The sequence below is a fragment of the Asterias rubens genome, chromosome 3 (assembly GCF_902459465.1).
Source record: "Asterias rubens chromosome 3, eAstRub1.3, whole genome shotgun sequence".
Lineage (NCBI taxonomy): Eukaryota > Metazoa > Echinodermata > Asteroidea > Forcipulatida > Asteriidae > Asterias > Asterias rubens.
Window position 1 is genome coordinate 1,432,945 of NC_047064.1, and position 239,871 is coordinate 1,672,815.

Here is a 239,871-nt window from a genome sequence, read left to right on the forward strand (position 1 = left end):
ATAACAAGATACCATTCGCTATATGCTTATGGAGCCTTCAGCCGGCCTTTCCAGGTCACAATATTATAATATCCAATCCACATAAGCCACGCCCCTAAACCCTCTATCAACAATCTAAATTAGGTATCGCAGCCTGGTACCTTAGAAAAAAGACTGGTTCGGGTCGCAGCATGCAACCATGCAGCAAGTAAATGCTGTACTCTGACCCCGTTTACGATAACGATACCGGAATGGGTATTGAATTAAATACCCTAATGAATAATTCATAAGCTTGGTGGTATTTTGTCCCGCCTTTACGGACGTTACATCATTTGCTTGAACGACTATTGGCCGAAAAGTAGAAAGGCTTTCTGAAAATAGAGATGACTTCATTAAAAATTGTGTACATAGTAAATGTAATGTACATTACGTGATACATAATGTACATTTACATGTACAGTACAAATTTTACCATACATTATTGTATTATGTACATGTGTGTGTACATGAAGCTGTAAGGTATGTACATATACATACGTGTGCAATGTGTACATGCACTTTCTGTATGCCACCAACCACCTGACAGCGCAGAGTTTGTTGGTCGATTTTTAGTCACTAAAGTTTTGCTCAAAACGCTGCCATGACGTACAAAAAAGGTACAGGTTTGAATATTTCTGCCTGTAAGGCGTTCAACGTTTGTTTTACTATTAACTATTATAGTGCGCTAAAAAAAGTAACTACGACTAATAAATGCTTTTTGTTGAAGGCATGATCACAATGTTTTATGTACAAGTTGCAACATTCCTAAAGCCAATTATTTTATCTTTATTTGAAAGATATAGCTATTACCTTAAATATTTAGATTACTATTAATGCTTTGCAAGTCATTCTTGATTTTAAGATAATGAACATCAGTATAAAAATCACTGTGCAAACACTTTGATTAGATTTTACAAACTCACAGATTATTCTTTGCAGAATGGTTTTACAACATATGTCTTGGTTTAGTAAGCATACCAATTCATGTTTTTTTTTCCCAAGAGTGTGGTTCTTGGTTCAAAAAGTCACCAACAAAAACAACACAGTGACGTTATAGTAGCCCATCGCGGAATTCCCACAGACAGAATTCCTGCCCGGACTGATAGCACATCCCCGGGAAACTGATGATAACAAAACTACTAATATGGTCTGTGTCATTAGTGCTGATTGTTTTGTTCTGACGTAAAAGTTTATTGTACCTGACCCCTGAAAGTTGTTTTGAAACTGTCGGTTTTAAAAGTGTATTCCAACCATCAGATAATGCAAGTGTGAAATAAAAACATACGATAGTTTTACTTGTAAAAATGGCAGGTTCCTCACGGACTGTGATTTTTGTGTCAAAGTTTTCGTCAGGCACATCTACCTCAATGTTACTATTAAGCTTCAGAAGGCACGAGGGTTGCTATGTTGCAAAATGTTTGTGAGAAAACGTTAGTCTCATCATTTCATGCATTAATAATTAAACCATTATACTCGGAAATTTTAAATTGAATTGAAACTGACCACGGACTGACCATGGCCTGTGGACTTGACCATGGGGAGGGACGCGTGTTTTCACCGGCGTCCTAATTTCGGTTCGTTCCGCTAGATGCCGTTGGGTCACCGTATAGTCCAACACTTCGGTTTGTCCGTACTTATTATTCTTGTTGCTTGCTACAGCATGACCAGAGTTCTGGCCAAATTATTCTCCTTCTACTGAGCCACTTTTCCCCGAAATAAGCGGAAGCTACTTATTATTCTCCTAAATGGCAGAACCATTTTGGCGTGACAATGGCAAGAATGTAAAGTGTCTTAGCCCTGGCGTGCACAACCCGGCCTAATTTGCATCTTTGTGGAAGTGTCCACTTTTAACTTTCTGTTCGATAAAGAAATCCACGGCCTGAGGCTTGTGCATACAGTTGTGTAAATTACTAGGTCCCTGCCGTATAGTTTCGTACAAGCCAACAGGACACACCACGGTATACCCATATACAAAGAGTCGGAACTTATAACGCCCTTACGTTTTTATCAAATTATTTGACAAACCTAAAACACAACACAAATAATGTTCATAGAAATTACAAATTGAAGTGGGCTACCAAAAGAGGGCTACGGTTTTAAAGCATTTTTTCTGCTGGTGGAAGCTTCTCATCTGCTTTGTCAACGTAGGTGGAATAAAGCCGACAACCCTTTTCAACTATACTGAACTATTTTGTGGTATTTGCATTAGAACATTGTGTTACCGTAAACCTTTCCATATACATGTAGAACGAAATGGTTACAAAGCCAGGGCCTACCTGTAATTTAAATGATATCGTTATCATAGCGCCCCCAGCAAAGAAGGCACCCGGCAAACCCTGGATATGAGTAATAGTTCGAGTTCACGTTTGGGTGTATACACCAAAGTTCTGATAACGAGATACATTGAGTGACATGTGGGAAGTTAGGGCGGGGCTGGGGTGTCGGTAAACCCTAAAATAATGGTCCAGTGCAAGATCTCGAAGTTCAGAATTGCTCTGCGCCGTCAGCCAGAGGGGTCCCCATTGGACCAAAATTGTTGTCAAGGGGCTCCACACTGACGCGCTTGAATTCTCCCTTGCAGCCAACGCACCCAGTGATTGCATCGCACTCACGTCTTTTTGGAGTGTTGTAGTATGGAAAGGTTATCATGAAATAACCATTATAGTTTTGCAAACCAATGTAGGCCTACTCTATCTATGGCTACGGCTAGATTTTCGCAGGACAGAGATTTGCTCCATGGTTGAAATGCAGGTTGTCATCAGCTAAACCATATAGAGCAAGTTCGTTGTTGTGATGATTAAACCCTTAGCAACAGCCGTAGCCGTAACCGCAGTCGCCAATTATCCCTTGCAGCTAATGCACAAAATGTGATTGCATCGCATGCACTCACTTCTTTTTGAAGTGGTAGGAAAGGTTCTTATGACATCGGCATAGTGTTAAAACCACTGTACTTAGGCTGTGTCAGAATTAGTGGCTACAGCTGGCTACGGCTAGATTTTTGCGTCACCATGCGTGAGGTGTAGGACGTCATCAGTTACAACTTATAGCAACACTTTTGGCCGCAACCGTATAGCTGCCAAATCGGATACGGTCATTTATATTGGTTTCCAGGCACAATGTGAGACTTAGGGGAACGCTAGGTGGCAGCAGACTGTATCCATTGTTCTGAGTAGCACCACTATGAAAATTTACCAATGTTGTAGCAACATCGCATTGCTTCGTCTACAGTGCCATCACAACCGGAATAAAACCCCAAGCGGATAGAAGCTGCTCTTGCTCAAAGTGTTTTGTTTGTAAAGGAATACACGAAGCCATTTGTTTTTCAAAGTGTTTTGTTAGTAAAGAAATACACGAAGCCATTTGTTTTTGGATCCTTTCAAATATTCACGTCTTGAAGAAAGTGGCTTAGCTACAGCACTGCGAGAAGCTACGGAGAAACCCTTACTTATATAAGAAAACTCCCTTGGGGAATAATGGTTACACTGATGCGTGCCTTCGGATGTGGTTACCGAATTGTGCTTTGAATGTCTTGGTTTTTAGCTTACATCCTCCACTTTTTTTGGTTCAGGATTTTAAGGTTACATTAAAGATGTCATGTATGATTTCAGACTAGGCCTGTCTAGCCATTGACAGAATGAACCCAGTTACCAGTAGGCACTTTTCTTTGACATGAAGAAACCTGTGCCATGACTCATGTAAAAAGTGACGGGGACTTATGACCAAGTTCCTGGTCAAACCTGTGTCAAGAACAGACAAGAAGCCCGTCCACGCGGCCACCTGTCTCAGACGATCACTCAAAGGTCTAAACTTGGCACAGACCACAGCCCGCAAACAAGCCTTACCCCTCAATCCATGCTTATCTCCGGCTCGAAACAGAGCCTAGGGATACATGGTCCTACTGCAGTATGATGTGTTAGGCTGATGGCATCATAATTCTTCAAGTTCTAAGTTGTTCACAAGTTAAGGCACACAGGCTTAACAACACAAAACCCAAACCAAACGTTTGGAGTGGATTTCTAATTCCACAAAGCTTCGAGCTCCACATTAATATTTTACAACGTTGTGAAACTATAGTTCACTTATGCTTAGTTCATAATAATATAATAAGTAAAGTAAATAAAAGTTGTTATGAAATGAAATCAATGATGAATACATCCAAGTGTGGGGATTCTCTGATTCGAATAAACCCTTTTGAAAAAAAGACACCAAGTTCCATACTCAATGTATATCTAGTCATTAGGCCCCAATCTCTAAGTTTGTGTAGATGCTCTTTTAGAGCAATGACGCAGAGTAAGTGAGCGTAACCATGGAGCTGTTTGTAGTCAAGTATCCTTAAGCCCCCTGCAAGCCTTGTTGTGGTCTACGGCTATATGGAGATTACGGTCTCCAACATTATACCAATTCCGTCCTTAAGAATGATCTGAGGTTTGCCCTGATCCCAACTCAACTATGAAGCACCCAGACTGCCAAGGCTATACACCGTAAGGCCGGTGACTCCGATCCTCAATGCCTCGATCGAGTTTGTCTAGGGCTAAAACTGGAACACTTATCAAAAATGTGTCTTATTTAAAAATAAATTCTTACTTGAAAGGAGCGTGACCCCAGACCTGGGGAAAGCGGAAAATAAAAAGGAAATTCAAAGTGATTCAAACATGAAAGAGAGATGTAAATTTAGAAGACAAAGCCAAGGGAATCTGAGTAGATGTGGTGAGACATTATCAGAGTGGAAGGATATCAAATCATGATAGGTTTTTTTTACACTCTCCTGTCTTTCCAGAAGATGAAGAGATAAATTCCAGTCAAACTTTCGGAAATGTGGACTGAAGTCACGGCGGGTGAACCATTTCCAAAAGTGATGACAAAATTACACATGGCCATATGCTGTTGTAATTAGGTCTTGTTTGACAGTGCAACACCAAATCACACGTATCATTCCCGTAGAAAAAAAAAACCCGCATGGAGCAATTTTCAAACAATTTTTGGCACAAAAACACATATTGCATAGACGATTTATGATCACTAAATAACCGAATAAAATTCGTTGATTTATTTTTATAGTACTAACCAAAACATTAATGTGACGGTGTATGTAATGTGGTTAAAGAAACTGGACACCGGTATTGGTATTTGTCAAAGACCAGTCTTCTCACTTGTGTATCTCAACATAAATGCACGGAATAACAAGCCTGTGTAAATTTGAACTCACTTGGTCGTCGAAGTTGCTAGATAATAATGAAAGAAAAACACCCTTGTCACACGAAGATGCTTGATTTCGGGACCACAAATTCAAAATCTGAGGTCTCGAAACCAAATTCGTGGAAAATTACTTCTTTCTCGCAAACTACGTCACTTCAGAGGGAGCCGTTTCTCACAATGTTTTAAACTATCAACCTCTCCCCATTACCCGTTACCAAGTAAGGTTTTACGCTAATTATTATTTTGAGTAATTACCAATAGTGTCCACTGCCTTTAAAGAGCATAAAACATTACCAACATCCAGCTTTTTGCTCGACTTTTATAACAATATGTATAATTGCTGACTGTTTTCTTCGTGAGAAAAAAACACTGACGTCTTAGGACCGTGGTTCCGGGACACCATTAAAGTGAAAGCCCATTGACTCAGACAGTCATGACAAATAACAGCATTTTTCTAAATGAATTATTTGAGGCATAAATATTGTACCACCACCAACTTTGTAACTAAATACACAGTATAATAATTTAAGTTTTTCACTGGATCCCCAATTCCTACCTCCGTGCTATTTGCTACGTCTTTAAACGGTTAATCATTATCTACCGCATCGTTTAAAGAGAACGAACAGGGGAAGACCCGTAGGGTGCAGTGAAACATTAAACCTCCATAAATGACATGACTCTACCTGAAAACATCATCTGTAGCACATTATAAGCAGACATACATCACCGAGTGACGTCAAGAAGTACTGCCGTCTATTAAGCCTTCTGCCCCCGGGACGGAATTGATGAATGAAACCGTCCAAGATCAACAGCTTCACTTAAATGGTGATATCCAATTGGTAATTACCTCGTACAAATCAAAACTAGCATAGACAGTTCTCTAAAGAACAAAATCAACTTGGCAATTGGCAAAATACTCACATGGTGTTACCGCAAACCAAATATTGATACCATGAAATGGCTCAAATCCCGAATACTTGGTACAGAATTATAACTGTTAGAACATGGACATGCATGACACGGAAGTGGCACTTCGAAGTAGAAAACAATATGCACGATGTAACCAATCTTCACTCTGTATAATCCACACCCAAAACATTTCGAACGCTACTTCAAAACCCACAAAATTATGTTCAATGTTGTGTTAACCCTAATCGAAACATGTCAATCTGGAATTTTGAAAAAGTGAAAATGATGACATCATCTGTTAGAAACTGGAAGGGTTTCGGGTAAGATTAAAGAGACTTAATTTTAAACTCTTTCATTTTCAACATAGAGTTTCAAATCGGAATAAAAACAGAAAGTTGTTGTCACAGACAATCATAATTACCATATTATTTAGATCATACAATAATTAGCTTATTTCGTTTAGCCAGCTGATTTTGCAACGCGAGGCCCTTATAATAAAAACATTATATGTATATTGTAAGAAACAACCTGTTCACGATTTCCATTATCTGTATTATACATGATTGGTAATGATAAAACATCATTGTTTAATTTTGGTCTGAATGCGTACTGATAACGAAGTTCACTAGAACCATTTTCCCTGGGAAATGTTTCCCTCTAAAACTATGAAGCCATTAGGTTAATTAGAAAACTCTATCTGAAAATCTCCCAAAACGCAACAACTATAATTTCAGTTGTTACAACAAAATTAAGGTCAAAACGTTTACAAGCTGAAAGTTTCGCATGGTTGCTTACAAAAACTTCCAAAAACGGGTTTTAACCAAGCTTAAAAGCTTGAATTTTCACAAATTTGTAGTTTCATGATTACACAAAACATGAACACTGTCTGCGACTTGTGCCAGCTTTACCAACAAAATACCTTAACATTGAAGTCTTATTCCTTGTTTTGGATAACTAAAAACGATGCAAAGGAGGACAAATTTGACAACTCCCTGCAAGGCGAAAGAGAAGTTATCAATACCACATGTGATTGACGGCCTCTCTTATGATGACTTGCAATTTTACTCGACTCAGACAAAAATACTTTCGCCTTGACTTGATTTATGACTTTTAACTTTACCGGTTCGGAAAACAAGTCAGTGTATTGTCAAACATTGCCCTTTTCCTGGTCAGTGCATGCAGTGACTTGTACGATTTGGATTCAAGTTTTCAGGGCCGGTTTGCTACATTCCTATACAGAGAGATTTCAAACTCCGAAATATGGTGTTAAAGTCGAACATTTTTGAAGGTTTATAGTTCAACTCAAAAGAGCTGACCAACTCTCAGTTTCGATAAAAGTTTCAATGAAAGGGAAAGCATAAACAACATCAAAACATGGATGTGCTTAAACAATCTTGGACACTCACAAGAAGAACAAAACAAACCAAAGAAGAGAGCGGTGACGATGCAAGTTCACAAGTTCGAACCATTTCTTTTGTAAACTAAAGAAAAGGCAAAGAAGAAGTGAGATGCCAAAATGGCCGAACTTATTCCCGTTTGAGCCTTGATTTTAGTGGGAAAACCAAACCCAGATTGCAGCAACATGATGACCCCTCCTCCGTGTTGTATTTTTCTTTAAGGATCTTTTCATTTCCACTGAATATAAAGGATGGTCGACCTAGGAATGCCCTCTTGCGGCTAGTAACACATCTTCCAGTTAGTTACGGAAGTTTGAAACTTAACTATATACCCTTTTTCATGCAGAGGTATATAAACGGTCAACTGTTTTGAAGTTCGTGCTTTGGAAAACCATGGAGGTATAAAAACTAAGTGAAAAGCTGAACATAATTTATGTGAAAACTGTTTGTGTGCAACGGAATTAGCATGATTTTGGGGGATCTTTATATTTATATATAGGCCAGTTTGATTAGGATTTCGTTAGTTTCGTGATGGAAGAAATATCTTTCCAATTGAATTATTGGTTATTCATGATGTTTGAAAGTTTTGCGAGATTCACGATTGGACCCTCCATGTCATAAACATCACAATTGGCTCTGACTAATGGAGGCCTGCTCCAGGTACAAAGGCAGCAACCTTACCACAGAACCAGAACAGGGTCGAGTGTATAAATCCTGTTTTGATCCACACTCTTGAAGAACCTGGATCTACAACGCGGGTTGAATCCCAGCCAAGAAGCTCTAATCCACAGCAATGAACACCAAGCAGATAACCTCTTAACGAATTCCTCCAAACAACCACAACCACCAAAGAGAAAACACCACAAACCGAAGTGGTTTCAACAACTCTATCTTACGGTTGCTTATCTCTAACAACTTAACACCTTTTCGGTACGGCGTTATAACGCCCTATATAGCCACCGTACCGTCTACTGATTACCGTCTACTGATTAAAGTACTTATTACAATGTTTAAACCAATGTCTATGAAAGCATGAAGTGTTCAAAATGATCAACCCCTTTGTGTTACCGTCCGTTTGCCAAGATGTGTGTTACCAGTTTATGGGCACAATAAGTTGCCGCCCATGTTCCGTTCCCACCAGTAAATATCTCCCACGCAAAAACCAATACAACACCATCGGTTTCACTTTACAAGTTTATTGTTTGCAATCAGAGTGTTAATTAATACATTCAATTCAAAATTAAACAATCGGCAACATTTTAAACTGTTCAGACGACTACAATAGGTCCGAGCAGATTATGAGTTGGCAGGGAGTCAATAAAACGCAAATCATGCCCAGTCCTGAAACTCTAAGTCACTGCGATGGCGGGAACTCACCGGTCAAAACATCATAACAATCACTCAAATACATCTTCAAGTATACCATTACAATTAAAGGTTTACACAATTTAAACCAAGTCAGTGTTATTCTGTAACTGAATCTTTACAATTAAGAAAATGTGCAAAATCTGTGTCACTCACTCCGGAACGCTAACCTTCGAAAAGTACTAAAAGCGGCTACTTCAGTTTTAAGGAATGGACATTTACCAGATTATCTTTGATGTGCAGATTTGATTGGTTCCGTTTGATGACACCATGGCAACTCGAGAGAAGTTAGACATGTTAATGTTTGTATTTTGGAAATGAGAATATTTCGAACTGATATTTTCCAGCTGTCGCGTCATTAGGGCGGGTTGTTGGGTACTCCTAAAAATATCACAAGGAGTTGTACTCATCAAGATCACTTCCCCTCTTTAAATAAGAAACACATTTCTACGAATTATCCTATAGCTTTCCTTATTGGAAAATCAACAGTTCTTGACACCTTTGGTAAATGTCAAAGACCAGTATTCTCACTTAGTTTATCCCAACGTATGCATAAAATAGCAAATCTGTGTGACAATTTTGACTCAATTGGTCATCGACGTTGCAAGAGAATAATGAAAGAAAAAAAACCTTGTTGCACAAACTTGTGTGCTTGAATTACCTTTCCCAAAAACTAGATAGATTTAGAGGGAGTCGTTTCTCACAATGTTTTATAGTGTGCCACAACTCTCCAATACTCGTTACCAAGTTTGTATGCTAACAATTATTTTGAGTAATTATCAATAGTGTCCAGTGCCTTTAAGTGAGCATTTCTGGTGAACATGGCATCAACATTTAGTATGAAAAACGAAACTACGGAAATGTGTTTTCTTTCTAAACGAAACGGAAATTATCACTTTATAATGATTAGATTGGATGATAAAGTGGATCTAACAATTTTAACGAATGAAGAAGTTTGAAATAATATTTGTAGAAAACGAAAAGATCCAACACTCCCCCAAAAGAGATTTAACATACGGTTGCCCGCAAGTTTACTATTGTTTATAGTTTATGCAGGACCAAACCCTATAGAGAACCGTAACAGTTCGGGTACACCACCCGAAATAAAGTAAACTAAACTATTCCTATTTTATTTACAAACATTTCTTTAGCGGGTATTCGTTGTTTTAATTTTGCAAAAGTTGGAAAATAATGTAAGTTCGTTTAATTTTCTCTTAGTCAACCAAACCTAAAAGTTTGGTTGACTAAAGAGAATATTAAACGAACTTACTTTCTAAAAACCCACGATGTTTCTACTTGTTACTATTCACACCAATAACACCCATGGTTACTCATGCAGCAGCCGACAGTGATTGAGTATAGGCCTAGTGTTGGTTGTAGTATGTGCTGGTTCAAATATTCACAGTTCGGTTGAAAACTTAGTGGAAGAAAAACGAATTTTATTTCCAAAAAAGCCACAATGCTGCATCTCTTCCATACAATTCCACGGATAGACAGTGTTACCAATGCAACAGCCAACGGTGATTACAATTTACAATCAACCACGTCTGTGTTTGTGTTTTCGTGAATGAATTTGGCAAGATACAGAGCTGTGAATGGACGGCTCAACACCCTAGCCATTAACCGGTTCTCATTTGGGACCAGGATGATAGGTGCGTCCGCTTAGCGGAAGAAAGCAACTTCCGAAGACTTAAAGACAGGTAGAAGATGTTGCTGTCTCATTAACAAGTAGAACACAGACCTGTTTTTATGTCGAAATACAAGCACCAATATAACCAGTCTTAAAGGTATACATGCTGTTGAAATGAAGCCAATTTGGAGATGCAGATTGTTTTTCTTCTAAATACGGTAGCTGCTATGTTAACGTTATAAACTCATCATTCACACGTAGAACACAGATGTGTTTTTATTTCGAAACACAAGGACCACTCAGTCTTATACACTGGCTCTTGGAATGGAGCCGTTTTAGAGGTGCATGTTTTGTTTTCCCAGTGACTTCTAGACCAAGTAAACTGAAGAATATCAGAGCATTTATACATGAAGACGATCAGAGCATACTGAACGAAACTTTGAGTCGTTAACCACCTGTTTGTTTCAGAACCAACACTACAAACCTCTCTTAACTAAGTTGTTCTTCCACCATACAAAGTTTCAAATCAAACAAGTGAACCGATTTAAATTTATCTCAAGCAAATGCACTCACAAGCAAATACACTCATGACATAGTCATCATTCATTATTTTGTTTCAACAAATTTGAGTTGTCCCACAGCAACTGACAAATATGTTCTAAAAGAATAGAAAGTTGAGTACGACTAGGAAAAGATGTAGGCTTTCCATTAAACATTATTTGAATTTTTGGATTTACGAATAAGTCAACATATAAATAACAGTCAGATTACATCAATATTGACTGAACAAATATATTTTACATCGAAGCGATCAAGACAGTAGTTCAATACAACGGAATACTCGAATCATTTCTCTAAACCGTCTCTGAAGACCGACACACTATACACGGTGTAATTTCGCAATAATAATTTGAAACTGTGAATTGCTTAACCATCATGATCGTGCGATAAAGCACTTATTGTAAAGTTGCCAACGCCTAAAGCAGAAACCAATACCTGAGATTTTACAGAGAAACACTGACGGCTACGAAAGGGACAACAACAGTCTCACTAAAACGGGTTTCCCCAAAACATATTTCAGGAAAACAAACTAGAAGGTCAAAAATGATAACTCATCGTTATCATTTGAATCCAAGTTTCAGCAGCAACAGTTCCTAAAACTAAAAGCATGCAGTCAGTGGATGACACTTTCTAAGTGAAGAATGTGTATACACATTACATGTAAGTGAATTGAAGTAGCATATTTGAAAATTTTAACTGATGTATGATTTTTACCTTGCGTTGATACGGGTGGTAAATTCCATAAGAGTTGTACGGTGCCCGTCGAAGTTCGCAAAACCTCGTCCCACACATACCGACTGGGTGTTTGTTCGTATGGTGATGCTGTTGTTGAGGCCTTTGTTGATGATGATAAAAAGATTTTCTTTGCTGATGTCGGCAAGACGAACGGGTATGATTGTACCACCAATCCATGGCGACTAAAATATAAAGTCCACGATGCTTTCCGTATAAAGTAAGTCTCGCACAATAACTATATTCTCGCCAAGCGAGGGGCTGCCTCGCCTTTGAACAACTACTCCAAGTCTGCGAATACTCATCATGTATAGTCGACAAGCCGTCCTTGTAATTATGCAAATGAGCTGGCGGAGGGATACACGAGTGAGGCCCTACTCACTTTCCTGATTGGATTCCCGCGCAAATCAACAGGTCCGCATTACTCATATCCGTTGTGTGAGTTCGCGTACGTAGTGCACGACGCTTGTGTGTGGTTTGAGTTGCTATGATTAAGGATGGTTGCAGGTTTCGTTTAAAGTAAGGAAGGGTTTGTGCCAAGGTAAGGGGGAAAATAATCACTGGCTATGGAGGGCTATTTGCATGAACAACACGCAGCTCAGTGTAGTATATGCAGAACATCACTGTAATAGATGGGAAATAACGAAATGTATGGTAACCGAAGTGGCTGATTGGTCGTTTCCCCCTTCTCTAAGATGTGATAAATTGGATCTTCCTGAGTGTACCAGGTTTATAGCAGTTTAATGTATACTGCCTGGGGGTACGAATTGGGTAGTTCACTGTTGGGACCGTGTAATAATCCTGGAGGCTACGCCACAAATATGCATTTTATCTTACACTCCATCATTAAACAGAAGCTGTTTCTACAACAACCCAATTACATAATCTGTTTTGTTCCTATCCATCCCATGGAACCACGTCAAACAGGGAAATCCAAAATGGCGTCAATCCACCTTGCAGCTTTCTGTGGCAGTGTCTGTTTTGTTTGTCCATAGTTTACACAAGATACCCAAAACGTAAAAGCTCAGCAGTCGCCATTAATTTACCCGTCATTTTTTTAGTACTGACTCCAATGCAATGAGTCATTTCACTGGGTTTATTGACAGGTTCACCCCCCCCCCCCCTCCTCCTCGGGGCTTATAAAGCTAGAAAATTAGGCTACACAGTTGTGAATTCTAGAACGTGGTGACCTTAAATTGCTTTGGACAATTAGCTGTTCATAGGGTGCGTCATAATGCTACGTTGTCGCAATGGTTTCTTGACTGTGGAGACACATGAGTTAAACTAAACAATGGGTTTTAAGGTATGCATAAACACACGACTTTAATGTGAAGTGCATGAAAGTTTTAAAAACTAAACTTATAAGACAATGTCTTTTTGTTGTTTTGTAAATAACAAATAGGAGTTATGATGGTTATCACACTGCACGCTGACATCAAACACAATTAGATCAGTTAAGACAATAAGGTGAAGTGAATGTTTGTAATTTAACAAAATTAGTACACTATAGGTTTGTAAAACTCATTGATATGCATTTATCAACCTAAAGGATGTACACAACCTTGGTAAGATTCAAAATACAAAAATTTACAGATTTGCTCGTATAGGCCTATGTTTTAACGAGGGTCATGGTAGAAAATTGATGTGCTATTTTTCAATTTTTTTTAACGTTTTTGTCCTTGTACCCTTTGTTATTTTTATTGTCTGGATCGCCTTTAGATAGTGATTATTTTTCGCTTTTTGGTTATCCGCAGGCTTGTTCTCTGTGTAGTCTTATTTTTTATTGCCTATTCTTTGTATGTACCGTTTGCCTGGAAATAAGTAAATAAATAATAAATAAATAAAAACTTCCATTGAAAATTTGTGCCTGAATTGCTTCATATAGTTTGTGAATAACGAATAATTCACAACAATCTCGGAGACCAAAACTCAATGTTTGAAAACAGCGAAATTTTCACTATTTTCTCGTGAATCCTATATGACTGATCAATCTGGAACTTTCACAGGTTTGTTATTTATAAAGAGATGTTGGGACACATAAAGTGCAGACAGAGTCTTTGCCAATTACCAATGTTGTCAATGTGCTTTAGAGTAAACTTTTCAAAGTGAAAGTTTTCATCATCCACGATCATAATCAATACCACAACGGAGGACCCTTTCGTGCGTGGAGGTTACGCACCTTTATTCGTTTACGGTTTGTGGACACAGTTTTTGGGGAGGGGAACACTCCCCAAATCAAGCAGTTTAGTTATCGTTGGACATGACCCAAATTACAACATCACTACTAAAAATTCTAAAATACATTTCATTGCAACTTATGGCGCAACGTTTGTTATACGTGTTGAGAGTGAAGTCCAATGTATCACTATAGATAGTCCTAACGTCATAATATAGGACTCTTTAGGAGTTGTTAAAAACTAAAGAATTGTCCTTACTTACTCGTCCTAACCCTAGATACGACTAGTCTTAGCAGAATCCAACCATGGTCGGGTTTGCTTTACTGATAAAGTGTCATACTTCAAAACAAGGTGCAATTTAGTACACATGGAACTACGTTCAATTCCACATCAACAAATTGAATAAATAAGACAGATGTATCATCTGCTGTCTTAAGATTTATCGTCCAATAATTTAACCTCTCGTAGTTACGAAAGTGAACATAAGAAGCGAACTACTCCTCTACACGAGGCCTTGTCCTGTACTTCCTGCATATAGTCCCAAACTTTTCTAATCACTCTAAAAGCCAAATTATTCCTAAAATAATTTTGTCAAGAACTGGGGAAAAACCCCCCAGAGTTGCAGGAGGTGGAGAAATTGACTTCAGCTGCTTGTCCTGTGATCGCCTCTGAGACATTCTGGAATGGATGATCTGTCGAGTTAAGCGAACCTGACATCGAGGGGATTGAGCCGTAAAATAACTTCAGATGGAATATGAAAATAAAGATTGATTAGTGACGAAAAAGATGACGAGTTGATCGCGTTGCAGGGCGGGAACACTATCCCGAGTTGACAGCGCTTCTGAATACCCTCGTTACGCTGTGATGATTCAATCGCACATTCAAGTGCAGTGGTATGAGAGCATGAACAAATAATAGTGGAGTGGCTTTTGAATGTTTAAGGCACTGGACACTATTGGTAATTACTCAAAATAAAAACTTACTTGGTAACGAGCAATGGAGAGCTCTTTTTAGTATACAACATTGTGAGAAACGGCTCCCTCTGAAGTATCGTAGTTTTTGAGAAAGAGGTAATTTAAAAGACTTCAGGCCTGAAGCCCTTTTTTGAAAGCACAACAGTTTGTGCAACAAGGTTTTTTTTCTTTCATTATGCTCTTGCAACTCATTACTTCGAGACCAATTGAGTCCAAAACGTTCACATTTGTTGAGATATACCAACTGAGAAGACTGGTCTTTGATATTTACCAAAAGGGGCCAGTGCCTTACGATTCAAGTTACCGTTACTTTTTGAAATGTCTCGCTAATTAGATACTTTAAAATAGTAATGGATGTCTTTAGATTGTTTGTTTTAAAGTTCCTTATCAAATTTTATGACAGGTGTAAGATCAAACTTCGATTTGGTTTTATTCCCCTAAAAAAACCCATTTGTAATAAATACCATGATCTATAAAACACAGTTAATTTACACGTGGCTTCTCTTATTAAACATCTCATCTTCAAGATAACAAATTAGTTTATTTTGTCAGACAAGGGAAGAAAGCGCCAAAACCTCAAAAAGCTCAATCTCATGTTATAGAATAATAATTTCCCCGTGTGTTGGCAACCTTCTCTCCCCTGTGATGTGCACTTTCCCCAACGTCTACTCAATCAAACTGTAATGGAGTGTTTTGTACCTCATTAATTTATCCAAATTAGTAGAAACATGCGCATTTGACTGTTTCTCATGATTTCCATTTAGTGGCAGGTGATTCGGAACTTCAAGATTAAGGCAGTATGGCATAAATCGTCTACTTCCAACAAACTGCAACTTTAAAGCGGCCATTACTCATTTCACCTTAAAGGCAGTGGACACTATTGGTAATTGTCAAAGACCAGTCTTCTCACTTAGTGTATATCAACATAAGCATAAAATAACAAATCTGTGAAAACTTGAGCTCAATTGGTCGTCGAAGTTGTGTGCTTTCAGATGCTTGATTTCGTGACCTCAAATTCTAAATCTGAGGTCTCGAAATCAAATTCATGGAAAATTACTTCTTTCTCGAAAACTACGTCACTTCAGAGGGAGCCGTTTCTCACAATGTTTTATACTATCAACCTCTCCCCATTTCTCGTAAATACCAAGTGAGGTTTTATGCTAATAAATATTCTGAGTAATTACCATCAGTGCCTTTAAAGAATTCGGGTACTTTTTGTATGACACAAAACACAATATCCACAGATTTACATTAAATCTATACGGTTTGAAGATAATGGTGGTAGAAAGCTTTCCTTAAGAAATTACTTGCTGAGGTGCAGTAGTTTTTGAGAAAGTAGTAAAACAGTGTCACCAAAATAATTTTCTAAGGAGACGTACATTATTTGAGCAATGTAGTTACGCGACACTCCTAAACATTGCTTTGTGATTGTCATACTTTTTTTCTTAAACAATTGACGACTAGCGAATTTAGGGATTTATTTCATGGCCAAAAAATTGATCTACAAAGGGTATCAAAACCCTTTAAGTCTCCATTTTCTGCAAAACTTAAAACAACATGTTTTGGCGGTGTTGTTGTCAACGAGCTCATCAATGCTAAATAGCAGCACTTAAATCGCCCATCATTGAATACGCGGGAGGCACACGTTCTAAGAATGTTCATGTGTGTTGACAAAAGTTGACTTTGCCACGTTGCTTTCTGCTCTTATTTTTTGGGTGTGGTCACAACATCAGCAAATCGCATCAATAAGTAAACCAGTCATAATAATTATGGAACATGCGCAGAAGCTAAAGTACGGCTAAATATTTTATATGAGCGTTTTTTTGACAGTTAATATAAGCACATTTGTAAATTTGTTTGTATTTGGTTGATCTGCTGGCATTATGGATTACCATGGTGATTGATTGATGACGATTTCAAACAGACATGATTTCTCAAAATGTTTTGCACCTAACCAACCGTCTGGAGGAATGACAAGTGTCATCTTGATTACTTAGTTTTTTTGAAATGATAATTGGTTTAGTTAATTATTTTTTGCAAGAAAAACTATACGGGGACAGTCTTCCGCTGTGAACAAACATGAATATATCATCGTTTGATGAAAGGTTATCTGTCTAGCAGTGATTAAACCACACCTTTAAAGGCACCAGACACCTTTAATAATTACTCAAAATAATGTTTGGCATAACAACTTGGTAACGAGCAATGAATGGAGAGCAGCTGATAGTATAAAACATTTTTTGGGTTGAACAAAGAATTGACTAGAGTGGGATTTGAACCAACGACCTCCGGATTAACGTGCCGGCACTCTACCAACTGAGCTATCTAGCCCTATTTCGGCGGTGTCACTATTTCGTCAATATTTTTGTTCGGGAGTATAAACAAAAACCTTGTGAGAAACGGCTCTGAAGTAACGTAGTTACGTAGAGGTAATTTATAAGACTTCAGGCCTGAAGCCTTTTGTTAGGCATATAAAAGCACACAAATGTGAGTCCCATGTTTCACAGGTTTTTATTTTGTGCTTATTATGTTAGGATACACCTAGCGAGAATATGTCTTCTGGTTTGACAATAACCAAAGATCTCCAGTGCCTTTAAGATTGACAAAAGAACAACATTGGTTTAAAGTCTGGTGTAGCTTCCCTCTTGACACGATGCCCGTGACCCATTCAGCACCCCATCATAAGCTCCTTTCCTAGTGGGTAAAAATAGGCATTTTACCGGCGACGATCGCCCTAATTGAAACAGGACTGTCACAACCATGGAGATCGTAGAAACCTGGAAAAATAAGGAAAACTTCAAAACAATAGCGAGGGGCTTTCGACCCCGTGACCCTCTTTTGATCTCAACTGTTTCAATCGGTCAAAGGATTCTAGAAAACAGTTGGTTTGACGGCTGTAAATTTTCACAGGTAGTTGCGGTAATTCTGGAGCTTATCTTGATGGTCATGGTGGTGTATGGCTTTTTATTGTCAACCAGGTCAGTTTATCAACCATAGACGTGAACCCAGGTGGGTAGGGGAGTCGGGCAACTGCAGAACACTGGACAACTTAGGGCACATTGCAAGAAGCAAAAACCCAAAAGGTCGAGAACAAAAATACGGAGAAAGCAACACAAAAAAAAAGCTAAGAAAAAAACAACAACATTTTGATTGAAAAGTTTTCATACCCTCAATTATGGCTACTTCGCCGGGTACCGCATTATATTATGTGGCGTGAAGGATTACATTGTCCAAAAGTTACCTTGTACTGTACTTTGAATTGGTTTATTTTGTCACAAAAAGTTTAGCAAAAAGAGGCCATGGGAACATAAACAAACTAAAAAAAAATCAAGTAAGTGCATTTAACCTTCCAAAAGATCCCTGGGTACCTTGAATATATAGGTTTGGTTGATTTTGTTCCAAAAAGAAAAGGAAAAGAGGCCATGGGAACATGAACAATTACAAAATTTACTAAGTGCATCTAACCTGTCCAAAAGGTACCTGTGTACTTTGAATTGTAGGTTTTGTTTATTTTGTTCCGAAAAGTCAAGCTAGAAGAGGGCATGGGAACAAGACCAAATTCTAAAATTCACCTTAGTGCATATAACCTGTCCCCGATGTTGTTTTGACACATGGTTAAATCCTCTAAGCACAGCATCCGCAAAACTAAAACAAAGCCAGATTTCCTGTAATTATATACACCGTGGAAATGTTTTAAAAAAAAATAACAAAAGCGCTAACGATATTTTTGAGTGTTTGAGTTCCCACGAGGCAGAGTGAGTTTTGCAGAAATGAAGTGTTTCTTTTCCCACATGGCATGAGGGGACTTGTTTGAAGGGCAGACGGAAAAACTACTGTATCATGGCTGATAAATGAAGATAAGAAGTTGTCCATGAACGAGATCAACCTTGGTCAGGACATTGCTCCGATCAAAATGGTCTCGCGCCCTAATTACAACTCTTTTCTGAATACAAAAACAACAATTAATTTTATTTCACAACTTAAGTTATAGAGAGGGTTTTTTATGCCACAAACCTTACATTGCACATAGGTTTCCCGCCATGTGAAGTTTGAAGCCGTAGAAATAATTATTGTAAAAAGCATCTCCAATATAAACGGACATTCATAAATACCTCAGACAGTTTCGCTATTCCTATTGGTGGAGAGCGCGTCACTTGGGTGTGTATAAACCTTTATTTATGACCAGTAAAAAGTGTTAATTCATGGGCGTGACACGCGACCTTGCACCTGTTCTTTTAAGACAGTTTCTTCATTCCTATTGGTCGAGAGAAACTGCTGAAACAGTTGTGCCAAAACACGCGATACGCGCGACGCGCACAGCATTCCCTTATAAGGAGTTGTTTACCCGAGGGCGGCGGAGGGCTTTACCATTTCATAGCTGGAGGGGTGTTGTGTTTAAAGAAATCATTTAACAATTATAATTAAATTTTGCACTTATTTTACTTTTTGACCAAAAGTTGATGATGTTTTTGACAGAAAAAGGTATTTATGAATGGGAATCAAAGTGTGTTGAATCGGTTTTTCGTCTCGGTAAAATTATCAAGAACCAGGCCTCGTTGGGATTAAACCACTAGTTGAAAACCTCTTCAGCACACATTGAGTCCCTTATTATAAACGTGGTTTCATTTTTCTCGAGGACAATGAAGGAGAACCAAGAACCATTGTCTCTCGTGTTATCTTTTTGAGGCAAGAGTTGTTTCCTGGGGTGGATTTCACAAAGGTAGTTCTAACTTAAGACTAGTCCTAGGCAATGCTAAGAGATAGGACTGGTCCCAAGTTAGGACCAGTAACTCATCCTAACTTAGGACTGGTCCTATCTCTTAGCATTGCCTAGGACTAGTCCTAAGTTAGGACTACCTTTGTGAAATCCACCCCGGGTCACAATGTCTGAATGATATGTTTAAACCATGTCGACGAGAGAACCCAAATTCTTTTCGACTAATTTTGGAAAGGGGGGGGGGGGGGGGCGGAGTAAATGGGACTGCGATGGCTCACATCATTCCAGATACACTCGAAGATTATGCTACACAAAAATGAATACAATAATCTACTCCACTCTTACATTACATCAACGGTGTTAATCCCTTGACATTGATGCATGTTTAGAACAAATCTATGGTAAGTAGGTGTTTTAGGCTGGATTAAGGGTGGGCAGTTAGGATGTCCAAAGACACACCAACAGGAGACGGAACAAGCTATTATCAAGGTCTTCTATTATTATAAGATACAATGGTATCCCACGACTTAATGATTGAATGATTGAATGGGTGATTAAAAGCTCATTAGAGTTGCATCAGGTCGAGGTATCAATCAACATCTTTATTCTGCATATCATGCTACAAATTACTGAAGGAATACACCCCAGAAAAAGGCGGGAAATTAAATACAACTTATTTGTACTCTTCATTTATAATTTAGTGTTCAATTTCACCAACATTAGGTTTATTGACATCCAAACGATGACTATGCGTTCGGACACTAATGGTAATTACTCAAAATAATTGTTAGCATAAAAACCTATTGGTATACGAGCAATGGAGAGCTCTTGATAGTGTAAAACATTGTGAGAAGTAACGTCGTTTTTAAAAAGATATAATATATCACTCAAATAATAAAATACTTCAGACCTGAAGCTATTTTTAGGCATCTGAAAGCACACAATAAATATGTGCAACAAAAAGTGTTTTTCTGTCATTATTCTCTTACAACTTCGATGACCTATAATTGAGTCCAAAATCTTCAAAGATTTGTTATTTTATGCATAATGTTCGGATACATCAAGTTCGATTACTGGTCTTTGACAAATAAAAATCATCTTTACTCGTCATGTTTAATTAGTATTCACAATAACTGAATACATTTATAAAACAATAATTTGAATATATTTATAAAACTTTGTAAAATGTGTAAGTTTAAATGTAGGGCAGCAATGAAATAAATGTGTGCAAATAACTAATATGATTGGCATAATCTGTGAGTTTAAGATCAATCTGCTGAAGACATTAGGACTCAACTATTATAAGAAGGACAACAACCCATTCATTGTTCTATGATTTCTATTAATCCTTTGTAAGCTAAACAAAGGATCGACACACTATTGTTTTAAAAAACAAGACGATCAGAGCATTCCAGTTGCACTCTCTCGATGACAGTTTTTTTGTGGCTAGTTTGTTATCGTGACAAACTAAAGATCAAAATAAATACTATGTTCGCAAAACCAACTTTGTAAAATCATTCTTCTTCCCAAGACGTGAGGTCGAAAGGTTAAAACCCAACTCTTTTCACTCCTCTGTCCTTTTCTCAATCTCCCTTGTTCTTCTATAACAGAAAGTTTCCTCCGATAAATTCGGATTTGAGTAATTATTGTCCCCGGATATTGGACGGAAAGACTACTTCTCGGATGTAGCTGATAATCTAGGGTAACCTATACCGACGTACTGACCAGGCACTCGGGCCTGGGAGCTGGCCTCTTTCCCCCGGTAGCCTGAGTGAAGATTCGGTAGTCACAAATTAGGACTTTGGTTATTATGTTCTAATAAAAATTGATTGAAAGTGTCTTGGTCTTTAAACGGTTGACTGATTGGGACGACTATTGCTTTGTCTTACAGGTTGGGGGTTTGTTGGTATTTGTTTGATGGATTTTAGTAGAGAAGCAGAGTTTGCAACAGGTTTTTGCTAGAGCCGCGCCATCACATGTAGAAACAAATTACGAGAAAAACTGTGACGAACAATTAGAAGGTGTTTATTGTTCTTCACTCCGAGTTCAAGTGTAAAATACATGTATTACCATATAAGCAGTATATAGCCTTAAAGACACTGGACACTAGTGGCAATGGTCAAAGACCAGTCTTCTCACTTGGTGTATCTCAACATATGCATACAATAATAAACCTGTGAAAATTTGAGCTCAATTGGTCGTCGACGTTGCGAGATAATAATGAAAGAAAATACACCCTTGTCGCGCGAAGTTGTGTGCTTTTAGAATGCTGATTTCGAGACCTCAAATTCTAAGTCTGAGATGAGGTCTCGAAATCAAATTCGCGGAAAATTACTTCTTTCTCGAAAACTATGTCACTTCAGAGGGAGCTGTTTCTCTCAGTGTTTTAATAATACTGTCAACAGCTCCCCATTACTCGTTACCAAGTAAGGTTTTATGCTAATAATTATTTTGAGTTATTACCAAATTTGCAATACCTCCAAACTTACCTTTACTTCATACTTGGTTGTTGAATACCTGATTTGATTGTTAGAGGTGCCAAGGTTCTGACTTCCAAACATCCAGTCCATCCGTTGACTTTCCAGAGAATGCTTTGGTGTTATAGTTTCCGTTTAGACTGAAGTCTTTTTTTATATTAACTCACATCTGGCAACCGGATATTCCGTATAATGTTTATATCGTCATCACCTTTAAACACACCTCGATGCAGGCAAGTTTGTGTGTGGGAAATTTAGACAGTTTGAAAAATTTACAATCCATTCCTCTGAAACGAATATCACTTTAGTGCAGAAAATACTGCTTAACAATTTCTGCTCGTATTAATTTTGGTTAACCAAAATTAATATTCTTTAACCCGATGCAAGTTTAACATCTAGTATAGTTTCTGCTTGGTAAATAGAAGCACGATACCAGCAATGACCATACAAACCTCCTCGCAAACTCCGGTCTTACAATTCTAGTCTCCTTATTGAGCCCATATCCAATCATTCATGGGGAGACCGATCTTTCTCACATGCTGCCCCACGCCTTTGGAACAAATTGCCAGCACTAGTAAAATCATCTGTTTCTTTAACACAAATTAAGAAAAACCTTAAGACACATCTTTTCAACCAAGTATTTGAGAAAAGGGTTTGATTTCTACCCTTCGATGTTTTCTTTGATATTGCATTTGTACTGTATTTATCTTCAACATGTTCTGGATTTCTTCTTAGCTTAGGCTTACGTTTCAATTTTGGTTATTGTACATGTAAATATTATTCTTTGTATTTAGCGCCATGAGCACTTTGATGGATTTGTGCGCTTTATAAGTTCTCATTATTATTATTATTATTAATGACAGTACAGTGAGACGGCATTTTGTATTCTGTTATAATCTTATTCCTGTAATAACAATTTTGTTGCGCTAAGCTATTTCTCATTCTTAAAGACACTTGACACTATTGGTAATTGTCAAAGACCAGTCTTCTCACTTGGTGTATCTCAACATATGCATAAAATAACAAACCTGTGAAAATTTGAGCTCATTTGGTCGTCGAAGTTGCGAGATAATAATGAAAGAAAAAAACACACTTGTAACACGAAGTTGTGTGCTTTCAGATGCTTGATTTCAAGACCTCAAATTCTAAATTACTTGAGGTCTCGAAATCAAATTCATGGAAGATTACTTCTTTCTCGAAAACTACACCACTTCAGAGGGAGCCGTTTCCCACGATGTTTTATACTATCAACCTCTCCCCATTACTAGTAATCAAGAAAGGTTGCATGGTAATAATAATTTTGAGTGATTACCAATAGTGTCCACTGCCTTTAAAGCAAAATAGCATTAAGTTTCAAACGGTGACGTTCACCTCTCCCATTTTATCTTACTTTCCCGGTTTCTAAGTTATTATTTTTTTTAAAGACAACCGATAAGATTAATTTACAAATTTAAAGGCAGGGCATACTTTTAGTAATTGTTAAAGACTCAGTTGGTGCGTTCAAATATTATGCATATAATGACAAATCTGTGAAAGTTACGGCACAATTGGTCATCGAAGTTGCTAGAAAATAATGACCCCGCCCCTTAACCAAAAACTGGCCAACACACCCTTGTTTCATAGATTATGCTTTCAGATGCTCTCAGATTAAAATTATTTCATGAAAAGTCAAGTGCTCTTTCCTTAGTAAATTTTTTTGAATGATGTTGAGCAACTACCAAAAGTACTTACTGCCTTAAATGGTATGGACGAAAAGCATACAAACTACATTACTTTAAAAGGGGGATCGTTTCGAGCAATGCTGAGTAATATCAACCGCTCCCAATGCTCTTTACCAAATACGTTGTCTTGGTCATTAACCGCAAGAGTATTATAACTAAAGTACACATTGCCTGTTCGGATGCATCTGTGTGAAATGTGTGTTACTGTTGATCCCGGATGCCAGGGTAGTACATGTAATACCAGGTAGGAAAAACGGAAAATGCAGGTTTTGTGCCACCTTGTATACCATCACAGACGACGTCCAGGTCAAATCAAAATGGAAAATGCGACTTTGTTCTGTTGACCTGATGTTAAACCGAAACACACCATTGACTAAACGAAACGAAAACACCAAACGATAACGAAAGTTGTAGCTTCAGAACAAGTTAACTGTATCCTTGTTTTGCCTTATGGAATCATTCCCTATACAAGCTGTGCTTAGCAGTTATTGCATTATGCTTAGCTGTTATGTATTTAATTTTCACTGATTTATTTGTTTGTTTATTCATTCATTCATTCATTCGTTTAGGCTGGTATAAAACATTACAAAACAATATACAGAAAACAATTAGACAAACAATTACGAAAAATCGAAAATATGTAAAAATACAAAACAATAAGCAGCGCAGTGATTGCCCCAAAACGAACTAAATCACTATTTAAAAGAGCAATCCGCTTCAAAATTAATTTTGCGAATCCAAAGAAGCAAGGGTGATTTAACAAATTAATATTAATAATATACATATGTTTTTAAGGCCGGGTTTTCAAATGTTGTTTTTTGTAGGTTTTAATATTTTTTTCGGAAATATTAAAACAGAAAGTATCGGAGCGTTCTACATCGAAATTCAGGTTTAAATTTTACACGGTCTATAATCAATAATATTCTACCAAACCCTAATCATCCATAGAGATATTTCCGAATAAATATCAAAATAAAACAGCATTTGAAGACCCCGCTAAAAAAAATCACTTGCTTGGTTCGATTCGCGATTCGCAAACACCAAATTTATTTCAGAATTATTTTTGGAAAGTATCGATTTGCGAAGAAATTAATTGAAGCAAAATAAGAATTTGTTCCTTTCTAACATAATGAAATCATATTTATTTCAAAATTATTTTTGGAAAGCAAAGATTACTCCGAAGCAAATTGTTAAAGGCAAAATAAGAATCTGTTCCTCCCTGGCATTCTTTAATCTTTTCAAGACCGTATAACGCAGAGTTTCCTCCCTGGGCCTGCGCGGCTCCCAACGATAAGCTATTTTTCATGCCAAGGAGATTTTCAGTCCAGATCGCTTTGCGGTGAAAGACACAGTACTGACTGACGTCCACTAACGCGGTTACCCGACGTTTCATCACCCTTATCGGGGGTTTCATCATTTTCAACGAGGGCAAGGGGCTTGGTGGTAGGGGGTAGGGCAGTCAGGTTGGCTGAGTGGTTTCTGTCACTGCCTAGCACCTCTATGGACCCCGGTTCGATTCCTGGACCGGAGTGGATTTGTTTAGTCCCTCACTGACTGCGTGGGTTTTCTGTACGGTTTTCCTCCAATGTCTAAAACTGACATTTCTTCATTTTGTCTTCTTAACAAAAAGTTGGTGTGATGTTTCCATTTGGATGCTTTGCTGACTATAACTAAAGGGGGGGGGGGGGGGGTATGAACGCACCCTCTAGCTGCCCTGCATAACAGTTTGCCTTCCTTGAAATAACAATGACCCAACCCACTTTCTACGAGATAAACACATGCATGAAACCAATCTTGTCGACAAAACAGCGACGATACTTTGGGTAAAATGTTCAGGGGGCACGAGGGGTGCACTGTTGTTTTTATGGAGGCATCATTTTATGTAAGTTTACTATTTTAATAAAATAATCTGGCGTGAGTGTAAAATAAGTATTTTTTTAACTGTAAATGAAAGAATAATTTCCAAAACATTAAAATTATCACTTTAAGCTTATGAAATGGAACCTTAGTTGCGTCGCTTCCGTTAAAGCTGGATTGGTTTAAGTTCAAAGCACTTGACACGTGGATGTTTGACGCTTGAGAAATGCTTTAGGCCAGAACTATTTTATTATTTGGGGTGAGAAATTACCTCCTTCTCAAAAACTACGTTACTTCAGAGGGAGCCGTTTCTCACAGTGTTTTATATACTACCAACAGCTCTCCGTTGCTTGTCACCAAGTAAGTTTTTAAGCTGATAATTATTTTGAACAATTACCAATAGTGTCCAGTGCCTTTAAAGGCTATGAAATGTAACCTTAGTTGCACTGCTTCGATAAAAAGCTGGATTGGTTTCAGTTAAGGGACTTTTGAGTGGGTGTACATAGACTATGATTCTGCAGATCGGTTTCAAAACATTATTTTGTAACGAAAACCAAAGCGTAGGTGTAAAAAGAAAATAAACAACTCCCGGTAATAAAATGTTTACTATCTGTAAGTTCCTTCTGCTGCAAACCGAAATATAAAATATATATTGATATTATCGTCATCGGAATTAGCCTTTTTTAGCGGTTTCGTCCCTATAGGTGAATTTTATTGTATCTTTCGTGATACTCTTTCGTTTTTGGTTTGGCGTTATGGTACCTTTCCTCGCCTTCCACCTCTAAGAACCTGGTTCGAATCCCACGACGGGCACTCTGTGGATTGGGTGTTCAGTCTCAACCTTACTGGGTGGGTTTTACCTGGACAAATTTTACTTTGGTTTTCCTCACACATGTAAAACTGAAACTGTCTTCCGTTTGTTCTCTCCATTGGGTTCTTGGATGGTACATTCCTGGCTTCACAACCATAATATATTAAAATAAATGAAATACAAAATTATCATTACGTTGACAAACAGCAAACCTGACGTAACTTCATAGCCTCAGTACTGGATACTTATTCTGAATTTTTTTATACTTGCGTGTCCTTGTTAAAACTAATTATTTAGAGTTTAATGCGGGATTTCAAAAGTGTGGATATCATCAGAACTTGTCACGTTGTTTGCATCCTTAATAATTATCTTCGGATCTTTGTTGATTTCTCTTTCGTCATCAATTAGATTTATTAGAAACATCCATGGATTTTGTGTCAAATGTCTTGAGATTTCTTTCTGGTTAAGGGTACATCGTGTAGTTGTCAGATATTGGCTGTGTTGTCTCAATTAAGAGACCGATATGAAAATGGTTTTGGGGTGGTGCATGGTTGCCTTTTTTGTCTAGGGAATGGTTGGTGGTTAAAGGACATTTGAATTTCACTCTGTTGAGATTACGCCTGGGTTCAATTTCCAAGAGCTGCTTAAGCACAAAAGTACACCAACATTAGAATAAGGTTAGCAGCGAAACACGTCACACGTACACTTGTTCCTTTCTGCTCATTCCTGCTTAGCAGACAATTGCTGAGTATCTGCCTGTACTGTAAGTGACCCTACGAAATACCTGCTCAGAATTATACCCAGGCGACAAAGGGTAATTCGTTTTTCGGAGGGGTGCTGCAAACGACAAAATCTGAAGTAGCACTAATTGTAAAATAGTTCCTCCACTTTTCAAGTTGAAGAATCGTAAAATTTGTATTTCGTTGGTTTCACCAATAACTAAGAGAAAAGCAGCATCACAACATTGTTTTGAGTGTAAGTCAAACAAACAAACAAACAAACAAACAAACAAACAAACAAACAAACAAACAAACAAACAAACAAACTGGTGAATCCATGAAAAATCATCCACTCAAAGGATAGGGTCAAGATATGACGTCACATCGTTGTTTTCTTTGACACGATGGTATCAACATTGATGTCTCTTCTGGGGTGGGTTTCACAAAGAGTTGGGACTAGTCTTATCTCGAGTTACTCGTCCTAACTTTTGTTTAGGACTAGCTGTACGTTTTTGATATCTCTTAGGACTAGTCCTTAGTTAGGACTAGTCCTAACTCTTTGTGAAATCGACTTTGTGAAATGTAAAATAACTCAAGGGCTGAATCACGGTGACATAAAGGTGTATGTATATTAAGAGACCGATATGAAGATGGTTTATGTATACCCCACAAAAGTCCAAAAGATAGCCCGAAACGAATATAAGTGTATGGGGTGGGGCAGCACGGTGCCGTGGTTGGGGTGGGGAAACGGGTCGGGAGCGGGTAGGGGGCGCGGGGTTGGGGCAATGTTGTAATCGGTGTGTTCGCAACTTCAATGGAGTTAAGCCCCTATGCCCACGGCCGGCATATTCCCTAAGGTTTGGTCTGGGGGATGTGTCCTATGAAGTTATCTACACTACAGGTGCCAGCGAATCCAAGATAACAGATCGAAGAACCTGTACGGCTAGCGAGAGGCAGGCACTCAGGCTGTCTGTAAATTAACCTGCTGTTCCTGACTGTCTGGTCAGTGGTTTAACCGGGCTGGGCCTGGTCTCGATCGGAGCTGATTGTCCAAAACCAACTTTGACAAATACCTTCAGAAGCTGTGAAAACTACATCGCGTGGCGAGACACTTGAATAGTTGGGTGGCGGGCGGTAGAGGGAAGCTGACAGGGTGCGAGGGGGGTATGGGGGAGGGGGGTTGTCGAGGTACTGCTTAGGGGGAGGTTTTGGCCGAAGAGATTTAGCATACATCATTCGTGTGTGAGACTGCGACTTCCTGTAAACCAAACACGAGAGCCTTCCGTCAAACCGAGACTGCTTCAATCATGTTTGTTTCCCTGTGTATCGATGTGATTTTCTCATTGATATATCCTTTGCATGATATGGAGTATTTTACCGGCAATTTACTCTTTTCACAACCAACGAAAGCCACAATAGAGATAAAAATGGTGTCACAGCAAATGAGCAAACTTTATCCCGGTATATGCAAGTCTCCTATCCGAACCCTCACTCGATGTGAAGTTGGGGGATATAACCCAAATAAGGTAACATTTTAGGGCGCATATAATGGGCGGTACATTTTGCTCTTGGGGCACTTCTGGCCAATTAAATCACTCGATATGTGTGAGAGAAACGTGCAGATATGCTTATTTCTTGTAGAAAAAATAGTTAAAGACACTGGACACCTTTGGTAATTGCCAAAGACCAGTCTTCTCACTTGGTGTCTCTCAACAAATGCACAAATTAACAAACCTATGAACATTTGAACTCAATGTGTTGTCGAGGTTATGCGAGATAATATTGGAAGAAAAAGCACCCTCGTTCATACGAAGTTTTGTGCTTTCAAAATGCTTGATTTTGGGACCTCAAAATCTAATTCTGAGGTCTCGAAATCAAATTCAAATATTTTAGTGGAAAATTACTTCCCCTTGAAAACAACGTTACTTCAGAGGGAGCCGTTTCTCACAATGTTTTATACTGTCATCAGCCCTTTGGTTGTTACAAAGTAAGTTTTGACGATAACAATTTTTCGAGTAATTACCAATAGTGTCCAGTGCCTTTAAACGGTGTCTTGCAGATGGAAGATTAAAAATCAAAGTTAGAAACTATTTTCAAAATAGATGTTTGTGAAATCAAAATGAAAACCCGTTTTAGAAAAAATATTTCTCATCATTTGGAATGCTGGTTCACTTCAACGACACACAAAGCGGGACATAAGTAATAAGGAAGGAAATGTTCATGGAATTGCAAAGGAAACCAATAATTTTCTAAGCATTCCAAACAGTACAAACCGATCCGCCAGGTTGGGAACTAAACCAACACTCGGCTCCATGTCTTTAGATTTATTTCCTGTGGTTGTTTTTGTTGTCCCAGTGTTTTTAAGCGAACCCTGTGGGAAAGTGTACGTTGTTGAGAGTAGACCACGCCCTGTTGGTTCAAGTTAAGTTAAAAACACGGACACAAACATCGACGGGTGGCTATAATTAAGACAAAGAAAACCTGTTTTTTCTCTAAACATTATGGCAATTTTTCAAAGATAACTCAAAATAGTTGTTAGCATATAAAACTTACTTAAACGGGCAATGGTGAGCTGTTGATAGTAAAAAACATTGTGAGAAACGGCTCCCTCTGAAGTAACGTAGTTTTTGAGAAAGAGGTGAAAGTACACAGATTTCAGTGTTTTTTTTTCTTTATTCTCTCGCAACTTCGAAGACCGATTAAGTCAAAATGTTCACCGATTTTGTATTCTATGCATAATTTGCGACACACCAAGTGAGGATACTGGTCAATTTCCAAAGATGTCTAGTGCATTTACAGGTAGGATTGTTGATTGGTAAATACAATTGTCCTTAATTTATTGGTAAGAAGCACTTCAGTGTTTATATAATATAAACCATTTCGAGAAAGGGTTCAATACGAAGTAATACAGTTTGGATAAATTCTCACCCCAAAAAATATTTGAATATGAGCCTCAGATTTCTGAGGGTTGGCTGAAAATTCAAATGACCGTGGTTTCCTTTCGCGAATGCTGCGGCCAGAGATGCGGTTGGTACGCGCTGTCACCTTGCTAAATATGGATAAATTTGACGAGATGAAAATTCAGTGACAGTTTGTTGCTGGTTTCTCATGGATAAAGGTGACTTTTATTGTCTTTCTGGATAATGTTGTCGATCAATCAATATTATCTTGATAAAACCACACAATGACCTTACCTTTAAAGGGAAGTAGACCGACCATTTCGGATGCAGCTCTTCAAATTCTGGGTAAATGGTTAAGGGATTAGGTCATTTCAACCTAGTTTTCTTTTAAAATGAACTTGTGTTTTGTTCTGAGGCGCACGTATAACCAATCACAGTATTGTTGAATAAAAGAAAACAAAGAAACAACAAAACATTTGTTTTAGCATTCATCGCCTCGGTGAGATTGTAGATTTATTGGGGGGGGGGGGGGGTGGCAGGTATACCTCTTCCTATTCCGCTCCCCCAATCACTAACCCAGCGCACTATGTGTTCATTGTTTTAGCAGCTTGTATTTCATGGACTTTCATAATGTAATATATTTTTAGCACTTTCACTGCTCTGGAATTGTAATGGTCGTGGGTTCGATTCGCACTCGAGTAATTTGCCTGTGATTTGTATCAAAGAACTCGGGACAATACTGAGTATTCAGTGCTAACATACGTCGGTGTAAGAGTAAAACCAAAATTGATAGACTTTCATTTCGTTAAAGGAACATTACATAATTGGTTTTATTTCTAACAAAACAGTTGCTGGCAGTGTAAGCACTTTATGTAATCCACCACATACATAAACTGACAAACCTGTAGAAGTTTGAAATCTATTGGCCATCTCGGTCACGAGAAATAAGTTTAAACCCGATAACACATTTTGCATGACATCGATTAAACAAAATGGATAAAACGCTCACAGAGCGATAAACTCCAAACGGAAAATTAATTCGTTTCTCATCAAATATGACATTTCATACAGAAATATCCCAATAAATGTTTTCTATTATCATCATCATTATGACTGTTTAAGTTTTATAAAAATCTGTGATCTTAGACGATTTTTTTCTTCTTACCAATACTGTAATGTTCCTTTTAAGAACTGTTGTTTGTTTGATAATGTCCATAGATGAACCATTGGAAGACTTTGTGTTTATCCATCGCACAAAGTTATAGCTTGAGGAATCATCTTGCTGGATATAAGAACAACAACAAGTTTCTATCTATCTTTGAAAACACATTACCAAAGTTCAAAAGGAACAGCCTTTTAAACCACGACTTGTGCACCTTTAAAAAGCCCCCTCAAAACCAGACGAGTGGTGATCATTACATCGGACATTAGCAGAACATTTCCACTTTGTTTTTCTCAAGGCATGTTATTGCCATCTTTTGAGGATACTCCCTCGTTTAGCAGTCAAAACCATAACAAGGTGAACCAACATTGCGCTCAAATTGATGTTTCAAATCGCAGCCCACCTGGGAGGCTATAAGAAGGTAACTTTCAGGACCCCTTAACTCTCCCTAGATGTACCCCAACGGCAGTGACTAAGCAATTCTTGACTTAGTAATTGTCATACCCATGAAATTGCTATCCCCCGGGGGACGCAACCCCGCTTTCCCCCCAAAGGAAACTGAAAAAGCGTGCGTGTTCGAAAGCACGTGTTCAAGGGAGCACCGGGTTCGGAAGACCTTGATTTTTTTTGGCTGGGTGAATAGAAAAAAAAAACATACAATAAGAATCATTGGGAAAAAAATCATATAAAACTTGATGTTCGGGGTGTGGTGATGTTAAACTATACTTGATTTATAGACGACCTATATTGCGCCCCTCAAAAGTCTGATGTGACTGTGTGTTGATGGGGAAACAAGCAATCTAGAACTATCAAGAGAACGGTCTAGTCCTTTTCCTAAATCGGAGTAGGCTTATTACAGAAAATTAAGATCCGGAACGCTGGAGAGTAATAAAAGATGAAGATATAAACGCAGAGCAAATTTTGGTTTCATTTCATTTTCAATGATAAAGATAAGATAAGACTTGAGTTTCCGTGTAAAAGATTAGCATCTGGCGTTCGACATACAGGAGTGCGTTTTGGCCACCCCAACCAAAAACTGTTTCGGTTGTTGGTCGTTGGTTCTGCTGTTCAGACTGAACGATAACCGAGTTGTGAGCTCGGTTACCGTTTTGCTTATGACGTCAGAAACAGTTTTTGGTTGGGGTCGCCAAAACGCACTCCTGGTAAAACACTGTCGCAAAAAAGGCACTTGCGTAAAGTTCTGCTGCATATTTGGGTCCGGGTAAAATATTATTCTTGCAACTGATTTTTGCAGACCAGTTTATCTTTCTGTATATGTTACATATTGTAAATGTGGGGTTTTTGTTTTTTTCCAGTGGCGTGTCATGGTCGAGCATTTCAAAGGGACTTAAGGTCTTGTGTTTCTGAGGTTAGCAGAGTTTGGGTTCGAGTCCCGGTCGTGGCACTTGTGTCTTTGAGTGAGATAGGCTACCTCACTATAATTTCTATGTCCTTTCTGTATATATTTTACATGTGGGGTTTTGATTGTTCCAGTGACGTGTCATGGTCGAGCTTTTAAGAGTAATGGACTCAAGGTCTTTTGTTTTTGAAGTTGGCTGAGTATGAGTTCGAGTCCCGGTCGTGGCACTTTGAGAGATATATTTCGCTACAATTTCTATGTCCTATTGGATGGGACATCAAACCGCTGTTAGGTCCCATGGTAAAACAGATCGGTAGTGCACGTAAAAGAACACATAGCACTACAGGAAAAGTAGGGGTTGAACTCATGTGTTTCTGGTTCATATAGCAAGCACCCTTGTTTGCAGGTTTCCCTTTGGCTACAGTGATTTGTATATTACAACTAATAATAGTCAGATGTTGGAAGATTTTCCATCAGCGACAAGACTTGAGGATTCCGGATCAGGGCTGGTGATGAAACGTCATTCAAGACGCCATGAAGTCCATGGTCAAGTCAAACCGCGAGGTCCTTGGACACACTGTTACAAAACCAGGATATGGGTGCCCCAGGCTTTGTGTTTTAACCCCGTCTCCGGATACCAATCTCCTACTGAGGGTTAAGTGGGGGTCTACAAGGGGTCATGGGGGGTGGAGGGGTGGGGGTACAGCGAAAACAAGAATTAGCGAGGTGAAGAGAGATCAGAAGCAGATGAGGAAACAGCACAATTACTCATCTTGATAAACTGTTTTTATTACTATTTTATAAATAAAACAAACTGTCAAAAGTAGTCAGATTTGATTCAGGTTACGGTCTAACATTGCAGGTGGCTGAAGTCATATGGGAACCAGTTAAGAAGGACGCAGGTGTAGGGTGAAGACTTGACCTGAAGGATGACCTCAACGTGATGGATGTCGATTGATGTTGATTTCCCCGATTGGAGGTTGTAATTTCACCTTTCTCATCTTTCGTGATTGTAACTTTTATCTCGTCCGCAAAAGTCATCATTAAGAAATACTTCATGCCTGAAGCCAGTTTTTAGGCATCTGATAGCAACTAAGTTAGCGCAACAAGGGTGTTTTTTCTTTCTTTATTCTCTCGTTACTTCGATTACCAACTGAGTCCAAATTTTTACAGATTTGTTATTGAATGCATGTTGTTAGGATACACCAAGTTAGAATGCTGGTCCTTGGCAATTGCCAAAGGTGTCCAGTGCCTTTAATGTGAACCATTACAAGTTTCTACCAAAGGTGTCCAGTGCCTTTAAATAAACCACATGAAAAAGCTTCAACACACGCTGTGGTCAGTTGATAGACTTGTGGTTAATATTAGATCCAGAATCAATAAGTCCACTCGATATAGATAAGATAAGGTAAACGCATACCCCGTGAACCAACTCAACAACTTGCTCTAAACTCCAAACTCTCCAACCAAACTCGGTCAGAGAAGGTCACGACATTGACAGAAATCCTGGCAGAATTTCTGATGACTGAAGCAACAATGTTGTTATCAGTTTTCATTATACCAAGCAATTCTTCCATATATAGTTTTCATCAGTACAACTGAACCGCGTCGCGAGTAATCTGATACCTTATGGTCGTATGACTTCTCTAATAGGGGGGTCGACGAGAAGAGGGGGGAGTTACAGGTGAATAACTATTGTGGATTGTTTTGGATGGTTAAAATACTAAGTGTGTTTACAAAACGATCGCTGTACCAGGCACAGAGCGGTGTGTACAAAAATATTAATATGACTGTTTACCTTAAAAGTCCGTTGTGGACTTTAACCCCATTCAATATCCTATTAGGCCTTATAACATATTGGTCAAAAAGGATTTTTCTGAGACTACAAATCTAGATGTTCCGCTGATACCTCAAAATTACCGATATTGCTCAGTAGACCCGCGATCACCTAGCTTGCGGCAATACGGAGAAAGACATTCATTGTATAGGAAAGATCGCTGCCAAATTTCTTCACGCTTATTGTACTGTTTGGTCTACGGCTTGAGCTGCGTCCATGTTCAAAGCCCCGCAAGGAAAGCACACGTTTTCTAAAATAACTGACGAAGCATAAGCATACTTAGCACAAGTCTAAAACCGTGATGTCGAAAAGGGTATGTAAATATCTACAAGTCACGCGTGTTCCTGAACGTTTACCTCGTAAAAGCGCGTTTTCAACTTTATTATAGACATATGGATAAGTAGTCAATGTCTGACGCGTTGCTTACAACTATCTCGTGAAACTGCTGCTCCACGCAAGACTTTTTATATCGACTCTTTTTAAATTCCTATTTGTTTTTAGTGTTTTTTTTTTGCTTATCTGCTTATTGTAAGTTTTTATGAGTGTTTTTATTTGTATTTTATTATGTAGCTGATTTTTATATTTGTGTAAAACGTTTTGAGGCTTGAATAAGGCGCTTTATAAATGTTCCTTTATTATTATTATTATTATAAGACTACTATACTGCTCTCACGACTACGGTCTCATTCAACCGGAAATTGGCTTTATACATCCATATCGATGTGCAGTTGACTACGTGTCTACAACAAGTTTTAAAACTTCTTAAAAACATATATAGCAAGTCTCTGTGGCGCAATCGGTTAGCGCGTTCGGCTGTTAACCGAAAGGTTGGTGGTTCAAATCCACCCAGGGACGGAATAATACTTTGACTTTTTATACAATAAAACAGTTTACATACCATGTCAGAACAAAAAGTGAGTGTACGATCGACACAATTGCACTGTCTGTTGAAATATTCTAATTCATATCCAACATTTATGTTTTTACGTTTGTTTACCGAAACAAAAAATCTCAACGAAAGTTCAGGTATGGCTATAATCAGCTGGTAGCACACCAACCCTCTCCCCTAAATACTTCCATCTTGTAATTTAATAATTAAAGTTGAGGCAACCACTCTTGTTACCTGATCTCTTCCAAGTCAAGTTAAACCCTTTAAAGGGTATAGCAATCTGTCACCAGCTCTGTTTATATACTTTGCCTTTTGAAAGCTTTGCCCACTGTTTATACATTATCCTTTCGTAAAGGGAAACTCATGGAGGTTTTAAGAAATTTAAAGTGAACAAGGTTAAAGCCTTTGGACTTAAAGATATGAACTCAATTTCATTAAAAGCAGCCAGCACAAAATATGTTACGCTTTGAAAATTCTTTGTATAGAAAACTGAAGTGCACAGCAAGTCTCTGTGGCGCAATCGGTTAGCGCGTTCGGCTGTTAACCGAAAGGTTGGTGGTTCAAATCCACCCAGGGACGCAATAATTTTTTGAACGTTTATTGTTTAATATTTCTCAATCTTTACGAGCAAGCTTGGAGTTCATAGCGCCTGGGATTACACCTCCAGCCCCCCACGAGACACGGCATGCGCGGTATGGTATAATGCCCCGAGGCTTACGTTCTGATTGCTCCACGCCGTGGGCTATACAACAAGCTTCCGTTACACGGACTCTTTAAATGCGAATCTTACGTTAGATTTTTCACCATTATTTACATTTTGTAGCGATAACTTGAATACATGATCTTTTTCGTCAATTACTCGTTAATATTTTTGTAAAAAAAAAGATTTAAATTTGGTTTAATAAGTTACTTTTTGACAGCTGGAAGTAAAACTAGCCCGGAAGGTCACGTGATTGTTTGTACCACTTTTTGGTTAGAACAATCACGCGACCTAAGTTTTTGTTTTAAAATGCTCAAAAACGGACAAATTTGATGATTTTTTGTATGGACTGTTCTTCTTCATTCCTGGAAGACTGCTGAATTCATTTCTTAGTCTATTTTGTAGCCCAAATAGCCCAATTCGGCCGGTGTGTCCCTTTAACCGAAAGGTTGGTGGTTCAAATCTACACAGGGACAGACAAATTAATATTTTGAACTTTTATTGTTTAATATTTCTCAATCTTTACGAGCAGCTTTTGCGGGAAAGTTACAGAAAATATTAGCCAAACATCAAGTCTCTGTGGCGCAATCGGTTAGCGCGTTCGGCTGTTAACCGAAAGGTTGGTGGTTCAAATCCACCCAGGGACGCAATAATATTTTGAATTTTTATTGTTTAATATTTCTCAATCTTTACGAGCAATATTTGTTGGAAAGTTACAGAAAATATTAGCCAAACAGCAAGTCTCTGTGGCGCAATCGGTTAGCGCGTTCGGCTGTTAACCGAAAGGTTGGTGGTTCAAATCCACCCAGGTATTATTGTTTGGATATTAATCAAGCTTGACAAGTGAATTTTTGTGAAAGTTACAGAAAATATTAGCCAAACAGCAAGTCTCTGTGGCGCAATCGGTTAGCGCGTTCGGCTGTTAAAGGAAAGGTACACGTTTGGTAATGGTCAAAGACCAGTCTTCTCACTTGGTGTATCCCATGATAATAATAAAATAACAAGCCTGTGAAAATTTGGGTTCAATTGGTCATCGAAGTTGCGAGATGATGATGAAAGAAAAAACACCCTTGATGGACGAATTTGTGTGCTTTCAGATAATAATAAAAGACTTCTATCTGGAAGTATTTTATTAGTCAGTGAGACATTACCTCTTTCTCAAAAACTACGTTACTTCAGAGTGAATCGTTTCCCACAATGTTTTATACTATCAGCAGCTCCCCAATGATCATTAGCAAGTCAGTTATTATGTTAATATTTGTTTTGAGTAATTACCAAACGTGTACCTTCCCTTTAAAAGATTTGGGTACTATAGACTATAGTATATGTCCATAGATTTACATTTAACTTACAGGGTTTGAAGATATCGATAGTGGAAAGCTTGCCTTCAAATTTCACTCACTGAGGTGCTGTAGTTTTTGAGAAATGAGTAAAACAATGTCATGAAAATACGTTTGTAAATGATTAAAATAATTTTCGTCTCATGAGACGAAAATTATTTTCATGACATTGTTTTACTCATTTCTCAAAAACTATAGCACCTCAGCACGTAACATGTATAAAAACTGTCATCAAGAGATGTGTAAAACCAGACCCTGCCAACGATAAAAATATAATTACATGTATATGATATAAAGAGGAGATTGCACTCAAACATTTAAAAAACACACATTAGAAAACATTAAAACAAAAGCAAATCCAGATTATTGCAAAAACAACACCCACAACAAAACACCGTAACAACAGGAGGAAGGGACAACAGTTTAAAACAAAAAAACCATAGCCAAACACGAATAGACTAAAAACATCAACAGCCAAAATAAAATTGGTACAGAGAGCAACTTTTAAAACAATGAAGCAGGAGCTAAAACGAAAATGAATAAAACATACAATTAAAAAAAGCCAAAAATATGGATGTCAAAGACGGAACGCAAACAAATGGGCATTTCCCATTTTGTCATTAATGTTGTACTATACCTCCCTTAATATGATACGTTCCAAATTTCCATGACGGACTTCTACTTTTCCTTTAGGCCTAGAGGGGATGGAGCAGGGGGAGACTTCTCTCATCTCACAAGTCAAGCGTGAACCTTGTCGGGGTAAGATACCCTAGTATACCCTCTGAGCTCATCAAGGGGGATGGGAAATGTCAATTTGTTTGCGTTCCGTCTTTGACATTCATGTTTTTGGCTGATATTTCGTTCTAAGGAAGTGGGATATCATCTTTCTTTCTCTCTAGTCGAATTATGTTGAGATTTGCCCAGGGGCTATAATTCATGTATTGATCCATTCATTTTTGGGGGCATGTTTTGCGATCTCATTTTGGGATAGGATTCTAAGCGGGGCCTGGTGGCGGGGGAGGGGCAACCGCCCCACCCTGGTTACGCCACTGTTCTGAGCTGAATTATTGACCCCACCTATACCGGTCTACCACAAATAAATTTGAAAACCTTTTCCGTTTTTATAAATCAATTACCAATGTTAGGTGACACTCCCTTCTATTGTTAAAAGACATGTATTTAAACTCTCAGTACTAGTAGGAAATTGCTTCGGTGTTCACTTAAATCGTCAAAATTGCTTTCGGTTCACGTCAACAGTTGCTTGTAGCACCCTCCATTGAAAAATAAAAAGTTACTCTGTGAAATTATTCCGTGGTAATTTCTCCTCCACCCTTCTTGATTTTTCTAACAAGGATAAATCTGTGACCTATCAACACTTCAAGATAAGTAATGAGACATACTCATTATGCTACTTATCTTTTGTCATAATATGCATGGTGCCCATCGTAATTAAGACATAGTTAGGTTCAGTGAAGACAGGCTTGGCCCTTGGTTTGTGTCGAGAGTACATCCCAAACCGCACGTCATGTGTGATAGTTTCAAGTACTTGTCACGAAAAGAGACTAGTTTCTTGCCTTGCGTTAATGACATAATGAATTATTCATGACCTAGTTGTCTTCATTAATAAAGGTGAACCCATTGATATATTCAAGAATGCCGTTTTGTAAAACAAAAGGAGACACGCTTACGCCTTTACTCATTAAGACGTTATCAACTGTTTCCTACCCCGGGCCTATAGGGAAGTGCGTAATAACACCATTTACAAATATCTCAAGACCAAACAAGAGGAATTTAGGGGTTGAGGGGCTGTGTGACTGCGAGTGCCTTGGGGTAGACGGGGGCCAGGATAGAGTGGTAGGCACTGAGGAGGGACGCTCTGGTCCCACGGAGGGTTTAAACACACCATCAGAATGTGAGGAATGGGAACCATGCTTCCTCGCTTTTCAATCGTCATTCATATAAATTTACCCACACGTTTTGTGTGTCTCCTGTTTTCAAAACGAACTCCCTTATTTTTGTTGCCGACAGTGACATCCTTCCATAAGTCAATCTGAGCCCGTCTTTGATTGCAGCAAACTGCTAAACAAACACAGATCGTTGATTGAGACTGACTTAAACACCCTGATTGTATTACCGTGTTTATTAGTATAAAAACCTAGGAATGATTCCGAAAAATATTAAGAGTCATTCAGATGTACTACTTTTTCTTTCCAGAAGTTGTATTTTTAAAATGAAAGGGACGGTGTTTTTCCTTATGACGATATATGATAGTTCTCTCTTAATTCGAAACACTCTTTTGAGCCTGTGCTGCTGACTTACCAAAAATAACCTGTTTTCGCGCGGACCCCTTTCAGAACCAACTTGGGTCTCATCCATTAACTTGTTTCTGTTCTCATTTGAACCATAAGATTTTGAAACTTCTCAGGGAAATGTAAAGAAAAGTAAAAGTACACAGCAAGTCTCTGTGGCGCAATCGGTTAGTGCGTTCGGCTGTTAACCGAAAAGTTGGTGGTTCAAATCCACCCAGGGACGGAGTAATATTTTGAATTATCTTTGTTTGGTATTGATCAAGCTTTAAGAGCATTTTTAGGGAAAATTTACTGGAAAAATCCAGCTACACAGCAAGTCTCTGTGGCGCAATCGGTTAGCGCGTTCGGCTGTTAACCGAAAGGTTGGTGGTTCAAATCCACCCAGGGACGGTTTACTATTTTGAATTATCTTTGTTTGGTATTGATCAAGCTTCAAGAGCATTTTTAGCGGAAATTTACAGGAAAAATCCAGCTACACAGCAAGTCTCTGTGGCGCAATCGGTTAGCGCGTTCGGCTGTTAACCGAAAGGTTGGTGGTTCAAATCCACCCAGGGACGGAGTAATATTTTGAATTAATATTGTTTAATATTGATCAAGCTTTAAGAGCAGCTTTTAGGGGAAATTTACAGGAAATATGCAGCTACACAGCAAGTCTCTGTGGCGCAATTGGTTAGCGCGTTCGGCTGTTAACCGAAAGGTTGGTGGTTCAAATCCACCCAGGGACGGAGTAATATTTTGAATTATCTTTGTTTGGTATTGATCAATCTTTACGAGCAGCTTTAGCGAAAATTTACTGGAAAGATCCAGCTACACAGCAAGTCTCTGTGGCGCAATCGGTTAGCGCGTTCGGCTGTTAACCGAAAGGTTGGTGGTTCAAATCCACCCAGGGACGGAGTTATATTTTGAATTATCTTTGTTTGGTATTGATCAAGCTTTAAGAGCAGCTTTTAGGAGAAATTTACAGGAAAAATCCAGCTACATGCTGTGTAGTCTCTGTGGCGCAATCGGTTAGCGCGTTCGGCTGTTAACCGAAAGGTTGGTGGTTCAAATCCACCCAGGGACGGTTTACTATTTTGAATTATCTTTGTTTGGTATTGATCAAGCTTTAAGAGCATTTTTAGCGGAAATTTACAGGAAAAATCCAGCTACACAGCAAGTCTCTGTGGCGCAATCAGTTAGTGCGTTCGGCTGCTAACCGAAAGGTTGGTGGTTCAAATCCACCCAGGGAGTAATGTTTTGTATTAACATTGTTTGATATTGATCAAGCATTTAGGGGGAAATTTACAGGAAAATCCCAGCTAAACAGCAAGTCTTTGTGGCGCTATCGGTAAGTGCGTTCGGATGTTAAACGAAAAGTTGGTGGTTCAAATCCACCCAGGGACGGAGTAATATTTTGAATTATCTTTGTTTGGTATTGATCAAGCTTTAAGAGCATTTTTAGGGAAAATTTACTGGAAAAATCCAGCTACACAGCAAGTCTCTGTGGCGCAATTGGTTAGCGCGTTCGGCTGTTAACCGAAAGGTTGGTGGTTCAAATCCACCCAGGGACGGAGTAATATTTTGAATTATTTTTGTTTGGTATTGATCAAGTTTTAAGAGCAGCTTTTAGGGGAAATTAACAGGAAAAATCCAACTACACAGCAAGTCTCTGTGGCGCAATCGGTTAGCGCGTTCGGCTGTTAACCGAAAAGTTGGTGGTTCAAATCCACCCAGGGACGGAGTAATATTTTGAATTATCTTTGTTTGGTATTGATCAAGCTTTAAGAGCATTTTTAGGGAAAATTTACTGGAAAAATCCAGCTACACAGCAAGTCTCTGTGGCGCAATCGGTTAGCGTGTTCGGCTGTTAACCAAAAGGTTGGTGGTTCAAATCCACCCAGGGACGGAGTAATATTTTGAATTATCTTTGTTTGGTATTGATCAAGCTTTAAGAGCAGCTTTTAGGAGAAATTTACAGGAAAAATCCAACTACACAGCAAGTCTCTGTGGCGCAATCGGTTAGCGCGTTCGGCTGTTGACCGAAAGGTTGATGGTTCAAATCCACCCAGGGACGGTTTACTATTTTGAATTATCTTGGTTTGGTATTGATCAAGCTTTAAGAGCATTTTTAGCGGAAATTTACAGGAAAAAATCCAGCTACACAGCAAGTCTCTGTGGCGCAATCAGTTTGTGCGTTCGGCTGTTAACCGAAACGTTGGTCGTTCAAATCCACCCAGGGAGTAATGTTTTGTATTAACATTGTTTGATATTGATCAAGCATTTAGGGGGAAAATTACAGAAAAATCCAAGCTAAACAGCAAGTCTCTGTGTGTCAATCGGTTAGTGCGTTCGGCTGTTAACCGAAAGGTTGGTGGTTCAAATCCACCCAGGGACGGTTTACTATTTTGAATTATCTTTGTTTGGTATTGATCAAGCTTCAAGAGCATTTTTAGCGGAAATTTACAGGAAAAATCCAGCTACACAGCAAGTCTCTGTGGCGCAATCAGTTAGTGCGTTCGCCTGTTAACCGAAAGGTTGGTGGTTCAAATCCACCCAGGGAGTAATGTTTTGTATTAACATTGTTTGATATTGATCAAGCATTTAGGGGGAAATTTACAGGAAAATCCCAGCTAAACAGCAAGTCTCTGTGGCGCAATCGGTTAGCGCGTTCGGCTGTTAACCGAAAGGTTGGTGGTTCAAATCCACCCAGGGACGGAGTAATATTTTGAATTAATATTGTTTAATATTGATCAAGCTTTAAGAGCAGCTTTTAGGGGAAATTTACAGGAAATATGCAGCTACACAGCAAGTCTCTGTGGCGCAATTGGTTAGCGCGTTCGGCTGTTAACCGAAAGGTTGGTGGTTCAAATCCACCCAGGGACGGAGTAATATTTTGAATTATCTTTGTTTGGTATTGATCAATCTTTACGAGCAGCTTTGGCGAAAATTTACTGGAAAGATCCAGCTACACAGCAAGTCTCTGTGGCGCAATCGGTTAGCGCGTTCGGCTGTTAACCGAAAGGTTTGTGGTTCAAATCCACCCAGGGACGGAGTTATATTTTGAATTATCTTTGTTTGGTATTGATCAAGCTTTAAGAGCAGCTTTTAGGAGAAATTTACAGGAAAAATCCAGCTACATGCTGAGTAATGTCTTGTATTAACATTGTTTGATATTGATCAAGCATTTAGGGGGAAATTTACAGGAAAATCCCAGCTAAACAGCAAGTCTTTGTGGCGCCAACGGTTAGTGCGTTCGGATGTTAAACGAAAAGTTGGTGGTTCAAATCCACCCAGGGACGGAGTAATATTTTGAATTATCTTTGTTTGGTATTGATCAAGTTTTAAGAGCAGCTTTTAGGGGAAATTAACAGGAAAAATCCAACTACACAGCAAGTCTCTGTGGCCCAATCGGTTAGCGCGTTCGGCTGTTAACCGAAAAGTTGGTGGTTCAAATCCACCCAGGGACGGAGTAATATTTTGAATTATCTTTGTTTGGTATTGATCAAGCTTTAAGAGCAGCTTTTAGGAGAAATTTACAGGAAAAATCCAGCTACATGCTGTGTAGTCTCTGTGGCGCAATCGGTTAGCGCGTTCGGCTGTTTACCGAAAGGTTGGTGGTTCAAATCCACCCAGGGACGGTTTACTATTTTGAATTATCTTTGTTTGGTATTGATCAAGCTTTAAGAGCATTTTTAGCGGAAATTTACAGGAAAAATCCAGCTACACAGCAAGTCTCTGTGGCGCAATCAGTTAGTGCGTTCGGCTGTTAACCGAAAGGTTGGTGGTTCAAATCCACCCAGGGAGTAATGTCTTGTATTAACATTGTTTGATATTGATCAAGCATTTAGGGTGAAATTTACAGGAAAATCTCAGCTAAACAGCAAGTCTTTGTGGCGCAATCGGTTAGTGCGTTCGGATGTTAAACGAAAAGTTGGTGGTTCAAATCCACCCAGGGACGGAGTAATATTTTGAATTATCTTTGTTTGGTATTGATCAAGTTTTAAGAGCAGCTTTTAGGGGAAATTAACAGGAAAAATCCAACTACACAGCAAGTCTCTGTGGCCCAATCGGTTAGCGCGTTCGGCTGTTAACCGAAAAGTTGGTGGTTCAAATCCACCCAGGGACGTAGTAATATTTTGATGTATCTTTGTTTGGTATTGATCAAGCTTTAAGAGCATTTTTAGGGAAAATTTACTGGAAAAATCCAGCTACACAGCAAGTCTCTGTGGCGCAATCGGTTAGCGCGTTCGGCTGTTAACCGAAAGGTTGGTGGTTCAAATCCACCCAGGGACGGAGTAATATTTTGAATTATCTTTGTTTGGTATTGATCAAGCTTTAAGAGCAGCTTTTAGGAGAAATTTACAGGAAAAATCCAACTACACAGCAAGTCTCTGTGGCGCAATCGATTAGCGCGTTCGGCTGTTAACCGAAAGGTTGATGGTTCAAATCCACCCAGGGACGGTTTACTATTTTGAATTATCTTGGTTTGGTATTGATCAAGCTTTAAGAGCATTTTTAGCGGAAATTTACAGGAAAAAATCCAGCTACACAGCAAGTCTCTGTGGCGCAATCAGTTTGTGTGTTCGGCTGTTAACCGAAAGGTTGGTGGTTCAAATCCACTCAGGGACGGAGTAATATTTTGAATTAATATTGTTTAATATTGATCAAGCTTTAAGAGCAGCTTTTAGGGGAAATTTACAGGAAATATGCAGCTACACAGCAAGTCTCTGTGGCGCAATTGGTTAGCGCGTTCGGCTGTTAACCGAAAGGTTGGTGGTTCAAATCCACCCAGGGACGGAGTAATATTTTGAATTATCTTTGTTTGGTATTGATCAATCTTTACGAGCAGCTTTAGCGAAAATTTACTGGAAAGATCCATCTACACAGCAAGTCTCTGTGGCGCAATCGGTTAGCGCGTTCGGCTGTTAACCGAAAGGTTGGTGGTTCAAATCCACCCAGGGACGGAGTTATATTTTGAATTATCTTTGTTTGGTATTGATCAAGCTTTAAGAGCAGTTTTTAGGAGAAATTTACAGGAAAAATCCAGCTACATGCTGTGTAGTCTCTGTGGCGCAATCGGTTAGCGCGTTCGGCTGTTAACCGAAAGGTTGGTGGTTCAAATCCACCCAGGGACGGTTTACTATTTTGAATTATCTTTGTTTGGTATTGATCAAGCTTTAAGAGCATTTTTAGCGGAAATTTACAGGAAAAATCCAGCTACACAGCAAGTCTCTGTGGCGCAATCAGTTAGTGCGTTCGGCTGTTAACCGGAAGGTTGGTGGTTCAAATCCACCCAGGGAGTATTGTTTTGTATTAACATTGTTTGATATTGATCAAGCATTTAGGGGGAAATTTACAGGAAAATCCCAGCTAAACAGCAAGTCTTTGTGGCGCAATCGGTTAGTGCGTTCGGATGTTAAACGAAAAGTTGGTGGTTCAAATCCACCCAGGGACGGAGTAATATTTTGAATTATCTTTGTTTGGTATTGATCAAGCTTTAAGAGCATTTTTAGGGAAAATTTTCTGGAAAAATCCAGCTACACAGCAAGTCTCTGTGGCGCAATCGGTTAGCGCGTTCGGCTGTTAACCGAAAGGTTGGTGGTTCAAATCCACCCAGGGACGGAGTAATATTTTGAATTATCTTTGTTTGGTATTGATCAAGTTTTAAGAGCAGCTTTTAGGGGAAATTAACAGGAAAAATCCAACTACACAGCAAGTCTCTGTGGCGCAATCGGTTAGCGCGTTCGGCTGTTAACCGAAAAGTTGGTGGTTCAAATCCACCCAGGGACGGAGTAATATTTTGAATTATCTTTGTTTGGTATTGATCAAGCTTTAAGAGCATTTTTAGGGAAAATTTACTGGAAAAATCCAGCTACACAGCAAGTCTCTGTGACGCAATCGGTTAGCGCGTTCGGCTGTTAACCGAAAGGTTGGTGGTTCAAATCCACCCAGGGACGGAGTAATATTTTGAATTATCTTTGTTTGGTATTGATCAAGCTTAAAGAGCAGCTTTTAGGAGAAATTTACAGGAAAAATCCAGCTACACAGCAAGTCTCTGTGGCGCAATCGGTTAGCGCGTTCGGCTGTTAACCGAAAGGTTGATGGTTCAAATCCACCCAGGGACGATTTACTATTTTGAATTATCTTGGTTTGGTATTGATCAAGCTTTAAGAGCATTTTTAGCGGAAATTTACAGGAAAAAATCCAGCTACACAGCAAGTCTCTGTGGCGCAATCAGTTTGTGCGTTCGGCTGTTAACCGAAACGTTGGTGGTTCAAATCCACCCTGGGAGTAATGTTTTGTATTAACATTGTTTGATATTGATCAAGCATTTAGGGGGAAAATTACAGAAAAATCCAAGCTAAACAGCAAGTCTCTGTGTGTCAATCGGTTAGCGCGTTCGGCTGTTAACGGAAAGGTTGGTGGTTCAAATCCACCCAGGGACGGAGTAATATTTTGAATTATCTTTGTTTGGTATTGATCAATCTTAACGAGCAGCTTTAGGGAAAATTTACTGGAAAGATCCAGCTACACAGCAAGTCTCTGTGGCGCAATTGGTTAGCGCGTTCGGTTGTTAAACGAAAGGTTGGTGGTTCAAATCCACCCAGGGACGGAGTTAGTATTTTGAATTATCTTTGTTTGGTATTGATCAAGCTTTAAGAGCAGCTTTTAGGGGAAATTTACAGGAAAAATCCAGCTACACAGCAAGTCTCTGTGGCGCAATCGGTTAGCGCGTTCGGCTGTTAACCGAAAGGTTGGTGGTTCAAATCCACCCAGGGACGGTTTACTATTTTGAATTATCTTTGTTTGGTATTGATCAAGCCTTAAGAGCATTTTTAGCGGAAATTTACAGGAAAAATCCAGCCACACAGCAAGTCTCTGTGGCGCAATCGGTTAGCGCGTTCGGCTGTTAACCGAAAGGTTGGTGGTTCAAATCCACCCAGGGACGGAGTAATATTTTGAATTAATATTGTTTAATATTGATCAAGCTTTAAGAGCAGCTTTTAGGGGAAATTTACAGGAAAAATCCAGCTACACAGCAAGTCTCTGTGGCGCAATCGGTTAGCGCGTTCGGCTGTTAACCGAAAGGTTGGTGGTTCAAATCCACCCAGGGACGGAGTAATATTTTGCATTAACATTGTTTGATATTGATCAAGCTTTAAGAGCAGCATTTAGGGGGAAATTTAAAGGAAAATCCCAGCTATACAGCAAGTCTCTGTGGCTTAATCGGTTAGCGCGTTCGGCTGTTAACCGAAAGGGATGGAACTATATTTTGTTTGAAGCAAGTTCTTTTACTTTTGCACAAAGGCCTGTATTTTGAATAAGTTATTCAATTATATAAGAAGATCATGTTTAGTTTTAAATAACTGAAAACAAACGTACTCTCAGCACGGGTTATTCAAAAAAGCAAGTTACAAAGGAAATAAGAAAGATATGGCCATAAGTAACCGATGACACATGCTTTTATCATTAATTTTACTTTGTTTTCAAGTACCTGACTTTGATTAATACTCATTAAAGTTTAGACACCTCAAGCAATTAGGGTTAACTTTAATTCCCGCGTGTGTGATTCCGTTCCAGACGTGTCCTTAAGATGTAAAAGAAGTTAAATTTGCTCATTTATCATTAAGGCGAAGTAATAAAAACAAAATTTATCGTCTGTGGTTGTGTCTGACTCAAGGCAAGCGAAGAATCTGAGTTAAACTTGTTCAATCATCAACCTACTTTTAAAAGACCCTGGATGCAAAGTAAAACTCGACTCTGGTTTAATTTACAAAATACTCTGAAAGACTGTGGTGTTCAAAAAGTGTCAAAAGGACGTCGGACAATTTCGCTGATTTAACAAGTTTTTATAATAATTTATAGAATAATGCCCTCCGATCCATACAAAATTGTCACTGCTTTGTAAACAGTTACTTAATTGAGAACATAGAATTAACTGTTGCATACTGCTTACCAAACAAAATGACCTATGGTATAAATGCAAACAAATAGTTAATTGCCTGACGTTTCGACCCTAGCTAAAAGGTATACATAACCATGTTCATATGTGTTGTGTTGTCTTTCTATTTACGAGAAAGACTCTGCTAGGGTCGAAACGTCAGGCCTTCAACTTGTGTGTGCAGTTACGTTCTTGTTAAAAAAGAGCAAAGAGTGTTCTTGGAAAGGCTTTCAAAAACAGCTCTTGCAAACCCGTAAACATAAGTAAAACCAACAACAGATAAACAAACAAACCCCCAAAATCGAATAAAGCCCGATGCGTTTTTCGGGTTATTGTTAACGGGGTCTCTGGAGTTTATTTTACCGAAAGTTCGGCACAACCTGACTAAAAACGAAACGACCTTTGGATGAGGAAACGTAAATGAATAAATCCAATATTGACATTTAAATCTTGCTACTTGTAAATCATTCCTAATTTGAACTCATGGACATATAAGGAACAAGGGTTTCCTCTCTGAATCGAACCCATGGATGCGTATTTCCGAGCTCAGTTGACCTTCCCTTTGTGTGTATGACGCATATCCTGTCATCCGTTTAAACAAGAAACACAAAAGAACAGGTAACAAATTAGGACTCCTAGAAATATCCATTCTGGAAAAATCCATTCTGGTAAATTGACCGTTTTAGGAAAACCCAGGGTCCACTGTAGCTTGCGGGTATAATTATTGTTTTTTTTATATCGCGCAAAATCTTCCGTTAACACCATGTTGGAAATTATCAAACTCTGCCAACTGTGGCTTTGTTACTAAATTGAAGTATTCCTCAATAAGTTGAATATTTTGGGAAATGACTCTCCCACCCACACCGGGATTCAAAAGTACCTCAATATTATTTTTATTTGAGCTCCCTCGTTAATGTAAAAGTTATACAAAAACTAACAAACACAATAAGTCTCTGTGGCGCAATCGGTTAGCGCGTTCGGCTGTTGGTGGTTCAAATCCACCCAGGGACGGACAAATATTTTGAACTTTTATTGTTTGCTGTTAATCAAGTTTTCGAGCAGCTAAAAATAATGTAAAAGTTATACAAAAACTAACAAACACAATAAGTCTCTGTGGCGCAATCGGTTAGCGCGTTCGGCTGTTAACCGAAAGGTTGGTGGTTCAAATCCACCCAGGGACGGACAAATATTTTGAACTTTTATTGTTTGCTGTTAATCAAGTTTTCGAGCAGCTAAAAATAATGTAAAAGTTTTACAAAAAATAGCAAACACAGTAAGTCTCTGTGGCGCAATCGGTTAGTGCGTTCGGCTGTTAACCGAAAGGTTGGTGGTTCAAATCCACCCAGGGACGGACAAATATTTTGAACTTTTATTGTTTGCTGTTAATCAAGTTTTCGAGCAGCAAAAAATAATGTAAGAGTTATACAAAAATTGACAAAGACAGTAAGTCTCTGTGGGGCAATCGGTTAGCGCGTTCGGCTGTTAACCGAAAGGTTGGTGGTTCAAATCCACCCAGGGATGGACAAATATTTTGAACTTTTATTGTTTGCTGTTAATCAAGTTTTTGAGCAGCAAACGTTAATGTAAAAGTTATACAAAAACTAACAAACACAATAAGTCTCTGTGGCGCAATCGGTTAGCACATTCGGCTGTTAACCGAAAGGTTGGTGGTTCAAATCCACCCAGGGACGGACAAATATTTTGAACTTTTATTGTTTGCTATTAATCAAGTTTTCGAGCGGCAAAAGTTAATGTAAAAGTTATACAAAAACTATCAAACACAACAAGTCTCTGTGGCGCAATCGGTTAGCGCGTTCGGCTGTTAACCAAAAGGTTGGTGGTTCAAATCCACCCAGGGAGGGACAAATATCTTGAAATTTTATTGTTTGCTGTTAATCAAGTTTTCGAGCAGCAAAAGTTAATGTAAAAGTTATACAAAAATTGACAAAGACAGTAAGTCTCTGTGGCGCAATCGGTTAGCGCGTTCGGCTGTTAACCGAAAGGTTGGTGGTTCAAATCCACCCAGGGACGGACAAATATTTTGAACTTTTATTGTTTGCTGTTAATCAAGTTTTCGAGCAGCAAAAGTTAATGTAAAAGTTATACAAAAACTAACAAACACAATAAGTCTCTGTGGCGCAATCGGTTAGCGCGTTCGGCTGTTAACCGAAAGGTTGGTGGTTCAAATCCACCCAGGGACGGACAAATATTTTGAACTTTTATTGTTTGCTGTTAATCAAGTTTTCGAGCAGCTAAAAATAATGTAAAAGTTTTACAAAAAATAACAAAGACAGGAAGTCTCTGTGGCGCAATCGGTTAGCGCGTTCGGCTGTTAACCGAAAGGTTGGTGGTTCAAATCCACCCAGGGACGGACAAATATTTTGAACTTTTATTGTTTGCTGTTAATCAAGTTTTCGAGCGGCAAAAGTTAATGTAAAAGTTATACAAAAACTATCAAACACAATAAGTCTCTGTGGCGCAATTGGTTAGCGCGTTCGGCTGTTAACCGAAAGGTTGGTGGTTCAAATCCACCCAGGGACGGACAAGTATTTTGAACTTTTATTGTTTGCTGTTAATCAAGTTTTCGAGCAGCAAAAGTTAATGCAAAAGTTATACAAAAACTAACAAACACAATAAGTCTCTGTGGCGCAATCGGTTAGCGCGTTCGGCTGTTAACCGAAAGGTTGGTGGTTCAAATCCACCCAGGGACGGACAAATATTTTGAACTTTTATTGTTTGCTGTTAATCAAGTTTTCGAGCAGCTAAAAATAATGTAAAAGTTTTACAAAAAATAACAAAGACAGGAAGTCTCTGTGGCGCAATCGGTTAGCGCGTTCGGCTGTTAACCGAAAGGTTGGTGGTTCAAATCCACCCAGGGACGGACAAATATTTTGAACTTTTATTGTTTGCTGTTAATCAAGTTTTCGAGCGGCAAAAGTTAATGTAAAAGTTATACAAAAACTATCAAACACAATAAGTCTCTGTGGCGCAATTGGTTAGCGCGTTCGGCTGTTAACCGAAAGGTTGGTGGTTCAAATCCACCCAGGGACGGACAAGTATTTTGAACTTTTATTGTTTGCTGTTAATCAAGTTTTCGAGCAGCAAAAGTTAATGCAAAAGTTATACAAAAACTAACAAACACAATAAGTCTCTGTGGCGCAAACGGTTAGCGCGTTCGGCTGTTAACCGAAAGGTTGGTGGTTCAAATCCACCCAGGGACGGACAAATATTTTGAACTTTTATTGTTTGCTGTTAATCAAGTTTTCGAGCAGCTAAAAATAATGTAAAAGTTTTACAAAAAATAACAAAGACAGTAAGTCTCTGTGGCGCAATCGGTTAGCGCGTTCGGCTGTTAACCGAAAGGTTGGTGGTTCAAATCCACCCAGGGACGGACAAATATTTTGAACTTTTATTGTTTGCTGTTAATCAAGTTTTCGAGCGGCAAAAGTTATTGTAAAAGTTATACAAAAACTATCAAACACAATAAGTCTCTGTGGCGCAATCGGTTAGCGCGTTCGGCTGTTAACCGAAAGGATGGTGGTTCAAATCCACCCAGGGACGGACAAATATTTTGAACTTTTATTGTTTGCTGTTAATCAAGTTTTCGAGCGGCAAAAGTTAATGTAAAAGTTATACAAAAACTATCAAACACAATAAGTCTCTGTGGCGCAATCGGTTAGCGCGTTCGGCTGTTAACGGAAAGGTTGGTGGTTCAAATCCACCCAGGTACGGACAAATATTTTGAACTTTTATTGTTTGCTGTTTAATCAAGTTTTCGAGCAGCAAAAAATAATATAAAAGTTATGCGAAAATTAACAAACACAGCAAATCTCTGTGGCGCAATCGGTTAGCGCGTTCGGCTGTTAACCGAAAGGTTGGTGGTTCAAATCCACCCAGGGACGGACAAGTATTTTGAACTTTTATTGTTTGCTGTTAATCAAGTTTTCGAGCAGCAAAAGTTAATGCAAAAGTTATACAAAAACTAACAAACACAATAAGTCTCTGTGGCGCAAACGGTTAGCGCGTTCGGCTGTTAACCGAAAGGTTGGTGGTTCAAATCCACCCAGGGACGGACATATATTTTGAACTTTTATTGTTTGCTGTTAATCAAGTTTTCGAGGAGCTAAAAATAATGTAAAAGTTTTACAAAAAATAACAAAGACAGTAAGTCTCTGTGGCGCAATCGGTTAGCGCGTTCGGCTGTTAACCGAAAGGTTGGTGGTTCAAATCCACCCAGGGACGGACAAATATTTTGAACTTTTATTGTTTGCTGTTAATCAAGTTTTCGAGCGGCAAAAGTTATTGTAAAAGTTATACAAAAACTATCAAACACAATAAGTCTCTGTGGCGCAATCGGTTAGCGCGTTCGGCTGTTAACCGAAAGGATGGTGGTTCAAATCCACCCAGGGACGGACAAATATTTTGAACTTTTATTGTTTGCTGTTAATCAAGTTTTCGAGCGGCAAAAGTTAATGTAAAAGTTATACAAAAACTATCAAACACAATAAGTCTCTGTGGCGCAATCGGTTAGCGCGTTCGGCTGTTAACTGAAAGGTTGGTGGTTCAAATCCACCCAGGTACGGACAAATATTTTGAACTTTTATTGTTTGCTGTTTAATCAAGTTTTCGAGCAGCAAAAAATAATATAAAAGTTATGCGAAAATTAACAAACACAGCAAATCTCTGTGGCGCAATCGGTTAGCGCGTTCGGCTGTTAACCGAAAGGTTGGTGGTTCTGCCCATCGAAATATATTAATCAAGATAAAATATAATAAAATTAATACAAACAGTAGAAGCAGCAAGTCTCTGTGGCGCAATCGGTTAGCGCGTTCAGCTGTTAACCGAAAGGTTGGTGGTTCAAATCCACCCAGGGACGAAAAACATCGTTTTTGTACTTGTTTGCTATTAATCAAGTTTTCGAGCAGCAAAGGTTAATGTAAAAGTAATACAAAAAAGTAGCCGACATAACAAGTCTCTGTGGCGCAATCGGTTAGCGCGTTCGGCTGTTAACCGAAAGGTTGGTGGTTCAAATCCACCCAGGGACGGTAACATCATTTTGAATTTGAATTTTGAATTTAAGTGGGTCTTTATTGTGAAAGAAGGAAATACCACCAACAAGAAAACAGACAAGTGTTATCGAAAACAATAGTTGTTACTTGTTACTGGGGCCTTCCGTATGTTGACAAAATTTCTGCGAACTTTATCGAAATACGGAAGACCAACTAAAATGGTAAAACGAAACAAATCCATACAGCAGCTACGTCTATTTACACATCAGTGAATTAACTAATCAAACAGTCGAATAAATTGTTTTGTTTATATTTGGTGGTTGAACTTAAAGGGCATGCATAGCATTGTTACAATTGAAAAAAACAAATGTTTACATTTTTAATTTGCACATGAGAGTAGAAATATTTTTTCTTGAAATGAAAAAGCTTTTTGAGAAATGAGTACAGCAATAGCTGAAGTTTCGATCTCGAGGGTTCAAAAGTAAAATCCGATATTTACAAACAATGACTTTATAAATTACTGACTGAATCAATCCGCCATGTCTCAAAAGTATCTGCTGTAAATGACAGATTTGATTCTCAATACCGTTATGAATCGTTTAAATAGATACCATTAATGTCTACTAATGTTGACTCTCAGTTTTTGGTACTTTTTCTTGTTCTGGGTACAATATTTGTCATATTGTGATCTCAATCGTTGCCCCTTTTCTTAAGAGAGATGCCTTCTCTGTTTGGAGTGTTTCGTTTCTGTAAAATCAACCATTCCAGTGGTCATTGTAACGTTTTGGTTTTCTTCGCGACGGTGACGTATAGCTTGGAAAGTCTCCGGACCCCCCCTTTAAAATATAAAAGCAAACTGAAGTTGAAATGTCACTGCACCTTTTTTTTGTTATTCAACATTTCAGATGATTTTACAAAATTACACCTGAGTTTTCTCTAGAAGCTGAACTCAAACACATGTCATGACCAACGTTTCTTTGGTGACACGCAAACATCCCAGGATTATATTTCATGCGTGGGAAAATTCCATCTCTTCTTGACAATGATTATGTTGATTTTAGATCGTGTTTGTCAACAACTTCCAAATTACACAGAGAAATAAAAATCGGACGGGAACTTCCCTCATGCGCATTGGATGATTCGAAGTAGGCATTTTTATGCAAATTCATTTAAGCGATGCACACATTTTTAATATCAATGTTTTTTGCAAACTAGCTTTTGTATGTTTGTGTCAATAACTTTGATTAAGTGGATTGATGATAATTCATCGATCATTGGTGAGTTCCTATGTCTGAAAATGAACGCGTTAATAAGTGATGTCATTTTCAAAATACCAATGATGTTACATACAGTAGAGTTAGTTTGATACTGGACAAAGTTATTGACAAAATGTATCCAAAAGCTAGTTTGCAAAGACATAATATGTATTGGAAACTGAATTTGCGCTTTACTAACATGAATTGGTGTATAATAGGTCTATACCACGAATCATCCAATGAACACGAGGGATGTTCCCGTCTGACTTCGTAAGTTCTTGACGAAAAGTTCTTGACGAGCAGGATCTAAAATGGTGGCATTCACTCTGCAAAATGAATGCCTATATATAACCAATATCGATGTGCAAAGTACGCTATTAACTGTACAATCCTATGTGAATGTACAATTTGATGTGTAAAGTATAATAATAGACATTCACTGCTCCTATAGACCGTTTGGATAGTGTCCAATGTCAATTACTGTCATTGAAGTTACCTTTCTTGGATACACGCACCGGGGTGTGTCATGCACTGTGAAATCGCTTCGACTAATCACGGGACATGCATGTGACTGTTAGACAACTCTTTATAATAATTTCTACTTTGCCCCTCCTTCAAAGAACACATTGTTCTGTTTTGCTTCTTTGATTTTAAATTTGTATTTCGTAATACTTATTACTATTGTTTGTTTACTTAGAAAACATTTCCCATGGAAACTAACACCCCTTTTCCTGCCACCGTTGCACCCGTTGTGGCGATAACTCGTTCAGTAAAGGCCTACCGTAGTCAGTCATAACAGCTCGGGTTCATTTGGTGGTCAACAATCTACGTTTAGAAAAACTTATATCTATCAAAAATTTATTAACTATGGAAGCCTAAATATTGCACTGTTTTTAAAACAATGCATAGCAATAATAATTTGACAGAATTCAAAAATTATCAGGCTGGTGTTAACTTGAGGCGCCACACATTTCCGTGACTTAGTTTGGTTTAAAAACGTTGCCATGTTCATTCTGTAAAAACACGAAATTATAAACGAGAAAAATAATGACAACAATTTTGTTAACAAAGGTGTTAAAGTTACACATGGTAAAGTTTCTGGAATTGGTTGAACGTGTAGCAATTGAGACTTAAATTGGTATAAAGTAACACTGTGCTGTTTTATCATTACACTTTTGTAAGCTAAGTTTCTATATCAAAAAAGGGAGCTTGAAGTTTTCCGTAGTCAACAAGTTTTGTGGTCAACCAAAGGACAGAAACGAAAGTTTAGGAATAATGTCTCGTTACTAAACTGTTTGTTGACATCAAAGACACGGAAAGATAGGTCTTAAGAATGCACTTGAGAGAAAACTGTAATATAGTTCAAAGACTGTTATTCCACAATTGTATGGTCACCCAACCCTCGGACCTTCACACCCCCCCCCCCCCCCACAAGCACACTGATTGTCCTGTATAATTACATAAATCCATCAAAACGGTGCAATGTAAAATACAAAAGGATCATGCCTAGTTAGGGGTAAACAAAAACAAATGACGAGACCGGATTTTAGAACCTGCCGCGTGCTACTGACGTGTCTTCACTTGTCCATACATGTTTTTTGCGCTTTATGTACAATTGAATTGCTTCCTCATCAATAACGCATATAGAAATAAATATCACAAGTGTTTTGACACTATAACGTCTGACTCAGTTACACTTAAAGGCACTGAACACTATTAGTAATTACTCAAAATAATTGTCAGCATAAAAACCTACTTGGTGTTACGAGCAATGGAGAGCTAGTGACGGCTCCATCTCAAGTAGTAGTTTTCGAGAAAGGTAACTTCTCATTTAAAGAATAAAATTCGTCAGGCCTGGAGCCCGTTATTTAGCCTGTTTTTCTTTCATTATTCTGTTATAACTAAATTCGATGATTTTTTGAGTCCAAGTTTTCACAGATTGTTATTATATGCATGGTTATCTACACCAAGTGAGATTACTGATACCATTACCAATGGTCTCCTAGCCTTAATTAATACGATAAATTCGGAAGTAGAAACATGTACTACTCAGAATGACTGTTATGATTTCACTTTCTAATGCGTAGGGTGCAAGTTTTAGGCTCGGTGTGTTGTTTGAATGTTTTGTGACGTCTTGAAATAATTTTCCAAGATAAGTTGTTTTCCCTGTTCCCAGAATTCCAAAGGGTGTCCCACGAGTGACATCAACAATTGGTAAGACACAATTGGTAAGACACTGCTCTACTGCAAAGGTCGTGGGTTCGAATCCCACCCTAGTAGTACGCCGGTGATTTCTTGCACAGACCTCACTGTCTAAAGCCAAAATTTATAATATTGTTTGTTTCTGTTTAAATTTTTGTTAAAAATAAATTCAGAGCAATTTCTTTCGGAAGAATTGTGACTTTCGTGCCTGGATTTTTGGGATGGGATGATGAAGTGGGGAAGGGGGTATTTCAGTCTTTGATTATGTTCACAAGATAAGGACCCTTTTCCCAAAGCTAATCTCTTGAGGTTTGGAAATGTCTTTACCTGTGGGTGGTTTGGGATTGAAAGAGCGTAGACTGTCCCTTCTAGATTTTCCATCACAAAATAAAGACAAAATTATTAAAAGTCGTTGTCATTTTATTTAAAAAGAAACTGCGCTACTTCTGAAAATATTTCTTTGCACCCTTTATAATTATTATACCACTATAAATCCGAGTCCCAACCAAAGGCAAGTATGAACAGCGCCCCCGACGTTGAAAGCCTGTGACACACAGCTTCTCGGTAATTCTCGCCAGTATACGTTTTACACGTTGGCAAAAAGTTTACGTTGGTGCGCGGAATACGTGTTAAAACAACTAGCCTTTTTTGTTTGGGACCAGCGAATATAAATCAACATGGATGCTCCCGTATTGGTAAGAAAAATTGTAGTGGTTTATTTTACGAGAATTAGACTAGTTGTGGCTGTAATTCTGTTTTATTACTTGATGATGGGTTGGATTAAAGAGCGATATTATTGTGATGATTTTAAGGTGTTCATTATGTTACTGTGACGAGGTATTCAGTTGAACTAGTGCGTCAATTTCGCTTGCCCAGTTTTCGGACATTACAATGTACGTGTGTTGTTCGCTCCTGACCGAAGCGAATGGGCAGTGTCTGTGAATTTTTGAAGAGTTACAGAGATGCCAAGTCCAGAGGCCAGCTATGCGTGAGATTTTTCAAAGCTCAAAACCCAACCCGAAAATCTTGGATGTTTAGACTTGGGTCATAATCTATAATTTGGACCCTGATTTGACCCCGATTTTACCCCTGTCTTATTTCCAGTTTTCCTATCTGTAATTTCCTAAACCACTTACAATATGGAAGTAGGAAAAACCCCAAACCATTACTTTGGGTCGTTCAGATTTACTCTCATTACAGATGAGCTTTCCAAGTTCACTGACATAAAGTAATAAACTGTCAGTATCAGATGACTCCTCGCCACAAGACGAACTACAAGATAAGATTCGATCAGCAAATGTGTCCTCTAAAATGTGTCTGTGCAGACAAAATAATATTTCACAGACGATGATTAGTATCCTAGGAGACCTATAAATGTCTCCCTTCATGAATATGCTACAACTTAGAAGAGATTTATTGCCTAAACCAATTTGGTCTCTCTGAAATTGCCCATGGATGAAGTTTCAAAATTATTTATGAGCAGGAAAGCCAAAGGCGTTTTTTTCACCATCAGACACACATCTAGAAATGGAATTGCGTTTCATTCTATGAGTTGTAGACACAACTTCTTGACTGATCAGCTGTTTTTTTGTATTTTTTACCTTAAAATTTGTGCGATAGAAAAGTGAAAAACTTTGTTGCAAAGTGTTTTTTTTCAGGCAAGAAACAACATTTTGAAATATGAACAAGTGCAAAAGCTGACTGTGACTGACCAGTGAAATGAAAACTTAACTTGCTATGCTGGCCGTCACTGAAAAAGTAACGGGCCAACCTGACCTCTCAGGCACTGCCTCCCTGGTCTTGGCCTTGGTCACCTTTAGAGATAATCTCAAATATACTTTTAATTTGAAATTGAAGTGTCCTTGTCAGGAATCCTTGTTTTTCAGGCGAACAATGTATCTTGCTTTTATGTATGCATTTACAGTCTCACACACCAAGACAGCAGTTGTTATTGCTGTGGGTTAAAAAGATGACACTTCATCAAATGAATAATGACATCAAGTGCAACCGAAACCTCCCCGAAGTGTTTATAATTTTTGAAATATTAATTGTTTGATTACCTGTGAAGGTAAGAATTGAAATAAATTTACACCTCTGTGGATTTTCATTTCCCATAACTCCCCTTCGGGGCAATTTAGAAGATCCCAGGGCGGGGTCGTTCACAGCTCTGTCGACCCCATGGGTCACAATGTCCGTCATTGGATAATGGGGCCTAGGCGTGACAAATTTGTATTATTACTGTAAATTAATTGACCACCTGAGATTTGTCACCTTAAAGGTGTCTTGTGTCAATTGATAACAAACACAAGTCCACTTGTAGCGTTGTGATTTGTGAATCTGGAGTGGTGATTTGCTCAGCCTAGCTGGGTTGTTTCAGCCCTGGACTTTCATCCGGGAGAGGGCAAGGCAATTGTTTTCGTGGGCACTGGAAGACCCTAAAGTTTATGTAATACTTATTTGGCAATGACTAGGGCAACAGATCTGTAATTCCAGGCCTGAAGTTTTGTTTATTGAACATGTTCAACAAATTAGTTTGGTTCGTTCAACCAAGGAGTGGTCCTTTTCTCTATGGTTTAACAAAGAAAAATTTAGTGGGATTTGAACCAACGACCTCCGGATCAACGAGCCGGCGCTCTACCAACTTGAGCTATCTAGCCTTATATGTATGTTGGCGGTGTCCATATTTTGTTAACATCTTTATTCAACAAATTATGAATAGATATATAATATTAAAATTAATAATAATGACAATTTTCTTTTACTTTCTAAAACACAGGATACAATTTTTATTATTAATTAGCTTCTGTTTCCTGCAATGGACAGAGGCAAAGTAATCAAAGGGAAGACCCAAATTAAAGTTTATCAAATTAAGTTGTGATTTTTTATTTTGTTTCATTACAGCCAGCAAGTTTGTATACAGTTAAAGCTATTGCTATTCTGGACAACGATGGGGAGAGAATTGTTTCCAAGGTAAAGTACTTAACATTAATCCAACACACATGGTGTTACCGCAAACCAAATAAACATTGATACCTCACCATGCAATGCCTCAAATCCCATAATTCAAAACTCACTAACACTATAGAAACATTGTTCCTAAGCAGACTCATTAAATATATATTTGTCCATTTATTACTCGGGCCAGTTTTATGAATCACCACGCGCCTCAAGGAAGACCCAAATTATTCTTGTTAGCATAAAAACTTACTTGTTAAAAGAGCTTTGGAGAGCTGTTGATAGTTTAAAATATTGTGAGAAACGGCTCCCTCTGAAGTAACATGGTTTTTGAGAAAGATGTAATTTCTTACTCAAATATTAAAAAGCTTCAGGCCTTTTATCTGGAAGCACACAAATTTATGCAACAAGGGTGTTTTTTCTTTCATTTTTTTCTTGCAACTTCGACGACAAATTGAGTAAAATTATGCATGTTGGGATACACCTACATGTAGTAAGAATACTGGTCTTTGAGAATTAACAAAGGCGTCCAGTGCCTCTAAATAACCTTAACCGCAGGTGTAGGGTACAGGTAGCAGCACTCATTATTCAATGACCGCTTACCCATCTACTGTTATGTGCGCAATACTACTTCTCCACCTGTCATGTCTCAAGAAAGATGGTACAATCTTTGAAATTGTATTGGTCAGTTAACATGGGCGGGGCATTCAGATCTGTCAATTAAGTTTTTTTGTTTTTGATGGGGGCAGAGAGGGGGTGGAGGTATGCCATTCTTCATCCAGAATGTGATGGGGGCAGAGAGGGGGTGGAGGTATGCCATTCTTCATCCAGAATGTGATGGGGGCAGAGAGGGGGTGGAGGTATGCCATTCTTCATCCAGAATGTGATGGGGGCAGAGAGGGGGTGGAGGTATGCCATTCTTCATCCAGAATGTGATGGGGGCAGAGAGGGGGTGGAGGTATGCCATTCTTCATCCAGAATGTGATGGGGGCAGAGAGGGGGTGGAGGTATGCCATTCTTCATCCAGAATGTGATGGGGGCAGAGAGGGGGTGGAGGTATGCCATTCTTCATCCAGAATGTGATGGGGGCAGAGAGGGGGTGGAGGTATGCCATTCTTCATCCAGAATGTGATGGGGGCAGAGAGGGGGTGGAGGTATGCCATTCTTCATCCAGAATGTGATGGGGGCAGAGAGGGGGTGGAGGTATGCCATTCTTCATCCAGAATGTGATGGGGGCAGAGAGGGGGTGGAGGTATGCCATTCTTCATCCAGAATGTAAAGTGTCAGAACTGATGGTTGTATACCCCTTTGTCCTTGGAAAGAGTCAAAAGAGGTCTCGGGGGAGGCATTCTAGATAATGCAGCAGGCACGAAAAGGGATGTAACCTCATGGGTAAGGTGCGAGGCTTCACACGAAAAGGAAATTTAGTTAACGTAGTGAGGTTTCGGGGGGGGGGGGATGGTTTGGGATGATGACGAGGCTATTGGTGTTCGGCCCCCCTCCATCCGATTTGCAAAATGGAGCTGTCATTTTCACGGTCTGCAGATAATGATTAATGGGTCTAGGCATGGTACCATGTAGTGGGGACGTGGTGTAGGAACAATCGTAATCCGAAACGGAAGAGAAAATATCAACAAAAAAGAGTAAAATGTCGCAAGAAAGTTTGATATTACAAAGCTTTCACTGTATGAATTATTACAGAATTGTTCCTGTTTTGACAAGTAAGTCTCAAGTCAAAACAGTCTTAGTTAAAGATGAAGGATAAGGAATGTCAAGTTTGCAGATGCTTTTCTTCCAGCTTTGTAAGAGTTTTTCAAGTCAGTCTTGCTGTAAGATAAAGCACTCCTTTATAGAACTGAAGCTGTACCAAGCCTTTGATGGTCATTCTGTTAAGAAGAATGGACTCTAAAGTGGAGATTTGTGGAGATTTGTACAAGCCGAATTTCGTATACGTTAACAAACGACGGTTGGTCACATTTTATAAATATTTTACAACATACATGTATAGAGGCATTGTTGAGTGCTTGCAACATTATCAAATACAACGTCAGTTTGCTCAGCTAACAATAAATTGAATACTAAAGTGATTCTTCTCAACTGGAAAAAGTTTTTGTAAATTGAAAGATAACATATATTCAGCTAGCCAATGTTTTGTTGCACTTCATCCTATCTTTCAGTTTGGAACGGCAGTAATTTTCAAGTTGAACTATTGTATAATGAAAATACACTCAACTGTAGATTATGTTACGAATCTACACTTAAGTGTAGATTCGTAATACAGTTAAGTGTAGATTCGTAAAAATAATCTACACTTTCAACAATAGAGTGACGTCGCAGAACTAGTTTAATCTTAATATATACAGGACAACTCGGTCAAATGAACGAAACAGGGTAAAGAAGCAGGGTACCAGTCCCAGATGGTACATGTCACATTTATTATTTGGCTGGTAACTTTATTCTAGGATGCTAATTTGTTTGCTTGGTTGTTAGATGTTTCTTTTAACTAAGAGAAATTTGCGGAAATCTCGATTTAAGTAGTATTGGTTCTGAAAGTAATCTGTGGTTAACGACACAACGTTTCGATCAGTGTGCTTTGATTCTCTTCACGATGTTTCTTTAAGAGCAAAATCAATTGACAGTTCAGTTTAGTTATTTTGAGCAGGAAGGAAAAACACATTTTCTGTGACCCTTTTTTGCCAATCTTGTTTTACAATACCATAATAAAACTATTAAAAAGCCTTTTCCATATTCGATGACTAATTCAATGACAAACGGAAACTTAACTTGCGAAACTATTACAAATTGTATTCTCCATTTCGGTGAAAAGTTATCGCATTTCTTGAGGACAAGTCCCAATTATCGCATTTCTTGAGGACAAGTCCCAAGATGAAACGGAGAAGAAGGAACAGTTCAAGTTAGTCATAACGGCTTTCTGATTTAATAAAAGTTGCTGAGGGGGTCCTAGGCCAAAAAATACGTGCCACCATCTTGAAGAGATCCAGACAAGGCAAGTTAAAATGATTGACTTCCTTGCGGAGCGGCGTGGTATTCAGATTGATTTGATATTTAATTAAGAACAGCTTGTGTTGGACTGCGATTTATCACAGAGAGAAATCTTCAGGGGCATCGTTTTACATGCGTCGGAGCAGCTACCATGTGCTGCTAATTTCCAAAACCATTCATTTATTTATTTCGACCTGGACGATAGGGTTCCTCAGATAAATTCATTTTGTATTTTTTTCTTGAAGATATGAACATAAAGCAGACTGTGAGATGTGCTTTTTAAAATCTTTTATGCTCTTTTTGTGTACCCATTTTAAAGGATAATAATCCCTAGGACTAAGTATAAAAGTTTGGCTTTCTTCACCATCTTGCTACAAGTCAAAAGCACACAGTCTTTATGTGTCCATTCAGGAAAGCACCAACTATTCATGAGGCAGTGCTTTGTAATTGGTAATGCAATAAAGTTTGTATGGTTAGTCTGCAAGACCAATCCACATTTTCCACAAATTCTGCCAATTGGAGAATAAAAAGTATTATCAGCCGTTTGAATACCACCTTTGCCACAGGATTCTGTGGGTTGAAGCATCAGTATCTGCCTCATTTTGGTCTAAGTTCTCCGACTTCTAAGTTTTTGGCCTACAAGGTTCCAATTCTGAACTGCAACTTTAGCATTTGATTTGAGTCTACTTACAATACAAGTGCGAACCCTGTAGAAACTTAATTAGGACTTTGATAGGCAGGATATGGAACATTACATGATAAACTGTAGTCATACATGTCCCATACTTTTACATAAAATTTGTCATGATCAGTCAAAAACTAATGGAACACTCAAAGCAGATGTGCCTTTATGCTGGATCAATTTTTCTCTACTGGGCATGAAAACAACCTGTTGGACACAAGTGTGTTTGATTGTCATGCTCGCTGAGTCGTTGAGGAAGAAATCAAGTTGAACTTTGAGGCGTTAAGGCACTTTTATTTTGGTAAGATGAGGAACGGTGCAGCTGGTGCAAACAGATGGTGTTACAGTTTTGAATAATCTGAGAACATTAGAAATCATGGTGTATTTTATTAGAAAGGAAAGCATTGGTTACAACCATGTCCAAATTTCAGTATGTGGTTAAGGACAAGATTTTGCTAAGCACGGAAAAAACCTGCTAAGCAGAAACAGATTACAAGCCAAAATGCCATTAAGTTTAAATTGTTGCGACTAATGACCAGCTATTTTTATTACCTGTACTCGGCAAAATAAGTGTTATAAGCAAAATCTTCTGCTTAACACATTTAAGGCCGCTTAGCTGTACATATTGCAATAGCACAACTTCATTTTCAACCAGTCTAAGGTAATGTAACAGTAAATGCATTTGTAACCTGTGTTATAAAAAACAAAAGTGCACCAAGAAAGGTTTATCATTTTTGGAAACAATTTTTCATGAAGATTTGGAAAGTCAGCAGGCTCGTGTATTTGCCCCCTGACCTGTGGTATGAAGTGTCAAAGGTGAATGTAAGGGGTCAGTGTCAACTTTCAAAGTACTGGTAGGCTTGAAAACTTTTTTCTGGAACAGTTGGTTAACAGGGATTTGGGGGGAGGGGGGGGGGGTGTTTGAAATGGCTAAGTGACAGCGTGATAACAATGGCTTGACAGCATCTCTTCTGCTCCACAATCCAATAAAACTTTCTGACATTGTCATTCTTCATTTACAAAGCCTTCATTGTTTGGTTCTGCTGCCTGACTCTGCCTTGGGGCAGAACCCTCTTGAATCCCGGCACGCTATCTTCCATCCTGCACAAGAGTTACGGGAAGAAAGGAGAGAGAGAGACAAAAAAATGTTGCGTGCCAAATTGAAGTTGGAGCCGATTCGATGGTTGTGACAATGAAGTGGATGATTCACGCGTGGAGAAAACAATAGCTGCCTGGTGCGGAATCTGGAATCAATTTAAAACAAAGTAGCTTTTCCTGTCAGGAGTCCCTTGTGTCTAGAGCTACTAGGGATTAGTGACATGGCCTAGACAGGGGGTGCGGAACGGGTGATTGAAGATGAAATGAGAACAAAATCTCTGTGGTTTTGTTTTCTCTTTTATAGCATATTGAGTAACGGATTATATTGTTGAAGGTCGAGGACAGCTTTAGTGAAAACAGGATTTCAAAATTAGTTTTTCTAAACACGATGATAAAAGTTGTGTACACACAAATTTTTGCTGTTGGATTAGTATGTAGATGAAAGGCAAGATAAAAAAACACAAATTAAGCCTATAGATATATTAAACAAGGTCAAAGGTCACTGGAAATAAGGTTTTCTTGTGCTCCGAATCATAGTGACCTTCATGATGTAGGCCCCCCATCTCTCCCTACAGGTGTGTTGAAAATCATAAAATTGTAATTGTTGAGAAACCCTGTAATTTTTATAGGCACATGCACTCATCAATTTTTTTTATGAGGATGCACTACTCATTGAGAGATTAAGCGATAGTTAATATCATATTTTGTTAATTTTACCAAAGCTCACTGTCTTAAATTGATTGTTTTTGTTTGTTATGCGATATCAGCTAACATTACAAGGTCGGACAGGCACTTTAAGGTGAGGGCTTCACTTAACTGATTTGGGCGGTTGGCCAAAAACAACTGCCACCACGTTGTCACATACTCTTGGGGCTGAAACAGGGTTAACCCCTTCAAAGTCCTTAAGGATGTAGGCTTGGGTATCATCCACTAGAAACTTGGCTGGTAGAGCACAATGCACTACCTCCCAAACTTTTTTCAAAGTGTCACACCTAAGCTTTGGTTTGTCCATGGCATTCCACAAAACATTTTACCAATTGTTTTTGTCTGTATTTTTCTTTCATCTGCAGTATTATGACGACACGTACCCAACAGCCAAGGAGCAGAAGGTTTTTGAGAAGAACCTCTTCAGCAAGACACATCGAGCAAATGGTGAGATGCCACAAAACGAAAAGCTCATCAAGCGCTGTATGCTTGTTGCTTTCCAAACCTGTGACTCCCACATTATAGAGCAGGGCCCAATTTCATGGCTGTGCTTGCTAATTAGTTCTTATACTCTGGGTTGTTATTGTATAGCGCATTATTATCACAACACTTGGGGCGAATCAAAGCGCTCAATATTCGTTTGTACAAGTGATGTGGAGCTACGTTTTGAAATATAAGAGCTATTCATACATGTATATAGCACCATGTAATGGTATACAAGGTGCTGTGGTGCTATATGCTGCGGATCAGACCAGGAACACCGGGGCAAATTCATTCTCTTTATGATCGCACTGGTTTCTTTAACGTGCATTACCCAACTCACTGGGTGCCCCATCCATAGGATGCAGCATAAATGGTAGTGTCTTGCTTAAGGACACAAGTGTCACAACTGGGACTCCAAACCCACACTCCGCTGATCTGAAACACCAGAGCTTGAGTCCGGTGTTGTTATCCGATCAGATTGTAATTGCTCCTTTATCTCCATCGCAATCATAACATCAAGTGAACTGTCTACGGTACCTATTGCTAATTGCTGGACTTGAAGGGACCTCTCGGGATTTCAAAAAGTGCATTATTATTTGGAATTAGTACTAATCTTTGCCTAGCAAGTACCTTGATTTGCTCTTGGCTAACCTTACTCTTGGCAGCTAAACAGAATTAGGTTGTGAGAGAGCATGGTGCAATTCTACAAGTTCACTTTAAGTTTCTCTGAGTTTTTTTCAGATGAGAAAGTCAAAGTTATCGTGCGTATGTTCCGTGCAGCTTTAATCGCAGCCCACAAGTGTGAATGTTTTTTTTTTCAATTGATACAAATAAAACAAATCTCATGGTCACCTGAGGATGAGAATTAAGTGATTGCGAGAAACGCTTTTTCCTCTCCCTCGAGATCACGAAGCGTGAAGTTCAACACGAAGCGTGAGCCGTCTGATTAATACCCTAGTTCATACAGTAGGCTGATCCCAAGATTGCATGATACATAATTGAATTATAAGCTCATTTTTTTCACTTCACATTCGGTCGTTCATGTTTCCTTCCTGGCTAGGCTTGGCCTCAACCCTTTCTTTTGACCTGTACTGTTAGACAACCCGCCCGTACCCCACCCAGCTTAGTACATAGTTATGTAGCAGGTGGGTCATAAGACATTCCATTGTCACTCAAAGTAATGCCAGGAGACTAGATCATAAGCATCCTAGTTGTGAGAGTTCCTCGCTGTAAGAACGCAGCGTAAATAAAAACCTGAGGTCGCAATGCCAAGGCCGCCCCTCTCCTTTCATTTCTACCACAGTCTGCTCGGAGCGATTCTTTCTTTTTTACCCTAGCCCGGTGCCAAGCACTGTGTATCACCGCTGTGCACATTTCGCCGTTAGTGTGTATGCCGGGTTCTCCCGCTCAGCCCAGGAAATTGGCGTAGACAGCACGTGGCTGAATGTAGACTTGAGTGGGGGATGCCGCAATATTCAAACAGGAAACCTTGCGTCCCTGTGCAGTAAATGTAGGGGGGGTTGAGGTGGATGGGGAGGGGGGGGGGAGAGGGGGGGGGGCGGTAGAAAATAAAGCGTAGTGGCCAGTTCTGTTGAGAGAGGTTTCAACCATGATAGGGAAATGGGTAACAGCTGGACCTTAGGCCATACCGCCGGATCAATATTTTGCAGAGTCATGGAGACGGCTTTAACCAAGGCTCTGACGTGGTTCATGCAGACCGTGTGTGTGGACTTCCCCCATGGGCATAGCAGTGAACTTTGACATCGCGAACGCACAACAAAAAAAGAAAAGAAAGCCACAGTATTTTCTTGCGAGAAAATAATAGCTGGTTTGACCAAGATAAAAGGTAGTCCCATGACTAGGCTGAAAATTGATAACAGTTAACAAGGGTTTCTGAAAACAAACAATAGTTGTGTTACTGTTTTGCCATAATTTGCAAGCTTTTTGTGGTTATATATGTACCTCCCAAACCCTAGTGCCCCAAATGTTATTACCAATAAAAAGTGGTAGTCACATGAGGTAGGTGTGGCCAGACCGAACTTATCAGAGTAAAACAAATGCAAACCTTGTGGTAACGTCTGTCACTAGTATGGTTATTTTACACATTGACGACATGTTCATGTTAATAAAGTTCAATATTGAGGCTTTCTAACCATGGCAACGCCAAAATAGCTTCAGCATTTGGGATGTGGACTCATTTTGGAAGATTATTGTCTGAGAGAATGTTTAGCCACAATGGAATAGCTTGGTGGATGATAAGGACTGAGCTTTTTACCCAATTGGGAAAATGCCTTTTACTGGGGTCTTAAATCAGCTGTAGTTTTCCATCTTGACAATTTTCACATTTTTTTTCAACGGGAAATTTCAAAAGTTCTCGTCAAGAATTGGTTTGGATGGAAATTAGGGCTTGACGTCAATGTTGATTATTCCAACATTGTAGGGCATTAAAAAAATGTCAAAGAAAGTTATGTCGATCTGATTGGATGAAACAGATCACATGAGGGGGTATTAACGGCTGTTAAAGACTGGTCTTATCAAAATGAGAATAGCACGCATGTTCATAAATTCTCCAGCTGTTGGGTTTATCAGTTGATATAAATAAAACACTGCTTTCTCTAACCTCATTGACTGGTTAAAAACTGAGCGTTGTTGCTATCTCAGTGGTGAGAAGAAAAAAACATTCTCAGACATGTTTCTGACATGTTTTTGTATTTTTCCCCTTTGGTCTTAACTCATTTGTTTTCCTTTGTAGATTGGGTCTTTTGATTTGCCTCTGTTTTAATGATTACAAAATCTGAAGGCTTGGTCCTAGAACTTGGTCCTAGCCCTTGGTGACTACCCTGAGATGGGTTGAACAGCCTTCTTAATAGCTGAAACACCAAGTGAGGACCCCAGGCTAGGGAGGAAATGATCACAGATTTACCACAACGAGGGAGTTACCAAATGAGGGGTTTAGTGGAAGTGTGCAATCAGAACACTGAAACTTGAGCAAGGGGGTTAAATCCAACGTGTCCAATCCAAATTAAAAAGTGTAGTTTACCTTCGGGTGAACCCTTTTAAATGGGTCTGAAAACGTTTTTAAAGGCTACCTTCACACCAACTATTCCAGACAGGTTTGTTGTTTTATACTTCATGATGAGATACACCAAGTGAGAAGACTGGTCTTTGACAATTACCAATAGTGTCCAGTACTTTTAACTGAATACAGTTACATGTAGACATGCCATAAGATGAACACTTGAAAGATGAAAGATGAATGAGCAGGAACCAGCTGTATGACTGACTGCTTGATTAAGGTCAATAGAATAAAACATTAACTTATTCTTTTATTGTACTAGTTGAACTCAGGGCAGAGAAACGTAACATTTAATTTCTAAGGCCATATTTGTCACAAAGGTGACAACATGTCCATGACCTAACCTCATTAAGATGAGTTCAAAGACAGAGCCAAGAACTTGCCTTAGGCGTAAAATTCGTCATGTTGTGAATGTGCTTGGCAACATATTTCCGACACTTAGAAAGGTATAATTTGCCCAGGGACCCATGGAAAAAGAAAGAACCAAAATGAAAGAAGCGTAGCCTTGATTTTTTTAATATTAAGTTCATTTAAGAGCTAGGTGTAAAGCAGATTCCAAACAGATTCATGAAGCTATTAAATACTCTCAAAAATTAAATCCATCTGTTAAGATCTTTAAGAAAACACAAGATGTTGAGGAAGGGAGGTGAAGACTGTTTAGCCATAGATAAGAAAATGTTGGCGTGCAATGACCGAAATAAGGGACACTCCTTAAAACATGAATCCTTTTGGTGAATAACAGAAAAGTTATTTGAAGGCATATCATGGCTGAGCGGTCAAGGGCAATGGAATCAAGCTGTGGTGTTTCTGATCAGCAGAGTGTGGGTTCGAGTCCCGGTCGTTGCACTTGTGTCCTTGAGCAAGTTACTTGACCATAATTGATTTTTCCTTTGGATGGGACATGAAGCCATAGGTCCTGTGTGGTGTGGTACATGTATGTATAAAGAACCCAGTTACACTTATCGCTTAGAGAAGAGGTTTGCCGTGGTGTTTTCGACAGTGACTGCTGAATGCACTGAACACCTTGAAACTATTATTTGCAAACCCTATTGGTAGAGACATGCACTGTATAAGACTATATACATGTATTATTATTATTAAAATAAGAGAAAAGTTAAAGTGGTACTAAAAAGGTGTGGTCTAAATCGTTGAATCTGAGTTTGTTACTTTCTCAGATTTCAACTGGTTATATTTTGTTGATATATATTTTCATTCCTAACTAATGGTACCCACTCTTAAGGTTTTCTTCTGCTGCATCCGAAGAGACTAAAACAGCATTTGCAGAAACTGTAAACTTTAATCGCTTTTTTGTGCCATTTATGTTTTATTGTCATCTTAAGACTACCCCTTACTCAACTCTCTGTATTCGCTTTTAATTACATTCAGATTTTTCTCAACCCCTTTTGTTTGTTTGTATCATCCTCTGCAGCTGAGATTATAATGCTGGAAGGACTGACGTGCGTCTACCGCAGCAATGTCGACTTGTTTTTTTACGTCGTAGGCAGCTCTCAAGAGAATGAACTGATCTTGGTCAGCGTCTTGAACTGCCTCTATGACTCCATCTCACAGATATTGAGGTAAGACGGGTTTAGGAGGTTTAGGAGAATGAAATTGAACCCAGGAAGGTTGGTATCCCAAAGTGTCCTTAAAATGTTTGTTTGTTTTTTTTGGGTTTTTTTTTTGGGGGGGGCTTGTTTTCTGCTCTTTTAGTCATTGTTGCTTTTTGACTACCACATACAGTGACACTCCTAGACCCCCTCAACTCCTGCATTAGTTACCCCTACTCCTCCCCCTTGAAATCTACAAAGATTGAGGTAGCCTGACCATCTGACGTCGCACTTCGAGGCTCGTGAATAACGCCAGATACCAGCCTTACCGGATGCTGCCAGATGTACCTTTGATCTTCGCATTCACTTCACACGGAGACTCTCACTCAATTCACACAAAACAACACTACATGATGTACACAACATTATGTACGCGCATAACTTGAGGAATTTGAGGAAGTATGTGTTATGAGAAACCTGACTTGACTGCTGGATTTGTTTGGGTTCTGAGGTTAATGGCCCAGCTGTCGATTTCACCAAACTCTTCCTAACTTACGATTCATCTTAGGACTTAGGACGGGTTCAGTTCCGTATCCAAATACGTAGGACGCATTGAACCCATCCTAAGTTAGGACGGTTTACTCGTCCTAACTCGAGTTAGGATTAATCCTAGCGTTTCGTGAAATCGGCTGCAGGACTACAATTACTAGAATGTGGCCAGTGGTCCAGTGAGCATTTTAAGCCCCTACTGTACTAACACCTCGTGTTATATCCAAACTTAAAGGCAGTAAACACTATTGGTAATTACTCAAAATAATTATTATCATAAAACCTTTCTTGGTAACGAGTAACGGGGAGAGGTTGATAGTATAAAACATTGTGGGAAACGTCTCCCTCTGAAGTAATGTAGTTTTCGAGAAAGAAGTAATTTTTCACGAATTTGATTTTGAGACCTCAGATTTAGAATTTGAGGTCTCGAAAGCAAGCATCTGAAAGCACACAACTGTGTGACAAGGTTGTTTTTTTCTTTCATTAACATCTCGCAACTTCGATGACCGATTGAGCTCAAATTTTCACAGGGTTGTTATTTTATGCATATGTTGCGATACACCAACTGAGAAGACTGGTCTTTGACAATTACCAATAGTGTCCAGTGTCTTTAAGCCCACATGTATTCCTCATGACATAAGAAAGCACCTCAATAAGAGCTGTTTAGACTTTAATTTGAGCAGGGTCTACAAACACCGTCAACGACCCCACAACTGTTCTGATTCTGCAGTAATCTTGCATGATCTTTACATCCAAGAAGTGTTTTCCAAAGCAACCAAGGGCCTTGGTAACCAACACAGTCTCTGCACAACCTTTTTATTTTTACTTTTAGCCCCTATCTGACACTCTGATCTACTTTATTAGGTAACAAGGAAATTTTAATTTGCTGACTAAACCCTCTCGAGTGAACGAGGGGACATATTAGGGCACTGGTGATGATCGAAGCGAACCTTCTAAATACATGTAGGTTTTTGAACGCTGAACTTGGCATCGTGATCTTGATCTGAGTACCCTGGGGAATTCAAGACGGTTTGAAGAATAATTGGAAATGGCCTGATGACCACAGAAGCAATGCATATACAGATCCATAACATTATTAACTCTAAACCCGATGGCTTTCATATCATGTACTGTCGTTGATTCATCTGAGTCCATCATTGTGTCGTAACGCGACCCTCCACAATCTTTAGACTTTCTGTTCCCACCAGTCGGGGATGTTATCATCCATTCTCCATGTCTAAATGAAGTCCTGGATATTGATGACTGATAGGGGATCAGTTGGAGTCAGTTGGCATGAAGCGGATCATTTTGTAGTATTTTGGTGATTCGTTGTGAAGTTCATGAGAGGTTTTCTTTTAAACATGTTAAATTATGATGGGTGAGATTTAACTTTATTTAGAACTTGGAACCAAATGACTACAGTTTATACAACCAACCTGCATTTGAGTCTGATAGCTACCCCTGTATTAAATGACAATGACAGAAATGGAAAATGTGGAGAGGCAAAACTTAAAAACTGGCTATACATTTGTAAGTCAACTCTTAGTTCACAAAAGTGGTAAGACTATATTCATCTCCCTACATGTATAACTGCTTAAGGCTTGTCATGGCTGAGTTGGTTCAAATCCAGGCCTGATACTCAATGGAGGCAACAAAGGTACCCCCTCGATGCCCCCTGGTCATTGCCTTGGTGGCCTTAAAATGCTCCAGTTGAAATTTACAGTTTCCTCATTGGGTGCCCTTTACTAAGGAGAAAATGCCTTGGTGCCCTTGCCCTCTCAAAAACGAAGCATCAGGCTTGTACACGTACAAACCACTGTCTTGACACTTGTACCGTTGAGCCAGATGGTGGTGTTATATTCTTCATGTCGGAATCTTGGTTTTTATCCTTGAACTTTACCTAGCCAGACATGGAACAAAATCTGGTTTGATTGCCAAGGATGAAATTCCTTGGAGATCCTCTAAGAAACCGGCAGAACCTCCCATTCTTTTCTCATTGAGCACAAGAAGCAGAACGTTCGCGTCGATGAAAGACCTAAAGTGGGTCCGTGTCTCAACACATTCAGCACTGATCAGAGTCAACCTAAAAAAAAAGAATTGAATCCATATTTTAGAAAGGGGTACCGTATGCTTGTCTAACCTAGAAACAAAGTTGTGTACGACAAACAAGAATTTAAGAGGAATTTTCTTGATCACGTCTTATGTTTTTGCGTTCGTTAGTTTAAAATTTTGAAGCAGTTTGAAATATTGACTTGTTCATCTTTCTCTTTAGATTAATGCAGGAGTTATAAATACATTTAAATAAATTTCTACCGTTTTTTTTTCTCCCTCGTCATTACCTATTTTTAATAATCATATTCCATGAGTCAATTTTTCACAATTTAACTACATTTTGTACTCTTCAAAACAACAGTTTTCAAGAAAATATTGGTCAGCATTTCTGATGTCAGGTGTGCGCAGCCTCTAACATGTGTCAATTGAACCATCGTGTTCGGCACGCGTCTTCAAAGTGTCAAATAAATGTGTTCCTGTCCTTCTACCTCATTCAAGATATCAAGAAGTGAAGTTTACACGGATGTTGACACGTAAACGTTGCTTGAAAATGAAACGCACACCGTTGGTAGTTTGGGGAATATAACCAAGGTGAGCTTGTGATTAACATGTGGAATGTATGAAAGGTGTCTTGATGGAGGGAGGGGCGTGTCTGATCGATCGATGATAAGGGGGAGCGCTTTATTTGCACGTTGCCCAAAAGTTGATCAGTCATGTGTATTTAGCAGGTGGGAGTGGGGGTCAACCTAGTTGAGGAGTTAAAAGTCTATTTTAGGAGGTTGACAGGTGTGGCTGTGGCACATTTCTTCATAATGAGTTCATTTGACAAACCCCAGGCTTTATTTCTGTATCAAGTGGGTGTGTCAGATGTGTTGAGGGAGTTTTTTTTTACTGGGAAACAAAGTAAAAATAGACTTGATGATCGCTGCAGAGTGTGTCCAGATTACGTTGTAAGTGTCTTTCAAGTTATTGTTTGACTCTCATCTAAGATTGAAGGGTCTTATGGTAGAGGAAACGGTTCAGGGTTTGTGAAAACCCAGATTTTTTGAGACTGTGTATCATCTTTACATAAGGGCTTTTGTGGAGAATGACTAAAATAACCTGTTGACCGGTCCAGTTTGTCCAAAGTTCCGTCCTCTCCCTGCCTCCCTGGCTTGTGTCATGCTCGAGTGTAGAGGCATATCTTTGTTTTTTGATTTTTGTAAACAGCCTTGTTCCTCACCTGACATGTGACCCAGAAACCTGAATTTGTTTTTCCTCTTGAGTAGAGTATCATTATGCAAAACAGATTTGAAGAAAAAATGAAAGGAAACATCAAGAAAACTGTCTTGAAATGGCTATCTAGGACAGTCGAACATGTTTTTTAATAAGAGTAGATGTGGCGCGTTGTGGCGGAGTGCCTAAGAGCACCGGACTCAAGCTCTGGTGTTTCTGATCATCAGAGTGTAGGTTCGATTCCCAACAGTGGCACTTGTACCCTTGAGCAAGATACCTCATCATAATTGGGATATTAAATGAAGGTCCCATTTTAGTCGGGGGTTGGTAGTGCACATAAAAGAACACTTATCGTCCCGTGTACAAGAATAGGGGTAAACTCCTGTGTTTATGGTTTACATACATGTAGTAAGCACCCTTGTTTATAGGTTTCCTTAGACAAGCTACAGTGATCTGGGGATAAAGTTCTGGTTCATCCATGAATTGTTTCTCAAATTTCTGTGGGTTGGTGTCCGTTAGTTAATGCTTAGATTCGATTTGCCCTGCTGTCACCTCGCTATTCATTGATGGATTTGACGTTCTTGTGAAACTATCGTGACAGTTTATTGCTGTTTTCTCAACAAGTAGACAATGTATTCAGCCATGTCAGCTGAAACTGTCAAAGGTGACTTTAATGTATCTTTCTGTATAATTTTCCCTATAATTCAGCATTACATTGACAAAAAACAATGTATGACTGTACTTTTAAAAGTCGAGCACCTCATTCTGATTAACCTAGAAAAATGTATGATTTTGTTTTCAAATGGTATGAAAAAAACATTGGCTGTCAACAGAACTGCACAGATTGTGACACGCCCAGTATTCCAGCCTTCCTTACCAGAGTTATGTACAAACTGCTGTTCAAAGGGAAGAGTATTAGAGATCGGATAATTTCTGGCCATAATTTAACCTTAACATTCATTAAGGTTATGGGGGCTTGACTTTGACGTAACGGTATCCGTTGAGGTTCAGGATCCAGCCCTAATCGGAAGAAGAAATTACGTTCCCAAGTCGGTTTTAAGTTAACCATATGTCAAAGTTGGAGGACTTAAGTAGTAAATCTATCAAATTGGGCAATTAATTATATGAGCTGTAAGTCTATACAGATACACCTGAATGCCTTGGGGTTGGATCTTCTCCTCAGATCAGTGTTTCGTTTTGAATAAAAAAGGGAAGGAAGGAAGGAAAGGTATAAGGAGGCAACGCGAGAGACAGTTTGTTTAGGAACTAGAGAAGTCGACGAAGGAAGGAAGACTAAAGCTGTAAGAAATCACCTCAGGGCAGGAAAAAAATCTGGCTCCTCACACCGGCGTCCCGAAGGCTCCAACCACGCCCTTCACTCAACACAGAAAACCAATTCATCATGAACATTGAAAGCAATGCTTAACAAGCACCAGATGGTTTACTAGATCAGTGAAACAGGTGCAAGGACCCCAGTGTCTGCGTCAGTGTTGTCCCCCTCTTGCCCCCCTCCCAAGAGAGGGCATTGTTTTCTTATTGTGAAATTTGATACCGCCATTGTTGGTTTAGGGTTTGGTTCAAGGATTGATACCCGGGCTATCAGTTTCGGATAGTTGTCCATTCTGGATCGTGACTTTAACTTTATTGGATCATGCTTCTTTAGAGGTACATGTACCTTGATGTGTTAAACAGATTGAGTTGAAACAGTGTTATCCAATGATTCATTCTAACAGTTGTGCATGGTTTTAATCGTGTCTAATTTGTCCATGTTGATATTCATCAAGTGTATACGCAACTTTGTAATCTTACACGTATTGTTTACAAATTCTTTGTGACTTTCAATGACAAATGTAGTGCGTCATCTCTTTACCGACCTGGAAATCTTGAGCGCATTAAAAACCAGTGAACAACATGTACACAGTCCGCCATTCACTGATAAGATAAGAAGAAAATAGTTTTGAGCGCAGAGATTTTAACATCTTTTTTCCTGGGTGTGACTTGTTGGGATAATATATGACCCAGAAAACAGACTTATGATTATTATTTCTGATTGGTTGGATGGACAGGTGGCCCCAGGAATCAGTCATGCCGATCACATTTAAATCGAGGAAACATCTCTGAGGTTCTGTAAGTCAGGGGAGTATGCAGGACTCAAAAAAAGTTGTGTTTAATCAAGATGTTCCTTTTTTTCTCTTTTACTTCTTCAAAAGGGGAGAGCAGTTCCTGTTTCTTTTTGCGTCAGCTTCGGAAACCCATCCTTTCAATCCGTATCGCATCAATCAATGTCACAGAATGTGCTTCAAACAGCTCAGACATGAAGCAAGGATGTATGGCATTAATGTGAGTCGAAGTCCATGGTTATCTTGAGACCCTCGGGGTCTGGTACGGAATCCCATGTGGGCGGACAATATTTTGACAAATGTGTCGGCGTTGGTACGTGCTGTTCACGCCGATCTCCGTCTTAAATAAATCTTGAAGAACATGTTATCTTGGTTTTATATCTTCCGATTTAGGATTCAGTGGGTAGGGATCGATTCCCTCGTGGATTCCTGCCAGCTTACAAGATCGCAACCCTTGGGGGTGAAGTCCAAGGGACCGACCCTGGTCAAACTTCTTCTAATCCCTCCTTCAGATTATTTCCTCTTTACTATCTTCCTCTTCGTGTTCTGCTGTATGTAATGGCTGTATGTAAGTGATGTTTGAAGCTTTCTAGGAGTCTTGAAGACGAGCAGGGTATACGGTTTGAAGCTAGATCAGTATCGGCTCTTTTCAAAGCCAACACTCCCTCAAAAGAGAATTATGATATGTACAAGGTTGCACCCACAAGTTTACTATTATTTATAGTTCATTCTTTTCTGTTCGTATGATTGTAAGTTGAGAAGGTAGTGGATGACACCCATACCTACATCATTACAGACTGTGAGGAGGGTAGCCCTGTTTCAGCCCCAGGACTAGGTGGGAACATGCCCCTGGTGGCAGTTGATTTGGGTCAATAGCCCAAACTGTCAAAAGTTCATGAAATTTTCATGAACAGAACAACTGTACGTTTCCTTTAAATATCCATTTTTTTTCATCATGCGTTGCATCACAGTAGCTCTGCATGACATTAAAAAACATTTTAATGAGCCCAAGTAAAGAAATCATAAAGCGTACAAGTTTCAAGAATTAGCACTGAGGATTACAACCTATTACTGCTGAGTCAAAATTTCCATGTTTCGCATTTTTATAACGTCTAAGCAGAAATTGAGGCCTGTGTAAGTTTTAACTTTGTCCTAACAATGACCAATACACTACTGAGTCCAAGCTAGTGTCATTGATTCTACAGTAAGTTACATGGAAACTGTGTACTACTATGAGTGGTACATGTATGTTGTCGCCTACCGGCAGGTTGCCTGCCACTTTCAAGTCCGATTCTTTTATTAGAGTGTAGCTTCCTGTGGGAAAGATTGAAAGCAATACCTGGTACCTGGGATTGACAAGAGCGTAGTGCAGGCCTTGAATTACACCGAGACCATGGCCTTTACTGCCCTGCTCTTGGCCTTGGTTCAGGCCTTGGATATTGAAATAGGCCTTGCCCTCTCAAAGATGACATTCCAGGCCTGTTGCCTGCCCCTTCAATATTTGTCCCCATACATGTAGACTTAAAGATTCCTTAATAGAATTGCTGCGTACAAAATGAAGATGGTCTTGCACTCTCAAACATGTTGAAGTTCAAAAAAGAAACTCTAGGTCTCAGAGTATATGATTATAAAGCTCAATGATGCTACATGTACATACATGTAAATTCCATCTCTTATTGACCTAGTGCAGTGTTGTATACTGTACATGTACAGTACAGCAAACAAAATATGACCGTCTGCAACGGAGGGACAGCCAATTAAATACAGACTTTACTATTGCAGATTATTGTAGAGATTTAGAAGTTCAGGTAATCTCTGACCAAAATGTTGTTAGTTTGGCTTCAACTTTATAAACGTTTATGTACAGTAGGAATCTCTCTTTGACTTTCTATGGAATATAATGTTACAAAAAACTGAGAGAAAAAAAAAACATGAGAAAAAACACGCTAGTAATGCATGGTTATAAACCCAAAGTCATGAATTATGTACACTCAGAATTTGTTGGAGTTTGGGGAATGAAAATGTCCTCTGCAAGATTTTATGCCAATTCATTTGGCAGTTTACCGACACTTTGATCTTAGTTTCGTAATACATGTAGTCTCTTGGGCTTCCAAGAAGAAACCCTCAGAATTCAACAAGGCGTTTATTGTCAACCACAGAAGAAAACAAAATCATGTCGGACTCAAATCAGAGAAAGGTTCTTAAACCCTCGTTATGTGGGTTATGTGAACTTAAACCTACATTCATTAAAACAATGGATGTTCATTGATTGACAGGCACGCACCTGTTTGTGACTCACTAACAACAAAGGAATGATAGATGACAAGTAGGTTTGGGTTTGTACCCCCTCTGATAACGGTTCAGTTGTTGTGTCATACAGGGACCCCTCTCTCTCTCTGCTAGATACATCTAAGGCAAGGTGATGATTAACGAGTGATGTTCCTTCAAACCAGAGCTCCCTGGTACAAGACAGACAATACATGCGTGAATCCATTACATGTACAATGTATGCAAGATTTTGAATCACGGTTACAGGGAAATTCAGGTCCATCCTTTCAACGACGAAAGATTCTACCCGGCTTTCCTGTATCTTTTTGCCGAGTGTTGGTGAATGGATAAGAAGTAGGTCATCGTGGTGAACCAGGGGATGGCTTCGCAGAATTAAAGTAAAGTCTATAAGCACAGCTGTGACAATTGAAAGATTACAGGTTGGCTTGTGAATCAACAATTCTTGGGTTGTTAATGAGAAACATGTTTTTAGAAAAAAGTGATCTTAAAGGCACCATTAGGTTGACCTGGGATGTGCTTGCACTGTGGTGGAACCATCGGCATCAAGTAGAAAAATTGATGCTCAGGTCACTTTAACTTAGAAATTGTTTTAGTGTTGTCAAGAACAAGCGTCACCCCAACAAAATTCTGCTCTTGTGTCCCATGATCCATCAGGAACATGAGTCCATGACGTAGACACAAATTGTTTTGAAAGGTTTTCTGCTGAGTAAAAATTTAAAAGGGAACCTGTCACAAATAGTATACATTATTTGGTATCTTAGCATTTCTTCCAAGCAAGATTTTTGTATGAAATTAAGCCTTGATTAAGAATCTAGCATTTTTCTTAATGAGGTAAAAAAAAAAAAAAAAAAATTCTTTTTAGGGACAGTACTGTTGAAATACTTGCGGTATTAGACAAGGTCAAAATTCGGTGGCTACGGCTGCAGCTACAGCTCTTGAGTACAGCTGCACTGTTAAAGCATTTGTAGTGATCTAGCCATAGTCTCATCCAAAGCCGCACAATCTGAGTAGGCCACAGTATTAGGAAAGACAGATGACAATAGTTTCAATCATGACAATTTGACGAGCAGACAGAAACCAGATGACTGTTTTTGAAAAAAGCTAAATTGACATCACAAGAAAAAGATGGTGTGTACATGTCCAAGGTGGGGCCACATCAGGGGTTTGGGGACTGACGGGTCTGACAGTTTACAACCTCACCGAGAGTGTACAGATTCCCTCACCCGTCGGGAGATTCCCGGCTCATCTTTCTGGGTGTGGTCGCCCATCAAAAACGGGTTAATGCCGGAGTGTTGTTACTTGATTCCTTAAGGTCAATAGATGAGAGCATTGTACTTTGTAAATGATCTCATTCAATCCCACTGCTGACCCCAACCCTTTGTGATAAAGACAACAGGTGTCCCATGAGTGAAGAGATAGTCTTTGGGATCTGACGGCCCTTTGTGCTAACGCCTGTAAAGCCATCCCTCATCCTTGCATCAGAAACACTAGCTGTGTGATAGTCCCATAGGTTTTCAATATCAGTTATTAGGCGATCGGACTGACCAATGCAATAAAGCCTGTAAGCTGTCTATGACCCTTAAATTGAAGCCAAGAGAACCATGTGTGTTGTGTGATGTCACTGTTCGGTTCTTTATCATTGACAGACATGTTGTTATAGAACAGTGCGTACTGAGTGATTTCAACTGTGTTATCGATTACAATACAGGCATAAAGTGAAGTAGTATGCTTGCAATAGTGGTTTTAGAAGTATCTGTTGAAAGGTTCTTTGTGCAGGTTGTTGTCAACCTCGTTCCCAGTGGTGTATGGTCTTGCAACACAATTTTTTTTTCATTCCCAGACTGCATTATTTGAATCGTAGGTAACCCTTGGAAGTGTGACTTGACCGTATCCAAATATACATGTAGATGTTTAAATCAGTCCTGTGTTTGTGCACCTCCATTCTGTGTTGGGCAGGAATCGCACACAAGCTGGATGTGCTGTGTTGATAAAGATTTCCCCTGATAATCAGTTGTCGCTAAGAAGTCAAGTATATTCCTAGCGGTAGAGAAAAGTTCATGTACAATTGAAGACCACCATCTTTATACTTTATCGATAACTTTTATCAGTCCAATTGATATGATTACTCATCTTCATTGTCATGTTTTATCGCGCAGCACTCTCTCATCATCCTACCAAAGCATCAAGGAACAAGCTTCTGTTCTCTTCGTCTCTCATTGTTGGATGCCACAGCTTACAGTCTAGACACTTTGTAATCTTATATACTCCGATTGCGCCTAATTAAAAGTGAGGTTTAAAGATGAAAATGATGAAGTGGAAGAAGTGACTCACAGGCATTGTGTCCCGAGTAACAGAGGAGAAGTTTTTTTGAGTGATATGTTTTAAATCCGAGATTTTGTTTCTTTTGATTTGAAGTGTTTGTCTGTATTTCCCTTGGGACCAAGTTGTTGGGTGGTGTTAGAAACAGATAGACAAGGGTTGATCAATGGGTTGTCTTAGCGGAAGACGGTGAAGGTTACTCGACAAGGCCGAGATGAAACTATTGTGGTTTTGTCGAGAAACTAGGCCTATGTGTAATTCATTTTTAAACCGTTGATAGTGTTGGTCTCTTCGGGCATACTAAGTTTGGTTTCAGTTTATATCATATTTTTTGTCAGAAAAGTGAATCGGTTAGTCAGTACATTTTCTGAAGAGCACTTTCATAGTTTCACTTTTTAAAGTTTGTAACAGAGTATGTTTTACATGTAGCTGTTTGTTCACATAAGCTAACACAAGCGCATTTGGAATACAGACAAAAATATAGCATTTCTGCGTCCCATCCCCACGAGGCTGATGGCAGAGTTGGATATGGGACACAGTATGCTTACCATAATGACCATCTTAATATCAAGCATGGTTTCGAATAGATGGTACACAATTTTTGTTTAGGGTCATTACCAAAGTACGACACTACGCTTAAACCTTACAGGAAAGTTGGAGTGTTGTTTTTATTCAGTAGAAATGAAGACATTCATGCTACTAAACTTTTCTTCACATATGTACATGTAGCTCCCTATTTTTCCTGGCCCACATTCTTTCTTGAATATGTACAAATATATTCTCTGCTTTTGTCTGAAGGAGTAGATAGAAGTTCAATTTTTTTTCTTTTTTTCTTTTCTTCGAAATACTCAATAATCTCCACGGAAGATAGTGGTTTCTTATCATTCTTCTGATCCAATTGCTGGCCTTTAATACTCATTCACCGCTCAGAGACCACAACAGGTTCTTCTGGACACTCTTGCACTTTTTTCCACGTTTTCTCGAGTCGTCAAGTCGAGCTTAGTCCAGCTGATGAAAGATCTTATTGATGATGGAGATTATTAGATACTATCAACATTCTGATGTGAATCACTAATTTTAGCCGTAATCCTTTTGCACCAGTTTAGTGTAAGGGTGTAAGGGTGAGTATGATGGGGTTAATCTCTGGCAAGCCTGTCTGTCTGACTCTACTAGACATTTTATTTGTCACAGGTTACACTTAAATACATGTACCTTTTTTTAGTGGGTTGTGTTGTCATTTAGCCTTTGAAAAAGATTCTACTACATCATACATGTAGGGTCAAAACGTCAGGCTGTTAACTCTTTTCCGCATAAATTTAAGCGCAGAGTTCTGCTTCCCCTGGAACTCTGCGCACAGGGCTCGTAGAGTCAAGCATTCTACAGGGGGCTGTAAGTGCAGAATTCTTCTTTAAGCAACGTTGTTGCCCTAAGTTTTTCTTCTTCAATTTTTATTGTTGTTCGTTTGCATACCATCGTAAAATTTGCACAGATTTGGGTTTATCAGACACAAATAATAATGTGTTTTAGGTATTGTTGCTCCAATAATCTGCAAAAACGGACAAAATGTAGTAAATTGAATATTTTAACCTTTTTTATGTGCACGTTCATTTAACACACAAACACAATCCTAACAAAACATGTAAAGTGTTTTTGTTGTTTTTATTCTTATTTGTGGGACTCCCCAATTTGCTGCAGCGACTGCAAGTTGATTGGATATTAAAACTTGAAGAATTTGAATGGTAAGAATGTCTTCCATAAAGAAAACCGTGCAAATCTAAAAAGTGTAAAAGTGTTCAAACATATGTCTCAAAGTGTTACCTTTCTTTGATTGATAATGATTGGAGTTGACACCAGGTTGAGTTAATCATGATTTCCTTGTGTAGAGAGACGTCAGTCGCAGCAGTCAGGGTTCTCAAAGTTCGCTTAGTCAGGTTACCTTGACAAACATGAAATGTACAAAGCATGCGTGATACACTTCTGTTTTTATGATTTCCTGTTTTCAATCTAGGACTTTTGTTTGGGTTTTTATCAAACTGTGCACCCTGTACGGTTGAACAACACCAATTATATTTTTCCCTCTTCCAAATAACATAAGCATGCCAATGGGAATCAGTGATAAGTGTGTGACAAATTTTCCGAGTTGGCAAGGTTGGTTCAAAAGATATATGTGGATATTTTCTTTGAAGCGGACAAACGAAATCAGGCAAGGCTTGACGTATTGTTGACATTGCCCAGACCAGCATCCCCCCTGGAGGTATATTTTTTGGCTTGTATGTGAGTTTTAAGTGACATTGTTCCAAGCCGTCAGTGTTTCGAAACCACAATCCACTGACAAACATGTCCAGTGTGGAGAACCTCTGTCGTTGAGAGAGGATTTATCGCTAGCTTTGAGGTTTCCCTCTGACTAGCAGAACACATGGCGGGGTAAGATAAGAATCCTTGAATGTACGAAAACCACAAACAGAACAGCAATCTAATGACAAGAACAAAAGCTGGATGTAAGTTTTAAAGTCATTTCTACTTTTGTTGGACCTGAAATGTTATTTTCACTTCCAAACCAACACTTATTGTACCCCTATAGGAAGTCAATTTAAAATAACAACTAAAGTCCAGTCCCAATTCTAAATCAGGCCAGACGGCATCAACTGGATATTCTAATTCCAATTGGACATTGTTTGGAAATATTTAGCAAGGAGAATTTCCAACTGGAACCTCCCCCCCCCCCATTCTAAATAACTCTGATTCCCACTGAATCAAACCAACTTGGTTCAAGATTTTATTCTAATTTGAAATTCAGTATTCCATCAGAAACAAACTCACACAAACTCATTACAAACTTGATCAAAATCATTTCAATTATAAATCCAAGTTGGGAAGGTAGTGCATTCTGCTCCACCAGCCAGGCTCAAAGAGTCAAATAGTACCCATGCCTACTATGTACGTATTCTTATGAACTGTGAAGGGGGTAACCCTGTTTCAGCCAAGGAGAAGGTGGCAATGTGCCCCTGGTGGCTGTTAACTTGGGTTGACCGTGGGTTGACACCCCAAATCAGTCAAGTGTAGACGGTGTGGCTATGTTTACATTTAAACTGCCCTTAATTGACAAAACACTGTATACGTCATGTTTCGCGGGCAAAAAGACACGTAGTCATGGTAAGATTGCATACACTTTCTAGCTGGCTGCCAAAACACAAAGGTTTTGCCCGGCGGTATGCACGCGAGTAATGTTATGGTTTTGAGTGACGTCAGAGGTCACATCGTATATAGCCCTCCTGTTGAAGTTTCCGTCTGGCGTTTTGAATTTGAGTAGGAGGATATCTTATTAAAAAAAAAAAAAAATACCTGATTGAAACTTTCAGAACCAATACTTCTCAAAAGAGATTTCTCAAACCTTCCCTGAAAAAATAACAATATTAATAACAAATTAGAACGAGAATTTTTTAGCGTAGCTGTTTTTTACTGACGCAATTCTGCTAGGGGGTCTGTAAGTGAAGTTTACTACCTGTATTGAAGAGTCTGGACTACCTCTATCAAACGTCAAAATAGCAAACATAACATGATGTCCACATGATGGCTTTGACATTCAGGGACTCTGGTCGGATTGGTGTGGTGTCAATAGTAGTTGGTCATCTAACGGGATGGGTGGGTACTTAAAAACTGACAGGCACACCCTCCTTTGAGACTGGGTTCACAGGGTCAAAGGAAAGTCACCAAAAGTCATGACTTTTGTCAAGTGATTTGCATGTTTCTGGGTCCCGTTGCGGAGGGTCGTAGAAAAGTCAAAGAAATTTTTGGTTTTATGACTAAATTGTGGTCTGGTGGACTGGGTACCGATTCACGTCAGACCATTTAATTTATTTATGTGCACAATTTGAAAACATATTTTGTGCATGCCCAAGAGTGTATTAACAGAGCTTGCCCTTTATATCCGACTAAAGATAATTTGATGTTTTAACAAAAAGACCCTGATATCTATCTTTATGCACCACCAAGGCAGCTCAGATCATCTGACCGCAAACTTCTTCACGTTCCATGTATGCACCACTCTTTGAGAACCCAATCCTTCTCATTCTCTGGCCCATCGCTATGGAACGAACTCCCCCCCTAATCTTTGACAAGTCACTATTTATACCAGCTTCAAACCTTATTTGAAAACTTAATTTTCCTGCACCAGGGGTCGATTTCACAAAGATCTTAGGACTAGTCCTAACTTAGGTCTAGTCCTAGGAGATATTAAAAACTTAAAGCTAGTCCTAAGTTACAATGTACATTAGGACACGTAACGAGTAACTCATCCTACTCTAGATAAGACTAATCTTGAGTAACTCATCCTACTCTAGATAAGACTAGTCTTAACTCTTTATGAAATCTACCCCAGGAGTGTCTTTTAGACGGACATGGTGCATTATGAATAGCCACTATTATTGTTATCTATTAAAAACAATTTTTATTTTCTGTGGAGAACATTTTTAGAATCTCCTTCACCACCACCCTTCTCATCATTTGTTAATTCTTATGACCCTTCTTCATATCCTTTAAGTCCGTCCCATCTTATGCGTTGCCAAGTCCAAGGTAATCCCTAGCTGCTGGATGATTAATACTAATCAACAGTGACATCCATCACTCATCGCCGTCCTCTCAGTCTAAAGACACTTTGTGTGCCGATGACAGTTTCCACTGAGCTCCTTTCAACTCCCGCATTGCTCCATATGACCTCCTTCCCCCTGCTGCTGGTCGGTGGGTGACCTCATGTTGCCTCTAGGCAGGTACCCTGGTGATTTATAATAAATGATGAAATAAAGGGGGAAAGGGATTACAACATAGTGAGGAAGAGGGTACTCTACATTCATGAGCAAGTTGAGTGCGCACATTTTAGTCGACTACTGACCAGCAACGTACATGCGCAGTGGCGCACTCACTCGAACGACTTGTTTGGAAGCCTATAGTCAAACCATGGTACCTGGTATTCAACACTCCATTGCCTTCAACCTTTTTCGCTGTAGTGTCACTGGTTCCCTTCTATGCTTTACACATGTTAGCATGGAGCAGGCTATCAGGATCGTGGAAGAAACCATGGTCCTTAGGCTGGTTCCAAATCGACCACAGTAATCAACCAATGGTCGCCCAGCCTGGGTTCGAGTAAAAATAGTCAACCCTTAGTTAACCATGGTGCACAATCGAATTTGCTCCATGAATAATGGGGTCAGGGGTCATTAGATCCGATGAATCTGTTCAAATTTGCCAACCAGATAATAAAGGTTGATGTACCTGTTTTTGTGTAAATGACATGCTCACGCAAACATGTCAACTTTTAGTCAGGCAGAAAGTGTGCACCTGTCTAAGGGAACGTATTGATGTCATCTGTTAACGTTTCGAGCAGATGCATCTCCTTGTACATAATTATCAAACGTTTGCAATCTTGCTGAATTTAAACTTGACAATACTTCATGTTATGTGTGTTTATTTTCATGTGTAAACACCATAGTTGAAGCTTGCCTGCTGGGATGAAAAAAAAACAAGGACTGCGCAAGTTTAGTATTTTACTTAAAGGGAGGGTACACCTTTGGTTATTACTCCAAAAATTAATGACCATAATAAACTGACTTGGTAAGATGCGCTGCAGCTGTTGATATTAATGTATAACTCAACATTTTGAGAAACAATTCCCTTTAAAGGAATGTGGTTTTAGAAAGAGGGATTTAAAAATATTTCTGATACAAATGACACCGTTCTTGGATTGTGTATTCCAATTATGAATTATTCTTCCTGCAATACTACAAGAAACGCTTCTACCTTTTGAAATGAAATTTTCACTGGTTAATTTGATTATAAACATGTAAAACACGATTAAAACAATTGAACGGTTAAAAAACAAAAGGTCTCCTTTGCCTTCAAACACTCACAACACATCAAACATACTGCTGTAAATCAGTTTAACATGTTTTTTGAGAGATCGTGATCGTACAAGTCTTTGAGATGTTTTTCTCGGAGACCGTCGTTTTGTGAAGGTGGTTATATCTTACTCTCAAGGTGCTCCAGACAGGATGAGTTATGAATCAGCAGAAATGTCAACCCGATAGAAACTTATTTATACCTTTGAGAAGGAGGTTGTAGTTTGGAAACAAGACGTTCTGATCTGGGGACTTACAAAGTAAGTGTTTATTGAAAAGATCAGAACAAAGCCGTGAGTTTGTTACAGACGATGTGTTGTAAATCATCGTTATAAAAAAAAAAGGAGCTAAGTTCAGGGTTCTTCCCATGATTTTTCAAAATTGTGGGGCTTTCTGGACCCAAAATTGTGAAGTTTTGCCAAACGGAAATAAGGTCTCTGGAATGTTTTTTATTTGGTGTCTATCTTGGTTGAAAATGTTTGTATCTTGATAATTTTTGTGAAATTAGTTATAAAAAAAGAAAAAGTTCTTATTAATTTTGTTTTTTGACCCATACACTGATGAGTGTCAGCACTGTATACTCAGTACTTTCCCGAGTCCTGTGACAAAATATCACAGGCATATTACTCGGGTGGGATTCAAACCCACGACCCTTGCAATTCTAGAGCAGTGTCTTACCAACTAGACTACCGAGCTTTCCCGGTAGCTAGAGGCAGTTGGAAACCTATGAAAAAGCTCCTGTTCCTCGCCTGCCTACTCCTCTGGGTCCCCGGTTCAAATCCAGACAAGGGCACGATGTAGATTGGGTTTTTAGTCCTACCTGACTGTGTTGGTTCTCTCTGGAATAATTCTCAGGGGTTTTCCTCCCACATCTAAAACTGAAACTTTCTTCCTTGTCTTCTCGCCGAGGGGTTCTTGGCTAATACAGTGTATGCTTTTCTGAGTTACAATTAAAGGCTTCACAGCCAAAATTTATAAAATTAAATAAATACATACAAACAAACACATTAAAAACAATGGGCTTGAAAAGTCATGGTTCCCACTTTGGAACCCGTGTGGGAACCAAGCACAGGAACGGGCAGATCTGTTGCAATGTCAGAGAGAATGTATACGTGTTTGTTGGACTTAACGCCCTTGTTGTACTTTTTGACAATAATGCAGTGTAGCAGTAGACACGGAATAACATCTTGGTAGTATTTAGGTACTTGTTGGTCATGTGTTAATGATCTTCGATAATACTCATTATGTGTCTTTGTGTGAACTTACACCTGTAAATTGTGAAGTTCAGTTTCGATTGGATCACCTGCTTGTTGTAGTGAGTGAGGAGGAGGGGGGGGGGGCTTTTCCTGATTGGGTACCCTCCAATTGTAACTGCATTTCTAAAGTCTGTAAAAGGTTCTAACCTGGAAACTCTCACGGTTGCACACACGTACTATGTACCGACACCCATATGTTCCTACACTCATAAGTTCCGACAACCTTACATGTACATGTAGGTACTGACAACCATATCCCAACATCCATAATTTCTGCCACCCATATGTTCTGACACCCATAAGTTATGACACCCATATTTTCTGACACCAATATAGTATGTTCCGACACCCACATGTTCTAATACCCATGTGTTCCGACAGCCCTACTGTATTCTCCTACATAACCCTACATGAAGCGTGCAAATTAAGAGTTTTTTTCCTACCTGGGGGTGTTGGAACATAGAGTCAGTCATCACCATCACAAGTTGATATACAGGTAGGTATAAGATGAATCGTCCCTCTCTACGTTCTTTCCACCACCAATCAGTTCTTAGTGATCTATCATCGATTCATTTTCATCCCACCGAGGGCACAGCAAAGTAGAGCTTCTGACTCTCCCTGATTCTGCAGAAAGTTCCCTGAAAATTAATCAATCTTTCCATGTTCTGATGAACAAAGTTGAAAATCTCCAAGATTGCAAGATGATGGCACTGGCAGCTATAAAGATTTGATGCATCTTTGTGAAAGACCCATGTACATGTATACAATAATTATGTATAATTCTTTTCATTCTTTTCATTTTTTATTAATTTTTCGGGAAATTTTGTGTTGGGCGGCAGTCTATTTTTCAGCTGAAGTGCCGGGCGGAAATTGTCAGTGCTGGGCGGGCCCGCCCACCTCCGCCCACCATGGCTACAACGCTGGATGGCAGCTATAAGGATTTGATGCATCTTTTTGAAAGACCCATGTACATGTATACAATATCTTTAATTCTTTTAATATTTGGGTGAGAAATTACCTCTTACTCAAAAACTACGTTACTTCAGAGGGAGCCGTTTCTCACAATGTTTTATACCATCAACAGCTCTCCATTGCTCGTTTTCAAGTAAGTTTCTTTGCTAACAATAATTTTGAGTAATAACCATTGGTGTCTAGGGCTTGATTACACAAAGATAGTCCTAGGACTCTTCAGGAGTTGTTAAAAACTTAACCCAAGTCCTTAGTTAGGTCGAGTAAGAGATAAGACTAGTCTTAACACTTTGTGAAATCCACACCAGTGCCTTTAAGGTCGTCAGTGTTTACATGTAAAGTGCTTTCCTATGATGAGCAATGGTCAACCCACCTGTGAGGGGGGTGGTGAGTGGGTGAATAAGTGTGGGGGGGGGACCCCACTCGAGTCATACCCTCGCTGACTCACCCCCCTGATTCAGTTCATGTGGTTAGGTAATGATATAAGCAACCACTTGCCGCTTCACTGCTGAAGGGTTTGGAAGCAGCCTGCTAGTAGGGACCCACCTGTTCCCTAAAATCGAGGGCAAATCAAAACAGTATCTTCACTCTCATGCTGCACTTCCGATAAGAAAATCTGTTTGAGGGATAAATGGCAACGAGGCTCGGGGTGAGGGGGGGGGGGGGGGTGAGGGACTGGGGAGGCCACTTTCAGAGTTAGAACTTGACTTTGTTAAGAAGGCAGGATGTAGGGTAAATGATGTGGTGAAGAAGTATCTCTCCTTTGAAGTTGAAATCTCAGATTGGTGATAGTGAGGGGAAATCAAAGTAGATGCAAGCTGTAGGGGCAAATCTGAATGAGGGAAGGACTTTGAGTAACTTCTGCTGCCTAAGTGGTATCATGTACGTCGATCCTGAACGGATTCGGCTGATTTAGTTTAAAGCAACTTGTGTAAATCATCAGTCATGATGTTATTCTTGGCCTGGAATTTCATCTTTGAAAGGCCAAGGCCATTTCCATATTGCAAAGGGCACTTTAATTGTAAAATCTGAAAGGAATTACAGAATTGGTTTTTGCTAGCAAAACAAGTTGCTGGCAGTGTAAGCACTTATGCACCGTATAGACAAACTGACAAACCTGTAGAAGTTTGAGATTGATCAGCCATCTGGATCACGAGAAAATAGTGATAAACCGATTACACATTTTGCATGACATCGATTAAAAAAATAAATGAATAAAACGCTCACTGAGCGATAAACTCCAAACAGGAAATTTGTTTTATTTGTTTCTCATCAAATTTGACATTTCAGACAGAAACATTTCAAGGGATGTTTTTTACTATCATCATCATTGACATTAGATTTGGGATTAATTGAATTGAATTGACCTTGTACATGTACATGTAAGTTTGATGTATATCTGTGATCTTAGGCAAGTGTTTTTTACCAGTTCTGTAATAATGTTTCTTTACAGTCTATGGGAAACTTTTGAAGGGGCACCAAGGCCAAGACCAGGGCAACAGAGTCCATGAACTCTGTGGCCTGCGTGCGATTCCTCCAGGCCTGCTATTCTTAAAGGTTTCTTCACCCACATGTTTGGGTTAATGGGAGACTTTAGATGATCCTTTTTCAAGTAGTGGCATACTCATACTCAGACCTACGCACGCAATACTGAGCAAGCGTAACAACGCTCAGAGCCGCAAAAAAGTACCATTATGTCTGCTGCCACCAGTGTCTCGAAAGTGTACTATTTAGGGATTCTCCACCCTCTAGGAACACACCTGTCACTCTGTGGTTTTGATCCAAGCCATCTCAACACTGAGCAGAGGGTCTTTAATCACATGACTTCATCAAAATCTGTGCTTGTTTTGCTTTGAAATATAATACCTATTATGGTACATGAACCTCATATGGTAGAATTGGCATCAGGTTGGCTCAGTGGTTTCTTTCCCTGTCTTTAACCTCTGTGGACCCCGGTTCGAATCCCACCCAGACCATTCCCTTGCAAGTGAATTTTCCCCCACACTGAATATTACTTCTCAATTCCTACAGCTGAAACTTTCACATGTGACTTTTACTGCATCTTTCCTGATTAGTATGCCGATCAATCAGCATTAGATTGACAAAAACCTATTTATGACCCAACCTTTAGGCCATTGAGTGATGAAGTGATACAGAATCCATAACAATCAGGTAAAACAATGGGGTGGATTTCAGAGGATTTGGGGGATTACTTGAGTTCAGGATGTTTGTTTTTAAAAGTAAGTAAGTTTTGCGGTGACAAAACTTTAGTAAGTAAGGCCTGGAATTACACGCAGGCCCTGGAGACCTCTGGTATTGGCCTTGGTGCCCCTTCAACAGTTTCCCTCAGACTTAAAGATTTTTCAATGGAAGTGCCCTTTGCAAAATGAAAATGGCTTTGCCCTTTCAAAGTTGAAATTCAAGGCCTCAGGAGTAGTGGTGCCTCTGAGAAAAACTGGTTTGTACTGCTCGACGTTCAGTCAGTGTGCTCTGACTGTCTCATGTTTTTTTTTTAGTAACACATGTATGTTTTTATACGTCCATGGATGAATGATATTAGCATTTGGTGTGAAGGGGGTTGGAAGGAGTCATTTAGAAGCAGCTGAGGTTCATCTGACTGGAGCACTTTAATATAAAGGGGACAGGAATAGGAATAGAATCCAGGCTTGCTGTCAATTGTAGGTACAGGAAAACCTAATTAGAAGGTATTCCCTTATTATGGTAGTTTCCTTCTGCATTTAACGTAGCCGTAGCCAATTCTCATGTTTGCGTCAGATAAGAGCTGGACCAAAGGAGGACATTTATGGGGGGGAGGGATGTTGCAAATAATTGGGGTGGAAGAGTGTATCTCTGCAAGCCCTTTTAAAGAAATCAAAAAAAAAAATAATATTATTAAAATGGTTGAATTTGAATTTTGATGAAAGCAGGGATGGGATCTTTAAGGCGATTGAGTTTGGATAAAAGTCCGATCACACAGGCCTCGATTACGAGAACCACAACAAAAATGTTAACATTGCACGCCCTCGATTGGTTGAATGAGCGTGGGCGTATTGTGCTTGGAGCATTTCAACCAATAGAATGCGCTCTGTTTGCGTTGTGATCGTTATCGTTTTCGTTATCGCTGCAGTGTGACTTGTTCTTTAAGAAGGACAAACATAAATGGATCCTTAAGCAACACCTGTGCTCATTCATTTTGACTTGACTGTTTTGTAAAGGTGCTCGTGATGACTGTCAGTTTATTTTTGTTCCGGGGAGCACAAGACGAGCACAAGACGGTCAACGCTTGATTGAGAAGATAAGACGTTAGGGGAAAGTACACCCAGTGCAGAACTGCAAAACGAACAATAACATTGTCTGGTTTAAATCTCAATGTCACGGTCTCATACAGTCGCATCTTGTTTGGGTAAAGCCCCACCTCTTTAGTCTTCACTCAAGCACGTGCCGGATATTCTACATCAAAACTTGATTGTTTTACGCCTTGTGACCGCTAACCAAGCACTAAATATTGTCTCCGTTGCTTGGTACTGCTCGTTGGGATGATGTTCCTTTTGACTGAGAGTAGGGACGGTTCTTTTAATAGGGCTTGTCATTAGGCCAGGGCGACTGGTGAAATTTACTGCTCAACTACATGTAGTCGCACCTAGTTTTGTAAATCCCAAGATGCATTGCGGCATATTACTTGCCGCAGGAGAAATAAAGTAAAATTCACGCTGAATGGATTGAAAGATTGTGTCACTGATGTCTGATTGTGTTTCGTAAGTTAATTATGTTATCGTGAAAAGTCGTGAGCGACACAATTGGTTCACCAAGCAGGTAGTCGTGACTGTTTTTGTAGTAGTCGTTGCGGCACAATTAACCGAGAGCTGAAAAACAGTATTCGCGTCTCGACTAAGCAATCAAAAGTCCCGATATCGACACTATGTAATCGCACTAGTCGCCAAAGCTTGCTTGTCATCTCACCAGGCAGAACTGGGAGGCGGGAGAGATAACAAAAGAGTAGAAAGCCAAAGCTTAGGAACGAGGGGGTAAATCAGAGAACAGATGGGGGTAGAGTAGATGAGGATGCAAACAGGTGTACAGGATAAATGGCTGGTCGGATAGGAATTACGGCTGTCTAAAGTTGTTTATGTGATGTGGGGATCAGCTTATAATCAAGAGATGGATTAGAAGGGATTTGTTTCTCAGGCTTGTAACGCTCGAATGCGTTTTCTCAATGTCCCTTTTGGGGTGTGAGAACGCTTCTAAGACCGCATCTCTCGATAGTTTATTATTTTATTTTATATTAAATTAAACTTGCAATGATTTAATCCTTTGACTTCAGGCCTGGATTTCATCTTTGAGATCGTTTTCATTTTGCAAAGGGCACTTCCATTGGAAAATCTTAAAGTCTCATTGCAATGATTTAATCCTTTGACTTCAGGAAAAGATTACTGAATTTTTGTTTTCAAGCCTAGATTTCGTCTTTGAGATTGTTTTCATTTTGCAAAGGGCACTTCAATTGAAAAATCTTAAAGTCTCCTGGAAACTTTTGAAGTGGCACCAAGGCAACGACCAGGGGCAACCGAGGCCATGGCATCTGTGTACATTGTAATTACAATGTTATTTGCTGCATCATCTTCAAAACATAAAGACTGAGAAAAAGGTTCATGTTTTAGTACATGTACTTATTTATATGACCAAAGTGAGGCTGAATGAGAAAGTAGTCTGGCCCCTTTTTGGCGCGATGATGATCATTATTAGCAGTTCACAAAGGGAACATGACCAAGAAGATGGCGTTACAATAAAGGTGTATAGGCCCTTTTGGAATCCACGGGTTTGGCTTTGGATTCGGCTTCAGGCTCGGTTCTCTGGTCTGCATACATGTACCTGATCGCATCGCACGCGTATAGTCAAACCAATTGAGGGGCCAAGCTAGCCGAATCCCAAGCCAAAGCTCTGGGTTCGAAAAGGTTGACAGAGTCATCTCAAGGTTAAATGCTATCATGAAGAACACCCTGGGGAGGAGGTGGGAAGAACGATGGGAGGAACCCATTAGTAAAGAGGACCTTTCTGATGAATTGTCCAAGGTGAAAGGCCTGGAGCCCGTCGTCTCTCAGTCGTCTCTGAGTCGTCTCATCGGCTGCCATCGACTGCCATCGGCTGCCATCTTCAAATCTTAATGACTCAGCCCTAGCATCTTGGATGCACTTGACTCTGGATTTCCCATGACTGGTTGAACCCCGTGGATTTGGGTTTGATGCCCAGAGGGGGTGTGCAGGGCCATGGTAGGGGTGCTTTCAGGAGGAGATAGCCCAGTTTAAGGGGTACGGGATCAGTGCGGATCAGATATTGATGAGTCAGTGCACAATGGGGCAAACTTGGCACCAAAGGGTAAAAATGATGAAGTATGACACACTTCGGTAAAGTGAATAGAAGTAAAAGTAATGTGATTCTGATTAATGGCTTTTATTGACAGTGGACATTTATAAAGTAGAATCCATTACGTCAAATTAAAGGGAAGGATGTATATATGTCATTTGGTAATCACCCTCAAAATTTATGGCAGTACAAACTTACTTGGTTCAAAGTATTTCAGCAGCTTTAGATAGTATAAAAAGCATTTTGAGAAACATTTCTTTTTGAAGAAATATGGTTATGACAAATATGTAAATTTGAATCTGAGAAACATTATTGTCAGATACGATTCTCAGATAGTGTATTCCAATAACGGATTATTCTTCCTGCGTGGTCACAACAGCTCTGGATTTTCGGCGATATCTCAAAAATGCGACTACCTTTTGAAATAAATTTTCCACAGTTCAGTTTTGTTGTATGTTCCTATGTTTGATTCTCTTTGTCTTTAACCACAATCAGTAAATAACATAGAAATGATGATACACATATGGTTTGAAGATGATGAGTTCATAGGTTTGATGTGCACCCCATTCTACCAAAATGACTGAACATTTGTTGCCCTGAGAGAGGTTAGGGTAGCTAGAGGATGGAGAAGGGGCATCTAAACCCCCCTCCACACTCCCCTAAGGAGGTTCGTTATCAGACAGCAAAGTTTAATTGAACATGTCAGATTCTGAAGGTTTCCTCCAAAAGAAATTAACAGGATGGACTCTTTAACCTTCCAGGGTTTTTGGATCAGGCCCAGGGTATGTATATTCATCTCTCTTGAAGATGTGGCAATGTTAACTTAACGATATCTTATCTGGGTCACCTTCCCCCCCTTCTTACCCAACGGCATTATTGAATCATGTGGTCCGACTGATGGGTACAAACTTGACTTCGACGTCACGTAGTGTTCCCTTTCCACACCGAGACTAATTTACATTAATCTCCTCAAATTTACCGCACTTTCCAAAACCTTCCGAGTTACTTTGAACTTCAGGAAGCGTAGTCATGTTAAGAAAACCATATTCTGGTATTAATGCTCGGAGGCGATGAGTAATTATCGATACTTGGGAGAAATGTGTCACATTGCGGTACTCCAAATTAGATTGGTAATCTGTTTAATTGTTGCCATGGAAAAAATCTAGATTTAAGTCGACAAGTGTCTACTTTAATATGGCTCGACGGGTCTAAATTAAGACTGGCGTTACATGTTCATGCATCTGAACTGTTCAAGTATCGCATCATAAAACAAGCATCAGATGAGCAGATAAAACTAATAATCAATATTTCAATTACTTAGGAATTAGGTGTAGCTTTATGCTGTTTACAAAGGTACCCAGCTGGCTGACGACTCTGTTTCTGCAGAAGGTTCCATGAAAGTAAACCAATCTTTCCATGTTCTGACGAGCAAATTGGAAAGTATCCCTGATTATGGAAACTTGGTCCCTGTTATGTTGAATGTATTTTCTAAACATCTCCTGCCCAGGTAGTAGTTAAAAAGCAGGACGGTTCTTTTCAGAACTGAGAAGTCTCCCGAATTCCCAAAATCTACTTAGCGGTAGTACAGTGTAAATTGTGATCCTACATACATGTAGGTTCCCTTTGTGGGATCTTACCCAATGATGATAAAGAAAAATTTGGACAAATTTCTTCTTCCATCTTAAAATTACACTGTTTCTTTTCTTAACCCTCTTCTCTTAACTTCTTCTACTATGCAATTTTGGTGGTCTAGTTGGTAAGACACTGCTCTAGAATTGCAAAGGTCGTGGGTTCAAATCCCACCTGAGTAATATGCCTGTGATTTTTGTTCACAGAGTATACAGTGCTGACACGCATCAGTGGAAGTGTCGTGTCCGAGTGGTTAAGAGCACCGAATTCAAACTCTGGTGTTTCTGATCAGCAGAGTGTGGGTTTGAATCCCCAGCCGTGACACTTTACCATTGCTTCCTCCTTCGGATGGGACGTAAAGCCGTTGGTCCCATGTGTTGTGTAACACATGTAAAAGAACCCAGTGCACTTACCGAAAAGAGAAGGGGTTGGCCCCAGTGTTCCTGGTTGTGGCTGCTTCATGCGCCGTAGCACCTTGTAAACCCTTATAAGTGCTACATTATTGGGTCTCAGAATCCATCACTGCAATAACCTATCTTTCTGAAAGTTTGTATACACTCAGCGTCTTTAATAACCTTGTTTGGTAGATACATGGTGTACGTGCGCTATTATAAGACTTTGATTATATTATATTATATGGGTAAAACAAAAAATTCATCTTTATCCCTGATGCCATCTACTAAATATCCATCTATTCTTCTTTCTTTACCCCAGGAAGAATGTTGAGAAGAGAGCCCTCCTTGATCATCTTGATGCAGCTTTCTTGGCCGTTGATGAGATCGTTGATGGCGGGTGAGTTCATAAAATCAAATTTGACATAATAATAATAACAAGGAATTGTCAAAAGTACCTTTCCCAAGGATAGAAAGCACATACAAGAAAGAAAAACTTAATGGTTTAAGAGGTCAGTTTTAAAGTTCTTTCTAGACTGAGAAATGGAGATGGAGTTCCTGAGTTGTTGTGGCAGATCATTCTAGAGCTTTGGACCCGACGAAGAAAAGGACATTTCCACAGCATGCTTTTTTACATCACACTGTGACTTTCAAACAATTTTCCCGCCAGTTGCTTCACTTCATCTCGTAAAATTGCATTGTTGTGTACATAATGTGTACAATTGTCCATGTTCATTAAAAGGGTTTGTTCCCTTTTTTTCGATCAAATTTTTCCCCATGACATAAATTCCTACTCACTGCGAATGATATGTAATATAATTTACCTCTAGAAGTTAAAGTCAAGTTTTTTTAGAAAAAAAAAGTGAAAAAAAAGTGAAAATGAGTCATCAAATAGCCCGTCTTTAAGAACTGTTTAAGAAATTTGCTGATAAATTTTGTTTGTATTTGCTTTTTTGCATTAGGATCATTCTAGAGTCGGACTACAGCAATGTTGTACAGAGGATTGCTGTTAGAGGGGACGACATTCCAATTAATGAACAGACAGTTGCTCAGGTATTTTTATTTTCTTTTTTATTTGAGTTTTTCCCAGACCTCCATGAAACACATTCAATTAACGTTCAATTTACATCAGGGATCAGGGTCAAATTTCATAAAGCCGTTTAGCAGAAAATGCTGCTTGATTTCGCTAAGCAAAAAATTAGTGGGGTGCCAGTCGCAACAATGTTAACTTAACGGATTTTGGCTGGTATTCTGTTTTTTTGCTAAGAAATATTTTCATGTGCTTAGCAAGTTTATGTGCTAATAATAGGCTTTATGAAATAGGGCCCTGGGGTGGATTTCACAAAGGTAGTCCTAACTTAGGACTAATCCTAGGCAATGCTAAGAGATAGGACCAGTCCTCAGTTAGGATGAGTTACTGGTACTAACTTAGGACTGGTCCTATCTCTTAGCATTGCTAAGTGGTTTCTATCCCTGCCTTTTCGAATCCCACGTCAGACCAGGAGCCTTGCATGTGGATCGGGTTTTCAGTTACTCCCTGAGAAAGCGGTTACATTACTGTTAACTCTACCACCCATGTGGGCCTGACTTCTTTTTATAGTCAGCTCCATGTAGTCTCGTTTTGTTTCTTTAAATAGTGCCCTGTTTGACAAAGTCACACGTTTGGCAACATGTCACACGATGACCCGAAAACACGGAATGACCCTTGCATAGTTGTGCATTTCATTTTGTCAAACTACATAGTTCTACATTTGTTGCATGTTGTTCATTCCATGCAAGGTTGGTTTGGCAGAAGGATCCTGTGAAAAAACGTCTATTCAAGTATTAAATCTTTAAAACCTAGGCAGAACTAAAGGTGGTTTATAGAGTATTTGGTCAACCTTCCTCGGATCAGCGGAATTCACCTTTTTTTATAATCTCATTTGTGCCATTCAAACTTGAAAAAACACTGGAATTTTGATAGTTTCATCTATTTTGGTGAAGTTACAATTGCATGCCTGGTTATGCTTCAGTTACATTTTTAACCACAAACATGAAGCACAGATTCCTCCAGGGTTGTTTTATCGTGTCTGAAAATAACTAGGTTTGAATGATTGACCTCAAAATGCAAGCTCTGAATGTTTTTTATTTTATCTCCTTTAACATGTGAGTATTGGCAAAAACAGTTTCTATTTTCAGACGTGTTGTTTTCCATCCATAATAAACCTAAAATCTGGATTCCACATTTTGAAGTAAAACTGTGAAAACACCACTTGTTTTTTCATTGGCACTTAAACAAATATATAGACAGAACAATTTGTTATTTTTATGGAGATGATATTATGCTCCAGGCAAATTACTTGATCCAAGTGATCGATTATAAAACAACATGACATCATAATACTAGATACATGTAATGACCTCTTATTTTGACCTTCAAGTTTTCTCAATAGAAAAAGGGAAAATGTCAAATTCAATTTTGTGATTTACTCATTTTCCGAAAGATTGAGTCCTCGTGTGAATGGGGAAAAATTACAAGTCTTGCGTTAAAATGGTGTAAATTGCCATTGCAGGCCAGATACTTCAAGGAGGCAACAAAGGCGATCGCTTCCATGCCCCATGGTCATTGTCTTGGTGCACTTGAAATGTTGCAGTAGAAGTTTCCAATTTCCTCAAAGGGTGCCCTTTACGAAAGAAAAAAATGCCGTTGTGCTCTTGCCTTTTCAAAAATGAAGCACACATGCCTGCATTGTAATAAATACCCTTCCAGTGCATTATTTTTTAACATCCAAAACGGGTCTTTTCAGCATTCCAGTTGTAGCTACTGCCGAAGCCTGCAGTTCGGACATGGCCTAACAAATCACTCAAATGGAAAATGAGAAATAAGAATTAGCTGTTGCAAACAACTGTAACCCACCAAAGTATAAATGCAAAAAACAGTTAATGGCCTGATGTTTGGACCCTGGCTCAAATTTCCTTCATCAAATGGAAATATAAGAGTAAGACTGCTCAGCTCAGTGTGTAGCTTTGTCATAATGGTTGTCGATCTTCTTTGAAGACGGCAGACAATTTTTTTTTGACCCTACCACATTCCTGGTTAAGTGTGCTTCGTTGCAACAACTCCTTTATAAAGAACTTTGGTCACTTGATAATGAATATAACCTTTTTTTTTTTACACACACTTTTAATTAGATTATAAATTAGTTGAAATTCCCCCCTGGCATGGGAATAGCAAAGGTGAGGTTTTTCTAGGTCAGTGAGGAGGGAAACGGATAGATGATATGGCTTTTTTTAAGGGTTGCTTTAAGAAGGTGACGGGAAAACAGAAGGGATACGGGTCAAGCTGATGCTGTATGCACACTCCCTGCTCGCGATCGTGCCCCCCCCCCCCCCCCCCCCACAAAAAAACTAGTTAGCCTGGGAGGAGAACAAATTGTGCAAACTGTGGCAGTTTGAACAAAAACATATTTTTTGTCTGCGTGTGGTCGGGGGATACATCGCAGGTCAACTTCAAGTCATGGCTAAGGGAGTTTTGTTGGTGTGAGGGCGGTAGAACAACATATTTTATGGAGAGGTCGTCTTATGTTGCACCCTAGAGGGACTTTTACATGTACCCCTAGAAGTAATTTTGTAAGATGGGTTAGGAGTAGATTTTGGAGCCACAAACGAAAAATCTTTTAAAAGGGAGCTAACTTTTGAGAGGCCATTGAGAAAATATGGTTTTCATGTAATTTGTTGTGTTTTATGCACTGGATGATGAGCTTCTAATTAAAGCAGCTTATTAATTACTAACGAGCCAGTTTCTCTTCAAGTATGCCCAGTGATTTGTTTTTTATATGAACAGAAATTTACTGTCAACTTACCGCAACCCTGATGTAAAATTTACAGGTCGAAAGATATAATTTTCCTGTACAAATTTCAGCTTCATTAGTTGTTTATTTTTTGAGAAAAAATGAAAATCACAGAGCAATGTTTCAGGATAGTCGCCTAAAAACCAGTACTGGTATATGGTTGTACATGCTAAAATAATGTTTGTCTCATTGAGATGAAAAATGTACCCAAACCCTTGAGTAATAATTCCAACTAATACGTGGTTTAATAGATAATAATTTTTGCATCGGGATAAAGAATACAATTTGGCTTTTACCCTTACAACGATGTATATTAAGCACTGGATACTCAGTACTTTCCTGAGTTCTGTGAAAAAAAACCGCGGTTTTCACAACACCTTAAACTGGTTGATGTTTTTCACCTCACCAACATGAAGACAAACATGGCATTACAGACGGTCTACCGGTAAGCCTGGCTTCCCTCAAGATCCATGGTCAATGCATCGCTAGCACACAAATTAAAAGAGATAATATTTGTCTTGGAATATTAAACACTCGGTAACCACCAACCTGCGGTTGGGACAGACCATCGCTAAAGTAAGTCATAAACTCGCCCCTAATTGAATAACCTGCTTAAACAAGTCTGGCAACACCTTTCTCCATCACCCCCTTTTTACTCTCACTGTCACTGAATCCAGCAAAACAGATAAAGGGTCTTATTTACTGCCCCGTTCATCCTTAGATTCGGGAAGAACATTTTGGAGAAAAATCCAGACGTAAATTTTGTCGAGCGGAGGGATTTGGGCGGTTATTAGGCTCCCTCAGCAAGAACAAAAAGAGGGGGCTGAATTAGCTTTTTGGGGGTATGGAGGATGCAGCTTGTAGTGCTCCAAGCTGGTTATGTTTATGGCTTAATACCTCTTCGTCCGTTCCAAATGCTCCTGATTTGGCGTTCAGGAGCCCCGACATCTGCTTGTTATTTTAACGTAGGGTCGTACACCCAGGAGAGGAACAGATTGTTACAGTGTGATACCTGGGTTTTCATGGGGAACGGGGAAAGACCTTAGCAGCAGCAAAAGGAAACGAGAGAGACGTGAATTTGCAGCTGCAGATTTCAACCGATTTAATTTTCTTGCTTTTAAAGTTTCAGTGATCCATCTTTGCCTATTTAGCTGGATTTATCACCCCTTGGATGAAGCCCCTTTCTGTGCCTCTTGCCATATTTAGTCCACCCCCCCACACTAAACCCCCACTTCCCCTCTGCCCAAACTTAGCTAGTCGACCCTTTCATAGAATCCAGGCTACAATCTGATAACATCCACAATAAATCCAACTGTCTGTTAAATTTGTACCCACAATCTGCGGTTTATACCTTGTTCACTACTGAACCCAAGCGTGGTCACCACCAACCCCTATTTTAGGGTTACTGATGTATTTCTGTTCATTTGTAGAACATGTCATGCATGTACATGTATTTGTATCCCTTGTAGTACTCGCACTGTGTACTCGTATACTACAGCCTTTTTTGTTATTCAAATAATAATTTTCACTCTTTGAGTCTTTTACGCTGAATTCGATTGGGCAGCTACGGCTATGGTATGGCTGTTGCTAAGGGTATTGCTAAGGACATCCTATATTTAAATTCATGATGATGAGCTGATCAAGTCATAGCCGTAGGCATAGCCGCTAATTCAGACATGGCCTAACATTGCAAACTTACTGCTCTTTGCTTTGTGCAACTTGCTGTTAGTATTCAGTTTTATCTTCTTAGCATTTGGTAAAAAAAACTTATTCTTTAAAGACAGTAGACACTATTGGTAATTGTCAAAGACTAGTCTTCACAGTTGGTGTATCTCAACATATGCTTAAAATAACAAACCTGTGAAAATTTGAGCTCAATCGGTCGTCGAATTTGCGAGATAATAATGAAAAAAGAAAAAACCCTTGTTTCACGAAGTTGTGTGCTTTCTGATGCTTGATTTCGAGACCTCAAATTCTAAACTTGAGGTCTCGAAATCAAATTCGTGGAAAATTACTTCTTTCTCGAAAACTACGTCCCTTCAGAGGGAGCTGTTTCTCACAATGTTTTATACCATCAACCTCTCCCCATTACTCATAATCAAGTAAGGTTTTATGATGATAATTATTTTGAGTAATTACCAATAGTGTCCACTGCCTTTAAGTGTTAACGTGTCATTGCTTAATGCTTACCAGTTTGGCTAATAGCTAAGCACACTTGGCATATATCCCTTTAGGCTCAATGAATATGGGTTTTCCTGGTGACTGACCTGTGATTGACCTTGATACCCTTTAAAATGTTCCAAACACATTCACCAGTTCACAGGAAAACGAAACAGCCCCTGCAAGAAGTTAACGTTACATGCAATGAGCCCATCACAAAACCATTTTCCAACTTACAAAAAGTTGAACGATGAACGGTTAAGCTGAACTTTTAAATTGTTACCACCAGGTATATTTGTTGTATTTCATAAAATACATACTGTTCAGAAATGATTGCAAACGATCTGCGATATCGTAAAAAGCAACAGCTTCATGTAACTTTTTCCCAGTTGCCTAAAGGACACCCTGGATTGATTGTAAAACGGTTCGGATGTGATTTACTTCAATCACAAACCCCCAACTCAAAATTTGTCCCGTTCGGGAAAACTGCTGACAGTTGATCGGCTGCCTAACATTTATCAGTGTCAAAAAGACCAAGTGGCTGGGATTGCAAAAGCTTTCCCCATTCCTCCCACAGGAATGACATAATTTATTCCGTGGAGATTTTGACACAAATACAAATCCATAAATAAGTTTTGTTTCTTGAGGGTCATTTTAAACTGATTAGATGAAATCAGAGTTAACGTCTGATTTCCATGTGGAATGCAAACTCAGACCGAAGTGTTGAGTGGGTAGGTCTTAAAGCTCACACCTTCAGGTGTGAAACGCTAATTGCAAAAAGGATGTCTACAATTTGAAAAACTTGATAATTCTAACACCCTAGGTGTTGGGTTGTAAGCCTAAACGGAAGCCTTTATTGGATGTTTAATAGTGGCGAAGGTTATGGGCTTGCCCCCTGTGTTTTTTTACCTTATAAAAATCCCAACTTTATTAAATCATAATTGAGGTGTTGATTGAGGATGCATTGGAAGGTGTTAAGAGTACCTTATCGAATTACAGCTTAACAAATCTAAAAATTGAAATTCTTTCATCATGTTTCAAGGGAACTACATGTGTAAGTATTCGGGAGAAAATTGCGTTAAAGTTAATTGGATGTGGAAGTTGTGAAGTTTTCTTGTACAGAAAGGTGTGGGACTTTAATGAAATTAGACAGCGATGGGATTCTTAGCTAACACTTGTAAACTGGGAGGTGTTAAAGCTATAATTGAAGGTTATGGGCAATTGCCAACTCATGGATGTTTGTATTGTTCAGTGATAGTTTTTATAAAACACATAAAAAGCCTTAATAAAAGAAACTATAGTATGGTTTCGCTGCTTGAATAGATAGTATTTTGGGAGAACTAATTAATGATGGTAAAAAATAACAGTTCTTGAATTGTTGGAAAACTTTTATTGTTGAAAAGCAAAATTAAAATCTTCTAGTTAAGCAATTTGGGTCAAACAAATAAACCATGTCTGTAGTATACAATATTATACTCTAACAATAGACATTGGTAAACGTCACCCACAAAGTTTTTTTTTCTGGGCCAGTTTGTTGGCATAAAATAAGATTAATGTGATAGTGTGAGCATCCTTGGTAGGTGCCAAAACACCAAATTGTTAATAAAACCGACATTTTGGTCAGCGCATCTGGAATTGTGACACGTTTATTGCTCCTAATGACATCGGAGTAGTCAGGGTCCCCTTGAAAACTCTCTACCTGTTTTTCCTCAGTGGTTAATGAAATAATTGACAAGGTGAACCATTGAAACCAGCCGCGGGGGTTTAGCTTGCGTTTTTGTCCAACCTATTTTGACCGGATGTTCGGAGTTCCTCAAAATGTGTGAAAATCTAATCCTAAGAGGATGTGCCAATAATGATCAGTGGAAATCCTGAATAGTCATCCATCTTGATTGTCCAACAATGTCCGAAGTATGATTGGATTGAAGGCGGAGGTGTGAAGATGAAATTGGAGGATTGAACAGGTTGCGTTAATTGACGACACAGGTGTTTACCAAATTGTCAGACAGATGTTCCCCCGACTCAAAACATGAGGAAAAACAGGACATTGTTTGATTTGACCCTTACATCGATGTGTTTTAAGCACTGTTTACTCAATACTTTCCTGAGTTCTGTGAAAACAGATCCACAGGCAAATCACTCAGTTGGGATTCGCACCCACGACCTTTGCATTGCTATAGCAGGTGTCTAACCACTAGACCACGGAGCTAGGCAGTTTGAATCCTATGTGTTATTAGGGGGCAAGCTGAGGAAAGCCTTTGAATGCGTGGCAAGCCAAGAGAAACTCTGAAGGCGTGGCACGCCCAGTGAAAGCTCTGAAGGCGTTTCAAGCCCAGGGAAACCTTTGAAGGTGTGGCAAGCCCAGGGAAAGCTTTGAAGGCGTGGCCAGTCCAGGGAAAGCTTTGAAGGCGTATCAAGCCCAAGGAAACCTTTGAAGGCGTGGCAAGCCCAGGGAAAGCTTTGAAGGCGTGGCCAGCCCAGGGAAAGCTTGAAGGCGTGGCCAGCCCAGGGAAAGCTTTGAAGGCGTGGCAAGCCCAGGGAAAGCTTGAAGGCGTGGCAAGCCCAGGGAAAGCTTTGAAGGTGTGGCCAGCCCAGGGAAAGCTTTGAAGGCGTTTCAAGCCCAGGGAAACCTTTGAAGGCGTGGCAAGCCCAGGGAAACCTTTGAAGGCGTGGCCAGCCCAGGGAAAGCTTTGAAGGCGTTTCAAGCCCAAGGAAACCTTTGAAGGCGTGGCAAGCCCAGGGAAAGCTTTGAAGGCGTGGCCAGCCCAGGGAAAGCTTTGAAGGCGTGGCCAGCCCAGGGAAAGCTTTGAAGGCGTGGCAAGCCCAGGGAAAGCTTTGAAGGCGTGGCAAGCCCAGGGAAAGCTTTGAAGGTGTGGCCAGCCCAGGGAAAGCTTTGAAGGCGTTTCAAGCCCAGGGAAACCTTTGAAGGCGTGGCAAGCCCAGGGAAACCTTTGAAGGCGTGGCCAGCCCAGGGAAAGCTTTGAAGGCGTTTCAAGCCCAGGGAAACCTTTGAAGGCGTGGCAAGCCCAGGGAAAGCTTTGATGGCGTTTCAAGCCCAGGGAAAGCCTTTGAAGGAGTGGTAATCCCAGGACAAGCGCTTTAAAGGTTGTGACCTCCAATTAATTCCAGTTCAGCATGTGATGGTCTCATGACTGTTATGTCTTAATCTCCATGGCAACACTGACTACATTTTTAATGAAAAACACAGGATCATTTACCAAGGACCCCACCCAAGTGTGTTTTTATAGGTATTCTTTTTGTAAAATAAAAACCACAAGGGGCAATTTGAGTCTGGTTTATTCATGTTTTCTCTGCGTTTATGAGCCACCTCATCCTGTTTTTTTGTGAGCTGGTCACCTGAAGTGGGAGAAACGGCTGTCACTTTTCCATGTGGGAACTTTGTTTTTCACTTCAAAAGGTGTGTTTTTTGTCTGAATGTAAATCTGTTCTCCATGGTGTGTTGAATCGAGACACCTGAGCTCAATTTCACTGCTCTTCTTGTTGCCGAATGATGTGCTTTCAGTCGCCAAATTTCTGCCCTAGCTGGGTAAGCGAAGAATGCCTAAAAGTGGAAAGCCTAAATTCCCTGCTAACCTGTGAAATACGCTTGACGTAAGCGTGGAATTCCCTGCTTCCGCAATCGCTGATTCTTTGGTTACAGTATTAAGCAGAGCCATGAAGTTGGGCCCTGTTTATGAAATTTGTAAAAATGGTAAAAGTTGCAGGTGTTATTGGTTTGGCAATCAGTCTCGAGATCTGTGTCCACTTTCCGACTGTAGCTCAAGGGGTCAGATATTACCAGTCTGGAAGTACTTACACCTTGATTGCGACCTTTTTGACTCCATAAGGGGAAACCCCTCTGGGGATGGAAATGGGGTAATGCCTTGCCTAACCCCCTAAAGTGATTTTGTTTTTCGTTGATTCTGTTTTTCGTTGATTAACTCCTTTGGTAATACTTTCCTGAATCTATCAGAATCCATCAGCAAATGAAGTCTGCTTAGCAGCCAGTTGGATATGGGTTTCATTCATGGGCGTGGTCTGATTATGCGCTATCCCTGTTTGAAGCCCTGTAATAATAATAACAAATTCTTGTATAGCGCATTTCACAATAAAACGTATCAATGCGCTTTACATTAGTCCTGTAACAAACCTTAGTACAAACCTTAGTGTCCTAAAGGGCATGTTTGCTTTACTAAATGCTTAGCATCTGACGGTGTATCATGGCTGTGCAGTCAAGCACACTGGACGTAAGGTCTGGTGTTTTTAATCAGCAGAGTGTGGGTTCGAGTCCTGGTCTTAACACTTGTGTTCTTAAACAAGGGTTTTAATTAGTATTGCTTTGTCCTTTGGATGGGATGTCAAGCCATTGGTCCTGTGTGCTCTGTTTTATGCATAACGGTACACTTATTGTTGAAAGGGGTTGCCCGTTGTTCCCGGTAGTGGCTGTTGTTCCCGGTAGTGGCTGTTGTTCCCGGTAGTGGCTGTTGAATGCGCTGCAGTACCTTTTTACAATGAAATTTCTTTTCTTCAGTTTTCTCAACAAGTACAGACCAACTACATGTAGCTGAAACTTTTACCAGTGAACTTTATTGTATTTTTTAATTAATTTTGCCAATAAAAAAAAATAAAAATAAAGAAAAAGTTTAGTTAACAGTGACTGTATTAGGCATTTTATTAAAATAAATCATAATTTGATTTCTGGCTCCATCTTGGGTTCAGACTCAGGTTTTCATGGAGCTGAGGAGGGAGCCAATGAATCCCAGGTTTGTTAAACCTCTTGAAGGCAGTGGACACTATTGGTAATTACTCAAAATAGTTTTCAGCATAAAACCTTAAGTTGGTAACGAGTAATGGGGAGAGGTTGATAAGTATAATACACTGTGAGAAATGGCTCCCTATGAAGTAGCATAGTTCTTTTGAGAAAGAAGTAATTTTCCACGAATTTGATTTTGAGACCTCAGATTTAGAATTTGAGGTCTCAAAATCAAGCATCTGAAAGCACACAACTGTGTGTGACAAGGGTGTTTTTTCTTTCATTATCATCTCGCAACTTTAACGACCATTGAGCTCAAATTTTCACAGGTTGGTTATTTGATGCATATGTTGAGATACACCAAGAGAGAAGACTGGTCTTTGACAATTATCAATAGTGTCCAGTGTCTTTAATGAAGAGTGTTCTCATGGAATGGATGGTATAGCCTGAAATAATAGGAACTTGAGGAACTAGTAGGAACTTTATTATTACAAAAGTTTGGTTTTGTTGGAACTGATATTTATATGAATTTTAATGAAGTTGCCACTTTTGGGATTGTATTCATTGTGTATATGTTCGCTTTGCAACCTTGCACTTTGTTCTTCTCTTGATAATATATTTCAATTGTTTTATCGGCAAAATGTTATGTTATTTGTGCTAATGCTCATGACATTGTTTTTGTTTTATTCCTACTTTTGCACCTCGCACCATCAAACATTGTATCCACCCTACTGTGGCTAATGCATGGTGGTATAGACCATATCGAACAAGTTACAAGTAAGTTACAAACGGAGTAATCCATTGTGTTTATAGGGATGTCAGACGGTAGACTAATCACAACTTCTTCATCTCTTGCTTTTCCCCCCAACCTTTAGATAAATTCCCACAATTTTTGAAAACAAATTATTTGCAGTGTGTGCAATAATTATTAGGGACTTTTCATTTTCGACGACGGATGGTTCTGCGACGGTAAAGATGACATTTGGTGTCATCTGCGCATGCGTCTGCTTTGAGGACGGTCGTCCCTCAATTTCTACGACAGTACTTGGGATGAATCTTCGTTGTGCTGAAAACGACAACGTTTAGCTGAACCGTCGTAGAACCATCCGTCGTCGAAAACGAAAAGTCCCTATTATGTAATGTGCTACACCAATATTTGTGTTCAAACATTATTTCACTTAATAATAATAATAAAGACATGAAATGCACACATATCCACCCTGCTGGGTGTTCAAAGCGCATTAAGAAACCAAAAACAAAAAGAACGAAAACAGAAACAACAAAATAAATCCTTGAAAGCCTGTGACATAAGGTTAGTTTTGAGAGAAGATTTAAATTTCGAAGACTTGACTCTTGATTGTCAAGTCAAACAAGCTTCAATCCGCACAAAGTAAATTCGGTTTTGGATTTCATCATTTAACAAGATTTTCTACAACGTTTTTATTTCAAACTTCAAACGTAGTTTCCATTTAGTTCCTTCAAAAAATTTCTATTTTCTGGTTCTGTGGTGGTTCAAAGTTTACACTTTCCCGTCCATATTAAAATAAATCGCATCTTTATTCCAATATTGCATGGTTAGGAAAACTATAAGGCGTTCTTCCTTAACTGTGGTCTGCTATCCAAAACGACAGTAAAAAAACAAACACCCAAAGACGATTCATATTACTACCCAATTGGAACAGCTTTGTAAGTCATAGGCCTCTCTTAATATTTATGCAGGACGTCATAATTCTTACCCAAAATGAGGCTATGGGCGCAAGTCCCCCATCACTTGCAGTGGTTGCGCCCATCGCCTCGTTTTGGGTTAGCATTGTGACGTACCTCATGCATATATATTAAGAGAGGCGTATTAGCTCATATTGCTGCCTACAAAACCACCACCCCTTTGGCAAGAGTCCGCTTTTAGATTATGTCCTCCATGCGTAAAATTGTCTAGAAATTTTGTCTGATAGCGCCCGCTTTTGTCTCAACATTTTTTGGCTCATGGTAACTTTCACTATGGAGAACACACACACTGGGGGACAAAATCTCCTGTAACACAACCACAGATAGTTTGTATTTCAAAAGTCTCACAGAAATGACAATACCCAAAAGAAATTTGGATGACAAAATACAGGAGTGATAAATAAAAATAATAATAATCTAAAACTTACAAATTTAAAAGTGATTACTGTTCCATTTGAAATGCTGTCGAAATTTTGAAAACAGCTTTGAAAGTTACAAGTTACAAAATTTTGATACTGTTAATGAAATAAATGCATTTGAACACACATCCCTTACCAGCTATATTCCATTTTTTCGCTGTTTTCACATAAAACAGGCTATTTAATTTGATGACATTTTCACAAGTTGGTTTGATGTTGTATCAATCGAAAAACTAGAAGATGACAATAGATTTACTTTCAAAGATCCCATGGTGTTTTAGACTTGTGGACAAGTCCTTGAATGTTTGTCTCTCCGGCGACACCCGGAGGATACTCCCGGAGACTACTGGCTCCAAACTACTGCCCAGGGGCCAATTTCATAGAGCTGCTTAAGTAAAAAATTTGCTTAAGCACGTAAATAGCTTGCTTATTTTACACATGTTACTGGCCAAAATTTCATGCCATATACATTGCTTATGACTAGTACTTAGCTGTTGTTTACTTAGCATAACAATTGAGTTGAGTCTTGGCCAGTAATCTGATTTTACTAAGCAATGAATTTTCGTGCTTAAGCAGCTCTATGAAATGGGGCCCAGACTTATGGGGCAATAGTTGCGAGAGTAGTCTTGCAATGACATCACCAGTGTTGCGATATTCCTGGAATGGGTCGGTACGCGATCATAGTGACTTGTCCACAAGTCTATCATGACTTGTCCACAAGTCTATCATGACTTGTCCACAAGTCTTATTAAGATACGGACAGATGAAAAAATCAAGGCCGACCCAACATTTTGCGACTGTTCTTTAACTGATGCATATTCATAACTCCATTCCTTAGTTTTTCAGAGAATAAAATAGAAAATAGCATCGGGTACCACCAGTCTTAACCAGCTATCTGAAGGTATATGAATATTCATTAGCATGTTTATTCTCATTGGGTGTGGCGCTCACTGCTCACCGCTGATTGGTTGAAGATGCTTCTCTGCTATCGCATGGTTGTTGTAGTTTGCTGGCGTAGTTTGCTAGATTGAAAAAGGTGAAGGGTTTGCGTAGTGTAATAGCTTAACGGACATTGACTACAAGCCAAGAACAAGAGTTTGGTGTTAAAATTTTGTTGGTAAAACTAATAATTCATAAGGTACTATACAGCTACATTTACTTTTTGAAAGCTGTTTTGTTAAACACTGTATTTCAGTTAAGAGCAAACTTTCACAAGTTTAAGAAAAGCTATCGACAAAATATGGAGACTAGGAACTGCAAGTTAGCTCAATTTGTAGAGTACCAGTACATGATCTTGAAGACTGCTAGTTCTAGTCAACAGTTTCCTTGTAGTGTATTACTTGGAATGTGGTAGTTTGAAAAAGCATTTTTTTCAGCTATGGACTCTGCTGCTGGTATTAGATGAATAAACTAATCCATATTTATTAAACGTTAAGTAACACTTAAGTTTACACTTTACTTGCTTTTCACCCTTTAGTCGTAACATGTTCCGGCTTTCCTGCGGGGCTAAACATGGCCTTTTTTCAACTGAGCTCCACATGCCACAAATGCTCACAACATGTACACATTGCTATTTTTTCCACAGCGACAAAAGTTTGTGTCAGGGAGCATTCCATAATCATTGCAAGACATGGACAAATGAAATTATTTTTAATACAGCATATTGGAGGGTTGGGATGGGGGAAGGGGGTGGGGTAATTCAGAACATGCCACCTGCACTACCCGCCAAGGGGGGGGGGGGTTATACAGGAAAAGTGGCAAGTAGGAAATAGGAATTGATTGACATATTAAAGACACTTGACAGTGGACACTATTGATAATTGTCAAAGACTAGTCTTCTCACTTGGTGTATCTCAACATATGCATAACATAACAAACCTGTGAAAATTTGAGCTCAATTGGTCGTTGAAGTTGCAAGATACTAATGAAAGAAAAAAACACCCTTGTCGCACCATGGTTACACCAAATGTGTGCTTTCAGATGCTTGATTTCGAGACCTCAAATTCTAAATCTGAGGTCTCGAAATCAAATTTGTGGAAAAATACTTCTTTCTTGAAAACTACATCACTTCAGAGGGAGCCGTTTCTCACAACGTTTTATACTACCAACCCCTCCCCATTACTCGTCACCAAGTAAGGTTTTATGCTAATAAATATTTTGAGTAATTACCAATAGTGTCTGCCTTTAACTGGACAATAGAAGTATGACATTCCTGTAGTACAGGTTACACTACACACTGCCCCAAATTTATGTCACTGCTTTTCTGCTTAGTTCTGCAATTATGGCATCCATAAATTGCATAACTTTGTGGGTATTGAGCTTGATTTCAAAATTTGCTCGATTTCCTTAATTAAGTCTTAAAGATTTTAGTGAAACCTAGCCCTGCTCGGCAACAGGGTGATTTCTCTTTTGATAATTCTGTTAGTTTAATATGAATTTACATGAAACTGTGAACACGCGATGTTCTTTAAAGTTCAACAGATGACAATTGTGGTAGGAACTTAAGACACGTCCGCACAGTGTTTTTTACAATGTTGAAGAACAGATTTTCAAAAAAGGGATTTTCCTCAAATGAAAGGAATGAGTGATTGCAACACATGACAGGTCTGATACTGCATGAAGGCAATGCAGGCAATTTCCTCCATGCCCCTCTGGTCATTGCCCTGGTGCCCTTAAAATGCTCCAATAGAAATTTAGTGTCCTCATATAGGGTGCCCTTTACCAAGGAGAAATGGCTTGGTGCCCTTTCCCTTTCAAAAATGAAGTATACAGGCCTGCATGTATGTTTACATATAGGACGTACATGTAATGCGTATGATTCAATATACTTTCTACTGGTTGTGAATCTTGTGTACAGAGATGTAAGACGGTCAAGTTGTTTTGGTTCAGTGGTTTTTACAACATGTGTGAAATGATTTCAAGTTACTTTGACAATTTCAAGTTGAAAGACAAAAAATTCCAGAGTGGGATTTGAACTGAAAGGGTGGGGAAGGTCTTGCTACTAAATAGTGCAGCTCAAATACTTAAAATATAAACAAATTATAAATCACTGAAGGGAAAGTTCAACATTCAACCACTATGTATAAGGGACATTTAATATGGAAGTACGATTTTACCTTTTAAGGGGGGGGGGGTTACTTTGCTTCATTATTTCTTTAATATAAGCACAAGTTTTTTTGCGGGGGTTGAAATTACTTGTTTTAGCAATTTTCCTTGAAAAAAAAAAAGCATGAGAGTTTCCTGACCATATAAGATATGGGTTCCGGGGTCTGCAAATAAAGGGCCCCTCCCAAACTTGAGACCCACTTCTGCCATATCCACTTTAGATTGAAAAGCCCTACACGACGCAGCCCCCCTATTCCCTGGCTAACGTGTAGGTAGGGTGATAGGATTTAGGTCAGAGAGTGGAGAGAGGGCCTGTTGCGTTTCAAAATATACGCAACCATAAGACAATGAGATTTAAATGTTTTCTTATTGATTTATTACTATAGGTTTTCTCGGTCAATTTCGGCAAATGAGCAGCCAATATAACCACCAAGCTATTCTATTTTGCGTGAAATCGAATGCTACTGAAAAGGGTCATTCGATTTCGTTTTATGATTAGTCAAATGTAATGTTGCGTCATTCGATTCAAAATATTCATTCAATTTAACAATTCATCAAAGCAGCATTCAAATTCGCAGACGCTTCTTTAGGCGTGTGTGTCATGAAAAAGAATGACGATACGCTACATTGAACAAAGTGCTAAAGGAATTTGACTTGACTCAAAACGAAATTGAATGACCGAATTCTGAATTTGAAATGCAGTAACAACTGGAGAGGCAAAACAGCTTTAATTCGAAGGCATGAAGATGAAATTGACTGCTCATTTGCCGAATTTGAACGAGAAAACCTTTAACATAAACCCCCAAAAATTGTTTGGGGTCTTATTTTGATTCTGGTCTTTTAACAAATATCTGGTCTTACTAGTAGATGTAGTGAGGTACAAGCCATGCCATGCTGTGGTTCCCCCTAAATTTGAGCTCTACAATTCAGTTGTGGCTAGCGTGGATTGGACAATGATTGGTTCATGATTAGGAAATGACCTTCAAATCTTAGTTCCATGTAAGATAAGTCAAGTTTCATCAACTAAATTAAAACGCTTCTCCTCTCTTTGAGACCAGCTGTTGAGTAACTCGGTCTGCCCAGATGGGCTTAAAACCCTTAATACCTCACCCTTGAGCTTACTGCTTAAGAGGGTCTGGCTGGACCACATGCCATTAACCCCCCCCCCCCCCCTCCACCTCAGCATGAACTTGTTCATTGACATTGAGACTTTGTTGAGACTTAGATATGGTTCTTGTAAGTAATACTCTGTTAATTGCTTATGCTTAAAAAGTGCACTATTATCCTTCTTGTGTCATGTCATTTTAGCCCTTAAATGTCCTTTCTAATGTGCCTGTTTGCACATTTCAATTCAAATTTTAAGAGAAACTGTTGCGAGTTTGTGGTTTTTGCGAAGGAATGCTTGCTTCTCATAAACACTGTTTTAGCTCAATGTTTTCTTCTTCGTCTTTCTTGCAATTAAACACAATTTCCTGCGACATCTTCATCTCTTACAGTTGGTTCGATGTTGTGACAATTCTTGTGTAAGATGGAAATACAGCCTCATCAAGGGTTTACCATCTTGTCATTATCTCATTTATTCCTTTCCTCGGTCTCTTCCTGTATTTCCTGCCTCTTTCTTGCTTGTCTCCTTTCATCATGCAAAGAGCGAGATGAAACGTGACCCAAATGTTGGCCAATTTGGATTCCATTGGGGTAGAACTTGATGAGTACTGAGTATTTTTCCTCAAAGAAAATCCAGTGAAGCCAATAATCACTAGAACAAGTTCCTTGACTCTGCGGCTCTTTTTAACCATTAGATCTTCTGCTTCTTATTTGGTATCAGCCAACATTATACAGGCCATGTAACCTGTGCCATTGTGCGCTTTCTCTGCAGAGCCTGGGGACGATTTCACAAGGAGTCAAGATTCCTTTTAACTGCAAATCAGTCGTAGTTGCTAAAAGTATGGTGTCACAATACAAATCACATTGGTAATACTGACAACTTGTCTTGCAATGAATTTATTGCTTTGTGAAATCGCCCCTTGGGCTTCCTACAGGCTTGATTTTGTACACAGCTCAATGGAGAAAAAGTTACTGAATCACAGTTTCTTGATTTTTGTAATTGACTGTTGCCAGCTTGGTGTTTATATCCCCCTGTGGGAGCTTTCATAAAAACAAAACAAAACAAAATTATAATCTCACATTTTATGAAAATTACATCACATGTCATGTGATCTTTATCAGCTTTTGATTAGGAAGTCAAAAGAGTTATATTGCAAAATTGTCTAGGTTTTGTTAAAATTCCTGATTTGATGTTGTAATTTTGATACAAAAATGAATATTTCTCACATGACAAGTGAAGTATCTTGCCTGCCGTGAAAGCCCTGGAGAGTTCTCCTGTAACCAAGGTGACGTGGAATACCAAAAGTGCATTAACTTACCTACCAAAACCAAATTAACGATTTTGATTTATAGACACTTGATGAGTTTTTTTATTATTTCTGTTCAGGTTTTACAAACGGCACGAGAGCAACTTAAATGGTCACTTCTGAAGTAATGTCATCTGCTTGGATATCTGCGGACTTTGACAACATGCAAGTGGTCTTCAGAATGGCGGATGATTTATTTATGTATGATACAGTCCACTACTAGTAAATATTACAGTACACATGTATTTAGTTTTTTCGTTGCCATGTAGCGGCCATTTTTGTAGTACCCGTCATTAACCAGAGAAAGTACTCTAATATATCAGTCAGTTCAATAATAGTTTGATTTTTAGAAAAAAGAATTAGCTTTTGCAAGTAACTCACCAACCAAAGGGACTTACACATGTATGGTATAAATGCAAAAAAGATTAATGGCCTGACGTTTTGACCCTAGCAGAGTCTTTCTTGAAGGCTTCAAGAAGAAGTCTCTGTCTGCTAGGGTTGAAACATCAGGCCATTTACCTTTTTTGCATTTTGTTTTCATTGTATGACTTTAACAAAAAAAGTTGTTTGATGTTGAGCAAAGATGGCCGCTGCATGACATGAAGGCCATGCTCAAAGTAATGGCTTTAACTTCTGGCTATGACTGTATCTCAACATGGCTGCTTAAGCCAGTAGCCATGTCCAAAAGCCAGATATGCTTGAGATTGACTTGGCCTTATCTATTGTCAGTGAGAATTTAGTGTGTGAGAGAGGGAGAGAGATTTTTTTTTAAGGGGGGGGGGGATAAGCAGTACAAAACAATGGGTTTAATTCTAAAAAGTGGGGGTATGATTGTTGCATCAAGTAGTCGATATGGAAAAATCCAAAAAAGAGGGTACAGTATTTCTTAAATTGTGAATGCAAGTATAAAATGCAGACTTTTCCTGCTAAAATAAGAAATACCCAGACATGTTAGTTTCACAGGAAATTTAAAATCATCACTTTATTTACACCGTTCCTGATAAAGCTATCATTTAAGTTTCTGGAAGATCACCAAAAAAGAGCAGAGAGACTTTGACAAGAAATAAAAAATGCAGACAAGATGTGGTTGCTATGGCGATTCTTTTTGCGGATATTTTCCTGTCCCAAGTGCATACATGTGATGCCGAGATAAATTGTTTGGTTTTTGGTGAGTGATTTTGACGACCAACATCTGATGTTGAAGTTGAGTGTAGAGCCTTTTTCAGCAATACTTGTGGGTTATTAAAGGATTAAGGAAAATCTGTAGAGAAGTCCGAAGTCTGACAGGGGGAGTTTAGGGACGACGAGGGTCTAGAGAAAAGTCCCTGGGCTGACTGTGGGTTATGTCTAACAGCCTTGGAGTTGCAGGGTCCTGGAAATCATCAAGGTGATCAACTCTTGGTCTCGAATATAAACTAAACATTGATAGTTCTCTTGCACAAATCTGAATCACTTTTGCAAGTTCTGCACGTATTTGAACATTTGGACCCTTTCAAGTCGGCGAGTTTGTGTTTCTTCACATGTTAAAGAAATGTGCAAGGGACCAAAGTGGATCTAAAAATGTTCCAATACGCCGAAACATGCAAGGTCTGTAGAGTCAGTCACTCGAAGAAATTGACAATTAGAGACTTGAGGTAAGACTACAGGGAAATAACAGGCTTGATAGCATAGACCCCTCGCATATCATGTCACAAGACTCAAAACAGCGCCCTCAATGAGGTGAATGGAGACCTGTCATTGGCTGAGAGGTGTGCACAGTGCGAACATTCTGCACGTTTCTATTGTTTGATCTTAGCAAAGGTGGCTAATGTAAGGGGTGTATTTTCTGTTTTTTATGTCGCATATTTACCCTAAACAATAATAACGTCTGGAAATGCCGAGTTTGTCATCAGTCAACGAGCGTCACAAAAGTATGCACTTGGACTCCAGAGAAAAAAAAGACCTGTTTGATTAAAAAAATAAATATCAGCAAATTTGTTTTGAAAAATTGTTTAAAATAAAACCAGAAACCATCCATCCAAACGAGAAAACAAACGGTATTCATGTGATATCTTGATTGGTAGCCTAATTCTGCTTAGCAAAGGTTATATATATGTGCTTAGTTTTGAGAACATGGCACGAAAATAAAATGTTATTTGAAAACCATTATTGATCCTTTGCTTAATCTGATGTTGGGGGGGGGGGGGGAGAGAGGAAAAACCTAAACATACAGTTTAAGGTTATTTGGTGTATTTCATAGTTGAGTCTTACTTTCTACTTTTATTATTTAAAATCATTTTGTGGGAATTTTGTTAACTTGCTCTTGTCAAAAGTTTAGTGGAAAAGGCCCACTTCTATTATAAGGGTCAAAAGGTTATCGTCTACATTGTAAAGTAACTCACTTAATTACTCGACCTATCATTGTAAACTGAAAAAGCATCTCTGAGTTTTAACATGTCGCATTTTCCACCAATTGAAATTGTGTGTCCGAAATTAAATAATATTGGGTATGACCAAAGTATGAAAGTATCAATTGTGAAGTATTTGTGTGGTTTATGTAATGAACGTAAAATCTACTTTCGCCTGCTGTGCAAGCGAGGGGTTCCAACTGCCTAACTAAACTCTACGTGTTTTCGTCATTTTGTTTAATTTCACATAAATGCATACAGACTGTTTGCCTAACTGTGTTCTTGGCTGGTTTGGTGAGACTTATAAAGTTGCCTAACCCCTCGGAAGTCTAAAGTCCCACGTGAGACCCGAATGACTTGCTTTAGTTATCAGAACATTGAGAGAGGGCGCACTTCATATTTAGTGGGCGCCAAAGATTATTGAGCAGAACCGATTGCATCATTTAAGAGCCTCAAATTGACAATTATTATTGACCTTTTTTCAAGTATCATCATTTTCCCCAAATGCAGCTTGTATATCGGGTCAAAATAAATAAAAGGCAAAAGTACAGCCTACTGCATAATTTTAGAACCTAATATATATATATATATATATATCTTTACATTTACCCAAATTTGATGAAAATGATGGACTTGCCCCTTATGATTTTGTTAATACTTTTGGCCTATCTGTTGAACCGATTGTATCATTTTGAGCACAAAATTAGGCATTTAAACTTGGGCCAAACAATTGCCACTAGCTTGGAAATAATTCTGGGCTTACCCCTTATCTTTTTTATTTTTTAAGTTTTGGCCATTTTAAAATATGAAGATTTGTATCCTGCGTCAAAAAGAAAATAGCACAAGTTGAGTCTACCGTATCATTTAAGTGGTTAAAAAAAAATATTAAAAAAATGCTTGACTTCACCTTTCATGTTTGATTTTATCCACGTCTTGCTCTTTTTGAAATGTGAATCATTCTGAAAAAAGGAGCATAAAATAAATATCCTAGGTCAAATTATAGCCGAGATTTGATTAAAATATTAGACTTCCCCCTTATGATTTTGTTTTAGTTCATGGCCTATTAATCATGAATATTTTTCAAATGAAAGCTGAATTCCTTGGGCAGGAAAGGCATCAGCTGAACCGATTGCAAAATTTTTGAGCTTAAAAAAAAAACGAGGAACAAATTAATTTGACAAAAGGTTGAACTTACCCCTTGTGTTATTTTCAAAATGTTGCTTATTATATTTCAACGGCATCAAATAATGCAAAGGCCCTACATTCCCGATCAACTATTACTATTAAAAAAACATCAGTAGAGCCTCTGTATCATTTTAGAGCCTAAAATTAAAACTCAAAAATTTGCCAAGTCGTGATATGCTAGACTTGCCTCTTTTGCTTTTTCAGTCTTTGGTCTATTTTTAATATTACAAAGTAGCCGAGTATCGCGGTGTTAGAGTTCAATCCTTGGAAAGCACATTCAATACAAAAACCACCACTGATTTAATCAGCTGAGAGGCAAAACAGAACAACACACTAATAAAGCGCCCCTGTCACATGCAATTATGTCCTCTATGCAATACAATCCGGAGGACATTATTGCATATGCAATAATGGTCACAGGACGGTTTTGCATATGCAATCATATCCGCCCGGACGCTGCTGCATAATGCAATTGTGTCTGCCCGGACACATTTGCATGTGCTTAACCGTCCTTGCAGTAAATTAAACGCCCTTGGTCGACGGAACATGTTCGCCATTTTTTACAACGGCATGTTATGAATGTCACGGTAAATGCTCGGCCGTTGGGTATTCGCTGCAATCATAAAATACGTGAATGTTCATGCTGCATAATAGTAGGTTCAGTGCATGCACGCTCGCTTACGCGTGCACATGTACAGTCATGTCCGCCGGACGGTTTTTGCATAGCCCCGGACACGATTCCATGTGCAAAAGTGTCCGTAGCGGACAGTATTGCATGGCGGACACAATTGCATCTAACACCCCTACCTCCTGGAGCCAAAAGCGCCCGTGTACGAAACGGCGCGTTCAGCTACAGCCTCGCAGCTAGACTTGATTCAAGTCACATTTTCGTGTGAGAGGTCCCTAAGCATCACCCAAACTTACTATGAAACAACGCATTGCATACAAACGCCGTCAAAATGTGATCCCTCCCGCATGTGGAACAGGTTTGTGAATGCAGAGCATCACAAAACAGTAGTTTCCTGGGGGTGGCACGGGATTGGGACTTGAGTCAAGTGATGCGGACGGAAAAGGAGCGAAATTCGGCGCTAGAGTTAAGTTACGGCTAGATATCAGCGCGTCTGCACTTGCGCAAGTGTTGTGTCAAAGGCAGATAATCATTGGACGATAGCCGTTTTTTTGCGCGCGACCTCAGCATACGTCCCTGTAGCATTTCGCGTTAAGCCCGATCAGCATACACAGCGTCTAGCGTTGTCGGCGCGCTACGCGTCTTACGCGAGACGCAATAGTCTCTGTAGAGTAGAGAAAGCAACATGAAAACGCCATTTTAAAAAACATTCGGTTTGCATTTTATAGCGTTAATAACAATCAAAAGATTCACCTTGTTCACGATAACAATACGTTTTCTACATCAATATTAAAACAAAACAACTCAATGAATTTTGGTTCTAATGGTTGAGTGTCGACAGACGAAGCCGAGTGTCGACAGGCGAAGATGTCCCGTATTCGACACGAACTATGAACGAGTAAACACACAATGCTATTCAAGAGGCAACATCGACAACTCCAAGGAAACGCTGATATTGTGTTCCTTTTATTTCGTGTAATCTTCATCTTCGTTTTGTTATCTTCCGAAAGAGCAAAAGGTAAGATAAACTTAGGTGAGAGGGGAAAACTGGAAGGTAAACATTTCGGCATCACGTACTGTAGTGTAAGGTCCGGATGTTTTTACTCCAGTCTTTATTCTGACGTTAACATATATAAAGAAGGATAGTTGTGTATAGACCAAATGCACATGACGTCATTTCAGTACGGCGCCCCCGCATTGAGGTCAAAACGAGATTGTTCATTGGTCAATCTATGTGCGTTTTGATTGTTTCGTCACCGTTTGACCTCAAAGATGGCGGCTGGATGACGTCAATGCATAAGGTCTATAGTTTTCATCAGCAGTTGCAGCTCATTTAAAAGAAATGTCAGACGGTAAAACGAAAGAGCTGCGATAATCGTAGCTCTTTAATTGTCATGTCTATCAGAATGTTTTCGTCTTTTTAGTAAACAGCCATTAGCCACGGTCTTTTGATTTGTCTGGAAAGTACCGCGACCGTAAACCCATCCTAAGGATTGTTGTTCTAAAACCAAGTGTTAAATCCAGCATTACTAGAGCTGGAGACAGTGCAGTGAATGAGTGTTTTCTTTGCAAAGTTAAGTTCACTTGATTAAAAAGACTGACAACAATGTTAAATTTAACTTTGACAATTTAAATGTCACTTTTTAAATGTTGTTAAGTGCAACTTATTTAGAGCACCCACTGGCCGCAATCTTGTGAATCTTTTGATGATTTCAAACTGAGTAACCCCTTTGTATTCTCTCCAGGCTGGCAAGTAAACATCAAGGATCAAGATAAAACCTGCTTTTTATACAAGTCGAGGACCAACACCTGCTTCATTCAGTCTAGCGTTGGCAGGATGGTAACTCTTAATCTGCATATAACGCCGGACTCCGAGGCCGAGTTGGACTCGAACCAACTACCACCCATCTCGTGGTACAGACGGGTCAAGATGAATAATCGACTCCTTTTAAAAGTAGTGGATCTGCTCAAAGGAGGGAGCCCTCCTGTTAACATGATTCTGTCCCCAAACCGGACTTCACTGACCATCTTGGATTTATTAGATTATGACGTCTTTAGGAACAGTTTTAAGGCCACTGTTGGAAGTGGTCAGGGAAAAGTTCAACTGAATTTTGTTGTTGAGGGTTTACCAGTGGGTAAGTAATTTTAAAATTGCGCCCTCAAACATCCTCGGATGGAGAGTGAACACTATTGGTAATTACTCAAAATAACTTTTAGCATAAAACCTTTCTTGATTACGATTAATGGGGATAAATAGGACTAAGGAGAGGTTGATGGTATAAAACATTGTGAGAAACAGTTCCCTCTGAAGTAACGTAGTTTTCGAGAAAGAAGTAATTTTCCACGATTTTGATTTGAGACCTCAGATTTAGAATTTTAGGTCCCAAAATCAAGCATCTGAAAGCACACAACTTCGTGTGACCAAGGTGCGACAAGGGTGTTTTTCTCTTTCATAAATAAATATCTCGGACCTTCGAAGACCGATTGAGCTCAAATTTTCACAGGTTTGTTATGTTATGCTTAACAAAATGTTGAGATACACAAACTGTGAAGACTGGTCTTTGACAATTACCAATAGTGTCCAGTGTCTTAAAGACTGGTTCCCCTTTTTCTGCAAGATTAAAGACTTGTACTGGTTTGACATCAGCAGTGATTTCATGTGATACTGTGATTTCATTGGATAAACGTGCAGTGACGTTAGCTTTCCAATCTGTGTTTTGATTGGGCTCGGCAGCTGCATGATGCAGCGGGAATCTGTGTGTACAAAATGTGACGGGGATTTCTTTCATGCCTGTTGGCTTTTGAGAAAAATTACTGACAAAAGTTCAACAATTCAGGACGCTTTACAGAACTGGTTTACATCTTAGATTATCGGGTTACAGAATGTCCACATTTTGATATAAAGAACTCAAGACATGAATTCAGGAATAGAAAATGTCAAAATGTAAATTATGTTCAAACGATTCAATTCACATGTTGATTTTAAACCAGATAAATGCATACAGTGCATAGTCTTGACTTCGTGTTGAAGTACGTCTAAAGAAACCTTTAGTAGCCTAAACAACAACATGGATTGTTTTTGCACAATTTGCAGCGAGTCATTATTTCAATTCAATTCAATTCAAGAATACATTTATTATTTGCAAGTCCAGTCAAGTCACAAGTCGATGCTAAAACGGACACGATACGGACTCGAATCCAAGTGTAACACTTGTCAACAACTCCAATGTTTTGTGATGCAAACAATTAATAAACAAAAACGCAGTTAATTTACAACCTAGTAAACAAAAAATATCAGTACCACCAGTACCCTTAGGAAATAAAGGGCTAAACTACGTTAACTGAATCTTGGCCTAGGGAACTAATTTATTTGTAATTTTACTGCAACATATAAGTTAGGTTAATCATTGTTTCTTGAAACAGTTCTAAAGGAGCCCCCTCCAGGCGAAAAAGTGGTAATCCATACCCAAAACTACATGCTCGTCGGGGTGCCGGGTGTTGATGCTGAGTACGATTGGGCGAAAGAGGGAAGTCCATCTTTACCTAGTTACGTCTACATTGACCCAACTGCTTCAACTTTGATCATAGAACATTACAATCCAGTTAATGATGCTGGGATTTACGTGTGTGATGCATACAACGACGAACACTTTTTCGTGGCAGGACGAAGATTTCAGCTTGGGAAAGGTAAAAACGAGATCAGTTGAAACTGTTTTTGCTTAACGTTTTTGGATTGCAGTGTGATATAAAATCAGAAAAAATGTGCTTAAAAAAAATAAAAAAATAATGGTGGATCCCTGAAGGGCTCACAACGGGTCTTGGTTGTGAAAGTTCGTTTTAATAACAAGAAGTCGACGATATCAACGCGAATTACTAAAGAAGGTATTATCTGTGTCAAGCAAACATCTGATTACATTTTTTTTTAAACTCACTTCGAACCAAATTGCCAAACTTGCCAAAACTCACTCCGAGCCAGTCGATATAACGCCCTATGTCGGCGACAATACACAGCTAGAGTTTCAACCAATCAAGACTTGATAACCATTACTTAAAAAGATCCATGATGCGCAAAAACAAAGGAACATTTTTCGGCGGGAACCTTACCTTGTGCAAAGTATTAATATGAGATTGAATACTCTTCTCATGCTGTGTACAATATTGTTCAATGTGTAACAACTTATAATTATTCATTTCCATAATGACTGAAATAGCCGTTGAGGACGAGAAATCATCTGCCGCAGTGGAAATTCTGAAGCCTCATCATGATGAAGAATACGGTAAAATAAAGAGTTATTCCGCCCTCTTGTGACACTTTTGTAGCAAGATTAAAATTGCGAGTTTGATCAGCGTTCAAAACTTTCGGAGAGGTCTCAAGGCGCTTCACAGAGAAACACTTTGAAAAGCAAAGGCTAAAAACACTTATCTAGGTAATCTGAATCTGAAGTAACGTTGTTATCGAGAAAGAAATAATTTACCACACAAATATTTTGTTAAAGACAACTTGTGGGAAAGCAACTTAACTACATGCAAAAGGAAAAATTCGGCAGCACCCAAGACAATTAATGTGAAGAGACGATGAAAGCGTGAATGTTTGTTTTCTTCTTGAAGATTGCCTGGAACTGGTTGCCAGTAAATTGCTTCTTGTGACATGGATTTAATACACAGTTGTATGTTTCTTATTTCAATGTATGGACAGTCACTGACACCCCTTTCCATGAGGAACCGAAGTTCGACAGACCTTCAGGGAATGATAGTGCAGTAGCCGATCTAGAGATTCCACCTGTAGATATTAATGAGATGTTACATACATTTCAAAATGATGGAGGTATGTCTGCTGATAATTGACCTTTATCATGGTGCGGTCATCTTGATTTTCACCCATTCAAATCGATGTAACCAAACTGAGGCTGGAAGGAGAATTAGTCTGGTTCCTTTTTGTACAATAAAAGTTAGAGCCTTACTGTTGTTGGATCAGGGAACATGACCAAGATGGTGACATTGTCATAAATAAAATAAAAACCTTCAATGCCATGATTTCAATGAAACACTAACTTGCGTACTTACAATAAGACAGAATCATTTGAACAGAGTACCATGTGACATCGGGCAGAGAGGTAACACAATAGAATCACAAGTTTTGAAATTGCTGAAAACAACTGAAATCAAACTAAAATTCCGCTCCATCTTTAGTTAAAACACTATCCCGTCCCTGGGTGGATTTGAACCACCAACCTTTCGGTTAACAGCCGAACGCGCTGACCGATTGCGCCACAGAGACTTACCGTCTATTTTCAGTTTTGTGTGTGTAAATGTTCAAAAAAGCGGCTCGCAGAAGAAGTTATTTATATCAAACAATAATAGCTCAAAATGTTCTTCTGAAATTGAACTAAAACGTCGCTCGATCTTGAGTTCAAAACAATTTTCCGTCCCTGGGTGGATTTGAACCACCAACCTTTCGGTTAACAGCCGAACGCGCTAACCGATTGCGCCACAGAGACTTTCTGTGTAGCTGTTGTTTTCCTTAAAGTTGAGGGGGATCTCCTATATGACGCCGATTAGAACCAAAACAATAGAAGCAAAAGTTATTGCACTTAATCCTATCATAGCATATAGGAAAAAATATCTGAAATTAAACTAAACTGTCTATCGATCTTGCGTTGCTACCATGAAGTGATTGCTGGAAGCGTATACGCCTCTCTTAACATTTATGCATGACGTCATAATTTTTACCCAAAACGAGGCTATGGGCGCACGTCCCCCATCACTTGCAGTGGCTGCGCCCATCGCCTCGTTTTGAGTTCGCATTGTGACGTACCTCATGCAAAAATATTAAAAGAGGCGTATAGGGCGCTTTATACAATCAAATTTACGAGTTTTGGTTCTTGGTCGAACCCTTTTCACGTCTTTCAAGTATTACTCACACATGATGTCTTCATCACGGAGACATTTAAGCCTCAATAAGAGTTTTTTTCTTTTTCTATTTAACTCTTGGCAATGCAATAACTATACAAGTAGAGGCCGTCCAGGGAAAGGCAAAAGTCGAAAAACTGTCATCAAAAAAGATGTGACCTCCCAGACCTTGCTCATTATCAACTTGATGTACATTACATTAAATATAAATCTAAAATTGTAGCGAAAAGTAGAACAAAAGATGGCAAGTAAAAGAAATATTCAAACTAGTTCCAGACCAGAACTGAAACGACACCAGAGCAAAATTTAATCTCCCATGTGTTTTTTATATGTTTATATTTGTTACAGATTTCACGTACGTTTTGCAAGGAAGAACGCAATACCTCGCATGCCTGCCTAGCAACGTGGCGCACATGAGGAAATCAATTATTGGTCTCAAATTCACATGGCGAAGACCGAAGCCTAAAGGTGACGACGTCATCATGGCGTTTGATCGTGCTAGATATTTAACAATTGACGGAGGAATTCTAGAAATATCGAATGTTGACCCTGTCGATACAGGGAGTTTGGAGTGTGAGGTGTCTTTCAAATATCCAGAGAAAGGGAATGAAAGAAAGCGAACGTTCAAATATAATATCGAAGGTAAGCGTTTGAATAAATTAGCCTTCTTTTGGTATGGTGGACCAAAGTGCATTGTTTGGTTGGAGTGTAATCGGACAAATTACATTTCACAGTATTGTGTCCACCATTAAAATGGGTTTGAGTTTGATAAATTGAGATGTGATGTGTCGTAATAGTTTTCTACTGCGGATTATAAGAGTCATGGAAAAGCTTGGTGCCAAATACATTGAAAACTTAATCCAATGTCAATTTAAAAAACAGTTATGTGCAGCTCAGGTCTTTATATTATATGATATTATAAGAAGAAATGTGTTACCACAACCCCGTTTTGAAATAAGCATTCTATGTTCGTTGCTTTTCGAAAAATATTAAAAGAAGAACAATCCATCAGGCCGTGATCCTGACAACCATGACGACAATCCAGTGCCATGTTTGAAGCCATTACGAGTCGACCCAAAGTTCACAAACTGTCCTGTAACAACCGAGTCCAAAAGTGGTATTTGAAACTGTTAATATTTCACTGGTGACTCCCAGGTTGTAGCGTAATTTGGGCGTGATCCATGGCAACTTCACGGTTGTATGTCTTCTGACTGGAAACCTGAATTTTGACAAAAACAATTAGGAGACCGCCATTATAGGGCTAGCAGTAGGTAGAGCGCCGGCACGTTAATCCGGTCATTGGTTCGAGTCCTCCGTTAGTAAATTTCTCTCTTTGTTCAACTTCCAAATCTGTTCTCATTATTTCAGTGTTCACCCTCCCAGACCTTGTCTACACTATATCAGCTTCGTTCACCACGCCAGACTGCAACGTCCAACAGAGTAGCGTCTTCAAGCAACAGCTCGGAACACATCTCCATACCGCCATCATTGCAATTGATGTCTCTTTCCAAATCTCAAACTTAGTCGCTCTCTGTGTTGGGGGCGTGCCGGGGTCAGTTGCCAGATCTCACCCTGTCATGACAACCCATGGTACTATCCTATTGGTCAAATTTGACCTCGTGGTCAGGCATAAGATGATCGCAGAATGCAGCTCGAGTTGCATGATTGGAGAAATGGATCAGAGAATGGCGCTGGTGAGTTAGGGAGTGAAGATGGGAGAGGGGAGGGAGGCATGTCAGTTGAAAAATACCCCACCCCAAAGATAAAAACAAGCAGAATGCACCAGCATTAAGAGAACATTGCGAACAAATGGAAAAACTCCCCATTCTCCTCTCATAGTTCACTCCTCACTTATAGCAAATAGAACTGCTGTAAGTTTTTGTTGAATGAAAGCAAAAAGACGAAAAGAATAACTCCGTCCCTGGGTGGATTTGAACCACCAACCTTTCGGTTAACAGCCGAACGTACTAACCGATTGCGCCACAGAGACCTGCTGTATAGCTGTTATTTTTTGTATTTGTTTTAATAAAAGCCGTTCGTAGAGTTTGATTAATATAAAACAATAACGGTTCCGTCCCTGGGTGGATTTGAACCACCAACCTTTCGGTTAACAGCCGAACGTACTAACCGATTGCGCCACAAGGACCTGCTGTATAGCTGTTTTTCTGTATTTATTTTAATAAAAGCCGTTTGTAAAGTTTGATTAATAACAATACAAAGTTCAAAGAATAATTCAAGCTGAATACCCGTACAGAATCAACAAACAAATTCAAATCTAAACAAATTAGTAAATAATATTCACATATTGTTTCTTGTTCATGATGATCCTTTTGTAGATTCAAACCAAGCTAGCAGCCTTCTTCACTCCGCAGAACTCGAATGGAATGTACCAACGAGTTACGGCTGGTCTGATCCCTGCCTCGGTAGAACACTCTCTACAATATCACTGTAGTCTGGGATATGGTCTACACTCGTCTCTATGCGGTAAGTTTATTAGAGTCCCTCAAATCGAAAGCTTTGCATCAGAACATCCGAATCTGAAACACGAAAAGAGAGAATTTGTTTTATTTGTAGGTATTTATTTTTCTTGACGATGCGTTTCTTTTTTATTCCATCTCGTAGTTGCCTGCGGACCGGGACTCTACAGCAGGATCGACGTGATGAAATGTTCACAGTGCCCGGTCGGGACGTACCAGACGTCATACGGTGCCGGGGACTGCTCACCGTGTCCACCCAATCAATTCACAATCACGACCGGTTCAACATCTCCAAAGCAATGTCTAGGTATAATCATATATTTCTGCCCTTGAATTATGCCTAACTATTGAAAGAGGTAACGAAATGCTCCAGTAGAAATTTTACAATTTCCTTACAAGGTGCCCTTTACCAAGGTGGCATTGGCCTCTCAAAAACGAAGCATACTGACCTGTATAATGTACGTTTCACGACTTATTAATAAAGGAAAATAGTTCATTTAATATTGTGACAATATTGTGCCTGCTTAGCTTTTCACTAGCGCCGTTTGTTTAGCGCCCTATACAGAGCATGCAGATACATTGCCCTTTGTGTGTTTACAACCTTATACAAGTACTTATTTTATAAATGCTTGTTCGTGAGACTAGAGAGAGCTACGGAGTTTGTTTGGTGAAAGTGAAAGTGACAAAACTTATTATTCCTTAGCAAATACGTTTCTTAAAAGAGATTTTGAGGTTTGCGGTAACATCATGTCAATATCTCTTTTGAGTAGAGTTGATTCAGGAAAGAACCGGTGGTAGGGAACCAACACTTATCCAAAAGTGATATTCATGTATTCACATGACCGCAAACCTTTTTGTATACATCCACTATGCAAAGTTTCAAATCCTAAAAGTGTGTTTTCCCATTTTCTGTTTTGCGTTTTCAGTGAAATCTTTCGTAGCTGTTCTTATGGTTGGAGGCGTATTCTCGGTGCTCATTGCAGTAGCTCTACTGTGGTGCTGGCTGCGTGGGTAGGTAGCTAAATATTTTACAAACAAACAACTCAATTTAATCATAGAAAAACCGGTTTGCAAAGCACCTGCCTTACGACATCGTACACAAACTAAACTGTGTCCTATACTTCATGTTATATACCTTTATCACGCTGTCACCATCTTGGTCATGTTCCCTGTTTCCAATAACAGTAATGAATGCTAACATTCATTGCGCATGACACCATACTATTAATTTGTTCAGCCTCAGTTTGGTTACAACGAGTTGGAATGGAGTAAAATCAAGATGACATCACAGTGATAAGGATCTATTGCGTTCACATTTCACAAAAAGACTTGGAAAGGCTGATCGATTGAAATTCGATGAACCTTTGAATATGAAAAGGAAGAACATTCCACATGTACCCATTTGAAATAGCTGGAAGAGAGATGACCATTACGAAGCATTTGAAGGGAATAATGAAGGAAAAAACAATATTTTAAAACTATCAACAGCTCTCTATTGCTCGTGATCAATGCTACTAGTATTTTGAGTAATAACAAACGGTGTCAAATGCCTTTAATTAAATTGTATTACATTTTAAAAAGGTTTCGTGAAGACCGATGAAAACTTTATTAATTAAGGATAGATGAATTTTCTAGTTGAGGCCGGCTATGTGAATGATTTGTTCATCTTTATTATAACAATGTAACCTTGTTGTAATCCAATTGACAGACCGGCCCCGGGCAAACAAAGCAGAAAGAAAATGGCCGAAGAGCACAAACTTGTAGCGATCATAGACTCCGAAACCGAAGAGGAATCGACAGAAACAGAGTCGGAGAAAAGTGACACCTCCCGGTCCCGGGCAGTACGTAAAAAGAGGGAGTTAGCCAGACTCCTTGATGAAACGTTGAGTGACGAAGATATACAATCACAGATATATCGCACAACCACTTTTGTTGACCAGTCAGCTGCTGGTGACGAGGAGAAGCCGGATAGTTTGAAAGTGATACGTCATGAATCCAGCCATAGTGATGACGGTGATGATGAAGACGAGCTGGACGATTCCACTAAGAGGAGGGATGTACTTATATCATTCGCAAGTGATGATTCTGTTTCCGAGCCAGGGCCAACCACGTCCGGAATCCAGTATGCAGATCGAGGAAGGCGAGTCACCAGTGAACCGATTGATGGCAATGCCCTATCGCGAATCACCTTCGACTTGGTTCAGATTGACCAACCTGAATCTTTGTATCACTCAGCCCATCACTCAGTGAATGACGAACTAATAGTGCCACACTACCTTCCGGAACACGTGACATCTGTCGAGGTCAAACTGACACCAAGACATTCTTGGGTTTCGATTGATCATCCACACTCATCGCACCACTCGGTACAGCACGTCCACCCTGCTTATGACGAACCAACCATGCCCCATCCACACCAGTATCAAGAAGCATCAACCCCTTCAAGGCAATCCTCGCATGTATACAGTCTACCAAGGGAGTCACTTCATCAAAGCCAGCCCCAATCACCATCTTATCAACAGTTTCACAGGGAGGACGTCCACGCATTTCAAAGGTTCTTACCACAGCTTTCGAATGCCAGTTTAGTCCCGAGGTCTTCATCAACCGACCATCGACCGGCTCAACCCACCAGCCCGTCTCTAATCTCAATGGACACCAGGACAACCTCTTCACCATTCAGGACACAAAGATCCCCGAGCTCTTCTGAACCAGAAAGTCCACGGCCGAGGAGCGTAAGTCCCTCTTCTCTTCAAGCTCCCGTCAGTGGATCCTTTCCCAGAGGATCTCACACAGGGCTACCTGATCTTTCCGAATCTGACAGTGAAATTGAAATCAAACATTACTCAGCTGAACAAGTTTCTCTCCCACCTAGAGAGGTCGGACAGAAATCAAGTAAGTCCTACATGTCGAGATCTTCTTTCGCACCTGTTGATCTCTCAGACTCAGATTCTGAGTTTGAAATCGAGAACCGAGACCAACCTTTGTCCAGAGAAGACATTCTAAGATCTGGGAGTAGTAGTAAGCCTCGCCCGCCGAAATCCTCAACTGTGCTTCCTGAACCTGTAGATTCTGACTCAGAAGTAGAAATTGAGAGTTTCGTCTCCGAGACAGACAATCTATTCCCCAGAGAAGACATTCCGAGATCCATGAGCTCCCACCTACCAACATCCTCAAACATGCTTCCTGAACTCGCGGATTTATATTCCAACTCGGAAGTAAAACTAGAGAACTTTGTACCTGAGATCCCTCGAGTACCGAGACAAGAGAGTTCACATTCCGCTAGGTCGTCCAAACCAGTGACTCCAACTCGCGGAAGTTCTGTGCCAGCTATGATAGCATCTTATCAGTCTTTAAACAGAATTAGTCCGAAGTCTTCTCCCCTTTCAGTCGCCAATCTTACCTCTCATAGATCAAACGGTCCTTCTTCTCCCAAAGCATCCTCTGTTTTCTCATCCGGACAACCAAATGCGGTCCCTTTCCCCATTGCTTCTTCATCAAAGAGTGTCAGGGAAGACCAGGTCCAGAGCAGACATAGCCTTCCAGCTATTTCAGGCAAAAGTGAGCCTGACATCTACGCAGACTCTCTTGCACATTTTCCTGGAGACAAATCCCAACATAATCAGTCAATTATTCAAACACCTCCTAGTTCCCACAATGAGCAGCCGTTGGACGGTACGTCTGAGCAAGAGCCACGCCCAAGCACCGTTTCAATACAGAAGTCTGTTTTGTCAGCTGATGAGCCAACATTGGCACGAGGGTCATCACATTTTACAACAAGCCCTTCTGGTAGACCCATGAATCCCTTCAAGCAGCAACGACTAAGACGAGAGTCTCTTGCGGCATCGTCTCATCACATGTCAAGTATGTCATCTCAGCAATCAATAGCTCATCATCCTCAGGGATTTCCTAGCACTGCTCCCTCAGCCGTATCTACGATTGGTCCCAACCCTGCAGCGGCATCATCAACATCGGTTAAGGACGTGCTAAGGAGGGCGAGTCTAACAACGCCCACTACCCAGGGTGTGGGTTCGACAGCTCCACCTCCTCCTCCTTCAGTGCACCCCTCCTTTACAACAGCCCATCCCTTTCAGACTCCGCCTCCTCCTCCTTCTGGAAGTCTAAATGTGAAGAAATCATCCACGTTGTCCATGCATCGTGCGTCGTCGACTCGCATCCCTGCTGCACCGACGTCCAGCGGCCCCTCCCTTCCTCCTCCGCCCCCGCCTACATCTGATTATGTCCAACCCCCCGTAGCCCCTCCTCCCCAGGGAAGTACGGAAGCCCCTACAGAACAATCACTTCCCATAGCGGCTTCCCCGTCACCTGTACCGCCTGGCGACACTCCCGCACCGACTGGCTTTATACCACCGCCTCCTCCTCCCCCGCCTATGCCGCCTCTACTTCTAGATTAAGTTTAACGGTTAAAAGGTAGGGTCTCAGATTGATTTTTGTCAAAGCGCTGCTGATTTTTTTGTTGCAAAACTGTAAAGAAAGTTACAGTAAAAGTCACATATTTTGAAAGTTTTGGCTGAATAAATGTTTTCATACAGCATTTCACGGACGTCGCATAGGTGACAACGGGTACCAGCCACATCTCTTGCGGCAGTATTTAAATTCAATTAAATTCAATCAACATTTATCTCCATATTGGTGAAAGAAGGATAATACAAAAATTATGTACAATTATTTAAAGGAACACGTTGCCTTGGATCGGTCGAGTTTGTCTTTGAAAAGCGTTTGTAACCGTTTGTTATAAAATGCATATGATTAGAAAGATATTTTACAAGTAGAATATAATGATCCACACAAGTATCACTCGAAATTTCGTGGTTTTCCTTTTACCTCGTCGACAAACACGGTCGGCCATTATGGGAGTCAAATTATTATCTCGCAAAGTAAAAGGAAAACCACGCAATTTCGAGGCAAATGTGTGTGGATCATTGTATTTGTTACTTTTTAAACATCTTTCTAACCATATGCATTTAAAAAAAAACGGTTTCAAACGCTTTTCAAAGACCAAATCGACCGAGCCAAGGCAACGTGTTCCTTTAAGTCAAAGACAGTCATACATTTGAGAACACCAACCCTCAGAAATATGAGAAACGACTCATGCATGAGTTTGTTAAGCAGATTCAATTGTTTTTGGGTGAGAATTATCGAAACCTTTTTTACTTCGAAGGAAACCCTTTTTCCCCAAATAGTTTCCATCAACAAGGAACATTTTACAAAGTATGTTTTCATGGTCATTAACATTTTAGGAATTTACCAATCTATGTGTTTAACTTAAAATCAGAATTGTTCCTTTAAAAGAAACAACTATACTTTTTGTATTTTTTCTTGTGAATTTAATTTTATGTAATAATATGTCAGTCTTAATGCTGTGTAAATATTGCGTTATTATCAAAGCCAAATAAAACATTGATGATAAATCAGGAATAAATAACATAGAGTCATGAACGCATCTATGCGGTCTAAATACAATGAGATGATTTTGATAATCATCGGTGTATTCATAATTTTTATTTATTATAACCACTTGTACGCAGAATATTTGATATTTTTTATTTTACAGCAGAAATACATACATTATTACAAGCAGTTGTTTCTGCTAAGCGGGAATACAAAATGATAGGCGAAGCACAGGTGGCAATAACACCAAAGACAGAAACTGACCAAGAAACTAACTGACCATCAAGAGTTACGACCCTCAATCCAGCCCGGGAGTTAACGCCCAAAACACCCACTGACCAACATGGACATAGGCACGGTCTTCGGAAACATCAGACAACACCTGCGCTGACCGCGTGTGTGGCTAAAGAATAAATCTTGAAACATTCTCAGATGAAGAGAAGAATATCTTCCGGAAAGGTATCAAACAGTCTGGTTACTGAGAGTACGAGGAAAAGGTCCTTGAGCGAAGTTGTTGGGCCACTTACCCCCTGGTTGATGCGTGTTTTAACGGTTATGGCCGGCCGGTTTGAATAAGTCACGTACGAAGCTCGTCTGAGCGTTATTTACTGCTGGAAGTTGGCTTATACTTTTATGTAGTTATGCAAGTTGGTTGTTATTATGTGGTGATTGCTGTTGCACACGTGTATCATTGCAAAACAGTAGGCTACATTCAATCACTCAAAATGAAGACGTCTTTTCACCGAATCAATATCTATACAAAGGTTACACACGCAGATTATTGATAGAGTATTGGTAAATCGATTCAATCAAATTTTGCTAATCGATGACAAAGCTACCTTTATCTATCATCGGCTTCTTCTGCCAAAGGTACCATAATAAGGTTTCCAGTCAGGTACCATGTCATAATGCACAATGCTTGACTGTTGTTAGTGATATCTCGCTGCGTTTTGCTTTGCACAAAATGTGCAGCAAATTTATCTGCTTAAAGGCAGTGGACAATATTGGTAATTACTAAAATAATTGTTAGCATAAAAACTTACTTGGTAACAAGCAACGGAGAGCTGTTGATAGTATAAAATATTGTGAGAAACGGCTCCCTCTGAAGTATAGTAGTTTTCAAGAAAGCAGTAATTTTCCACGAATTTGATTTTGAGACCTCAGAATTAAATTTTGAGGTCCCGAAATCAAGCATCTGAAATCACACAACTGCGTGTGACAAGGGTGTTTCTTCCGTTATTATCTCGCAACTTCGACGACCAATTTGATTCAAACTTTCACAGGTTTGTTATTTTATGTATATGTTGAGATACACAAAGTGAGAAGACTGGTCTTTGACAATTACCAAAAGTGTCCAGTGTCCAATGTTGCTTAACGATTTTCTGCTTAGCAGATATTAGTAGGATACCAGTCACAAATTGTACACGTAACATGATGGTAGTTTTGCTGCTACCCTTATTATGGTAAGCATAATTTTGTAGCTCTGTGAAATCTGACACAGCTAGGTTCTCGGTTATAACCATCGATCCCAATATGACGTCCTTCATCCATCCAGTCATGGAAACAATTAATTGAATCTCATAATTAGGTCATTAATTGGTAGTAAAAAGTAACGTTAGGTTTCACACGATGGTTTTACGATCGTCGTAACGGGTTTAGCAGCGCGTGGTTTCAATATTATTCAATAGACGCTCTTATGAATATGTAAATTATATATTGCGTGCGCACTAACTCTACTTTGTTTGCAAATTATTGAGGTAAAACTTTTGGTGGGTGAGGTGTGATGGTGACGTTTCGAATACTCTGCCCGACTTCAGGGGCAAAGTTTCAGACGGTTTATAAAAGTGCCTTGTATAGTGAAAAAAACCCACCAAAAAACACAAACAACAAACAAACTCCACAAACAACAACAGGGCTCAAATTAATTCTTCTAAGCAGAAAATAATGGCAAAACAATTTTTTGCTTGGGATAACAGTCCAAATATTAGTATAAATTAAGTGAACCGTGTTTTAGGCTACCAGGAGGAGTTGCGCCCCCTGGCATTAATCAGCAACTGAAAGATGATGGCAAAAGGGCCATCATCCGATGCTCTGAATGAAGATGATGAGTGTCTACTGTTCGCAATGTTACAATGCTGTTACACAATTTCTTTGGCAAAATTTGGTGACGAGATTTTCCTTCGCTTAGCAAATTGCTGCACTGACAGGCTTGGGAACTCGGACAAAAAATTAGAGTGGAGAACAGTCCTTTGGAGAGATTTGAAGTACCAGTCAAATTAATGAAGATTCATAATACTTTGTGGTGTTGTAAAAATCTCTTGCGTATTGACCTACTTCTCACAGAACAATAAACGATGTTTGCAAAACGTATATTTTTACTTCTAATATTGTGCCATTAATCTTTACAGAGTGCAATGTGATCACATGTACCGTAAAGTAACACCCAATTGAAGAATAAACAATTTCCGCGAATGTGAACACTCTGAAGTAAAAAAAGCTTTTCAATCAAATTCGGCAACGACTCCGCTTTTTAACGACGGGCATGTGGCGGTGCTCAGGCCAAGCAGCGGCCGTGTTGAGTGCCCTCGCGACCCGTCGTAAACGCCACAACGAGCTCGCTTACCCGTGGAAAATGAGCAATAATATTGTGTTATTGTTTTCATTTTATAAGGTGATTTAACGGGCAATCCTCCATGCAGTGCACTCTTGTCTTGTTAGTCGGGCAAATGAACCCACTCCAGTAACCACTTCTGAGAGTTCGTAAACACCAATCCAAGAGTGAAATTCGTCAATAATTTCAATCGTTTATAATTCATAAAGACTGCTGGTAAAATACAATCTGCCAGTAGTTTTTTCCCTTTTAGATTATGCAGTGATATGGGTGATAGTGATGAATGGGTTAAAAGCAACGATTGTATTAGACTCTCTAATGGGTTTAAAAGTTTCAGAGTGAAGAAGTTTGATCGATTTGGGAAAGTTACTGACACAACAATTGTGGAAATGGGTCATGGCGGTTTAAAATGGAGACAAAGGAGGAGTAGGAGTCAAATTATATTGAAATTGTGTTCATTCATTTCTTCGGTCTGAAGGTTTCTAAATTGACGGCGTAGGATTTTTTAATAAACAGGCCACAATATTTCACACACTACTTATCACATGGGGTCACCGAAAGCTTATTTGAAAATAGTTCTGCAATAATGAAAAGTTTCATATTAAACAACTAAAGTTTGAAGGTTCTCCTATTAAACATAATAAAATCAATCAATGAAAAAATACAATAAATGGGCGTTCATTCACTTGAAAGAACGCATTCATGACGACTTCTACACATTTTACGTTCTTTTCTGACAAGGTAGGAGTTTTTCACAAATCGTCGGATTTCTTTGGAAAGTTCACTCTATTCCGAATTATGCTTGTATAGCGTTTGATTATATATCTCTTAAAACGCTATTTATATTTGTGTAAGCGCTCTGACTGTAACTCAGCTGTTGGCTGCCACGGTCATATTTTGATAAACTTCTTATCAAATCATATAAAATCAAACCAAATCAAATATTGACACCAGATTCATAAGTTCCAACAAAACATTATGTTGAGTTAAAGACACTGGTGCATTCACTAGTAAGTGTGACTTCTAAAACAATTCGCACTAAACACCTAAAAATGGATTTACAGAAAATGTCAAAACTGCAAAAATGAAATGAAATACAACAGTTTCAATATTCAATTTCAAACCGAACTTTGAGATATTCAAATGAGCAAAACGAGATTTGAATATTCAAATGAGCAAAGAGCACCGACCTGCTGTGCCGATTCCGGAGGGCGATGTCGTCTGCACTTTGAGTCCCAATGTGAGACCATAAAGTTGCATCAAACGATGGCCGTAAACTCACAATCGACACCTTGATAAAACGATTCACCGCCAAAGACCGTCAGGCTACCTCAGCGCTGAAACATGAGTATCATTAGCACTATAATTTACACCCGACTCTGACCTTAATCCAGCACTAAAAAGAAGATAGTTTTTGTCTTCAGGCGATGCATCGAAGATATCACAACATTTCTGGCTGATTTTACATGTTTTAGGATCTGAATTTTAGCCTGAGGTCTTAGAACAGAAAGGGTACATTTTGAAGGATTTTGTGCGAGTGATAATCTCCGTCTAGAGTTGTGACACTTCGTTCCCCTTCCCACATGTTTTATGATCTATTTTGTACTTCTACGAGGACACCATCATCAAGTGATATAATTATGGAGACAGTCACGCAAGCTTTCGGGGGCAAACCTTGCTCAATGACCGCCTCAGGTGGCGGTGGTGGTGGCTACTCCCCAAACCGGTCTGCCGGGGTCGGTTCGGGCTTCATGCAGGTACCGGGAACTATCGATCGCGGCCCGTCAACATCCAACGCCCACCTGCATCACTCCCCGGTGTCCGGACCGGGCGGTTTCGCCACCTACACGCGGGCCGACTGTCGCTTCGTTCAACCCGGGGCTGTCCCTCCTCCGACCGCCTCATACGATGAACAGTACAAGAGCTACCGGACCTCTGCTACAGCGGCAGCTCTTTCCTTCAACAGTATGGAGCTATCCACTGGCCATGATTCCAGTCATCATCGGATGGACTTTACAAGTCCGATGAGATACTCTGGTTCAGTGGGCAGTGCTGCTGCAGTGATGTACGGGGCAAGTAACCACCATGCTACCCAGCAACATCTCTCTTGCCTCAACTATCCAAGCTGTGCTAACCCAAGTTATCCTTTCGGCATTTCAGGTAAGCTTAAAGATAAGTTGTTAAGCTTAATAAGCACAACTCAACTTGTCAAGCTTGAGGAGAATAATATTGGGTGTACCTTGTTGAAGTTTTCTTTTGATTAATCCATATCCTCCAAATTATCTATAAGCTCATATGTAAGCCTGTGAAGAAACCTGAAAGATTCATCCTCCTGAAGACGATCAGAGCACTGATCGAAACGTTGAGTCGATAACCACCGGTTCTTTTTAGAACACGACTGAAAATACACTACACATGATGTTCTGCAAACCTCTCTTAGTTATACTTCGACCATGCAAAGTTTTGAATCCTACTAACTTGAAAGAAGTGGGTTGATTTCAACGAAGCTTTCAATTTAAGATTATGGAAAGAAAACAGTCCAATGACATTTCTGATATGAGCATTGATTCAAGCAAGACATTGTCTGCCCGAATAAGGCAAGCTGATAGTCTTTCATGCCCGGAGCAGTTAAATTAGAGCTAAGATTTCTCTCAAATGCAAGGTATACCTTTGGTTTTTTTAACCGTTCGATCGTTTTAATAATCCTATAAAACTAACTTGTGCAAATTTAATTTCAAAAGGTGGAAGCGTTTTTGAGATCTCGCCGTAAATTCGGAGTGGCTATATGGGTCCACGCCGAAAGAATATTCCGTAATTGGAAAACACAACTTGAGAAACGTATCCGACAGAAACGTTTCCCAGATTTAACTTTTCGGGGATACAAACTGATATCACTTTACCTAAACACATTACGTCGAAGTGAACTGAAAATACTTTAAACTACCGAAAGGTAACTTATAACCAATTGAGTTTGTATTGCCATTAAGTTTAATAGTGATTACCAAAGGTACACATTCCCTTTAATTGTGTGTCAACCTTAACTGCTAAGCAAATTGAACGACTAATACATCAATATTGACAACTAATCTTAATTAAATCTTAGTGCTTTGTAAAATCGAGCCATGAACACCAGTTGTAAATTTAAAAACAATCCTCAAAATTCATCGCTAAAATCAAATGTTGATAGGAGCATGAGAAATTGCAAAGAGAGAGTTTTTGTAATTTAAACTAAAATGTCCACAAATTGACCGAGTGCTACTCATGGGAAAGAGATTGAGGAGTCACGCATTTTTTCTCTCCAAAGTTAGTTTTTATTATTTGCCCACTCGTTCTTTACCGCAGTAATATTAAAAAGAAATTCACATCCCATTTTTTCTACTCCCACATCACCCACAAAAGTGCCCACATTTTTGTAGATTTTACTTCTTTTGTTGTATCAACGTTTCAATAAGTCTATATCAAAGGTTTGCATCTGTTGTTTGCCTTGATATTGCACTTTTTTTGTCAACAATTTTTAGGACACATTAATTTGTAAATCAATATTAATATGATCATTGTTATAATATTATGAAGAATAAACTGAAGTTGAAAAGATGATATAACAGCCTTTGGAGACCAAAAATTCAGAATTTTGACAAGTTCATGATAACTCATGAGTTAAACATTATTAAATACTACCATTTAAAAAGAAGGAGCACATGGTATAACAACAACCAGGTGAAAACAACTAAAAGTGGTTGTTTAAACATTCGTTCTTAATCTTTTCTTTCAATTCATCCTCCTTGCTTGTTTTGTGAAATAAAGACTATAATTCCAAACTTTGGATAAGGTCTTTCCAGACCATTCAACCCCATGGTCTGAACCTACAATAGGGAAATATAAAGACGTCCCTTTAAAAATGTATGTCATTATGTACGAATGCGATTTACTTCTCGCGGCCACAGGCAAATCAAATTAATGAATAAGAATTGTTCTAAAAATTTGAACTTCTCAATCATTGAATTTGTTTTAAGGAAATAATGAACTGTTCCAAAACAGGGTGCAATATTAAAACTGTCGAGGTTTGCGTATACAAACAAAATGTTTGTAGCATTGACTCAAAATAAAGACAATGACTTTGCAAACATATTAACTATCACCACGGTTACCATGGTATCCCCGCATCAATGGTGGTCCATATGACTGGTTATTGGGTTGAATGGGAAAGATTCATGCTAACAAATTGTTAAAGTTACACAGTGCCAAGCCAGCGAGAGGAAACATTATATGTATATCTATAGTTATTGATTTACCATGGAAGGAGGGGGGGGGGGGGGGATTCCCTCTGGATACACCTTCAACGAAGAGGCCCTGGTGACACTTAAACTAGTATGCACAACTTGTTCCCCTGAAAAGTTTCAACTAGTTCATTTTTGCCTCTTGTCGATGGAAAAGTTAGGTTAGTCGTGTCGTCCATGGTCACTTGAAATTGTATGTTAATGTTTTAGTAGGACTACATCGAATTGCATTGTGCATGCTATAGCGACAAAGAAAATGTAATATTTACAGCTCATAAAATAATGAAACTTGAATAAATCTGTCATATTAATAGTACAGTTAAAATTGCTTCAAAATAATATGACAAATTGTGAATAGTTTTTATAGTCATATAATGCTTTAATAGATTCTAAAAAGAACACCTCTTTTTGCAAAAATGACCTGTATGGAAATGAGAATAATGTACATTCATTACATAACACACTCATATTTGCGGAATTTAATTGGCATTTTTATGAAACTGTTTGTCCTTGTTTTTGTCGGTTCTGCAAGTGTGGATCGGTTTTGCAGCTGGGACTGGGGGGGGGGGGGGGGGGGTAGCTACGGCCTTGTCTAGGGGTCCCACCACAAGAAGAATGTTTTCGAAAAAACAATTATGACTCAAATAGAATCATATAACAATGAATCATATGTGATATTCTTCTGTGGTTATTTTAGTAGGTTTTTCAGTCACAAGAATTTTGAATTATAACTTTTGGTAACATCATTATTTATTTTCACTGAGATGGTTGGGTCAAATTTTGGCTGTTGGAAGGGTAGTCTCGATACAAATCAATTCAACTTTTTAAACACCTAAATATCCCCGTAATATTCGTCAAAACAAGTGCTCGCTTTAATATTAAAGACACTGGACACCTTTGTTAATATCATTAAAGTCCAGTCTTTTCACTTGGTGTATCTCAACATATGCACCAATTAACAAACCTGTGGAAATTTGAACTCAATTGGTCAACGAAGTTGCGAGATAATATAGGGAAAAAAACACTTGTCAAACGAAGTTGTGTGCTATCAGATGCTTGCTTTCGAGAGGTCTCAAAAGCAATTCAAATATTTTACTGAGAAATTACTTCTTTCACAAAAAACTACTTATTCAGAGGGAGCCGTTTCTCACAATGTTTTATACTATCAGCAGCTCTCCATTGCTCATTACTAAGTAAGTTTTTATGCTAACAATTATTTTGAGTAATTACCAAAAGTGTCCAGTGCCTTTAAACTGCATAACAAAGTAATTTGTTTTTCCTCATCATTTGATCTATTTAGCTGTTCATGTATTTTCTCAAAGATGTGAATAGTCAAGCACATCATTTTCTTAGGATAAAACCCACTTATACCAGCTCAATGTTACGTCAACGCCTCAGTAGTTATTTTATTATTGGTAGTTTTGAAATCATATTCTACCGATGCTGTCCATGTCTTTTTTTACACAGACTTTTAGATATAATTGTTAACAATGTTGGGCGTATTATTACTAAGAAGGTGGCAGGCTTTCAATATTTCACTTACGGAGTGATTTTAGCAAACATTTCGTTGACTGATTACTAATGGAATATCCAAAAGCTAGGACTATCTGCGCTCGTTCGAACCAATTTGTGAGTTAGTTTATTGCGTTCTGCGAAGTCCAAGTTCCAAATGTTTATCATAATAATACCAATAATAATATAGCGCCTTAATCATGTTGGCATGCTCTATAGCGCTTAGCATGACATTAGTAATGGACAAATGAGAAATCAGACAACCTAATTACAACATAAGGAGTAATAACAAACAAAAACATTCGACCTGTTAGTCAACATGTAACTCGATAAACAGAGTTCCATAAGCTCTTTACCCAACAACTCTTTACCCATTAATCGTGTAGTAGTATCTTTCGTAAAATACTATCATTCCAATTGCTTGAAACAATGATGTTTTAACATGAGTTACAACTCATTCTCACATTTTTCAACTTTTTTAAATTCAAATTACTTAAAATGTCTTACCATGCATTTGATGCTTTGACTGTCTAAATATAGCCTAATTTCATTAATTTAGAAATTAGTTTTTTTTGTATGTGTGAAAACTTCATTGAAAAAAACCCAATACACTACGAAATTTGCTACACATCACAGAATATCCCCCCCCCCACAAACAAAAAAGGAAACTCATTAAAACTACCACCAAATTGTAAGAAAGACAGTACTTTTTATACGGTGCTCGAATTCACTCTGTCAATAATCATGTCCCAACCTTGATCCGCGGTTCTCTGTTTTCGCGCCAACTTCCCGCCGTCAAGAATCCCAATTTGCCCCATGAATATCTAGTGACGGCTGTCACGAACAAGGACAGAGTCCGGCGGTGAAACAGCACGTTCAGCATGTAAATTGAATTAGTGTGACATTATCTTACATGTGCTAATTGCTGAAGGGTATTTAACGTGCTGGTCAAGGAGATTGTAAGATTCCTAACAATTATGCAAGTATTGATACGTCAACCCAAGGGACTGTTACATAAAAACAATCAACCATTTTAATCCAAAGAACCCCCCTTTTCCTTCGTGACAAAACTTTTGTTTAATTAAGCGAACATTTCTTTTGCAAATTACAATAACACAAATTAATTAACTACAGTATTTATTACAGAGATTAGAAAGTTAGTCCCATTTCAAGTAAACTTTGGCAAGTTTATAATTTTTAAAAGAAGTTAATTATTGTACCCGAAAGTACCCTTTTGATTTTTTTAAAATAATAATTTAAGTGATTGTTTCCACCCTTTTTATCTTCATTTTGATACTGCTAGATAGAACTAGGTTGAGTGCAGCATACTTTTACAAATCTAAACATTATGTCGGCTTGAAGTGCCACCATTTTGATAAATTAATGGATAATTAACAAAACGAAGAAAACACCATATGGTTCAGAAAGTATACATTGAAATGCAACAGGAAAAACACGGGACAACTTTTGACATTGTTCCAAACCAACGAAAAAAAAGTTAGCAATTCAAGATGAAAAAAACAAAAAACAAATAGATATACATGTAGTCCTCTACGATGGCAGGCTGAGGCTCGACTTTGTTTATAATGATAGTAGTTTCTTGTAATGTACTTTGCTAATACATGGAACTGAACAAAGATGATCAAACCATGATGATTATCAAGATGATCAATGCATCTGTGGTCAATACGGACTTGTTTTGAATGTTTTTTGCAAGGATGTCAAACAGCAAAGCAGACTTTGAGGTCTAGTCTGACTGATACAAGGTCTTCAATCTATGCATCTTTGAGACAAGACACACATTCATAAATAACACCTTCTACTCCTTTAGATGTTTGATCAATGGCTACCAATAATTATGTCGAATATCCTGTAGACGACATCAGGAAACATAAAAGTAACACCTTAAAAACAGCAACTCTGGAATAATGAGAACACCTGCTAATCCTCAATTATCACTAGAAGTGACCATTACTCTGATCAATTTATTGCCGTCTGGTAATTAGTCAATGACGTCATCAAGTTATTGCATAAAGGGAAAGATAGATTTTGAGGATAAAAGGGGGTCAGATTAAGGTCCCCGCTTGAGGTAGGGGTACTTTTGGGGGTGGTTTAAAAACCGGTAGATGGAAATTGGACGTTTCCAACGGATCATCATTAAAGAGTTTAAAGTCAGACGCACACTTTAAGGAAATCGTTACCGTTATATCTTATGGAAGTTTCTTTGAAACAAGTTTATGAAGTTTAAAAGGGTGCACAATCAACCTAGATTTGGGAATCCCAAAACAACTACTACAGCATGATGAAGACACTGAAAGCTAGATCAGAAACTCAGCAATTTCGCCCGCCCTTGATTGGGAGGCTGAAAATAGAAACTTGTGGTACTCATCGATTGGTGTATATCATCTTGGTGGAAGATATCCATATGTACTTTGGTACAACATGAGCGAAGGAGGCCCAAGATAGAACTTAGATTCGATTGGTGTATGACATCGTGGAAGATAGTCGCCCATGGGTCTAGACCTCAATACTTGGTGCAACGTGAGTGAGAAAGGCTCAAGATATACCATTGTGGCACCTTAATTAGTGTAAAACACGCTGTAGATCATAAAGTCAAATTGAAAGGCTATAATTATTTCAGTATTAACTAATAGTGTGCATAACAATGGGTTTAGGATCAGAAAAGTGGCATTTTTGATTATTATTTCTTTTGTTATCATTTGGTATATTTGTGCATTCAGGAGCAGAAGGTCCCCCACCAGGTTGGATGTTCACCTTAGCCGCTCTCCCAAGACGCACGAAGCGTCGTCCCTACACCAAGATGACAATCTTCGAACTGGAGAAGGAGTTTCAGTCACATCAGTATCTCACAAGAGACCGGAGAGCGAGACTAGCCCAGACCCTCACACTAACGGAGAGACAAGTCAAGATCTGGTTCCAGAACCGAAGGATGAAACAGAAGAAGGTGAACGACAAGGAGAAAGGAAGACAAACCCAGAAAAACGACACGAAAAACGACTAGTCCAAATGGTCCGGCGGGAGTTAGCGAAATAATCTTCCCGAATGATGGAGTGTGTTTAAAACAAGAATACATTTTCTCAGAACTGTTGTCGTGAGAAAGAAAAGTCCATCACTAAAACTGACAGGTTAATGTAGTGGTGTCTTGCCTCACCTTCCACCGCTGGGACACGTACACCGGTTCGAATCCCACCGGTGGATTGGGTTTCCAGTATATACTGCGTGGGTTTTCCCCCTGGAAAAATTTTCTGGGTTTTCCTCCCACGTCTAAAGCTGAAATTGTTTATCATCTTCTCTTCTCGTTTGGCTCTAACTAGAGTGTTGAGAATCTTTACCCACATCAAGAAAACTGTCAACATTATGTTCTTTGGGTTAAATATTTATAATGTAAGACATAACCTTTGAATTAAATTTGTGGATGTGTTATCCTGATGTTGAACACGGGGCTTTGAATGGATGGGAGGGATTACACCACATCTTGTTTGCCATGACTGTGATCTTTCGAATTGTATTGTTGCTAACAGGCAGTGGACACTATTGGTAATATTACTCAAAAGAATTATTAGCGTAAAACCTTTCTTGGTAACGAGTAATGGGGAGCTGTTGATAGTAAAAAACATTGTGAGAAACGGCTACCTATGAAGTAATGTATAATGTATTAGGCTGGTAACCTGTGTTTGAAAACGCCAGATTTTCCTTAGCTCAGCAGGTTGTTTGTGTTTACAGGCTTTATGAAATTTGGCCAAGGTTAAGGGACGGTATAGCTGGCCTCCAAGTCTATTTTTTAAGTTTTTTTCCTTTTTCAAATGATCATCCCAACAAGGGAACTTAAAAAGCGTCCACTAAATGCCATGTTAGCAGCACCCAATCTCTCACATACAAACAAAACATTGGTTTGACGTCTAGAATGTGAATCGCACAAATTAATAAATTGTATAGACGACAATGCTGATTCCAGCAGTAAGCTAGGCAGGATTCGAACCCACAACCTTGTGATTGTGCCGAACGACATGCCGAATGGTTTCAAAATTGGTTTATTTCTTGTTGGTTCGACAATGATTCGACACGACAGGAGCCAAAATATAGCGACAGAATTGATTCATTCTGTCCACAATCTTGTGACTTGTTTAAACCATTGATTGTTAGTTTTGTTACATCACCATCTGTACATAATATTATGTGTATTTGTGATAGTTGTTAAAATAATATTTCTTCCAGAGTTTTTCGGTTACTTCAAAGACAGTGGTCTCAATAAAATATTCATATAGTATTGTGATGTATGTATTGAAAGGTTTAAATTGTCAAAAAGTATACTTTTGAGTCATAACGTTTTGCCCACCCTGAGGATTCCAACACGTATGCAGTGGGGGTCTTCTTGGGGAGGGGAGGCATTTCTAAGACGTTTCCCAAAAGCTGCTTTCAATCCGGCTGGATGGAAAAGGACCTACCTCGATATACAAAATTCTCCCGCCAATCGCTGAACTAAAAAAAAAAAAAAGTGTCGAGCAACCTTTAGATTTGATATCAATCCGCCCTAAAGAAACCCAAACATAATATTGATTAAATTTTAGCAAAAATTGTCACAACCGTAAACATCAATTTTAGACAAGCAAGAGTGTCCCAAAACCGTCACACGATCGCAGTACCATGTGAAATACCTGGCAATGGCGGGAAAACATATTTGTACCAGATGATCATCTCAAGGCTGACGACTGTTTAATGTACAAGCAAATCCACCAAAACATCTCCCCCCATGCGCATTCCATCCAGGGTGGTATCTCACTGGAACACTGTGTCCCATCCCATCATTCCTGACGGGTGATGGCTGATGGAGAGGGGGGGGGGGGGTTGGCTATGGACAGGTATGGTCTGACAACACCGGCTGGACTGTCTGGCGGTATTCTTTGATCTTCATTTATGGGGGCGGAGGAGGGTTAGGTAGGAGGTCTTATAATCATGGGGTCACTGGGATAGTTCTTTTTTTAGGGGATCGTTTTCGGGAAAATACGAGTGGACCAAAGTGATGACATGAAACAGGAAAGGTGTGGTCTATAAAATTACCAAGATAAGTAATTCAGGGACACTTGGACCTCCACAGTTGCTTAAAAGACATTGTCGACAGAAACCAGAGCTTAATTATTTCTTTTGTAAGTTGATAGCTTGTGAAATATATTTTGACGATGACAGATTTCAATTTCACGGGTGTTTTTTGTTTACGCCTTTTGTTGTATTAATGATTTTTAATTTGATGGTAACTGACGAACTGCAAGGTAAAAACAATAAACATGGATACTAAAAGCAGTACAGCACGGCAGACTTTTGTCGACAATTTGGGCGATTTTGTCTGGTACCCAGGATGTATTGCATGCATAGGTAACCATGGAACACTGACTATAGTGGTTGGCAAAATGGTTGCCGCTCGAACTTGTACTAAGTTGTATGTCTCAACACCAGCATTACATAATTATATTACAAGAAAGTTATTTAAACGAAACTTTAAATCTTCTTAAAATGCAGGCCTTATGGTGTGGTTAGACAACAAATATATATCTGTTCAGATTTCAGACAAAGTGTACTTAAATATCTTGTTTGAACATTTTGTGCGTTCCAACGGAGGGTTGTTTTAGCACTTTTCGAATAATGGCAATAACTATAATATAACTCCTCGTCTGAACGTACCCATTGAAAGAGGAGATAAACAAATCAACGTTGAACTTGGTAAACAGTAAACCCGATAAGCGATACGGAAGCCCCAACCAACGTTCTCTAAAGGCACTGAAGGCTTCAAGCCTGAAGTCTTTTTCAGATTCAAATATTTGAGTGAGATATTACCTCTTTCTTAAAAAACATATTACTTCTTCAGAGGGAGCCGTTTCTCACAACGTTTTATATTATCAACAGCTCTACGAAGTTTTTATGTAACAATTAGTTTGAGTAATTACCAGAAGTGTACGGTAACAGTTCCTTTAAGGGAATGAAGCTATCAAAGGAAGAAAGTGACCATCACTCAATATGAGAGCCAAGCACGAACATAAGCTCACTTCACAATCAACGTCATAATGATAGACTTGACGTACAGTAACCAGACACCGAAGTTTGGCAACAATGGTTTGGAACAGTATTCCAAGGCCAATATTTCAAACCTTCCAAAAAAACTAACAGTGACAAATGAGAAATATGACTATCGAAAAAATAATAATACTAACAACGGAGTGTTCAGGACTTTGATTAATTGTTAGTTGAGTTGAATGGGGAGGGAATGACACTGCATAAATCTCGCCCTCCTCTCCAATCGACAAATCTAACTCTCTCGGACATCAAACGACGCGACACCGAATCCATTACACCTTTGACGGTGGCTTAACTACGCAATACCAGCCCATAAAACCATGCAATTCATTCACGCAGCGTACGTCGTAAAACTCACACCCGGGGAAAAGGGGAAAAGTTACCCCGCTGGTATCCTGCCTCGGCACGGGAGTTTGTTGCAGTCATAATATTTTTTAATATTCCTTGTCCCAAAATGACCTGGAGCTGTGAGCACATCAAACTAACTTTAATTGATAATAGTTGGTATAACAACTACCTGGAATAGATGTGTGGCAATAAACAAACCGGCACAGGTAATAATGTAGTTCTGTATTCTTCAGGAATAGACTGTATTAAAGGTACTGGACACCTTAATCCCAGCTATGCATAAAACAACAAATCTGTAAACATTTGACTCAATTGGTCATCGGATATGCAAGAGAACAACAAATTGAAGAAACATCACTCTTGTTGCACATAATTAATTGTGTGCTTTCAGATGCCTAAAAAGGGCTTTAGGCCCGAAGTATTTTATTAATTGAGTAATAAATTACCTCTGTCTCAAAATTAGGGAGCCGTTTCTCAAAATGTTGTATAATTACAACAGCTCTCTCCGTTAGTCGTTCAAGTAAGTTTTTATGTTTTTGTTTAAAGTAAAAATACAAATAATGTCCATTGCCTTTATAAACTTTTGATGAATTACGGGTCGTGTGTTGTCACTCGATCCAAAAATGACGACACGAGCCGCGGTCTTAATCGATGGCTTTTGGAAAAACAGTCTGTGTGTTTAAAGCATAATGTCTTTAGATTAACATTAAAGTCACCTGGAAGTGGTATTTTTTCAAAATAAAGTTTTTGTCACTAATATATGTGTTTTGATGAGTGGAATGTGAATAAACAGTTAACTAAGGTTTTAAAAAATCAGTTCTTATGTTATTTACAAATTAAGAGTAGACCCCGACCCGAGAGGGCGCTGTTCGTGACGTCAATCGAGGCAGACTTTGCCTGTAATGCGTAGAGTAAACACAATTGCAAAGTATATGTGCGTAGAGTAAACACAATTGCAAAGTATATGTACGGACCAAGTCGTGAGTTTGTACGTTTGAAAAAAAGATTTTTTGTTTGTTTCCTTCAATGCCGACCAGGTGTATTGCTGCTGAATGCAGAAAAACACTTTTTGAAATGTACCAACTCACGACTTGGACGTACATGTACTTTGCACGTGTGTTTACTATACGTATTGCAGGCAAAGTCTGCCTCGATTGACGTCACAAAAGGGGTAGGCGGAGTCAGCCCCCAAACAACTTTATATATTTTTGAAACATATAAATCGTGACAAACAATTACTAAACAAATTGTCTTATTGTTCGTAAGCATATACTCTTATGTTTGAAAGAAAAAAATTCTATTTCCAGGTGACTTTAAACTTACTCAGTTTGAAGATAATGATGGTAGACAGCTTCCCTTAAAGGCACATTACAGAATTGGTTTTTGCTAACAACACAGTTGCTGGCAGCGTAATCACTGTATGTAATCCCCCATAATACATAAACTGACAAACCTGTAGAAGTTTGAGATCGATCGGCCAGCTTGGCCACGAGAGAATATTGAAACACCGATTACAAATTTTGCATTGCCAAAATAAAAATGAATAAAACGCTCACTGAGCGACAAACTCCACACGCGAAGTTAGATTATTTATTTCTCATCAAATATGACATTTCAGACAGAAATATTTCAAGGGATGTTTTCGACTATCATCATCATTAGACCGTGTAAGTTTTATGTAAATTTGTGATCTTCGCGATTTTTGTTTCTTACCAATTCTGAATAGGGGCCTACTACTTGCTGATATGCTTTAGTAAGAAATGAGTAAAACAATGTCAAGGTAACAATTTTTGTCTCAGTCTGTCAGTTAGGGGGAAAGTATTTTGCGTGTAAAAACGTTTTAACCAGTTATGGTCTGTTATGGTAAAAAAAACATACCTGGTTAGTACGTTTTTAAATGCTAAAACTGAGACTTAAAAAAAATCGTGACATTGTTTTACTCATTTCTAAAAAAAAAATACAGCACCCCAGCAAGTAATATTTTAAGGGAAGCTTTCTACTTTCATTATCTTCAAACTGTTTAAGTTTAATGTAAATCTGTGGACATTGTGTAAAAAGTACCCAGACCCTTTTAAGCTCTATTCAAGTGGGCCCTGTAAATCTGTGTTTGGGAAAGATTAAGATGATGATGTGGATGAGAGAGGAATGAGTATGGTTCGGCAGTCTCCATTGTCCGGACCTACTCAATCTATAAAATTTTTAAGATTGATTTATTGTAATTCTCACACTCAAAATGTTTCTCTCGCAACAAGACAAATTTCAAACTCAACATCAAACTCTATGTTCGCCCCCCGGAGTATAAAATCCGGAGCTTGACTTTCTCCACTATGATACGAATTAAACATAATAATGTCAGTTTTAGTTTGAAATAAGTGATCAAGATTCTGCCGTATTTTATGTGGACTGTTTGTTTTCTGAGAGAGGAATTTGTAAGTAATGTTCGAACCAAATTTTAGGAAATGTAACTGAGGGTTAATCACTGACGCTTCTACTGTAACTAAATACACTACCTCGAACCTATCATGTCATGTCCTATAAAACTAACCCTAAATGAAAAATATTTATTACACCAAATGTACCTTTTTAAATTAAGGCATATAACACGAGAACTGGACCTCAAGAGTAATCTAGAAGCGTAATTCATTCCGGGTGATCCCCGGGAGAGGAGGCGCGTTATCCCCCACAAGATCCTCAAGCTTGACACGGTGAATTATTCCCTGTGAACGTAAACTGACTTTTATGACGGTTGGACTCTATGATGATTACTGGCCAGCGTGACATTTCAAAATCACTCCGCAAGCGGCAGGGGAAGCTTTCTTAAGATTATCTAAGGAACTGTTGGACTCTTCGCCTCTCCCGACCACCCCCCCCCCCCCCCACCACCACCAAAATAAAAAACAAAGCACATGTGTCGAGTTTTACGATCGAGTTTAATTTCCATAATGACTTTCACCCCTGCATGTCTTACTCTAAGCACCGGCCTACCACAGATTTCAACCTGACGATGGATGGGCTAGCTTCACGAGAGATCCAAGCAGTCTATACCAAACAAAGCTCCACTGGATTTTATTATCCACAAAGTTCTGAACTATATTCATCAAGATTTTTTATGACTTTTTCTGTTGCTGTACTATTTTTTCTCCGAGGGGACCGGCTGAACATCAAAGGCAGGTTTGTCGGTTCGATAGTTTGCAGAAAATGTAAATAAACCACATTTCAAGTGCTTACCGAAGCGCGCACGATTTGCATGATGTTATTTCCGAACGATGTTTCTTCGCAAACAAATACATACTTAAATATTATGGACATTGAATTAGAAAAGAGAACATGTTTCTTATAAGGTGCGGATCCAGATGATGCATGGGTCTAGGGTTCCAGTCCCGCCCTGCTCTTGAGGGTTGTTTTTCTTTTCCCATTGTGAACTTTAAACTTGTGTCCTAATACAGCCCCGTTTATTTGACCGCGTGAGGGCGTATATATGTGAACCGAATTCACGTGATGGAAAAAAGTAAACAATCTGTTGTTTTCTTTGTTATTATTGTTTATGTATTTCGTAATTGATGCAAGGAAACAACTTACGGGTAATTAAAATATGATAAAACTGTTGATGAAATGAAATTCTGATGCGATGAAATTCACTGTAAAAGCGCAGTCTATTTAAACTTTGTTCGGTGTTTCCTGGATCAGCACCTGATGCGAAAGTAAACTTGTAATTAGTTGCATTGGACTTTATTTATTAAGGGAGGGCGCTGTGCATGTTTACCAAAAATAGCGCTGGAACTATTCTGCATAGCTAAAATGTTTTATAATACGAACAGTAAATTACATTTCCGATGCAATCCACTTAATATTTTATTATAAAAAAAGAAGGTTTTTACAGTGAAATGTCAAGCATTAACCAATTAACGATGATGCTACAAGAGGCAAAAAGTGAACAATACATTTAAAGAAGCATCGTCCTCTATACATGAGGTGTAGGACTCGACTCGGAAATTTACCCTCAGTCTAAAACCCCATCATATTATAATTTACAATTTAGCCAGTTGCATTGGACTTTTAAAGTCTTCCGAATCACAGTTATTTAGTTATTTTTCTTTAAATTCCAGGCATGCATGTGCCATTAGCTTTTTGTCCTTACTGTTTTGTTTTTGTTAGACTGTGCCCCTGTCTTTATCTGCAAGCCTCGAAGTGTGCCATCAGATGTTCAGGCTTCCATTTTGTTTCCTTTCGGAAAAACTGTGCATGACCAGACTAGGGCTGGAGAGGGGGTAAACCGTCGGGCTCCATCGTCTTTATAGAATAAAATGCTCACACTTGATGTCCTGACCAGGTTGGTCAATCACGATCAGCGAACAGTGAAGTCACAATGAGTTCACTCAAATAAAGCAGTCAACAGAGGGCGCCACTTCAAGGCCAGGATGTGTTCGTACCGACCATCTTCTTTTATGGGTTATGGAATAATGTTACCCTTCGAGAAAGACTCTGCTAGGGTCGAAACGGTCAAGCCACTGTTTGTTTGCATTTTTCCATAGATCCTTTGGTTGACAAGCGGTTAGAAACAGCTAAATTTTATTTTCTCGAAATAATGCACAGTGAGGTAACAATTTAATGGTGTCCCTTTTCGCACATTCACGGAGGTTAGGATTAACATTGATTTAAACGACTTTGGGGGGAAGATCCTTCAATAAAAACAATCAAACAAACAAACAAACAAACAAACAAACAAACAAACAACTAAACAAATCCCCCATCTGCAAATCCACGCCCCTTAAAGGTATACTTCGGAGAGTGCAACTCATCGAGACTGTAAAATTCTTACTATTCAAATGAGTCGTTTTTTTCCTCTGGCTGTGCAATCTTAAAGGCACTGGACACTATTGATAATTACTCAAAATAGTTGTTAGCATAACAATTTAATTTGTGACGAGCATTGAAGAGATGTTGATATTATAAAACATTGTGAGAAACGGCTCCCTCTGAATTAACGTAGCTTTTGAGAAAGAGGTAATTTCTCACTCAAATTAATAATAAAAAACCTTTTAGGCACCCCAGCAAGGTACACTTCTGTGCAACAATAGTATTTTTCTTTCGTTATTCTTTTGCAACTTCGATGACAAATTGAGTCCAAGTTTTCACAGTTTTGTAATTATTTATTCATTTGTTTGTATACATCAAGTGAGAATAATGGTCTTATGTTCAACATCAAAGTCTTGTGCCAAACAAGACGAATCTTCAAGGCCTTAAGAATCGACCTTCTACCCCGGAAAAAAAGCATCAATGAAAATCAGGCAAATACCCATCAACAAATTCCCCAACAACCTGCCTTTTCTGACAATAACTATCAATATTATTTGATTTGACTGCACCCTTTTCAAAAATTGTATTAAGTTGAAATGTGTGCTTTCAGATGCTTGATTTCGAGACCTCAAATTCTAAATCTGAGGTCTCGAAATCAAATTCGTGGAAAATAACTCCTTTCTCGAAAACTATAATGTTACTTCAGAGGGAGTGGCTCAGCCGTTTCTCACAATGTTATATGCTATCAACCTCTGCCCATTACTCGTCACCAAGTAATGTTTTATGCAAATAATTATTTTGAGTAATTACTAATAGTGTCCACAGCCTTTAAGCTTTCCCAAGTCGATGGCGATGAGTTCCTATACTTCACTTAGAGTTAGGATTTCGAAGAACAGAGGAAGTAAATATGGTTCCCTTTGGATTCAAACTTTTACAAAATGAATACAAATGACAGGAATACTCCTTAAACGCAACAGGTTCAAAATAAGTTCATTAAACCGTGTGACCTAAGTATGACCCGTGAATGGAAGGCATTACAAAGAAAGATATTACGAGTCAATCCAAATAGTGCATTGACTACAATCCAACATATCAATAAAAACCGGAGACTTCTGAACAAGCGCTCTTGTGTGCTTTATTGCCACCAACTACATAAAAAAAGTACTGGCAGTCCGGCCATACCCATTGCATTAACCCTATTCATTGCGTCAGTGGTCGCACAACAGAGCACGTTGAGATCAAAGAATACCGAACACTCGTCATGAATGTCAATATTTTCCCAAGTAAAGGGTTTGGACAAAGCCATTGCCACGCGCTATCCAACCCTAATCCCACTGTAATCCAAAAGCAGTTGCTTTGGAGCTTGAAAACCCACCGAAACTGATACCCCAAACAAACTCAATCGAGCGTGTCAGAAAAAGATACTGTACCCACCGGAACCCGGTTCCATATGGGGGCAGGAGCCTGGCAGCAGTGGTGCCGTCATCCTACAGCCGCAAAACACCATTGTCTGAATCCACACAAAACATGAATTCTTTCCTCCTTTTCTTTAGAGAGAGGACTGTACTCTTTCAAGACGTAACGCCTGACTGACTATGCATCATGATTGAAATGGAGATGGGTTTAATCTGTAATCTACATCTTTAATCCTATAGAAAGGAAAGGATTGCATCTTTTAGATAATCCTGGGTATGAATTGAAAGAAGTGGGTGTTGTTTGCTGGCATTCATTGAGGATGAAACAGCTTGTAATGTTCAAGCATGGAGGAATTCCTCCATGGTTCAAGATGCTCAAGATGCTCAAGATGCTCGCGGTCGTGACCCAATGAACTCTCGAAGGTCTTGAAGGGAAGACTACCCTTTAAATTAAATTCAAAAACACTTTAAAACCAACAGTTGAACTGTGGTTTAACTATCTCAGAAAAAGGGAGACATTTTTCTTCCATAAGTTGTTTACCATCAAACTGCTGACCAACCAAAATGCTGAAACATATATTGCGAACAGAAATTCAAATCTGTTCTCAAAACTTATCTTATGTCACATGTTGTAGAGACTAATTTTGTTGTGTCTATTTCCTTTCGTTTTGTTTTGAGTTTTTACTGCGCATTGAACACCCAGCGCTTATAAGGATGATGGTTGACGTTTCGACCCTAGAAATAATTTTATATGAAAAACCCCCCCAGTGGTGTTACTAAGAGGTGCAAGGGGATGTGTCCCAACCAATTTACGTCCATGTCCCCGTGTGGCCCTAATTTGAAGTGGAATTTTGCGATTAAAAGTAACAAGAGGGCCAAAACGGTCTCGATAAGAAAATGCAAAGATAAACTGCAGCAAAGAAAGGTACAAAAGCGTCCATTCCCCATACCAAGGGTTGCCCTCATTTGAAGTAGACTTTTGAGATTAAAAGTAACCGGAGTGCCAAAAGGGGTTTGTTTAAGAAAATTCAAGTAGAAACTACATACAAATGGTACACACACTTGTGCCGCTAAAAATGATTTCCTTGTTCGGCACTGGCTTAAAAAAAAAGCATTACATATTCTGCTATATGGTAAAACAAGTCAGTTAACTTCACACCCCCTATCTTAACCTCGTTTATGGGCTATCTGGTGAAATGACACGACGATATAATCAAAGGATTACCAACTTAATAAATATATTCAGTCCTGCTACATCCTTCACAGAACTTTCTCGACTTTAAAGGGAAGGTACACTATTGGTAATTGTCAAAGACCAATGTTCTCACTTGGTGTATTTCAACATATGCATACAATAACAAGTCTGTGAAAATTTGAGCTCAATCGCTCATCGGAGTTGGGAGAAAATGATGAAAGAAAAAACACCCTTGTTGGACGAATGTGTGTGCTTTCTGATAGTAATAAAAGACTTCTAGCTAGACGTCTTTTATTATTTTAGTGAGAATTTACCTCTATTTCAAAATCTATGCTACTTCAGAGGGAGCCGTTTCTCACAATGTTGTATACTATCAACATCTCTCCAATGCTCGTTACCAAGTCAGTTTTTAAGTTAATATTTGTTTTGAGTGATTACCAAACATGTACCTTCCCTTTAAACATTTTCAAAAGTGACTTCAAAACAGACATCCAGAGATAGTCCGGTAGGTGTTATTTTTGTTGCCATCATCTGCGAATAGTTGACTTTACGATTCCATCCCCTCACAAGGCCACAAACATTGGTCCGACCATGGTCCGACTAACCCTAAACCCTCTTACATTTTGCACAGGTGAGTCGAATCTAATTGATTGGTTACCCTCAATCAAAATTGGTTGCTCGTCGTCATTTTATGAAGCCACCCATAGAGAGCCCTTCGGTTTGGGAGAGGGGGAAGTGATGACGTGTTGGGACGAGCCCGTGCTCTCAGCTCGAAACAATCTGGTTTGGTTTGTGTTGTTTGGTTAAAGGCACTGAACACCTTTGGTAATTGTCAAAGACCAGTAATCTCAATTGGTGTATCCCAAAATATATATATTTTTAGCATTCGCGAAAGACTCTGCTAGGGTCTACTATTTTTTTGCATTTATACCATCGGTCCATTTGGTTGGTAAGTTGTTTGCAACAGCTAATTTTATTTTCCAAAAAATACATAAACAAACAAATCTGTGAAAACTTGGACTCAATTGGTCAACGAAGTTGCAAGAGATTAATGAAAGAAAAACACCCTTGTTGCACAATTTTGTTTTTGCTTTCAGATGCCTATAAAAAGGGTTTCGGGCCTGAAGTCTTTTTAATATTTGAGTGAGAAATGACATCTTTCAAAAATCTACACTTCAGAGTGAGCCTATTCTCCCAATGTTGTATACTATCAACAGCTCCCCATTGCTCGTTTCCAAATCAGGTTTTATACTAACAACTATTTTCAGTAATATTACCAATAGTGTCCAGTGCGTACGTTTTGTTATCACACTTAATACCAATGACAATACCTTATTGGTTAGAAGAAGGCTACAATAGCTTTCAATAGTAGATGATTTTGAGAAGCATTTCACTTCGAAGTTATGTGGATATGCAAAAATATACAAGTTTTCAACAACACATGTTAACAGGTATTCTAGTGTAACATATAGCGTTGTAGTTTTATTTAAAAAATTACCAAACAGCGCCAGCTCATCAATAATCAGTGGGTCAAAACAATCAAATTAATTGCAATAATTCACCTAGAAACTTGATGTTGAATCCTGTCGAGGTTTAATGAGGTTAACGATGCCATGGCTTCATTTAATTTAAGCTGATGCCAGTGATGATAATAATTTGTTTTCATTGTGGCGATAACGATAATTATGTTATCAAAATGGTAATGATTATGAAGGAGTTACCATTTACATGTATGCTGATGACATAGAGAGAAGTTTGTTTTGGAGGAGTGATGATGAATTCAAAGGGCGTGCTCCTTAACAGGTATAAGTCAGAATCAAACATAGTTCCAAGATGCTGATAACATTGTGACGTGATTTCATTGTCTCAAAACAGAGAAGTTTTAAAAATGATTAGAATGTTGACGTTTTTTCCATTCCTGGAACTGGTCAATCTGTGTTTGTAACGCCCTCTAGGGTTATGAGTCAAAGAATCAACACATCATCCTTTGGTGGGCATGGCAAGACATTAGCCACCCTGCCAATAAAATCAAGAATCTTCAGAATCTAGCTTCGTTCAAGAGAGTTTTACAAACGTGTAGCAATGTCGTAAAAGGGAATTCCAAACGGGTACAATCAGCGGTACATCAAGGGCTACCGACGGGGCCATAAACGCCAACACAACGGGTCCGAGAAGGGGGTCCTATCGGCATAGCTCAAAGTACCCCTAAACAACTTCTGGCCAAAATTAAACTCCTTTGTCATGTCATCCAGGTCGGAACTTGTAAGGGGATGCATCTTATTCTTCGGATTTTCTTGCCATTGTTGGATAGTTTGAGGAAATTGCTTGTTTTTCCTTGTTCGGGAGATCGGATGAGGTGTTTTGGGGGATTGTTGTTAGAGTGGTAGAGGTTTAATCTAATGAGATAAGAGCGTTATTTAGTGGGTAGATTGCACCGTTTATTATTTGTGTTCTTCTCTTGACCATTCTGGATCTAAACACAACTCTATTTCATTGAAACATTGCGGTATTGCCCTCTTGCGTTTTCATTTGTGGAACATTTAAAACAAAAATAGTTGAATTTAACCATATAACAAGAAATTTGCTAACAGTAAAGCCCATCTCATACTTCACGCGAATGCGATACGAATTTTGATGTTACATTCGCAATGAATAGTTCGGAAGAAGCTCAACTCATGTGAAATATTTGCAGCGACACGGAGTTGTGACGTCAACATTCGCAGGAAATATGAACCGGGCTAAAAGCTAAATAAAAGCTGTTAAGAAATACGTGTAAATTCACACAGAAAACAAAGATCAATGGAATAAACTCAACATTTTCGCTAGTGCATTTTCACTTCCGCTGGCGAGTCACAGTGAACAGGTACAATGGGTGAAATACAATACAATAAATAAGTTTCCAAAATAGTCTCACAATGTATCATTCAATAACTGAAAAGGCTCTGTTGATCCGAAGGAGTTATCATACTCACAAAATGAATGTTGAACTTGTAGTCTTTAAAGCCACTTTCGGTAAACAGTATTGTCCAAGGCCCACACTTCGTGTATCACAACTTATAATTATATAAAATAACAAACCTGTGATAATTTAGGCTCAATCGGTCATCGGAGTCGGGAGAAAATAACGGGAAAACCCACCCTTGTTTCCGCACGTTCCGCCGTGTCATGACATGTGTTTAAGATAAATCAGTAATTCTCGATATCGATTGATATTGATTTAATGTTTTCCCAAAAAGTAATGCATTTCATGGAATAATAATTTCAAGAGAAGTCTTTCACCATTAAACCCTGTAAGTTATGTGTAAATCTGTGACTCTTTTTTTCCTGTTCCGAAAGTGTCCAATGGTCTTTAGTATAAAAAGACTGTGAATGTTTTCCCTTTAAACTTTTATTATTTGGTAATTTAATTTTAAGTTATTGCCATCAGGGTGTACAAAGGTACAGGCCTGTATGCTTCGTTTTTGAAAAGGCAAGGGCATCAAGGCAATTTCTCCTTGGTAAATGACACCCTATGAGAACATTGTAAATTTCTACTGGAACATTTCAAGGGCACCAAGGCAATGACCAGGGGGCATGGGGGCAATTACCTCCATTGTCTCCGTAGTATTAGGCCCGAATGTACAATATTGGTTATGTTAAAGACATGGACACTATTGGTAAGTGTCAAAGACTAGTCTTCTCACTTGGTGTATCTCAACATATGCATAAAATAACAAAACCTGTGAAAATTTGAGCTCAATCGGTCATCAAACTTGCGAGATATTAATGAAAGAAAAAAACACCCCTGTCACACGAAGTTGTGTGCATTTAGATGGTTGATTTCGAGACCTCAAGTTTTAAATCTGAGGTCTCGAAATCAAATTCGTGGAAAACTACTTATTTCTCGAAAACTATGGCACTTCAGAGGGAGCCGTTTCTCACAATGTTTTATACCATCAACTTTTCCCCATTACTCGTTACCAAGTAAGGTTTTATGCTAATAATTATTTTGAGTAATTACCAATAGTGTCCACCGCCTTTAAAATTCTCTTTCCATATCAGTTGCGCGAATCTCATGTGACTTTGCGAATCAGTTACCTAATACATCAATACAATTATAAAGCCCAACCATTGTCAGTATGTTCATGCATGGAGAAATGTCATCATATCATGCATTTTTTGCCACATGAAATGAATGAAACCGAATGGATTAATTCTAAATGTATTTCAATAGAGTTGATCCAAAAACTTGGTTTTATAACCCTTGGGTAATGTTTTCAAACTGTTGTTGTTGTTGTTGTTGTTTAGGTTTGAAGAATGACCTGTGTTTCAACCCCAACCGTTTGGCATCAGAGTCAGGAATCTAAATGCAATCACGCGTCCTTTGCAGATCTTATATGAAAAGTTCACGGCTCAGTGAAATCGACAATAATACCCAAATTGTAACTTAGGCAATCTGCCCTCCCCTAACACGTCACCCCTTTTGAGTTCCATATTTAGCACAAATTTGGCCACCTGCGCGCACCCCATTGTGTTGTTTTTGTTGTTGTTGATGAAAAGAACGTTTTCAAAAATGAGAAATCTGCCTGAAGGGAAAGCAATTTGAGTTTTGAACGGGAGCTTTGCCCAGAGACCATAGCGAAAAGATCGTAACATTTTTGTTGTTACAAAATTAATATTATGTGCTCTGTTGCATTTAACAATTGTGATAAAGCTTCAATGATGGAAACAAAGACACAAGTACTCTCTGCCATTGACATTCTGCACAGAAAACATTTTTGTCATCTTCTCAATATGTGACTGGGCCTTTTATCTTTGCCGCTACCGTCGGATCGTGGCCAGAAGTCCTGTCTACTGCTTCAAAGCGAAACATAGTGAAGCGCTATGGGAAAAGACAGAATAAAATTGCGTGTAAACGCAGTCCAAAAGGGCCAATTACACACTGTAATTAAATCCAATGTTAAGATAAGAATATTCAACATCTTAGTTAACTCCACGGGCAATATAAACTCCCATTGCCCGGTTCTTACGGCATAATTATAACCATAAAATAAGACTTCCTTTCCGACCAAGACAAAATGGAGGTTTAACACAGGTAACTGGATACAGATTATGTAGCCATAAATGGTAATAAATGATGAACATTACCCATTGTTTATATTTTTAGCTTGATAATGGTTGTATTATTATGGGACTAGTTTAAAATCAAGACCTGAAAAAGACATTTATAAGGAGCTAACAAAACGACAATCCTGCTGATAACCGTTTGGTGTTTCTGTGTGCGGGAGAAGGCAGAGAGATCCACCGCGATAAACGCCTTCGGCACGGTATGCCTCAGCGGGCATGACACGGTAACCTAGATCTGGGGGAATTGAGCGATACCGTGGCTGTCAAAATGTACAATAATGGGCCGGAACTCAGAATAAATGGATGGCAAGTGCAATTCAAAGTGAGTATCCAGATTGTGCATATGTCAGATTCAAACAAAGAGTCAAACTTAATATACCATTGATTTGAAAGAGTTTCAAGTATTGTTTAGAAGTAGAAGCGAATCGCCGATTTGGTAGATCTGCCGGGAAATTCTTTCTTCCCGGAGCCTGTTGGACTGGCATGAACATCCTGTTTCAGTTTTCAAAGTTCTATAGTTAAATACAAATTGACAGGCTACACTGGCGGTTTAGTTCAGACTTTTCATATGAAGCCTAGCAATTATGAACAAAGAACAATTCAACGATATTGTGTTATTAAACAATTTTCCAAAGAGAAGTAAGTATTCCTGTTTATGACATCTGTCGACTTCCGGATTTGCTTTCCAGTTTAAAGCTATATTACTATTTAGGTTTTTAGGCATTGCATGGTGAGGTATCAAAATGTATCTTGGTTTGCGGTAACACCATGTTTGTATCTACTTGCCAGGAGTAGATGTTCGGGGTTTCGGGAGACTTCTTAGTTCTGAAAAGAACTGTTCTGCTTGTTAACTATTACCCAGGCGGATGGTATAGAAATAGGCTGGGACTACTACTTTAGCTTATAGGATCGTGATTAACTGTTGTACTACCGCTGGTCTCACTGTTTTCGACTAGCTTGCTCTAGTCATCGTCAGAAGACTATACTGTTACACGCCTTACTCAGTGCCTTGCAGTGATCTCATTAACGACTTTTACTTTATTAAGGCAATGTTCTAAAAACCTGACACAATACTGACGTGGTCTTATTATCATTTCATCATCATAACTTAGTATTTGTTAACATGGTTAGACCTGATATTGTGAGCGAGTGTATACAATCATTTTTTAACCGAAAGTGAAACCGACTAATCTCAAATCTGTCGTCACATTATGCTTGACTTTATAAGAAATGAAGACTGACGTACAACCTAGGTTAAGTCACAAGTGTGAATGGCTCATTGGAAGTATATAGGCCTAAGTAATGATCAAGCAACATATATATGTATAAATCTAATACTTACATCGAATAATAATATGAACATGTAACACCATGGATGGTCATGGTATTTGATGTAATAATGTTGCCTGGGAGTTTCAGTTGCACGGTCAAAAACTTAGGAAGTACACTCCGGGCCTACACGTTCGACTCTTGCAATATGCTACATACACTGAAAATATAAATACCTCATTGAAGCGGGAGAGACCTTTCCGAAGCTATGAGTGGACATGGGCTAGCGCCAATTTCATAGAGCTGTTTAAGCAAAAAATTTGCTTAAGCATGAAAATAGCTCGCTTATTTTACACATGTTACTGGCCAAAATGTCCTGCCATATACATTGCTTATGACTAGTATTAAGCTGTTGTTTACTTAGTTATAGCATTACAGTTGAGTGGAGTCTTGGCCGGTAATCTGATTTTACTAAGCAATGAATTTTTTGCTTAAGCAGCTCTATGAAATTGGGCCCTGATGATGATTATGATGATAAAGATGATGTTGTATAACTAAACTGTACAACCAAAATACAGACATAAAACCATGGAACACTTATGACTTGATTTGAGTCTATGATCGATTTTATATAGTGCTTAGTGAAGCCACCCACTGCGTGAATACGGATTGATTTCGTAGGCCTACTCAATAAACACGTCTCGGCGAATGCAACTGCAACAGTCGATTGTAATTGAACTATAAAAACCAATAATAAACTAAATGCAAAGCTTGATCATGCAACAGATTTGTAGAAGACATTTTTTTTTAAGAGAGATAACATTTCCATTTTTAGAGTGTGACTGTCGGCCGGTAAATATTAATGTCTTGATTCAAATAAACTAAGCATGATTTCCTATTGTACAAACTAAAAGTAATCATAGTTAGTCTTCAAATCATCTATGCAAGAGCAGCGTTTCTAAATAATGTATTTTGATAACGAATACTTCATTTTGTGTGCGATAATTCTTAACGTTGGAAAAACTGTCGGTAAACACCAATCTCAGCTGGCAAACGCGGGCAACTACTACCGTGCACGAACGCAAACTTACCGCCTGGCTCGATGACTATTTTCCGCTTGCGTTGAACACTAATACGGACTCGCAAAACGATACCGTGTAGTCTGTGGGAATGGCAACACTGCTCAACCGAACTGATATTTTTTGTCTTCAATCAAAAATATTACATTCGGTGTCAGATTCTATTCCCCAAGGTTTATACAAACTCTGGAAAGTTTACTGAAACCAAATGAACCGAAACATGCAACGTTTCAGGAAACGTGATACAAAATAGGGATACATGTACATTTAATACTATTTTATTTATTTTTATTAAACTAGTTATTTTATGAATATGTATATGTTTTGTAATGGCATTCCTTGGCATCATTTTAGAAACAAATCTCCGGAATCTTAATCTCCTAACTATTAATAGTCCCACAGATAAGCCAATCACAAATACTATCAAATGATCTATTCCAGTCGATCATTTTAGTAACTTCCCTTCCTCTGTGTTTATCTTAGACCTTAGACACCAGAACATAAATGGTGTGACAAAAAAGCTAATAGTTCAGTTGGTAGAGCGCAACATTTATAATAACCATGAGGTCGTTGGTTCAAATCCCGCTCTAGTCAAGTTTTCTGTGTTCAATCCCACATGAAAAAGAGGACACAAGTCATGAAGACCAAGAGGAACATGCCCATTTAATATAACAAACAATGAACAATTTGTGTCAACTGAGTTAAAAACACAGTCAGATGTCTTCGGCCCATGATTTTGTTATGGACAAAAGGATAATTACAGTAAATTTGTAAACTCGGAAACATATCGAGGTTTAAATGTCAATGGAAACATATTTGATGGTCAGTGCAATACAACCAGATTTTCTGTACATTTTACTTTTTCTTTTCTTCAAATCTTGATTCTAATGTAAAGCCCACAACCCACACACAATAGCCTTACTTACATACCGTTGACTATAGGTTACACATGTCCCTGCAATGACCGGATTAAACCAAATCCAATGCGATTGAATAATGGACACTGTCGCGATCTAGTGTCCAAAAAGCCACTGGATATCAAACAAAAATCGAGTGTCTTCTGTAAAAAGTGAAATGATCGCCATGGCCGTGTCAGTCCGATAAATACAACTAAAAACTTAAAACGAACTTTACACAAAAACCTGCATGAGCTTTCATAGAAACAACTACCTCGTCAAATAAAATTAAGATTTGTCTTTCTTCATAATACTCCTAATGAAGGATAGAAACAAACAAAGTGTTTGGTACAACAGCGATTATTCTGGTATAATCTGGTAAACATGGTAAACAAATTCTACTTTTTTTCTACTGCTTTGGGTAATTCTGCTGCTGTGTTTTAATGTCAACGTTTTAATATAAATTAATTTGCCTCGGGGATAAATAATTAATTTACACTCGGGATTATTAGAAAGAAAAAACCCACGGGCACATCACTCGATTGGAATTCGAACCCAAGACATTTGCTTTGCTTGAGCAGATGTCTTTACCAGCAAGCTCTGTACTAGAGGCTGTCCAAATCCTAGCTTTTTTAGCAGCGGGTACCGCAATGATTTAGTAGATGTTAATTTTGAATCGATGATGAAGAATATGATTTTGTTTTCGCTGCACCACTTGTACTGAGTATACATTGCTTAAAGACACTGGGCACTATTGGTAATTGTCAAAGACCAGTCTTCTCACTTGGTGTATCTCAACATATGCATGAAATAACAAACATGTGATTTAGCTCAATATTGGTCGTCGAAGTTGCGAGATAATAATGAAAGAAAAAACCCAACAACTTTGTCACACGAAGTTGTGTGCTTTCAGATGCATGATTTCGAGACTGAGTTCTAAAGTCTCGAAATCAAATTCGTGGAAAATTACTTCTTTTTCGAAAACTAGGCTACTTCAGATGGAGCCGTTTATCACAATGTTTTATATCGTCAACCTCTCCCCATTACTCTTTACCAATTAAGATTTGATGTTAATAATTATTTTGAGTAATTACCAATAGTGTCCACTGCCTTTAATACACATGGATACGGGCAAAACATCCCGAATAATATTGTGCTGTTCATGTTGTAATCATGTTTACTGTTGTTGTTGTTATTTCGGGCCGGACGTTGTTGTTCTATAGAGAGGATGTATCATAGTAACTCTCACTAACGATAAAAGACTGTAATGGCATTTTCACGTTTTTTTTCCCCCAAGACAACACACTCCTTGAAGATTTATAAGAAGGAAGTGGGAGGAAGTATGGGCGTTACACTTTAATCTTACAGTGTACAACATCCTTCTTTAATTTATTTGAGAATCATCAGCTGTTGATCATGTTTCTTCAGTGAACCAGTTCTCCGACAGCGGCTCGTGACATCTCTCCATAACTCGGGAGAAGTGCCTGCCGTGTTTTAGACTAAACTCACCCACGAAACTCGGTCAACTACGTGCAACCAACCTCTTAGTGTTAGGCAAAAAAAAATAAAAAATCGTTAAGCGTCCTGCCTTTTCGAAAAAGGGAAGGAGGAATGCATATTTTTCTGTTTCCCTTTTAAATGATCGCCCGACACATTTTTAAAGAGAACCGGCTAGGCTATTTTTCAAATTTTATTTTTTTACGTCTGAGATCGTTAAAACGTGTACTTTTTTTCATCAAAACAAATTTATCCTTACCCCCCACCCCCCCACCCCCCAAAAAAAAGAAAAAAAAGGAGGTTGCCCCTATAAGGAAGCGGGCAGGTACTCTAAACATGTTGTTACTTTTTACTTGGCCTTAAATTGAGTTATCTCTTTTCACACTGTACCTTTATTATGATTTACACAACACTTCTTTCTGAGGGGTGAATTCGTCAGTCCTCAGACATCCACATGGGACGGTGGAATCACTGGTTACGAATTTGATAATTTACACTCCGGAATTGACCCCTGGGCCAGCCGGGTTGACATGGGTCAAATCCGTTTCCCTTCCTGGTGTATATCCTCTGAAGTGAAGGGCACGATGCCGAGTATTTCTTACATGTTTTCCCCATGAGAGAGATCAAATTCACGCCTTGGTGATGAGCAATTATTAAAGACAAACCAACCCACGAAGAATAATTTTTCAAAAATACTTTTTTGTTTAGAAATAATGCACCCAAGAGCACTTGAAAACTAAAAATTACGAAATGCCATCGAAAGCTTTGCATATCTGGGTTATTCTTACAACTTCAATATGCATGCAACAATATGATGATGCTAACACTGAATTGTACGATTTCTCACCCATGGTTAGTTATTAGTTAATTCAAATAAACTTCTAATCAGTTATAAAATATTTGCATGGAATAGAATACAGTAGATTCTTATTGTATAACAAGATCGCTGGTGACTAGCCAACGGTCTAAATTTGTTTGTGGGTTAAAGGCAGTGGACACTATTGGTAATTACTCAAAATAATTATTAGCAAAAAACTTTTCTTGGTGACGAGTAATGGGGAGAGGTTGATGGTATAAAACATTGTGAGAAACAGCTCCCTCTGAAGTGCCATAGTTTTCGAGAAAGAAGTAATTTTCCACGAATTTGATTTCGAGACCCAGATTTAGAACTTGAGGTCTCGAAATCAACCATCTAAACGCACACAACTTCGTGTGACAAGGGTGTTTTTTCTTTAATTATTATCTCGCAAGTTCGATGACCGATTGAGCTCAAATTTTCACAGGTTTGTTATTTTATACTTTTGTTGAGAAACACTAACTGTGAAGACTAGTCTTTGACAATTACCAGTAAAGTCCACTGCCTTTAAACCCGATTCGGTCTAACTTTAGAACCGTTCAGAAGCGGAATTGAACTTGATTGCTTTCGCCCTTCACCATATACAACTCCGGACTCGTCCTTCGTGCGGGCGGGCACACGACGATATGCCATGGACGGCGAGGTTTGAATTCTATAAATAATTTAATAATATTTATGTTCTGGTTTGAGATCTTACTGGTATATGGATTTGTTTAGAAAAATTATCAGTTTAACAACAACCAGATACAGATTTTAGTCTCTTGTATATAATGATCTTGAAATATGCTAACAAAGCCTTGATTTTTTATAGAACAACGCTGCAATGTTTGAAAACTTGATTACTTTTAAGAATGATAACAGCGTTAAAAAGTCTGTTGTGCTTGAAAGGTTTTACACACATGACTGGTAAGAATAACATCATTATTGTTTAAATTTAGTTTGACAACTTAGTCTATTGATTATGAAGTTCATGCACTAATCATTTTTTTTTCTGTGATATATTTCCCTCTGAAATGAAGATTATTCAAGTAAACTGATGAAAACCTATTAAATAACGTAACGGCTGATTTCGGTGGTTACTACCAAAATTAAGGATAGCTTGCTGATTATTGTGTAAGTTTTTTTTGCTATTTTCCCGTGACTCACACAACGGGTTGAACCAAACATTTTCACTGGTTTATTGTTTTCTGTAAGTTTGATCACACAAAACATGAACACCGTTTGCGACCTTTTTTGTCATCTCTACAAATCCTTAATAATACATGTAGCCAACCAAAACACTATCTTTCAAACGAGAAATCATCAATAATTGTCTACGTTAGTAAAAGTATACTAATTTTTTTTGACAATTGACGGAAAACGAAGCAAAGGTCTCACTATATGTCAAAATAACCATTTCACTTGTTGGTATTCGTATAATCAAATAATGTAGAAAATTAACTTGTATCCCAACGCAACATTACGTACATCGGTATTTTCATAGACTCCTTCTTTTGTTTAAGCTTATCATGAAAGGATTAACTCGTAATCTACGATTGTAAACAAACAAACAAACAACTTGTTGTCACTTCAAGTGCACTTTCAAGTCCACAGTAAACAATTTCTTTTTGTTTGAATTATGACCGATAATCCCACTAGCCGTCGTCCCAGCCCCCAAGGTCGGGAGCCAAAACCAGGGTGAGCTCAAATCAAAAGGCACCCCGGTCCCGGACAAATTTTGACGAATTTGACGGGTGCTTTCTCCATATTTCACACCCTGTGTATTCTCCAAGGACACCTTTTTATTTTTGTGTGAATTTGAAAATGGTTTAGTTTTATGACCTAATTCGGTTAAGTGACTTGCCAGACCAGTGTCCAGGCCATTCGGTGTCTTTACTGTCAATTTGTATGGTCAGACATCACAATTTTCCTTCAGGATATATTAAAAAACACCACACAACTTTGTTTTCAAAGACAAGGTACGAAAACTTGTTTGTCTTCGGTTAGTTAAGTGAAGCTGCGACAGGGTCCCAATCTCAAAGCTGTTAATCAGAAAATACTGCTTAGCAAATAGCCAACATCTTTGCTATGACAAAAAGGAGTGGGCACCAGTTGCAATATTGTAAACCGTTTGCATGGCTGGTGACATGTCAAGCAAGAGTTTTCTATTCTCTGCAAGTTTTTATATGCTTACAGGCTTTAGGAAATTGGGTCAAGTGCTCCTCGGCCATTCTATAAGTTGTCCTGGGTTGTCCTAAATTTTGCATGTCCTAAATTTTGCATAAATTATGAAAACAATATCCAGATTTTAAGATGTTAAACTAATAATAAAATCTAAAAACTCCAATCGAAACCGATGGATTATTTCACCTGTAAAAATGAATTATTTTTCAGATTATTTTTTTCACGTGTGTGTTTTTCCTGTCTCTAAACCTCAGCAGACTTCAGCGGGTTGCCCCCCTAGGCTCTCAAGGGGAATAAGAGGCGTGGCTTACACGTCACTGGCTAATTAAAATATTACTCTCGGACGGTGCAGTGGTCGTGAATCACTAAGACACATGTGGGGGACAAAAATGTTCCATGACTTGGCCTTAACCGAGTTTGGGCAAAACACCGAAAAGGTCTCAGTTTTCCACCCGTGGAATCTGGTACTCTCTTAGGTCAACTTTAACTTTGGTAAACAGTACACACGTATTAACAATCCAGTCTAGCAAGCGATCTTTAAATATGTGTACAGCCACAAGCTTAGGTGCACTTTTTGTTACAAAGACACCAAATGAGCGACTGAAAAATGGAGTGTTCCTTTGTAAATCTTGTATTCGATTTTTGTTTTTGAAAAACACCGAAAGAGGTCTGTGTTTTCCACCCGTGAAATCTGGTACTCTCGTCGTTCAACTTACATGTGGGTAAACAGTATACATGTAAACGCAAGCCCAGCAAGCGATTGCTCAATGTGTGAACAGCCACAATTGCGAGTTCGTGGGTGCACTTGTTGTTACAATGAGCAACTGATAAATTGAGTACTCCTTGTATGCGATTTTTGTGGAAAAAACACTGAAAAGGTCTGTATTTTCCACCCGTAAAATCTGGTACTCTCGTCGGTCAACTTATGTCTGGGTAAACAGTACACATGTACTAAAAGCCAGCCCAGCAAGCGATCGTTAAATGTATGTACAGCCACAATCGCGAGTTAGTGGGTAAATTTTTTTATATACAAATACACCGTACCAAAAATACATTTTTGGACCAAATACACCGTACCAAATAAAGCACAGATAAGTATTGAGTAACTCATTGTCAATCTTGTATTTGACAAATTCAGGCACTTTTTTGACACAGCGATTGTAACATTGAGATATTCTGCCATGGTTTTAAAAACTGGTTTTTTTTTCTCAAAAAGATATGTACAATCTACTATTGAGGAAAAAAACGTTTAAGGGGGTCAGCGTCTGTGCTTCAACAGGTCTCAAATTTGGCCCTGGCTGGTTTTTAACAATTTCCCCGGTCAGTTATAAAGTTGTCACAGTTTCTTTTTTACAGCGTTTAGTGTTAATCGTTGATGGAAGAACGGTTTTTAAATCGTCGTCTGTTAGGTCTATCCTTTATTAATATTGACTTCAAATCACCTCCCTCCCCCTGTTTCAAATTTATTATTTTGGGTTGGAGTGAGGGGGGGGGGGGGGACAAACAGTTTAGCACCGTTGCGAAAACAAACGAAAAAGGGGCAGGTATAGCTTTAGCTTTATACCAAAAAAAACCCTAATAAACAGATGAAAGAAATAAACAGTACAAATGTAAGATCCTTCCTCCATGGTAAAATGTAGCAATGTTTGGAAGTATTTCACAAGGGACACTGGACAGTACAGCAATTGTTGCCATTTCACACGAGGTACATTTTGTAAAATTTAAGATAACCAAGCTACAATTTAGCAAGGGATCCTTGCTAAATTGCTCTCGTGTGAAAGGGGCTTAATTATCCACCTCCTTTGTAAATATTTCACTCTTTCATTACAACAAATTGAACGTTAAATCAAAGTTTGGCATTCAACAACATTCAATATTATCTTTCCCTTTAGTTGGCATTACTCAAACTAGGGAAACGGTTAGAAGAAAGGGGCAAGCGTGCATCACGGATCCGCAGTATAAAGGGGCAAGCGTGCATCACGGATCCGCAGTATAAAGGGGCAAGCGTGCATCACGGATCCGCAGTATAAAGGGGCAAGCGTGCATCACGGATCCGCAGTATATATAGGAGCACGGTGTGAGAGTAACAGAAGGCCCTCACCCAGAGACGATATCAATTTCATGGTCTGAATAAGCGGCTAAAGATTTTAACAATTGCTCCAATAAATATTCATTCTACTGTTCAATTTAAAGCCATTTGACACTTTTGGTAAACAGTATTGTCCAAGGCCCACACTTCGTGTACCACAACTTATATATCAAATAACAAACCTGTGAAAATTTAGGCTTAATTGGTCATCGGAGTCGGGAGAAAATAACGGGAAAACACACCCTTGTTTCCGCACGTTTCGCCGTGTCATGACATGTGTTTAAAATAAATCCGTAATTCTCGATATCGAGATTTGATTTTGTTTTAATGTTTTCTCAAAAAGTAAGGCATTTCATGGAATAATATTTCAAGAGAAGTCTTTCACCATTACCTTCTGTAAACCCTGTAAGTTATTTGTAATCTGTGCACTTTTAATTTTGTTCTGTTCTGAATGTGTCCAATGACTTTAAGGCAGCCCGCAGCGTGACAATTCAACTTTGGTACACAGGTTCCCTCAAAGGCCCCTAGTTCCTGGATATTCTCTTGCTCCAAAACGTGCAAATTAATATTTTATGAAATTAATCGTAGCAAATGAGAGGGAGGAAAAACATGTTAGACTTTAATAGATACTAATTTTTGCATCGGGGGTAAAGAATATATTTTTTACCCTTTTACCTCAAATCTGTGAAAATCCCACCTTTTTTTCTTCTTCAAACTCTGGTACTGAGAATACAGTGCTTTTAAAATACACATTGGTGTCAGGGTAAACAAACATTTATAAGTTAGACATACGGTAACTTGTAATGAGTCTACACTAAACACAAGTTTTGACTTTCAGATATATACAGTATTTGTTTTATTCACTACTCAATATACAATCTGATTACAGAACAAAAATATTTACATCGAGTTTGTTTATTTCAACATCAAATCCTTACAAAGCTTAAAAATTAATACAGAGAAAAGGAAACTGTTTTGTTTGCTATGCGGGGATAAAATATTTAATAGCCGTGAATTTCGTCAACACAAAAGTGGGTCTGGGTTATTCATTACTCTCAAAAGCTTTAGGGACACGATCAGGCAGCCATTCTCAGTAAACTATTCTTCATGTTGTTGATCCCCCCTCCCCAACAAAACTACATGTATTGTGTAATGTTTCAACAGTTGGTCTGGATAGAGGAAAAAGGGGGTAGGGATATTTTTGCGAAAGTTTTTAAGGAACTTGGTATCAATCAGTCTTCATGTAAGAACAAAACCTTGAAAGCTCACTCATGGAGTAAACTGCAGAAACCATAAATATGTCAATCTAAAATACATATTACATTAAAGCCATTGGACACTTTCGTTAAACAGTAATGTCCAAGGCCTACACTTTGTTTATCACAACTTATATATAAAATAAGAAACCTGTAAAAATTTAGGTTCAATCGGTCATCGGAGTCGGGAGAAAATAACGGGAAAACCCACCCTTGTTTCCGCACGTTTCGCCGTGTCATGACATGTGTTTAATATAAATCCGCAATTCTCGATATCGAGAAATGATATTCTTTTAATGTTTTCTCAAAAAGTAAAGCTTTTCATGGAATAGTATTTCAAGAGAAGTTGTTCACCATTACCTTCTGTAAACCCTGTAAGTTATTTGTAAATCTGTGAACTTTTAATTTTGTTTCTGTACCGAAAGTGTCCAATGGCTTTAAGAGGTAAACAGTTGCATTAATATTATACTAATTAGTTTACTAACGAACCAACAATGCATCCCAGACAAATCTCTTTTCATCTAGTACAGTTTGAAATTAAGAAACAAACAATAAAATACTGACTTATGTTTCAGTTCGACATCCAGTTATAACTATTCTGAGTTTATTGCAGTAAAATCGTCCAGAAAAAACCCTTATCTGACGACAGATTTTGACGTATAATAAACACATGCAGGAAACTGGATATTAATGAATGATGATGTAACAGACCTTATCGCAAATACCAATGCGCAAGCGCAGACTGTTGAATGAGGTGCATTGTGGGATATATATGGATCAAATTTGGATACCAGCAAGACCACAATGCACCTAATTCCAAGCTTTACGCGCGCGCCCCGGTATTTGCGAAAAGGTCTACGGTATAAATAATAGGAGCCAGCCTAGCCCCAATTGAACAAAGAGATGTGTAAAATATGAAGCAAACAATAAACGTTTAAATTATTCGCAATCTTCTCCAGTTTCCTTAAGTTTAAGGAAAAGCTGCCTGCAGCTACAAGAATCTTATTTAAAAAAAGTAGGAGTGGAAATTTAAAAATTAAGAGCGAAAGGTAATACATTTTAAGTCAACAAACGGCTATGATAGGCACTTACTTGACAATTAACATGAGTTGTTATTTTAATGAAAATAATTAAATACAAAAAATGAAAATCCGAAAATAGAAATTGACACTTCAGGAGAAATTAGCAAAAGTACCCACATATTAATTTACACATACTTTCGCTTCTTTTCAGACAAATATATCAAAATGCCTTATGAATGGCGATAACTTAACAGAGTTAAAAAGAAATTCGTAAATATTGACATTCCCCAAAATACAAGCCGAGGTTCAAGTTATGTACAAATGAAACCTTATACCGAAAAATTATTCATACACCATTTGTTTTCACTGTTCTCTGATTTCCAACCATAAAAACACAAAAATGCGGTGAATATTTACAGACTCTCCAGGCTAAGAATACTAAGTAATGACTAGCACAACTTTTAATTTAGTTTACATTTATATGATAGTTTGTTTTTGGGTTACCCTTGCACCGATGTGTGTAAGCACTGTATACTCAGTTCTTTCCCGGATTCTGTAAAACAATAAAATCGGAAAAAGGATTTGAACCCAGACCTTTGCCAATCTACAGCATTGCCCGGTAGTTAAGAAACGATTCTTTCACAGAACTCGGAAAACTACTACATGTACACCCATCGGTGTTAGGGTAAAACAAAATAATATTCTTTATCCCATATTAAAAATTAAAACCTACTAATGTTACATGTTCACTATTACCCGAATTGTCGTACAGCCCGAATTGTCGTACTGCCGTGATTTTTCAGATGAAACCTTGAAAATGATTGCGACAGAAAAGAGCAATTTGATTTTCTACCAGCAAAGGATGCATTTGTTTGGTTTTCAAGACACGAGATCAACAGGCCTTGCTTCTTAAAGAGAAGGATAAGAATGTTGCAAGAAATCTTGGGGCTATGTCACCCGAGGCCATGCTACACCAAGAAGGAAAGGCATTACATGTACATTTGAATCTTTACATTTTTTCCCTGAGGACCGAAAGACATTGTTTGGAAACCTTTATATTATGTGCTACCAAAGTAGTCTTGCACTGCAGTTGGTTGCCTGTAAAAGTTGCCTCGTGTGACAAGGCCTTTAAAGGCAGTGGACACTATTGGTAATTACTAAAAAAAAATTATTGGCATAAAACCTTGGTAACGAGTAATGGGGAGAGGTTGATAGTATAAAACATTGTGAGAAATGGCCCCCTATGAAGTGCCATAGTTTTCGAAAAAGAAGTAATTTTCCACGAATTTGATTTCGAGACCTCAGATTTAGAACTTGAGGCCTCGAAATCAACCATCTAAATGCACACAACTTCGTGAGACAAGGGTTATCTTTCTTTCATTATTATCTTGCAACTTCGATTACCGATTGAGCTCAAATTTTCACAGTTTTGTTATTTTATGCATGTTGAGATACATCAACTGAGAATACTAGCCTTTGACATTTACCAATAGTGTCCACTACCTTTAAGAGTGTTTTACTTGACTTGATATATAACAGAAAATCAACTTAAGCATGGTTACATGATAATGTTCCAACGAATATCTATTGCTAGGGACGTTATGCGTTTTTTCTCTAAAAATAACGAAATTAAAAGTTCCACATTTATAAAGCAGAAAATAATTATTAATCTCATATGACACCACAGAGTTTGGCTTGATGTGTCTACATGTAATTGGCAAAGCTAATTTCTACAATTTGAAGGCTTTCGACGGACTACGGCATGAAGCAGTTTGGGTAATTTTGTTTTGGCACACCCGAAAATGTAACAGTTTTTTTTACCGGTCCAGCACAGTACTATGCGATAACGAGATGACGTGTGAACCATGTTGGGAGTGGCCTTGACTCATGTGTTGACCCTGGTGCCCATGATTACCCAAATGCTGTTGCTGAACTTGACCGCTCTGAGCAGACGACATCTTCTTTTTAGCGGGCCCACCATCCGGACACTTCTTCTCCTTCTCGTTGACTTTCTTCAACTTCATCCTCCTGTTCTGAAACCAGATCTTAATCTGCCTCTCCGTCAAGCTGAGGGTGTGGGAAAGCTTCGACCTCCTGTCCCGTGTCAGATACATATTCGCCTGGAATTCTTTCTCCAATTCGTAGATTTGAAACTTGGAGTATGGTCGGCGCTTTGTACGTCTTGGTGTGGTCGTGAATGTTGCAAGCAGGCTGCAAGATGATGCACCACCTGTAGCAATTGAAAGAAAACAATCAAATCATAAGTAACCTTGGAAACCGATTTCTTGATCATTCATTATTTTGTAACCGATTGGTCAGAAGGGAATGTGTTTCCAGAACAAGAAGCGATCTGAGTCTAGAATGGAACCCATGTCTGCCGCTGATTATCTAACGAAAGATCTGAACCCAATACTCAATCATAGCTCTGGTGATAAATCAGCCCAGTTCATATTATCATGACCTGGTTCCAAAAGCTGTTAAACACGAAATACTGCAAAAGAATCTGAAAACGTAAGAAAAAGAAATAGTTGATTTCGGTCGTTACAACCAATAAGGACGAATAGTTTACATGGGTGCTGACAACTATGCATGATGGTTCACTTTTTTCTTCCGACTCGCACAGCGAATTTGTTAGGCAAAAAAACCCACAAAAAAACAAAACAGTTGATCGTCCCCGCCCGCATCCTTTTTGTTATTTTTCAACTTTTGTAATCTAACGTCCTCATGCGATGGGTTCAAACTGAAGAATTGGTAGCGTGTTTGATTTGAAATACTAAGCAACCATCTTGAAAAAATAAAAATAAATAAATACAAATAAAAAGGCCCTCATCGTCCTCTTTTTTGAAAAATCCGGACGATCAACTGGTATTTTTTTCATTTGGCCTTATTGTTTCAAAGATTTCAAAGTGTTACTGTTTGTCGACTTTGTTCTTCAGATAATAACTAGTGTATGAGTCAATCAGTCAATACCGGTCGAGTTGGCAATGGTTCGGATACAATCTATATTTTAGTATCTTCCTTATCAGCAAATGCTAACCACAGACACATATTGACTATTTATCTAGTTAGCCCACGTAAAAGGATAGCCAATATATATGTGAATTGTTGTGGTTAGGCTTTATTGACGATGGGCAAACACCATTGACACTATTTTGTCATAATAGAATCATAAAACGTCTACCTTTTTTTCTAGGAACAGTTTCGCGGCTCACTTACAGTAAAACTATTCAAGACTTTAGGACAAACTTGAACAGTGTCAAACTAAAGGCTCTTTGATTTTGCAGTCCATGTACCAATATTCCCCGAAACTATTCCCATCTTAAATGTATCAAAGTGAATTAAATTGCATAAGATTAATTATCATCGTTACAGACATTGGACACTATTGGTAATTATCAAAGACCAGTCTTCTCAAATGGTGTATCTCAACATATGCAAAAAAAACAAAAAACAAAACTGACAATTTGAACTCAATTGGTCGTCGAAGTTGCGAGATAATAATGAAAGAAAAAACACCATGTCACACGAAGTTGTGTGCTTTCAGATGCTTGATTTTTAGACCTCAAAATCTAATTCTGAGGTTTCGAATAAAATTCGGGGAAAATTGCTTCGTTCTCGAAAACTACGTTACTTCAGAGAGAGCCGTTTCTCACAATGTTTTACACTATCAACCCCTCCCCATTACTCATTACCAAATAAGGTTTTATGCTAATACATTGTAACTATTTTGAGTAATTACCAATAGTGTCCACTGTCTTTAAGTTATTTTGATTGCAGCGATCGAAGTAAGAATATCAATGTACACAAACCCCACCAAACGTACACTAAAACGTTGATGAGTTATTGATGTTGTTGAAACTACACATTGGTCTATTGAAATTTTGAAGAAGGAAACAAGAATTATTCCGCCCCAAATCCAATGATGCATTATCACTTTAAAATGAGGATACAGTAAGATTAGCACATTATTGCTTTACTTGTTTTTAGTTATTAGGTTCAGATCCTTTGCTTTTATCCTTGTGTCAAATTAAGTTACTGTCACCTCTGAGAAAATAGGTTTAATTAGATCAAAAGTGTTGCTGGATTAGAAATCAACAAATAATAACATAACGAGACATGCAACAAAACACCCAAGCCTACTGAGACGTGACTAACTGCCCATTTCAATAAACCAAATAAAATGTTCAAAAGGTTACATTATTGAAAGGTTCAGGAAAAGTAAGCGTTTTTTTCTTCAAACATCAGGCTTGAACAAGTATGTGGTATTTATATACATACACATTTACATCACATCAACAGGGGCAATCTAGATAAAGTCAATTTAGGATTTCTAAAAACTACCGTTTAACCCTTAGAAATCACTATTTACCTGACCCGAATTTCGCTTGCACATTGAATTCACCACATTAGTACATTCCCCTTGCCCTTTCGCTACAAACCGTCCACACTATGCATTTCCCCCTAAACACCGTTAAGAGTGTTTCTCCACCCATACGATCCAAGCTCCTCACACCGAGATCAGCCAACCGGGACGCGGTGCGGATTGACGGGCATGTGATGGGAGGCGTTAAGGGTGATTGGAGACGCACTAGCAAAGGAAAAACTGCCATGTTTTCAAAATATTTTCCTCCCATAAAAACCAAAACATTCAACTGAAGTGTCTTTGATGTTGTTTCCTTGCCGAGAGTAGGGATTTGTGGCTCTTTTGTTATTACATTTTAAACCTTCGGTTTGCTTCAAGCTGCTGAGTTGACATCTAAAATTTCCCCACACTAAAATTTCCCCACACTATTGGTGCCGAACCAATTGTAAAAACCAGCCAAACCTTGCAGATTGATTTGTCACACATACAGCAGATTGTAGTACGCTTAAGTTACAAACAATTAGATTTGAGCTGTGCATCTATTGTTTTAACAACTCGACAGTGTTTCCAACAACGCTGATTGAACACCAATGGCGATCGACCAGATAGAAGTTCAAACTTATATTGCGATATCAACGTATGTGGGATTGAGGCATTGTATGGTGAGGTAACAATGTATATTTGGTTCGCTGTAACACCACGTGTATCTATTTGCCAGTTAGAGAAATGTCTTGCTATATGTTGTACTATACTATATAACGGAGTATAACAAACTCTACCAGGCAAGTACCGCAAACCAATACGCTGATACCAACGAAATTGTAACAAATTCTCCATATGCCTTAAAGAAAGACCATATCAGGCCTGATACTTCACGGAGGCAACGAAGGCGATTGCCTCCGTTGCCCCTTGCCATTGCCTTGGTGCCCTTGCCTTGAAATGCTCCAGTAGAAATTTACAATTTCCTCATAGGGTGCCCTTTGCCAAAGAGTAAACGCCTTGGTGCCCTTGCCCTTTCAAAAACGAAGCATACAGGCCTGCCATGCTATAGGGTAGAAACATCGAGCCATAATAACTTTCTTTTTGAACTGTTGTATGGTATACCCATTACAACAGTAGTAGCTATAGACGAAATCCGATGACAGAATCCCACCCAAAACACCCAGCAACAACATACTATTATTACTCACTTTGCAAAATGATTACCATTCAGCCACTGGTAATAGAGATGGATTCAACCACTGAAAAAAACCCACTCTAAATTGTTGGTATTGACAAAAGGAGTTAACCAAATTCAAATCATTGAAAGGTTAAGCTTGGTGCTCAATCAAATTCCAGCTTTTGAAATAGCATGAACAGGAGAAGGTCACAGAAAACTAACACCTTTTTCGGCAAAGCAATTTACTTATCCTCGGGCAATCCTATGAATCAACAATTCTAACAGTCAAGAGTGTTGGAACTACTGTGCACGAACTAGATACAACTAAGTACATAATGGTTTGTAATGAAGACCGAATAGACTTGAGATTTCCAAGTTGTTGTCATAAAAGTAACAAGGGGAAGATATAGGGACCAACTGGGTCGGGTCGTGTTTTCAACTGAAATGGAGCGAAGATTTAGGTCAGTCAAAATGTTTGTTTATGACAGAAATTGGGACAGTTTTCTTTAAAGATTCGTAGAAGCATGACGGCCCCTTTTCCCTCATGGAGAGCAAATCACGTTAGGCTATTTTGATCTAATGAGACCAGGGAAAGGAATATAGTTATTATAAATGAGTAATTACTTTCTGTTGAAAAGTCGACCATGGAACTGGAAATTTGAAAATGATTGTATAGGGGCAAGACAGTTAACACAAACGTGTGTTATTAATACACACCATCTACATACACCAATTATTGAGGTGGGATGTGCACTTAATTGTTGGAACCGGAAACTTACTATTGAGATCTAGAAAGTAAATAAATACTGGCCCAGATATTCCTTGTCTGAGATGGAAGCACAAACAAACAACAATTTGTAAATTTGGGAGTCGTTAAAACTGACTGACGCCATGACGGCCCCTATGCACCTCAATGGATATGACGGTGTGACCTTTCATTACTGATTGAGTAAAGCATGACTTACCAATCTTTCAATAATTGAAACTCTTTTTTTTTAACTACAAGAAAAAACATATTATTCCATAACGATTTTTATGGCATGTTTTTTTCTCTTCTTGATAGCCTAAGTTTGAAAGACGAAACGGGTTTTGGAACCAACACTATTTTTATTGTATAAAGTTCATATCGGTACTATTTATAACAACAAATAGTTTCGTTTGCACAGGCACAATCAACTGTTATTGAATACTTTCCAACCACCACCACTATTTGAATCCCAGCAATCGAAATAAACACATGATTGTGCATGAAATCAAATGACAAAATATCAACCGTTTTTTTGCTGTCGTCATTGAAACGCGATCACCCTTTTGATGAAAGCCTCACAAGTTGGTTGGGTTTTGTGCTAAAGGCAAAGAGCCTTTCTTCCAAAAACAAATAAAGTCAATAAAATCTGGAACTCATGAATACAAAATTTGGCTTCAACATACTATAACAGATACACAAACACTCCAACAAACAAACAAACGAGACGGTAAAGTGTCTTTTATGCCCAGTTAGTTCTAAATACCACTGACTAACACCCATCTTGTTTTCATGATCATTTGACCTTCAACTGAAGTTATCAAAGATTGTTCTGTAACCCATGTGTGTGAACATCATCATTATCCATGTATCACGCAACAGATATTGAAACACACATATATCAATGCTTGACATTCGGAAGAAATTCAATCTCATTCAAAGTGTCTGTAAATACATGTCGGGTACCCGCCTCTTCCCGTGTACAGTAACTTTCGTAATTACTCGTATTACCGTTTAGCGACAAAAGCTAATTCGAACCCGGCCTGATGACATTGTTTACGTGAAGGGTAAATTGGAGTGGACACTGAGACACAAACCAGACCCGGGTAATGCATCGATCAAGCCCGTAGAGCTGGCCAGGCACGCGCGGTGAAAAATGCTCAGTTTCCCGGACAATTTTCGATTACATTACAACAAAACGTGCCATGGTGGTTTTGAATAATTCCAAATGTGTCAATTTGTGACACTATCTTGATTTGTCACTTTGTTTTGAGTTGACACTGAATTTCGCTCAAAAATAGGTTGATAAATCTGTTTCAATCGAATAAGTTCTAAGTTTGTGAAAACGTGCTTGCCAGCTTAAGCTTGTTGGCGCTCTAGCAATTGAACCGATTATCGTGAATTCCTTATCAACTATTACAGAAAAAAGTTCAAAATAATACACTGGTCACTTAAACCCTTTTTGAGCATATTTTGATATGAAAAAATGGCTGGCATCAAATCAGAAATAGCTCAGTATCAGTAAGAATAGATTTTCTTGTACTGTTTTATTCTAAGACATTTACACAAGGAACACAATATGACAAGGTTGTACATACAACAGTATAAAAACTGCCATCGGAAGAATGAAAAACTATAGAAATGTTCTATCTCTATTTTTGTAGGAAGGGTAGGTAGAAAAAAAAAACACTCCATCTGCAAGCCACGCAGTACAAACATTGGATGTTATTTCAGCAAGATATGATTGAGCTATATTCAAATGGGATTTGAATGATTTGAAAAACTGACTTGCTTGTAATGTTGTCTGCCGTAGGTGGCTGAATAGAGTCAAGTACTTGGAAATAAATCTACAGGTGGCGACAGCGTGTATGGTTTTTTGATGTGGCCCATTAACTGTACAGGCCTGCTTATGATTCGGTTTGAAAGGGCAAGGGCACCAAGGCATGTTCTCATTGGTAAATGACACCCTATATACTAGGAAATTGTAAATACTAGAGCATTTCAATGGCACCAAGGCAATGACCAGGGACATGGAGGCAATCGCCCCAGTTGCCTCCGTGAAGTATCAGACCTGAGCCACGTGCAGTCAAATAGGTGGCTGAATAGAGTCAAGTACTTGAAAATAAATCCACAAGTGACGAAAACATGGATGGTTTTTCGATGTGGCACAATATTTTTACTTAGGATGTCAGAAACTTTTTTTGTTAAACTTTGGGTAACAATTCGACAGGAAATGCGGTTTGTGAAAAGAAAGATATTTTTATGATTTGTATGTCCGGAAAGTCACCAGGGACTTGGGTCAGCCCTCTTATCTATCAAGGGGGAGGATTGAGCCAACCACAGGTACATCATCGGGTAGGAGAGGGTCGAGAGGTTAAGGGTTCCCGGAACCCAAGACACGTTCAAACTAAGAAATACTACCTCAACAAGAAATTAATTGTTTTCGAAAAAATTGTTTTCGGAGAAAAAAGAAAAAGAAGTCTGGCTTTCAAGTGAAATATTGACTTTCTCTAAGTATGGATCTAACTAAATTGAATTTTAATTACCAAAAATTGTTCATTCTAAACCTCTGGTATTCGGGAATCCCAAACCCAAACCAAGCTAGGAAAATTGCAAATTGCTCACCGTTTCGAAGGTTTCAGATTAATATTTCGTAGATGTTAGTGAGCTAATTCGTAAACTGAAAAAAGGTGCACACACTAGGGCCTATGCCTTTAATTTAACGTTGTATTTAAGGCAAAGTATATTTCTACTTTGGTTTATTTTGGAACCGTTAATTTTGAAAGTGATTACCAACGTATACCTTCCCTTTAAATAAGGCCTCAAATTCTCAACCTGAACCCACACAAACAGTTCATAAATAAATGAACAATTTACCACACAGAAAATCCTATTGAATCATGCGTTGAATCTCTGTGAACGTTTTTTAACACGTGGGCCTCATTATCTACAAGGTCACAAAACATTTCAGTTAGTAATTTAATGACTATTCCTTGTTGGCATAATATGCGCTTATAAAAGAAGGGACCATTATGTTAAAGGCACTGGACACTATTGGTAATTCTCAAAATAATGGTTAGCATAAAAACTTACTTGCTAACAATACATATATGTTGACAATCAACACATGCATAAAATAACAGACCTGTGAAAATTTGAGCTCTATTGGTTGCGAGATAACTATGAACGAAAAAAAAACCCACAATTGTCACACGAAGTTGTGTGCTTTCAGATGCTTCATTTCGGGACCTAACATTCTAAACTTGAGATATCGAAATCAAATTCGTGGAAAATGACTTCTTTCTCGAAAACTACGTCTCTTCAGAGGGAGCCGTTTCTCACAATGTTTAATTTTATATTAGTATCAACCTCTCCCCATTACTCGTTACCAAGTGAGGTTTTATGCTGATAATTATTTTGAGTAATTACCAATAGTGTCCACTGCCTTTAAGAACTATGGTATAATTGGACCATAATCCAGCCATATTGTGTCATAAGGCATTGTAGCAATGTAGTATTTTGGTTTGCAATTCCCTTCACAAAATGAGAACCAAAAAATGATGTGCACAAAAGTGTTTCCATTAGAGAAACATTCCACACCTTGAATTCTATACATATTTTAGTAAACACCTCGAGGCTACAAGTGCTAGAATTAATGAATAGTGTAAGGCACCTATCAACTCAATTGTCTATTATTAAAATGAAACATTTTGTTCCCTCAAACCACATTGGGGTCATATATAGGTTAGGATGTTTGAACATCTAAAGTTCATGTATTCAAAAGCCATAGGGGATCCAGTCAACACTGTGAAGGCATAGAGCAAGGAGCTCATGGCGAAGGCAAGTCCCGGCGATTTGAAATAAGAATCGAGGTTGTTTTCTACGTGAAGTCCCAGAAATCAAGACAGCCCACAAATAGTACCTCCCTTCATTCTTCTGCGACAAGGATGGTGGAATAGCAACTATACCCACACAATTTTAAAGCAAGTGACATACAATATTACTTCAACAAATAAATATATCAACATTTTAACAGAACATGATAAGACGTCAATCCTGAAACTGACATTCAGTTTTAAGTTTCATCGCAACATGTTTATAAAATGGTGTATTAGGCTACGTTATACATACTACCAATTTAAAGACGGGTGCATTATTGATTCTGTGCCCACAGACTACATTTACCAATCCAAAGGAATGGTCAACAGACCTTAGTTCATTCTCGATCTGATGGGAAGGTACACGTTTGGTAATTACTCAAAACAAATATTAACTTAAAAACTGACTTGGTAACGAGCATTGGAGAGCTGTTAATATAGTATAAAGCATTGTGAGAAACGGCTCCCTCTGAAGTAGCATAGACTTTGAGTTAAGAGGTAATTTCTCACCAAAATAATAAAAGACTTCTAGCTAGAGGTCTTTTATTCCTATCTGAAAGCACACAAATTCGTTACAAATTCGTTTTTTGTTATTTTATGCTTATGTTGGGATACACCAAGTGAGAAGTCTGGTCTTTGACAAATACCAAACGTGTACCTTCCCTTTAATTGACACAGATAGAGTTTGATTTTGTCCAGAGACACAACCACAGTTAACACAATTAATTAATTAGTAGCAGACGACTTCGTGAGCAAAGGCCAGGCAGTATTGTGATAATTATAATGCAATATAATCCATTATAGGAGTACCTACTAGGAATACATTTATGCGAAATATTATATCATATTATGACGTCACGCTGTTATTGTTTGAGTATAGACAGAGTATCAACTGCTACCCGAAAAGCTTCAAAAGTTTTGTTGACAGAGATTCGGTAATAACATTGTCAAAGATCAGTTCCACCTTTTATTTTCCCACCATGAAGCAACGGTATCCGAAATAACAATTTAACTTAGGCTCGATCGGTCATCATCAGAGTCACGAGAAAATATTGGGAAAACTCACATGTGTTTCACTGTTTTGGCACATCGAGTTTTGGCATCCCGAGATCCAAATTAATCGTTGAATCATTTCTCACAAACTTTATACATGTACATTTCAAGCATCACATTACTCCAGTGAAGTTTTCCACCATACATGTATTTACCATGTTAGTTATGTGTAAATTTGTGAACATTTATTTGTTGTCATTCTTAAATGCACACCCTTTAAAACCGACACCTGAAGTTAAAATACGGAAACTTAACCCTCTCATCCCATCATAATGCAAAACTCTGACATAATGCCAAAAGCCAAAACTGTACTGCTATATCTGGGAAAATAATCGGAGTTCTGTGTATTTCTTACGTTTGGTTTACAAATTATTCCATGGTTTCTGTATGCTCACCCTTAGAATTTGTTAAATTTTCAAAAGAAAGAGAGTTTACTGTAAAGTGAGAATGTTGAGGTGGTGAGTCATGTAAAACAGTTTAGCACAGTCTTGATTCTTGACGAGGTCATGGGTAATAGGTCAAGAGATCGGATCACTTATTGAGAAGCGTCAGGTACAGTGAACGAATTAACACCCTATAGAATGAAAACCGCAAGATATTAAAACATCTTGAGACTTATAAAAAAAAAAAAAATGAGTGTTCTTAATAAGAATTTTGGTTGATCATGTTTTTGAGCAGTCTTTGTTGATGGCAATCTCCAGTAATTACATCTTTTAGTGTATAATCTGGCGACAGGTGTAAAACAAAAGACAAAAACAGCAAGTGCGACGGAATGCATGTTTGTTTATCAAATGAATACTTGGTAAGGGAGAGTGAAAAGAGGGACAGATTGATTTTGTCCGAAACTGTACACAGATAACCAATATCTAATGTATGTCGCTTTGATTTCTAAAACCTTTATTTTTTCCTGCTGTGCCTGAATTTATCCCACTGTTTTGCCCGAATTTGGGACAGGTTCCCAGTGACTATTTCGCTCGGCAAAGACCATATAATATGCAGTTTGTCAAATAAAAAAGTGTCCCGGCACCAATAATTTGAAGAATCTAAATATGTTGAATATTTCAAAAACAACTTGTATCCCCCTATGTACAGTTATTAATATACGGCAAGTATCTTCATTTATGTAGCTTGTAAAATATCTTGGGCAATTATTTAAATTATTGGAACAATTCGAAACTAACCAACATTACTAATAATGATGAAGTGGAGAGAAAGCTGTGAGATTAAGATTTCTCTATATGAATTACTGAATTCATCATCAAGATTTATCTTTCCCATCATACAATTGTTTTGTACAATAAAATAATATTCAAAATTTCGGTCCTACTACTTGCCGTCAACTCGCCGACTTACCGTCAACTCGCCGTCAAATCATTTTCGTGCCGTCAACTCATTAAATTTACTTGAAAAATTTATAAATGGGGCACGGAAGTGTTAAGTCTGGGCTAAACTACATATTTCTCACGGTTTTCGGTACAAATTCATTCACAAAAACGACTTTGTGTTGATAAAAAAAGTACCAATCATTGACATCTTGGGCCAAGATTAATCCATATGAAAAAGCAAGATGGCGGCCGACGGTTTTGCTGCTTCGAGATAATTTTTTCACAAGAAAAAAAACTCAATTTTTATTCCGAAATACGACCTAAAACTTACGCAAGTTCTCTTTTAGCTGATACGTCACCGTTCTATGCTTCTTTTGTGGATTTTAAATGTATATTGGAGGAGTTGACGGCGAGTTGACGGCACAAGTGAGTTGACGGCGAGTTGACGGCAAGTAGTAGGACCCCAAAATTTAAATTTTTCTAAACTTTTACACTGTAGTCCACATGTTCGAAACAGTTACACCAACCGAAGACAAAACTGTCAAACATCGGTACCCGTCAACGGTGATCCCTGTTCAACAACTCGCTCAACAATACAAGACACTACTTTTGAGGTTTTCCTTATCACACGGTCTATTTTGTCTTAGTTTCTCAGTTTTATCAAACCATCAAACTAAGTTTTTCAAAATTTGAGAGTGAATATGCATCGACCCGCATGGCATTGATTCCGTCCTTTCTCTTGGATTTGAGTAAGTGATATGGCCTGGTGAAATATTAACGGTTGGATTTGAAATTCGAGTCGAGGCATGGGGGTGGTATGGTTTACTCCCAACGGTTGAATTGTGTCAGATTGGAACAGAATGCTGGGAAAAAAATACCTGACACATACCACAAGAGTCATACTGACATAATAACTGATGATTTGCTGATGATACTTTTTTATGGATTAATATTAATAAAAATCGACGAAAATCCATTTTCTTTGCTGTAGAGGGTATCAGAAGCTGCAAGTGCAATTCCCGTTTGGGTTTCAGAAATAGACTTTCAAGAATTTTCAGAACTTTCAGAAATTTCAAGAATTTGAAATGTCACAATTTGTGTCTGTTTGGTTTATTCCCAAGTGATGTCAATGTCATAAGTTTCGCATCAATCAGGTCGTATCAGAGAATTTGTATCAACTTTTCAAATTATTCTGTGTCTTAGGAAAGAAAATGCGGGTTGCATTCCAACGTATAGGAGAAGTTCTGAATTGGTGATATAAAAATCATAAATCCATAACAAAAAATTCTGAAACGAAATCTGCAGGCTGGAGGAAGAATAATCAAAGCTGTTATTATTTAAATTGAGTGATTATACAATAAGAACATGATATTTACCTGTCATATCTAGTGGATAAGGTGAGTTGTGGAACCCGTAGCTAGATCCATAGCCGTTGCTTGTTATGTATTGCTGTTGATGAGCATGGGGGTGTGAGGCGCCTGGTGCGGTAGACCCAGTCAAGAAAGACGGTGCTTTACCGAACCCACCGTGGTGGTACTGAGGGTGGTAAGACCGTGGGTGATGCTGCGCGTATTGACGGTCTTGCCCCGTCGTCCACGAACCCCCACCGACCGGAGACAAGTCGTCCGTGTGAGTCTCTGATGTATAACATGATGTTGGATATGGGTACGGGATGGCTTGATCGGGGCTGACACTCAGCGAGCTGCAGGTACTACGAGGTCGGTTTGTCGTGCCGTAGAGACCGTTGACTGTTGCCGCCGTGGCCGCTCCGAAACCCCGGTACTCGGCGGCGCAGCTATCGGCGTTGGTCGGCCTCGCCGGAGACCAACCCTGTTCCATTCCAATTTGCATTATTGACTCTGATGGGATACGAAATAAACCGTGTATGAGCGCCGTGGGCGACCAGTACCTCTTCAATTGACCTTGTGGTGAACTTGAAACTCAACGGCAGCCTAAATGCACTTTGCTAAACTCAGTAAGCCGTCGTAGCCGATTGGCGGGTCGCGGGTCGGCAATTTTATGCGTCGTCGCTCGCTGACTCCCGACTGAATAATGACAGCGTTTGTCGCTGACAGGTAAAGCCTGACCCTTGTTAACAACACACAATCCTGAACATCCTCCCGTATCAGTGATGAAGACACAGACAGAAAAGCCTATCGAGATCACGTGACTTGATTACCTGGCTGTATCAAACCAATCCATGTGGTCATCTAATAGGAGTACTGTGGCTTGACTCTGTACCTGTAGTCGCGGGGGTAGTCCGGTCCCAACGCGGCCCTTGAGTAACTTTATGACACGTTCCGGAATGGTAACAATAACGCCGGCACGGTATCCCCTTTGATGTGGACAGTGGCAAAGTGCCCCGTGTCAAAAGCTGGCCCGAGTTTTATGGCCCCTCTTCATCTCCCACCAAGAGTCAATGTTGGGAGCTTCCCTTGATGTTGCATCTAGCTTCTCATGTCGGCTTTCTTAAAGGAATTCCAAGCAGGAAGAGGTCGTGCTTTTGTTGCTGTCTTGTTGCAAAACCATTGAGCAAGGACCAGCAAAACGCACGTGGGCCCCTTTAGCATCAGTGTACAATACATGGGACAGTGATTGCGTCAGACTTAATTAACCTTATAATTAGATGCGGGGTGTTTGATGGGGAACATTTCTTTGTTTTGAAGGAGCTAGAGTTTAGTGTGAGCAATTTGTAAGTTCTTTAAACAGAATGGAACTGTGGCTGAAAAGGAACAAGATTTTTGGGAATTATTTTGATGCATGGGTGGTTTTTGTTGTTTGTTTGTCATGTTGTTGTTGTTGTACAAGTACAAGTCAGTAATAGGGAAACAAATAAACTTGAATAGTCTTAAAGTCACCTGGAAGTGGTAGACCCCGACCCGAGAGGGCGCTGTTCGTGACGTCAATCGAGGCAGACTTTGCCTGTAATACGTAGAGTAAACACAATTGCAAAGTACATGTACGGACCAAGTAGTGAGTTTGTACGTTTCAAAAAAAAAAGCCGACCAGGTGTATTGCTGCTGAATGCAGAAAAACACTTTTTGAAATGTACCAACTCACGACTTGGACGTACATGTACTTTGCACGTGTGTTTACTATACGCATTGCAGGCAAAGTCTGCCTCGATTGACGTCACAAAAGGGGTAGGCGGAGTCAGCTCCCAAACAACTTTATATATTTTTTAAACATATAAATCGTGACAAACAATTACTAAAAAAATTGCCTTATTGTTCGTAAGCATATACTCTTATGTTTGAAAGAAAGAAAAAATTATATTTCCAGGTTACTTTAAACATAAATATTTTGAAGCAATGCGAAATCTGTGCAACCAGACGAAAACATAGTATGAATGTTTCTCACAATGTTTTACCAAGTAATTTTTTATGTGAACAATTATTTTGAGCAATTCTAAAAGTGTCCAGTGCCTCTACGGATATGAAATAGAGGATCAAATAAATCAATCACTGTATAAAACAAATCTCTTTAATATTGGACACATATGCGATCCTCCAGGTCAACTATTTTAAACCAGTGTGCTAAACATTAGCAATTTGAACTCCAGTAGAAATCGAACGAATGTTGAAATGCGAAATATTAGAGATGTTAAACTAAAAACATTCCTAGCGTAATTGATGGACGTATATTTATGAGGCAACATTCTTCGACACATTTGAGAGTTGAAAAAAAAAATGTGGATAGCAAAACGAATAAAGATGAAGCAGAAAACAGGTTTTGGATCTAGCTTATAGAACCTACAAGATATTATTTAGTCCACTGAAGACTGTATCAACGAACAGTCGAGTAATCTATTATATTTCCACGATTGTGTTCTACCCGCGTTTCAGCCAAACAAACTCACCGCAAGTTAACCAAATTGTCGATAAGAAAGCAACTTAATGTGCTGCCAGTACACTTCCCCTAATCTTAATTGTGTTGAAATTATGGAACAATAATCACGTTTACTCTTAAAGACGTTGTGAACATAAAATCAATTTAATTTGACAATTGTTCCTGCTGAGGTATGAACTCTACTTATCTCAAACTAAGGGTTTATAAGAAAGAGGCGTGTCATGGGCGTTTCGATGTCAATATTGAGTCCATAAACAATACCAATTGTGAATTGGTCTTCGCCCAAACGATTTTCAGGTATTGTTGAAGGAGCTAAAATTGCAACATTATTGCCGTGTTTGGTTGAAAGCAAATGGTGCATGTGATTAAGTTGTAGGCAAGGGTGAATGGCTAGTGAGGCAATCGGTTACACAATATAACTTCATAATCGTTGATTCGAACAAAGCTGTAAAAGCCAGTCGGTGTCATCAAACAATTTCTCGATGTGGTAATCTCCTCATGATGGCAACAAAAGTTGGACAAAAACACAAAAACACAAGTTAAATCTTTTTATGACTGGGTATACACTGCGTTATGGTTGAGCACATTTGTAGAAAAAATCGAAAGTTGAATGGCTTTCCCACAGACAATTTGGAGTCGCATTTTGAAAGGAGCGGAAGGCGGCGTTTCGATTGTACTTGCACTTTTTTTTCAAATATTAATAAAAACAAGTTCAATGTTTCCATGGTTACTTTTGAGTTATTCTGGAACATTGATGACTTAATGACTGAGTGGAAGTGAAGTTTAATTGTCGAGACGAAATACCCCGAAAAGAACACAACTTGTTATTTTCTGTTTCAATATTTTAAATTCACTGAACAACAAAGTCTTAAATACAAAACAAACTATTGGTGTCCTTTTCCTTAAGACGGTAATAGAGGAATCGTACTACTTTGGTGTATGCTTAAGTAGTCATCATCACAGATCGTTCGTTTCGTTGTGTTTGGACAGTAACCCGCTTGCATAACTTGAAGTTAATAAAATTCACACGGCAGTTTAATAATTGTTAGATAATAAAGAGTTGATGTTTTGAAAAACGTCAACAAAGATGCATCATTCAGTTTATTTTATCCAGTGAACAATGTCGCTTGAAAGGAAAGCAAAATGCTACACGAAATGTATAGTTGCTATGCCTAAAAAAACAACCACTTGCGACTCAATAAGCCCAGTGTAATAAGCTCAGTTGAAATATCATTCTTCATTAATTCACAATCTAATTACATAACTTGCTTCACGATTTCATTAAATTTTTGTTTGTAAAAACGTGCATTTTCTGTCAGAGTTTATTTCCATGCCCAGAAAACAGATTATGGACATATTGTATGATTAATGTTTTGATATTTTGCTTATTTCGTGACAGTGTATGTACAGTAAAGCGTACATCCGCCACCACAAAGTAATCCCTGTCCGAAATATTGTTTTATGTTGATTTTCTTTTGAAGTATAAAATAAAGGGATGGCAATTCTTACTATTATCGTTTAAAATGTACAAGTTTGATCTGTCATGCTCCCCAAAAACACACAAACAGTAGAATATGGTCTTACAAATTTTAGATGAAAAATAAACAGGTGTTGTAGAAAGACTTTCACATTTTTTTCTGGTCTGGACTCTGGACATCATGGATGCCCCAACCACTCAATAAAAGAATGGATGTGTTTGTTTGTATTTGTTTATGCCTCTGAAGAAGGTCCGGTTTGGATCGAAAGCTAAGGCCACCTACCCTACTCATAGAATATTGATAGACCTATCGTACAGTTCCTAAAGTCTCCCAGATAGCAGGAAAAAAACCCACACATTTTTATATCAATAAAGTCGTAGAAACGGCTCTAGAATTTCCAGATCAGGTACCATAAAAGCGCCAATTGTCACTGCCTTTAGCGGCTATTATCCCCGACATACTTGAAAATCCAAGTCTGTTCTTTCAACTCATTACCACCCACTTTTCCATTATTTGCCGTCGAATTCAAGGAGCGTCACATAAAGCACAGGAAAATGTGTCATTTCGCAATGGCTCTTCAGTTTCTTTTACTTCGTAGGCCTACCGATGAAATAAAGTATTTTAGTTAGGGCAATAAATGTTCGGTTTTGCAAAAGCTAAAGTGGTTATAAATCTCGAACACTTTTTGTGTTTAACATTTTTCTCATATATTTTCAGATTCCTAACAACTAAATTATACTTTTGTAACTCAAGAAAACTCCAACTGGTAACCAAGGGATTTGTAAATTTAAATTAAGTTTGTTTCTCAAGACATTTTCAAGTTGGTTGCTTTCATTGACAAAAAATCCCTGAAAATTATCACAAAATTTGAACAATATTCGACGACGCGTTTATTGCACAACGAAATACATGAACCTCTAAAAACGATAAAATGATCGTAGGTCAAACTCGTCTTCGCAATTATTTTTCCTCAAAACTAAGCTTGAAATTATTCCTTGCATGATTCATTCAGAACATCATAAACACCCAACACTTCATCGCCTACCACCCCAACTCTCCCACCATTCGTCACTTAAAGTCACATGATAACTCCTAATAATGCAGCACTGACACAAGCCGACACCATCTCACGCTCTCCAATTTGCCACTCAAAATCACGTGACCCTTTCCTAATAAGGCACCGCAAAGACTCACCGATGACACTTCTCGTTGTCCTATTTGCCACTTGACATCACGTGGTATTCAGTAGCCGCGCCTTTTACGGTGGCACAAAGGGATGCCGATGAGTTTTATGTTGATTTGATTGCTCGGATTGCAATTGAGGAAGATGTGTCGTTGGAATTTTACTGTCGCTCATGAATCCGGTGTTAAGTGCCCCACGGGTGTCGCGCAGAGACCCTTGTTGACAAAATACCATGCTGTTCTACCAACACATGGCAAGATGTTTCCAAAGTTACTTTCACAATTTCTTTTGAACTTTAAAGCTAAAAACACAACAAGTATTGCCCACAAGTGTTCTCTTCATATACCATATTATTATTTAATAACATGGAAACGAAAGTAATGCAAAAGTCTTTTATTTCTTACTGAAATACATACATACAAAAATGTTACAGAATTGCCATTTCCTGAACTGTCGTATAATGTTTTTTTATCTCTAAGTTTACGCTGTAGTTGTGTGGATCATAAAATGGGGCTATTTGGGTCGATATATAGGATAGTAACGTATTTTTGTTGGCGTGCCCTGGTCCCGTTAAACATGTTGTGATCATCTGCTATTTGACGAAGGGTACCGGGTTTTTAAAGGCAGAGACCGTCTGAGGTTGGATACGAAAGACGGTCTAGGAAAAAAAGTGGTGATTCTTTTCATATTTGTCAGTCTGAGATTTATAGAATGGAGTACAGAAGATACGTCTCCTGTGTTTATCATTACGCTCTGATTCAGCAGGGATGGTGAGTGAAAACTTGTTACGCGATTTTGCTGTTTTTGAATAATTTGTCTGAGATATATTTGTTTATGGTGATACATTAATAATTGTGCGATCTTAGCATAAAGAGTTTTTTCAACAATACTCATTATCACATTACGTTATTGTGTATAGTACCGGTTTGTGTGTACATCTTCTCAATGAGTCGGTATTTGTTAAGATTTGTGAAGCCAGTAACGTGCTTGATAAGACAATGAGTGCTTCATTATTTATTACATTGTAACACAGTAGCGGTCATTCTCTGTTTGATTTTCTACGTTGCCAAATACGAAAACAAAGCACCAAAACAGATTCCGAACGGCTCCTAATTTTGCAATCTATATTGCTTATGGTGAAGATTGGCCGTGGGTGTGTGTACTGGTAAACTCTCCACCTACATATCGGTTTACATTTTGCTATTGTATTTTGTAGCTAATTGTCTCTTGGCTGAGTTCTTAAAAAGAAAAAAAAATGTTTAAAGTATTTTTTAGTTGAGTATTTTATTTTTATTTTAACCTTGTGTACTTGTATTGTTGCGGAGCTTATTCACCTTTTTGGCAACTTGGATTCTGTTTTTACCTGCGAAGCGCCTTCAGGCACTCAAAAGGCAGTCTTTAACTATTTTACTATCATTTATTAAGGGTCAATCCGAAGAACAATGCCTACAAACCCATTGTTCCATTAATTCGTATTTTACTGGATAACAAAAGTCTATTTTGTTGAACAATGTAACAATATTGTCAGCTTGTGAGTTTCGCTTGTAGCAATCACCAAATGATCGCAGGATCACAATTTTGATTTTTCTTTTTGAGTTTATTTTTCCGCTGGGAAAACCCCATTCTTAACAAGGAAAATGTCACGGCCTTCGAAGTTCTGGTTATGGTATTTTTCTGAATCACCCTGTTGGTTGCTCTTGGGGACTGGGCCTTTGAAAATGGTGCAGCGCACCTCTCGAACAAACTCCCCACTAATATAAGGAGCGCTGGTAGCCTTGATGTTTTTTAAATCTGTCCTTAAGACTTACCTTTTTAAAGAAGCTTTTTACTGATTGTGCATATGTTCCTCTACTAATTTATTTAGGTTTACTGTCTTAATGTTTTGCAATTTTTACTATTCGGATTGCTTTGTTAGGTCCTTGTAATTTCATTTGTTTGGATTGTTGTATATTTTCATGCTGTAAAATGTTAATATTTTTATAATTATTTTGTTATGCGCTTGTGTATACATTTTATGGAATGGGCGCAATAAAAATGAATAAATTATTGTTAAATTATTAAATTTCAGTAAATTAAATTTCAGTATAATGTCTTGTTTTTAAACAGTTTGCTTTGTTGGGCGCTCCTTTTTAAAAGAAACTTTTCAAATGTCAGTGTAAAATCTCAGAAACTCTGTATTATTTTGTCGATTTCCTTTCGTCATTTACAGTACTGCGCTTGCTGGTTTTTATAAAAAACAATGCGCAAAGATCAAAACAAAATAAACAAATAACCACGACAACCACGACCACCACCACCAACAACAACATATTTGAAATTAAAGAGCAATCAAATAACAAAGATGCAAATAAAAAGAAACAGCACTAAAATAAACCAAACAAAAGAAAGAACAAATTAAAACCAACCTTCCGTGGTACTTGGTAGAACGTAACGGAGCTTACACACTAATTGAAAAATAGAAATATGAAGGTAGGTGTTAGTGGGAAATTCGTAATTATTTCATAAAGTTTGTATTGAGTACTCTTAATATTTATTTAAAGACAGTGGACCCTATTGGTAATTGTCAAAATCTAGTCTTCTCACTTGGTGTATCTCAACATGAAAATTCACTGAAAATTTGGGCTCGATTGGTCGTCGGAGTTGCGAGATAACTATGAAAGAAAAAAAAAAAACACCCTTGTCACACGAAGTTGTGTGCTTTCAGATGCTTGATTTCGAGACCTCAAATTCTAAACTTGAGGTCTCGAAATCAAATTCTTGGAAAATTACTTCTTTCTCAAAACTACGTCACTTCAGAGGGAGCCGTTTCTCACAATGTTTTATACCATCAACCTCTCCCCATTACTCGTTACCAAGTGAGGTTTTATGCTAATAATTATTTTAACTAATTACCAATAGTGTCCACTGCCTTTAAGAGGGACATAACATTTTGGTCTTTTGATTCCGAAATCTAATAAAACATTTGTTTATGCGGTCTTCTTTTGATTACATAATTAATAGTTTGGCCCTATGCAGGTGAGACTGAATTACATGCACTTTTTACGTAGAATCTCCAGCATGGCAAAGGTAGTGGGTTCGAGTCCCACCCGAGTGATTTGCCCTGTGAATTATCTGCACAGTACTGAAGAAAGTCAATAATAAATAATTTATTCATTTATATTGCGCCCATTCCATAAAATGTACACAAGCGCATAACAAAATAATTATACAAATATTAAACATTTTGCAACAGGAAAATGCACAGCAATCCAAACAAATGAAAATACAAGAACCTTACAAAACAATCCGAGGAGTAAAAATGGTAAAACATTAAGACAGTAAACCCAAATAAATTAGTAAAGGAACAATATATGCACAGGAAGGAACAATATATGCAATCCATTTTAGAGATAAATCATTTAATAATATATGCACAATTAATAAAAAGCTTCTTTAAAAAGACAAGTCTTAAGGACAGATTTGAAAACATCAAGGCTACCAGCGCTCCTAATATTAAGGGGGAGTTTATTTAAGAGGTGCGATGCACTATTTTCAAAGGCCCGGTACCCAAGAGCAGCCTGACATACAACCAACAGGGTGATTTAGAAAAATACCATTACCAGAACTGCGAAGGCCAAAGCGAGAATGGGGTTTGATCAAAACAAGCTGAATTAAATACTAAGGGGCTAGATTATGAAGAAAGCTCTGAGTAACACAATGCTTTATACACAATGTACATGTAATACACAATGGTGTTATGATTATCGTCGATGCAAAATGAACACACTATAAAATCAAACGCATTTTGAAATATGTATTGTTTTTTGTTACTTGAAACATTCGGAAACATTCTAACCACATCCATCCACCATAAACAAACAAGTTATCTTGAACTTCGAGAAATTCTGAATAAAAGGAACACATGAAGACACAAATCTATTTCTTGACTAATGAGAAATCTTTACTTCTGTTTTTGTCTTGAGATTACAAAGAAAAGCTAGCAATGTAACCTTCATGTTTTGATTAACTTGATTTATACCGAAGACAGTAGGAACAAACTATTTCTAAATGGAAATTCTTGTTAGAGCAATTTCGCTAAACATGGGCAGCAGCGCTACCGATTGGAAACAAATATTGGGTCATTTCCAAAGACATTTGCAACAAAATGTTAGTTCTAAAGATAGGAACGTTCAGTAAGGAATTTGATGTACTTAGTTCAGGAACACTCATACTATTATCGTGAATAACTGACAGAATTAATAAGTGGTTACGAGTTCCTATGGTGCTTCGTTAGTATTTTACTGGAGAGTGATTTACATGTTTTCTAGAATCATCCATTATTGTTTTGAAATAATATTGTTTTATTTATATAATATCGTAACAGTTTTTGTTTGTTTAAATATTTTACTTTCGACTGATCACTTTGATAACATGATGATATAAAGGAGATAAGACATGGATGAGTCGTATTCAAGTTGTAGACCACGGTGGTGTTTTTTTTAACTTCAATTCTAACTCATCAACAGGGGGCGCCCTGTTACTTTTTAGCCCAGGACAAGTACACCCTTACGTTCAACCCAATATGAATGAAGCTCGATCGTTGTAGCATAGAAGTTCTTTATCTATGGTTATAGCAAACGCTTTCTTTAAAGGCACTGGACACCTTTGGCAATTTGTCAAAGACCAGTCTTCTCACTTGGTGTATCTCAACATAACAGGCCTGTATGCTTCGCTTTTGAAAGGGCAAGGGCACCAAGGCATTTTCTCCTTGTAAGGGCACCCTATGAGGAAATTGTTAATTTCTACTGGAGCATTTCAAGGGCACCAAGGCAACGACCAGGGGCAACGGAGGCAATCGCCTCCATTGCCTCCGTGAAGTATCAGGCCTGACATAATATGCATAAAATAGCAAACTTGTGAAAATTTGAACTCAATATTGGTCGTCGAAGTTGCGAGAGAATAATGGAAGAAAAAACACCCTTGTCGTGAGGTGAGGTCTCGAATTCGATTAAAATATTTTAGTGGGAAATTACTTCTTTCTCAAAAAACTACGTTACTTCAGAGGGAGCCGTTTCTCACAATGTTGTATACTATCAACAGCTCTCCATTGCTCTTTACCAAGTAGGTTTTTATTATGTTCACAATTATTTTGAGTATAAACAGTGTCCAATACTGTTATAATGAAGCATTGGCCAAACAAACACTTCCTAGTGCCTGAATGGTCTTTCTGTCGTTAAACAAGCATATGTAGTAGGTTTTCATTTTACTTTGCGAAATAACACGGTCAGCCATTTAATGGAGTCAAAAACTTGACTCCACAAAATGGCGTGCTGTGTTAGTTCTCAAAGCAAAGGGAAACCGTGCAATTTCGAGGCATATTTGTATGGATCATTATATTCTACCTTTAAAACATCTTTCTAACCATACGCATTTTCATAACAAACGGTTTCAAACGCTTTTCATGGGCCAACTCGCCCGATCCAAGGCAACGTGTCCCTTTAAAATGTTCAACTGTATGAGTTATATCAAACTGTATCCCAAGATGTTAAGTATATGAGGGCGCAATTTATATAGTAAGATTGACAAAGAAGTCTGAAGAGGCACGCCCAAAATTATCGCAAAAAAACCACAAACTAATATGATCAATAACAGGATAAGCATTTATTTCAATATCCCACTTAAAGGCACTGGATACTATTGGTAACTACTTAAAATAATTGTTGGCATAAAAACTTACTTGGCCTAACGAGCAATAAGGAGCTGTTGATGTGATAAACGGCTCCCTCTGAAGTAACCTAACGTAGTTTTTGAGAAAGAAGTAATTTCTCACTAACATGAATCTAATAAGACACCTCAGCTGAGGTCTCGAATTCAAGGCATAAAGCACCCAGTTTGTGCAACAAGGGTGTTTTTTTCTTCCATAATTCTCTCGCAACTTCGACGACCAATTGAGTCCAAGTTTGTTCGTTATTTTATGCAAGTTGAGGGTCTTTCACAATAATTACCAAAGGTGTCCATGCCTTCACACCAAAATTATGATTTCTTTGGCAGTTTCAAAATTAATAATGGACACTGATATCATATTTTATTTGTTAATATTAAAAAGCAAGTATTTTTTTACAGATCGCCATAATTTTTGTCGCATTCCTTGTATTAATTGAAAGTAATGTCAACGAGATAACAAGGTAGATGCCAGACGATATTCAAACAAAAAAGTATGTCGGAAAATGGAAATAAAAATATTTCAGCATTGCATCGAAATCATCGTACATCTTTATGGATACCCTGATATTACCGAAAGTAGTACTTAATTTATTGAATGAGTGCAATGTTTATAAATTCTTTATTTCGTTATAAAGTGATCTGATCATACTAATTATAAGAGTTTGTGCTAAAAAACAACTAGTAAATAATTACATCGTCTCGAAATGATGTGATGGGTAAAATGAAACGTATACCTTTTCGTTTGTCAAATAACAAATATATTGAAAATGAAAAGTAGCTGGTATAATGAAGTTAGTGATGGTAATCCTAGTATTATACCTTTTCAACAACCGCCAATATTATCTTGGCGCCCCTACGTCTGACCCAAACCTCTTGGGGAATTAACGATCCAGCGCCATTCTGATCACGTGACGATAATTTTACAACAGCTAAGCCCATGAAGTGCCCAACCACGTCATAAAAATTCATATTTGCTTAATATCATTAATGTATAGTTGTTGTCTTTCATAAATAAAGTTTGGGTGATCTTTTGTTTGCCGAGGCCATGGAGTTGTTACCACAACGTGATGGATGAAGTCGTGGGGCCATCAGCTCTGTTTGACCGATGAACTCTGGTGCCTTTTACCGGTGAGTTTTTCGGAGTGTCCGTTTTAAGACATTGTGTTTCTGTATACAGCCTACCGCCATCTTTATGAATTTTGTATTGTGAGTATCGGTCGTATTGTTCTTGGGGGCTTATGAAGTCATTCAGAGAGATCAAAAAGTGAATATCTAGTGAATAAAAAGTACATCGACTCTTCTTCTGAAAGCTTTAGAGTTCATGAATAATTCATTCATATTCTCTTTGTTGGGTGCGGCATTTACAATTGCGTCATGATCGTTACCACAGCAATGGGTTTTTGTATTGGAGTACTTAATTACTCAAACCAAAACTATTTTCAAATCAACCAGTCAAAACATCAATGACGTTCTTTGAAAACCATTGGTGGGCAGTCAGTAAGTTGTTGGTGGTCGCTTTATGGTGGCAGTATGAATGACGAGTCACAAATAAAACGTGACTTTTCCTTCAAATGTCTGCCCAAAACACCAACCGTTTATCACAAGATCAGACAAGTTTACCGCAAAAACAACATCAGTGTTTATTGATTTAACAATGGACATAGGATAAGGCACAATGGACATAGGATAAGGCACAAAGAAGAATTTGATATTTCTAGCAAAGCTAGGAGTTCGTTGTTGAAATTTCAATTGGAAACGAAACATCTTAAGTAGAGTTTAATCATTTTGAGCAACATCTTGCTTGAAGTTCATTGATTGAAACGGCAGACTTGACAACACCACGTTTCAAATTGCACCTTTGTTAAATATTACGAACTACATGGATCATGGTCTTTCATCATGACTTGAACACTCGTTTAAAACAGCCCAGTGACCCACAGATTACAGAAACCAAAATGAATCGTTTCACTTTCAATATTTGGGGAAACAAAGAGCAAGATTTGTTGACGAAACTAGAAAATCAAAACGAACGAGTGTAAACTCCAGTCAGAGTGTTGTTTCCAAACGATCACCCAAGCATTTTTGTTTTGCTTTTTTTGGAAGAATCGGTCTTGTTTTAGTTTGTTCCCGTTAAAGTTGCATCACGATTTGACAAAGATAAAACAAACAATTTGTTTGACCAAACAATTTGATTTTTTCCCCTTGAGCAACGAATTTTGACAGACAACAAAACAACCAAACCATGAAATACTTTTAAGTATGTCAATCACAATGCACGAAATTCTATGCTTGTTATTGCATTTTCCGAAGAATTGAAATAAAATAAATATAAAACATGCAAAATGTTGGCAGATCGCTGTTTGTAAACGCAATAACAAGATGGGTCTTAGCAATGACGCAGGTGTTACTTTTAAACGTATTACTAAGAGTTTACGAGTTTTTTTTTGTTCAGTTCCTCAAACAAAATTTTAAAACTTTCTCGATTGAAAGACTTAGCTATTATACATTTAAACCATTGTTTCAAACCATCAATTAGACAAACAAACGAGCGACGGAAATGTAACTGACGGAATTTAATGATAAACGATTCCATCAATTTTTTTAATCTTGGGTGACATGGTTGGCTAGTGCTTAAAGCACATGCCTCTCAACACCCGAAGACCTGGTTCGACTCCCGGCAAAGGTAATGCGAGAGTAGAGTTGTGTGTTGGCTCTCTTCTATGTAACGATGGTTTTTGTCGGGGCCCCGCCGGAAAAATCAAGCATTTTCGAAGCATTTTTGATCTCCGGCTGTGCTCCATGTTCGTGGGTCGATGAGGCTGCCTGCCAAAGGCGCGCTCGCATACCTGTTTCTTGAACACGTTGTAGCCTCATCCTTCGTAGTTCAGCTTCCAGCTGCAAGTTAGCCTTCCAAAATATTATCCAACATTGATTGAATCACGATTATAGCTTTGTCTTTAGATTGCTTTTAGGTTATAAGACCGGATATGACGGTCAGGAATATATTCGGTTTTTATCTGAAAAGAACGACGATACAATTCGTTCGTTTGATACATGTTTAGTAAAGGAAAATAAAGCACATTAAGAGTCTTATCTTACGGCAGAATGCATTATTTAAAAAAATGATTATCAATGCGTTGATGAACGTGCACACGTATTGTAAACAGTATGATACAGAATAGTAGAGTTTATAACAGTATTCAGACAATCTTTCAATTAAATCGTTAATCTAATACAAAGCTTACATCACATCATATAAAATACAAGACAATGAGTCAAACGAAATTTGTGTAGCAATAATCATTGTTTTACCGAGGTATAATCGTTGAATTCGTTACATGTACAAACGGCCTTTACGCTGCTAAGATGCCCGTAGATCGTTACGAGATAACGGCAGCTGTAGCGTGTTAACGACCCCTACGTTGGCCGACACACCACGGCAGTAGTTCCTGCCGACGCACGCTTCCCGAGAAAACGTCCGTAGGTAGAAATACCACAAAGAATGCGTTGGTAGTCTCGAACGAAATTCGTATAATTAGGCACATATATGTACATTTTTCTAGCTTATTACCCTTTTGTATCAACAATAATTCAACTGCTGGTCATTTCACAGTAAAAAACCATCAAAATAATTATTATTATTAATTTGGAAACAAACATTTGTTTTTAAAAGTGATATTTTTGATCACGAAGTCGCAAATGACATTACATCGGATCGTTTCAACGTTCAAACGATTTTTTTGTACTTGGTGTTCTGTGCTTTCTGCAAAAAATGTTTTTTTGGTAGGCCTAACTGCTTGTCTTCTGAGATAACAGTTGTAAGAACTGCAAACAACTGTTACGAACAATATCTAACCTTACTATTATTATGAGAGAAAAAAACGAGAATGACAACTTCTTGTTTCGGTAATTGCTTGTCCTCTTAACTTTAACCCCCCCCCCCCCACAATAACAGTTGTAAAAACTGAAAACAACTGTTAACAGTATCTAGTCTTAGTATTATTATGAGAAAAAAAAAGAGAATGACAACTACAAAATGTTGTACAATTGATGAGAATAATATTCAAATGGTGTTTGTTTATCTTCGTAATAAGCTTACGAACAACCATTTCTAATCAGACAGAAATCCCGTTAGTGTGAATTGATTTTCAGAAAGGTTTTGTTGTTGTTCTTTGTCTGGGCCTTGTTGAAAAATACAACTCACACAATGAAATAAAACTTTATCGTCCCTATCGGGAAAATGCTTTGACCTGTATCATAAAAGAAAATATATCACTAAATGCCGAAAATATAGAAAACAATATTGTACAAGAAACCATAAACAAGTTAATCGTGGAATATGACGAGGCAGGTTTTCTAAAAATACGTTGTTAATAGTTCGGTTAACTGAAGTATGACCGTGGTCCATGTTTTGGGATTATTCTTAAAATTTTATCTATGTATGCAACAGAGAACATGACAAAACAACCGCAAACAGTAAAGTGTTTATTTTTTTCTGATTTTGTCATTCAACAATACGTGTATTACGATTGTTGTTGCCAAACATAAAGAAACGTCATTACAAACTGCCCTCTCCTGAAAACTGCCCTCTCACGTTTATTATTTTGTAATGTTATTGTTTAATATACTGTAGCAATCTCAACATTAAGAAAATTTGAACTTGTGTTGGTCTCTGGGCTGCTTTAATTCGAATGTTTTTACAATAAACTATTAATATAAACAAAGCAACCCACACCATTTCCTAGATTAAACAGTTAATTTCTAGACATTTCTGCTCAAAACTCATACTGTCTTGTCAAACTGCACCGAGGTTAAGAAGTTGAAAAAAAAAGAAAATAAAGCAGTGTTTCATTCTCTCTTCTACCACAACAAAAGTTGCTAAAGCTAAGCCCTGTGACCCCCCAATATACCAAACACCTCCCTAAGGGGGCGTGAAGTTGCCCAAAATTCAAAGAGGTTTTATAAGACGACCTTGACTCGAGAGCAAACCTTTCGATGTCTCTCTGTTTTTCTCCCAACAAAATAAAAAGAGTGTAATAATTTCTTCAGATGACTGGGTGTTTATTTATTGGCGATGCGGCATTCTTGGTAAATGCCAATACGGTATTTCGTTGTGGGCATAAGGGGTGTGTTCGCTGCCTGTTTACCCCAGAAAATGTGAGTTATTTGTGGATCATAAATTGAGATATTTATGTATTTTGGTTGAGTGTGGAGGCAGGACGGGGGTCTGGCATGTGTTGAGTCCTGAATCTTTTCGACAATTAGGTAAAATTATTCTCGTAGTGGTGATGGATTATTTGAAGGCGAGGCTTGTGGGTGAGACTTTTCTCTGCGGGCTTCAAGTTAGCTGGATTAACATTTATATAACGTTGATACTCGTTCTAGTGATCCCGAATAAAAAAGTTCTTGCTAAAAAAAAACTTAAAAAAAAACCGAGTTACTGTATAACATTTTTTTCTCTAAAACGCGAGCTTATCCCAGGTAACTATCGTTGTCATACAATTGTGTAAACGTTTTAAATGTACAAGTCAATTTCAGCAACAATTCTTACAGTTTCGTTAACGCATTCAGATTTACGAATTTCCCCCCCCTAATCCACTCAAACTATTCTTTTTTGGCTATTTTAATGCATTTAATTTCGATTTTGTGCCCACACGACCTCGTTTTACTCGTGCCGATTCGTTTCGGTCATTCTATTCATTTATAAGTATTAAAGGTGAATTTCTACAACCAGTACACTTTATGAAATTGACTGGTTGACCAGCTCCATGCTGCTGGCTTTTACGGAATTGAATAAGTCTTATTTGACCTACAATACATACAACTGACCCGTGGAAATTTCCGATTCAAAAGGTGGTCTATAGCGTTTTGAGATATTGCCACAAATCTGGAGCGGTTTTGTCCACACAGAAAGATAACCTGTTGTTGGAATTATACAATCTGATAAATGTTTAATGTAGAAAACCTCAACAACAACATTTTTATGAATGGAAATGTTTCTTAAAATAGTATACATTATAGCTGCAGTGATCCTTACCAAGTAAGTGTTAATGGAAATTCATTTTTGTTGAGTTATTAACCCTCCCTTTACATGAAAAAATAATATTAAGGATACAGTTGAGTAGATTTCATACAACTCTTTATGTTGAATAATGTCGAACGTGAGATGATGTCAACGGCAGTCAGCAACTTCCTGAGTTGCTGTTTGAGATCTGACAAACACAGTGGAGTGCTATACAGGGCGCCACCAACGACTTAATTCCGTTGATTTGGTCGGATAATCGAATCGATGATTTGACGCTTGATAACTCAAAATAGTAAAAAAATAATTGTCTTTATTTAGAGGGAAAACAAACGTTGAAATCAATGAACTGTGTGTGTGTTTCTATTACAAAAGAGTTTGTGACTTATTATTGTCAGTGCGTATTTTGTATAAAAAAAAATATTTACATTATTACATTTTAAAGACTTTCTTTCAATATGCCTACAACAAAATTATGCAATGGTAAAAACCAATCTAAAAACTACGTTTTGGATTATGGATTTGAGGCATTGCATGAAAAGGTATTAATGTAGCTCAGTTTTGTAGAAACGTCATGTGTACCTTAAACATACTTTGCTGTGAAATTAGGTCTCGTGAAATTAGGTCTCGATAACTTGTTCACAGGAACAAAGTACACAGCAAATACCCATCGTGTTACCGCAAACTTAATACATGTTTCGGATTGTTTTGGTATTGATATTGACTTTGAATTGGGTTTCTCTCTATAATCATGTTATTCTAGACTCGGGTCTATAAGAATTACATCAACGAGCATCCGATAGTAGTCCTAAGTATTTAAACATCATTGGTAACTCAAATTGCTAAACCCTGGAGGAAATTCCATGCTATACACATGGAGGAATTTATTTCTCCATGCTATACCGGAGCTATATGTGACTGATTCATGATCAACACATGCATCCAAGCTGCCGGTAGCGGGAACATCTAAAGAAGAAGACACCGTATGACAAGACGGTGTCCTTAGTATTTGGACCCGGTCGTTAATAAGACGTTTAAGTAGGGGGGTGTGGGGAAGCCGCCGGTGGGGGCAATTTGACAAATAAGATGAGAAATGGGCGACCTGGAAGGACAAGAAGACGATTCAACAGATAGTCTTGGGGTTATTTTGTAGATACAAAGTTCATATAGTGTTATGTTTGTGTTAAACAATGATTATTATTATTTTATTTTTTGCGGGGGGGGGGGATTTGGGTGGGTTAGAGAAGAACATATCGTCTGCTCAGAACTAGTTGCAACCTAGTGCAATTTGTTTGGTTTTGATAAATTCCTTTTGCGTAGTTTGGAGTTCCTATAGACGATGTGACCTGTGACATCACATGTTTACAGAAAGAGCTACCAAGACACATTTTATGGAGATTGCATTGTCCAATTTTTATCAACTTTTGATATGATGAAAGGGGGCACATCTCAAAACTTGTCCAGCTTTTACTTTCATAACTCTTGGATTTATGTGGAAATTATGACACAAAATGTCAACTTTCCCATATGAACAGTGCAGTATCTTGCCTGCCAGACTAGCCAAAGAATGTACAAAGTCACACTTATTGTAAACACAAGTTCACATGGTCTATATTGGGGTTTATTGATCAAAAGTGGTCTTTGTCTTTATCTAATTTGTTTTCAAACTTATTATGGTCATTACAAATAATAATTTATGAACAGTGTCATTAGTGACCTTATAGTTCTGAGCAGACGATAAACAGTATTTACTAATCATAATGTTATTCGGTTAATCCGTTTAGGATGGGTATGATCGTCTGAGATGGGATAATTGGGGGAGTGAAAGGAAGACACTACATCAGGGATAAGATTAACATCTGACATCTTACTTGGGAAGATGTCAAGTTTTCAGAAAGAGGTAGGCGAGCACTTTTATCCTGATACAATTTATTTTCAGAGACACCAGGCTCAGGTTGGAAGAGCTGACTGGAGCTATGGCGGATAAACCATGGTGTAGGTATAGCATAGTGCCTTGACCGTGGTCAATGGATAATAAAGATGATGATGATGATGATGATGATGATGAAAGAAGTGGGGGGGGGGGGTCACATGTTTAGTTCTTTCTTGTATGCTTTATCAATGAAGTGGGGAATGTTTTTTCTGTTTTTTGTTTTTTTTAAAGAATATTATGCTTTTGTTTGTGAGCTGCATTTGTTATTTGTAGAGCGTCATTTAAATGTACCGTATTATTTTTAACTGCTTTTAGGGGTTGTTCCAGTAAACAGGTGACAACAATCCTATTCAAGAATCATCGAACAAGTGACGCTGTGGTCAAATATTAGAGAAAGGGTGCTCAGCCTTGCTTTCTGGAAGAGAACATCTCATATCCTTCTTCCCACCACTGTTTTAATTTTCAACCACGTCCAGTTACAACTTCTCTTGAGACAAATTTACACAATTTGACCCAATTTCAGATCATAAAACCCCACCAGCCTCCACATTACCCTCTTTGAGCCAGTTCTCGTACCGAGGTTTGGACCGTGGATCGAGCGGCACTGAGACCTTCGGAAGCCCTTTGATTTGCGGCCGATACTGTGAGGTCTGTCCGCTGAAATGGTCGTAAATGCCCCCGTTCAATCGCCAGTCTTTGATCTTACAGAAACTCAAAATAAAAATACCGAGTTTTACTGACCGCGTTTTCCTGTTTATTGCTTTTAAGGAAAGCTAACTTCCAACAGATTGTTATTTTCTTCTCTTCTTCTGCTCCCGTTAACAGTCATCTGTTCTAAATTAGGACTTCAAAGGAAGTGACTAGCCCTGTACTTTTTATGTGACACCTTTACCTTTAAATTTATATAAGCAAATACAGTAACTTGTTTTGTTAGTTTGTGTTGTTTCGACTTTGCTTTACTTCCAAATATCTCTTATGATGAACTTTCAGTTCCCCAAAACAACGATTCCAGAACAAGACCTGTTTTGTTCATTACTTTGAGTAAATCAAAGTTGACAGTGGCCACATGAAACCCCATCCTTACATTGGTTAGCCATAACATACCCTTTTAAGTATTTTAAATTTAGTACCAACTAATTAACAATTGTCTTTGTTTATTTTGTTGCCGTGGTTCAGTCTCATGATTCCTGGAGGAAATACTTTTTTTCAACTGCGTGTTTGCGCGCCCATGAACAGATAATGAGAGACAAAGGTATGAAAGTTACTAAAACATATTATAACATTTGTTTTATATTAACAAGAAAAATGTAAGGTGAACACGAACAAGGAGAAGGAGGGGGAAAAACCCCAAAACAAACAAACAAACAATAATCATTTCTTGGCACAATATTGTAAATTTCATTGGACAACTGCATTGTTTTACCAGGTCAGTTTGATGCCGTAATACTCACAACACTCATCGTAATGAACGTGTTCTATAATACTCACATAATGTATCAAACAACATATAATTATAATATTTCTCACTTAAAATGTTGCTTTGCAGGGGAACGCAAGAAGGACTAAAGCTACAGCTGCATGTGTGCTGAGGAACAGCACGTAAGGAAGTATTAATTCATCGTCAGTTAATTATCAGTGACTTTGATGAAACTTTATGCATTGGTGCATTCAGGCTTGTATTTGATTTAAAATTTCACTATAGTGTCAAAATTCAAATCCACAAAAGGAGTAGTAACGACATATTTTTCTGAGAAGTATTTGTCATCTATCTGTTTTACAGATAAACATGTGGTGGCGGTGGTAGTGGTGGTGATGGGGGGGGGGAGGTCACACTAGGTTTGTGTCACTTGTTCTGAGAAACAGCTCTGTTTGAATTTGGAGGATGACGTCACTGTAGTAGGTTTGAAGGAAGCAAATCAAGATATATGTTACTGTCTCAAGCAGGCTCTTGAAGAAGTGTACTGCCGCGCCTGTTTTAAAAAAAGTGTAACTTTCTAATTTATTTTACAAGTGTTAGAGGTCTAACTTTTGGATTGTATTTCTTATCCCTGAATTACTGCCTATAGATAGAAAACTCAAATGAAAATTATGAAATACCAAAATGTATATTTCATATAGTTACAATTAGGCAGCGTATCGTGTGATACATTGGGTAGACGAAACAACCTTTCCTCAGAATCAAGTATTAGCCTACACATATTATAAACTTATAACATATCTTTGAATGTTGCCCACACCAGCACTTGGGCATGTTTGTTGTGACTTTTCTCATTACAATTTTCCCAAAATTATAGGTCAAAATGTAATTTCAGCTAAAAAGGAAAGCAACCATTCCGAAAGAAAACATGGTCTGTTCCAGTTTACGCGTCGATTACACACCCATGGTTGAACAGAGAGGGCCCAACATTTTACACAGGTAAGGTTATTCAAACACACTCTGAACTACCCATCTTGTTATCAACTTAAAACAACAATGTCTCTCTGAATACCACTCAGATGAACTTTTATGAAGACTTCAAAGTATCCAAGCCAGCACCTCGTCAAAACACGCGTTTTTATGTCCGTAATTTATACGTAATCGGATGGGCTGACCCGATGTCCAGATCACGTAATGCACTTCGGCCATTATTAACCACTGTCCATCCCCTTGTCATCCTTGATTGGATAATAACTATCACGTGTCCTGGGGGACACTTAAACTATCTTAAAACACAAGTCGTCTATAAACTCGACAGGAGTTCGGTACACTAACATTACACGCGTGCTTTTAGTTGAAAATTGCTTCAAAAGTTTAACTATTTTTTATGAAATTATCAAAAGAAGTTGATTATTGATTAAGTTGACGACTTAATTGTTTGATCCAAACGACCTCGTCTCTTCATTACTGCAGTTGCTTTGAACTACTGATGATAAACTGACAATAAAATATTTATTTCGTGGGCAGGAAAATAGAGTCATCAAAATTTGACGACTGGAGTTATATTTTATAACTTTACCTTGGAGTAAAACCCGTTTGATTGCGATCAATATGCAATATGACACATACCATTCCCAATTGGAAGGTTTGCAACAAGGCAAGACGTTTACACCAATTGTTTCATCATTGTATGACAACATAACACCCGGTAGTAATGGCCCATTTCCACTGCCACAAAACGGTAATTATTTTAGTTTGATGGGCGGGTTTTCCTGCCATAACCCACCGGGGTACGAGTTCACCAACAACCGAGGAGGAGGAGGAGGGGTAAGCGGAGGGTTGGGATCGCAAGGAGGAAGCAACCCTGAAACAAACTTTACTCCTTGGTCGTACCCTTCAGAGAAACCCGGCCAGGACTTAACTTTCCCCATCAACTTTAACCAGCAGGGTTGCCACACCACCACTAGCGCGGGATTGCAGAGTTCCTGCGCCGTGCTGCAGGAGCGTGAGCCAGGGTCTCAACAAGGCCAGATGAAGCCCCCAACGCAGGGGACTTTTCCGGAGTCGGAGAAACTGCAAACATCACCACAAGATTGTCTTCTTCAATCATGCAAAGTAAACGGTAAGTCACTCAGTACTCGTGTTGTAATAATAACAATTATATGTGTAGATTGCCAACAGCAGCATGAGCTTTGGTTATATTTCTTAGATGTTTCCCACAGGATACATTGCAAAAACTCTTAATGATCTGAGAGATCTAACTAAACAAAAGGAAGTATTGATAGTCATCACATGGTGTCACCGCAAACCTTTCCATGTCGTATTTCCAACATGCAAAGTTTCAATTCTTACTTAAACCAGTGAACTAATCCATCTAACATTTTTTTTATGGCACCATCAGTTCTTTTGTTTTACATCCTTTTGCTAACACTGGCAAAGAGCTTGATAAAACAAAACATGTTTCGTCATTTTGTCTTCGAGAAAGACTCTGCTTGGGTCGAAACGTCAGCTAGGCTATACAACTATTTTGTTTTCCTTATGAAGACTGGCTGAGTTCTATTTTTTTCTCGAACACTAACTTTTAAAGAGGTTATCAGTGTGCCTCTGAGTTAAACGAAAGCCATGCTTAGACTTTCATTTGGTATATGGAGCTTCACTAATCTGCTTCGATAAGAGAATCCATAAGATTTGACCAAACCAGAAGTAGAAGAGGAAGACGACGGAGACAACGTAATCCATTATTTTATGGTCTAATCCAGATGATCTATTTAGTTTGTCGGAAAAGGGGCATCAAATTATTTAACCAGCATATAGTATCTGTAACTGGACCATTAGCACCACTGCAGTGTTAATTCTGGTCCAAATTCATTCTGATGCATAACTAATTTATTAAAGTTATAAAATTTGTTTTTACACTTTATCCAATACAGATGCAACAAATGATCTTTTCAATGAAAATTGCATTTTACTTATGTTAATCATTGTCAAACATTTATTTACTTATTTTTACAACTTGAACTTTTAACAATTCAAACTGAGTTCCTAATTGTAAGGCTTACATTTGTAAATCACCCACTAGAGGATTTTAAAATTAAATTTCTTGTCGCTGCTCTTACAAGAAAAACCTCAACTTTTTCCTGATTTATACCCCGGACATGTCACAAATTTTTGGAATTGTAGGCCAAATATCTATTTCTGTTCATCATGTCACGGATTGACCTTTGAACTTGACATCCAATATGACCTGTAGGCGGTTCAGCTTTACAATACTACGTGTAAAACTATCATCGTATGACTATTGGCAAGTTGAGGCGTGAAATCCAATAATGCAGGCATTATGCGATTAAGAATACAGTATCATTTATAAAAGTTGTACAGTTATAATCTTGAATTTTAAGGCAAAGTATACATTTGTTTTTTGGAACCGGTCAATTGTTTTAAAGACACTGGACACTATTGGTAATTGTCAAAGACTAGTCTTTACAGTTGGTGTATATCAACATATGCATAAAATAACAAAAATGTAAACATTTGAGCTCAATCGTTCATCAAAGTTGCGAGAAAAAAAGACCTCAAATTCTAAATCTGAGGTCTCGAAATCAAATTCGTGGAAAATTACTTCTTTCGCGAAAACTACTCCACTTCAGAGGGTTCTATACTATCAACCTCTCCCCATTACCCGTTACCAAGTAAGGTTTTATGCTAATAATTATTTTGAATAATATTACCAATAGTGTCCACTGCCTATGTACAATAAAACAATTGTTTCAATCATGTCTTTAAAACGTGATTTTCTATAAACTACAGAGGATGCGAGAGAACATTTAATTTAGACAAAATGAGCATATGTCTTTCAGTTTTTGGTTTTCTCAAATAATGATCTTATAAGAAACTAGATACGAATGGATATTTTTTACTCCAACAAAATTTAGTATTAGTTTGGTGGGAACAACAAATGAGATTGAGGGTTGTTGTTTTATTACCACGCATGACTTTGAACCCATGGGGCCTTTGGATTGTATTTGCCCATGGGCCCTCGGTGGTGTTACGGTCTCGGATGGGGTACCGGAGTCTCGATTCGAGCGGTCAATATAACAGCCTACAAATCTTTCATCTAAAAAAGTTGTTATGATTCTTTTTTTAATAAAGAGATAAATAAACGAATTGTAAGTAGCACACGCATTATCTGTGATCAGTGATTTGTTTTAAACATTAATTGTGAGTTAAATTTTGTTTACGTGAAAAACACATTGTGATCCAAACTGTCTTCCAATCATCAACATGATACATCAATATCGAATAGATAGAATCGATGAATATTGTTTTTCATCACCATGTGGTAATCATCTTAATACTTTTTGATGGGGGTACCTTAAAGGCAGTGGACACTATTGGTAATTACTCAAAATAATTATCAGCATAAAACCTTACTTGGTAAAGAGTAATGGGGAGAGGTTGATAGTATAAAACATTGCGAGAAACGGCTTCCTCTGAAGTGACGTAGTTTTGGAGAAAGAAGTAATTTTCCACGAATTTGATTTCGAGACCTCAAGTTTAGAACTTGAGCTCTAGAAATCAAGCATCTGAAAGCACACAACTTCGTGTGACAAGGGTGATTTTTTCTTTTATAGTTATCTCGCAACTTCGACGACCAATCGCGCTCAAAATTTCACAGGTTTGTTATTTTATGCATAAAGTTGATATACACCAAGTGATAAGACTGGTCTTTGACAATTACCAATAATGTTCACTGTCTTTAACAAAGGCTTTGCGAAACCAATACTAATGTTACGGTTTTATGCAAACAAGGACGCTATATACAACACTCTGTCGTTGAACCATCGGCCAGGTTAGTCAACAAGGTCCCGAAGTTAAATCAAACCCTATAAAAATAAAAACATATTGGATGCAACTTAATACGATTGCGTTTGCAACGTCTTTACACACAGTAAAATGTCTGGACTGAATCATCATAAACATCAGTTTATGGAGTTTGGGAGTAGGATATGGTCAGTTTTCTATAAACATTAGTATTAGGTAATTTAGCCCGTTATTGTGTGACGATTTCAGCTAAAACTTTTAGAGAGTAATTAAAACCACTCAATTTTTGACTGCAGTCAAAAATTGAGTATTGCTTTATCATGAAGGAATCTCTACAAGCCTTACTTTTCCCCGTAATTTGAGCTGGTGAATCAATTTGAAAACCCTGTGGACTGATTAAGCTGAACTTCTAAGTGTATCTCTCTCGATATCCGTCAAATTTGTTCGGTGATCGCCCAACGTGACAGGGGTGCCTAATGGCCTGGGACCACCCCGTCGATCGGAGCGGTACACGGCATCCTCAATTGGAGCATGGTTGATGACTTTATAATTGAAAGTCAAACTTCCACTTCTAAAGATATTGGTACGGTTTCGGAAATACATGTATTCGGGTGTTAAAACATGCCACACAATGCAATGCTTGTGAGCCAAGCTTGGAATTGTTATTGTTTAAGATGCTGAAGATTTGAATCAAGGTTCGGGTTGAATTACATTTTGGAAATCAGGTATCAATTCCAATATTAAGGTGGAAATGAAATGAAATGAACTGTTTCCTCGAAGTTAACGCATCTTAACTCGTCGAAAACAGTAGATATAGGCCAAGGCCTTGTTTACATTTTAAGAATGGAGGTTTACTACAGAAAAAAACAACACTTGCAACTTGTTTAATAAAATTGTTTTTTTGACAAGCGGTGAATATCTGTCACTAATTACTCATTCATTGAGCTTTGAAGTCGGCCCTCCAATCCATTTGACATTAATCATGACTTACAGTAAACATAATCGGCCTATGCCGTGCCAATATGAAAGTTAAAAACTTCTTGAGACGTTTGGATGGGCCTTTATCATTTGCCAGCCATCTTAAATTTCTCACCATCAAATATTAAGCATGAACCCAAATGAGGCTGGAAGGGCAATGAGTCTGACCCCTTTGACTTATGAACATAAATCATTATTAAAAAATAAATATCACAGTCTGGGGGACACCACAAACACAGTAACAGATCATTTTAGATAGTTTAGACCCCTAGCTCACGTTCCCCAAAACGAACTTATTTGATAAACCTGCCAGAAACCTTTTTATGATAAGTTTGTTTGAAATGTGCCTCTTGCTAGTCTCAAGTATTAAAAACGTAGAGTACATGTTATGTGTTGATAGAAGATAAAACCCCGGATATAATCTGGCGGGAATTGAATCAGGGTCCATGCTATCTTCGCGCGCTTTATCAATACATGTGTACAGAGAAACCCGAATGAGTGCGTCCGCGATCAGACCGTTTCTGGTACCTCACACAGAAAGGATGAAATAACAGATCATTTTCGGTGGATAAAAAAAATACATCTGAAGACATTCAAATCGTAAGTGTAAGCACAAAAAATGCTAAGCACACTATAATATTGCTTAGCAGAAACAGGTTACCACCTCAAGTTACGTGAAGTATGTATTGCTGTGCCTGGTGTCCGACTCAATTTTTCATTAGCAAAGACATTTGACAAGCAGTATGTTTTGCTCATCAGCTTTATTGAAATTAGGCCCTGAAACGTGAAGTGGGAGGATCGTTTGTGTAACAAACCTACTCGGCCGGGTAAAACACAAAAATATCTCTGAAGACATTCAAATCGTACTGATATTGTCGTGAAATCGTCGTGATATTTACACCACTGGTTCTTAATGAAAGCAAGTTTCGTTATTGGTAATGAAAAACAAACGCGAAATATGAGGATCGCGCGGGTAACAAACCTACTCGGCCGGGTAAAGATAGCAATACGTTGCATATTAATTCGTTTAATGTACCGATTGATCAATGGCGCGTAGTCGCTGCTTGATCTAAACTTATGGCATGAAATAACAGAGTGCCCAGGTGCAGTGAAAGCACCTTCGGCCTCAGAGTGAAAGATGATCTATGTTTTTCAATAGAAGCGTGTGGGTTTAGAGTAGACCATGTCAATGATCAAATTTCATAGAACTGCTTAAATATAAATTCTGCTTAAATATAAATACTGCTTAAGAATCCCTGCAATGAGCAGGATACAAGTCACAGATTGTACATGTTGCATCGTATTTTGGCTGGTTACCGTATTCTGGTTAGCATAACTTTGTTTTGCCTAGCTATTAATATCTCTGTGCTTAAGCAGCTCTAGCAATTAGGCACAGGTTAAGGGAATAGAAACAAAGTCACAAGAAGGGGCTTCGGTTTTGAAATATTGTTATGACCTTGACACAAGTTCATCCATCACGAATCCTCAACTATACTCGGGTTATGGTTAAATAAAACCAGTTAGAAATCAGAAAATGATTTAAAGTGGCGACTCAGGAATTCCTTTTAACGAAAAACGTTGACCCAAAGTCGTTAGTGGGACAATAAATGCTGAAATGAAGAGCCAATGAAAATTTTTGGATAGAAACATGTTGTAAAAGTAATGATCAACACAAGTATCACTGGAAATTGCGTGGTTTTCCTATTAACTCGTCGACAAACACGGCTGGCCATTTATGGGAGTCAAATTTTTGACTCCCACAAATGGCCGACCTTGTTAGTTCGCAAAGTAAAAACCACGCAATTTCGAGGCAAATGTGTGTGGATCATTGTACTATAATTTTAAAATATCTTTCTAATCTCATGCGTTTTATAACAAACGCTTTTCAAAGACCGTGTTCCTTTACCGATTATGAAAGTCATTCAAGAACCACACCTTCTGTGAAATAGTTCTCGATGAATTGAGGTCAGAAATCTGAAAATCTATTAAAAACAAACCGCATGTAATGCAGCGCAATAGAGCCATACTGTACATTGTTAATGTACACAAGTATACACCAAGTCCCAGTGTAAAGCAAGTCCCTGAACCATCTGTATGAAAATGCATAGCATTTAAACGTTTTTTTTAATTTTTTTTTTATTCTGCTGCGTGGCGGCCCAGGTTTTAAAACTGGTGTATATATTATAAGGAAATATTTGATAAAGTTAAAAAATATATTATTTTCACACTTAATTGAAGAATTAAACAGACATGTTAAATCTCTTTTTTGAATATGTGTTGGCTCTGAGAAGAGCCGGTGTAAACGATGTTCAACTTGGAGTCAGACTGAAATTCTGGTGCCTGCGGATGAGATGAATTTGCTGCTCAGGTAGACCCCAAGAGGTTGAGTCTTGATCGGAGCTGGATGAAGGCTGCCGAGGTTGGACGGGCAATACTTGACTGTGTGAGCGTTGTCCCCGTTGACACCACATAGTGGACAGGTGTAAGCTCGTAGTCTGGGACAGGCAACCTTGTCCAGGCTGTTCTTCAGTACATGGGATGTGTACACCTCTTCGCTCTCGCCGTTATTCTTGCAGAAGACGCACCATGTCGGCTTGGGAACCACCCAGCGGTTTGCTCGCTGCGGGCGGCTCTCTCGGGACAGCTCGTCCATGGTGAAGGGACGGAACCCGGTGTCTGCACTGCTGTCTTGGTCTTGCTTGATTTCTTGGCCTTGTTCCTGGAGGAAATGTGGCTCGGAGACGGGGGCAGCTGGAGTGACGAGGCGGGCAAGACCGAAGTAGTCGTGGAAACGGTCGAACTCTCTTGGCTCGTTGATGAGCATCTCAATAGCCAGCTCATTTTCTTGAAGGAAGACAGACCCGCTGGAATTCATCTTGCAAGTAAATTTTAGCTGAAGACTGATAGAAGACTTGTTGTTAACTGATTGCTAGGCAAATCAAATGTGATGTCTTCTCTCAAACGATCATACTTTTTATCCAAAACGTCTTGGTTCGGGTTGGTGTTTGAAGACAATGGGACTCGTCGATGGCGGTGAGATAAGACAGTCGCACCTTCTTATTGTTGCCGTTGATCTCGGGCCGCACTCTATGCATGATTGCTCCCGATGGGGGCTTGGTCGGAACACGGTCGGAACTACTGAGGTGCATGGCTGAATGGGACGGTAATGACCAAAGCCCACAACCTGTCACGAGCCAGTGACTCCAAGCAGTGGCTATAGTTAGGACTTCTTCAAACACAAGCCGGCAAACTTGTTTGCCAACAAAGGGAGTAATTATACACTGATTTGTAAAGAAGTCATGGATACTTGACGCTCTAGACGCTTCAACAATAAGACAGTTGCGCCTTCTTATTGACAGGACTAAATTGAAAGACACGATTGGGTCTTTAGTCAAGTCAACCAGTCCATGAGTCATCCCTAATAAAATAACGCAGCAAACTACAACAGTTTTCAAGTAGAAAACCGATTCAAGTGGCACCGATTTTCTACAAATTAAAGGGACAATTTTGTTTAACACGTTTCAAACAAGCACACACAACTTGTACTCTATCTTTCAAAACCACTGTTAGCGAGATATTTAATAACAATAATTCGCACCTATCTGGGAAAGCCGATCAAGGCGCCTAAACACAAAAGGAAAACAGTTAGAAGATAGCAAAGCAAATGATGTTCAGTTTCTTCTTCTGTTAGGTGATACAACATTGCTATAAACACTAATTAAAATAAGAATGTATTTATTAAGTTAGACTCCAGCCAATGAAATTGTTCTGCTACATCGCATTAGTAGCATGTTTGCTATAGAGTGAGTTCAAAATTTGTCGGTTTCTTCTTAATTTAAAAGAGACTCATTTTGGAAATCTCGCAACGAGTCTCAATTCCGCTGGAAAGTCGTGCTTTCATGATTTCAAATACTTGACAACCTTTTCAAACAAGACTTAGAAAAGAAAGCCATGTCAAAAGTTTAGGCATCTGACCCTTGCAGCTTCAAACACGGTTAACACACAGCGATTTACAAATAACAATGCTAGCTCATTTCAACACCCCTTCCACGAAAGAAGACAATCTTAAAGTATTTATGAGAAAATGAGACAGTCTTAGAAACTTCTATGAGAATAGAAGACAATCCTATAAACAGTGGACACTGTTTTTTGGGGGTAATTACCAATAGTGTCCAGTGCCTTTAAAGGCAGTGGACACTATTGGTAATTACTCAAAATAATTATCAGCATAAAACCTTACTTGGTAAATAGTAATGGGGAGAGGTTGATGGTATAAAACAATGTTGGAAACGGCTCCCTCTGAAGTGGCGTAGTTTTCGAGAAAGAAGTAATTTTCCACGAATTTGATTTCGAGACCTCAAGTTTAGAATTTGAGGTCTCGAAATCAATCATCTAAAAGCACACAACTTCGTGTGACAGAGGTGTTTTTTCTTTCATAGTTATCTCGCAACTCCGACGACCAATCGAGCTCAAATTTTCACAGGTTTGTTACTTTATGCATATGTTAATATACACCAAGTATAAGAAGACTGGTCTTTGACAATTACCAATAGTGTCCACTGCCTTTAAATAATACTATGATAATGTAAAACAATCTTAAACATCTATTATGAGAATAGAACCTTTCATTATTGACTCTCGCAACTTGTAGAGTACAATAATGATCGCAGCGTGTGCTTTTCTTTATTAAATCATTTAATTTCGTTTAAGCTCATCTGGATACAAAAAGTGTCGAGCAGATCGAGCAGGGTTAGAATTGGGGTACTTTTGCAAATTGCAAAATTGCTTTAATTGCTTTAAAGCCAAAAAGGACATACAGCTTAAAATGCAAAAACAGTTAATGGTCTGATGTTCGGACCAGAGTCCAGTGTTTCTCGAAGGTTGACTATGTGGGCTTGGGCGGAGCTTGGAGGTAGAACCTCCATGGTGGGAACACGGTCGGAACTACTGAGGCGCATGGCTGAATGGGATGGTAATGACCATAGCCCACAACCTGTCACGAGCTAGTGATTCCAAGAAGTGGCTATAGTTAGGACTTCTTCAAACACGAGCCGGCAAACTTGCTTACCGACAAAGGGAGTAATTACACTGATTTGTAAAGAAGTCATTGATACTTGACGTGCTTGATGCTAGTCCAATAAGACAGTCGCACGTTCTTACAAAGTATCAAGGGTTAGGACAGACGTGGGGTTAAACTAGCAAGTCAACTTGGACATGAGTCATCCCTCATAAAATAACACAGCAAACTATTGCAGTCAAACACGAAGGGGGTCAAACTTTCTATAAATTAAAGGGATAAGTTTTTAAAACATGTTTTAAAATCAAGCAGACACTACTCATTATCTTTCAAAACCCCGAGAGATATTTCTTGTAAACGATTTCTTTAAAAACAATTATTAATTAAATACCTATATAACGTTATTTTGCTAACCAAGAGGTAAGTTCATTTAACATTAAAGACACTGGACACTATTGGTAATTGTCAAAAGACCAGTCTTCTCACTAGGTGTATCTCAACATATGCATAAAACAACAATCGGTCGTCGAAGTTGCGAGATAATCATGAAAGAACGAAGTGTGTGCTTTCAGATGCTTGATTTCGAGACCTCAAAATCGTAATCTGAGGTCTCGAAATAAAAATCGTGGAAAATTACTTCTTCTTCGAAAACTGCGTTACTTCAGAGGGAGCCGTTTCTCACAATGTTTTATACTACCAACCTCTCCCCATTCCTCTTTACCAAGTAAGGTTTTATGCTAATAATTATTTTGAGTAATTACCAATAGTGCCCACTGCCTTCTAACGCCCCTTTCCTGTAAGAAGAAAGTCTGAGCGTCTGCTATAATGAGAATAATAACATTTCACAACAACTCTCACAACTTATTGAGTACAATGTACTTCTCCGAACATACTCTTTTCTTTCTAAGTATATTTCACAATATCCGAAATTTATTTAAATTGATCATAAATAAGGACAAAAACTGCATGAGCAGATCGAACAAGGTTCTGAATAATATTAGCCCAATAATCTCGTGTTTTTAAACATATAATTAGCTATTGTAAACTGCTTTCCAAACGGACCTGTAGACAAATACAATAATTAACTCATGGCCTGATGTTTCGACCCTATGAGTCTTCTCAAAGTCTAAATACTTTGTTTTAGCTTTCGACTCGAATATAGTGTCCAAACATCAGACCAGTAACAATTTTTTCCCATCCGCATTATACCACGGGCTTCCTTGCTAAGCAGTTTGCAACGGCAACATAGGCCCAATACTAATTTTCCTTGTGTGGTAAACAATAACTATTAGTTTTTCACGTACCCCCCCCCCCCAAAAAAAAAAAAAAAGAGAAGAAAAAAAAGAAGACTTTATTGTTGCAATTTTGTATCAATGTACCACGATCTAGAATCATTTTTTCTCTCAGACACTCGGATGTATTTCCTTCTCAGTTCGAGTCCTGTTTTTATGAAAATGAAGACAGACATTCCCCAAAATCTACCTCAGCGCCCGGCGGGACTTTTGATGTTCCCCTCCGGCCGAGAAGAGGGGCTGGCCTTTACGACCTCCTCACCTGTCTACAGCCACGTTGTGCCCTTCGACTTTATTGGGTCATTCCGGTAAAAGTCTCAACCCCGCGGCCGACGTCCCTTCTTCTTTTAGAGATGAAACCAAAATTATGTAACAAAACTATAATATTAATTTGCCTTTACTGCTGCATAATTGAGTTGAAAAGCCGCAGGGTGAATGGTTTGTACTTATGCTTTGTCTGACGAGACTTAGTGGAAATGATGGAATTAGAAGACACTTTCAGAAAAAAGAGCTGTTGGTTTCTTAGCTCCTGACTAATATGTTTTTATTTACCTATAATTTGCCGAAACGAGCGAAGCGTCAACGACGGGGATTGACTACTTTCACATGATACTTAGGACAGATGGAAAAACTAGGTGGTATGGGGGGGGGGGGGGTGAGGTTCTGCGCTTGTGCTGAGTAGTCTATCTGAGAACCATTTTCTGAATGATCCAAACATTTGTTCATATATAATCATTCATTACTAACTAATTGTTGATATTTTCATAAAATAAAAAGTGTATGATGACGCTGAGGTACATGATGACGCTGAAGTACACTGACGGCTTCATGTCATAGAGGGCGCTACCGAATATTGAAGCCATACAAAGCTATCTTTTGTGTTTGATTCACATACGTTAAAATGACGTATGAGTGACATAAATTATCCAGACTTATTGTAAATTATTATTATTTTTTCATTTTCAGGGTTGGTTTATATCTAAAAGGCTTTAAAACAACAACAGTTTTCAACGGTAGCCGGGTACATTATAGCAAACCAGTTTGCTTCATTTCAGCAAATAAGTTTTGGCTTCGTTTGCATGTTCCTTTATGTCTCCGGGCAGGGAAATCCGCCCCAGTTAAGAAAATAAAATCAATGTTCCTGTCATTATTTTATCTCAATGTAACTCAACAGATTCAATAAATTATCCAGACTTATTGTTAATTATTATTATTTTTTTTCAGATGGAACGTCACCATCAAGGTTAAACTGCAACGACAACAATAACAACATCAACCAAAACAACAACAACATCAACCAAAACACCACCACCAATGAGAGCAATAAAACCAGCCACGACAAAGCACCGTGTAGATGGATGGCAGTCCAGTCTCCAGCCGAACTTCGCCCGCCGAGTATCGACGCGGAAGCCCCCATCGTGACCGTCATCCGCCCGCCTCGTAAGAAGCGACGCCCGTACACCAAGTACCAGACCTACGAGCTAGAGAAGGAGTTCCTATTCAACATGTACTTGACACGGGACCGGAGAACCCATATCTCCCGGTCGCTCAGCCTCAGTGAGAGGCAGATTAAGATTTGGTTCCAGAACAGGCGGATGAAACTGAAGAAGATGAGGATGAGGGAAGACTTTGATGGGCGTGGTCACCAGATGTTACAGGGAGGACCTCACCACCTACATCACCACCAGCCGCATCTTCACCATCATCTTCACCATCACCATCAGCAACAAGGATGTGATATGACTGTTGCATTGCATCATCATCCACGTCATCAATTACTCATGTGACATTGCGGATTAAGATAACTTATTTAAAACACTTACTTTATGTCACTCATACGTCATTATAACGTATGTGATGAGGACTTTTCCCGAGACTTATATTGCTTATTTTACCATGCTGTTATGTGTATTCACCTTTCATTACATCGTTACCACATGGGAAGATTAGTTGCTGTTGCAAACTGCTTATCAACCAAAATGACCTATGGTATAAATACAAACATAAATTAATTACCTGACACATTTCGAGCAGAGTTTTTCCCGAAGGCAAGCTAACTTTTGGACCAAGGATAATCTAAAAAGAACTCCACTGGATCAATGCAGATTTAATTATTTTGTGATAATAGAAATGAAACCCTGTATATCAATTACGATATACATCAATGTCACAGATAACAGTAACCCAACTGATTGATTATGACTGAAAACAATGCACCATTTACTACCCGTGCGTATAGTAAATTATCAAACAATTTGGGTCATGATCGGGACAAAAAAATAATTAATAGTGGAGAGCGAGAGACGGAGTGTAGTCCAGTAATTGTTTTAAAGGGATGCTGCAGTGAATTAAAATAAAACAGTTAATTTTGCTGTCATTTATTTCTGATATATGTCTTGAACATCAATAAAATGTGTTTTGTTTGTTCCCGACATATCTGACTTGCGTAATTAGCGAATAAGTCATGCCCCCCCCCTTGTGGATTGTTACCGCCCCCTACCATCGACGTCACGTCGGGAATTCAAACATATCGTCGGCAAAAAGAGTCTGGTCCCTAACTACACGCGCCTAGGTACCAGGCCACACAGTGCACACGTCTCTATATGCACACAGCCATAGGGGCCCGACGGCTCAGGTTCCCGACATGACGTCACGTTTATGCCCCTTTAAGGGGCGGGGTGGGTTCCCCTAATCTCTTGAAAACCATTTTTAAAATACTTGCGCATTTAATAAAAAATAATAAAAAAATATTTCAGGCTTAAAAAGTCATGTTTTGTACACAGCTCAATGGAAGAAAACATAAAATCTTATATTTTATGGAGATTGCACTGTCTAATTCTTATCAACTTTTGATATGATGAAAGGGGGCACATCTCAAAACTTGTCCAGCTTTTACTTTCATACCTCTTGGATTTATGTGGAAATTATGACACAAAATGTCAACTTTCCTATAGGACCAGTGCATTATCTTGCCTGCCAGAATACCCAAAGAATGCACAAGGTTCATATGGGCTATAGTAACACTCATTTTACTAATACTTTAATTGATGTGCTATTTATATTGTACGTATTATTTTGTTTTCTTACTATTAGTTATAATAAATTTGCCCTTTTCTGAACAAAATATACAGACATCATAATAAAGAGATGTTTGGTAACACCAAGGCTCATGACGTCATGATGATGGGAGTGTTTTTATATTTTAATAAAACACAGTATCAAGTCAATCGAATATTGTCTTATATTTTCTTTCGGTACTCGGATCGAGCAAAAGCATTTTTGTAACACACTGGTAAGATTTAACAAGAACTCTCTGATCTGGGCTCAATTTCATAGAGTTGCTATAACCAGAAAATGTTGCTAAACAGGGTACCAGTCACAAGTGGCCGGTAACCTTATTCTTGTCAGCATCAAACTTTGTTTTGCTTTGCTATATTTTGTGCTTAAGCAGCTCTATGAAATTTGGTCCAGTACTATGGCCATTTTGATGGTGGAAAAACTCCCTTGACGACATGTTGGTTGGCCTGAAATCTATATTGTGGAATAAAACAAATAGTTTTGAACCCGTCAGTCCAAAACGAGACTGAAAATAAGTGTTTTCCCACTTTCTCTTGACTCTAGTGACCTATTGAGCTTAATTCAAATAAAACTGTTTGTTAGTTCATGTGTTTAATGTTGGGTCACATCAAGCAGTTAAGGTGGTCTGCGTTCAACCCTTGGAGTAGCCTGAACATCTGACGTCACACTTTAAGGCTCGTGGAGACAGAGGCCCAGTCTACTATTGGAGGAGCTCCAGGGTCGAATTCCTCCATGTGATGTACTCAATTTCCAACAGAGGGAGCCCTATTATAACACCCTCTTAGGGATGCACCACTGATCTCTATGCACCCCACAAAAACAATAAAAGTGAGTTACCCACTTGCGTTCTGAAGAGTATTTGCGCCCTCTGTCGACAAAGACTCAACATTCGTAGAACAGCTATGCCCCGCCCATCCACCACCGAACGGCGCTTTGAGGTTCCACGTTATATTAGGGGTTAGGCTTAATGAATAGATATATTACAAATGGTCCATACTTGACAGTACTTTATAAAAATACAAACGTTTCCTACAAATAATATCTACTTAAAGACAAAACCTAGCGGATGTATCAATTAATGACAGAGCCTAAACCACAAATCTATGAAATAAAGTAAGTTCTAGTAAATTTTCTTTTAGTCATCTAAAAGGCTCAACACGGAAGACAAAATCCATCTGTTTCATTACACCAAGTCATGAAGGGTTGCCCAACTTTCATCTTAACTTTGTGTAAGACGCTGTCGTCTTAGTGATACATACATACATATCATACATACATATCAGCATTTATATGAGGCGCCTTTTTCCCAAGGTTACAAAGCGCCTACAGAAGATGCAACAAAGAAAGAAATCCAAACCCAAGATGTTCCAATGTAAAGTGAAGTAAACGAGTCAAGTATTTCTGTACAAGTGAGTCTTAAGTAGTTTTTTTAATTGTTTATGTGAAGTTGCATGGCGAAGATGTGATGGTAATGAGTTCCACAGGTTTGGAGCACTAGCAGAAAAAGCACGCGAACCAGCTCTGGAGACGGTGCGATGTACAGCCAAGAGGTTCTCTGAGGAAGAGCGTAGGGAACGCGGTGGGACATACGGTTGTAGCATGTCGGATATGTATGATATTAATGAATCTTTGAATAGTTTTATTTATTCATTACAGATTAATTTGCATCTGTGATGTTTAAAATCTTAGGGTGAGTAGCCGGTGATCAGGGGCTTGTCCAAACCTAGCCGCTGGGGGCAGCATTCACATTTCTAAGTAGGTAAACATAAAACTGAATCAGCCTGCCTTCCATGCCGTCAGTGGCATGCAATGCCGACTCATCTATCTTGTCTTGATTTGTGACGTTCGTAGACTTTCCCAGTCCCTCCGTGCAAGTCGATGTTACGCCTTCCTACCAGTGAATATTAGTTAAAAATAAACACTACGTCACCAGTCAATACACTTTCAGCCTAGTCTTAATTACAGTCCATTCTTCATATTGATATGTTTGACAGTTCTCATTTTATAACGCTAACATTCTTTCGCGATTTCGCCCTAATCTCCTTCTAAATTATGTCACCCAGTGCAGTACAAACTCCACAAAACGAGCCCGTGTCGTTTGGCAGGGGATCTACACACAATAATATCAATTCTGGCACAGAGGTTGTCAATGTCGATACGGACTGTAGGGATATTACGGGTTTTCTGATTGGCTGCCATTTTTATGGGTGAGCGGGTGAGCGGGTGTCATAGGGAAATCTGTCCCCCGGTGATTGGACAATTAACACGAGGAGGATTAAAAAAAGGGCGCTATAGAGGGCGCTATCAGAAGAAGTTTGTACACAGTTTACCGTATGGGGAACAGAATCTCCTGCCACAGAATCTCTTGATATCTGAAACAAAAAGTCGCATCCCCTTAAGGTGATCCCCTAGCTGCCGCTTCCCAGGTTGTATCGTAATTTGGGTGTGATCCCTGGCTACACGGCAGTTAACGGTTGTATGGCTTCTGACTGGCACCCCCGAACAAAGATATTGACAAAATAGGGACACCGCCAATATAGGGCTAGATAGCTCAGTTGGTAGAGCGCCGGCACGTTAATCCGGAGGTCGTTGGTTCGAATCCCACTCTAGTCAATTCTTTGTTCAACCCCAAAAATCATTTACAAATTTACCCAGTCAGTTTCCCTTGTGGTTTATATTGATAACAAAATATATTATTAGAAAGATTGAGATGTTTTTTTATATAAACATTTTGTGAAATATTGTGCAGGTATTAATATCACGTGAAGAGCCATTAAAATTAAGTTGTAATTTCCTCAATATGATAATGGTGTTATGACTTCCACCATGAGTTATCAAAATAATAACTGAAAAGATAACTTCTGCCTCATTCGGTGTCTGGGTTTTAGCTCCAATCTTCGGTTAGATGAAAAGGGCATAGGCTCTACGAATACTTGTTGTTCTCGAGCTCACAAAGCTGATATGCCGAATGAAATGTTATAACATTTGGCACGGAAAACAAATATAAATCCCTATAAAAGTTACACAACAGCAAGATTATTAGGCAACCCATGTTTCAAAGCGATATTGAGTTATCGCTTCTGCCGCATGGTGGCGCTGTCACATTATCATGCTGTGACAGCGCCGTGTGGCTGTACCACACTATTAACTCACACAGTAACCAATGCCATATGCTTAATATTAAACAATTCGCATTCATTTTAGAGTCGCTTGAAATTAGATCAATATACTTTCTGACCACTAAACTTCAGATTTCTTTTCAAATTTTGGCAAATCAGCCATTTTGGATTATTGCTAATTAACCCAGAAAAAACACCCCAAATGTAACAATGCACCTTTAATGTGACAAATTGCAATAGGACACAATTTAAAGCCCAAATTTGTCGAATATTCCCAAAAAGGTAAACAAGGACTCACACGCTTTGATATATTATTCTTATAATTACATATTAATTGCATGACCTCAAAACGTTAATATTCAAAAATATTTGAGGGCCTACAAAAAATGATATTAGGTTTAGTTTGGCGCATGAGTTTTGGCCTTTTTAGAGTGGCGAACCCGAGTGCTTTAATGACGAGCAATTTAGTTCCGGGTTCAAGTCGGGGGGGGAGGGTGTTCTGTCTCAATACCTATTAAGTTCAGGTATAATTAGAAAATTGGCTTTCTCTTGAATATGTTACAAGCCCCGGTGGTGTTTATTTCAAATTTAAATGAAACATAATAAGTTATACACCATCGGTAACCCGATGATGTATACATTATGTACTGTTATAGTTGTTTATTACATGTGTGAAGAACACAATTAATCACCGCCATGAAATAAAATATGAAACTTATTTTGTTTCAGCGCGAATGAAACAGCACTATCTAATCGTAATAAATTAAATTACGCTATCAAATTTGAAGACCGAAGCTGTAAAATACTTCATAAATCGTAATTAATTTTAAGGAAATATTGGAAGAGCAATTTTTATGATTTATGTCACACTCTGCAACAGATTCACAGCGCCCAAGTATCATCATACCAGAGTAACATATACATAAGAAAACACATACAACAGATGTCAGAGCAGTGTCAAATAACGGTACTTGAAACAGCGCCACCAATCGACCATCCCTCAACCCATCTGCGGTTTTCATTATTTGTATAGCATTATTGATTTATTGTGGACTATTTTGGTGATGCATGGTTTCATATTTATTTTCGCAATTAAATGGGACCTTCCCTGACCTTCAAGTCGACGTTGAGGTCGTGCTTGTCAAACAATCGGCACAAAAACAAAGTCTGACATAAAGCATGCAACACCCACTGCTAATGTTTACAATGAAAACAAAATTGCATTTCAATATTTCAAATAAGTGTAACTCTCTTCTTTGGCATTGTCTTTTTTTATGTAAGATTACATGTATTGTGTTGCATCTCAGATTTTACCCGAATCTCTGCATAATTATGAAATGGCAAATAAATCGATGCTCTTTGTTTACAAGTAAGGTTGAGTGAATGGCGAAATTGTATCCTTCTTCCATTTGACAAGTATTTGGACCTATAGGACATTTAATTTGCGGGGTACAAGGGCTGACCTACAAATCAAGTTATTTCATCACAAATTTCTAAGATTTTTCTAAGGGCTAAACAATCGGAAAACTGACTAATGTATAAGAATATCATGTCTGATGTGATTATGAGTAGACCTGTGTGTATAATGAGTCAGGAAACCAGACCATTAGTCTGCGCTCATTCTGATTGCTCCTTAACTCTCGCGATTTCAAAGTAAATATTTAGATGCGAAAAGAAAGTCTGTTTTCATTATCACCCAAACTAGATATGGTTTCATTAGAAACTTCGCCCTACTTAGGAATGCGTCATTAGAAAGGGGGGGGGGGGGGAGAGAGGGTACGGTCAAAGGTCATTGGGTCAGTCAAGTCAAGTCCAAAACAAACTCTCCTGATCTCAAGGTCCGCATATGGCACCAGTGTATCACTCCACACACGGCACAGACGTGGGTGATCGGGTTTCGGACAAACGACAGATGACCAACAATTTCACCGACTGGGACTCAAAGAACGTACCGACCCGCTCGTTGATTGCCCCGCCGTCCAACGCCGTTCCTTCCCGGGGAAAATTTACGACCAACATGCGGGTGTGCCAATTGCCCTTCGCCCGTTCATTTCTTCAACTTGCTAAATGAAAACCGAGAGAGCAAATAAAAGTATACAAGCTTGCACATGAATATTTAATCGGGATACAGGCTGTTTTGTTTCCTCAGCTATTTCTTTTTCCCCGTCCCAGGTCGGCCGAAGACACAATTACGACGCGGTAATTTGATTCTATTTCACCAGGTTGTATTTTTTTGTGTTTGTTGGAAAGAACCGAGACTGAGGTTTGCAAGACAAGGACATCTCATCTGAGTGCAGGGGATGGGAATAGCCCGAAGCTCGCTAGGTGTTAAAAGAAACGAGTACCGCCTCATCCGATACACATGTAATAAATATTAAACCAACAAGTCTTGACTGTTAATATTAAGTTATCTGCAAAAACTAGGGGATGTAAGATGGACACCATGGATGTTACAAACAAAAAGAAGAAGAAAGAAATCACAATTAACATCAGAGGGTGTTAAAAGACATATCATATAACTTTGTAACGTAAGTTTTATAATAATATTTACAAATTTACACGATATGAAGACATTAAGGAAAGTCAATCAACATTTATGAGCATGCCGAGCGTTTTGCAGCAAACGTCATAATAACAAACGCGTTGCGTCAACCGCAGCCCTTTCTTTGATTCACTACCGAGTGGGTATTTGGCGGCCGAAAGCTTCTTTCTATTGTCCTGTTTCATCAAAATACAATTTCTTTGCAGAATGATTAAGAATAAAGACGGCAAATCTGTGTCAGTACTTTACATGGTAGCCGGTTTGTTTTTCACGGCTTCCCCCCCCCCCATTGGTAATGAACATTTTATTTCAATTGGTCGTCGAAGGTGCGAGATAACGTTGGAAGAAAAAACAACATTGACAGACGAAGTTGTGTGCTTTCAGGTGTTTGATTTCGGGACTTCAAAATCTAATTCTGAGGTCTTGAAATCAAATCGAAATATTTCAGTGGAAAATTACTTCTTTCTCACAATGTGTTATACTATCAACAGCTCCCTATTACTCGTTACAAAGTAAGTTTTTTATGCTAATAAGTATTTTGAGTAATTACCAATAGTGTCCACTGCCGTAAGCGTGACCCAGAGTCGTGAATTTTTTTTCCAAATTTACCCTGGAATAGAATACTCTACAAGAGAAAAACAGACCATATCCAAGGAATGGTAAATGTGGGCTCATACTTTGGTAGTGACCCCAACAATTTTGTTGAAAGCCAGTGCTAAAAAGATGGCATTGTTGTTGTAAGCGTCAAGCGAAATTATTTTGTCTCAAATGTACCGTTTATTTGAAATCAATAAAAGTATGTATTAACAAATTTAAATCACAAAAAACGCTATCACCTCATTATGTGGCTTGACGTTTGTGATGAAAAGTTTGTCCTTGTTTTTTTTTGTTTCAAGTAGACACTGTATTTAGGTAAAACTTTCGCAGGGTGACTTTTTTGTATCTTTCTTGACAATTTCAATAGTAGTAACATAAATCAACATTTTGTTGAAGACAAATAATTGATGACCCTACCGTTAATGAGTTTATACCTTTGTCACCTCGCTGTCACGTTCCGTGTATACAATAACGTTATGAAACAATAATCTTCAATGAACATAAGCCTGACTATTTTGCCTGCCAGCTACGGCTTGGTCACGTTGATTTAAAAAGAGGACCAATTTTCTTAAAATAATTATATTCTTGTCGCTCTGCCCCGGAGAATTCTGCAAATGAAAAAAGCACCACCGTGGAGCTTTTTGCAGGTAACCATGGTTGTATTAATTAGGTCAATAAAACAAAAGGGTAGTTGTCATAAATATGTCACGTAGCAATATTCATCTATTCTGTATGATGACGGGTAAGTTGAAGGAGTGATACAATTGGACCAGAGTTCCAATAATTTAATGTTTGTATCCTTATAATACCCAAATTTGCATACACTTACGATAGGCCGCAATTTGTACACAGTATACCCATCATTTTTGTACAATTATAATGCCAAGATAGGGCCTATGTATGGATGTGTACCCCCAATTATTAATAAATAGTGGTTCCATTGAATCTGTATAGCACCGATATTATACACTGATATAATATAGTGTATGTACATGGCGAAAGGAGTCCTTTGTTTATAGTAAATCGGCCACGACACTGCCCCGGAGAATTCTGCAAATGAAAAAAAGCACCACAGTGGAGCTTTTTGCAGGTACCCATGGTTATATTCATCAGGCCAATGAAACAAAAGGGTAGTTGTCATAATATAACCATGGGTACCTGCAAAAAGCACCCCAGTGGTGCTTCGTTCATTTGCAGAATTCTCAGGGGCAGTGTCGTGGCGGAGCGGTTTAAGAGCACCGAATTCAAACTCTGGTGTTTCTGATCAGCAGAGTATGGGTTCGAATCCCAAGCCGTGACACTTGTGTCCTTAAGCAAGACACTTAACCATCACTTCGGATGGGACGTAAAGCCGTTGGTCCCATGTGTTGTGTAACGCATGTAAAAGAACCCAGTGCACTTTGTCGAAAAGAGAAGGGGTTCGCCCCGGTGTTCCTGGCTGTGGCTGCTGTATGCGCCGTAGCACCTTCCTTGTAAACCCTTACAAGGTGCTAACTATATTGGGTCTCAAAATTCATCACTACAATAACCTATCTTTCTAAAGGTTGTATATACTCAGCGCCTTGAATACCTTGTTTGGTAGATACGTGCGCTATATAATACTTCGTTATTATTATTATTATTAAATGTTGTAAGTTGCTATAGTATGGTTTATTTGTATATTCTAAGTAACCCCTTTTTATTGATTATAAATGTGTGACATTATTTCAATTTCACGAACGTACTCTTCGTTACACATTGCCTGTGTATATAAACAAATTGAACACAAACTAGGTCTATTAAAAAGCGAGAATTGTGTCAGTGGATTTCAAATTTATAAAACGCAAAGTGCTCTTCTTGCAACATTCACTACATGACATTATAAAACATCGGTTGAGTGTCAAAGAAAGCCAATGTAGCGGAAAGAGATCACACGGTTGAAATCCAGCGAGTTTTTGTGGTTTGAATCCGGCGAGAGTAAAACAAGATGAACCACCCCCTTGAGAACGTGGATGTTTTATATCCGAATCGGCATAAAAGTCTACTTCGAGTTCTGTGAGTCAACTAATTCTGCTTGGAAGTTGAGTCTGTATAATACAAAAGTATAAATAGAGGTGAGAACAAAATGGTGTTCAAGGTTCATAATGGGGGCAGCCATCTTGTTTGTTTTGTTTACACCAGTGGAACGAAAGTGTTGCTCCCCTGCCCCTTCTCCTAGTTACGCCACCGAATTTTGTTTTGTTTATCAGAAAAAGAACGACAACCGTGTTCAAGGCACTTACTTTTGATCTAATTTTTTAACAGTTAGGCCTATGTCCTATCACCGCATCAGATGCAAAACCCATCACACAAACCGAGTCCTAGATACTGTTTGACTCAGTATTTACCAATTCACGGACTCGATTCTGCCTCGACCGGCCGTAGACGGATCCACGACGCCGGTCGTTAAACTGTTTTATCGGCGGGAGCGATGGCCCGAGACAGGTTTGAAAAATGGCACGCGCCATGTACTGGTTAACGGAACTTTCATGTAGCGTCTTGGTTAATTGGGGGACAATTGTGGAAGACATGAATGGGATCGAGGAGGAGGAGTTACAGGGACTCCCTGGGGATGAGGGAGACCCCTTAATTGATGAAGAATTTACTCAATTGTTTTGCTCATATTTTGGAGACATTTCTTGCGACTCTCACTGTGTCAACTTTGATGATCCAAATATAAATACAAATTCCCCATGAAGACGATGAGCATGAATTATCTTGTATCATCACCAAGACCACCATCATAAGCAACTTTAAGGTACATGTATCGTGGACACTTCGGTTCAGACAAGTTTGGCTGTACAATAATAAATGGAAATTTTGAGAAAAATATTTGTCAGAGACACTCATAGAGCGTAGAAAAGCTCTGCTAATGACGTGGTACTTAATGCTTTATCAGACTGAATAAGTGTGTTTTCAGTTTGTTTTGAAGTTGGAGAGAGTGTCAACTTGTCTGAGATTCAGTGGGAGAGCATTCCAAAGAGATGGTCCAGCATGTGAAAAAGAACAGTCAAACCAAATAGTCATAGTGTCACATCGGGCAGTGTCCATCAATAGTTAGATGGATGCAGGGATTCTCACGTCTCGTTGTTTGTTGCTAGTATAATATGATGCTTATTGTTCGGAACACGTAGTTATTTGCCACATTCGTCTCCTCATCATGGAGGTAGAAAATGCATTGTCCATCCACTACTGATGGGTGAAGTCCTTAGCACATCTTCTGTTGGTACCTGTCTCCTGCTACTTATTGTTCAACTTCACTAACTTCATCTTCTAGTACCTCCTCATCTCAGTGTATCTGTGTCTCAGAACTCACGGTGCGGCTTGAAGACAGACCACCATGGAGAACAGTCCAGTTTTTTTCCAAGAAACATAGTAAACATAATTGTGAAAACAGTTAATTCATAACGTGTGACTGTGAAACGGTCATAACGGATGAATGTTGCCATTCTGTTCTTTGCTTTATTTTCATATTCCTAAACGGAATAAAGTAAGATTAGAACATGACTTCTTCGGCCTTTAATAAACAAATATATTTTACAAAGATTGGTAAATAGATCATCTCAGTACGAAGACAATTTATATTACAGGTATCTTCTTCGTTATGTCAGGCCCAATTCAACATCAAAGTAAAGAGCCTTTTAGAACACTTACTACTCCCCTTTACTGAAATGCAATCGGTTTGAATAGTTGGGAACTTACACTATATATCAATTTAGAAGGCATTACCATGGGAGCATGATAATAATGACGAATGGATGATAGTGTTTAACTGTGGTTTCTGGCTTCATCTTTACTCGATTGATGGTTGAAGATGAAATCAGAGACCGGGAGAATTCTACATTAGTGTCTGTGAATGTTATTGCCTTCATTGGAAACCTTTGTTTAAGAGCTAGTATGACATATGTATTTATTCAAACTAGACATCTTCAAGGAATTACGCTTATCTGAAACCTAATTTTTTTAAGAGCTAGCATGACTTCTAGAAATTAGAAGATACATTTATTTAAACTAGGTGTCTTCAAGGAATTACGATCACTTTTAACCTTGTTTTAAGTGCATGCATGACATCTGGAATTTTGAAGATGCATTTATTCAAACCGGGCCACTTCGATGTGTGCTCATATGAAACCTTTGTTTAAAGCCATTGGGCACTTTCGGTACACAGTATTGTCCAAGGCCCACACTTCGTGTATCACAACTTATATATAAAATAACAAACCTGTGAAAATTTAGGCTCATCGGTCATCGGAGTCGGGAGAAAATAACGGGAAAACCCACCCTTGTTTCCGCACGTTTCGCCGTGTCATGATGTGTTTAAAATAAATCCGTAATTCTCGATGTCGAGAATTGATATTGTTTTAATGTTTTCTCAAAAATAAAAGCATTTCATGGAATAATATTTCAAGAGAAGTCCCTCACCATTACCTTCTGTAAACCCTGTAAATTATTTGTAAATCTGTGAACTTTTAATTTTTTGTCTGTACCGAAAGTGTCCAATTGCTTTAAGAGCTATAATGACATAGATGAATTTGTTCAAACTAGCTTCTTCAAGGAATTACGATCATTTGAAACATTTGTGTAAAGCATGACATCTGGAAATTTGAAGATGCATTAACTAAGTTTCTTCGAGGAATTACGCTCCTTTTAAACCTCCGTTTTAAGAGCTAGCATGACATCTATAACTTAGAGTATGTTTTTATTCAAACTGAGCTTCTTCAACTAATTACGCTCACATGAATCCTATTTGTTTTGATGACTTCTATAATTTGGAGGATGCTTTTATTCAAACCGGGCCTCTTATTAGAAACTGCTTATTAGAAACCCTTGATTAAGAGCTACCCTTGGCAGCTCGAAGATGCATTTGTTCAAACTAAGATTCTTCAAGGATTTACGCCCACTTGAAGACTTTGTTTTAAGAGCTAGCATGACATCTGGAATTTGAAAGATGAATTGCAACTAAATGATGTAACTTAAAGACAGATTGTCATCTGCACTTATTTTTGAACATGTATGGGAAACAAACCGGTAAAAGTGTCACCTCAAAGAAAAACCCCTCACTGTTTTCGAAGCTTGGCGTGATGGAGTGAGATGTTTAGAAAGCCCCTGAAAATACTGCAGATATTTTACCTAATATCAAATCAATTAAGGTGCGCATGAGTGCATCTTTAAAATGAAGTTTCTTAAACTAGACGTTATTATTTGAAGACAATTACAGGATCAAATAAAAACAAAACAAAACAAAACATTTCTAAGACTTCACTCAACATTCTACCTTTAAGATACCCAACCCAGATTTTCATCACAAAATCATAAGGTAAAAACAATATACACAATTAGTACATGATCATTAAAATTTACGGATCAAATACTCGCATAGCGACTTCATTTAGATGAGATCACTCAAATTACTACACCAGTAACAAACCGTGGCAGATCACCATCTTTAAATCATTCTTGAACCTTTTCATGACCTAATTCTTCGAGCTATCGCGACCAATTTTATGATTTAATTCGACCATTCCTTGCTTATGACATTTATGAAGCGAGTGTTATGGCAAGTTGATTTACACTGTCAGAAAACCGTATCTAAAGTCAGTCACACAGTTTAAGCGTAAAAACCTTTGGCAATTTTAACGCTTGCTTGACTACGCATTTTGTGTTTCTCTTTCCATTTTTTTTTCAAGGAATCTTTGGAGGGTGGGAATGTTTAGGCGCTAAATTTTAGTGGTCGTAATTCGTTTATCCAGTCGGGGAATATGAAGTTAAACTAGCCATTAGTTTAATAAGCTATCATTATACCAATGTATGGATATGATCTTACTGAAAGAGCGCACTCCCACCGTGGAGACCCCTAAATATCAATTGTCATGGTTTTGACTTGACCGGGGGGCGTCGCGACCGGGGGACGGTACACTCTTCCCGTTATAGAAGGCCTTTATAACCAGCAACTTTGCTCGTATGGTTTTAGTTAATTTGGATGCAATAACAGTCGGCAGAGTTGTTCTTATTGATCTATGTGAGGATGGGGGCAGGACTTTATGGATCCTGAGACGTTGGACGGACACTGATGCAAACTTTCCCTCTTCAGGAGTCATTGACATGAGAGGGACTTTGGTTTCGCTGTTTAGGACCATGACGGCTCAGTCAAGTTTCCTGTATACTCTGGTTGGATTGTTACGTCGGTCCAGCAAGGATACTAGACTAGTTAACTTGCTGCCTCGGTTTGGTGATTTGAGTTTTTGTAATGTAGACAAATGTGAATGACAGCTTTAGTTTTTCGGCAGAATCCCAAGACTGAGTTGATGTGCAGTTGTACCCCTTCATGTATGTTCTATGATACATCTACACATATATTTATAATTAAAATAATTTATTTATGGCAATGAAACCAGGAATGCCTCTCCGTGAACCAAATCACTGTAGTGCGGAAGCCTGAGGAAACCTGTAAACAAGGGTGCTAACATTAAAACCAGAAACACAGGGGTTAAACCCGTACTCTTCCACGATATGTGTTCTGGGTTCTTTTACATGCCCTTTAATAGTCCTACACAATCAGTCAGCAAAAGCCAAACAGAAAAACAATTGTTGAACAATTCTAAAACGCTGAGAGAATGCTAACTGCAACTGTCATCATACGCTATACTAACTAATAGAGTCATCTACGCCACTTTCTGAAAACGCAGTGAATAAACTTAGCAACCGTCATCTAACTTCTAAGCTCAAGTATTACTTTCGAGGCAGGTCTCTTGACGATGCGACCATTAAATTGTAATCTTTCTAATCTAACGATGCAACAAACCTAGTCTGTAGCAAGCACATCAATTGGTCTCGTTGCTTTATCCTTGCCACTGCGTAAAACTAAAGAAAGTTTATCACACCATTATCAAAAAGGTTACGTGTTTCCTTTTCCTTTCCACAGGTATCTCGATTGAAGTAAAATATTTTAGGCTGAAAATGGCTACATCACGTCTCAACAGTCAGTTTGATTTCACTTATGCCAATACCAAAATTGCGTACAATCCTAATCTTAAAACTTGGTACATGGTATAAATTACACGGAAAACGCATATTGCGCCGTGTTCATGTAGACAGGGACCGAGACACACCTGACGAGCTATACCGTCCAGATGCTCGCTGACACCGCCGCGGGGCCGGCTTGCTACACCTGCCGCACTGTGAAATCACTCCGGCGTTAGCACCGGACCGAAGTCGGAATTCCCCGTACCAAGATTTGCAAATAGATAATCAAGTGATGTAATATGTATTGTTATCTCTATACGGTTAGGTTGTGCAATTTGTCGCTATCTGTTTACGGTTTCCTCGTCTCCGTTCAACCATGATGGGGATCACGTCGTACTACTTGGATTTACCATATAGCGCAAGGTTCGACCGAGGAGCAAGAATTTACCATGATAGAAATAAAGGTTTACAGAAAAGTTTGGGTTTCTTGTCCATTGTACCCGCTTTATTGCCTTACACCTTGCTTCAATCCAGCTAAAATGCTGTAAAATCAAAACATTTCTCCCTGTATTTGTTTCATATTAACCAAGTCCGTAACTTCATTAATACAAAAAAGATTTGGTACGGAATCTTTTCAATGAGTTGCAACTTTTAAGATTCAGCATTGATATTCAATATTTCTCAATAACTTTGTGAGGATAGTGCGTCACAATAATGAAGATGTTGACGAAAAGCTACCGCAATTGAATAATCGTTTAGAATCGTTTCAGTTATTACAAATACAATACAACAATCTTTTGACTACGATGTAATATAATAATTACGATAGGATTCACTAGCTATGTTGAAGTTGAAAAGAAATTCAAATGATTTTTGAATTGAGTAATTGTTCGGTATCAATAAACACTAACATTCAATCTGACACTTCACAGTCTCCGCAATAAAAACACATCATTATGTACCGCCATCCTGTTAGTATTAGCCACACTGTCATGTCGAGTATAAAGGAACATTGTGCAAATAAACCCCCAGATTCTCCCAAGAGCTCTCTGACATGATTTCGAGTTCCAACCTTTCCCCAGTCTCTAGGTTTATTTTCATTCCCTGCTCAAGTGTTCCTAACATGGTCAGATCAGGGTAAATTTTAGCCCCCTGTCAAAGCACCCACTCCGATCTCTCACTCCCTCACCCTTTGGTCTTTGCCGAAAATTCCTCTTTTTGGCCATATGTTGGCCCATAAAATGGCGAGACGGTTGTAAAAAACGATCGTAAAATTTGTTTGGGCGGGCTGATCGCGGCTCTAACGCCGGGGAAAAAGCCTTGATTTGCGGTGTGGATGGAAGCATAACTTGCCCATGGTTTTTAGGGTCCATGCTTTTGAGCGTGAAAGCTATACGCCGCAAACCATGAGAAAATATCTGCGAAACACAGACGTTCACACTCTTTTCGAGCAACATTGTTGGACAAAGTTGTTGTTACAAAGTATGAGGAATCAATTTGATTATTTTCATGTAAATGTTCATGTCGTTTTATATTTTTTGGGGGGTAACATTCCACGTTTTGCCAATAACAATCTCAATGTCACAAATTTTCAAAACCAAGAACTGTTTGAAACGGCATACGCAGGATTTAAACGTTGATATTTCCTACACCAAAACCCTGTCCCACAGTACCAACACATTGAGAGAGTCTAACATATTCTATTGTTTCAACTGGTATTTATAAACTTGGATCAGTGGATTTGAAGCGGTGCGTTTTATTCTAGGGTCAATGAGAAATGTGTTCCTCAGTGGTTTGCAGAAGAGTTTAACTTAATTGATAGAGGAAATGACAGTATCGGAACCTTCAAAGAGCGTCTAATAGAATGGAATGTGCTGTTTAATGGCCAGGCTTAAGTTGTGTCAATCCGGACCGTTTCACATTATGCGGGATTTTATACGATGACGTAACTAGGATGAAACAAAACAAAGCTTTTTACTGTCTTGTCGGCCCTAGCAGAGCGTATCTTTGCAGACAACCACCACCAGCTGGAAGACAAGGGAAGAATCTTAAATATTGTGTGTCCCCCATCCCCTCTTGATAAGAATGTTTGAGACACAATTTGGATTTCAGGAGAGTTCGTTTATTTTGTTTCTGTGAGGATCCCAGTTCGATATTTCACATGTTAATTGTGTTGTGTATAAACATAGGGCTATATTATAGGCCTACATAAGAGTAAAACAACCAATCGAATGGTTAAAATAAAAGTATACCTAGCTTTTAATTTAAAGGCAGTGGACACGATTGGTAATTACTCAAAATAATTTTAAGCACAAAACCTTACTTGGTAATGGGGAGAGGTTGATAGTATAAAACATTGTGAGAAACGGCTCCCTCTGAAGTGACGTACAGTTTTCGAGAAAGAAGTAATTTTCCACGAATTCGATTTCGAGACCTCAAGTTTAGAACTTGAGGTCTCGAAATCAAGCATCTGAAAGCACACAACTTCGTGTGAGAAGGGTGTTTTTGTCTTTCATAGTTATCTCGCAACTCCGACGACCAATCGAGTTCAAATTTTCACAGGTTTGTTATTTTATGCACATGTTGAGATACACCAAGTGAGAAGACTGATCTTTGATATTTACCAATAGTGTCCAGTGTCTTTAAAATATATTTAATATCATTTGTTTTCGTGTTATGTTTTTTTTGAACAAATCAAATCATTTTCCGACAATAAGGGGCGACGACAAACATACACCAGGCAGTGGATTATTTCACACGATCCTCCCAACGATCCCAACCTCTCAATGACTGTTTTGTCTCATCTTTTTGTCTTGGTTTTAATTTCAATATTGCAAACGCAACATAATATGGGTCTGCCTTTCAACAAACACACACCGCTAAAAGTATAAACACGACCTATATTTGCCATCTAAACCTTTCATTTAGCTCTCGTTTGAGACACCCCAATCAAGAGGACCATGGGGGGGGGGGGGGGTGGTTCTCATTTAGAAGAGTACAAAAATGAGAAATTCCAATCACAAATCTTGGATGTAGCGAAATTACCTGCCAGTAGTGGGGGAAGATTCATGGGACCGGCGTCTTGTGAATTCAACGCATAAGGGATGCGGAGTCACCGTCTGACGGGGGAAAAAAAAAATGAAATTCTTAAAGGAACATTACAACATTGGTTTTTGCTAACAAACGAGTTGGTAGCAGTGTAAGCACTTTATGTAATCCGCCATATGCATAGACTTACAAACTTGTAGAAGTTTATGATCGATCGGCTATCTGGGTCACGAGAAAATAGTGAAAAATCGATTACACATTTTTGCACGACAACGATTAAACAAATAATAACGATAAAATGCTCACTGAGTGATAAACTCCAAATGGGAAATTATTTAATTCTCATCAAATATGACAATTCAGACAAAAATATTTTGAGGGATGTTTTGTACTATCGTCATTATTAGACTCGTGTAAGTTTTATGTAAATCTTTGAGACGAGTTTTTTTTTTACCAATTCTGTAATGTTCCTTTAAGAGAGCCTCTCTCGAATGCAAAGTCAACCCCCTACTTGCCACAACCTGAAAGTCTATGGAGTTTATTATAGCTATAGAAATCAATCTTCTAATGATGGAGTTAGGTTTCAGGGCTTTCTTTTTGGAAATTCTCCCATGACGAGTGATTTGTGAGCTTCTCCCAGTGAGGTTGACTTTGGGAAATATACGGGCAAGTCGATGCAGATCGGTTGTAATTTTGTGTTAGGGTGAAAGAGTCTGGTTCGAAGTTCACTGTTCAGTCAGAGTCATTAAGTTTGTTTGAATGAACTTAATGTCTTTATTCTTATTCATAATGTTCTTTTTTATTTTTTTTCCTGGGAAAGATTTGATTTTGAAGCGCAGCTCGGCAATGACTTGACGATTTTAAACTCCGAGTAGACGGTTCGTCACTTGACAGCTCAGTGGGACAGTTTCTTCATCAATGATTCGGCATGATAGTTTGGCGGAAATAAGGCGTAGGCCTATATCATCTTAAGAATGTGTGTTTGTATATTGTCCAAGTTACTAACTAACCAAAGGTGGCTAACTAATGAGATCAGATAAAAAAATTAACAACTTAGTTTTAATGTCTCTTGAAAACGAGATTCTTTTTGTTTTCTTTCAAATGTTTTTCGTACACCAATTTCGATAAACCAGAAAAACTAAGACAACAAAAGCAACAAATGAAGCCAGATTCGTCAGATTCATAATCCACAGATAAATAATGTTAACTGTTGAAATCCATTACTAAGCAACCAAAATACATTCAGCAACTTTTCTGACGGTCTGCTAAATCCTATAAAGTCAAAGAGACTGGTTGTAAATAGTATGGCCCTTTAGTCTTTCATTGTAATTATATACAGTACTCTTGTGCTCAGACTGATAAAGCAAAAAGCCACTTTTGTAGGAAAACAAACACAATCCAAATACAGCGTTATTTTATAGATTCATATGTAAGTTTTGAGTTTCATCCTTTGCGTAAAATAGTAGTAGAGCGGCATTATGGCTTTCCCCAAGTGTTGGTGCTATTCAAACGACAGCAATTTGCCTATGGTCCCGTGCTTATTTTAGCATGGTTGTAAAATGTAGCGATGTTTAAGAAGATTTTTGCAAGAGAAATTGGACAGTAGAATTTGTTTTTCCTTTTCACACGAGGTACATTTTGTTACACTTTACAACCATGCAATTTAGCAAGGGACCCTTGCTAAATTGCTCTCGTGTGAAAGGGGTTTATGAGTACAATACAAAGCACAATGTAGAAACAACTAAGTACAGTTTCTACCTATACAAACCTCACCCCAAAATGTCTATCTTTTAAGCACATTATCAACTGCATTTCTTAAAAATGTTAAAAGCAGGAATGGAGAAAATGTACACAGGTGAAAGTTCACTCAAATGTTCAGCAACCTAATAGACAGATAGAACCATCCTTTGTTTTCTTTTCCCATTAAAATAAATTAGATTTTTGATGGTATATGAATATGTCTTGTCTATCATCAATGTCAGTATAACATATGCTTTCAGACACATTGTTTACAAGCAATAAAATCTTTATTAGATTGTCCCCCTCTAATTTACATTACTCATGTCACCAAATGAAATGTTATTTTCTTTTTGAAAGGGGGGGGGGGAGCTGTTATTGGTTTTTAGATGATTAAAACTCATGTATCAAGCAGGCCATGTGTTCCCTAAACTCAAACGGTGACTTTTCATTGGAATATGAGCCAACTGAGGTCGTAAAAACTATTGGGTTTATCACCAGGGGTTTGGTGACGAAAACAGTTCTCGAAGAACTAAATTTTCTGAAATTAAATTGCATTTTTTTGTGGGGTAGAACTTCGTGGGTCAAAAACAAATGCAGTGTGTAGAGTCTATTCGTCTGCTGACATGTCGGTTGCCGTCTTTATCGCACAAAATTATCTGTATAAAATTTAAAGGAACACGTTGCCTTGGATCGGACGAGTTGGTCTTTGAAAAGCGTTTGTAACTGTTTATTATAAAATGCATATGGTTGGAAAGATGTTTTCAAAGTAGAATACAATGATCCACACAAACATGCCTCGAAATTTCACGGTTTTACTTTTACCTCGTCGACTAACACGGTCGGCCATTTATGGGAGTCAAATTTTTGACTCCCATAAATGGCCGACCGTGTTAAAAGAAAACCACGCAAAAGAAAACCACGCAATTTCGAGGCAAACTTGTG

At 38.6% G+C, this 239,871-nt stretch overlaps 4 protein-coding genes and 61 non-coding genes across 66 annotated transcripts; 60 read left to right on the forward strand and 5 right to left on the reverse strand.

Annotated features, from left to right (window-relative positions):
• The first annotated feature begins 35,301 nt into the window (after window positions 1-35,301).
• Trnan-guu lies at window positions 35,302-35,375 on the forward strand. The gene has a single exon. It is a non-coding gene; the product is annotated as a tRNA-Asn (tRNA).
• Window positions 35,376-35,914: 539 nt separating this feature from the next.
• Window positions 35,915-35,988, forward strand: Trnan-guu. The gene has a single exon. It is a non-coding gene; the product is annotated as a tRNA-Asn (tRNA).
• Window positions 35,989-36,682: 694 nt separating this feature from the next.
• On the forward strand, window positions 36,683-36,756 carry Trnan-guu. The gene has a single exon. It is a non-coding gene; the product is annotated as a tRNA-Asn (tRNA).
• A 93-nt stretch (window positions 36,757-36,849) lies between these two features.
• Trnan-guu lies at window positions 36,850-36,923 on the forward strand. Its single transcript has one exon. It is a non-coding gene; the product is annotated as a tRNA-Asn (tRNA).
• Window positions 36,924-39,907: 2,984 nt separating this feature from the next.
• Window positions 39,908-39,981, forward strand: Trnan-guu. The gene has a single exon. It is a non-coding gene; the product is annotated as a tRNA-Asn (tRNA).
• A 93-nt stretch (window positions 39,982-40,074) lies between these two features.
• Trnan-guu lies at window positions 40,075-40,148 on the forward strand. Its single transcript has one exon. It is a non-coding gene; the product is annotated as a tRNA-Asn (tRNA).
• A 93-nt stretch (window positions 40,149-40,241) lies between these two features.
• Trnan-guu lies at window positions 40,242-40,315 on the forward strand. Its single transcript has one exon. It is a non-coding gene; the product is annotated as a tRNA-Asn (tRNA).
• Window positions 40,316-40,409: 94 nt separating this feature from the next.
• Trnan-guu lies at window positions 40,410-40,483 on the forward strand. Its single transcript has one exon. It is a non-coding gene; the product is annotated as a tRNA-Asn (tRNA).
• A 93-nt stretch (window positions 40,484-40,576) lies between these two features.
• Window positions 40,577-40,650, forward strand: Trnan-guu. The gene has a single exon. It is a non-coding gene; the product is annotated as a tRNA-Asn (tRNA).
• Window positions 40,651-40,747: 97 nt separating this feature from the next.
• Trnan-guu lies at window positions 40,748-40,821 on the forward strand. Its single transcript has one exon. It is a non-coding gene; the product is annotated as a tRNA-Asn (tRNA).
• A 93-nt stretch (window positions 40,822-40,914) lies between these two features.
• On the forward strand, window positions 40,915-40,988 carry Trnas-gcu. Its single transcript has one exon. It is a non-coding gene; the product is annotated as a tRNA-Ser (tRNA).
• A 246-nt stretch (window positions 40,989-41,234) lies between these two features.
• Trnan-guu lies at window positions 41,235-41,308 on the forward strand. The gene has a single exon. It is a non-coding gene; the product is annotated as a tRNA-Asn (tRNA).
• Window positions 41,309-41,402: 94 nt separating this feature from the next.
• Trnan-guu lies at window positions 41,403-41,476 on the forward strand. Its single transcript has one exon. It is a non-coding gene; the product is annotated as a tRNA-Asn (tRNA).
• Window positions 41,477-41,569: 93 nt separating this feature from the next.
• Window positions 41,570-41,643, forward strand: Trnan-guu. Its single transcript has one exon. It is a non-coding gene; the product is annotated as a tRNA-Asn (tRNA).
• Window positions 41,644-41,737: 94 nt separating this feature from the next.
• Window positions 41,738-41,811, forward strand: Trnan-guu. The gene has a single exon. It is a non-coding gene; the product is annotated as a tRNA-Asn (tRNA).
• Window positions 41,812-42,378: 567 nt separating this feature from the next.
• On the forward strand, window positions 42,379-42,452 carry Trnan-guu. Its single transcript has one exon. It is a non-coding gene; the product is annotated as a tRNA-Asn (tRNA).
• Window positions 42,453-42,546: 94 nt separating this feature from the next.
• On the forward strand, window positions 42,547-42,620 carry Trnan-guu. The gene has a single exon. It is a non-coding gene; the product is annotated as a tRNA-Asn (tRNA).
• Window positions 42,621-42,713: 93 nt separating this feature from the next.
• Window positions 42,714-42,787, forward strand: Trnan-guu. The gene has a single exon. It is a non-coding gene; the product is annotated as a tRNA-Asn (tRNA).
• A 343-nt stretch (window positions 42,788-43,130) lies between these two features.
• Window positions 43,131-43,204, forward strand: Trnan-guu. The gene has a single exon. It is a non-coding gene; the product is annotated as a tRNA-Asn (tRNA).
• Window positions 43,205-43,301: 97 nt separating this feature from the next.
• Window positions 43,302-43,375, forward strand: Trnan-guu. Its single transcript has one exon. It is a non-coding gene; the product is annotated as a tRNA-Asn (tRNA).
• A 414-nt stretch (window positions 43,376-43,789) lies between these two features.
• On the forward strand, window positions 43,790-43,863 carry Trnan-guu. The gene has a single exon. It is a non-coding gene; the product is annotated as a tRNA-Asn (tRNA).
• Window positions 43,864-43,956: 93 nt separating this feature from the next.
• Window positions 43,957-44,030, forward strand: Trnan-guu. The gene has a single exon. It is a non-coding gene; the product is annotated as a tRNA-Asn (tRNA).
• A 94-nt stretch (window positions 44,031-44,124) lies between these two features.
• Window positions 44,125-44,198, forward strand: Trnan-guu. Its single transcript has one exon. It is a non-coding gene; the product is annotated as a tRNA-Asn (tRNA).
• Window positions 44,199-44,460: 262 nt separating this feature from the next.
• On the forward strand, window positions 44,461-44,534 carry Trnan-guu. Its single transcript has one exon. It is a non-coding gene; the product is annotated as a tRNA-Asn (tRNA).
• Window positions 44,535-44,627: 93 nt separating this feature from the next.
• On the forward strand, window positions 44,628-44,701 carry Trnan-guu. The gene has a single exon. It is a non-coding gene; the product is annotated as a tRNA-Asn (tRNA).
• A 97-nt stretch (window positions 44,702-44,798) lies between these two features.
• On the forward strand, window positions 44,799-44,872 carry Trnan-guu. Its single transcript has one exon. It is a non-coding gene; the product is annotated as a tRNA-Asn (tRNA).
• Window positions 44,873-45,285: 413 nt separating this feature from the next.
• Trnan-guu lies at window positions 45,286-45,359 on the forward strand. Its single transcript has one exon. It is a non-coding gene; the product is annotated as a tRNA-Asn (tRNA).
• A 94-nt stretch (window positions 45,360-45,453) lies between these two features.
• On the forward strand, window positions 45,454-45,527 carry Trnan-guu. The gene has a single exon. It is a non-coding gene; the product is annotated as a tRNA-Asn (tRNA).
• A 93-nt stretch (window positions 45,528-45,620) lies between these two features.
• On the forward strand, window positions 45,621-45,694 carry Trnan-guu. The gene has a single exon. It is a non-coding gene; the product is annotated as a tRNA-Asn (tRNA).
• Window positions 45,695-45,788: 94 nt separating this feature from the next.
• On the forward strand, window positions 45,789-45,862 carry Trnan-guu. Its single transcript has one exon. It is a non-coding gene; the product is annotated as a tRNA-Asn (tRNA).
• Window positions 45,863-46,276: 414 nt separating this feature from the next.
• On the forward strand, window positions 46,277-46,350 carry Trnan-guu. Its single transcript has one exon. It is a non-coding gene; the product is annotated as a tRNA-Asn (tRNA).
• A 95-nt stretch (window positions 46,351-46,445) lies between these two features.
• Trnan-guu lies at window positions 46,446-46,519 on the forward strand. Its single transcript has one exon. It is a non-coding gene; the product is annotated as a tRNA-Asn (tRNA).
• A 93-nt stretch (window positions 46,520-46,612) lies between these two features.
• On the forward strand, window positions 46,613-46,686 carry Trnan-guu. Its single transcript has one exon. It is a non-coding gene; the product is annotated as a tRNA-Asn (tRNA).
• A 94-nt stretch (window positions 46,687-46,780) lies between these two features.
• On the forward strand, window positions 46,781-46,854 carry Trnan-guu. Its single transcript has one exon. It is a non-coding gene; the product is annotated as a tRNA-Asn (tRNA).
• A 1,932-nt stretch (window positions 46,855-48,786) lies between these two features.
• Window positions 48,787-48,860, forward strand: Trnan-guu. Its single transcript has one exon. It is a non-coding gene; the product is annotated as a tRNA-Asn (tRNA).
• A 96-nt stretch (window positions 48,861-48,956) lies between these two features.
• On the forward strand, window positions 48,957-49,030 carry Trnan-guu. The gene has a single exon. It is a non-coding gene; the product is annotated as a tRNA-Asn (tRNA).
• Window positions 49,031-49,126: 96 nt separating this feature from the next.
• Window positions 49,127-49,200, forward strand: Trnan-guu. The gene has a single exon. It is a non-coding gene; the product is annotated as a tRNA-Asn (tRNA).
• A 96-nt stretch (window positions 49,201-49,296) lies between these two features.
• Trnan-guu lies at window positions 49,297-49,370 on the forward strand. Its single transcript has one exon. It is a non-coding gene; the product is annotated as a tRNA-Asn (tRNA).
• Window positions 49,371-49,466: 96 nt separating this feature from the next.
• Trnan-guu lies at window positions 49,467-49,540 on the forward strand. The gene has a single exon. It is a non-coding gene; the product is annotated as a tRNA-Asn (tRNA).
• Window positions 49,541-49,636: 96 nt separating this feature from the next.
• Trnan-guu lies at window positions 49,637-49,710 on the forward strand. Its single transcript has one exon. It is a non-coding gene; the product is annotated as a tRNA-Asn (tRNA).
• Window positions 49,711-49,806: 96 nt separating this feature from the next.
• Window positions 49,807-49,880, forward strand: Trnan-guu. The gene has a single exon. It is a non-coding gene; the product is annotated as a tRNA-Asn (tRNA).
• Window positions 49,881-49,976: 96 nt separating this feature from the next.
• Window positions 49,977-50,050, forward strand: Trnan-guu. The gene has a single exon. It is a non-coding gene; the product is annotated as a tRNA-Asn (tRNA).
• Window positions 50,051-50,146: 96 nt separating this feature from the next.
• On the forward strand, window positions 50,147-50,220 carry Trnan-guu. Its single transcript has one exon. It is a non-coding gene; the product is annotated as a tRNA-Asn (tRNA).
• Window positions 50,221-50,316: 96 nt separating this feature from the next.
• Window positions 50,317-50,390, forward strand: Trnan-guu. Its single transcript has one exon. It is a non-coding gene; the product is annotated as a tRNA-Asn (tRNA).
• Window positions 50,391-50,486: 96 nt separating this feature from the next.
• Window positions 50,487-50,560, forward strand: Trnan-guu. The gene has a single exon. It is a non-coding gene; the product is annotated as a tRNA-Asn (tRNA).
• Window positions 50,561-50,656: 96 nt separating this feature from the next.
• On the forward strand, window positions 50,657-50,730 carry Trnan-guu. Its single transcript has one exon. It is a non-coding gene; the product is annotated as a tRNA-Asn (tRNA).
• A 96-nt stretch (window positions 50,731-50,826) lies between these two features.
• Trnan-guu lies at window positions 50,827-50,900 on the forward strand. The gene has a single exon. It is a non-coding gene; the product is annotated as a tRNA-Asn (tRNA).
• A 96-nt stretch (window positions 50,901-50,996) lies between these two features.
• Window positions 50,997-51,070, forward strand: Trnan-guu. The gene has a single exon. It is a non-coding gene; the product is annotated as a tRNA-Asn (tRNA).
• Window positions 51,071-51,166: 96 nt separating this feature from the next.
• On the forward strand, window positions 51,167-51,240 carry Trnan-guu. Its single transcript has one exon. It is a non-coding gene; the product is annotated as a tRNA-Asn (tRNA).
• Window positions 51,241-51,336: 96 nt separating this feature from the next.
• On the forward strand, window positions 51,337-51,410 carry Trnan-guu. The gene has a single exon. It is a non-coding gene; the product is annotated as a tRNA-Asn (tRNA).
• Window positions 51,411-51,507: 97 nt separating this feature from the next.
• Window positions 51,508-51,581, forward strand: Trnan-guu. Its single transcript has one exon. It is a non-coding gene; the product is annotated as a tRNA-Asn (tRNA).
• A 96-nt stretch (window positions 51,582-51,677) lies between these two features.
• Trnan-guu lies at window positions 51,678-51,751 on the forward strand. The gene has a single exon. It is a non-coding gene; the product is annotated as a tRNA-Asn (tRNA).
• Window positions 51,752-51,847: 96 nt separating this feature from the next.
• Window positions 51,848-51,921, forward strand: Trnan-guu. Its single transcript has one exon. It is a non-coding gene; the product is annotated as a tRNA-Asn (tRNA).
• Window positions 51,922-52,017: 96 nt separating this feature from the next.
• On the forward strand, window positions 52,018-52,091 carry Trnan-guu. Its single transcript has one exon. It is a non-coding gene; the product is annotated as a tRNA-Asn (tRNA).
• A 96-nt stretch (window positions 52,092-52,187) lies between these two features.
• Window positions 52,188-52,261, forward strand: Trnan-guu. The gene has a single exon. It is a non-coding gene; the product is annotated as a tRNA-Asn (tRNA).
• Window positions 52,262-52,481: 220 nt separating this feature from the next.
• Window positions 52,482-52,555, forward strand: Trnan-guu. The gene has a single exon. It is a non-coding gene; the product is annotated as a tRNA-Asn (tRNA).
• A 95-nt stretch (window positions 52,556-52,650) lies between these two features.
• Window positions 52,651-52,724, forward strand: Trnan-guu. Its single transcript has one exon. It is a non-coding gene; the product is annotated as a tRNA-Asn (tRNA).
• Window positions 52,725-56,741: 4,017 nt separating this feature from the next.
• Window positions 56,742-114,610, forward strand: LOC117287895 (coatomer subunit zeta-1-like). 2 transcript variants are annotated; one of them, XM_033768499.1, is made up of 9 exons: window positions 56,742-56,841; window positions 59,048-59,116; window positions 64,955-65,036; window positions 69,578-69,725; window positions 96,057-96,134; window positions 96,697-96,787; window positions 107,234-107,254; window positions 109,460-109,522; window positions 114,218-114,610. In XM_033768499.1, exons 1-8 carry the CDS (start codon window positions 56,824-56,826, stop codon window positions 109,472-109,474), a joined length of 522 nt encoding a protein of 173 aa, XP_033624390.1. In that variant the 5' UTR covers window positions 56,742-56,823; the 3' UTR covers window positions 109,475-109,522; window positions 114,218-114,610. The 2 variants fall into 2 exon arrangements, with proteins under 2 accessions (XP_033624390.1, XP_033624389.1); XM_033768498.1 differs by lacking the exons at window positions 107,234-107,254; window positions 109,460-109,522.
• An 8,931-nt stretch (window positions 114,611-123,541) lies between these two features.
• On the reverse strand, window positions 123,542-123,615 carry Trnan-guu. The gene has a single exon. It is a non-coding gene; the product is annotated as a tRNA-Asn (tRNA).
• A 146-nt stretch (window positions 123,616-123,761) lies between these two features.
• Window positions 123,762-123,835, reverse strand: Trnan-guu. Its single transcript has one exon. It is a non-coding gene; the product is annotated as a tRNA-Asn (tRNA).
• Window positions 123,836-126,163: 2,328 nt separating this feature from the next.
• Trnan-guu lies at window positions 126,164-126,237 on the reverse strand. The gene has a single exon. It is a non-coding gene; the product is annotated as a tRNA-Asn (tRNA).
• An 82-nt stretch (window positions 126,238-126,319) lies between these two features.
• On the reverse strand, window positions 126,320-126,393 carry Trnan-guu. The gene has a single exon. It is a non-coding gene; the product is annotated as a tRNA-Asn (tRNA).
• Window positions 126,394-136,384: 9,991 nt separating this feature from the next.
• On the forward strand, window positions 136,385-143,555 carry LOC117287966 (homeobox protein Hox-C8-like). Its single transcript, XM_033768629.1, has 2 exons — window positions 136,385-136,904; window positions 143,278-143,555. Exons 1-2 carry the CDS (start codon window positions 136,385-136,387, stop codon window positions 143,553-143,555), a joined length of 798 nt encoding a protein of 265 aa, XP_033624520.1.
• Window positions 143,556-173,062: 29,507 nt separating this feature from the next.
• On the reverse strand, window positions 173,063-185,994 carry LOC117288610 (homeobox protein Hox-B7-like). Its single transcript, XM_033769529.1, has 2 exons — window positions 185,508-185,994; window positions 173,063-173,838 (listed from the first exon to the last, which is right to left on the reverse strand). Exons 1-2 carry the CDS (start codon window positions 185,980-185,982, stop codon window positions 173,426-173,428), a joined length of 888 nt encoding a protein of 295 aa, XP_033625420.1. The 5' UTR covers window positions 185,983-185,994; the 3' UTR covers window positions 173,063-173,425.
• A 21,480-nt stretch (window positions 185,995-207,474) lies between these two features.
• On the forward strand, window positions 207,475-220,212 carry LOC117287967 (homeobox protein Hox-A10-like). The gene is made up of 2 exons (XM_033768630.1): window positions 207,475-207,838; window positions 219,049-220,212. The coding sequence occupies exons 1-2, from the start codon at window positions 207,475-207,477 to the stop codon at window positions 219,609-219,611; spliced, it is 927 nt and encodes a 308-aa protein (XP_033624521.1). The 3' UTR covers window positions 219,612-220,212.
• The last annotated feature ends 19,659 nt before the right edge of the window (window positions 220,213-239,871 follow it).

Bases quoted from the DNA above. Each gene is read 5' to 3' on its own strand.
- LOC117287895 (XM_033768498.1), top strand. The intron at 59,117-64,954 runs GTAAAGTACTTA...TTTCATCTGCAG, and splicing joins GGGAGAGAATTGTTTCCAAG to TATTATGACGACACGTACCC. The intron at 69,726-96,056 runs GTAAGACGGGTT...TCTTTACCCCAG, and splicing joins TCCATCTCACAGATATTGAG to GAAGAATGTTGAGAAGAGAG.
- LOC117287966 (XM_033768629.1), top strand. From the start codon at position 136,385: ATGGAGACAGTCACGCAAGCTTTCGGGGGCAAACCTTGCTCAATGACC. The intron at 136,905-143,277 runs GTAAGCTTAAAG...TGCATTCAGGAG, and splicing joins TTATCCTTTCGGCATTTCAG to CAGAAGGTCCCCCACCAGGT.
- LOC117288610 (XM_033769529.1), bottom strand. From the start codon at position 185,982: ATGCAAATTGGAATGGAACAGGGTTGGTCTCCGGCGAGGCCGACCAAC. The intron at 173,839-185,507 runs GTAAATATCATG...CAATTGCTACAG, and splicing joins TTATCCACTAGATATGACAG to GTGGTGCATCATCTTGCAGC.
- LOC117287967 (XM_033768630.1), top strand. From the start codon at position 207,475: ATGGGCGGGTTTTCCTGCCATAACCCACCGGGGTACGAGTTCACCAAC. The intron at 207,839-219,048 runs GTAAGTCACTCA...ATTTTTTTTCAG, and splicing joins TCAATCATGCAAAGTAAACG to ATGGAACGTCACCATCAAGG.